This window comes from Simochromis diagramma, unplaced genomic scaffold, assembly GCF_900408965.1.
Source record: "Simochromis diagramma unplaced genomic scaffold, fSimDia1.1 OVJJ01000545.1, whole genome shotgun sequence".
Taxonomy (NCBI): Eukaryota; Metazoa; Chordata; class Actinopteri; order Cichliformes; family Cichlidae; genus Simochromis; species Simochromis diagramma.
Genome location: NW_024387371.1, coordinates 2974803 through 3181883, shown reverse-complemented (window position 1 = coordinate 3181883; position 207081 = coordinate 2974803). Strand labels below are relative to the sequence as shown.

The window sequence follows — 207081 nt, the reverse complement described above, 5'->3', positions numbered from 1 at the left end:
TCTGCAGCGCTGGAGTTGTTGTAGCAACTGGTGGCCCAGAAGTGAATGAAGCAGATGTGCGAGTCATCTATCACCTGACAGCTCCCACTCCCCCGACTGAGCAAGTCATCACTGTGACAGTCCGCCCAAGCAGTCTCATCAATTACCCCTGTACCCTACCATTAGCGGACAAACACTTTTCTTCTGAGGCACATTCAGCTCCTTCCCAGTGTGCGAGATGGGCCCTCAATTGAGCCTGAATAACTTTCCCCTCTCAAAGAACATCTCTGTTTCTGCTGAGCATCGCACACATTGTGCTAATCCTTGATTTATCGCCATGGTAACTGCGTGATATTAACAAACATATTTATTTTGTGATAATTATGTCAAACTGTTATGTTTATCTGGATGAAGTAAAAGCACTACCAGTTAAGGGATTCTTTTTTTTATGAGCAATTAAAGTAATTAGAGCCATAAATGTTCAACGGCTTCACTGCATCACTTTTTATGGCAACAATATGACAGCTAGGCTTCCTTTTCTTTAATTTACAGTTACTGATAAATTCACTAAGACATGCTAACTCATTCTGAGACATATCACAACTGTTCAAGTGTGTTTTATCCACATAAAGCTATTTCAGAACATTTCTTTATGGCATAATCGATAAAAAACCAATGTGTGAACAAGAAATAAGGGAACTCATGTCTTGTAAGTGTTATTCTTTTCCTGTATTCCATCAGTAGTAGTCATGAAATGCAGTAAACACAGACATTTGAACACTTATAAACAGTCTCTATCTCTTACAATATACAACTATGGCAGCGACAACAGGGGCCAACTTACATATATCAGCTTCTTTTTTTCACAGGGGTTTAAAAACAGACGTCGGGGTCAGAATGCGACCTTGAATATGCAAAATATATAAATAAAACATTCATATAAAAATAGGCTTTTACAAAATATACTCTATTAACCAATGCTTACCAAACATGGAAAGTGTGCCTGTGGTTTTTGTTTGTTTGTTTGTTTGTTTTTGATCAATGATTCCAGTTAAGCTAAATCAGCTTGAAGTGAGGTGGAGGTGCCGCTGAAGACGGTCAGTACAGCATACAAGTACAGCCTTCTACCTCACGTTTCTAGACTAGCAGCATACAGAGGGAAGACGAACTCATGAGAAGGTCAGAAGGTCAATTTGAGTAGCCTACAGCATTTTCATCTGGAACAACATTAGTCTACAGCAATACGGATTATTCCAGACAGATTCAATTCCAGTGTCTTAACCATGAACAAGGTTGGATTTCTTTAATAAACTCATGACATTTAGTTTTTTTGTTTTTTTGTGTCCATATCGGACAAAATCAGTAGTTCTTTATAGAATAAATTAATATTAATTACTTTTCATTCTCTAAATACAAGTATGTTAAATATTCCAAATTGCTGCTTAATTTCATCTGTGCACAGGTGGCATTGGAACGACGGCAGTGTGTGCTGCCTGGCATAACGTCCACCATAATTTATCTGCATTGGCAAAGTCCAAGCAGTCAGCATGTCGGTACACGTCCATGTAGCTTAAAGTCTTGACATTTAATTTTAGAGACTCCCTTTGTGGTCACCCAGTCGCATATGTCGGGCTACATTTTTTTCCCCCTTTAACAGTGGTTGTCACAATGCTTTGCCACTACATCCCAACGAGCAGTCCAAGAAGAGGGGTGAAGAGCTTTTGTGCAAAAGAATCATGGTGCCTCATTTTTAGCTTACTGTATATGCAGTACAGTAGTTCCTCATGATGTGTGTAAAGACTGTAAAAGCAGCCTCTTTTTTTCTTGTAAAGGTTGTCCGTTAAAACACAAAAAACAAGACCGTTCACATGCATACATCTCACACACACACACGCACGCACAGACTCACACACACACCATCCAATAAATATTCTCATTTGCATGTGTACACCTCTGTCCTCTCGCTGCATGTGTTGCATTTCACATAGCAGCACCACAGGAACTTGCAGTTGCACTGCCAGACCCGGGAGTACTGGTGTGTGTTGTATCCCCGACCGCAGCACATCAAGTCGCAGCCGCTGATGTGTTGCATCATTGTCTTGTTACACACCCTTCCCTGTGTCCCCAGGCTCCCCGTGACGGGGTCCGCCTCACAGTAGTTAGGAGACTTGTCTATGTACACCAGCTCTGTATCCGTGGGCTTTCGGTAAGAGTACGGCTTCTTGATCTTGAGGAATTTAGGGCGCTTGTTGCGGCTGGCTTTGACTGGTTCCACGTGTATGGCGTGGGCATATTTCTCCTTGAGAATGTAGCCGAGCTCGCGGAACTTGGGAAGTGTAGTCCAGCAGGTTTTGGTTGTGCAGGAGCCCGAGACACCATGACACTTGCATTCCAGTCGCATGTTCTTCTCCAGCACCTAGACACAGAAAAGCAGCTTAGTAAGGTAGTAAACACACTCCAGTGATGACTATTTTACAATCAGTTCCTGTACTATAATGATGACTTCACTGGTCATATTAAAATCAATCAGAATTTGTGTGTGATTAAAATTGAAACTATGCTTGCACATCCTTACATAAAACTGTTTCAATCCATACTTCAACTTCAGCGAAAAACGTGCAGCTTTTTAAACAATGTTACTGACAAATACAGTACGGCTAGGGATTAAATACAGCCCCACCACATAACAGTGTGGTACCATATACACAGAAGCCAAAATAATGTATCAGATTTCAGGCTCTGTGTGTGTAGTTAACACACACACCACACAAATGTCAAGAGTGACTCAACAAGGCGCCGAGTGACTGGGATTACGGCTAAAGCCTCAACTGATGACAATAAGAAGTGCCATTGACTAAACTACAGTTTTCTTTAGCAACAAGGTCAATTGCAGTTTCCGTTTTTTTCTGAAATGCTAGGTGTTTGGTATGCGATACGGTCTCCTAAAGCCATTCGTGAGAAATTTACGTGTCTGTGTTCTTGACAAGTAAACTGTAAGGAGTAAAAACCCAAATACAGACGTGTGAACAAGGACCAAAAAGAACAAGTTTTCCCTGAGCAAACCACTTCATAAAAACCTTGGCTTCACTCCCTAATCCATCACTTGTCCTGTGACCAACACTTGTGACAGCCATTGTGTGGACGTCTTCGACCAGGGAGCTGTGAACGCTGCTCCTGCTCAGTGTCACTGCTTTTGATTAGCATAAGTAAAGGAAAACAGAGAGTCTATTTATTTGCAGAAAGAATAGGAAATAAGTGAGACGGCTCAAAGTTTGAATCCACGAGTAGTCCTTTTCGTTGGGAGGCAGTTTAGCTGTCCAGAAAAGCCAATCTGAATTCACCGCCCTGAAATGGGTGCAGAAAATTATCTGCTTGGTACTATTGTGTTAGGAGGCTTTTCAGCCTCTGTGTTCAATGTGTCGGTTGTGGGAATCAGGCTCTTTTGGCAGAGTCAGAGAGGGAGAGAGGATATGGGTTAACTTGGGCAAAGCCTTAGCTGTTGGACACATTATTCCACTCAGTTTCCAACTTCTAGACCTACTGGAGTCTCTTTGTCATTCTGCAGCGTTATGCAACCATCCACACAAAAACACAGGCACAGAAAAAAGATTAAAATCAACATCTAATTAAAACTAACTCTAACAAAAACTGTCTAAAATCTAGTTTTCAATATAATATTGTTGGCTTCTATTATGTTTTCATGTTGTGATCATTTATGTTTTGCTTAATTTGTTTGCTTGGGGTTGTTTTTGCATTTTATTGTGAATAAAAATATAATAAACTCTGAGAATTGACGTAAGCAGTGAATTTAACCTGTGCATTAGAAAGTACGCCTCCATAGAGGCAAATATTACCCAATGACAAGCAGTTTACAGTTTAGCAATCGCTAAACTGTAAACAGCCCCTAGCTGCATGTGCATGCACATTGCACCTGATGTGGGTTTGTGCGAACAGAGAAATTGTGGGTGGGGATTGTCATAAAGGTAACTGTATACTGTCCCAGTGGTGCAAAACATGAGGGGGACTGGGCTAATGCCTTTTTGTACCATGTCAATCTGTTTTCAGTTCAGAGATCTGGGCTGTAATCAAACCCTGCCACTTAGACAGCTAAAAGCAATCTTTTATTCCACTCCTTGTTTAAGCTTGGTCCCACTGCTCAGTGCTTTGACTCACTCCTATCAAAGCATTACCAGCTTTAGACTACTTAAGATGAATTCACCATTATATTTAAGTATGGAAAAAAGGACGTGGAGATCGGAGCAGGACTTTTTCAAAGTCCTCTTGCTAATTACCTACCTTGCGTCCCACCTCGTTATTATGGAGGTTCATGAGTGTCCTTGCATTCTGTTTGACCTCCCGTGCATCAATAAATACTTTGGAGAAGCCTAAGCCGTAGCTGATATCTGCTGAGCAGCCTCCCCACTTCCATCCTTGGTCTTTACTGTAGAAACCCTGCTTCTCCTTGTCACAGCTACAGTCACTCAGGTTACCCTGTGTACAGGCGGCTGTGATTGCATGGGCCACCCCTGCTGCGATGATGGCATAGGTGAATGCAGCCTCTCTACTGCCTAGGGGAGCGGGGAAAAAAAGGTGATGAATAATATGATAATGATGTGTAATAATAAAATGTAGGCATACATTTAGATTTAATTAAGAGGGGAAGATTATAGTGTTCCTCCTTTACTATAAAAGGAATACCACAGAATGTAAGAGGTTGTTTAAATAGGAAAAAGAGGTCAATTATTAACAATATGTGTGCTTACATTACAGTCTTACTAACATATCACTCAAGGGCTACAGTGTTTCGAAACCTGACCCGGAAACTGTCGTGCCCGTGAACCAAAATGTCTGCAGGCCGTACCGTCAACAAAGCCGTATGAATAAGAGAGTTGTCGGCAAGGAAGGGCTATTGATCCACTTAGAAGCTGTCACATTCTGTGTAAACTCATAAGGCAGTCACATCAGAATCTTCATTCTGCCGTTATCTAGTTCCAGGCCCAGCTGACAAATCATTTACACACGCGGAAATATCGACAAATAACTAAAGGTTAATCTGAAACGGCTCAGACAGGAGTCAAAAGACAGAACCTGAAGCAAAGCTCCCAAGTCAAACGAGCTGACAGTCTAATATCGCTTTTAAATGTCTTATTTGAAACCTCAAGTGTAATGTAAACAAAGCAATTCAATGTTGAAATGTTCCCAATATGTATGTTAGCATTCTCAAACAAAATCAGCAAGTATGATGTTTTAGTTTCAGATCTATGATTCATTATAATGCAAACAGGAAACCTCTAAGTGTATCATCCATCATATCTATGTGTAAATAAACTCTTCTTGTTACTATTTGCTCATAACAAACATCATACCTTCTTTATGCTTCCTCCAGCCACCAAGTTCACTACGTAAAGCTGCCGTGTTTTTGATAAACAACTTGGATGTGAGCCCTTGCCATTGAAAAAAAAAAACTCATATTGAGGCATCAATTATTTGGACGTTTTTATAGACTTGATGGGCTCAGAGCCAAAAAAAAAGGTGTGTCAGGGTAGTCAGTTCTGGGTGCACCGTTGTTAATTTTTCCCCTCCACTTCTGAGTGCATGGGTTTACCACAAGAGATGGTATGAATACTTCATAACCTTGTAATGACAGAAGGAAGATCTTTAAAAGAAAGTAGAAAAAAAATCAAAAACCTGTACGTGTTGAACTAGGAGTGCCAGTTTACTCACACTTCAGCCTCTCACTATGCAGTCTCTTTGTATGTTCCTCATCTCAGACTAGTGCAACTACAAAGTTCAAGTGCAAACATAGCCGAGGTCTAAACTGTCTCAAATCTAGTGCACGTTGCGTCAATATTGTGTCAGTCACCCTGCTCATTCATTTCCAATTGTTGCTTCCAGAACAATAGCAAGCTACACAGCTCCACTCAGCCCAGGGATCAACAATGGTTTTCATTTACAACCATTCATCTTCTAAGCTAAATCTGATCAGTGAAACCAATCTATTTGGTACGGCTGTCCAAGCAATAGAGTTAAACTCCTCTTTTGGACACACAGACCAAAACTCTGGATTGGCTAAAAGCGCTCATTCAAAAGGGGACAGACTGTCAAGTGCATTGTTTTCATTTTAGAAGCATGAAGAGATAAACTTTTCTTTCCAAAGCAGCAGCCTCCAACAGCTGGCCCAAGCTACTAACCATTGTACATAGGGCTATTTGTGATTTTTAAATTTTATTATCTTTAGCTCGAGATGGAACAAAAACATATTTCACGTCTTTTAATGCTAGGTAAAAAGTTTGACAAAGCCACCTCTGTTGTTCTAAGCCTTCCACTACCTGTAGCCATAAAGGCATCATAAGATAAAATGCCTTTAGTCTTGAGCAAACACTTTCCTTTCCACTATCTAATAATCTTTAATCCATTTTAGCAAACAAGCCACAAAACTTCAAAGATAATTGAGCATCCCCTGGAGGGAGTTCATCCCTCTTTACAGGAAACTTTATTCCAGCTGCAGGAACTCGATTTGGATTTATTTGTTTCTCTAATTTAGTGCTTTCATGTCTTGCTTTCCTCTTGGCTATTCCTCACTGTAACTTATACCCGTGGTAAGACCGACATCCTTACAGTGAGAGCCACCCATCACTAGAAGGATAAAGACCAGTGGAAATGTGCCTCTAGAGACTCTAGGGGCTGAAAAGAAAAGCTGCCAACAGTGGCAAGAGTTTTGTTACCATGCTGGACTCAGATACCTCGGAGAGCCCTACTCATTGAAACGTGGGGCGCAAGACTAATCCAGATGTGAATGACTCCTGATAGTATAAATTCAACAATGTATTAATGAAAAACAGATGATTTTTCATATTTATGATGTGCAGGTGCTTGACTGGTGACAGTGAACACACACACACATATGTGATGCATGTCAATTTTTGGAGGTAAATCATAAAAAGAGCCAAATGCAAAGGCTGTTTTACGCACAATGCGCAAAGGTGGTTAATACACTGTGTTTGCTGCTGGGAGGAAAACTAAAGTTTCAGAGAGAAGGCTAAGCAAACGTTAACAGACAGCAACATACCCACTTTCAACTCTTTTCCGAAGACAGTCCTTTCTCCAAGCGCAGAGCAGTTCCAGCGCCCGTTTTTGAACTGAAACTGACACTCGTTGATGCCCATTTGGGCTCCCTCTCCGATGACGATAATGGCATCGGGGCGACTCTGGCAGATAATCCGTTGTCTTGGGGCCAAACCGGGGATCTTGTTACAGATTATACTCGCACCTAGGGCCACCACCGATGAGAAACCACTGTAAACGGAAGATGGATATGACTGAGAAAGCAGCCATCAGCTTCTTAGCTTTGTTAGCTTAATTTTATTTTACATAACAGTCTAAAATCAGATGCACCCCCAGTTCCTGTTTGGTGTTATAAATTGATGTAATACTCCAAGCATTTAACACGTCCGCGTGGATTAAATATGCTTTTACTATGTAATTCCAAATCAAGAGGAGATGTAATCAACATAATTGTTTGTTTTTCTTTACAATAGATTCTATCATATGTGTGAGCTCAGGTGCACCGCAAGAGTATTTCTGAAACTTACCTACAGTAGCCTACAGTTTCATATCATTTGAACTATTATGAATGTATGCGTTTTATGATCATTAAGGTATAATAAAGGAAGCGTGATTCACTTATAAGAGCAACTGCCATGTAAGTCCACGCTCCTCGCTGGCTTTATTTATTCAACTGCGTGCTTCTACCTGCTTTTGAGGAAATACGGGGCTCAGGAGTGGTTTCTGAAGGACCGACAGCACTTAAAAGTCCGCCAGTCCTCAGCTTTTAAAGTCTTTTGTGTTGTGACTGACTTACGGCAACTGATGAGAACTCAAATGAACGCTGCTCACCCGATTTTCAAGTAAACAATTCCCAGGCAAAGTAAAACTCTTAAAATCCAGCGTCGTGTTCTCCGACTCATTTCGGCCCAGCTCTCAGTTTCATGCAACGATTCGTGGAGCTGATTAATCACTCGGTTCCCTTACGCTCCGGTCGATCACGACTCAGGTAACTCCAGAGGAAGTCCAAAGTGACGAAAAGCATAAAAAAAGAGCAGCAGATGTTTCGGTACTTTTATAAATCACCGACTAGGGTATCATCCAAAAATCCCATTACGTGGCCCCTATCGCCGGGCCCTCTTGTCATTGCGAGGGTGTCACAGGTAACTCTTGGGGTGAGCTAGTGCGATTAACTCTGTCTCACAGTTCCTCTGCTACCCGCAGGTCTTGGATATTTATCTGCTTCATCTATCTGGGGCGTGTTCATAGGAGCCATGGGGCCCTGCTGAAGAATCCCGCCAGGGCTGAATCTCAACAGCAACACTCACACACACACGCTTTCAAGCCTGCACACTCCTCTCTTCTTCATTCACCTTGGCTGATTAGGGTTTACCTAAAGGGCGATATTAATAACTCAACGCGTTAACTCATTTTAAAGCCTTCTACTTTTATTTTGCCCAGGTTAACATTTTTGGATCACTGCATTTAACTATGTTTATGTCACACTTTCCAAAAAGAAGAGGACCAAAGTAAAAAGAAGAATATTTAAAACGATCCTGATTAAAGCCAAGATCAGATTTTTAAACCGATTAGAGAATCTGATTGAAGAGTAGCCCACTCTCTCAACTCTTTTTGATAACCTCCGGTTAAATTACGCCTTTATTGAATTTTGTATGTGGATTTATGTTGTTTTTTTTAACCCAAAAGTAGAATTCGTCGGTCTCTTGTCCACGCACAATGCGTCTGGTGCGCGCAACCTGTTGTGCGTCTCCGTCCCAGACTCTGTGGATCGCCTGTCTTTGATGATGGCGACATCTGGTGGTGCAGCGAGGACACTGCGGGTTAAAGCGAACTCTCCCTCCTTGTCCCTGGATTCCTTCCGTAGCTTACCCGTTTGCTGTCGCACTTTCTCTGTAACTTACTGAGGAGAAAAAATAAAGACAGTCTCTGCGGGAATATCTGTTTAACGCCGTATCGATGCCACCATGGACTCCTGTGAACCGCAGCTAATCGATGACTGCCTGATTCAAATTTTTACATTTCTTACCCAGGAAGATTTAATTAATGTTTCAAGTGTGTGTAAGGTAAGGAGTGTCCACCATGCGGAAGTAGTGCCAAAATAACAAACATTGTGACTTGTGTCTGATTGCAAATCTGTATTTCAGGATTGGCATGAAGCTGCAGAGACTCCTTGGTTATGGAGGTGATTTGTTTGCCAGTTTTATAACATAAAGCGTGATATTAAAAGTCGATGGGCGTGGAAATCGTGATAACGCGCATGTAAACATTGGACTGTGTGCTCTCCTCAGGAGGATGTGTCTGCAGCGCTGGGGTTTCTGTAACCTCGCAGTCTTGGGGAGTGAACAGGCGAATCACTCCTGGAAGAGATACTTCCTGCGACGATCCCACTTGGAGAAGAACATGACGAAAGGTCGCACAGGAGGCTATACCTGCAAAAGCCTCAGGGGGCACACAGGTGTGGTCTGTATGTGTGTGCGCGTCAATGGAGTCTCCTTTACATCATTGTTAGTATAGTTAACTAGAACTAAACTAAAAGAAGGAGGGGAAAATATTTTAGCTAACAACAATTTTTTTTTTAAAAAGAAAGAAAGAAAGTGGAGTAAATGAATAAATATCAGGAATCAACTTTAAACACTGAAAAATGAAATTAAGCTGAAAACAAAATAAATAAACGTAAAATAATCTTGTATTAATCTTGACTGCTGAGGAAAATGTCCGTGCCTTTTACATGCTCAATGCAATAAAAATAGAAACAAACTCTGAGTATAGTGACAGCCAGGATTGTCAATCACTTCAAACTTAACCAATCTCAGCCTGGAAAGGATCAAACTCTTACAGTTGGAGTACAACTATAAAGATTATACAGTGCAGTATCTCATATATGAGAACCGTGGTGTAAAAGGGAGAAAGTGTCATTAATGGATGAGGTAAGAAGTAATTACAGATAATCCAGTAACCACCACAGCTGGAAAAGCTCCCTTGTAGCGCTCAGTCCTGCATCAGAGCAGCGAGCCCGCGGATGATGCTGAGGATTTTCCTCTCAGACACCTCCACCACAGGCTCAAGTTCCACCCCCAGAAGATGACCAGCCTTCCGGGTCATCTGGATCAGTTTGCTGGCACAGCTGCTTTCACCCCGCTGCCCCGGCATACTGCTGCATTAAAAAAAGTAAACGTAACAACATACTTGCCACCATGGAGTGACAGAATATACACAACTCTGCAGATTGTGAGAATGTTATTAAAACATACAGTTTATAATTATCTTTATTTGTCAACAAAATAGGCACAAAGAAGTCGACAGTTAATCACACATTTGTGATGTAAAACCCGTTATGAGCTTATTAAATCTTCCCCTAAAGACAAAAATACTCAAACTTTGTTTATTTAAAAAAAAATATTAAACTGCGAAACGCAAATTAGCAACCGATCTGTAGAAACTAACTTAACTCAAACTAAAAATAAAACCAAAATTAAAATAAGTTAAAAAAAATAGCAAAACAAAAATGTGACAATTCAGGCTTGCATACCGTTCTTTATGTCTATTTTCTTTGTCTGTGGTCTGTTTTCCTTTCCATCAGGCCGGGTTGTGGGGTTTGTTTACCTAAAGGCAATTTCAAGCCAGCTTCCAGATTTCTGGAGCCACAACGCCACAGTCTGCAGTGCTTCTTCTGATGGGACGGTCCGAGCATGGAACATCCAAAACGTCAGTGCTAGAAGTATCTGCACCATTGCAAAGTAGTGTCTTATTTTTATCTGCTTAACATAAATTGTGCATTCAGCTAGATAAATATTGCCTTTGCTTTAAACTTCTGACTTAAATTGAATTTGTGACAGGAAACATATCAAATCTGAACATTGTGTGTCAAATCCTGGTCTTTTCTGTCCGTACTGAAGCTTGGAGGATACATTTCTAATAAGTCATGAGGTTTTTTTGTTTGTTTTTTAGATCTTCAGTGCCTCAAAGTTAACACAGAAATACTACACGTGCTGTACTGTTCTGTAACAGTATATATCTTTATTGCTGAGCCAAAATCTCTCAGACGGTTCTCCTGTATTGTTTGAAAGTCTTCTGGGAGAAATGTTTGTCACTTAGACAGTAACACACAGTAGCACCCTTTTTTTTTCTCAGGGTGAGCCCCTGTGGTGTAGTCCTGTACAGAGTTCTCTGATGAAGATTTTAAGTGATGAACAGCATGAAGTTGTGATCACAGCAGATTCTCAGGGCCTGATTAAGACCTGGCAAGGCCAAACTGGCCAGGAGTTGGCCTCCTTTTCTACTTCCTCATCACACTGTACACTGCTACAGTACAACATAGACGATGATTGGTTTCTAACCATAAGTAACCACAGCGTTTCTAAGTTTCTTATTAGAAAATGAAATACAATCATTTTAAAGTAAGATTTATTATATTGCCTTCCAGGTTGGAACTGGTCAGGGATCTGTGTGTACACTAGCAGGTCCTTCGTTGACTAAAAAGTCCAGTATTATAGTGTATGACACCTTTAGTGTCAACATACTCCTCGCTTCACCTGACAAGAAATGGATCACAGCTGGAACTACGGAGAATAACGATTTTTTTCCAAAGGTATTTGTTCATATTGTCTTCAGCGGCTCTGCTGTACGCTGATTATTTTACCACATTACCTCTGTATAAGTGACTCATGTAGAAAATATATGTTGCACAGTTGGAGTAGTCAAAAGCATTTATAGATATAGAGTTCTGCATTTTGTGTTTTGTTTTGTTTTTCTGCCAGGTGTTTTACACTGAGAGTTTGACCTCTCCGTCTGAGGATGAAGAGCCCCTTTGCCAGTCTGTGCCAGTCATTGGGTGCCGGGCTGCTGTCTTCATACCCACCCAGCCTGCCAGACTGGCTGTCCTTCACCACAACAACCTCGAACACAAAAATGACATAACCATCTTTGATATCATCATGAAAAAGACTAAGTACAAATCCGAGATCATAGGTGAGGACTCAGATATGTGCACACTAACTAGTAAAAGTCAGACTTTAAAACACAAAAAGGAAAACTCTTTACAGCCACTGCAGGTACTTGAACATATGCAGTTTGATGTATTTGTCGTTTTGAGTTTTGCTTACTTCCTCGAATAATAAAAATTCCATGATTTCAACACATATATAAGATAAGTAGATTAGAATAAAGTGTTAAAGCAAACTGTGTATCTATGTTTGTTTCTGAACACAATATTGGTGAGTGATGTTTCAAGGACAAAAAAGCCCGACATGCCAAGTACAGCACTCACTGCAACTTTGAAATACCAGAAAGCAGCGCACCCACAGATCCGTTTTAAAGGCGGTTTTTCAACTGGAAAAAATGATGTACCAGTCTTATTGCTGTAATTTTAGATCCACATGTTAAGCCTAGACTTTCTTATATTTTCTTAAATATTTGCCTTGTACAAGTGTAATCTGAGTCGCCTTTAAATTTTAGTCCAGCAGGTCGAGTCTTTCCCCTTGACACTGAATGCCTCGTCCTCAAACATCCTCCTAGCAGCCAAGGATAGCAACTGCATAGTGCTGGCAGCTGGTGAACAACTATGGGTTTACTCACTGAAAGGAGTCATGCTTGCTAGCTTTAAAGAACATACTCTGCCAATCTCTTCCATATGTGTGGTAGGCTGTTTCCTCATTTGGAATTCAGAGACATTCCCATTAGCTGCTGAAATTCTTGATTTAATGCCATACATAATACCATTTTTGTGAAAAGTTCACAATATTAGTGCCTGTAAATGATCGATTTATGTTGTTTTCATGTTGCAGGACAGTTTTCGTGTTGTAACAGCATCCAAGGACCTTTCCTTACGAGTGCTAACCTGGAAAAATGACAGAGACTATGGGTTGACACTGGAGAGCCGATACCACTTACTGGGAGGCTCTCACACAATGTCCAGGTACTGTAAGCTGTGGTCTTTTAGTATCCCTTCTGTATCAACACTATCCATGCCATTTTATCATCAATAATTACTGAAAACAAGCATGTCTTTGACATTATGACCTGAGTATCACATAATATTTACACCATACTCTGTTCCAGAGGGTTTACTCACGTCGCCTGTGACTACTCCAGCATTGTGGCATCGGTTGAAGGGAATGATGGAAAAGATGTCCTAAAAGCTTATTCCTTCAATGCCTGAGCATCACAGCCTCACAAAAGTGCCTGCATTTAGTTTGCACCACTCACTAGAGGGATCAACATTTCTTTTTTTGTTATATGCATTTTCTTTGGTAGCACTATGCTTATAATATAAATGAAAGTAATACAGTTAAGGATCCCTGTGGTACTTATGAGAAAGGCATCAGTAGTATTGTGTTGTGAGAAGTCTGTATAAGTGTAAGATTTGTGTTTGAGCGCTACGCTTTTAGAGCTGAGGTATGTGTTGAATGTGACCAGGCTTACGGCCCAGCATACTTAAAGAATACAGTATTCTCATCAGCTGTTTTTCACTATGTTATTTGGAATCTACTGAGGCAGGTTAACATATAAATGTTTACATTACACATTAAACAACTTTGACACAAGGCACAAAAGCATCCTTGTCTTTCCACGGTGTCAGTGCACCAAACATAGATTAGTGGCTATATATTATGTTACAGGGAAGGGAGACGTGGGCGTCTCATCTGCTTCTACTGCAGATCTCATGTCCTCAAGAATACACCTTAAGACTCTGATCATGGACTCGTACACTTTGCTGCTGTCCTCTGAATTAATATCCACCTGTTAAAACACAAACGTGATTCTTGAGTTGTTAGAACAAACTAGAAGCCGTACATGAACTGAATTATTCAATAGATCACAAGTGATTCAGTGTGTTGTTTTTTTGTTACCCAGGTGAAAGCCTTGATAGTACGATTCAGGAATGTATTTTCAATCTCCTCTGGTATTTTCAGCATGTGAGCCATGCAATCCAATATGCATGTTAATGTTTCTTTAGGGGCCTAAGAGAAGATGACAAAGAGGATTACACTAAGCACTTTGGAGCAATTTAATGTGATACTGCTTTTGTATTAAATCTTAAACTGCACACACTGACCTGATCGAGTGTGTTTAGGATCGTTTGAGCATCCGTCTTGTCAGGGTTCAGGGCTTTGGCATCCTGAATAGAGATGACTGGCTCTTTAAGCTGCTCTAGCCACGCCCACATGAGTCCAGTGAGGATGAAGGGATCTCGCTCCATGCACAGCCTTTCCCATGCACCTCCTTGATTTAGCTCTGCCTGCATACGTGAATAAACGTGTCTCTGTATTAATCCATTTCAAGATTGAGTGGGTTTCTGTTATTCTATTATTATTATTACTATTTTGTCACACAGGAAAAAACTATACATGGCAAAGACAAAAATGCTTTGGGAGTGGCTTTGAACAACACTCCATGCAGGTGTGGCTGTGAACTGCATACAGACAAAGCATTGTGGAACTAAGCTACATGCATGCTTTCTTTTTCTGCTAACACCACTACAATACTAATGTGAGTTAAATACCTGCCAAGTCAAAACTTTGCTGTTGTGTTCCTCATGCCCATCGACAAAAAGGTCCACTGCCAGAGCTTGTGCCACAAGCAATCTCCTGGAATCCAGGGACAACTCTGACTGCAGGGTGATAAATGGCACCTCTGATTGTTCCTCTTCTTTACCTTGAGATTTCACCCCATTCATTCCTAGCTCTTCCCTCTGCTCAGCCTTCCATCTGGACAATATGCTACCCTTTTTGGTAGGTTCATTGTTTCCTACTGACTCGCTACGTTGGATTGTTTTCCTCTTCACTTTCTTCAGCAGAATGGCTCCATCTTTTTGCTTTTCCTCATTCTTAACGCACCAAAGTGAGCCTGTTGAGTTGTGGGAGATATCGGATGTGTTGCTACTACAACCATGAGACTGGGAAGCGGGGAACTCAGATAGGCAAATGAACATTTCAATATTGCTCTGTGACAGGGAGGTCAGAGGATGCGCGAGAAGGTTCAGCTCTGACCCCAACCGTCTCAAGTCGGACTCACTGTAGCTCAGACTTTTACGATGGTAGAAGATGGGGGGCTCGTTAAAATGTCTTGGTAAAGTGGGTGAACCTGGTAAGCGGGGTTCCTTTATATCAATATCCATCTTCTCGATAATGCTGAGACACATTTCAATGTCATGGATATCAGGGGCCTCCAGAATATCTTCCTCAATCACCTGTCGATTCTCTGCAATGTCCAGCAGCAGCCTAGACACTAACTTAACAATCTTTGGCAGGTGCCTCAACTCCTTCCTCTCATAGCCATGCAGCATATGTCTCTGACGGTTCAGGTACTGGGACAGAGTAACTGGATTGGATCGAGGCTCAGCACAGGAAAACACACTCCTTAAGGGGTTAAGGAATTGAACAAACTGTCTGACACAACGCAGCTGACCTCGGGTTTGGATGGAATTAGGGCGTTTGGCACGTACATATAAAATAGCCTGGTTGGCTGTCATTCTAGTAGCATAGGCCAAAAAACATGCTATCAGAACACCTGGAGGGTCAGAAAAGACATTTTGTTACCTCTGTGTAGTGTGCAGATGAAAAATTTTACCATTTCAAACAGATTTTATAGGAAACTACACGCAAAGCTACCTGTTCTGCCGAGACCAGCGTGACAGTGGATCGCTATTTTTCCCTCTTGCAGCGCAAAGGCCATGACCTTCACCATGTCCAGCACAGTGCTGAGGCTGGCCACACCATAGTCACTCCAACCAAAATTATAGAAATAAACTAAAATTGCAAAATGTTTTTGGTTAAATTTACTGAACTCTACACTGCTGAATCAGGAATTTCATAAAGCACTTACTCTTATTTTCCATGAAGACCTCAGGGAGGTATGAAAACCCACTCTGTAGCTCCAGTGGATTGCCACAGCTAGCATGTTCACCAGGGATCTGCAAGTTGATCACTGTTTTAATACCATTCCTTCACATACACACACACAGAGAGAGAGATAGAGAACACTTCATTAGTCTTATTTCATCTGAGCATTCTCAGATAGACGTTGAAAACTGCTGACCGCAAAGTTTCGTATACCTTCTGAACTGATCAATAATGTTATACTTCTCAATGATTTCTGTTGAAGGTCTGGACATGGCAAGAAGGTGATCAGTAATCCTACAACAACAGTGGAGTGTATGTTACATAGCAGCCACCTTTCTCAGTTTACCTAACAGGACTTCAAAGAGACATTAAAATTGAAAACATCAAACTCAAACAGAGAATTCTGGTAAATTAACTACTGAAGCACAAAGATTGCCTACCAGGATGAGTAGAGGCCCCTAATGGCCTGTTGGTCATCACTCCAATAACTTGGATTGTCATACTTGCAGGCTTGACCTCCACAACCGATTGAGCACTGCATATGCCCAGGGACAACATAACGTATGGCTTCTCCTACCATTGTGTACTTTGATCTGGGGGCTCTGACTGCAGTTATTATAGAAAAATAAAAGGGAAAATAATAAAAAAAATCTAATATCACACATTCATTTATTTTAAGCTTCCTTTGCTTAAATCTGTTCTCTAAATGTAAATCAGAGTTATTTGATTAGAGATTTGATTAGCGATAGTGTCAAAATCCTTTAAGAAGTCTCAAATACACAACTGTTGCACAGCACAGAGACTGTCAAATGTAGGCTGTACTGTAACACCTAAATAGTTAAGATCATCAGTGCTCACTTATAAGTGTTTAATCCTTGTTTGGCATTGCAAGTTATCAGCGCGTTGCAGTAAAAATAGCTACTGTTCTGGCATGACTTTAATGTGGCTTTATTGGTGAAGTAAAAATACAACTGTAGCTCATCAGTTAAAAACATTTTAGTTATTAAACTGAAGGGTTTGCAGCATTTGTACTATACTTACTGTATTCCATCAGAAATCCACCTCTTGTCTTTGCATGGGATGCCATATGAACAGTCACTTAGGCTGACGGTCATAGCAGAGCCTTGATCATGGATTCTAGAAAAATGTATCTCATAAATAACTGGATGTCAAAACTCATAATCATGTATGACTGATACTGAGAGAACAAAATATTTTTAGATGTAACATGTTACAGAGAACTGTTTTCAGCAACAGTCAAAGATCAACATCATAAGTCACTTGCAGTCAAATGTAAAGCATATTAAACAGTTTCAAAGGATTTACCATCAGCCATTGTTAGCTTTTTCTCCCCCTTTTACCTCATCATATTACAGAATTTATTCTTACTCCTTAAAACCAGCATGCAGAAGAACCAAATGTCAAACAGCTTCAATCAATCGAACAATGAAAACTAAGTAAATAAAAAGAAAAATATTAAATCAGTTATTTACCTTCAGCAGTTGACTCACGAACATTCACAGCTGCTAGTGCCACCATTTCTGACATCAACCTCAACGGCTCTGACTGGCATCTTTCCATCCCCGGCTCTGCGTAAAGTCAATCCTGTGGCCTTACTTTATTTGATTCGTCGCAGATTATCTCCTGTGGGGGCAATACAAGTTCCCCTCGATCCTGTGTGCTCGTTTGTGAGAATCTATCTATCCCACCAGACCGGGAATAAATAAATATGTGATATGTTTTGAAAAGAAGCAGAGATTGTGTCCCAACTAGTTACGTGTACAAGATCCTTAGCCTGAATGTAAGGATATTCTTGACTCCTCCCAGATTAGACTACTAATCTTATCAGGAACGGGTATAAAAGAGAGCCTCTACTCCTCAACAGAACACTAGCCACATATGCATTGCCTTCTAATGATCTAATGCAAATTTTGCTTTTTAGTACACACATAATATTCTCGTAACACCTGACCAAACTGGATTGCACTATGTAGACTATGCATTTTATTAACTATAAGAACATTTTTAGATGTGAACAGACATAAAGAGATTTCTAATATCAGTACACTTAAGCTTCCAAACTCTGCTGTGACAAATAGTAGGATCATAGTGGCATAGCAAGTTGGTAAAATCTTATTGGCTTATCTTGCTAAAGCTGGTTAGCTTCAGGTTAGAGAGGAGAGATCAGTTTATTGTGTGGAGCTTTTCAAGAGACTGCAAAGGCAACAATCTCAATTTAATGTAAAATGCTGCTGTTCATATCACAGTCAAATGTGACTAAAACATTATTGACTTGATTATATCTAAACTAAAATTGTTTATTGTGTGAAGTGGGTTTTAAAATTTTCAGCATATATTAATGCACCACTGTCATTCAGATGGCTGCATCAGTGTGCATAAACACTCTATTTTCACAAGGTTTTATATTACTTTTTACTATTTTCTTTGTGTTTATGTGAGTAAATAAACAATACGAGTAATGAGTAATATTTTAAATAACATCTAAAAATGCATTTTTAAATTTTCTGTTACTTTAATACACCAAATCCACCTGTGCGGTCTTGAGCATGTGACAGTGGAAAAAGGAGAAAGGTGTTTCAAATTCATGACATCAAATGTCAATAAGGTGAAATCCAGGTGCGTTTGATTATCAATGCATAATCCCAGTAATACAGTCAAGTGTAAAGAAAAATATTAGAAGCTGTCACATAAATGTATTGAACTTTTCACCTCCAGGAGTAAAATATTATCAGTCAGGTTGCTTTTTTGTTTTGTTTTTTAAAATCCAGCAATGATACTGTTCCAACTTAATGAAATCACTGTTTCTGGTCACAAGTGACAAAACAAGTGACTGCACGACACAAGACATGTCTTGTGATCCCTTCAAACAAGCATGTGATGCTTAGATTTAATCTACACACTCTTATCTCCAACCATAAACATAACAGGTCCTTTTCAGTCAATTCTGAAAAAGCTAATTTAACAGAGTGCACTTCAGTCAGAAACCAGCTCTGCCACAAGCATTAAAGACTGGATTTACAATAAGCTTACAAATCTGGTTTATATGTGAAGAAGAATACTGGGGATGGAAGAAACAGTCACAGTAAAAATGAAATAACTTACCATAAAATCCTCCATTACATGCAGTTTTCTTGTATTCACATAGTTTTTTGAGAAAACATAGATAATGTATTTATGTACAGTGCCTCTGTGTATTTAAGGTGATAATTAACTTTAATACATTCACATAAAGAGACGTTATTATGCTTTTCCTTATTTTCCATCATATATACAATCATGTGGAAAAAAAAGGTTGTTGCAGAACTCTGTGCAGTCCTGTGAAAAACTAAGACTGCCGCACAATTAAATAACTTGTGGGTCACTTTCAGCAGCAATAACATCAACTAAACATTTTATACATGACCTTATCACCATATCATCTCACATCTTTGCAGAGGAATTTTGACCTACTCTTCTTAATAACATTGCTTTGGTTCATGGAGGTGCAGGTATTCATTTATGAGCAGCTCTGTTGAGGTGCTGCCACAACATTTTAATCATGTTGAGGTCTGCACTTTGACTGGGTCATTGCAACACATTGATTTTTTAAAATGTTTTCCGCCCTTGTGTTGTAGATTTGCTTCTGTGCTCGTACATTGTCCTGTAGCACGACCCGCTTTCAGATAAGCTTAAGCTGTCAAACACATGGCCTCACATTTGACAGCATAGTCAATGACTGCAAGGTGTCTGGGTCCCGTGGCTGAAAAACAAGACCAAATCATCACCACTCCACTACTTTGCTGACAGTTGGTATGAGGTATTTCTGCTGGTATGGTGTGTTTGGTTTTCAGCAAATGTGGGGCTGGGCATCAAGATCTCTTCTTTCTGAAAGGACGACTTCTTTCAGAAGTCTTCTGGCTTTCTCTGAAGCATCTGTGCAAACCTAAGCAATGCTGCCATGTTAGAGAGCAAAAACCTTTTCCTGGTAACGCTTCCAAAAATGCCATACATCCTGTCTTTTTCCAGTTGTATTTTCATGAACTTTAACTATACTAACTTCTGAGGATTTTTTCTGCTCTTAAGTCTGTATCAGGTCATAGGAGTTAAACCCTCCTACTGTACAAAGCCTTTTGTTTTATGCAAATTTGCTCTAGGGATGCACTTTGCTCAGTGGCAATAGATATTTTTCACGGACAGACAAAACAAAGATCAAACTGTCAAACATCAATGGAAAAAGTTACAGTTATGAAGCAAGTAGTAAAATAGCTAGTTTTGTTTTAGTGTACATGACACGTTCTTTGTATGGAAGAGAATAAGAGCCATGTTTTTTCTTTCCAGAATTCTAAGAAAAAAAAATTCTGGAAAAGAAAAAAAAGGGATGTGCCCACTTTTTCCTCTTCCGTAGCTTTGCCAAAAGAGTCAGCATCCTATACCGTTTATTCGAATACTCAGTTTTTCCTACAGATGGCAGCAGATATACATGTGTCCGCCGCTACAGGTCAGCAGTTAGCCCGCCTGTTCGTTGTATTTCTATGACAACAAACGGTTTGGATAAAGATTTCCGTGCTCCACATAAGCAAACTAAAAGGCATTATGGGAAACGAGTTCTTTCGTGGGATTGCCAGGCCAGTTTGCTGGCTTCACCTTCTACAAGTACTAGATTTCCCGACAGGCAGTGGGAGCGGGTGGGCGTTTTCCCAGCTGATAGCGTAGGTGCATCTCATTAAACCAAACGGACCATTCAGCTGTTTTGAACAAGCGTGACAAACTAGCGGAAGAGAAGAAATATGATCTTCAAAATAAAGCACAAAAACGCGCATATTATGTGACAGCATCAATCATTTTCTATATGTTTTATACACTCAAAATATGTCTGTCCTTTCTTCTTTTTTTATTACGCACACAAGGCAAAACAAATCAGCTATCACACATGGTAGGGAAGTTATTTTTCTTCGCCGGTGCTTTATTTTGAAAGTAAGAACCGGATTTGCATACACTTTCTCTCACCTTTTCAATTGGTATTCCTGCTCCCCGCACTGTCGCTCCGACAAGCCGGGAGAACGGAGAAGAAAACGCAGGAGCGCAACGATGGAGCGTCTGTAAGCAGTAACAGCGGACTCCGCTGACGAAGATAACTGAACGGAGTCATCTACATGACCAAAGAAACAAGACCGGCAACAAGAAACGCAAAAGTAACAATCATGCAATTTAAATACAGAAGAATTTGAGCAACCGCTCCTTCTTCAAGGTTACACCGCTTGAAGACGCCCTGACATCCTCCTGTCGCAGATCAGCTTGGTTGATCTTCACCGGTGGCGATCATGTCCGTGGAAGAGCAGGGATACCCCGACGCTGTGCTGTTGATGGAGGCCGGCCCGGAGTGGTTGCGAGCCGAGATCGGGCGTCTCTCCCGGGAGCTGAGTGAGACCACGAATGAGAAGATCCAGGCGGCAGAATACGGGCTGGCGGTACTGGAAGAGAAGCAGCAGCTCAAGCAACAGTACGAAGACCTGGAGATTGAGTACGAGGCCGTCCGACAGGAGCTCGATCAGCTAAAAGAGGTAGGCAGTGTATTAAAACAAATGAAATAAAATCACAGAATATGTAAAGATTAGAATGTCATCCAGGATTAATAGGCCCCTAACATAAACTCTAAAACTATAAAAATTCTATTCAAGAGTACATATTAAGAGCACATTGTCATTTTCATTGGATGTGCAAACTCGCCACTATAATATTCAATATAGGGGCTTACTGTGATTTAATGTGTCATTAGGCCAGGCATCTGCCTCTTCCTACAAGGTCAAAACTGTAAGCAGAGGAAGGGATGCTTTCTGTTCCCCACCCCCTCCATACACAGCACAGGGTATTCCCCATTTGACTGCCACTTTTATTTATTTATGCTGCAGCTCTTAGGCCCCTTCTTCAAGACATTCATGTCTGGCTCAAAGCTAGAATAAGTCCAGTGTGTTTCCACATACGTTTATCTAATCAGTGCTTATCACGAGCAGATTTCCCAAGTGTACAATTAAGATTTTTAGTTCAGCAATACTTGTTGAGTTGTGTTAAGTACCAGACATAAAAGCAGTGCATTGTTTTAGAAATAACACTGAGATCCACAGATTGCTTGTTTAAGTTTTCTGTGTAGTCAGGCGAGTCCTGCAAACAAGAATATCTTGTTAAGCAGGGAAAAGGCGGGAGTGCGTTTGAATTTTGAACCTTCCCGCTTAACAGAGGGATGAACAAATTTCAGAGGAAGCCAGATGAGTTGTGACCCTTTGGGGGAATGGAAAGAATGTTGAGTGCAATGGTTCAAGCTGGTCTTGAGAGTCAGATAAAGGGTGTGACTGTTTTTCTGAACAGTGGTCCTACTTATTCCCTAAAGTCATATCACAGCGTGTCCAATTTTCTTCGCTGGAGTAGCAGTTTGTCACTGCGTTGTGATTTTAGATGGAGAGAAGTATGACTTCAGAGCAGTTTGGCGCAAAAGTCCCTCCAGCTGCTGTGTACCTCTCATTCTTCTTTCTCTGCCCACTCATGGAAAAAAAAAAAGTTTCCAGCACTGAGGCGGGCTTATTCATAGTTGCTCACATCCTTCTTTAATATGGATTCTTCTTGTGTCCCCCTCCACTAAGCAAAACAACTAAAATGTGTGAGAGTGTCCTTCGTGATAAACCCTTTAGTGCCTTGCCAGATCTCTGCTCATTGCTTCCTTTGCATTTCGAGACACGTGCAGAGATGTTTTCCAGCTCTCTGCTTCTCCCTCTTGTTTCTGCCTGTCTTCCTGTGGCCCACTCTCTTGTGGTTGTTAAAATAGAGAGGAGGAGGTCTTTGGGCTGTCTCAGCAACTGCTGCTTGGATTTTCCCATGCATTTCTTTTTTTTCTTTTTTTTTCTTTTTTTTGCCAAGAGAGGATCACTTTGTCAGAATGGACTGACAGCTAAAAGCGCTGAATAGAAGAAAATGGATTAAAAGAGTAGCCATGGCAACAAACTAGAAGTGATTTAAAAATAAGTAGAAACATTTTTAGACATTTTCATACTTTTTTCTGCTATGCCTGTTGGAAAGAAAGGCATCAGTTGGGCTTGTAGATTATCGTTGGTCTTCTTTCTCTTTCAAAATGGAGCACAAACATTCATCTATATGGGCAGTAAATGAGATTGTTTGCGATGAAAACTGCCACAGTGTCGAGTTATGCTGGTTGCAGATCGCTGATCAGATGTTAACCTTTGAAAGATGATACCCAACTCCCAACCTAGTGTCTGGATATGAAGGGCAGAAGAGATGCTATCACAGGAGAAATACAAGCCCATTCTACACTAGGTAGTGGGTAAGAAGCACAAGATATGGGGTAAAATGAAAAGCTTATGTCAGTCTCCACTTTAAGGACAACGTTATAATTCAGGATATTGTCTTGTAGGAAAAATATCATATGATTCAGTTGCTTTTGTCGCTCTCGTTGATAGAACTTTCTTTTAGGTCAGACAGACCAGTGTGGTTTTCCAACAACCGGGACCAAAGCACACATCTTTGGTCAGGTATAAATGCCACGTTCTCTTTGGTGCACAGCTGCTATTTGCACTAAAGGCGGCAATGTTTGGATTGTTAGTCTCTTTTCTCCGACTCGGATTGTCTGGCATATTTAGACGGTTGCTTAACACAGGATTCTGTTCAGTTACCCCAAACCTCCTTTTGCTTGTTGGCGAGCACAACCTGAATACAAAAGAAAACAATTGAGATTTATTCTTAGCAACTGAAATGCCTTCATAACACTGCGTTGCCTTCTCAAGGACAAAAAAATGCAGTGAGAAATCATCATGACTGTAGGCAAATTTCCCCTGTCACACAGCCAGTCCTGAACCCCTCAACAGCACACACACACACACACACACACATTCCTCTTGAGGCAGGAAGATGGAGGAATCCCGTGCACTGCTGTTGCTTAGTAACTGCCCAGCTCTTTGCCTTAATTTGAACAGCCGTGCCGATTCGTCAGCAGGTTCTGCTTTTTGCGTACGTTTGTGGATGACTGCTGAGAGATAAGCTTGGAGCTAGCTAGAATAGTACACAGGACAAGGACTAGAAGCCGGCATGCATTGGTTAATTTTATTAATACAATCTTCTTGCTGTTTTCTGCATCATTTGTATGTTTAATGTCGAGTATATCATGTGTACACCTGGGACTCTTAGCTCATCTGCTTTCCTGTTTTCTCACTGCACTCCAGCTACAAAATGATCCTGCCTGATGCAGTGATTCATCTTCTGGTGCATTATAATGAATGTGAGTCAGTTGGCCCAATGCCCTGTGCTGCCTCTGGGGGACCTTGACTATCATATTGCTCAGACTTTATCTTTTTCATACATTTCTTTTTGGTTATGCTACTTTTCTTCTAATTTTTTTTTTGGGGGGGGGGGGGACACACAGTATGTTGTATCTAAACCAGTCAACAGCTGATTTGTATCTAACAAGCAGCCTGGCTACTAATAAAGATATGAGTGTGGACTTTGACCAAGTTATCACTTATTGCACAGGTTCAGTCACAAGGTGAAGTAGTTAATGATAGTATACCAACTGGAGCAGTGTAAAAGCACAAGATGACTGACTCTACTGTTGTTCATATACTTATTTTAAGCTACTCACAGATTACATCATATGTCACACCTCCAGTCTGAGTAATGTACAGCTTCCTTTGTACAGTTTGTGAATGTGTGGAGAACTAGAGAGGTTTTGTATGCCCTTCTGGCTTTTTTGCACTTTATAAATGTATATACATTCTCAGGTGTAAAACTGGTCTGCTTGCCGTGTTAATGTGTTTTTCAGCCCTGAATTTTTTGTAGAAATTTAGGGCTCAAAAATACTGAACCCACCCTCATATGCTCCGAGGCCCCTTGCATGGAAAAAATTTTAATAGTATGAAGGTCAAATTTTTCATGGAGTCACTAAATACACTAAAGTTATTGTACAAAAAAAGGGGGAAAAAACAGCTGATTGTGAGGGTGAACAGATCAGTTTGATCTTGTTTCGTCATTCAATTGCACAGACGCCCTGTTCCTATCCTCCTAGTATACCAGCAGCATTGGAATTCAACCACACAATCAGAAAACTGAATTTTGTCAAGGTCGGTCGAACCCGGGTTCTCTGTGCTCGGCTGTTTGCCCTTTTGTGTGTTTCAGCTCACTGGGGTTAACTGGTCTTGAGTTTCACAGATGAAGAGAGACAGTTAAATGGCAGCAGGACACAGCGTATGACAAAGGAGCGATAGAGAGAGGCGTCCCATTGTAGTTACATTTGAAAGGATCGGTCAGTTTTGTCCCTTTTGAAATGGCAAAACCACTAAAGAATATATACCAATGTCCCCAGACAAAGCTATCTGGTGTGACTCTAAGCCCCGTGTTGTTAAATGGGTTGGATACGGATTGGACGTCAGTAGAAAATACGAGGTGGACACAGATCCATCTGGTGCCTTGTATGAAGAGTCGTAAATAAAGTCGCTCTCATTTGTAGTGCCAATGCAGGCTATGTTTCATCACCAGCTGCTTGTCTCTCACTTTTAGAATCTTTCTTTTTTTTCTCTTCACACATTTCCTCCAACCATTCCTTTTGTTTCTCACTCTCTAAGCTTGAATATTTTCAATGGGCTTTCAATCTGTGTTATCTTGGACCTAATATGTGGCCTTTCAGTACTGTTTGGGGGTTTCTGATCTGCCCTTTTAGCCATAATTTCTTTTGCCCAATGGCAAGACTGCAGTTAAGGGGTAATCTTTTCTAAATGGCACTAAATAAAGTCCCAAATCCCCTTCCCTCTGGGCATAAGAGGATGAATCCCAGCCGCTATGCGCAGGGCTTACGGCAGTCTGGGAGTCTGCCAGGACCAACAAAACTCAGCAGCTTCCACTGTCGGGCACAGGTAGGTGCTTTTTGGGTTAATGCTTCGCAGAGGCTGTCAGGTCTTCTTGGGGAGCTGCCCTGTTCTCCTTTGTGTAGTTCATCAGCTGCGTCTGGTCCATAAGCCTACTCTAATGGCTGCCAAGCTGAGCAGTCTGTGCTCTGGGTGCCGTCGAGCCTGGCAATCTGTTCCCTGAGTCTCAGTTTTTCTAAAGGAGTGCAAAGTATTGTAACCACCACCTACACAATAAATTTACAAAGGAATTTCCACTATATCTTTTATGTTTCAAGACAAGAAAGGCCCACTAATGTATACTAATGTTACTTTCTGCTTTGCAGAAAGATAGCCATATTATATTGCCAATATATTAAAATAATAATTTCCCCTAGTTTTAGGTAAAATGATCCTCTAATCACGAATGATTTTAAAAGCTTTTGGCCCTAACTCTTCTGAACAAAATACAATCAGCTGCCGTCCACAGTTCACACACAGGCCACATTTACAGCAGCAGTGGATGGCTGTTCTCGGCCTCAGTGAGTAAACTGTTTAGAGTGTTTTTGGCCTGGACGTTTAAAGAAAAGTCTGTTTGTGCTGTGTGCTTAAATGCAGCAAATTGAGGATTTCAAAAGCCCTGATCAGGCAAGGGCTGATGTAGAAAACATGCGTATGTGTTAGCAGTTTCTTGACTGTTTACACGGCTGAAGTTCCTCACTTTGACTTTCTGCTTTTTTTGGCTACAGTAAACATGTTGAAGTTATAAAGTAATCTAAAATAGAATAAATAGTTTAACCTGAGAATAGTTTAAAACAGTAAAGTTAACATTTCTCTATATTTGCCATACTTAAACCTTAATATGCAATTCATCATAATCACAGTCATGCTTATGATGAAACTAAAAGTATATATTTTCAAATGTGGATTTTTGGAGAGCTCTTCTGTGCATTCAAACAAGTCAGAAGTGCATATAGAGAAGCTGTATGGCAACCCGGCACAGTCATGATTCTGCCAGTGTAATCCAATTACTGGAGACTAGGGCCAGATCAGGCAGGAGCCCAGGCTAAATGCAGAAGATGAGGTCATTGTGACTGTATGCATCTGACAATACAACATAGTTCACTCAGGCAAAAGGTCTCCAGTTTTCCGTCTCCTGAACTACATACTGACTTTAAACAATTCCAACTGTCAACAAAGAGCACTGTGTGCATACACATGACTAAGCTAGATGTCTGTGTGTATGTGCACAAGAAACACAATAGATGCTTATTCCTTCACTCCTACATGCCTTCTTGTCTGTGCTCTATAGCTTCATTGTGTCTCTCGGATCGCATTTACATTTTCAGCAGCTAAATAAAAGAAAACCACCCCAGTTAGCAGTTACTGCACTCGTTTGTTTGGTTTTCATAACTATGGTATATGGTTTTAAGGATAATGTTTCCTGTCAGTAAAACTTTGCTGTTTAAACTGTTAAAATTCAAGACATAGTCTTTCTGAAAGATATATTAGTTAGCTTTAGAGCTATCAATTGTTGAACATGCTTTTAAAGGTATGACTAATGTCATATTTATTTATACTGAGGTTGTGCTGTTTTATATAAACAGATGAATCAGAATGTGGGTAGTGCAAAGATTTGATTTTATATTACAAACCTTGCCTGTGTCATTCCTATAAAAGGGCCCATAGATTGACTCGTGGATCAGATTGCCCTCAAATCTTATCTACTCTGTTAAAGGTTCCAGTCGACACGATTGGCACCCTCATATGAAACACGTTAACGCTCTGCAAAGCTTGTTTATGGCTTTGTGTTTTGATAATAAATCTTGGGTGCAGGTTTGCTGTAAATCATAAGGCACAAGCGAAGCTTTCCTCTATCCAATCTCTTCTTCCTTCTATTGAAATGAAGTCATAACTCGCCCCCCGTGCCCCCCCCAGCTCCACATCCTGTTTACTTGCGAGGAGTCTTTTTATAGTGGATAGGAAGCATATGAAATATGGCTCTCCATCAGAGCGGATATCTCTTAGTGTATGAGAGGAAGTGGACAATTCAGGTCACTTCTGCCACACCTGTCTGACAAGAAAAAAAATTTAAATGTTAAATAATTGTTTTATTTGCTTTTTGTCTTCTTTATCAAGAGAAATATGCCTGTACTGGTGTGTTAACATCAGCGCTCATTATGGAGCATTTCCTCTCAGAAGGATCAGGGTATTACCACAGCAACATAGAGAGGAATTGAAATTTAATAGCCTTTTGAGTTGACGATCTTTATTTGCTTCTGTAGATCAAAAGCAGTGCTGTTTAACAGTAATTTACAATTCCACTCGTACTGGAAGCGTTTAACTTTTATCGGGCCAAGGCCAAATTTTCACATTTACAGCAGTAATTATAACCTCATTCAAATACAGCAAACAAGATGAGATTTGAAATCGCTGATGTCCTTTTAAGGACTCATTAACAAAAAAGATGTTGACATAAAGGTGGTTGTGCACACTTCTTGCTTAGTAACCTGAATGAAGAGCAGGAGCAAACTTGGAATAGCTACAAGTAGACGGGGGGGGCTTTATACCCCAATCTCACTCCAAGATATTCACCTTCTTGCATACACATCTGCAGGGTATGCCCCACCCATATCCTCCCGCTTAAGAGGAGTTTGTTTACAGCTCCTTGTCTGCAGATTGTCCCAGGACACACTATTTTGAAGCAGCCGAAGAAGAGATCAGGGATGAGATCTAGACAGATAGAGATCTTTGTTTGCATGGGTACTATCACGCCTCTCTGGTTCCTCAGAAATTCTGCATTGTCTGCTCATCTCAGTTATTCCCTGACTGGCAGCGTAGTGCTTCCTATCTCACTTAAATTAAGTAAACCAGAGGGCAGATTGTGAAAAGCATCTTTGCTTTTTATTAGGCCATCTATTCAAACATTAGCAAACCCAATTTCAAAGGGTCGTCCCTTCACCCTGGGCGTCCTTTTAACTTTAGCACCAGGAAACAGCAGCATGTCTGCATTCTCCCCACACGCCATAATCACTTCCGTCAACTTCCTCCCTTCCTTCATTCCCCCAGTAGTAAATAGGCTAGTGGGTCTGGTCCTCCTGTTCCAGTGTGCCATACCCAAGTCTCCTGGTGCCCACACTTTGAAACCCTCAGGCGTAGTTGGCCAGGGGAGGGAGTGGATAGAAGAAGGGAGGGGAGATAAGAAGACGGAGCTGTGTAGTGGGGCAGGGGGCTGGCTGTACGATAATGACAACATTAGAGCTTGGGTTTGGAGAGATGAAAGAGAGGAGGGTTTTTAATTGGATATGTGCCAGTCTCTCAGCAGTCCTGCAGTCTTGAGAAATGGGGATTGAAGACATGAGAGGGAAATGCACGGGCTTCCTGTGGGAACAGTTCACTTTTTTTAGTTGGAATAGGAGTTTCTCTATCAGCTAGCTTAATGAGTTAAAAGCGCTGGGACTAATTGGCTGTTATTTTTGTATAAAACATGGTTTATTGCAGTATCTTATGATAGAATTGTAGGCTCTTTTTTTCCAGCATTTGTTCAACGTTCAGGGGCTTTGTCTTATCTGGTTTTCAGTTTTATTTGAATTCTCTTTGTCAGAGAGGTTTAAGTGTTGAAGAATTGATTAAGTTTTGCTGTGTATGGGGGGAAAAATTAAAGAAGGCATTCTTGTCACTGTGAAAAGACAAGGCATTGTATGTAATCTACAGTTTTCATTTGCTCACAGATATGATCTTTTATATGCTCAGTGTTAGCATACTGAGACACACTTTATTCTTTTCAAACTGATATGACCTCAAAAAGAAGACTTTACGCTCTCACTCAAGGTTTGGCCTCACTGGTAGAGAGAATCCGTGCACTCACAATCATTTAAAGGATTTAATTACTGCAAATGGGGAAGGGAGGTCATTAGTTTCTGTCTGGCCAGGAGCAGGGCCAGAATCCCCCAAGAGACAGTCCTCTGGGTTTGGGATGGCCAGTGGAGAGATATGAGAAGGTGAGATAGGACAACACATTGAAGAGAGAATGAGATAATTTTATCCTTCTTCATGAATAGAGTGGTGGTGACAGAGTTGATTAGAAATGATTAATCATTGTATGCAAAGGACAATGTTAGAGGCGTCTTAGAATGAGAATATGTGGAAAAGGGCAAATCAAGTTTCTGCAGTCCTTCCCCCATTATGTCAATACTTCAACCTGATTGATTAGACATGTCTCAGCACTAACGTAGCCTAGGATGATGCAAGTAAATGCATTAGGGTTTCATATAGCATTACTTTAATAAATGGTTATTGGTAATGGTAAAGCTTTTTCGACAGCAAATGCACAAACGAGTAGATTCGACATTTTCTTCACCCTCTCTAAGCCTGATCTTGGATCCTTGCAGACAGCATGCTCAGATTCGGGTGTCTGAGTTCACAAATTCATGCGTATATTTGTGTTTGTGTGCGTGGCCTCAGCTGCAGCCCCAGCTGCTCCCCTTGTCCCTGAACATTGGTATCAAGAGGCTGTTCATTTTTGGAAATCATATGTGAGGTTCCACAGGGACCCATGCCTCAGAGCCCCCAAAAAAGACTCGGACTGATTGAGTGTTCATTGTTTACTGTTGATGAAGACTTGGAATTGAGTCATTTGTCATCTGTGACAGTAACTTACTGGAAGAGAAGGATATAAATGCGCTTCATTTATTTATGCTCACAAATGCTGCTGCCTGTAAGAAAATAGCATCCATAAAGCTTTTTTTTTTTTTTTTTTTTTCAGTACTGTCAGAAATATCATTATCGCAAATTTAGCACACATCTGTAGGGTTGATTCGAATCAACATCAGACCAGGATGTTCTTTGCGCAGACAAAACTGGAGAGGCATGCGTGTCGACTGTTGCCAGAGAAAGAGGGAGGAGAGCAAGCTGTGCCGGGCTGAGCTCTAAAACAGCCATCTGTGTCAGTGGCACCCCTCGCGTTGCCTTTACTGACCTGCCTCTCACTCTGTCACTGTAATTGGCATAGTAACCATAACAACAGCTCTCCCCTCTGGGGTGTGGGCACGTGGACGAGGGAGATCTCATCAAGAATGAGTATCGGGGAGAAAAGGGAACCAGCACGCACAGATAATGTTGGCTTTGCATTGCAAATGATCAGTGCTGTGAATGCTGAGAGCTGGTGCTCGTATAGGGCATTGCAGTGATATGAACAGGGATTAAAAAAAAAAAAAAAAATCCAGAATCCAGCTCAGGCGCTAATATGGTGGTGCAGTGTATCTATAAGAGCCTATTGAGTCTCTGCTCTCCCTTGAGGCTTTTTCTTTATCTTCCAGTCTGCAGTAGATTTAGTTGGTAGACAATAGAGCCAACATACAATGCCTTCTTGTTTTTAATTGACTGCTAAGAATAAATGGTAAAGACAAAAGCAGAGTTTAAATCTTGCACTTAACACATCGTATCACACAAGACAGAGCAGAAAAAGTTTCATTGTGGAGTACAAAACAAAACTAGTGACCTACGCGTTAGACACTTCAGGAAAGATCTAACTCCATTTCTCTAAATGACCGCCATGAAAATTCTCATTATAGTACCTGTTTGTATCATGTGTACTCTTCTTTTAGTATATTGACTGAGAGCTAAAGTAAGCTGCACTTTGATGGAGGTTCTTTAGCTTGCTGCCGAGGGCATAATGACTATTTTTACTCTCTAATAACACAGGAGCCAGGCAGTAACACCTATAGTGTTGAGCCTTCAGGCTAACACAGACAGCGTAATGGCAGCGCAAACCTGGTTTTGCTCTTTTTTTGCAGGTGTTTCACTTCATAAAGAAGGTATTTTATGGGAAGTCCAGTCTTCGTAGACGTTTGAGGAATATAAATTAACGTGTTTGAAGATGAAGACTGACTTCACACAGAATCTCTAATGCTTCCTTCGGATTGGTAGCCAATGTGAAGGCAGAATAAAACATGAAATGTAGTTTTCCCCAGCCGGATGTGATGAAAGCTCTAACAAGCAATTAGTCATTATAACATAAAATAAGCTGGTAGAATTTCTGTAGCTACTTAGTATAACTAAGCCCCTGCTGCCCAGTTATGCTATTCTGATATTTCTTTATCAATGAGGATGACTTGATCAGTCAGCTGTGTAAAGGGCCTCATGAGTCTGATTAGTACATTTCTCTTACACAGAGGCCTGTGTGTTTGTGCTTTAATTGCATGTGTCTACCTACTCCCAGTGGCTCCATCCCCTTTGGCGTTCTCTTTTTTTCCCCTCTCTCTCCTACCCTGCAACACAATAGATCCACAATCTGGCACAGCTTTGTGGTTGCTTTTAAGAGGTGCACGCCCTTCTAGTCCCATGACGGTGGAACATGCTGCTTCTCTTCTTGAGGCGAAATCATTTCACTTTTCATGACAATTTGCATTTCATCAAGTCACATGCAGGTGTGTTTCTTTGACCTCTGCTGTCTGATGATCTCTCTGGAATATTCCATTCCCATTAGCATACAGTGCATTGCCTCTGTCCTTTGAAAACATGAGCCGTCTGCTGTTTCGGTAGATTTCCTATAAGGCCTGGAGCGTTGGCCTGTTCAACCTCTATCTCAGTTGGGAGAACATGCTTCAACATGGCTTGAGTATCAGGTGGTGCGTTATGGCTGGCTGCAAGGAGCACTGGCAAAATTGGAAATGAGATGCGTGCGTATGTGTGTTGAGGCTGTGAAATTGTCCAGACCTGTGTGTGAATAATAGCCCAACAGCTCTGTGCTATGCAGCAAATCAATGTGGCTCTGTGCCAGGCAACAGCAAATATCTCTGCCTCCTTCGTTTGCGTTTCTCTCACTGTTTTTTCTCCCCTCCTCCTGCTCCTTCTGCTTGGCACTTTTAATGCTTTGCATACATATAACTGTTCAACATGAAAATGCCAACTACATATTCAAGACCCCTGTTACATTATTGCTTATTTGGTTGTAGAAAATTGGTTTTTTCAACGTCCAAATTTACAGAGAGAGCTGATTTTGGGGGGGGAAGAACTGTCAGGATAGCAGGAAGGAGATTAACTCTTCCCACTGCAAGAAAGCAGTGGGAAGAGTTAATCATAACCTCCGTGGATTTTTGTCAAAAGATGAAAGTGAATTTGTCTTTTCATTTCCCTCCGACTCCCACTGAAGAGTAAAGTCTGAAGTAAATAATTAGCTACTCTGTCATTCATTATAGCAGCTGTCACTGGTTTTGGTGTAATGTTCACTGATTAGCAAAAATGTTCTCTGTAAATTTAGTGAATGCTTACCAAAAAAACAAAAGCATGCACTACTGCCTGACATGATTTGCATTGCTTTCAGTACCTTACTGTACACGCGGTTGCAGAAATAACACAGAGCTATTATGTCCCACACAAATAGGTGAAATGTAGAGTAGTGTATCGGCCTGCTAGGTCACGCAAACAGTACGTGTTGCAGAGACACTTTGTTTCGCCAGTGGGTCTCTTGACTTTAACACAATGCTCCATCGCATGAACGGCTGAGAGCCGACAGCTAAATATAGAATCTCCACACACCTTGAAGCTATCTATCTTTTTCGAGTCTCTCGCTGTGCAGTGGCCTGTGAATGGAGATGGAGAGACGGACAGGAAGGTGGGGGGGAGCATGCCTGTTTGTCGTTATAAACTGCAACTCCACGTGAGCTGTGATTCACGAGGCCAGAGAATCCATTTGGTGTATTTTTTTTCTTCTGCTGCCTCTCCTCTCTTCCTCTGCATTCGCTTGCAATGACAATGCTAACAGTGACTAGCCTTCAGTGTTGCTGAAACACTGCTTTGGTATCTAGGGTCAACTCCAGCACAGAATGAGTAACCAAACTGATCCAGATGACACAGTGTGATATTGTTTAATGTTTTCCACTGGCCCCCAAAGCCCCAAAATACAGCTAAAGAAACAAGAAGTCTCATTGTCTGGAGCTGCTTTGTTGTGCCTAATCGGGCACAATTTAGCAAGATTTTGAGATTGTTGATCAACGGCTAGAAAATACTATTGTTAAATGTTTTCTGAAACTTCAGTTAGAGCAAAGGTTGAGTTGGATTTCTCATTCGGTTTACATGCAATTGCACAATGGAAGGTGTTTCATTGTGGCTGGAAAATAAAATGAGCTGTTTGAGTCTTCTTAGTTTTATCCCATCTCTATTTTGTCTGCCTTTCTTCCTGCAGTGGGCTTTGCTTTCCCAGAATGCAAGACCCCAGGAGGCTAAAGTGAAACCTTAACAATGAGATGTTTTGAGCTGGACCAGAGATACAAGTGTCAAACCCAAATCCGTCCTTGGTTTTCTAATTGGGTTTTGTTACTAAGTCTTCAAAAAGACTTCCTGCCCTTGCAAATCCATCCCTGTGCTTTGGAGCCTATTGTTCTTAATCTCCTTTCCAGAGGGTCTCCAGTAACTGTATCTTTGTAGATCACGTTGTTCTTACTTGATGCCACAGAAACTGTTTTCTTCGCCAGTGGGAAGGGAACTGAAAATAGAATTTTAGATGTGTACTTCTGCTCCACTGGGCCTCTGAGACCGGCTGTATCGATCTGTTTGTTACCTGATGGAGACCCAAAGCCCATCTCCCTTGTGCTCTTGACTCACTGGATTAGAGAAGCCCATGCAGTGGGATTCTGGCTGAGAAAACCAGAATGAACTATGTAACCTATATTCTTCCTTTACCACATAAGGCGTTGAAGATTACTAAGTAGTTGTCATGTTCAGAAGCAAGTGTTTAGCGAATCCTGAGCAGAGATCAAAAAGCAGAGAGGTGTGATTTGATCTTTGAGTCTTGATTTGTCTCAGCTTCTAATCAGTGTCACTAAAGGCTGCGTCCTTGGTCAGATTGGAGGACAAGGCAGTGATCTCGCCATGTTCAAACATGTTTAAACAGCCTTTGTTAAACCTAAGACTTTTTTATCAGAGGGCAATCTGCCATAGCAACATTTGTTTTGGAGAAAGATAAGTTTGCAGATGACTGTTTTAGTTTAACCCATAAATGCAAACATCTCAGAGAAACCAGTAATTTGATATAAGCTTTGTCTAAGACTAGAAACATGGCAGCTTGCTTCCCTCTTCAGTAGTCTGCCTTCTTCATGTGCCCACGCATCTGTCTTCATTAATCTTATGACTTGGGTTGTTAGATCCTGTTAGGGTGAGAGAAATGTAAGAGGAAGTAATCAGACAACACTGTCATCTGAGGGGGGGAAAAACCAAAAATCAGATGTGACTGGACTAATTTTGTCAGTTCCTCAATCACATGAAGCTTTATCATCGACAGTGATCATGCACTATGATGTACTAAGGTCTCTAAAAGCCAGCCTAGGGTATGACCAACCCATAATGTATGCTGTCATCTGGGTTTTGTGGTGGGATAAATCTTTTGAATTATTGGCTCTTCCTTTATAATGTCAGCTGTAGTCATCTGTGAGGAAATCCAGTCCACACAGCTCACTAATAAAGACCTGTCTTTGATTAGCTTTTAAGAGATTAATAATCCACATTCGCATGTCCAGTGTTAATAAAACTGCAACATATGGCAAGCTAAAGATGAATTATGAACTGGGTGGGCAGCTCACTGTGAGATAATAGGCTTGGTCGCGTGCAGCCCCAATTTGCCCTCCTTTAAAGTAGCCTAAACCCACGCTTGGGGAGCGGAGATTAAAGGCCTTGGGTCACTGGGTTTTTGACTAGGGGCTCTGCGTGTTTGAAGGGCAGGCCTCGTAGATTGGATTGATTGGAGTCTTATTCAATAAAACCTATGCATCAAGATTATAATGATGGGATTCTCCTGATTACTGATTGGGTTAATCCTGTCTTTTCTAATAACTTTCTAATAAAATACAGCCTCCTGCTGATTGATGATTTGGTTTGGAGAAAGGTGGCAGATGGGGGAGTTATGCAGACACGTATTTAAGTGATACTTTTATCTAGAGCTGCAAATAAAAGGCGAACAACTATAAACACTGGTTATATGTGGTTCAGTCAGAGTAGTATTTTTCTTGCTCTCACAGTGCATTTTCTGTTCAGAGCACTTCTAGGCTAAATGCAAATAGTCAGTCAATGTGTGGGTTATGTTTTTTCCCTACTAACTCATCTGGCTGAAGGACCAATGAGCTTACACTATGGCAACCGTAATCTGTCCCTGCACAGTTCACAGGAATTGCGACTCCTCCTACAATATCGGTGGGATTGTAGTGAAATGTAGGGAAAATTAGGATATTTACATTTGTTAGCCAGTAATAGAGATGCTTCTAAATGAAACACTGTCAATTCTTTCTTGCCAAGTTGTGCTTCAGTCATCATCTTTCCTGAAATGTAAAAGCTATGCTAGCTAAACTGCTAAAGCAATGATGTCATGCTCCACTGTAACCCATTAAACTAGTTTTTCAGTCACATATACCTCTTAAATCCTGGAAGTAGGTCAGTTTGACTAATACAAATTTCCTGATTTGCCTCTATCTAAAGGAATTACTAGGATTAATACGATACACAGTCACACAGAGAAAATCCTGCAGCAGCTAGTCACGTGCAGTATAGGCAGTCAGAGAGAGGAGAGAGTGCGCTGCAGCTGCAAACAAGGTCAGATTCAGTGCCTCAGGTGATTTCAGATTACCGCCTGCACTCGAGCTGTGAGGCAAGATGAGAATCAGAATGCCCATCTGATCACCAGCGGGTACAGGATTGAAAATGAAATCTGTAATCATGAGGTGATTATTTTGAGAAGTGAAAGTGTAGCCTAACCTAGATTCTGCTGCAGTAAAGGTCGCCGTGTCACTATGTGTTTGTGGCTTCTGCCTTGGAGGTTATAGCAAATTAGGGACAATATAGCACTTATATTAATGAAGCAGTCTGTTTCATATTGCACAAACTGCTATTCACAACCTTTAAGCAGACTGCCTCTGATAGAATGTAGAGGCTTTAGCTCGTAAGTTCTCCATAGTTGTTTAATCTTCATAAGTTCATCCCTTTCATGCAGTCTGCAAAATCAAATAATATCTGTTGACCTTTCTTTACTCTGTTATGATCTCCTAAGGTATTAAGAGCATTAGAATACAGGATCTCGTGATCACCCAGACACTAGTGCATTTGCTCTACTTTTCCTGTTTGGTTTTTCCATCTGTGGAGTCACTGCAGAGTACATGCAGGCCAATATCCTGCAGCTAACAGAGGAGAGAGGGGGAGGAAATGGGGGGAAGACAGGATCACGCAGCCCAGATGGAGCCTGACTGATTATCTCTACAGAGCAACTGCAGTATTTTTGGGGAGGTTTTTGAGCCTCAGCTAAACCACAGTAGAAGAGATCATTGTCGCTCTGGAGAGGTTGAATCACAAATAAACTTATGTCAGTCACAAACCTGATAGATGAAAATGAAAATGTCAAGTGATGCTTCATACACAAATCTCTAAATATTCTTAACAACCCCATGACACTATAGTTTAAACCAGCAACTCTCTCCTCTTTCACTGTATCTCCAGGCCTTTGGACAAGCCTACTCCAACCACAGGAAGGTGGCGGCAGATGGAGAGAGCCGAGAAGAGTCTCTGATCCAGGAGTCGGCCTGTAAGGAAGCCTACTATGAGCAGAGAGTCCTGGAGCTGCAGAACGAGCTCCGGCAGACACGCAACATCCTCACCAACACCCAGTCTGAGAACGAACGCCTTAATGCCATCAGTCAAGATTTGAGAGAGGTAAAGGGAGAACCAAAATCCCACCACTGTTCTGTTTCTATTTTCTAAATAATTTTGAAATTGATTTGTTGTTTGATCAGATGTCCCTAATCGTCACTTCAGTATTGCAGTAACTTGCAGAAACAGTATTGCTCTAACCTGCTTTTTAGAACAGCTATTTAGAACATTGAGGGTGTCTGTTGATCATTTATCACCTGATGCATTTTATCTTTCTGCAAAAGCTGCAGAAAACAAACAGATATTCTTATTTATCCCTATCCTGGTATTGTTTTTCTCCAGAGTAATCATTGTGCTTTTCATTTTTGCATTAGTTTCAGTTGGTTGTTGAGACTTGTGATGTACACCTACAGTACCTTTATTTGATTGACATTGCTGTCCAATCCTCTGTTATGCAGGGTGTAATTGCAGAGTCTGCTTTTTGACATGCCAAGACAAGATTAAACGTTCTCTAATGACTAGAAACACCTTGCCTTTAAGCTTAATGTGTTGTCCTTTGCACCTAATGCAGTCCAGGGTGGAGTTGTTTTTTTTACAGGAAAATACTGAGACCATGGGAAATATGTTGTGTTACAAAAGGATTTTGAATAATTGAATAATTATTCTATTAATGTTTAATTTGTGTGAATCACTGCACGGGACTGCTGCCTTAACTCATTAGAAACATCACTCGTTATAAAAACCCCACCTTAGACAAGCCCTTTTCTGATAACCAGAAGCACAAGGAAGTTGTTTCTCAAAACTGAGCACACCCTTTGGACATTCCTGTACTTTATCATACATATAATTATGGGAACCTTTGTATGTGTCCCAATTTGGACAATGTCTCCCACTTTTACTGTTTCAATTTACATATACTCACTGCTAATTTGCCCTCATTAGAAGAGACAATTGCACAGCACATAGTGTATGTAGTTCATGTTATTTGCCAATGGTCATGTATGTCCAATGTTGTGTGACTCAGTTGGTGAGGAGGTTAAAATTACAAGAGTGGACTATATATTTAAATCATGCTGCGCTTTAGGGAAGGACTTTTGACACAAAGACGGGAGACATAAAAGTAAAAAAACAGTAACAGAGGCTGGCAGGAAGGCAGGGGGAAGCTTTCACCATTCGAGCTCCTCGCTCCCTTGACGGGCAAATCAAGGCAGGAATACTAAAGAGGGAATCTTAAGTCACAAGTTGTTTGAAGAGTTTGGCTTCGTGTCAAAGAAAGAAGCGGAGTAATGCTAATGCTAATTGCATGCTGATTTGAAAGGGGAATTTATTTGCACTCACAGCTCTAGGTTGGCTGCTTCACATGTCAGAGAGCACTTTCTGCACACTCTAATTTATTCGGAGTGCATTGGTTCCAAAAATACTTTTCATTTTGAAAGTTAAAAGATCAGTGTTAGCTCTATCGTTGGTTCTGTCCCACTCACCCAAATGACACCTTGGGATAGGATTCAGGAGGTGGATCGATAGATGTATGAAAGATTAGTGTTGCTATACCCGTTCCATACATATATCTCCACTCCAGCGCTGTTCAACACTCAACAATAGGCCTATATTCTGCAGTGTGATATTAAGGGTGTCTGGTTTTGTTTCTGTCTGTTCTGATAGCTAATGGCACCTAATCTTGTTGTGTTTGTGCACAGCAGATTTAGCTGAGTCTGCTGTTTTGCAGGTCAAGTTGGTAATTGGGAGGGTGAAGGACTCCCCTCCTGAGTCCCAAGACTTTACTGACATCTGTGTCAAGCAGATGTCTACCAGTGTTTCTTCCTCAGATTAGTGAAAGACTTAAAAATGGCATGTCCCGCACAACGACTTAAGTTCCAGAAAGCTCTAAATTCCACTATAATTAGGTCAGCTGCTGCTCAGCTCTGCATCTACACTGGTATAATTCGAACGTTATTGAAGACAGATGTGCCCCACTAGAAATGTTTTTGTAACAGAGGAGGAGTTCCCCTTTATAAAACCTTGCACCAGCTTCCATTCATTCATCAGTTTCCAGCTTAAACATAATTACTGATAACATGCCTCTTAAATCTTTAGTTGAATCTTTGAGAGAAAAGCAAATACAGCCTTTGCCGCATGTCGCATGTACAGCTGTAACTGGTGTTGCACTGGTGGTCTCCTTGGCCTTTCTGCAGGTGCCATTCCCTTTATAAACACTCTGTTGCATAGCAATGGGCCCCGGACAGTTCTAATTGGTTGGATAAAAGGGTCTAGAGTGTAAATCACACCATGTATGGGAGATAATGATGCCCTTCCAACTGTACGTTGGTGGGTGCTAGGAGTGTGTCTGGCAGGCAAATAGAGGCAGCCTGGGCACTGAGGCTGGCATTGTGAGTGGACTGACATGACTGAAAGAGGCCTTTGTCTCTTGGATTTCAAATTAGCCCCAAAGCGTAGGCTGGGAGAGGAGGAGGAGAGCCCTTGGAGATGATAAGAATGGTATGAGAGAAAGACAAGGGGGCCTAAAATCCGTTAGAGAACGAGAAACGCTTAATGGGACTAAATCCAAGGAAAATTGAGGACTGTCCTGCTTTTCCCAGACTGCATGGCTAATCAAATTGAGAAAGGAGTGTGACTGAATGACTCAATTTTTCTTTCTTTTTTTTCATGGAATGCAGCTGACAGTTGGGTTGTAGGCCTTTGTGTTTGTTTTAAAGTGAAGTTTATGTATTTTCTTTTATTTTTTTAGTCCTGCAATTCTACAAGGTTCCTCTGAAGAGCTGTTTTATTTGGAGTGGAATTAAGATCACTTAAAGAATTACAAAATGCATGAGAATCACAATTTCAACTATAAGAAAAGCATGACAGTCCATGAATGTGGAAGCATCACTCATTATAAATGGATTTTGCCTCTCTGTAGAACAGTTCATTTATAGCCATTTTAGTTGCTGGTTTTCAGCCCGTTTACATGCCACACATTTAAGCCTACCAGGCACTCTCCTGTGCCAAAGACTCAAATGTTAGCCCAAAGCACTGATAAGACACATTTCAGTGCTACACTGCAGTCTACAGGATTATATCCACACAAAGAGCCAGTACCATTGTGGGGAGGCGCACTCTAATAGGCATGACTTCATTAAATTCAATCTCGTGTCATGAGAGGAATGTGCCTCCGATGATGCCTCACAGAATGGGAACCTCCGTTGCATGCCTTTCAGGAAATTATCAAGCAAAGATGAAGAAAAAAGGGTGAAAATGTTACCAGTGTAATTCACTCTATTCGCTCTTTTGTCTTGTAGAGTGTTTCCAGCACAGCATAATTGTGCTTTCAGTGATTGCTTATAGTACACAGTTTCTTTTGCATGAGTCAGGATGTTGTGTTGACACACTTGCTTGTGCTTTCACTTCAGGTCTATTGTTGTCCTTTGATATTTCACATGCTTGAACCATCTCTCTCTCACTCATAAGTTGGGTGTTGTGCTGTTTTATCTGTTACCATAATGTGGAAGCCATTCAAACGTTAAACATGACTGGTTTTTCTACTTCATTGGCACAGTAAATGACATTAAGCATCGGCCTACCTCCCACCCCTTAATTTAAGTGCTGTTTAACTATGTGGATTAAACACCTGACCGAGTAGTGGGGGATTAAGAAAAGGGAGGTGTCTGCACTGATGAGATGAGATTGAACAGCCGGTTGAAGATCTCTGCTAAAACAAATGGAAAATAAAACGCATGCTTTTCAGTGGTGCAATAGTAGAACGGAGCCTTTGATGCAGGATGTTACAGCTGTGCTGCAGTTTTACATTGATTATTGTAAGGTCAGAGTTGAGTGGTATAGCGATCCAAGAGGGGATGCTCTTTGTTCGCCATTATCATCTGACATGAGGTTAATGGAATAAGACTCAAAGAGGGCTCTGCGGTGTTGGTGTTGACTGCCCTATTTTTTCTTCTTACATTAATGCCAAGACAGATCGACTCTTGTCCTGCTGTACTGACAAGATGGGGAGGCTATATGCTAGGAAAAGGTTTAAAAAATGAGTTCTCAGAAAATAATCAGTAGTAGAAGAGGTGTGAAAACACCAAAGACAGATACAAGCCAGATTGACCTTGATCTTTTTACACAAGCCATGGTTACTACTGCTGTCACAAGTGATCTACATCCTAGTCAAACCCTCCAGATATTATGTGGGTTAATTAGAGAAACAACATTATCACTTTAGCTAGCTGCTTCTCTTCTAGACTCAGGCTTTCTGAGGGAGCATCTGATGCATCTGGGTACTTTCACATTTTGTTGGTAAGTAAGATTATGACAAAAAATGGCAGATAAATTTGCCTGAATCTTTTTGTCAAGTTATGGCATAAAGCTTTGAACATGCATTCTTCGTTTAAGGTTTAATTCCAAGCACCAATCAGGGTTTTCATGGTAGATTAATGGCTGTTAATAAATCAACAACAAACCCATTGGCCTGCACGTTCACTTAAACTAATGGGTGTAAACACATTTGTTCACTCTTCTGCACTCTCATCCAAATGACCTCAAAAACACTAATTCACTATACACCCTGTGGGCTTTTCCACAGTGTCACATTGTGCTAAGTACCACCAGCCACTCATTCACCAGGTTCCATTCACATTTTAGCTTTTCACAGTCTGAGTGAAAAGTGTGACCTTGGCTGTGTTTTTGCTCCCTAGTGGAGTCTGGGTAAGATGAAGAGAATGACAATTGGTTGCAGCAGGAAGGAGGATAAAAGCAGTTTTACTTTCACCCACATTCTTGGTGTTGACAGCAGTAGGATGCCCTTAGGCTTTATTTTTCCTTTGCTGTGTTTGAAGTTATACTGGGGGGGTTGAGTTCATCTGTGATTTATTCTTCGTCTCTTCTTAAGAGATGGCTTTGGCTGCAAGTTTAGTTAGACTAAACATGAGCTGACATGACCTTGAGTTACTTTAGAGACTGCAGGGCATTTAAAGTTTTTATTATTTTCTTTTTATAATCACTGAACTTGTCCAATCTTGGTTTTATCTGATAGAAAGATATGATAGGGCTAAAGTTTATCACACTGCCTCTTACAGCATTCTGGGATGCAAGAGCAGAGGTGAGGGTTGGAAAATGAAAGCAGCAGTTTTAGTGCAAAATGCAGATCAGTGGTGTCAGAAAAAGAAGCTGAGAAAGTGGGTACAAAATAAAATATTATTAAGCTGATGTGCACTTTGCTTCAGGTCATCTGGGAGCTTCTCTGCACTTTGTGTATGTTTGTGGGGGAAAAAATGAATATGTGCAAAGTGAGGATATAGAGTGAAATTGAGGTCAGTGGAGTGAGTGTGTTAAGAGAAGGAGCAGAAAGAGGATAAAAATATATTCATAGCAGGCCTGTCTGTGCTGTAATATAAATAATACAGCTCTGTGACATCTGGGAGTCTAGGCAACGCTTTCAGGGAAGCAAACCCCGGGTAAGAGACTAGTAAAAATGGATTTTGTTTTTCAGAAATGCAAGCTGGATTCTCTGGTGTTATTAAGAACACAGCAGGGCCTTTAACAAAGCATTAAAACATTCCTAATCTACACTTGTGTTAATCCGGAAACTTTGCGTCTGTGGCTTACTGGCTGATGGAACCATTTCTCATATAAATAGAGGTTAGAGTGGCTCAAACACATTTGGAAATTGCTCCGAGCTCTGGGAGATTTAAGTGGGCTCAGCCTTTCTATGCTGTCAAAAGCAGTTTACTGGTGACAAGAAAGCTCGAGATTTGAAATGGAGAGAGTTTAGACTGTCTAGCTGGAAGATGCTCTACGTCTCTCTGTGTCTCTCTCTCTCGCTCCTGACTGTATGACCTTGAATGTTCACAACTCTGCTGTGTGTAGTCTGTGCACATGCACACACTACCCCATCTCTGTTTTAAATATCTAATATATCGTGCCTTTGCTATAATGATGCAGCGTGGCTGAACAACCTGGTGTTTTTGCTGCCACCCACTTTGCATAAAGTGGCACATTTGTCTCTGTGTGTGTGTGTGTGTGTGTGTGTTTGTGGGGGCGTACGCGGCTGTTGTTTAAGGCAGCTGTCCAGACGTCACCTGTAGTGACAACAGTTACAAACCACACTTAAGCCTGTGATCGCGGCGCCTTGTCACCGCTCTCCTTTGGCGCCACCACAAATTGCCTTCACAATGTCGCACCTCACAGCCACACACACCCACATTATTGTGAATTATCAAAAACATCCCCCAGGGAGCCTCATTTCTCTCTCCCAGTTAAATGTTATTTGTTCTTTGTAGCAGGAACACATGTGGCCACCACAGCCTTTACTTACATTTTCTGTCACACAGCCAGGCTGTTGCCCTGTTCTCAGTCTTTGGGGGGCTCAGTGTAGCAGAAGATGTAGAAGCAAGGTGAAAGGTTAAGACCCTGCCATGCATTTAAATCAGAATGGAGTGGGATCTTAATCAGGTTCAGCGGCAGCTTGTATTCATTTGGACCAAACAGCACTGACCCTCCAGCTGAGGCACATAACCCTGACAAGAAAGTGACCTGAAAGCCAGCTGACACAGCTCGTCTGAGCCTTAATGAAACATTCGAATCTTTTAATCTAATATTATTTTGAATTTCTCCAAAGCTCTTTTTATTTTTGCTTTAATTTAGCTCTCGTTCAGAAGTCAGAACCACTCTGCAGAAGCTTAGTGGTAGGACAGAGCTCATGCATTATTTAGCAGTGCACCGACATCAGGGCTTTTGCACAGCAAACACCCACACTCATTAGACATGCCCAAAACCCTGTTGAATTTTAATGCACCTTCAAACGTCAGCTTTAGCCCAGGTCTGCAAAAAGTGATTAATTATTACAGAGACAGAGGACAGGGTGTGTGTACTCGTCATCATTGGGGATTTAGTAACTTCTTTGTTATTTTGTTTAGTAAGCAAGTAAATTCTATTTCCAAAAAGAATCACAAGAAATAGTCTCCTGAGACATAATATTGGGATGGGTTTTTGTTTTGTTTTTTTGTTTGTTTTTTTAGAAGGATGAATTATTGTTTACCGGTACTTTTAAAACAGTTTCATTATGTAATAAAGATATTGTACTGAGTTATGAGTGATGTGTGACTCCTGTAGGTCATTTCTCTCTGAAGGTTTCTGTGCATATTGGACTAAAAGGTGTTATTACCTCACTCTGCTTCCATTACAAATCTCACTGATGTGAATTCAGTTTTGACATGATGCCGATATGAGAAAGTCTGCAAATAGAAAACCTCTCAGGAGTGACTCCTTTTATCCTGAAAGGATCTGAGAGCAAGGATTGTGATTTGGACACATGGCGACTGCATGAGAGGAAGGGGCCACCTGGCTAGGGATTGGGAGGCTAATTGTCCCTCTGGTGTTAGGTTATCGCTGCCAAGGGAAGGACACGCATTACATATATACCAGCACGCAAACACACATGCAAATCCAAAACATAGAGGCTGCTATTCTTGTCTTTCTGAGAAACAAATGTAAATATACGCAGATTCTTCTCCTGTTCAGGTGTGTGTGGATTGAACCTTTGCCACCCAGTACTTGCATACATGCTCACTTAGTTGAAAAGGCACAGCGCCCAACAGCTGTTAGCGAGTCTCCACTTACTTCACCTGAGAACTGTGATGTTTCTCACCTAAGTCCAGGTTACTTGTGCTTTGGAATGAATCAGCAGCAATAACAAAAAAGCATTAGACAAGCTAGTAAGGACATGGGTGGCTCAGCAGGGCTGACCGGATCCTTATGGCTTTTAGTTTGTTGGCGTGGGGGAAGGACATGCCGTTTACCTCTCTAACCCTTTATATAATTAATGGTGCCTTTTCTACACAGAAAGAGGGCTCAAACTGCATTTGGAAAACATCATGCTATCATGCAATAATTGCTAAGCAATCATCACTATTGACACAATGACTCTTTGCATGTTTATTCTTTTTTCTTTTGTACCAGCATTTTGCTTTACTGGGACACAACTTAGCATATATCAGTATATCAGACAATTTTCCAATGAAATGTAGATAACTATTGCCATTTCTTGTTCTGGAAATGGTCCTTCTGTAGTTCCGTACAGGGAATCAACCCTAATGAGACTCCTCTTTAGAAAATTAGACCACTACAGAGCTTTCTATCCACTGAAAGGCTGTCACCAGGAGAGATAAGTAGGCTTCAGTCTCTTTGGTGCCATCAGAACTGGCAGGCAAGCACACTTGTGGCCCGCTGCCCAGATAGACACCTGGCACCTCCCTCTCGAACACAAAGAGACACACACACACACACACACACACACACACACACACACACACACACACACACACACACACACACACACACACACACACACACACACACACTTAGTTTGACCAGATGGGCGCTCTTAAAGTGTTAAAGAGCCCACGTGACACAAAAGGTTAAACTAAAGCAACAATATCCAGTCACTTGGCATCTCTCACACTTGGCCCAAGAAGATTGAAATAGTGGTCATTGACAGCTCTTCTTCTTCTCTCTCTGCCTATCTCCTCTGGCTTTACAGAGCAGCCAGATGGTGGAGCTCCAGAGGAATCAGCTGCGCGATGACATCAAGGAGTACAAGTTCAGGGAGTCTCGTCTGCTGCAGGATTACACCGAACTGGAGGAAGAGAACATCTCGCTGCAGAAGCAGGTCTCCATGCTCAAGCAAAGTCAGGTGAGAAGAGAGCAACACTGCAGCTGTTCATGTCACAAGCCTGAATCATTTAAATTGTGTTACAGGTGGAAATATATTAGCAAAATGAAAAGGGATGGGTATGAGAGCAAAAATAAACTAAATGTGCCTTCACTGCTATCATGAAGCTCAGTCTTTGGCATATGTAAATGAACTAAAAATATTTTTCCATTATATTGCAGATGGTTTAAAAGATTAGCCTTAATTACACTGGTGGGTTCAGGCATACCACCTACTTTGTCAACATACATTAACTGTATGCTGGATTTTAGTAGCCCTCTTACATAAAAGCTCAAAAACTTTGCACTTTAACATTCAGATTTAAGTGTGATATTAAAATCATCCTCAGCTTCTTCTTGTTTTCCCATAATGTCTTGCTGTGGGAGCATTTGAAAGACTCAGCAGCTATATCAGAGAGTCTATCATGGTACAAAACACTTTCTGGGTTTATTCAAATGCCATGAAAGCTAAAAAAAAATCCTCTTTTTACATAAAGCGCAGCTATATTTACAGCATGGATATTTCCACTTGATGATGCTGTTTATGCCTGAGCTCTTGATCCTCTTCTTAACCCCTTGGATAGTGTTATATATTCATTAGACATGGCATGAATTATACAGATATTACTGCTGTTTAGGGAATGAAAAGGATTCCCAAATCAAATTCCCTTTAAAATCTAAATTAAAAGGAAAATCAGATGGATGTGTTCTTACCTAACATTATCTTGAGCAATTTTACAGCTTAGTGGCTCATTTTAATTGGAGCTGCTAATATGCATTCTAGTGTGTAGTCGTCTGTGATTCTGAAACTCATGATAGTGGTTTCCTGTCCTCCCAGGTGGAGTTTGAGGGTTTGAAGCATGAGATCCGTCGCCTAGAGGAGGACACTCAGTTCCTTAACAGCCAGCTAGAGGATGCCATCCGTCTAAAGGAGATCGCTGAGCGTCAACTGAGTGAGGCTCTGGAGACCATCAAGACGGAGCGTGAGCTGAAGACGTCCCTGCGGAAAGAGCTTTCCCACTACATGAACATTGGTGACACTCTGTACAACAGGTAAATGGAACAGAAACCAGGTTCTCATACACTTCACAAGAGAAGCTCTTAATAACATACAGTTTCCACATTGTTTCTTCAGTCCTCTCAGCATTTCTCTGGATGGTCTCAAGTTCAGCGACGATGCTGCAACTGAACCTAACAACGACGAGGCTCTCCACGGATATGAGAATGGTTTCATCAAACTGGCCAATGCCATCACTGACGACAACCGGATCCCCATGCCTAAGAAAGAAGAGCTTTTCCGTCCTGTTCCCAGCCTTGTTGATGACCTGCTCAGCGAACTTAACATCTCAGAGATCCAGAAGCTCAAACAGCAGCTGATGCAGGTTTGTGTTTCTGCATGAGAGCTTGTGTTTTCTGCTCACGATACAATATACGGTGGTCTGTTTTCATAGCAATGCTTTCTCAGCTTATTTCTCTTATTGGGTGTGAATCATTTTTATGCTGTTACACACTGAATTAATACCAGGAAACACTAGAACGAAAGACATGCAATTCCTGTTTAGTGGCTCATGTAAGTGGTTTTTTAGACTTTGAACTATGACTGTTCACAGTTGCCAGTTTATTAGCATCACTTAGATCAAAGTAATCTGATAGTTCAGCAATACTGGAAGTTATAATGTTCAACTTTTGAAATTTAGTTTGATTTTTTTTGTTTTTTGTATTGTTTTTTTGTTTTTTTTTACAAATAATCCTATTTTGTTCACTCTATTTATGTTTGTTGGCAAAATAGCAAAAGTTGAATATGTCTGTATAAAATGCAATTAATTCCCAAACACTCATAAACATCTTTAAAATGGTTTTACCTTTTTACAAGTTACAAGTTAAAAATTGTCACATTTACACTAGAATTTATTGGAGGGCTGTGGGGATGGACTCCTTCGGTGTTAACTGGGTGTAGCTGACCTGAAATCTCAGTGTATATTTGGTTGAACGGAAGGTGTATCTTACAGTGGAGCGCTGTATCGTGCCCCAGTCTGCTGCAGGGATCTAAATCTCCTTACAGCAAAGTTAATCCAGGGAGACGCGCACACATATCCTGCTCCGTGTGACCCCAAGGCGGCGGGTGGTGGCACCGGAGGACCTGCCATCTGCTTGATCATCACTCCATGAGTCCAAGGCCACAACTGATTGGGCACCATGGTTACCAGAAAATACTAGCAACCTGTGGATAGTGGATAGATTTGATGCCTGAGGGCTTAAGTCTTTTTTTTTTTCTCCCTTCATCAAACATAAATATGGTTGCTGGATTAATGTGGGAACTTGAAGCCACCACAGTGCTGTTTATTGTAATGGACAGACTGTCAGACTGTGACAAAATCCCATGTTTGATATGACCCAACAACATATTATTCAGCCCACTAAAACCTTCTGACACATCACTCCACAGATTCCTGGCAGCAATCAGAGCAGAGGAAACAAAAAACATTCCTTCTCATTTAGTCAAACTCTGCTGCTCTTGTGTCTCAACTCATACTATTCTTATTTCTTTAGAGATAAATCCCAGACGTCCACTCATTGGAAGTTAACTTATTAGTCCTTGGCAGTTCAGCATTTACGACAGATTCTGCAGGATAAGGATGGCCACTGCTATGCTGACTGCCCATAAACACTATTTCAAGCATTGGTGTCTCATAAAAGTTTTTAATGTGACCACTGATGTAAATAAAGGAGTGCTCTTGAGCACAACAAGCCACTCTGGTTAAGCATGCAGTCACTTTTAGAAATGAATCTTCACGAGCTATTGTGAAATATTAAATTATGCATGCAGATAAGCATGATACTTTAATATTATTTACAGAGCAGATTCCGAAATAGCTCAGTGCTTGCAAAAGCACAACTTTGTGTGTGTCTTTGTGTAAGATGACACGCCCAGGCTGTCTGCCAGCACTGAGCTGAACTGAGTCCAGCAGACTGTCAAGGTCATCCTGATTCTGATGTCAGACCTAGTGAGCGATATTCCTCTCATACATACATGATAGACAATCCAGATATATAACATGATTTAAAGACATGAGTCCTTCATCAGATTAGCAAGTTAACAAAAACTGCAAAAGTGCATGTGTTACAGGGCGAGGACCTTTTGCTAATTGTGTCTCTGCATTTCTACTCAGATGGAGCGTGAGAAGGTCAATCTGATGTCCACTCTGCAGGACTCCCAGAAACAGCTAGAGCAGGCGAACGGTGCTCTGTCAGAGCATCAGGAGAAGGTCAACCGCCTCACAGAGAACCTCAATGCCATCCGCAAGCTCCAAGCCAGCAAGGAGCGCCAGTCTGCTTTGGATAATGAGAAAGAACGCGATAGCCACGAAGATGTAGACTATTATGAGGTTGACATCAACGGACCTGAGATCCTGGAGTGCAAGTACAAGGTAAATGGCACGTGGTCGTTGTAGGCAGCGCAAAATGTCAAATTAAATTTGAAACCTGCAGGAAAACGAAATAGGGTCAAGTCCGAAAAATGTCGTGCATTTGGGTTTCATTTACACTTCCATGTGATCTTGCTTCTCTAGGTTGCGGTGTCAGAGGCAGGAGAGCTGAAGGAGGAACTGAAGACCCTGAAAGCAGAATACCAGGCCTGTCAGTCACGTTACGAAGAGGAGCGCACTCGTCTGGCAACCGATGTGACAACACTTAAAGAGAACCTGACAACTCTGGAGAAGACCAGCCATGCAGAGAGAGAAGAGAAAGCCAAGCTTGAGAAAGAGCTGCGCAAGGTGAGGTGTTTCTCTAGACATGTTTATTTTTGATGTTTTTATATATGCCTTATTTTAAAAAAAGCTTTTTCATTTTTTGTAGTGAAATAATGCGGTTTGTTTTTTTTGGGTGGTTTTTTTTTTGGTGTGTTCTCAGTTGAGCGACGTGGCAGGCGAGTCTCAGGGTAGTTTGAGTGTGGCACAGGATGAGCTGGTCACCTTCAGTGAAGAACTGGCCACCCTCTACAACCATGTCTGCATGTGCAACAACGAAACCCCCAACCGCGTTATGCTCGACTTCTACAAAGAGGGTAAGGGTGGTCGTAGCAGCCCGGAAGGCCGCGGCCGCCGCTCTCCCATCCTGCTCACCAAGGGCCTCTTCCCTGAGCCCAGTAAGACCGACCTGAGCGATGGAGCACCTTCCCCGATCTCCTCCCTGCCTTCTCCTGTGTCTGACCACCGACGCGAGCCCATGAACATCTACAATCTGGTTGCCATCATCAGAGACCAGATTAAGCACCTGCAGCTGGCAGTGGACCGCACCACCGAGCTGTCACGCCAGAGGGTTGCTTCTCTGGAGCTGGGCACTGTGGCCGACAAGGACAAGGAAGCCTGCATGGAGGAGATCCTCAAACTGAAATCCCTGCTCAGCACCAAGCGGGAACAGATTGCCACCCTGCGCACTGTCCTCAAGGCCAACAAGCAGGTAGGTTGATCTGTTTGAGCGTCTGTAAACAAAGTACTCTCAATACAAACATTTGTCATTGTCCACAAAAGTTAGAAATAGAGGTAGGGGGAATTATTTTGGGTGTGTTCAGCTGCTGAAGCAAATTCTTTGCAGTCTAGATCTATAACAAACACTGGTTGAGAGAGCAGCTGTATGGTGACAGCTGCCTCGAGTATTTGTGTGGTTAGATTCAGAGAACAGCTTTACAAAGCAAAAAGAACCATAACCCAGAGGCGGAGTGTGTATGCAGTTGTTTGGTAGCCATTTGAAGTATGCATGTGGCTACACAGTGGGCATTAGAACACAGATGTGAAAATAACTCATAAACCGCACAGCTAGGGTTTTTAAAATGAACATTAGCAGCTGAAATCATGCGCCATAATAAAAGAATTAGGAAGCATACCCCAACTTCTTCCAGGTGCTTTGACCCTTTTGTTCTTTCTGCCAACTCACAGACAGCTGAAGTGGCTCTGGCCAACCTGAAGAGCAAGTATGAGAATGAAAAGGCAATGGTGACCGAGACCATGATGAAACTGAGGAATGAGCTCAAAGCTTTGAAAGAGGACGCTGCCACCTTTTCCTCTCTCCGGGCTATGTTTGCCACACGGTAAGAATCGTGCCAGCACCTGCATGACGGTCAAGAAAATATGTTTTATCTACATCCTGCCATCAAAGGCACAAAAGTCTTTATCTGACATAACATTGTAACCTGGTAAATTCTTTACTTATTTGATATCTCCAGAGGAGGTTGTGACAGTAGCAAGTCGTGGCATGAATTCCATACTGTGCTGCTATGCTACAGCTGTAACACAGACACGTGTCATTCTTATTAATGCCGCACATGCAGCACACAAAGGTCATACACAATATAACCAGGTAGCATGAAAATACGATTATGGTCATAACGTAATCCATGTTTACCATATGTTGGCTTTATTTTTAATATTGAAACATGACATATTTAAGTACACTATTGTGTTGTTCATTCATAGCCAGAAATCCCTTCTATTTGTACAGATTCAGACTATAAATAACAGAAGGTGCCTAATGTGGATAACCATTGTTTGTGACCGGTGACTTGGTGTGTGTGTCTGTCAGATGGGTCAACACGCATGTTAATCTTTTCTGATTCCAAAGAGAAGCCGGTCAAAGGTTCTGCGCATAATCCCACCTCAGATTGGGATGGATTACACATTCACCCCTCAACACGTAGTACACTAAGGACTCAGGAGCTGCTTGCTTGTTTATTTTTGGGTGTGCACATGTGCATGTGTGAACAATATTTTTGTGCTTTGATGTGCTTTTTTGATAGCTAATTTCATTTAAAACAATGATGCGCGCTCTTCCTGTAAATATTAGCTATATTCCAGAAAGCACTGCAGAGATGCTGAGACAGTCTGTCCTTCATTTAAAGCTGTATTACATTCCACAGCAAAGTTCAAGCTGTGCAGAGGGGAAAGAGAAGGGTAGGGAGAGGCGAGGCGAGTTTTTACAATGAAGAGTATAATTGCTGCAGGGAGTGTGTGTGGGCAGCTCAGCACCCCTCGTCTTACCCATGCAGAAATTCAATACAGATCGCTGAAGTGCAGTAGCTGAAGTAATTCCATATACCTGCAGTGCCCAATCAATTAGTAACAGTTCTAAAACTCATCCGGCTGCAAATATAGGCGTGTCGCCACAGGCTTTTTTGTATATACTGCAGAGCTAAATTGCTGCAGGATGTATTATATAGTTGTCATGTGTCAGAGGAGAGCAGCTGAAGTGTAAGATCATATTTGCATGTTTTTTTTCTTTGAGTTTGTTTTGCCGGAGAGGGTTAAGATGTTTTTGAGCACATCACAGCTTCCTGTTTACTTCCTGTTTCAGTCCATGTGTTTTTATTCCTCCATATGCCCAGAGCAGCTCCACCGACTATGTTGTTGGGCTTTCAGCTCCAGCAACACACCACTATGTATGATTTACATTCACTGTTTATGGGACTCATGTATTGGTATGTAAATTGTGTCTTATATGACACAGAGTTAGGTCAGGGGACTCTTTTGAGAGGCAGGGGGACTCGCCCGAATGAAGTTTCCCACACTCCCCCCCCCTCTTTGTATCCCCTGTTCCCCCTCCATCCTTCCTCACAGCCAAACACCCGGTTCTCTTGTCATGTGGAAAAGAAAGAGAGGAAGGACCAGGCCTTTAGTTAAAACCCACTACAGGAGTCTAGTTTGATAGTTTTTTTTTCTTCCACTTTTCAAGATAATCACTGCTCTCACAAAGTCTGCAAAGGAGGATTTCTGAGATGTGTACTCGTGGATTCAAATGATGTATAGTCTTTGACAAAGGGGAAGAGAGATGAAGTGGAAGTGAAAGAATATGTGGGGCTTTTTATGGTCTTATTGTTCAGGGAATTGGCACATAATATACTCATAGGACTAAAAGACACACCAGACTTATTATTAACATTTTTGTTTTTAAAACCAATTTAACAAAACAATATTTGTTTTAATAGAAATAGCAAATAGGATGGAGTAATTCTATTTAGTTTATTTCACGAAAGCAACACAGGAATGTTTATCACGCGTGTATATGGGCTTCACTGTCCCCTCCTGTATGTGTGCCTCTCTGGCTGCAGTATCTGGTGTCATGTTAACAGTAAGCTTCTGCCTCCGACATTCCTAAGACAAGCCTCGACATGCTCGTGCCTTCTGCTCTCGCTGATTAACTGTCCGAACATTTACGCAAATGACGTTTTCTTGTAAAATGTACACCTTCAGTTATCTGGCTATTCTGTTGTTGGTTCTATGTTAGTTGTTTTCCCTTTTAACTTTCTTTGTTTTGTTAAAGAAGTACCTCCTCGTGTGTGTGTGAGTGTGTGTGTGTGAGTGTGTGAGAGAGATCCATACCACCATGACCAATCAAGCTCTAGACGAGACCACAGCTGAGCATGTTTTGAATGTGTGTGTTTGTGTCCTATTAGGAAATTATTGGTTATGAATGTTTTAGTAGTCACAGCCTTTAAATGTCAGCAGCTACTGTAAATCATTACAGCGAGATGTAGATAATGCGCTTGTTTGTCAGAGTGTGAATATTATGATTCCTAATGCTCAAAAGGCCAGCCGTCGCCTCCTGGCCCCCTTCGGCTATTGTGCTAGAACTCCCGATCACCAGGGCAAAAAGACTCCTATTGTATCCACCCACTGCTTAGAATAGACTCCTCTTTTTTTCCCGGGAAAAATGCCCCCCACCCCTATGCAAGAGTGACTGAACTGTCTGAAGGTGCACCAGCTCGCTTCTTGCTCCCGGGTTGTTCCCAAATCTCATACTGGGTTTAATGAGGTAGCACTGATCCCTATTGTCTGGGTGTGTGTCCCAGAGGGAATCAAGCTGCATACACAAGAGGAGGGGGCCATGGTTTGTATTTGTTTGGTGGTCTGGCAAGGCCAGGGTTCACATGGCCCACCACCACGTGCAGCACCACACGCAGCAAAAACATCTGTGCTTCCTGTTTGCAGATGCTCCCTTCAAGACGTTCTTGTTTTTGGGTTTTTTTGGGGTTTTTTTTAAAGAAAAAGCTGATAAATTCTTCACCTACTGAAAGATTATTTGCTTGCTTTGCATTGTTTTTATGGAATTTTTTTTAATTTTATGTTATTTATTTATCGCTTCTGCAGCAGCAGTTCAGTTGCTAAACACTGACTAAATCAGAACAGATCGGTAATGACAGTTACAGCTCTTAGAGAAAAGAGTTTGCAGACTATAGCTTCAGGCTAGGGTGTTAACAAAAAATAAATAATTAATTTCAAATAAATGAAAGTGAGTTAGGTGAGGCTGCCCAACAGTTAAATTGTGTCTGAACTTTGGTGCTGTACGGTTGGGCAATTAAGTGCTGCTCACTAACGTATTCAGCCCTTCCCTCCCAATAGGTTTGTCAGTCATTACTGAAGAATGTCACTCGATTTGCTTTGTCAGCAGCACAGAAAACGGGGATGAGCAAGATGAGAGAGAAAGTGACTGATTCAGGGCAGATAGAGAGAGACTGTAGCAAGGAAGTGACGAGGCTTGAAAGGCAATGATAAGACCCAGGAGAGGGGATAAAGGAAACAGGAGCACGACAGCAGCAGATGGGGAGTGGCGATATGGACCCCCCACCTTGAAATCCTGTCAGGTGTCCCACTTTTTATACTTGTCCAGCTTTAGACACTCACACACTAACACGTGTGCAAGGACAGCGGGAGACAGGTGATAATGCCGCAGTGCAGCACCCGGTGATGACGAGCGTTAGTAGACAGACTTCATATCTTGTGCTATTTCACACACAGATGGGAGATGCAAGGGAGGCATAGAAGTTATGCTGTCTCACTCAAACTGGAAAATTGGAGATCAGGTGTGAACAGCTACACCTCAGAGCAATAAACCACATTCTTCTCTTCCCCGTCTTAATTTTTCTCCTCTTTCGCTCCCCTCCTGCCTTTTTCTCAGGTGATGCAGAAATGATCTTCCCTTTGACCTGTAGGCTAATGATTTCATCCCTTATGTATGTAATCTGTCTTCAACTGTCACTGTGCATACATTCATATTATCCCAAGGCGCTGCAAGCTGCTCTCAGATGTCTCACCTGTTCATGAATGTAAATCATACCCTCTAGCAGCAGCAGCTATACAAATAAAAAGTATGGGTTTAATTTTCAGTTTATAAAATGACGGGAAGTGCGGTGAGAGTTTGTTACTATATCTGGCAAATTAGCTGCAGAATGTTTTAAGTGGAGCTGAAAATGTGTTCGTTGGGGGGACTTTGTTGAAGAGGACCAAAATGGCTGGTGAAGTCTTAAGTTAATATTTCAGAAGCTTGGGCAGTCTTGCAGGCCATGTTGTGGCTCATGGGCTCCACCTGCTGGTGGCTAATTTATTACACTAGCAGGAAGTTTATGATGTGTGGGTTTGAATGTGTGTCTGAGTGTTTCTGTCAATGAATCAAATCTGAGGTGCGGCATGAGGTTCGTGTTAAGTAATATCACAAAAATGCCCTCTTGTGATATGTCACAGGAAACCCTCTTAGTCGGTGAACAAATCTGACATTATTTTTTTTTTTTCTGCCTGTGTTTCTCCTGCAGTTGTGATGAGTATGTTACCCAGCTGGATGAGATGCAGAGACAGCTGGCCGCAGCAGAGGACGAGAAGAAAACCCTTAACTCTCTGCTGCGAATGGCTATCCAGCAGAAGCTCGCCCTGACGCAGCGCCTGGAAGATCTGGAGTTTGATCACGAGCAGACCCGTCGGGGAGGCAACGCAGGCCGTGCTAAAGCACGCAGCAAGGCCGCCGGCACCGCCAGCGCCGCCACCACCACCACCAACACCACCAACACCACCAACAACCCGCATGTAAGTCAGAGTCTCACCTGCTCTGTCTCGGGCCGACCAGAGCACAGCAGTTCTGTGCCCAGCGGCATCCTGGGAGGCCCCGTGGTCTTCTGCAGCGAGAAGTACAAGATCTACTGCGACTGAGGCGGCAGAAACGTCCGCATGGGACTGCTGTGTACAGAGGGGAGGGGGCTCACGGGCCGAAACCCTCCCTGCCTTCGTGTTAAAGAGCCCCACTTGCTCGCTTAGCTCCATGGCCAGCCTGCGCTCCTCTAGGGACTGATGTGTTACTAACCAGCTGCTCGTGTGTGCTACTATAAACGCTTAGGGGAATGCAGTGTATGTACAGTGTGCACTAGACGTTTGGACTGTAGTAGACATATATGGCATGTGGGTTATAAGGCCCTGGTTATATTGGGGGGTTTGTGGATATTATGGGTTGTCTATTCTTTCCGCTGTCATAGTGCTGTACGTATGATGTAAAAGCTGGCAGCTTCTGTGCTTGTTTGTTCTGGCCCCCCGGAGTGGCTTGCCTGGTCACATTAACACATTGCTGAGGTGGAGACGTGTAAAGATGATGTCACTCTGATGCTCTAACAACTAAACTTGACATCCTCTGTTCTTTGGCTTGTCTGTCGGCATTGGTGCTCCTTTCCGAATAAATAAAACGGCCCCTTCTTTCCTCTGCCTCTCCGTCCTGGTCCCCCCAGGACCGAACCGTGCCCGGCAGCCCACTTTCTAATGTTTACAACCAGAAAAAGGAACTAGAATATGCAAGCTCCCTCTGCTTTTTTGCTAGGGGAGCATAATGTGATTTTACACAGAAATACAAAAAAAAAATCATAAGTGGGTCAATGAAGTTGTTTGGGCAGAAAAGGAGCACTTGTGACCACAGCTGTTTATTTCAGGTTAATTTTAAAGCTGTGACGCTAGCACACCAATACTATAGGGTCAATAGAATCGCATGGCTTTGCAGCTGAAAATGCTTGAGAGCTTTTTAACTGTTTTTCTGTTGTTAGGTGTGTGGTGCCAGACAAAACTCTGTACTACAGGGCTCTACATTGTTTTTTGATTTTAATAGAAAAGAGGAGTTAATTGGTGTGATACAAGAGGGCTGTCTAATCCCTGTGACCCATTATGTTGCAAAGGATTCATTCAGAGCCATATTACGAGAAAGAAGGTTTGACAAATCGACACATCTAAATTAAGTGCACTTCAGCATAGGTGCCTCAGGTTCCTGCTTCTGTTCAAATGGATATAATGCTTACTGTGAAAAGAGATACAATATAGTTTTAATCAGAGAGGATTTTTTTTAAAAACTCTATAGAATAAATCCTTGAAGAGCACAAATCGAAACTGTTCACACATCCGGACAATAAATCTGCAAACAAATCCAACCGACCGCTCGACAAAAGTGCCTGTCGACCCCAAACGCTTGATATTTTTATCTATTTGTTGATGTAAAGCCCTGTCCTTGCGTCTCAGCTGAGCTAATGCTTTTCCTTCTCACTCTCCCCCCCATCCCCTGCCCCCGCTGTTTGCGAGATTGCTGAGAGCTGTCAAATAATTTCTATGTGGTTATGTGGCTGGAAAAAAAAAAGTCCTCTCCTAATGTCTCTAATCTGTGTCTCGTTGCTCGGTCGCTACTACGACCTTCTCTCTTGTAGATTGTCAGCAGCTTTCTCCCCCAGCATCACCACTCACCCTTTAACTAGAATGAGGAATATTTTTGTCAGGTAACGTCCTCGCATACGATGTGTTTTCCGAATTTTGCCTGTGTTTATATCTCAGTGTTGCGGTGAAGGGCCTTCATTTGTGTACAAGGTTTTTAACCATTGAAATGAAGGACCTCTCTTGTTTGTTTTCTTGGGTTGCTTGGTGTGTGAGGACAAAGCAACGTACTGTTTTAGTATTGACAATAGCTTTAACCCCTTGCAAGCTAGTATTACGCAAATAGGCAAAATTTAAGTGGGGCTTGTGTTTAATAAAATCCATGTACCGCTTGTGGATCATAGACACATTAGCTTTATGATGCTAAAAGCAGGGTTGATGTGAGGAAATCCTGCAAGATTTGTTTAAAAAAAAATAGCATTTTCTACTACTAATAAGCTATATATAAAATTCTCTATATTCTTAATATGATCATGTTCAGGTTATAATCTTGCAGGTTTCTACTACAGTATTCCTTCCTCTTAAATGCATATACAATGGGCATTTATTCCTCTGAACACAGGGAATTATGTCCGCAGTCAACCCTGCTTGAGTGCGCATCCGTAAGCCGCAGCACACAGCATGGAGACGAGGCTATTGTACACTTTCTGAAAAAAGAAAAAAAGCCCAGCCTCCTTAGAGGTCAGTCACTCCTATGTTTGAAGTTCAGTCAACTTACAAGTGCAGTATATTCTGTTTCCATCAGTTTGCGCTGAGAAAAAAGGTTTAGGGAGTAGAGGAGGGAGAACTAATCGTGTTGTAAACCAGCTCCTGAGAGAGGAGATAAGAAAGCTAAACGTGCTGGTGAAGAAAGCCAGATGTGTGGCTGGATGGGGAATCTAATCCAGGGGTGCTTTTCGTTACGCATGCTCATCTCCTTGGGAAAGTTTATAATTTAAGGAATTGGAAGATCCTACCATGATACTTAGAAACATGAGAATAGGCTGGCATAGCGAAAAACACCCCGTGATATTTTTTTTTTCTTTATTCTTTTTCTGAGGGATAAACTTCCGCTGATATTTGGAGGAAAAAAAACCTTGAGATTGGTTGCTCGCTCAACCAGAGGACATTGATTCAAATTAGTTAAGCTCCCAACAGTATCCCTTGTATAGGTTATGTGGATTTACTGAGCAGTAGATGATTGCAGGATGTGATTGTGACTAGAATCCCCTCTCCTTAGATAGACTAATCCCCGCTTGGTTCGATCTAGTTTGAAATCAATGTCTGGCTTTTTTGGTGTCATTACAATATGCCACCTAAAATAAAACAGCAAAGCTCCTCCTACCTCTGCCTGCAGGCTCCTCCCACATCACCTCTAAGTTTTACTTCACATGATGCATCTTGTTTCTGATTTAAAAGTAAGCCTGCACGTCAAAAGCATAACCCATTTTTCATTAACTTGCATGGCTAATGAGAAAGACCCATCTCCTTTGGTGGTGAGATGTGGCTTCAGCTCTGTCCTATGAATGAAAGTTCATGGTGCTCGTGAGTCACTGGCTTCCTAACCGCACCTGCGGGATGATTTGCAGTGAATGCGCTTTCACACCAGAAACTAAATGGCCATACTGGCCGGCTTAAAGTTCCTAACATCGCTTTCTGTTGCTTTGACTAACCAACAGCCGCCATCTTACTTTGTCTGCGTGGACTCCGCTGCTGTGACCTTGTAAACAGTCGCTCTCAAATGACCAAAACCAAGTGCTAATGATGCTCATTATTTGTTTGTTTCTCCACTTTTGCAGTAATTTCAGTAATTCTGCACGGACGACGAAGTACCAACACAAGGTCCATTCTCGCAGCTGATTGAGTTGGGTGAAACGACTTAGCGCTACTCTAGGCTATTTGGACTTGAAGAAAAAATAAAACGGCAAAAACCTAAGTACAAACGTTAAGCACAGGTTTTTAATTTGAATCAATTGTCCTCCCCTTTTCATTTTAAAACTTCTGTTATGTTATGCACATTAGGATCACACTTGGTCCAAATTGTGGATGCCTCTGCTGGAAGCCATTTTTGCCTCACAAGTACAGTGAACTTCTTGGCTTGTAATTGGCCAATCCCTCCAAATCTTCTATTGAGAAGCCAAGGGAGATGTGGTCGTTTCTCATTGTTAATCAACAAGCTGTTTTTGTTTGGTTTTATCTCTTATTTTTAGTTTATCGTTTTGTTAATCTGTGCACTTTCATTTTATAGGATTATAACATGCTATTATTAACCTATAGGAAAGCATGGTAGTACAATGGTTTGTTGAGTTATCCAATATAGGTTGGAGGACTGTAGTATTGTAAGTCCTCCTCAAATATTTGAATTTAAACAATACGCACTACAGTAAGGCTCCACAAACCACAAATGTACTATGATGACTCTGTCCTCAAGAATTTATCCATCAAATAATCATTTTAAAATCCTTTTTGTTACATCGTGTTATGCTGTTGCTTTTATTTTTCATATGTTTGTTCTACTGCCATGTTCTCTACAAAAATCCAGGGTGATCAAATTCTGGGGTTTTTTCATGTATTTATTATTCCTAGGAATAGTTCAAAAATTACACTATGAAACTTGACAACGCTCTGACTCAAATAGGTAAGTTGTGTCTTGGGAAAAATTTGCGTGACGACGATATGTGCTTTTCCTAGCTTCTTACCGAGGGCGTTCCACTGAAACGGGATCGCTGGCTTTCAGAATTCTTTGCAACTGCGACAATTAAAATTCCAAATTGGAATTGTTTCATTCTCTCTTTGTTTATTGTGCCAAATCTTGGTACACCGTTTAGGTTGAAAATGAGAAAAAGAATCGGAAAGAAGAAGAAAAAAAAACTAAGAAAGGTGCAGTTTGGGCCATGGCTCTCGCTGCCGTGCGAGAGCCGGGGTTTTGTTTTTCGGTTCGTTTTAGTTCTTCGTTTCTGACCAGTAGTGCCTTTCATTGTTTCAAGGGAGAATCTTAGACTAGTGTTTTATGTTTCTGTTTTTTATATATAGGTGAGGACTTTGGGTTCAAAATGACTGTGAGCAGCAATAAGCGCAAAGGGAATTTTCCCCCCTTTTCTGCATGAGTGAGGTGATAGTTTTGAAATTAGCTCAATAAAACTCAAGTTGTATTGAATTCTGCAGGTCAGTGATCCCCTCGAGAAATTCAGGGGTATTGAGAAAAGTTTTTTTTATTTTTTATTTTATCAAACATTGGGAACCAAAAGAGATCCCTTTGGCCTCCTGTTATTGAACAAAGTGCTCCAAGCATCTTTAATGTGTTGGGGTAGATCAGTGTACTATTGGAAACATCTATGTATCTCTAGCTTTGTTTGGTGAAGGTAATGTGATATCAATAGTATTGTTAAAAATGTGCAGAAAGCGCATTTTATCTTTACTTTTGTCTAATTTGACTTTTTGTTTGTTTGTTTGTTTGTTTGTTTTTTATTCTTGAATCTTTTTTTACATCATCTTTGAGCATGGTGTTTTCAGGAAACAGAAAACAAGATTAGCATCAACAAGCTTGAATAGTGCCATTATAGCCAATGCTTGTTTGTTGAGGCGTTAAAGTTACCAATATGGATAAGAAGCTAACAAAAAAAAAAAGTGCAATTCAGATACTGTTTTACATTAAAAAGAGAAAGTTTTCTGTTTGCTGGAAGCGATAGCATTGTGATACTACAAAAAATAGCTGTGCAAACTTTATATTGTCATATTGTGTTTCAGTATTGATCCATAATGAGAGTTTGATATCTTTATATGAAATAACGACTTCACCTGTATTTATTTGAACTGTCATGCAGTACTGTATTCTTATCAATAATGTGCATTATGATTAGTGGCATATTGATTACAGCTAAACGTCATATGCATGTTTCTCAGTCATGGGACCTTTACACAGAGTTGAAAACAAACATGTTAAAACTTTTGTCGGGGTGTTTTTAAAAGAGAGAAAATAAAAAATTAGGGCTTGGGGCGGGGACCAGTTAAGTCTGATGTATTACTGCTGAACTAATCCTATGAAAGTGTTTTGTTTGTTTTCTAGTGGAGATGGTATGTCTGTGTAAGGGTAGTCATACTGGCTAAAATCAATAAATGTGACTTAAGTTCCAGCGTGTTTCAGTGTTGTTATTTATAGCTGCTCCACAGCTGAAGCGGATGAAAGGGTTAACCATTGAAGTATGTGGTCTGCAGCCCTGGAGTCTCCTCATAGCGTTCCCAGTTGGAAGCCAGGGGAAGGGGGAACTTCCCAGCTGTCCAAGCGGCTCCAGGAACCTGATCACATTTCACACAATGCACAAAAACACCTCCACCAAAACCCCCCCGCCTCCCCCATCCCTACCCTGTCTGTTCTCTGCTGTATTGCTTAAACCTTGCCCCTCCTTCCTCTGCCCCCTCCATTTCCCGTTTCTTTCTCCCCCTCTCCTCCACTGTCCCTCCCTCCTGGAGATATGCCCAAGCACTGATTGGTCCCAGTTTCTTTTTTGACCTTTGGTACACCCAGCATTTCCTGTCGAGGCTCTGGAGGCCGGCTCTCTGCTCAATTAAAACTGCTGTTATTTTCTTGGTGTTGATTTACAAGAGGAAAGTATGAATGTTATTTTATGCCATTTAAAAAAAATCTACACATTAATGACAATAAAGGGGGAAAAAATGAGAATTTTATTTATGCAAATGAAACCAAATAAATAAATGGACTAACTGTTATTGATCCATTCACTTTAGAGGTCAAAATGTTGTATGAATGTTTTAAACTTCATCTATAAGCGCTCTGAATGTGCAGATTACTCCAAATGAAGAAGTGAAAAAGCACAAGATTGACCCTCTGAATAAGAGGGCTAAAATTCTATACTTTGAAAGCTCAGATGCTCTTAGGTACTTTAAAACCATCTTTTCTGTCCACCCAGATCAAGTTTATTGTCAATATTAAGTCAAGGCTCCCTCTCTTTATTTTGTTTTTCTTCTGGTTTGGTTAATTCTGTATTTCTTCCTTTTAGAATATTCAAATATTTATTTTTATTTATTATTTTAGAAAAACATCCCATTCTCTCTAGAGCTATTCTCACACTCCTGTCATTGTTCATTTTCCTCCTTTAGAGCTATGTGGGCATTTCTCAGATTGCTTCCAAAACATTCCTACTTTCTGATGAAAGTAGTTCTAAGTTCATTTAAAGTCTCTGATAGACATTTAATATTTAATGTGTAGGTTTTGGTATGCAAATTACAATAAATGACTATGTGATATAGCAATTACTTAGTCTTCTTCTTCCTTTGAGGAGCGTGAAGCACTGAAGTTCTGCCTGTGAATAAGTGCACTAGAAATATAAAGAGGCATAAAATATAAATCCTCAAAGTAGACACACCTAGAATTTGTATTTACATGCAATACTTAGGAAATGTAATAATTTACACCGAGTCAAAATAAAAGTAAAGCATCACTGATCAGTCCACCCTACAGCTTTGTCCCATTGACAGTCCGCTGAGCATCAACGGCTCCTCTGTGGAGATCGTCGACAGCACCAAATTCCTGGGCGTCCACCTGGAGAAGGACCTCGGCTGGTCCCTCAACACCAGCTCCCTGCACAAGAAAGCCCAACAGCGTCTCTTCTTTCTGAGAAGACTGAGAAAGGCCCGGCTTCCACCACCGATCCTGACCACCTTCTATAGAGGAACTATCGAGAGCATCCTGAGCGGCTGCATCACTGTCTGGTTTGGGAACTGTGCCATATAGGACCGCAAGACCCTACAGCGGATAGTGGGAACAGCAGAGAAGATCATCGGGGTCTCTCTCCCCTCTATTGAGGACATCTACACCACACGATGCATTTGCAAAGCCACCAGCATTGTGGCTGATCGGACACACCCCTCTCACACACTCTTCACACTCCTGCCATCTGGAAAAAGGTGCCGAAGCATTCGGGCACACACATCCAGACTGTGCAGCAGCTTTTTTCCACAAGCCATCCGTCTCTTCAGCAAAAAGGGACTGACTGATAAACATGCACACGCACACACACACACACAAACATTATCACTCAGCTTAACTCAACTACCTCAAAACATTGAGACTGGACTGACTAATCAACACAAGCGCAAACACACTGACCTACACCACCAAACCATCGTACACCCCAACCTGTAAATGCTCTTTTGCACAATATTATTCCTGGACGTTTTGCACTAACTTCTGCACTTCCTAATTTTTGCTGCTACACTAAGGAATGCTTACTGTTCCTCCACTACCTCAACTCATCATCACAAAACCTTATTATTATGTTACGTTGTGTTTTTCTATCATTCTGTCACTTCGCTGCTCTTGTTTGCACATTTGCACGTGCACTTGTTGTCTGCTGTCTGATAACAACAAAAAAAAAGTCTTCCTTAGATAGTTAGATAGTTTTTTTGTTAATTTATGTTGTAATTTATGTTAGGTCAGTCTGTCTTGTCTCTGCTAGCCAGCTAACTAGGCCTCTTAGTTAGCTAGTCTAGTGTTTTCTCTTAATTTATGTTGTAAATTTATGTTGCATGTAGCACCTTGGTTCCTGGAGGAACGTTGTTTCGCCTCACTGTGTACTGTTAAACTGTATATGGTTGAAGTGACAATAAAGCCAACTTGACTTGACTTGACTATATATAATATATACTGATTTCAGGTTTATATATAATAAACCTGAAATAAGTTATTATTAATGCTTAGTTGTGTCACTAAAAGACAGTGCTGAGAATCAGTACACTTAAACCAAGTGCTATCATTTACCATTCATGTCCTGCAGATTTTTCAGCATCAGAGAATTAATGATAGCCAGTCAGGAGAAGTCAGCAATGACATCACTCCAGTAACAGTGGAGCTTTTGTTGGTGCCAGTCTTCCATTATCTCCCCCCCACCCACTGCCTGAGGAAATATGGGTCACTACATGGCATCAGTCTTGTTCTATTAATACTCAGCTGCTGCGATTATACCCAGGATGAAGAAGGATTCAGGCAGCAGAGCAGCTGTTTTCACTACTCAGTTGATGCACTATCTATATTCACCACCTGGGGTCCCCATGCTACAACTGTTGACGTCTTTGTGAGCTGACCGAGTAACTGTAACTCTTCCAGTAACTGTGAGAGCTGCAGGCCTTAAGGGGGAGAGGGCGCGCTTCTTTGCACTTACAAAGAGTCTCCTTTATGAGTGTGCTCCGGGGCTGTCATGTGATGAATCCATGTGGAGCCTGAAGGAGCAGAGAACTGTGATCAGCTGGTCTGAAAGAGCAACGGCAATCATCAACACCGCACACGCCTCGCGTGGATTCAAACACACGTTAACACATTTCTAAACAACCCCACCGGAGGAGAAATAACACCAGCGAGAATCTTAAGCAATTTATGAACCGTGGAGTGTGAGCTCATCTTCACGATGAATTCAAAAATTCCTGAGTCCTGACACTGGATGTAGGGTGTGAGCGTCCTCCCTATTGTGACTCATAGATCTGTCTGTAGTATCTCCACGCAGCTGTTGGTGTGGTCTCAAAAAATGCAGCTTCGCCTGTGTCAAACAATGAAGTGTTGATTCAATCGATACCAGGCTTTAATTTGCACCTGAAAAAGAGTGAACAAATGACGACTGGCACCCAATTCTGGAGTGTGATTATCATGTGATTGGGACATTTATACCACGGCACTTTCAGATGAGTGTAAAAAGCTCTGTGGAGCTCGTGTCACACTTATCTATGCTGACTTTCGCACCAAGCTTTCTGCTTGGCTGCTCATCTGCCACTCTGCTTTTCTTCCTCTCTTCATCCTAATTGCCATTTTTCACATCCTCCTCTGTCTCTCACTTCCCCCAGTCTCTAATTTTCCTCTTTCCTCCCTCTCTCTGAATGCAGTTGTTTCACTCTGCTCTGTGGTTTTGAGTGGAGGAGCCCCGGGGAAGCAGAGCACAGGATGTATCCCAGAGGACTGTTTGGTGCTCTATTTTCTATGGACCAGCATGCCCTAGAAAGACAGACAGACAGGCCGAAAGACAGGCAACTCCATGCACCCAGGGGCACTGGGCCCCCGATCTATTTAAAAACACAAATCCAGTCATCCACAAAACACTTGGCCTTTCAGACTCTGCACTGACATGTTCAGAACTTTTCTTTAAAGCAAAGAAAACGTACAAAGTTACAGTAAAAGAAGAATATTTTGCTGCTCTTGTGTCTTTAAAGTGGAAAGCCGAAAAGTGGAAAATGTGTGACTCAATAGTGTAGTCACAGAGGTCATATACATGTGGGAAGAGAGGAATGAAATATAATGTGTATTCACTGCTTATTAGAGAGGAGCACGGGTCAATGAAGCAGCCTTCTGCCTGGCAAGCAGCCAGACAAAGAGGTGTTATCATTAGAAGCCCTGCTGTTGTCTGTGTTGATCTGAGGCTCGTGACAAGTGTGAAGCACCAACAGTGGCCTTAAAAGGGGGTTAATGGTGCGTAGCTGAACAGACACAAGTTTCAAATACGTGGGTGGGAGGCTGCACAGAAACACAGAGCGAGGGCTGTGGAAAGTTATTCACTACAGGATCCTGAAAATTAGGGAAAAATAAAAAAATAAATCAAAATGATCACTGAGAAGCAACACTGATGCGCTAAAAGTGTACGCGTTAAGCACAAAATGAGTCCATACTACTATAATCCCACAATATTAATACATTATTAGCTCGTGCAGTTTCATTTTTTCAGCCTACAGGGGTTGGGCGGTATCCAGGGAGTTTAAAGATAAATCTCATGGATGTGATATGAGTAAATGTTACCCTTATTTTCTCGCTTCATTACTTACATATTAGACATGTTTATCTTTTGGCTCGTCTGAAACGTTTAGACATTCAGTACAAGTACAAGAGTAAGAGGTGTTGAAGGAAAAAAGTAGTCAAGCTACAAATGTGCTTCATGAGTAAATGTTCTTAGTTATATTTCACTACTGCAGACTGCAGACACCCCCGGTGACCTTTCCTCATCGACTGTATCATGTGGAGGTTTAGAGTTAAGGCATGCTTATAATATCCTTATAATATGAGAGCTTAACTTCTGCAGATCCATGATTTGTTTTCTGCTTCGGTTCCTTGTTTCCTTCAACAAGCATTCACCGAGTCAGCAGATGTTTGATGAGACAGAAAAACCAACTGAACCAATTAAAAGATGAGGAGAAAGCCTGCTCAGTGACATGGAAATGCAGTGCCAGTTAGTATTCATGTTCCAGGAACTATTTCCTAGCTAATAGGCAGATGTGGGGATTTCAGAGCAGAACCATCTACTGAAATAGGCCTCATCCTTTTCATGGCTTCATGTGACAACTCATGCCTCTGTCCCAGGGTATGTGAAATGCACAAGGATAGAGGGTCTACTTTTAAAAACGGACAAAAAAAGAAGGAAAAATGATAAAACAGTGAGCCAAAAAGAAGAAAAAGAAAAAACAAAAAGCTTGATTAGTTTGTAAAAAGATAAAATTATCTTTTTTTTTCCCTCCAGTGCTTAGCTTTCACTGCACTCAATGAATGGGGTTGTAGTGCTCGCGCCTCGCACCGGCGGGAACGCGCATTTTCTTTTCTTCCAGCGGCACAGAGGAGAGACTTCTGTCTGTCAGAGGGAGGAGAAAGGACTATGTGGAGGAATATAAACCTCTTATTCTGCGCAAAACTGATTCGGATAACGTCTCTCGCGTCTGTTAAGAAGCCATGAAGTCACCATAGTGGGTCTGTGTGTATTTTTTTTATTTTTATTTTAGTCGGCGAACAGGAAAAGTGAAGCTCTGAAGTGCAGGCGCTCCTCCGAGTTTAGCCCACAGTACGCTGGATCCACGGCTGCTGCTGCTGCTGCCAGTTGCTCCGAGAAAAAGAAGATTTTAACAGAAAGAGGCGAGAAGAAGTTTGTGCAAAATGCAAGGAGTTTCAGCTACCGGTGAGTAAAACGAATAACTGCGAGCCTCCCTCTCTGTGTCTTTATTAACCCTCTGCGGTTTTCAAGAGTTGTTTCCAAATGGCTACGGCTGGTATTGCGCACAGGGTTTGAATACCAGAATGCTTTTGCCAGCTGTCAACAGGGCAGCTGCAGGCCCGCATCAGCCCCACAACAAAACTGAGAGCTTGTTTGCTCGTTTGTCGACTTTATCCGCATAACTGAAAAGAGGTATTTCTGTTGTATGGGAGACTAGAGCTGACAGGGCAGGAATAGTAGCGAACCAGTGCCAAACCTTGAGTGAGGGAGCTGTGACCTCACTGCTGCCCCTGTCTGACGCGCCCCTCTCTCATAAATATCCCACACACGTATGTTTAGTAATGAGTGACCGGAAATCAAACACCGCGTTCTAATAATGATCATAAGAAGAGGACTCATTTATTATCCTGCAGTAGTGTGTGTGTGTTTGGCCATAAGAGCTACACACTTTCTTCCAGGAATGTGATTTAAGAGGAGGGGGAAAGTGTTTGCTATCTGGAAGTGTTGCAAGTGTGTCTGTCTGTGCAGCTATGTGGCTGGATGATAGAGGGACATCTTGGCCTAAGGGGAGTGACAGTGTGTGGTTTCCTCTTTGCAGTGTGGGCAGCCATGTTTTGATGCTGAGATCCTTTGAGAATCTTTCCTGCATTTCTATTTCACCACGATCAGAAGGAGGGGGGGGGGATTTGTTTTTCTTTTCTTTCTTTCTTTTGTTCATCACACACCGTGTCCAGATCATTGTTCCTGTGTCATGCATTTTGCTTTGCATGGCCTGGAGATGACAGATCTGGGGCATTAGACTTCATATTCCTATCAAACAACCCCAAAAAGTTTACTGCCAAAGTTCGTGCAAATCTCAAGATCTTTCACAGAGGCCTGGGAATGAAGCGCTAGCATGCAGACAAAGAAGAGTATGGGGGAGGGCATATGAGAGAAAGAATGATAGAGATGAAGTGCTGATGGGACGATATGGAGCTGCAGCAGAGGTGAGCTATGCAGACAGAAAAAAAAAGAGCATGTTTGCTGTGGGACTCAGGGGAGGAATCGATCTGCTGTCCTTCTGGCTGACTTTCTTTTTTCCGGCAGTCCAGTAGTGTATCGTTTCTCTCCCACACACATTCACTCCCAAGGCCTTGCTCTCTACTTATTTATTTATTTATTTTGCAGTTCCCTCTTTCTCTCCCACACTGTCCCAGATCAATCTCTGCCCCTCTCTTCCACTTTGTGGCCGCCTTAAACAGCCCCCATCAAAACACACACAGCTCTATTGCTCATCGCAGCTACCATCAGATGAAATACCTCCCCCCTCCCTACTTCCCCCAAATATATTCCTTCCACATGGGAACCCCAACCGGCCTGTGCACTCTCTAATGCTTATTTTTGTGTTTATATGATGGGAGGGTCAAACGGGTTGGAAGCTGCTTGCATCAAATCGTTGGAGAATCTATTAAAATAAACCACATCACAAATAAACTGCGGTTGGATAGATAGTGTGCCTCTCAGTTTGAGGTCTACCTCAGTCCTCAGATTGTTTCCAACTCCATAAACCTTTCTGACAGACTTCAGTCTCCGTCTTACACTCCCTTTGCACCGTGTCTGGTTGAAAAATGGGAGGACGTCTCCCTCACAGATGGAGGACAATAGTGGTTCACGTAGGGCAGCTGGATGCTCCATCTGGCTGTTTAGGTTATTTGTTATTAACAAAAGCTATTGGGCTTGTCTGGGCTAATGTAAACATTTCCCCTCCATGTTAGATAAATAAACAGCAGAGGAGTTATGGTGAACGATGGTGCGATTTATATCTGCCCAGCAAGAAAAAGGGGGAATGGCCATAAGTTATTGTGAGATTGAGCCTAAAACCTCAAAATTAAGGTAAAGCAGCATTTTTTTAGTGATCATATATTGAATGTAAACAGCAAGAGGGTTTTTTAGAACTAGCTGTTGATCTCCAAGGAAGGAGTTTCACTTTCCAGGCATGAATTAAATATCAATATTTACATTTTCCACTTGCTGTACATCTCTTCTACTTTTACAAGTGCTGTCTGAGTTGGGTTGTATGTCGCCTTACGTGCTGATGACATCTGTATCTGTAGCCTTCGTGTTTTCCTGCTGTCTGTCTTTGTGTCTCGTTCTTTTCCAGGTGCACACTGAGCCTATTCCTCCAAATTTGGCAAATTTGGCCTCAGTAATGAGACGGTTAGAGTTTGGTGGTCACTGTGACCTCCCATCTGTGCTACTGTTTCGAACATCAAGGGAATTTCATTACATTTGACCACAAATGTTCACTTGAAGTAAATCATAAACTGATAGGTGAATATGATTAAAACAAATGTCTAATAGGGAAAATGCATAAATCATAATATGTTGGCCTGATCCCAGGTCCCCCTCTTGGACCCATCTAACACAAACTAAAGTAGGGTTTCCCCTTTCTTTTGGGGGTCAGTGGTTGGTGGTCATCTGCCTCTTCAAACAGAGAGCGGAGGACAATTTGAAGGTCAGGATCACTGTGACAACATCATTTTCTGCAAAAAGAGAGACATGATCCAAGAATTGATTATAGCTACTTTACAAGGATGCAAACTTTAAGGTTAATTATACTTAATCTATATTGCTCATGGTATAACAGCTCACAAACACAGCAGGAACAGTGAGGAGCTAAATCCGAACATACTGTCAGTTTCTAACACATGTATCTGCGAAAGATGTGACAGGTCTTACGAATTTGGATGGAGTCAGCAGCTACTATCAGTGTACACGGGGTTGTTTATAATGAAGGCAACAACTTGCTGATTAATACTAACCAAAGACAAACTCATAGTATTCCCGTAGGAACCAATCTCAAGCACATCCTCTACATCTCTCTACTCCTCCATGTCTCTTATCTGTGTGTATGTGTGTGTGCATGTGGGGAAGGCAGCATGACTCAGTTTCAGGGCCATGCAGAAGCTTCGGGCTCTTTCCCGGCCTGCCTGAGTGTCACATTGATTTCTCTAATGGTGGTCATGTGTGGGTCCCGCTGTTGCAAAGACTTCAGCTTAAACGACACTCAAGTTTTGCATTTGTGTGTCAGTAGAAAAGAGCCTTCAGAATCCATTGACCCCCTTTTTTTTAAATCGGGCACTTTTTTTTGGAAAGCCTTTTTTTTCCTACACTACATCACATGAAGGATTACCCATTTAAAGTTGCATCTGCACATGGTGTGTTTTTTTCCCCAGTCACACATAGAGATACACTTCTGTATTAAACCATCTGTCCACTCAGAATAAGTAACAGCTTTTTGTGAACTGCTAAATGGTGTGAAAGTGTAGCTTTACACCTGATAAGATAGTTTAGCTGGTTTGCTTGTGTGACTTTGGTAAGCGTGACTAAGCAAGAGCCCATGAAACACTTTTACAAAAGTATCGTGACTTCACAACACAACCTGTTTGAATCTAAACAGAACTACGTGGGATAAGAAACTGGTTTGCTTTGGTATGGTTCATAGTTACTAGTTACAGTGAACAGACTTTCTACTTCTATTGAAGCTCCTGTTTAACAGGTTCTCCCGTCATTTCCGGGCTGGTTGCTTTGAAAGGTGTGTTTTGAATCATTGAACTGTTGTTACGTGAATAAGCATAGTTACATAGATACACGAGAAATCATTAGTAAATAAAAAAAAAAAAAAAATCCACAGCTGTCCCAGTTTTATTTATTGTTATATCTTTGCAGTTTTGAATTTGTTGTGTTTACTGGATTATCAGTTTAGTTAAAAACAAACAGAAATACCTACCTAAAAGAAAACAGCAAAAAAACAAACAAACCTCAAAAACCTGGTTATATAAGAGAAAGCTGTAACGAGCAGTGACACAAAAGACACTCAGGGGTGCAGCTGCTGTGTAACAAATGTTCAAACTGCACCTTGTATAATGTAACTGTGCGTGACAGCTCACCTGTCTGACATGTGGAAAAAGTGTCTGTTAGATCCCGACCAAACCTGTTAGTGATTTATAAATATGTTATTATAATAATGAAGTTGGCTAATGAAAGATGCTGCTATTATGGTGGTAAGTGCATAGTTTTGCAAATTCCCTTTATATGTGGATCTCAGTGTATGATGTTGTAGGTGTTTAATGAAATTCAGTGTCTATAAATAGTAAATGGACTGGTTCTTATGGCACTTTTCTACTCTAATTGATTAAGTGATTGATTGGTGTTTAATATGATTTCTAAATGTCAATCCCAATTTCAACTCATTATTACTGAATTTTATTAATCTAACCTGTCGCCGATTCTGCTTTTGCAACCTTTTGGTTTGTGATAGATGCCCAGCTATTAAGAAAAGTAAATGAGGTGAAACGTAGCTTACATGAGAATTATTCACGCCTCTTTTGCTTTGTTGACGCTAAAATGCGCTGATGTTCAGAATTGATTTTGTAGTCTGTTTTGAGAAAACTTGTGTTTTTCATAAAGGATGGGCTTTGAGGCTTCCTTTGATTTGAAATGATTTGTTTGGGCAGCGAGAGACAAAGAGGCTAAAAGCAGGTGGAATTTGCAACTCTGCATAATGTTTTCTCCATTTTATGGCAAAAATCTGACACATACTCATTTCCAGGCTCATTCTGTCATTTTTGAAGGTAAGAATGAATTTCTCAGGAACGTTAATGTAAAGGTCTGAAAATGGCTTAAAAATCTTCCCTCTTTAACAGAGAGGTAATAGTTCTATAACTAGTACTAATAGTACTATTACTAATTACTATTACTTGTGAGATAATTTTGTTTGTGTTTGCATTATTGTATCCACCTACTTTACACCGGTGAAAGTAGGATAATTAACAGATGTTGCACTATGGGATCACACTGCTTCCAGAGAGTGTTTAGAGATTAGTGAGAGCGAGCTGCACTTTGATAGTGAGTATAGTCGGAGTATTGAGTCAAAATTCTGTTTGGTATTAGGATGTTTCTGATCAGAGTAGCAGTTCTTCCTGCACAAACTGTTTATACTGGAGGTCTCTTGGCTTAAAGTCTGGCTGACACACACACACAGAAGGCGGAAGTGACCTAGTTTTCCTAAATGGTACCAACTGTTGAGGCCTTCTATAAATGAGTAGAATAACTTGGTGTCACTTGATAAACAAGTGCCATGTTAGATTCTGAGAGACTAAATTAATCTCATGCTGCTAATCTTGATGTGTCAAACTGTATGCAAGCCAGATGCATGTCTGAAGAACTTCTGAGAGTGTGTATGTGTGTGTGTGTGTGCGGGATTCATTGAGTTTAACTCTGCGCTCGCTCTCAAAGTGGAAGAAAAAAAATTATCTGAAATCAGCAATTTTGCTTTGAGATATGATCCTAGAACAGTAGGCTGACTCACCCAAAATGTCTGTCTCAGTCACAGGAATAGAAGGAATGGAGGTCCATTCCTCCAAAGCCTTTTGTGTCTATCTGTATCTTTGTCTGTTCTCCCGTCTGCTGTCTGTCTGGATTGGACCTACCCTGATGAGGGGGATTTTCCTGGGAAAGTCATATGGAAAGAAAAAAAAAGGCTTAATAGTAAAAGCATGTTCCATTATATTTCTTTCCCTTTGTGTGTGTGTGTGGTGTGTGTGGTATGTGTGTGTGTACATTTTATGAGTGGAGCTCCTTTTTAGCACACTGAAGGCATTGTGTTTTTCCTCCTCTGATCATCAGAAGAGCAACCTCTATGAAACTGTGGCTTCCTGTACACACTGGGGCGAGGCAGAGTATCTAGAGAGGAGAGAGGCGGGGAGAAAAAGGAGCAGGGAGGGAGAGAAAGAGAGCAAGGTGGAGTTCACCTCTAGGTTAGATGGTGAGCATCAGCATTCGGATACAATTGTTCAGTCGAAGGTGTAAAATGGATATAGCCAATATTCTGTTGTCTACCAATCTAACAACTGAAAACAACCCTCTTCAAGCAATCTTTGCTAAAATATACGATTCCTGCCTGAACATATAAATTCAGAACCTGTTTGGAGCAGTTGGCTGCTTCTGGTTCTTTCCAAAGCCCAGCCAGTATGTACTGGTCTGCTATAATTAGCCAACTAGGGATATACTTTCCACTTTATTAGGTACACCTGTGCAATTGCTTGTTTATGCAAATTTTGAGCCACGTGGTTACAACTCAGTATGGATGTAGGTATGACCACGACCTGCTGAAGTTCAGCTGAGAGTCAGGGTGGAGAAGATCTCGGTGACTTTGAATATAACGTGGTTGGCTGTGCCAGACAAGCTGGTCTGAGTACTTCAGGGGCTGCTGACCTGCTGGGGTTTTTTGACGCACAGAGTACAGTCCAAACAAGAGAAAATAAACAGGGAGCAGCAGTACTCTGGGCAAAGATGCCTTGTTGATGCCACAGGTCAGAGGAAAATGGCGAGACTGATTTGATCTGATAGAAAGGCAAGACAGTAAAGATGCAGAAGAGCATCTATGAGTTTGTGAAATGCATTTCCCACCATTTGTTCTTTTCAATATTATTAAAAAAGATTCAGTCCAAACTCAAACTCATGCAAGAAATCTAAAAACAGTGGAAAAGGTCTAGAGGTGCATGGAAAGATGACCTTGAAGGGAAGGTTTGAGATCATCTAAATTGGATAATTTAAATGTTTAGGTATTTTTTCCCTCCTTAAACAAAATAACAATACAAAATATTAAATACGACTAGCTTTCGGGATTATGTTAAACCTTATTTAAAATGTCCAGTCCAGTTTAGGGATGCACTAGTGATTTTTTTCTCTCTCTCTATTGTATAAAGATTTTCCAGAAACTCACTGAATCCTGTTATTTCCTCCCAGGATTGTATTACTTTATTTGGCCCTTTTTCGTTATGAGCAGGGACTGTTATAAAAACTCTCTGTGGTAGTGCTTTCAAGGACGCTGCTGCTGAGAAGCAAAAATAAGCCAATCAATAACCAAACAAGGACATGTGAGTTTGGTTATTTCTTCTACTACAGGGTTGCTGCTTGTCCTTGAGCCATAACTCTTTGTGTTTGTGCACTGGTTAATGACCATCAGCGTGGGCTCCACGTGTATATGTTTCCCATCTCAAAGCTCCAGATGTTGAAATCTGCACCCCAGTGAAATGACACCAGTGGCTCACTTGAAGGTTGGAAATCAATCTAAAATACAGACGTGCCTTAGAGAATGGTTAGCAAAGCAAATAAGTTGTATATCTTTTGGAAACCCGGCAGTCCTTGATCTTTCAGCTAATTTAATTCCTCAACAATTCCCACCCTCCTTCTAACCCCCCCCCCCACACACACACACACACTCATTCACCTGACGTCGCCATAAACCATGTTGTAAATGTCTTCCTAAGTCTTGCTGATTGCAGCCAACAAAGACAGCCTGTGTTCAATTCTCCATGCTCTCTCCCGTGGGTGCCCTCCCACCCTACACCCCCCTCTGCTCTGCCCTTCTGTTGTTATTAACCATTGTCTCTCTCCCTTTCCTCTTCCTTCCTTTAAGCCTGTGTATTTTTGGTCCCTTAGAACGAGCTCAAGATTCTGCAACTAAGAGCAGACGCTTATTTGACTTGTTTAAATTTTTTTTTATTCTAACGCCTTCTTTTTAACACTGCAGACACACACACAGCCTCAAGGCCTGTCAGTCAGCAGAAAAAAAGTCAACTTTTTCTGCCTCTGTTCTCTTCAACTGTCTTCCGCGCTACCAGTCTTAGACTGTCACAGAGTAGCTCCTTTTTGGATGCCACGGCTGTTTGAACAGGGCTCTTATTTAGTCCAGTATAAGGCGATACCAAGTGTGAAAGTACTGTACTGTCTGGAGCCTTTCTGTATTGGATGTATGCATTTTAAGGGTCGTGACCCCAGCTGCTATGACAGTGTTTCTGTCTGTTAGGAGAAGAGATGCTGCTTTCACTCAAACAGCTTTGTGTGATGATTTGTTATGACTGCAGACGTGTCTGCCCCAGCGAAACCCGGCTGCCTTCAAAGCCCTCCTGTCACTCGAAATATCATCAAAGAAATGAAACTAAGCAGGAAAAGCTGCTTTTTCTTCGTAACTTCTTTTTTAAGATCGAATTTTAAAATGTCGCAAATTTGGTTGTATTGCTGCAATGCTGAGTGCACAACTGCTGTGGTACCACTAGGTGGCACTGTTAGGTTACTCCTGGCGACCTCCAGAGCTGATTAAGAAGAGAGCATTTCCTAACCATACTCTACAGCCTAGATTTAAACAAATAAACAACGACAATTTTTTTTCATAATGTCTGAATTTTTGCTTGTTATGTGATAATTTTATTTCTTAAATGTATTTTTAAGAGAAAAAAATAATTATTCTGTGGGGAGAAAAAAGAGCAAAAAGCAGGTCCTGTCTTTCTGGATTCATTCAGCATCATGGCTATAACCCTAAATACCTCAGCAGAGTTATGAAGACTTCCCTTCAGTGACAAGACAAACAGGAAGACCTACAGCAGATCATGTGGCTGTGACAGAGCACATATGTAATCATCACTGAGTCAGTCAGTCTTATAAGAAAAGACTGAATACCGAGACAGGCTAAGTACTGTTGTAAGATCTTCAAGGTATTTAAAACAACCTGCCTGCCAAGTCGCTATGGAAAATGATCATAAGCCAGAAGGGCTGGAATCTACTGGGCCACACCATATTGTATTTGTTCTCATTTCTAATACTTACAGTCTTAGGGAACATATGCTAAAAATAAATATATGTCTAATATTTGGAGATTCAGGTCATGAACATAAAAGCAGTGGCAGTGCTGTCTACGCTGTCTGCGGGTTCCACACAGATCTGAAGCTCTAGTGACGGAGCTGCTCTCGTTCTGGGTGACCTCGAGGTGCTTCGCACTGAAGGTCACCCTGGCAACAGCCGGCTGATTCTCGGCTGTCTCCTCTCCTTTCTTCTATCGTAGTCTGCCCTGCCCGTCGGCCATTTATCTTGCTGTAGTGCTTTGCTTCTGTAATGACTTTGTGAAACAAGATATCACTGTGATATTGGAGCAATATCCGTGCTCCGCCTTGCCGCTTTAATGGCTGCAGTTCGAAATGACTTGCATTTTTCGACAGTAGTTCTGAATTTTCACATCCTTGCGGTAGGATGCATCACCTAGGCCCTGCCTTTGTTTTGAAAACATCACCCAGGGATTTGAACTGATGAGTTTACGAGCACTTAACTGTACTGCCCTCTCCCAGCATGCCTCACCCAGCCTCAGCTCTCATCACAGGACAGTCATAACACCCTGCACCTAATGAGGAGATGAGAGCCACATCCACACAGATGGATCCTGTTCCTGTGGCCTGCTGTGGATAATCTTTGTCAAACAGTTATTTCAGGTTTTGCCATTTCTTTTTGTTTTGTTTTGGGGACTTTTTTGGGGGGCGGGTGTTGCAGCCCTAATTCACTAACAAGCTCTTCATTAGATTTACATCGATCCTGAAAGGTCAAAATGCAATAAAACAACAAGCCGCCTCAGGCTGCTCAGCATCTGTGTTTTTGCGTATGCATGTCTGCATGTGTGCACACATCTGCGAGCAAGCGTGCCTGTCAACTGATTCCCTGAAAAGCGTGTTCTCTGTAGGCTGCTTTAGGTGCCCGAAGCAAAATTGTTGTAATTAATTTCTTCCAAAAGGACCCTTGAAATATGAGTTGTGTGTACTCTGGATTGTTAAACTGTCGTCTACCACTGTGCTGCTGTTCAACAGTGAATGATGAGTCTCATTAAGCTAGGAGCGCCACACACATGCTGGTCTTCTGCAGCGTGACCCCGCTGATATGTCTTCTTGCGTTCAGCCGGTGAAAAAAAAGCGAAACAGCTAGACGCGCATCATCTTCGGCTAATCTGTTTGCCAGCTGGGAGACTGTGCCAGCAATACACTTATTGGGAAAGCTCTCATAACCACAACAAGCTTCAACCCTATTACAATAAGTAGCTTGTGGGCTCGGTTCTCTGAATGACACTCGGAGAAGGATTGCATCATTCTTGTCTCTAATCCAGTAGAAGAAATGTGACTGAGTGAGTGCTACTCTCAGTTTCAGTGTTTGAGATAGCTGAGGTATACATATGTTGACTCATTCACAACCAGAATTAGCAGATGCTTTGCATTCTGCAGGTCACTCGCTCCTGTTGGTGATCGTAGTATTAAAGTTAGCAATCTCCAGATATTTGGTTCTCACGTAAATAACTGCTTCATATTTTGGGTCACAAACATGCAAAGAGGCAGTTGAACTGTATGATTCTAAATGACAGACTTGTTGAGCAGATTTGACATATTATCTTCCAGGTGAGACTGTAACGATAAACACATCAAGAGTTAAATGGTGTTGGTTCAGTGAAGCATGGATCATTTTTCACATCGCCCTTTTGGCTGTGCTTTACTTGCACGTGCACATTCCATCATGTCATACAGCTACTGGTGACAAATGCCCTTGTCTTAATGCATGCTAGAGACTTTCTCATTTGACATAAACACATACACGCACACAATCTTAAACATGATGCAGATCTTGAAAATGGAGCTCATATTTTTGCAGTTTTATGCCTGGCAACAAGGTTGTTTGTGACGTTGCTCTGCATGTTTGTTGTGCTGGTGAAGCTAGTTGCACCACATCATCATCCTCCCTCCATCCTACCTCACATACCTCATGTTTTCATTTCATTTTGTGCCAACTTTTTTCCTTATTTGAACTATTTATTTTGACTCTTTCTGTTTCTCTTTCTATCTCTGCTGCACTGTAATCTCTACTGAGCCGTGCATAATCACAGGCCATCTGGGCGCTGTAGGGAGAGATGAGCCTGCAGCTCGTCAGATGACCAAACCCATCGTGGGTGGATAGAAACTTGCGTGTGCACTGCATCCTAATATACACACATGCACACAATCACACCTTTTAATAGTTACAAACCATCACAGGGCTGTACGCTTTCATCACACCTTTTAAGACCATAGTCAAGGACATGCACCCTGAACAACGAACTGCATTGTTGCACAATGGAAGTAACTGCCGTGGTATTTGGAAACAAATCACACGTCTTTCAGCACTGTTTATTGATCTTACATGGCCAGAATGTTATGAATGTTTGTTGAAGTTGATTACCGGTAAGCTTTAAAGCATCTCTCCTTTCTTGTTTTTAAAATGTAGGGTTTTTTTTAAAGACATTTTTCAGATGTTTATTTTTAGATGCATTGACAATTGTTGGGAGGCTTTGTTTGCGCTTACAGCAACATAATGATGTCTTCAACCCGAGTAAAGCTAGCTTCACTTAACCTGCTTGTCTCTTTATGGCTTGCATCACATCACACACAGCAAAACAGAAACCAGAGGAGAAAAACCAGAGAAAAATTGATACATAGCATTTGTGAAAGTCTTTGGCTATACAGAGGGATGGATTTGGGGTATGCAACCAATGTGCTTGCTTGTAGTCCTTTATGTGGATAGGTGGGATGTTGATCGCGAGTTAAAAAGATAGCTTGAACTAGAAAGGGAGCTGCAATGGAGTTCACCATGACGAAGGACAAAAAAAGAAAAAACAACAACTAAAAAGAAGTCATGCATGAACAGCATAGGCGGTGACTTCATTTGACATTTTTAATTTCTTTGAGCACTTGTTTACACGTGACTATAAAGACTTCTTTGTCTGTCATGATTTCTGTCTTCAGGGGGGAAGCTAAAGTACCAACAACAGCACAGATACAAAACAGGAGTAATCCATAGACTTGTTGTTCCACTTGTTTTTGATCTCATGTGACAGTACACAGCTACTTCATGTAGAAGATCGTCAGCAATGCTCTGCACAGGCCCAACACACAACCCTGTGTTATATACATAAATTATGTAAATATAGGCACTAATAAAGTGACAAATCCCGTTAATCCAATGTTGCCATGATACAGATTTTAAAATGTCATCAAACAGTTGGTGAATCTCTATCTTCTTGCAGTATTATCTGTATTAAAACCTGATGGATTTGTCGATAATACCAGCTGATATTATCACACAGCAGTTACCTCTGCATATTTGATTTGGCAGTTTTTTATGCAAGATGTCCTTCCTGACGCAGCTCTCGGGGTCAGGCAAATGTATAAACCACTACACAATGAAGTCCCATCAGAAATAACATTTATAATGACCAAGGAATGAAAATGAAAAAGGTAAAGCAAATAAAGGAGAAACACCCTTCAACCATGCTGAGTGTTGATGTTGCGTAGTTTGTCCACCAGAGGAGACTCAGCAATTTGGTGAGAACAGTTGGATAATTGTAAATAAGTAAATAAATAATAAAACAGAATGAATATTAAGGAAATTGGCTCGTGTTTCCTGAGTATCGACTGATATACTGGAGTCACCAAATATCACCTAATATCGACATTAGTCTTAACAATCCTATATTGGTCTGCCTTAATTTTTATTAATATATTTTGTACTATTACATAACCTGTTACAACATAACATTTTAAGTGCAACAATATTGTTTAATAAAAGCTGGTGCTAAATCATAGCTTTATTTCTCTACTTTTTTGTTTTAGACTTCATTTCCAGTTTAGCATAAACCTTCCCTACAGGTTTTTTTTCTATTTTCATTCATTTTGGGAATGTAGTATCTTAACTATTCGCCTTTTTCTTTTTCTTCCTTCTTTGCTGTTCACCCTCAACTGCTAACATGCCCTAAGGCCAGGCACCCTCAGACATCATGGGACCAGCGTAGAAATATACTTTCTAGAGCTCCCCACCTCCATCTGCTGCAGTCTTAATAGAATGTAACAGCTGTTCTAGTGCATCGTCTTTCTGTCTGTGGTGGTGGGGGGTTAACATAGATACATGGATTATGCTGGGCTCCAGCCTCTTTGTAATTCAGATAAGACCTCTCCACTCCTGGAGATAAGTTTAAATATTAATAATGAATTAAAAGATTCTCCTCTGGGTGAAATATTAATGAGCTCTTCTTTAAAGAGAGCCTTTGACTCCTAAGAGAGGAGGGATGACATTGTGCTTGTTAGAGTAATTTAAAACATCTCTTTGATTTTTTTTTGTTGCTGCTTGAGGATGTTTAAGGACTTAAGGCCAAGGTGAATTTCAGGGTCAGTATTTGATCTAACAGATATTTGGAAATGCCCATTCAAGTAGCTTTTGAACAAGGCTAAGTGACATATACCAACAAAATCTGACACATGAGCTCAACTGTCTGTACTCATAACTATAATCTGAAAGCTCTAATTGATCCTTCTATTGAATCTTTGTGAGTGCAGTTCCCCTTTGAGAAAGCTGATCCGGAGGCTTACCGCATCAAGGTGAATGTGTATCAGTAACAGCGGAAGACTAACGCTGTGTCCTTCCTCAACCTCTATCTTCTGCTGAGATTTCTCTAGTTGTTGTGTCTTCCTGGCACTGCAGGACCTTCAGGGACGTGAGAATGTGAAAGATTTCAATTTTCTCAGCTCAAACTCTCACACCTGTGTGTGTGTTTTTTAATAGTTTGCTAGTGGTGAGGGGTAGATTTATTCATATACATATGTGCTTGTGTTGTTTTTCTATGTGAGGACTGTTTGGAAAAATCCTGGAGTCGGGTCAACATGCTGTGGAACGTGAATTGCCTCCATGACAACACTACAGTGTCCTCCCTCCTGCTACCATCTGCAGGGTGCAATCAAGTGTACCATGATGGCAACAGCTCACTGATTGATCTGAACTATTTAAAATATGCTGATTTATATATGTAGATTTGTGTACCGAGTCCTCTCTGACTCTAACTGGGCCAAGTCCTCAGTGTGCGCGTTGTCGTCAGTGCTAGAAAGAATGGGGAAAATCAGTGTGTGTTTGTGCAGACTAAATTCAGCGCAGTCCTTTGAAAGTACGTTGACAGAACTTTGGCAGGCCGTCAAACAGCTTTGATACTTTGTTTTGCTTATTGTTGACTGCATTCTTGTGGATGTCTTGTAGAAATCAGCAGGTGGTGAACTGCAGGAGTGTACACAACATACTCAAATTTCTGTATGTCCACAGACGATAGCATTGGTAGCTAGATTTGGCAGCGTTAAACTGTTATTTTACAGTTTACCTACAATTTTTCAGTCCAGTATGTTTCAGTGTTCCTTAATAAGAGATCTTTTCTTGTCTATCTTTTTAAATCATGGCAAGCTATCTTCCTTGTGACAATTCCTCTATTCCTTGAGGTGCATGGATATAGGAATACTGCCTTGTCTGACATTAAACAACTACAAAATAAATGCCTACCAGATGTGTCACTGGAAATTATTTTAATTATGTAAAATAACTGAAAAAAACCCCAATCACATCAATACTAAATTAATGAGGAAAAAATACTCGCATTTACTGTATACAACTTAATTCCCATTTACATTTTCTTACAGCCCAGAAGAAAAACATACATGTGATGTGTAGGGCTCGTCTCCCTCGCTGGCCTTCATGTTTTTCCTATTAAATCACAAAAAAAACATCCTTATGTTCCTTTGAATATACTCAGTTGAGTGATATTTTCCAGTAAGACACTGATGGAGTGGAGTGTGTGTTAGGCTATTGGTCATCCTGTTGGACAGATGTGTGTGGCAGATGCTATGTTTAGGTCAGTAGAGCGAAGAAGATTTAGACTAGCGCTAGTTGTCAATATTCCAGTGGTTTTTAATGTGTGACAGAGACTAAATAATCACACAAAGGTTCCTCTTTGTGGACAGATGGAAAAAGATTGTTGTTGTAATTAGTGAGTGTAATAAAAGGTGACAGAAGGGAAGAAGAGCTGTGCCAGCTTGCTGTATCACTATCCTATGCAAGGGAATTCATCTCTATCTAAATGAGGTTATTCCAGCCTATAAAATGAAAATCAGTCGTCTCTTTGCTCCTTTTTTAAAAGCAGGTTCTGGTCTGAGCTGTGAATTCAGCCTTCGATTAATGAGAAAATCGCAGCAAGATGGCGAGAGGTTCAACATTCCTCCCTAACACACAGCTCACATTCCTGTCTTTGGTGTAAAGAGGGGGCATGAGCACCATGCCTCATTAGATAACCCACAAAGGCAAGGCTCTATTCTAATTTGAAATGGGTTTTTCCCCTTTTCGGATTGCCCTGCAGGGTGGCTGCAGCACTGATTCCCCGTCTGCTCTTTCCCTCCTGTGAAAAGATTTCACCTCGTCAGGTCTGCTGGGTTGAGCAGCGGATGTTAATGCCACGGAGAGCATTACCTCTTCCAGCGTCCAGCGTGATGCATAATTCACTATGCTGAGAATTTCACCCAGTTCAGCTAGAGGTGGCCTAGAATAAGCTGCTAGAGGTGAGGCGGTTTGCAAAGGAGTATGCATTTACTGCCCGTTCACCATGAATACAAGAGGATCAATCGGGACCTATTTTAACCCACTCTGAGCCACTCTCAACTCCCCTCCAGTTTGTAAAACCCTTCGTTTTCTGAATTTAAATCAAACTCAGACACCCATCCCCCTTTTCACATTCACCATCTCTTCCGCTCTTCTCGTCACACTCGGCTCTAAAGCCCTGTTATCGTTTTAAATCGAGGGTTTTCCAACAGTGTTTCCATGGTTATCGGTGGCATTTGTCTGTGGGTTCACAGCCGGTGTCGGGCAATGTCACCCCGTCTTTCAGGCTGATGTCAACTATTGAGTGTGTAGAGGGGGAACACGGAGAGACACGGAGGAAGGGGGTGGTTGTAATTATATGTGCATATGAAGAGGGTTCGAGCAGCTTGGGCGCGTCATCCTGGCAGCTTTTGTGATCCACATGTCTGTGGGGGGAAGTCACGCAGGGACACGGATGTACTCCCCGGAGACTTGTGGTAAAGCAGCTCCCCGAGAGATACAAATGATCAGAAATACAGATGATGTTTGTTTTGGGGTTTGTTTTTTTTGCAATAGTGCTGAAGGTGTCAGTTCATAACAGTATTTATATAATGGATAATTTGAGGTTGTCAGATGTGAGTGAAAATCCAAAATATTTACATGGGAAAAAACATTGTAGAACAGTTCGAGCAACAGTTTGAGTAATTTAAACAAGAATAGAAATGCACAAATCTAAATATTTTCTACCTTTCTGTGTTTAATATCATTAAAATTTCAATAACTCTGCATTTGGGCTCTTTGCAGGATAAATCAAGCAATTAAAAGAACATTTTTATGAGTGTTTTGTGATCATTTTCTAATGTCATTAGCAAAAAAAATGTGTTCGTTGCCACACCCCTTCGTGTTTCCAGCAAATATCTGAAGAATATCCTCCCTTCACCTTCCCTTCACTTGAGCTCACTTATATCTTCACACACTCATTGAACTACTACAGGCACACCCACTAATACTTACACACACTTCCCCCATCTTTCATTCGGCTGCTTCTTTTCCTCTCTCCCTCCTCCACTCTACCCACTCTCACTTAACTCTCCCCTCCCTCTCCATCTCCCCGTTTTTTCCCCCCCTTCCTCCAGCCCTCCTCCTCCTAACCAACCCGGGCCGTCATTAGTTTCCATGGTGACAGTTAGGGAGGTATTATTGCGGGTTGAGAACTGCTCCTGGCTTCCTTTCAGATCGGTGGCGGCGGAGGCATTGTTTAGCCCACTGCTGTGAATGGTGTGGGGATCAGGACGGGGAGAGCGTAGGACAGGAGGAACGCATCTCTTTCCTTTTTTTTTTTTTTGGGTGGGTGGGTGGGAGGGGGGGGTCCACTGACACTCTCTGCGTTTGTAGTCTGTGGAGGGAGGAGGAGGAGAAATAGGAGGAGGAGCAGGGAGGGAAGTAGAGGAGGAGAGAGAGGGATGAGTAAGAGAGGCAGCGTGGTGGTTGGAGAGAGTCGATGAGGGAGCAGGAGTAGTAGCAGCAGCACGTTCACACCGTCTCCCTGAGAGCGCCGTGAAAACATCCAGACTTCTCTCTGCTGCAGATCGGACTCTGCTTTTTACTGTTCATATGTTTGTCACACAGCAGGAGACGAGAGGAGCGACAGAGATTTCAGACAGAGAGCGAAAACTGAGCAAACATCGGAGGTAGATGGCAAACTGAGTTTAGCCGGTGAGTTACTGATGTCGCTTCGTCATGTGTATATCTTTGTGGGAGCAAACATTAATTCATGAGCTCACTTGTTCAGCATTTAGTTTACATTTTTGTTTTAGTTTGTATGTGTAGCAGGTGCTGCCTCTGCTGCTGCTGCTGCTTCACAAAATTAATGTGTTTTCCTCCCAACCAAAACTCAGTCTGGGTTATGTTTGGGTGCGTGGGCTTCTAGCTGTCTGATGAATGTGGGCTAATTCTCGCTGCCCTCTGAAATATACATGCAAGACTGCATGTTTTATTGAGTACGTACATTGGGGGCGATTTTCTGCTGCCTTGCTTCTTGGATACCCTGCAGTGCTTTTTCAGAGAGCAAGGCAGTATATGTGTGTTTTTTCAGTTCGAGTTTGTTTGGTTTTCTCTTTCATCCACACTGCAGTGGGTAATTAGGAGTGAGAGATGAGCCCCCCGGCTTCTCAAACAAGTGATATGAGGTGAATAATGTAATGAGCGGCAAACGCTGCCAACTTCATATTACTGTCCTTTTTAATCACTTTCACTGAAATGACTTTTCAGCTGAAAATTTGGCAAGTTCCAGTTAATACAAGCTCGCTGAAGGAGTGGATGAAGTGACACAGTGATGACCACTACTAGCTCAGTGATGTCATTACATGGCATCATGACAATAATTTCCCAGATGATTAAAGCTTAACAGATTGCACAGACAGCGCCTTGTGTATGATGTCTGTTATTTTCCACTGATATGTTTCTGTTTGTATTCAGTTTCTTTCTTTTTTTGCGCAACTATATAATTAAGCTTACTGGGGAGGTGTCTTGTGGAAAGGGGAGTCTGAGTGTTTCTATGACGACTGGTAGCAGCTGTGTGAGCTGAGGCTGAGTGTGTGGCAGACATTGTGGCATTGCCTAGAGACTGCCGCACTCAGTCTAATCAACGACCCCTTGACCCAGATCAATGGGATGATGCTGAGCCAAGCAGCCATGTAGTCTGCCTGGCATGTATGTATTGTAGTACAGTGTTGCACAGCTGCTTACATTTCCTGGCTCACCACAGGCTTGAGTGGTGTCAGAGTGGTCTGATCCGCTTAGATTGGTGGTGGTATTAGTCCAAAAAACAGGCTTTTCATTCATCAATGCAATCATGGTGATTAGATGTATTCAAGTGTAAGTAAGACAAGTAGAATCTCAGCTTCGGTAGGTACTGGAACCCTGAAGTGGGTAATTTTGCATATTAGATTGGCAAAATAGCAATGAAAGCCAATTATAACAGTACATATTTATAGAAGTATATTTAGAATTCTTTTAGTTTTACGCTTGAACTTCTAAAATGAGCAGACAAGTGAGGAAATGATCAAATGATGAGGGTTCACTCCCTGTAATTCATGTTGCTGTCAGTAGAGAAACAAGAAACTGAAAGGCTCTGAAAGTTGTCAGAGATGGGGATGGAGACTTTGACTTGGTTGGGCTTAGACCCCAGTCACAGAGGTCTAGAGTTGCTGGAGGTTGTTGGCGATCGCTAGGTGAAATTAGGCTCAAAGAGGTATATGGTGCTGTAGTGAGGAGCGTTTTGCAATTGCTTTGGTCACTAGCAGATTACCACGGTTGCCCGCTGTTTCTACAAATATGCTGATTTGCTTGGCACACTTGGCAACCATTTAAAAACACTTGTAACCAGTTATTTTTACCTAGCAACCGGTTGTTTCCAGGTGGCTTCTGTACTGGCCTGTGTGACTGGGTTTAAACCAAACTGAGTGTTGTGTAAATAGGTCTGTAGTGTGCTATTTTCTGCTGTGTGCTACATTTCAGAAAAACTAAAAACTATCCTGACCTGATTCTCTGAAAGTTATCCAAACTTCATGTGTGAAAGCAGCTATATTTTCTTTCCAGCTTAATGTCTCTATGTAATTCTCTGCGCTTTCAAAGTAACACAGTCTCACTGCAAAAGCTGCCGGTGCTTTACTAAAACCAACGCATACCTCTTTTATTTGCTTGAGGATTGGTCAAAGGTAAAAACTAGCCAAATCTGCTCCTCTGTGACATTGACGCAATAAAAACATACAGGTTGCGTACAGGAGCTGTGAGCACCATAAGCTGATATTTATGGTTAGGCTGACATGTAGAAACTGCTCAAGGCCAACGCACAAAGACACACAGAGTGTGTCCTTGTGTGAAAGGCAAAATTTCAGAACCCCTGGGCAGTGGAAAAAGTCGTGAGTCATGTTTCACCCATTTTCCTGTGTCTGGTTAGGTTTACTTCTAGAAATAAGCCAAAGGAAAGGTTTTCAGCCCACAGTGTCCACAAGTATTTAATACAGGGGTGGGTCTGTAACTGTGAGGGCAGCCATTCTGTGGAAGTCATTAGATTTGATCTCTGTATCTCTGCATCTGTACACCTGTTGGAAATTCTTCCCTGTCCCGAGTGAAGCTAATGTGAAGTAAATTTGATTATTTAATCTGTGTCATGTCGATGTAAACTGATAAAGATGAGGCATGCCTTATTTATCCCAGAGCTGGGAAATCCAGCATCATACTTGTGGTTTTTCCTCCATTTATTGGTCAAATCAAGAGGAAGGAAGCGCCTTATATTGGTCAGAGATGCTGGAGAACTTGTGGTGACACTGACCAGACCACACGCAAACAGAAAAACACACACACACACAAATGCCATGCTCAACAGTCAGCCTAATTAATGTACTTCATCACCCTAGTAATTATACCCACAACTTCCTCTTATTCTGGGGCACCTAGGGTCTAGATGGTGATGGTATTTCCTGTGTTGGTAATATATAATTATATGAATCAGCCTCAAGCGATCAGATAAGGGTGGATCAGTGTACTGCTGTCAGTGTCATGAAGGCATCTAAATAAAGCTCAGTTTCTGGGTGATATTTCACTTTGAGTTTAAAAGTTTGTTTACATTCTTAAGGTTGGAAGTAAGGAGACACAAGCGTTTTACTTTCTAGTATCATGTGTGTCCTTGCTCCTTCGCGTGCATATGCCTGTGTGCGTTTGTGTTTTACTTCTCCATTTGGTCGGGGCAGTCACTCGGAAAGTGTTAGGCGCTCTCTTGTCTCTACTGAAGCGCGTGTGTTGGTTTTGTACAAGACATTGGCATCACACAGGAAGGAAGAGAAAAAAACTGCATACAAACACACATTAACAAGCAACATTCTAACCTAGTTAAACTCAATTATGAGAAATATTTGCATCTTTTAATCTGACCTCCTTCAGGAGAAAAGGCCACTTGCCTCTAACTGTGGCCTGCTGGTATTTCAAAAAGCTCAAAAGGCTTCAGGGTTAAATTGTCTTTGTAGTTGTCTCCTACTGCTGTGGAAAGGATGAGATGGCTTCCAGAGGCCAGTAACGAGATATTTAATGATTTTCTCCTGCAGGGCATAGTGCGAGTGTATGTAAGGTACACATACACATTTGCTTGCATAGATGTTTGTTAGCAGACAGCTTTTTAAAATATTTTTATGGGATTTGGTGAATCCCTTCTTGCCATATTAACTTCGGAGGGGGTTGTTAATGTCTCCTCATAAAATGCAGAGTCAGTACCTGTGCACTCATGGTTGCACTAAGTGTGGGAGCTACCATAAATGGTAAATTTCAAGACAGTGAGCTTTTCTTTGTGATCTTTCATTTTTGTATGTCATTTGGCTTGACTCATGTTTCTCACCAGATAAAGTGAGTGAAATGTGGAAATGATTATTTTGATCTTATATTAAAAATTTAGATCAACATTGTTTTTTATTTAAAAGGGTTGTTTTATACATCTCTGGTTAATCTTTGATGTTGGCCAGTCAATCACAGGAAGCAGCAGAAACAGCAGCCCGCTAATTGGGCTGTCTTCGTTGATTCCCTGCCTCACTCCTCAGACACCCCATGACAGAAAAACTAAAGCATTTAGCAGACGTGACGGATGAAAGGTGGGCGAGAGCTACCTGCTGCGGGCAGTGGTGATTCTCTGCAGCTCTTTCTATACAGATTTAACAAAGGCTCTGATTTATCCAGCCGTCATGGGATATACAATATGACAGCTATCAGGGGTAGATCATTTCAAGTGTGTGGAGCTCTTATGGATTGTAGTTTGTTGTTTCCTGACAGCACAGACATACTTAATGTTAAAGAGAACATATAACAAGTGGAAGCTGATGGTGGAAATGTCTGCAGAGATTATATTTGAGTAATGAAGCTGAACAATAACTAAGTTGATTTTTGATGTTGTAGAGAGATTTTATAGGCTAAAGAGTTAATGGGTTAATCAGGAAATAATGAGTACATTTAAGCTTATAAAATCATTTGCTTAATTGGATTTAATTGGATTTGCATTTTGTATACATAAAGGTCATGAAGCGATCCTTTGATGTCTTGTGTGCTCATGACTTGCATGTTAAGCACGACGCAGACTGTAAGGACTGCAGATTGTATTGCCAAAGGAGACAGTCTGTTATCTGTAAATCAATATAGGCTCAGAGGGTCAGTTGGATTATAGCAAAAATCTTGGTAAACGATTTACAAGAGCTTTGAAAAGTGTGCGCATGCAGCAGCAGGTCAGCATGTCTATTTTGGGTTTAAGCAGCTCAGTGTACAAGAAGCTGGTCCTAGTGGTCCTCCTGTCTCCTGTGTGGGTAAATGAATGCGGATCAGAGCACTGTAGTGCTGTGCTGTAAGTTAAAAATTCTGGAGCCATTACAGAGGAAACAGGAGCCTTTATTGGTCTGTCTAGTGTACACCTGGTTTCTATAACAGGCCTCTCCCTGTACAGTCATTTCTGTGTGAACTCGTTTGCTTGTGGCTCTTGGCGTGTCTTGGCTTCTCGCTCCCATGTCTTAGCTTTTTCTGCCCTTGACAAACTTCAGCTTGTTTTCATTTTTTTTAAATTTCCATGCAAGGTTTCTCACACAAAAAATGTTAATTTAGGCTTCTTTCTCATTGGCATTTAAAAGTATTCTCAGGTTTCACATTTGGGTGAGTAAGAAATTGCAGCCAGCTAGTGTGAGGCACTGTGTTCGAGGTTCGGGCAGACTGACAGGAGCTGCTTGCCTCGGATCCTTCTTGCTCCAGAGATCCCGTTGCTGACGCTGCCTTTCAGGAGCCAAGTGACATTTTGAAAATGATTCTTACGTCAAAGAAGATGTGTCAGGGTTGAATGTGCGGTGACCTTTCTGTCTCTGTGTGTGTATGTTGGGAAGAGTCCAGTGTGCACAGAAGAACAGCACACAGGGAGGGGATAAGGCTTACACCCAGCTCCACGCCCGCATCCTTTCTTTTTCATCAACCCAGCCCTTAGACCAACCAGGAATGAATCAGAATGGGTAACACGTTGACCTGTACTGGGCAAGGATGTCCCGCTCTGGGACTCTTCATGTGTCAGCAGCCTGATAGACACTCCTCTCCGCATGCTGACATCCATCCTGCCTGGAACAGATGCAAGGTGGTGTTGTGGCCACCCTTCCACCTCACCCACTAGTGCAGCATCACTTTGACAACAGAGGCTGTAACAGGGGGCAAAAAAAGCAGTAATATGATTGTGGCCCAGTGTGTAAAATGTAAATACATGTGTTGGAAAGATTTGAAAGGAACGATGGTTACATTTTGGCACAATGTTGCGAACCAGATCAAATTAATTTACAGAATTACCAGAATGTTTTTACACCACTTGGCATCTAATCATTAGTTATTATTAATCTCTGGCAACAGTGTGTTTTGTCTTGTCTTCTCCCCATCACCCCCATCCGACTGCTACCTGAGGTTTTTTCCTGTTAGAAGGGAGTTTTTCCTTCCCACTATCACCAAGTGCTTCTCCAAAGGGGGTCGTTTGATGGTTGTAGTTTTCTCTGTATTTTATTTTGGGTCAACCTTACAATTTAAAGTGCCTTGAGGTGATGGCTGGCTAAATACCTTCAGACAGTGTTTGCTTAATCACATCATCCGTGGTTTGTTCAGTAGTTAAAATAGCCAGTGGGGAATAACGGACGCATTTAGGTACACAAAAATAGTGGACCCCTGTTCACTCTAATTTCCTGCTTTTACTTGTTTTTTCCATCACACACGTGCATAATATGATACGTGCTGGAAAAGCTGGTTTCGGTAAACCAGCTCTGCATGCGCCACTTCCTTCTGTTGTTTTGTTGGGCCTGGCTTTTCCAAAGGTGTAATTCTGTGGAAATGTGAGGTGTGAGTGTTGCATTTTATTTGGGAAAGGCAACGTTTTGGTCGGCTGTGTTTTTGGTTGGCCCTGAGTGTGTTTCTGCGGCTGCAGTGGAAAGCTTTGCAGCCTTCTGTAAAACCTTAGCAGATCAGAGTTTAATGGTAACAGTGTTGACATGAGTTAAGTGTTAGACTAATTTTGTGGTGCGTACTGCAGATGGGTTTCTATAAAGTTAAGTGACTGGGCAGAACAGCCTGCATGTTTTGACGTGTACGTTTGCACATTTGCTGGTGTGAATGCATACGGTGGGTACTTTTCCTTGCTGCAAGTGACACTGTGCTCAACATTTATTGACGTGCAGTCAATCATTTCAACGATCGTGCTGTCAGCCGCTGAAGCAGTTTGTGACTGGTCCTGTCCAACACAATGATTGGTTAATCCCACGTATCAATGTCTGGTCAAATAATCAATGATTTGATGCTTCAGAGACCTTTAATCAGAATGAGGGGCGATCGAGCTTTGATCCAGAAGATTAACATGAGTAATACTCGAGACAGTGTGGCCTTAGTAAAATAGGGAATCATTGAATTTGAAAATGCTTTCTCAGGCTGTAGGTGCTGGTGACTCAAGGAGCAGACCTATGTGTAAAGACTTACCCATCCCCCACGGCACTGGAAATAGTATTTTTCTTTTCTCTTGAAATTTTCTCTACCAGTAAATATGCGTCGAATATACTTAAACTGGGAGGAAAAGATGGGCTTTCCTGTGAAACCTTGCCTGTACTGTTGTGAAGACAGTCCAGCCTGGTTTTTGTTTTTCACAGTGAAAGCCCCCATTGAGAGCTGCTACAGTAGGTTTCAGTGAGGCTCCAGTAGTTTCTGGGACAGTTAAGCAGTCATCTCCACAGGCAGGTTTGTAAACCCCCTTGTTCTCCTGTGTGTGCGTTGCCCTAATTGCCAATCTGTAGCTGTTTTCTTTGCAGCAATGCTCTGGGCTACAGTAGCACACTGCATCCAGTCAGACAGAGGCTTGTTTCTCTGCACCCTGCCTCATAAAAGTCTGTGTAGAGTGTTTGCGGTAGCATGGAGAAGCTGTGAAATGGAGAGGCCGGCGTGCAACCGTCCTGTCAAATCACATGTTTGATGAAAAATTTCAACCATCCCTTTGTCACGTCCTCACATCATTGTGCTACTTACTGTAAAGTCTGAGTGCTCTCCAGTGACTATCACGTATCGGTACAGATGACTGCTGATTGTACTGGCCTTGAGTCACACTGTTCAAAAAAGGTCAGTGTGTCATATCTCACCCTCAGCATTTCTTCAGACTGGCTCTCAAGGACACAACAGGAAATGAAGGATGCTGTTAGACTCAGGCACATGTTTATACATAATAATATGACTACTGGAGCTCTGGCTCTTGTTTTACTTTCTTTCTGCTTGCAACTGTAGACGACAGAATACCTTCCAATTGAAAAAGAAATTAACACTTTATTAAAACTGTGCATCTACTAAAAGCACAAGTAGTTTACTGTGACCATCTTGCGATATTATTAGCCATAATAAAGGCAACTGTTGGGATAGCAGTTGCCTCTTCTTTTATTTCTCAGGGTACACCGAAGCACGATTGATTTAGTTTGGGATGCCACTTCGATATTAAGTCTTCAGCCTTTGTTTATGTTTAGCTTTTTCCACTTGGTGACAGTGTATAATTACAGGAACTGGAAACAGATGGGCCTGTTTTCTTAGTATATTTACATCTCTGAGTGCTCTGTGCATGCTGCACAGAATGTATAAATAAAGGATTTACCCTCCATATTTGAAAAGTGAAACCAAGTGCAAATAATCTGCACTCCTTCTATTGCCCAGCAGGGGGCAACTCTACTGGTGGCAAAAACAAGATCATCAGATAGCATAGAAGTCCTGAAGGAAATATATGTACTTCATAGTTGATGTGTTATAATGGTGAACACTGCACTGATTCATTTAGGGTCTCAATTGCCAGTTTCAGGTTTTAGTTTTTTTAGTTTTTTTTTTTAAAAAGCATGATGAGAGGCATATCTCTCTCTCTCTCTCTCACTCTCTCTCTCTCTCTCTCTATTTATATATATCTATATATCTATATATAGATATAGATATAGATATATATAGATATAGATATAGATATATATTTCCCCCTGCTTTGGTTTAAGAGACATCAAATTATCTCTCAAGACATCAAATCAAGTCCAGTGGCTATGTTCATAGTGGAAGTGAGGCTTGCTCACCCAGGATGAGGGTGACCCAGGTCATCTACTAACTAGAAGGTTGGTGGTTCAATCCCTGGCCGTTCTACTCTGCATGCCAACTTATCCTTCGGGTAGACACTCGACCTCATTCATTGGAGTGTGAATCTTAGAAAGATAGCACTCGGGCAAAGAAGATTTATTGTATGAAAGTGCCTTGAGTGGTCAAGTAGAAAAGCACAATATAGGAACCAATTCATTACTGCTTTGTGAGTTTTACTCTTAGATTATGAGGCTATGACTTTAACACCTTCTAGCAATCCGTTGCTTGCTGAACCTTTTTCTAACCTCTCAGCCTCTCTGTCTTCTCATCCCAGAAAATCACAATCTGTGGGAGCTGCTGAAATCTTCCCACTTAGTGTGGGAGACATGCCATTGTGCCTGCTATGCCCACTGACCTAATTCAGCTCAGTGCCTAATGTCATACCAGTGAAACTTGGGGTGCCGCTAATTGTTAAACAATAAATATTTTCTACAGTAGGTTAAAAAAACTGATGGGTTGACAAAGAAAATGTGATTGTTTCTCATTACAGAGCATGATGAGGAGAAGATGAATATAGATTTTTAATCTGCAGCCAGATGCTGCTGTATATGATTGGATAGCTGTTGATCCTTGTGTACTTTTGTGTGTGTATGACTGCGTGCATGTGGAGATGTGTGTGGGTTAATAAAGCCTGTGGTGAAAATAGAATTGGGCCCTCGTTACTGTGTGATTGTCAGAGACTGAGATCTGCCCTACTGTCGATCCCAGGGCAGCTGCTGTTATACTCACACCAGTATTTTCTCTCTCTGCTTTTTTTTTAATTTCCTGGTTTGTACTTTTGGGTTTTTATCCTTTTAAAGTGTCGTTTCAACCAGTTTCTTATATCTAGAAAAGTAAATACTTTTTTTATAGTTATTTATAGCTTTAATTTTCTTTTTTGAACATGTCACCTTCTTTATTTCAGTCCCTCTGTGTCCCAGCTGCAACATGTATTTAAATTCTGTCTTCATCTATACATTTCTATCTAGCTTTGTTTCTTTTTTTTTTTAATGATTAAGTTGATTTCTGAAAAGTAGATCAAGGTCATAGCACATATTGGTATGGCAGAGGGAGAAATGAGACAAAGCAAAATTCCTTTGTTTTCTTAGCCTTGCTATTTTTCTACAAGACAATGTGTTCCTGTCCAAGCCAAGAATTTAAGTGGCTCTGTGGCTCAAAGTTCATTATAAATCTAAGAGTCGTTTAATGAGAGCTTGCTGCTCTCTGGCTGAGTCGTTCAGGGTAACACGGTGGAAATAAAACCAGTATTATTCTGAATGAGACAGCGAAAGAAAGTTATACAGACACAGCCAGAAGGAAAGGAAGAGAGTGGGTATAATGAAGGCAGAAAAGCTAAGAAATGTGATGGTGACATAGGAAATAATGAGGTACACCACCCAAACTGGATGTCTTGCCACGTCTTGGTGGGGAACTGGGCGGGTGGTTGGTTGAAGTTATCAGAGCGGCGCTGTCAGCTCTTCCTTACCCAGGGTTGCTTTGTGGACAGGAGAGCTGATTGAGTAGCTGTCTGAGTGGGGAGACTCTGCTGACTGTGAGCGATCCATCTCTGGGATGATGGGTAATAAATGACTCTGTGGGGGTCGCCTCGGGGCTGAAGGTGATTGACAGGGCAGCTACGTCTGTGCATTTTCCTTGTGCGTGTTTGTGTGTATTTTGAACCTGGGTGTCTTGGGGTTTGGGGAAAATGGAGAGAGGAGAGAGTTCTGAGTTATTTTCTCGGAACTTTGAATTAGCACGGTGAAAATTTGAGATGTCTATCTCGAAGGTTTGATTTATGGAGAGTAAAGAAAATGTTTTGCTCTGTTTTTTGTTTTCAGTGGTGGAAACAAGCTTCTGTACTAATCTCAGTATCCCTGGTGAAAATGAGCACATCTAGCGCATTACACTACGGTTTGTGCTCACACCCAACTAGGGAGACAGAGACACAGCTTGAAAGGTACAAGTCCAACTCAAAATCATTAAATTTTGCTGCCATGCAACTTTTAAAATGCTCAGAGCATCGCATCATCAGTTGTTGATAACAAAGCAAATAGCAAAATGTAGTGTCCCTCAGCTAAACCAATCATCTTTGCCCCACTGTGTCTCACTTTGCATACTAACTCATTCTACTGATGTGGCCTAGTCTGATTAGATATGTAATTTTATTTTATCTTTTTAAGTCTGAAAATTAGAACTTAGAGAAAGTTTGGAAGTTTAAGGCTTCAGCCGTACAGGCCTAATGACCTGTCGGCTACCCCGTGGCAACCACTGGATGTTGGATAAAAATGTTTGTTCACAGACAATTTGCTCAGTGGTTGCTGGAGTTTGCTAGCAGTTGCTAGGTAAAAAAAGGTCACAAAGAGGCTGCTACAATCCTCCTGATTGCTTTAGTTGCTAGCATATTGTCACAGTGGCTGTAGTTTACACAGAAGATCCCAGCTTATCTGCAAACACCCCCCGACCGCTTGTAAGGTGGTAGTTAAACTGAAAATTGTGACAAAAACTAGAAATGTCGCATGTACAGCGATGATTAACATCTATGTTTTTTTTATTAATTTATTTTAAATCCCAATTTTCTGTTACTTTCTTATACATTATGTTCATTTCATCATCCACCTGAGAATACAATGTTACGGTCTCCATTTGAATTTGTTTCATGTGCTACGGTCAACCTACATCTCCTGTATGTAACTTAACAGTCACCAGATTTGTATCCATGTTATTCGGTATTGAAAAGAAATATGTCTGCAGCATTGAGCATTAAAAGCAAATATTGAAAGCTTGCATTGATTCTTGACCTTGTTTACTTAACGTTGTAAACACACCTTAAGACTCATAATTTGATTGTCATACAACAGAGACAATCTAACTACACAAAAGGCAAAAGCAATCAAACAAAGACTGATACACATTGCTGTGACGTGCTAACACAAGAAATACATTCCTTAGGTTTTTCTCTCATGATAGCATCACAATCCCGGACGTTTATCACGCTTACATGCTTCCTGCTGATTAAAATCAAAGTGTCAGTATACATACCTGAAGGTATCCGAATATTTCTGTGTATAAGGTACACGGCAACCATTAACTTTGTGTAGTTGTATACTGTGAAGCAGTATTTTGAAGTTACAACTCAAAGTCCTCACAGTCCTAAGCTGAGATTGCATTACATCACAACCATGAAAGAACAGGTAAGATTTACGGTGACTAATTGTTGGTTTTGCTGGGAGAGGTTGCCATGTTAACGCACAGCCTTCAGGGTGTAGCAGTAATAATGTTCTCATATAATTTCTTTCTAATTGTGCTGTTCATTTATTCTTCAGTTACTGTGTGGGGAGCAAAGGAAATTAATGAGCTCATTATTCTCCTTTGTGTTTTTACAAAGCTCTCACTAAATTAGATAGATACATTATTAATATTGTCTCTTGAGTCCAAATCAATTAGGTGTCTGCCTCAAAAAGGCGATTTTGTTGATTATCTAACTCTAACCCTTGTCTTTTGAGTTGTGCGCTGTGGTCAAAGTTTCCTGTGTTGTGGGCAAACTGTAAGATTATATGCTGAGATTCCGGGATTCCACAGTGACACATAATCATGTCATTTTGGCCCCGGGAGGAGCTGTTAGTATCAGGTTTGTCAGGTGAGCAGACAGGTGCAGGTCCTCTAACACCACTGGGAAAGGACAGGTGACTGTGCGTGTTTTGGTATAATGCATGATTGGGCTTTTAAAGGGCTGGTTAGGGTGTGTATGTCTGTGTTTGTTGGCCACAAAGAGTAGTCTCAGTTGCGTGCGCGCACACACACACACGGCACTCCGGAAAACTGGGAGGGCAGGATTTATTTTGGTTTAAACACTGCTGTGTGGATGACTTTTATACTCAGTTGCTCTTTGGACTTTGGATATCTGACACGGAAAGATAGGACGCAAGGTAATGTTTTTATGGTACTCTTGGCTGTTTGTGTGTTCCTTTATATTCTAAGTATTTGTTTTAGTAATGGCTTGAACACTGTTATGTGATATAATTAGACTGAATGAATTTGCTTACATATTTTCCTGTGTACTCATGTGAGGTTTGTGAGATTTTAATTAAGGAAAAAAAACGTGAGTGTCAGCTCCTTACTCGCTCTGCTGTGTTGTCAAGTTTCTTTCGGTGTTAAGCAGTTTGACATGAGGGCCAGGTTTGGCTCTCAGGTAACCATAGCTACACTGAGTTTCCATAGGCACCGGCCCTTATGCCTCTGTCTTGCACTGTTGTTTATTTTTCCCAGCAAAGACCACAGCCAGTCTTGGGTCAAAGTGTTCTTCATCAGGCAGTTATTTGGCTGAAGGACTTTTCCTCTGACTCAGCCCGCAAGTCATCTCTGATTTAGAGATGGCATTAGTTGAAACCACTGTGAAGGGCTTGCAGTTTTTCTTTTGCCAGGGACCGGATGCAAAGATAGTCTAACTAAATTCAAAATCTACCTACTGTAGGCACTGATCCGTAGTCCTCAGTGTGGAAAACGTGTTCTCCATCTATTGTACGGAGCCGAGGGAGCTGTTTGCTTTGTTCCCCCTGCCCTGCTCTTATTCCACTGGTGCAAAGATGGTGGGAACACCTGCAGTGTGCCACATGAGGCAGACAGCATAACAGGACTCATTACTGACAGAATTTTTTTCCTTCCACTGCCTGAAGCGCAGCTGAAAATCACCAAATTAGATGTGCCAAGGCTCTTGTGGGGGCTCGGTGCAATTTTAGGCTGTAATCCGGTCGAGCAAAAGTTGGTGTGACTTGATCAAATCCATGAGCCTGAAGGAACAGAGCTGTGTGGCTGTAGTTTGCATAGCTATTATCATAATCTACTCTGGGGCTGCACTTTTTGTCCCCCTTCCGATAATAACTGCGCAAAAAAGGCTGTTGTGGTATGTTCAAATGAAACCTCGTAGAGTGCATATGGTACAGACAAATGCACGCTCGCAAACAATAGCAGTGCAAACACTCTGTTTCTTCTCTCTTGACTGGACTTCAAAGAGTTGGCATTCATAGCATATCTTTGTCAAAATGTAATGGAAATATGTGTGTATGTGTGATAACATTACCACCTCGTCCTTTAAAGATTTTTTGCATCGTGTATTTTGCATTTTGAAGTTTTAAAGGCAAATTGATGATCCCGATGGATTTGTGAAAGTGTAGAGGAAACATTTTGCTCTTCACATCTAACAAAAGGCCAAAAGCGACCTGACAGTTAACAGTTAACTATATGTAAATGTAAAAATACATGCCTATATAGCTAAAGCCACACAGAGCACCACAGAACTCAAACCATGTCGATGTGGCACCCAAATACATTGCTCTTGTGGCTTAAAAATGCACTGTTGCACAAAAACCTGCAGCTGAAGTTACCATAGTGCTAAACACGCACAGGGCCCAGCTATTTTAGAAATATTTGTGACTTTTTTTTTTTTTAAATATAAAACTTTAGATGAAATCCTTCCATTTTTGATTTGATTGACTTTGTTGAGATAAACAAAAACTGATAACATTGAGGGTCTTGGAAGTCACTTAGCTGCTTTAAAAAGTGCACAATGTATGTCCAGTCAGCATCTACAGAAAATTAGATTTATCCAGTCAGTTACAGGTCTGAGAGTGTGAAGAGAAACCAATTTGCAGGCTCTGCAGCTCTCTGCTGCCTTAGGCCTTGTATTAGGATTGATGCTGCAGAGTTTCTTTTGGCCCCAATGCTATCTGTCCGAGGGCGACGCCGTGGAGCACACCAAGCTCAAGGTCATTCACCCGCAGTAGTCACCACGCACCACTGCATCGCTGTCGCAGGATTATTCCTTGTGTTTAGATGTGTGTTATTATATTGATCAATACCTAAGATTGTCTTTCTTCTTTTCCTCTATATATAGATCTCCCTGCCTCCCCTCTGCAGTACCAGTGTGGATCAGTGGACTACCTGTGTTCTCCAAGGCTCATAAAGAAAGGTCCGACCCCCAGACCATGTCACGACAAGCCTCCAATCAAACCGCGGCCTCAGCCCCCCACCTCGCCCACCTCGCCCAGAACGCTAACCGCTCAGAAACCTCAAGGTAAAAATCCAGTGACACACCACAGCTCCTTGAAGGCCAGTTTTGACATCGGTGCTGTCATTATAATTGAAAGGTGCTGCAAGGTTGGACCCCTGCTATCGAGCCGTGATTTATTCTGCTCTGACAAAACACTTTTCTATAACATGGGACGTGTCAGCTGCCTGACCTCACTCTGCCACTCACCGTGCTCAGTAGGTCACCTCTGCAAGAGCTGCTGCTGCTGCTGTAAAGCAGGGCAGTGTCTCCCAAGTGTTTGTGATCGGGCACCATTTGAAGAATGCTAAATATGAACATGTGTTGTGTTTAGGGAGTCGCTGGGAAACATACTAGGACACACCACAGACCTGTCCCCGATTTTAAACATGCTCTGAACTATTCAAAGTTTTGGCAAGAGATTTATTCATTTAAAATTGATCAGTTGATTACCATTTTTATCAGGAAAGATTTCTGATCAAGGAAAAAAACAAGGTTGTATAAAGCGCCACAGCCGCCCTTTAGAATAGCTTTGATATTTCAAGATCCTCTCATTTTTTCATGAATTGATACTGGTGGTAAAGATCATTGGCTAAAAATGGCTGAACTTGGACTGCAGTGCTGAAAACAGTCAAAAATTTTAATGAACCTTTCCCACACAGCTCAGAGGTTCATGGGTTAGCACCAGATTTGCTGGCTAGGAGTTTCAAACCTGTTTACATTTCATATTCTTGCTTTAAAGCTGTTTGAAATCAAATATCAGTTAGCTGATGAAGAGTCAGTAAAAACATATTATTCCATTGCAATAAAATCATCTGCGGCCTTTTGCTTTCTTACTTGTCTGCACATAAAAGTGTAAATATAATACATGTTTTGTTTTTTTAAAAATGCAAGCGATATTAAAGAGGTTTAGCAAATAGAACTAGTCGTACTGTGCTTTGACTGTCATTCGCCTGACTTATGAGCTACTTGGGCACAATTACAGTTTCTGGTACTCTATTTGAATGCATACAGTACTTCCCACCTGACAGGATGAACTTCCTCACTGACATCTCCGAGCTAATCCAAAGGGAGGGAGAATTGAATTGAAAGGGAAGTCGTAATTCTGTCAGTTTTTGAGCAGAGAAGAATCTAAAACTGGACGTAGATCTCTCTGGCCTAAAAGCTTTGGTGGTGCAGAACATGCTGAATCACTTAACTGATGAATTATATGGCAGAAGCAAGTAGCACTTTCCCTTTTTTCTTTTTTTGCCCTTTTTATTGGATTGCTCTTTACAAACGTTGTGTTTTTTTGCAGCTACAGTGAACAACATTAATAATAATGGTTTAAAATAATGGATCAGTTAAACTATTAATTTAAAAAAATCATTAATTTACAGTTTAAACTGTTTGTCCAAATGTTTGTTGGTGATGCTGTATCCTCTGTTTCCCACTCATACATAAAATGCTTACTCCTTACTTTTATTTAACATACTCAATATTGGCTGAAAAAGAAGTATATAAAGTAAGGTTGTTACCTTTCTGATGAACTGATGAAACTGAAACATCTTTATATGTTATCATCCTCAGGAGACAGCTCACCGCACATAAACACATGCACTGTTACTACTGCATAAAGAAAAGTCTGCTCCTTTCTAATCAGCAGTGGCCCACACAGATGGAGGAAGTGCTGAAATTAACAACTGTAACATATCAGCACATTTCCTGGTTTCTGACAAAAATGCTTCCTAAAATGAAATGTATGAAAAAAAATCCAGATATGTCAGTAAAGTTGGCCTATAATGTAAGCGTTTATTAAGTGTAGCATATATTTTTAAGAGAGCACTGTCATTTTTGCACTTGCTTTTTTTTTCTTCTTCTTTTCTCATCTTTCTTGAGCCACAATGGCTTACGCACATGCTCTCAGCATCCTGTTCAGAAATAAGGAAGTTGCAGATCGCTGACGCTCAGAGTTGATTTCGTCCTGCCCCACTGCGCTGCTACGTTTCTCTGTCTCTTCTGACTTTTTTTTTTTGTATTTTCTGTGTTTTATCTCAAGTTTTTACTAAGTGAACCAGCAACACAGCTATGGAGGTTTTCTCCCTTGGATTTATTCCTGTTACCTGATTGCTTTTGTTCTTGTCTGGAGCCTCATGCTTCTCTTTTGCTCTGCTTTTCTTGTTTTGTCTGGACTTGCGCATCTGTAGTGCCCCCTAAACCTGCGCACCTGCTCGCCCTTGGGCAAGACAAGAAACCTAAGAGGATCCCACCAGCACCCTCCAGGCCTCTGCCAGCACCCCCTCTTCCACCTAAACCAAAGCCTACGCTAACCCCTCCTGGCCAGGGAGCACAGCCGCAGAGAGAGGCACAGAAAGTTGGGCTGCTGATTGAGAGGTTTGAAAATTCAAGGTAAGCTGAGAAATGTAGACGGATTTAGACTGAGACCGGTTAGTTTGGCAGATTTATCGTTTGTCTTCTAAAAGGAGTTTCAGGTTAGCCTTTTTTTTGTAGCAGTTTAAGATGTGGGCTGGTTTTTCAGTGAGACGTAGATACAAGGAAACAAGAAATTAAAGTTTTGCTGTGCAGCCCCAAGTATTGATCCTTGATGTAATACACATCTGTAAAGGTGATGTGATACTAAGTTTTTCTTTGTTTTTATTTTTCCAGGGTCCCCATCCTTGGGGTGCTTCCACGCTCACAGCTGCAGCTGTGTCTGAGAATGGACAGTGCACCAGATATCACTTCCTGCAGCCAGGACACCACGGCAAAGGTTGCAGGAGACTCCTTCCCTGTGGATAAACCTGCGCTTGGCAACTTTGAACGGACTGACGACGAGACTGATCTCTCGCGTCTGGCTTCCATGCGCATCGACGACACCGGTGATCCTGTGATGGATAGCTGTGCAGTGAATGACATCACACAGAACGATGGCTGCCTCAATGACGTGGGGCGGGATGAAGGTTCATCCCACAAACTTCTGGACAATCCAGACTCCTCAGAGCAGAATGGGAAGATTCCCAACCGGGACAGTGGCATTGACAGCCCGTCGTGCACCGTGGAAGGGGAGGTGTTCCCTAATGAGGATGTCATTGACGAGGAGGATAATTACGACAGCGTCACTGAGACGGAGAGTGTGTCCTGCTGCGTTACACTGGACAACAAGCGAGACTCAACGCAGGATGAGGACAGTGACTTAGATGAGGGGAGCAGTGGGGAGATACACTCTCTGACAGACACACAGATCGGGTATCTCACAGATACACACTCGGAGGCGCAGAAAGTGAGTACCTCCCTCGCTCACCATCAGCAGGTCATAAGCACACATACCAAAGACCGTAACTTTAAGTCTGAATACAGACACCGGCTCGCTACAGCCTCTACCGTTCAGTTCAGGTGATGCGTGGTAATTTTGAGGAATTCTGATAGCTTGTTGAAATCGAAGCACACGTCCCACGAGTTTAAAAGCTTCATCTCAGCCTGCCGTTCGTGTAATGGAAAAAAGTAGCGTGTGTCTATAATTATCTGAGCCTGGGTGAACACTTTCAAAGAATACTTCTGCATGAAACGTTAGACGCTATTACAGCCTCAGTTTGCCAGTCACAAATGACTTGAGCTGTAGCTAAAAGGGACTCTTGTGTTACATATTTAAAAAAAGCTGAACAGCTGCCCAAGAGCAGTAACAAAAGCATGTTTTGATTGCCAGATCAAAGTCTGCACAGACAGAGTGTTCCTCCAGTTGATCTAAAATTTCAGCTTTCTCCTCTTCTTCACTTGTGTCACAGTACAGTATCGATTGTAAACAACACAGGTACCTCAGATAGTTCTCATACCCTTCCTTGTGGCCTAAATGTGTGGTCAGTGCTTCCTGTTCTATCCAGCAGCTTGTGAAAGTATCATAGTACAACAGTATCACAGACATGAATTATACTAATATTGGAAAAGAAGAACAGACGAAGCTGTCCAATGAGAATGCTTTTTGTAAATACTACTCGGGCTAAATCCGGAAATGTTAGACATTAGGAACCAATAGGAGTGTTTTAAGACAGTAGATTTATGTGGCATTGCACTCATGAATGTCAGCAGTAGTTGTTCCCCTCAGCTGTTGTCAGTACTGTAAAACATGAACTATCTGCCCACACCCGCAGCCTTTTGGGGAAAAGGTATCTGTGCTCTTCAGCGCTTCCTGATCCCAGCATCGCTGTGCAGAGGAAGGGTGTGTTGATCTATGTGTGTGCATGTGTGGTTGGTAGCCTTTCTGTGTCTACATGAATGTGTCTAACAGCACAGCTGACATGTTGATGGCTCTATAATGACAACCTTTTGACAGAGGATGTGGGTTTTTTTTAGTGATGTGAGGTGCAAGAGTGACTGAAAACAAGTTCTGCTGACTTTGTGTGCCCTCTTCTTTGCACACAATGAAAACTGAGTTTCACTTTTGTTCACATAGTAATATTTGGCATTGTTAGATTTCCTTACAAAGCATAATCTCTGGTGAGTTTTCCCCTGCCATCTTTGCCAGGGTAAGAGTGCAGAGGAGTGACATATTAATGGAAAAACCCAAGCTGAATTATCTTAGTGAGATCTTAGGTCATCTAAACAACTTCAGTGCACACTGGTATTGATTCTCCATGTCTCTGGAGCTCAGCTGGAAGGATGGAGCTGCTCTGATGGTGACTGTGAAGGACATACCACATGTGCAACATCATTTTTATACTAACCGATTCAGTATTCCTTCCTGCTTTATGAGTAGGAGTATTTTCATCCATCAGCGAGAACAAAGCTTTAAGATCCCTTTAGTGCAGGGTCAAGGTTTCAGGTTTTTTTGCACAGTCACAATCTGGGAGGCAAAAAACGACTCCCCGTAGCACAAATTCTATAATTTTTACATCAAGACTTGGTTAAGCTCAGGTTTGGGTTCGGCTTAAATGAATGTGATGCTGCTTGTTTTAATTTGAAGACAGCTATTGCAAAACCCGCATTGTCGCAATAGGCTAAGTGTTTTGTGACCTCAGTGTGCGTTGAACCAGTGATACAAGGATGAACTACTGCAGTGTTTTTATGTCATTTCATCTCATCAAGTCAAAGTGAAAGAGAGAGGAAACAGGGCTCTTCAATTTCACCGCAGCAGCTATTAGCACATCTCATAATTTACTGCTGTTGAACTAAACCAGTGACTAAAATAACACATTCTGAATGTCAGTTTACAGTAATCTGCTGCAGACGCTGCTGATAGTTGCCTCAGCCACAAGCATAAATATTTTGGGCTTTTACATAAGTCCAAGATCCCCTTCAGACACTTCTGTTTTTCCTACAAGCATTGCTGCTACTTCTCATCAAGCCAGCCATGAGCTCTGTCTGTTGATGCTTCAAAGGCTGTAGGGGTGCTGCAACAACTCCAGCAGGAACTGGGTGTGAGGTGGGTTACACCCTCACCTGGTCATCACAGGGGTGACACATGGTGAGACAAACACGGGGTTTGAGTTTCCGTATCGCCTAGTAGTGTTTTGAACGTTGGGACGTAAGCGGCAGTGATGTGACAAAATAATCGTGTATGTACATGTCGTGAATTGATACTAAAGGTGAGCACAAAGGAAGTTTCTCCCTTTACCACATGGATGTGAAAATGGAATCCTAGTGTCACACTCACGTGAGGTTAAACTTTAAATGAAGAAGTAACACAGATATTTGAATTTTAAGGAACTCAATAATTGGTCTCTCTCTGCCACACAGTTTGGTTATAAAGCCGATGCACATGTTTGTGTGCTAAAAAGAGAGCAGCTATCCCATGTTAGTGGTTTCATACAAAAAGCACAGTGAATAACTGCGGGGTAAAAATGAATAAATAAATACAACTATATATTACGAATGTTGTTTAGTGTTTACAGAAAGTGTAACATAAAGGTTATTCAGGTAGGAAGTAGTAACAGTGGTTACTTTAACACTGAATAAAAATGCTTCTCTGGCAGTAGCTGTGCAGTGTAACCTGTTGGGTGGCTGTGGTGAATTATATCACATTATATTGCAAAGATCAATATAGATAATGATCTTTGAACGTATGTTTTTGTCACATTATTATTTATAACTTAAAGCACAAGGTGTCAGCTTTCTTTCACCTCTGACTACTGTCTGAAAACTTCTCAAATATGGTGGAGTTGGCGTGTATGTTTGTCTTCTTTTGCCTTAGATGTAATCTTTTGCTGCTTTTCTGTTTCCCCTCAGTGCTCAGAAGCTCAGAAACTCCTGAATATTGCCAAAGAGCTTCTCCAAACTGAAGAGGCCTACGTGAAACGACTCAATCTCCTCGACCAGGTATCGCTTTCCTTTCATATGTGTCTCTTTATCTGTTACTGGCTTTGTGCGAGGTTTTTCTTGTATCCGGTTCAATTTTCTGTTGCCTAGTAGTGCTAGTGTTGCTAGCGATTGAGATTACAGCTAATCTGGATTAATGCTGGGATTGAGATCCACTATACACCAACCCTCTGCTGGCTTGATTACTTAGAGCGCTCTAAGTGCTATCTTGTAAGATGTAATGCACCTCTGTTTGTGTGCATGTGGACTATATTTATGAATGTCCAACATAAAGAGTGCTTCGTCACCGCAAGCCTGAGTGTGCATCGTGTGTGTGTTTGTTAAAGGAGGCACGTAGGTTGTCGTGTGTTGCAAACCACGCAGTGATCTATATTTCTGTCTAAATTCTGTGAACAGAGCGTGTGTTTCCTGACCCTTGGCTCTATTTATGACTAGACAGCTATTTTTTGATATAGCTGTCTACCCTTGGTCGTTTAAAAAAATCATATTTCGTATCTACCAGTGAATATAGTTTGTGTTCTTTCAGAGAAAACATTTAGAACTTCAGAAGAGACTTTTGATAAATCGTGCTGTTAAAAAAAAAAAAAAAAAAAAGGATGTGAACTCAGTGATCTTACTTACTTACTTGACTTCTGCCCAGCTTCCAATTTTACAAGGTTATTTTCTAGATGAATCTATTGGACAATCTCCTCTATAAAATAAGCCTTTGTGCCAGTTTGCACTGGCCACTCTAAAACCCAGAGATGCTCACTTTAACGTAACTTAAAATAATGAAGTGAAAGGACCTCAGGAACACAAATTACTTGGCTGATGTTCAGTCGCAAACCAGTCATTGCGGCTCTTAATTTTTATCACCCAGTTAGACCTCACACTCTTGGCTTCTTTGTGTACATGCAGTTTTTTCTCTACCTGCAGCGTGGTGTTGCGTTTATGATGAGTGCTCACTCCCAGTGGTTAAGTCGCCTTCCTCTTTGTTGAGCTCATGTGGTAGAGTTGACGATCTCTGCCCTATCACAGAGCAGCTATGGTTTATTTGTTACTGAAGGCAGAACGCTTTTATGGTTAACTTCCTGTTTTTGTCTTACAACTTTCACATGAAACTTGTTTCCGTGGATACATCAGTGCATACCGGTTACTGCGATTGTCAAGGAAGCAAAACTGGATGCAGTGATTTGGACTTTATCACAAGAGTCATAGCGAATGATGTGCTCGATTATTAAGCTGAACCTGCACATAAAGAATCTGTCGCTGATGCTCCCCCAGTGAAATCAGCCGATCTGTAATAGTGCTTAATTGGACAGAAACATTTTTAAGCCAACAGTATTGATAGTCAATTATCGATTCGTCGGTCACTGAGTGTCACATTTCCACAAAGTTTAAAAAACACACAAGAGAATAAGCGCAATATAGATATCCTGAGATTTTGCATGCAGTTGCCTGCTGGCACTCCCACATCAGCTTCACTTCTCAAACCTGGAAGTTTACAGCGCGTGTCTATGTACAACCAACAGTCCACCTCCCCAACCTTTGAATACTACATTCCTCATTATGCATTCTATGACATCATTCATTGGACCTTTTGTTCCTTATTTCTTCTTCTTCCTTCCTTCCTTCTACATACTAAACATTTAAATACTCACAAACCCACCGCATTAATATCCGTTTACCTTGGCCTACTAAATCATCTTCAGCGAGTTGGTGCTCCAGGCGTGAAAAAGCATCAGTAAAGTTTAGATTATATAGTGTAGTTTATCTGGTTTTTAGCAGATCTGCAGAAAAGTAATCTTAGCTTGATGTCATTCACACTTAGATATACATATGACAACACGGACATTTTTCTGCCTGAGCTTACATACCTGTTACTTAAACAGAGCCGAGCTGAGTCGAGTTGTGTTCTTAGCGTGAGTTTTTATATACAAATATCTTCTCTGCAGGTATTTTGCACAAAGCTCACCGAGGCTGGAATCCCTCAGGACGTCATTACTGGGATCTTCTCCAACATCTCTTCTATCTACTGCTTTCACGATAAGTTCCTGCTCCCTGAGCTCAAGACACGGATTACTGATGAATGGTGAGGACTAAACACTCGGCATTTCGGTGGCTTTCCTTAAGTATCGGTGTGAAGAGATGAGCCGTTGGGGGGTCATTATTGTCAGGTTTTCAGCGGTGTCTGATTTTAGCTTGTGTGTATTTATGTGTCTCATAAAGACTTACAGGTTGAGGGTATTTTTTTTCTCCTTTTTTCCCACAATAAGCAGGAAATCTGCTTCCCGTCTGTGATATTATGCCAACATCAGCCACCCTTGGTAGATAATGACTCCTCTGGAGACCTGTCACATAATGGCTCCCCTCACATTAACTCATTAAAATTTATTGGCTGAAATAAACTTGAAAAAAACAAACAAAACAAAGGACATCAAGTCAGAAAAGTGCACCTTAGGAAGAAAATTCATAAGGAGGATTAATTTCTGTAATGCCCCAATAAAATTCTTGAGATTACTCTCATTAGTTATGAGCCTTTGTTTGTGTCTCTTTATGAGTGATGTAATTGCCCCCAGTATTATAGTATTTATGCTTGTGCAGCCTCTCTTGGTTCTAACATGGATCTGTGAAATGAATCTGTTAAAGCAACCCTTTAATTACCTCCTCCCTGCTTTAGTAGGAAACTGTGTGATCTTTTTCCCAATAGGCTTTGGGAATTTTCCCTCAAAGCTGCAACTTGATGTATTTGCATCTGTAGAGCTGTCTATACATTTACATGAAGAAGTAACTAATCTGCATTTAATTAAAACACTGCAACAATCTTTTGATATAAACCTTGGCGTGGAAATTTGTTTTGGAATCATCCGTTTGTTTGCATGTTCTGTTCTTGCTTTAGGGAAAACAAACCACGCATCGGAGACATCCTCCAGAAACTGGCTCCATTCATGAAGATGTATGGAGAGTATGTGAAGAACTTCGACCGGGCCATGGACTTGGTCAACACCTGGACGCAGCGATCATCACAATTTAAGAGTGTCGTACAGAATATACAGGTTTCTCTCTGCTCCTTTTTTTTCTGTTTTTACATTTTTTCAACAGCATGTATTGGAAAAGAACATCCAATCACACATATCTAAAGATTATTTGGGTTTTATATAGTTTTGTCAGGAATTTTGGGAGTTTTAGCCAAAATTTAACAAGTCTTCTTTCTGAATTAATCAGTTAAAGTTTTGTTTTTTTGTTTCAACCAACAGAAACAGGATGTGTGTGGGAATCTGACGTTGCAGCACCACATGTTAGAGCCAGTCCAAAGGATTCCTCGCTATGAGCTCTTGCTCAAAGACTACCTGAAGAAGTTGCCCGATGATGCTCTCGACAGAAAAGATGCTGAAAGTGAGTTGCCGGGGTTCAGGGGGTTGGGAAGGTTACCGGTTCGATCCCCTGCTCTGTCTGTCTTGGTCGTTGTGTCCCTGGGCAAGACACTTAACCTACCGCCTACTGGTTTGGCCAGAGGGCCCGATATGGCAGCCTCGCTTCTGTCAGTCTGCTCCAGGGCAGCTGTGGCTACAACTGTAGCTTGCCTCCATCAGTGTGTGAATGTCAGAGTGAATGAATAGTGGAATTGTAAAGCGCTTTGAGGGTCTCAAAAAGCGCTGTATAAATGCAAACCATTATTATTGCTGCTGACTCGCACGTTTACGCTTCACGACTGATAAACTCCAGGTCACAGAGAAATCCACCCAGCTGTGTCTTTGCTTTCCTCAGTAATCTAAAGCTTCACGTAAATCACATTTTAAAGATGCGCTTGTTGTATGAAATACGCCACCCATTGATGAGTATTCAGCTCAAGGCAGACACAGTTTAACTTTACTCAGAAATATGGATTCAGAACAGAAGAATAAATAAATAACACAAGAAAGTACCGTTCAGCTAAAGCCCATGAAATCATTAAAGGTCACTTGGGAAAAAAACGAAAAGAACATGAGCAGATTAAACAAAAAAAGTGCAGATAAAGCAAAAATATGTCCTGTCCAGTTCATACAGCAGTGAACACTTGGGAGTTATTCGACTCCATAACTGTACAAGGACAGGAGGGAAGGTGAGAGGAACTGGCCAGTATCTGTTTTCACAGCAAATGTCTTCTTTTCCTTCGACTGTCGACTGCACAAACTGCAAAACCACTCGACTGATCAAAAGGAGCCAAAATTCACTTCACCTTGTGGTAAATGTGAAAACAAGCTGTTTGAGACCACGGGCGCTCTGAAGACGTCCCTCTGTGTTTTTCTAGTTTTACTCTGCGCAGCTAAAACCCACTTATGGCGCAGAATGAATATCTTAGTGTTATCACAGTTTTAGAATTATGAAGTGTTGCACTTAATTTCCGTCATATTGAACACTATTGCGTTGCATATGCAGGGTTAGATTAGGATAAAACTTTGGAGGGGTTTTTTTTGCTATAATTTATCAACACTGTGATGATTTGTACACTTTAAGTGTTTGATAGTCTTCTGAGATGATCGGTATACGTGTATAGCAAAAAAAAAAGTCCTTGTACAAAATAACCAGATCTTATATGATGACAATCATTAGAATAACTAGTTAAATGAATGTGTTATGAAGCTAAAGGTAGGACATAGGCCTCCTACGTCTCTGCATAGCTGTTAGTATGATACCACAATACTTCACAAAGGTCAGAGTGCTCCTCATGCTGTTTCAACTACAGCCTGGCAGAAACAGATTACATATATTACATTATCTCATGTCCTCCTACATCCCTGTATCCATTTACCTAATCCCTAACGTCACCACACGGCGTTGTTTGGAGTCTGTGGAAAGGTTTCTCTCATCCTCTCCAGCTGAACAGCAATTTATCACAGTTGTTTTGGCCTCATTTCCCCCGCCTGTGTGTCTCTTCTGTTTATGTAGGTTATGATTAAGATGGCTGACTCAGGTACTCGCAGGCATTAGTACTAGACTCTTGACTGGCTGGAAGCCAGCCTAGAACACACTGTGTGGTTAATGTTAAGAGTATGTGTCTTTTTAAGTTGGTAGTACTGGAACAGCCGCGCAATTGTGTTTGTTAGAGATTTATATCAGAGTTTCTGATAGTCTTAGCTTATTAATAAGATGATTTGTTTTTATTAATTCTTGTTACTCGCGTATGTGTATTACAGAAGCACTGGAGCTCATTTCTACCGCAGCTAACCACTCCAATGCAGCAATCAGGAAAATGGTAAGGCTTTGCTCGATGCTCCGAGTCATTCTTTTATTTTTATGTTTTTGCTATCTTCTCTTCTATGCATCAACTCTTTCCAGTACTCTACCACTTGGCTGATTAGGAACTAGATAATGTGTTGCCCAATAAGAGAGTAGCTGATGTGGTACAGTCAGTCAGCAGCATTGCATTGGTACAGACAGGAAGCTGCTGTTTCCTGCCTTCTTGTTCATAGCTCACGGAAGTCTGACTGACTTTTTTTAACACCCAACCTCCTCGTATTTTTCCTCTGTCTTGTCGTGATGTCTTTCATGTTCTTTAAACAGCTCAAGCAGACACATGCGTCTGTGAATCAATAAAGAATTGTAATATATACTTTCCACCTTGCTGAAAAAGAATGAGTAAGAACTGTATGTGATAACAATATATTACCCTTTAAATGTTTGTGCTAGAGCTCCATCTATCCTCTCGCTGTCGAGTATCTTCTCAGCTTTTCTGCTTCCTCCTGTTGCTCTGTGTTTTTAGGAAAAGATGCACAAACTGTTGGAGGTTTATGAGAGGCTTGGAGGAGAGGAGGACATAGTTAACCCAGCCAATGAGCTCATAAAAGAAGGGCATATCAAGAAGATGTCAGCCAAAAACGGGACAGCGCAAGACCGATACCTCTATTTGGTGAGATCCCTGTTAAGTTTGACAAATATCAAATAAAGGAAGATTTTTATTTGATCTGTCCTCTTCATCAACTTCATTATTTCTGTCTCTGATCTAGTTCAACAATATGGTGCTATACTGTGTGCCTAAACTCCGACTTATGGGGCAGAAGTTCAGTGTCAGAGAGAGGATTGACATTGCTGGCATGGAGGTATAATGTTGCTTTTCAGCCTATTCTCTAGCTTTTGTTTTTTTCTCCCGTGACTGTTCACTTGTTGGACCAACTGCAAGTGGCATTCTTCTGCTTTTTGACCCCAGGTGCAGGAGAATGTGAAGCAGAACCTTCCTCACACGTTTGCCATCATCGGTAAGCGACGTTCGCTGGAGCTGCAAGCCAGGTAAATATATGCGAAACAGCCTCAGAGCCACATAATATTAAACAAAAATGAAGATGTTATTCTGTAAATAAAGCACTTCATATGGTTTTAGAATGCAAAACTGTGTTATTATTACTTACAGGAGTAACAAGTCTCAAAAATATAATCTTTCAACCAATCAAAATCAATAGCTGCTGATGTTAAAGGAAAAATCCATTGTTTTTAGCCTAGGCACCATTTTCTCCTCTATTGGGATTTAAATTGTTAATAAATACAAAAAAGTCTGGAACGGATCAAATGTTGAACAAGAATGTTACAACCATCAACCGCAAAATGGATCAAATGTAATCCCATCGCAGTTGTCCATTTCAGAATGGTACACTGTGATCTTGTTGTTACTCAGTCATAATTTCACTTAAGCAGAATTACTTAAACCAATAATGTCATCCACTCTGTCTGCAGCAGTTCTTGTCCGACTTCAAAGTGCACTTTCATTGATGTATGATTTCTTCTCCTATTTGATTAATAGTCATCCTGATCAAAATGGTTTTTATGGCCCAAAAAGGTTTTTATTATCATCCATATGTAGCAAAAAAGCCACAACATAAGCACGCCACTGTCCCCAGAGGTTTGTTTCTGAAAACCTTGCAGGGATTGTATTGCAATTGGATAACCAGAAACTAGCTTGCAGTTACCTAGCCTTTTGATAACTGATCTTTTTGTAGGCTAAACTCAGACTTTTGAGACATATACATGTTAAATACACATCTTTCTCTGCTGGGATCATTTGCATACTGTTTTAGTCACTTATCTAACCCTATCAGTGGGTTAGGCTTACATACCAGCATTTACCTTTAACACTTTTCTTTGATTTTGAAGAAAAACAACAGACTTAGCTGGTTAGCTTGTGGCCAGCTAACTCTGACTGCTAACTTATCATTAGCCTTAATGTGACTGTAACTAAAATAATTTGTATTTTTCTTTACAAGTATTTAAATTAGCCAGTGAACAAAACTCTTTTAGGAACTTAGCTTATTATTATTTAATGCCCTATTTACTTGTTATTTTCTCATGTTTCCACTCTTTGGGGCTCTGTGTGCACAATGAATTGCGCTTATTTGTGAATATTTATTCAGTCATGGTGATGGCCTGAATTTTCTAGTCGGGTGAAATCATCGAATCATATTTTGCTTTAACTTTACAGGACGGCTGAGGAGAAGGAAGACTGGATTCAGGTAAATTTCATCCACTTGAAGTAGAACACTTGCATGCATATGAAACTGTCTGTGCCTCTCATGTACCTGCAGCATTTTTGGTCTGTGCCTTTGGTCGTTGTGTTTTATTAAAGAAGAATTAGAAGAGATTTCCTCTACAAACTCATGCAGTGTTTGGGAATTATGTTCTCTAATAAAGCCCCTCATTATTGCTCATTTAGCCTATTACAGCAGAGTAAAGCTGATTAATACATCTTGCAGGCTGCAACAGGGAATTGGCAACTGGAGAAACTGCAGAGGGTTTTTTTTCAGTATGTGAAGATTAAGGAGGGGCTTTGGTACCACTCCAAAAGTTTACAGACAGTGGAAAGCAAAAAGAAGCAAAGGTTTTCGCACACTACTAGCCAACTAGTTATCTTGACCGTGATACTTTTTAAGCTCTGATGTCATTGCTGCTGTCACTTGTTTGAAGCACAGTCAGGGTAGTCAGCATACCACACATGCTTTCTTTGTTCTTCAGTTAGGCAGGAGAAAGAAAGACTGCTTTCCTCCTTCTTCCCTCTTTCAACTCATAATTATTCCTCCTCTTTCCTGTAAATCTCTTCTGACTCTCAGGTTATCCAGGCCACGATTGAACGACACAAACAAAACAGCAAGACGTTCAAAGCCTTCAACAGCTCCTTCTCCCGGGAAGACGACCATGTGCCGGAGTCACCGGTCAGTCTCACTCCGCCTTCATCAGGCACTTCATTGATCAGTCAGTCGGTTGGTCATCCTTGGCAATGAATCATGGGAGACTAGTGGTACACCAAACAAGCTTGTCATAGTCTGGCCTTTGTCTGCCTGAATAGCTCTCCTTCTATGGATGTGGTAGTATCATACAGACAATACGCTCACTTAACCTTCCTGTCATGTTCGGGTACATACAGCTCTCGCCATTTCCGCGTGTAGAGTCTGCAAGTCTCCTCTCACAGGGATCTCTCATGACCTAATAGGGAAAGCCCAACTCAAAGTATATACAAAACTATCATAGATGTGCTTTGACCCACTTTGAGTTGGCCTTAGCTGGACCCAAGCCAAATGTAGTGACACGAGCCAGAGGACCAGATTCAGAAGGTCCAGACTGACACCTAGTGGTAGAGATGGCTGACTGCAAGGTTAAACTACTGTTGCTCACTGTGCATGTCCTCCTCCTCAGGGTTTCTGGTCGAACACATCCATCGACTCTGATGGCGAAAGACTACAAGAAAGGGTAAGATGCTCTTACAGAAAAGTAACACAGTCCTGATCCCTCTATGAGCTCCTGAGTGTGCTGCATAGCTCATTCCTATAAGAAGCCAGAGAGTAGCCTCTTATTCAGGACATTGTCGATGGTTGTCTAGTGAATGCAAAAGGGAGTGAGACTGACTTTGGGCAGACTCCAAGAGGATGAGTCAAACAAAGTCAAACACTAGTTCCAGTGAACAATGTTTCTTTGTAGTTTTTAGAGTAAAACTACATTTCCAAAAAGGCAACAAGCGCCTCTGAGCTTTAGTAAATTCATGTTTACTAAAAGGGAAAATTAGTCGAAGAATGTCCTTAAAGAAATGCTGCTAGATATAACAATAGTCTCGTTAGCTGTGTTTGTTTTTCAAAGTGGTTTTTGTTATGCTAAAGCATACATTACAGTTAGGCTGAGCAAATGTGATGATGCTAATCTCAAAAATCAAAAATTTTTCTGTTATCTATACAAACAGGGAGAGATTTATTTTACTCCTCATCCCACATATGTAGTATCTATAACAACAATCTGTGTGGATATTTTCGTGTGTCTGAGTGGGTGTATGCCCCCTATCTTTGTTAATAGAAGGGAGAAAAGGGAGACAGAAAGCCAAACAAACACGGGATGTAGCAGGACAAGCTGTCAGACATTCCTTTTGCTTCGCCTGTGCTGAAACTGAGCAGGCTGAAGGCCTTTACACACAATCCTTTTTTTTCCAGAAGAGTTCCAAGAAAAAGGAGAAGGAGAAGCAGACATGTAAAGGCTGCAGCGAGAGCTTCAATTTCACCAAGCGCAAACATCACTGCAAGTCCTGCGGAGCGGTGAGCACAGATGGAACGAGACAAATTTGGGCGTTGTTTTTGGTGGGATGGAGAGAAAAGTGGTGGAACAAGTGGAAATTTTAGACAAATAACTGTCTGCCGTTCGCTCTCTGTCCTTCTGCAGGCCATCTGTGCAAAGTGTTCAAAGATGGACAACAAAACGAGCCGAGTGTGTCCTGAATGTTTTGAAGCCAGCCTCAGCATAGAGAACCTTGGTACTGGTGAACACAGAAGAAAAACTGCACCTGAGGTTAGAACAAAAAAATACAGACACACACATAATGAATAATAGTTTTTTTGCTGCATTGGCTCATGCCAATAGGTTATTGCTCAGTGTTGGCAGGAGCCACATTGTGCTGCTGGCAACAAAGAGTAGAAAGCACTGCAGTGCCTTTTTACTCCTGTACTGTCGTCTTTAAGTTACTGTGCTGTATGCACACACCGCTACACACGTTGCACACATACGTGCAGTACATGTGCAAAGACGTTCACACTGAAAGATCAGCTAATCCCTTTTTGATGACTAATATGATAATGAGATCTCGGCTTAAGGCGAATCTGTCGTCTCTGCTGACTCCGCAGTCTGGCGGCTTCAGGTGTCTGTATCCCTGTCCCACTGTCCGTCTGTGGATAGATGTACAGTCGGATGGAGTATTTGCACCTTAAAGCTGACAGGACATTAACCACTTATAGCGATGACGAAACTGTGAAACAGTATTGTGATTCAGGTTCATTCCCTCTCGTGTCTCTGTTGAAGGATCCCAGTGGGGAATGATCTGTAGTGAGATTAGTCACCACATGAGGGAGCTGTAGGCTGTACAAAGGTTAGACAAGGGGCAGCAGAAGCTTTAACACCTGTCCCTGTACAAATCTCACTGTGTCCTACATTGCTGTTACATAAGGATGAACAGTAGAAGAACTGCACTGTCATTCCTCATCAGATTAAGTGTCCAAAATATAATAAATACGTCTTTTACACGTGTTTTTTAAAGCGCATCTTTTTCTGTTTAGTTCAATAATTAGCTCAGTAGTAAAATGAGGAAGTCCTTGATGATTGGTCTCGTGTGTGTTTCAGAGACAGGTTTCTCTAACGGCAGAGAACTGCCTGCTGTGTGGCCACCTCCAAGTACAGGAGAAAGGGAAGAGCTGGATGAAAATGTGGGTTGCTGTGACCAAGGCTGAGCCACTGGTGCTGTACTTACAAAGCAGCGGACAGGTAGGAGTTGGATACATTCAACATGCTTTGAATCATAAAAAAATATTTGATTAACTTTTCTTTTTCCCCTCGTTAGAAATAATTTTGCACATTTTTCATAGATAGGCATCGTATAAATAGAGGACAGTAAATTGCAAAAGTTCATCTACATAGACACATAACCTGAGTGCTTTAGTCACGTCCTATATATCTGCTAATCCTCCTGCTACGCCCATCTGGCTATATATCCTGTCTCCTTCCTCGGATTGGAGCGGGACATCTGCAGAGTGTAGCACCAGGATATATCACTGACTGTGTGCAAGTCAAATCTGTCCAATCCTGCATGTGCCAGGCTGTCCCTGTCACTGTCTGTGCTGTGTAGATTTGGGCCAGGGGATTTGGTTATCCTGAATCTGACCTCAGGTATAACTGCTGTCAGATGTGCAAGTGGGTGTTAGTTGGCGCTGAGCAGATGAAGTCTCTCAGCTCTCAGAGTTGCTGCAGTTCCTTGAAATCTTGGCTGTAGGGTGGAGCAATAAATCTCCTTATAACATCCCAATGAGATGTGTAAAACAAGTGGTGTACATGACTGCTTTGAAAAAGATTACCCAAGCATTCTATCTCTGTACACATCATCCATGTCCATATATTTATATATTGTTTAAAAATAATTAACTGAGAGAATTCAGTTCAGATGTTAAATTTTTTTTTAAAGTTTAAGGATTTGCTGTAAAATGTTATTTTTTTGTCATTCATAATGGCAGAGAAGGAGTCAGCCTGTTAAAGCCTTCCAGGGTTTCATTTCCAAGACTAATATCCCAATCTGACCGCAGAAAGCGGCCATTCCAAAGATTAGGATTAATAGGAGTTGGATGAGCATTTCCTGATTATACAGAAAGAAAAAGGGGGAAGGGAGAGAGGAGGGCTGGGTTTACTGTACATGCCTGTTGGAAAATTTTACAGCTGAAGAGACAAGCTGTCATTTTCATTATTTCTAGTATGGTTCGCTTACCTCAAAGGAAGGCTTGCCTAAGAGAAACCAACTTTGAAATACAATTTTTCTCTGACTGACATGTTTTATATTCATTTTTTACGATTTTTTTGCAGGACTCAAAGGGGTCGCGGCCAGTACCTCTCCCTGGGTTTGAGGTGAGCCCAGCACCTTCTGCAGCTGCTGAGAAAACGGAGGTCAAACACATAATCCGGCTCAGCAACACTCAGCAAACTTTGCTCTTAAGTGCCCAAGATGAAGAACTTCAGGCCAAGTGGGTGGACTTCCTCTCCAAAGCTGCCCGTGGAGAAGCTTCCGCCGAGGCATCGACGAGCCTGACTGAACACAGGAAGAGCCAGTAGTGGACACGTTGGAGACACGGGACTCCCCAACCCTCCTCCCTCCCTCTCCTGTGTATAGAGCACACATTACTTGAAATCACTTTACCTTGGCACTTTTTTATTTTTCCTTATTTTTTTCTTTATAAAGACCACTGAGTCCTTTGCCACTTCAAACGTATCTTTCTTACCACACAGCTACTTTTTTTTCTCTCTCTCCATCCTTATGTATTTCCCAAACACGCACCCACACACAAGTAAGGACTATCCTACCAAGCAACCAATGCCACTGGTTAGTACATTTTATTTCTCAGTGTGTTTAACAGCTTTGAAGAACCTTGATTTGTAATATAGCTGAAAAAAACATGTTTTTTTTTAAAGATGAAGTTCCTTGTATATCATTCAATAGTGTTGTGAAGCATTAACATTTATACCTCTGTCTTTCCATTTGTGCGGACATGTGTGTGTGTGTATGTATGTATGTATGCGTGTCTTTGAGCGTGAGTCCCTTCCGGTGTTTATTAAGTATTGAATGTTAGTGTAAGGACCCATGTCACCTCTCTATTGTCTCCAGCAGTGGTGGGTTATTGGGTATTGTACAATATGTATACTATAGTGTGATGTAAGGAAAAAAAAGAAAAAAATAGACATTTTAACTTAAAAGGCACAGAAATGTGTACATTTGTGGCTGGCCACCTGATGCTCCCACTGTCTTACAGACCCTTTCGTCTCTTATGCATTGGTAAAATTCCCTCTCCGTCATTATCGTGGGACTCTGTGACCTTTAATCTCAGCCTGAGTGACCACATTTCACTTCTCTTATCTTCGTGACTCGTCTAGATGAAAGAGTAGTTACAGGGCTTCAGTTCTGACACTGTGCTGCAGGTTCAGTGTCTCAATAACTCCACTTGTACACGTACTAAATAAACCCTTTATGTGTAGGTCTCTCTTTCTCAACACTGCAACCATTTGCCTGCTTCTCTCCCTTTTTGGTGATGTGATGAAAACCAAGTACTGTACTGTAAAACTGTTTCTTCTGCCTTGTCCCCCGTACCCCGCTCCTATCAGCACCAGCCTTTAAGCAAAAGTAGCAAAAAAAAAAAAAAAAAAAAAAAAAGCAACATCGGATCTCTTTCTGCATGTAAACTCACTCATATTTATGTACCTTGCTATGAAATCTTGCCCTTGCCCCTCTTTTTATGCTCCAGAATTTGTTCTTGTAGTACTGTAAGTAAGCAGAGTCAGCATTGAGTGTTTTAAAAACATGGTTTGTGCACAGTGGAAAAGCATCATCAATAAACAGACGTGGTTAATTCAGTACCACACTGCCCAGTAAGATATTAATGTCCTGAGTATTGTGTTATTTCTTTTTTAAAAAGGGGGGAGAAAAAAACATATATGAAAAACATATGTTTACAAATGTTACCAATAACACACGAATATCACACAAAATACTGCTAGCACATACACTTTCTGGCCACTTTATTATGTACTCTGTTTAAGTGGATGTTAACACAAATGTCTATCAGCCAATTACATGTGAGCAACTCAATGCACTGATTTAAGTAGAAATGGTCTAGATAATCTGCTGAAGTTCAACCTGGTTTAATCTGATTTTGAACGTGGTGCGATTGCTGGTCCCAGATGGGCTGGTCAATGTAGGAACTGCTGATCTCCTGGGATCTTTGTTTTTCTACAAAACTGTCTCTAAGGTTTACAGAGAATGGTCCAAAACAAAAGAGACAATATCTAGTCAGCTGCAGTTCTCTGAGGAAAAAAGCCCTCGTGATGCTAGAAGGCAAAAGAAAATGTCCAGACAGAAGCTGAAAGGAAACCAATAGTAACTCAGATAACCACTTGTTACAATCAAGATATACAGAAGAGCATCTCTGAAGGCGCAACACCTTGAACCTTTGGCTGCTTGGGCTACAGCAGCAGAGGACCAGACTGGGTGCCACTCCTCTCAGATAAGTAATAAGAAAGAGAAACTAAGGCTACAGTTTGCATGGGGTCACCAAAATTGGAAAGTAAAAGACTGTAACCACTTCTAGTATGATGAGTCGTGATTACGACTGCAACATTTGGACGGTAAGGGTCAGAATTTGGTGTAAAAAAACATGAAAGCATGAATCTATCCCGTCTTTTTTCAAAGATGCTGCAGATTATGCTGCTAGTGATGCTGTAATGGAGTGGAAGTTCTTTTCTTGCTACACTTTGGGCCCCTTAGTACAAATTTGGCATTATTTAAACACCACAGCCTACTTCTCCATATCCATTCCTTTATAACCACAGTGTATTCATCTTGTTATAACTGCTTCCAACAAGATCTCAAAATAATCTCAAACTGTCAGTGAGTTCACTGTATTTAACTAGCCTCCAGAGCCACCATGTAAGTCCTGTAGGGTACCTCTGGGATGTGGTGGGACAGGAGATTTACATCATAGATGTGGATCAACTGTGTGGTGCTATCATGTCAATATGGCCCAAGATCTCAGAGCAATGTTTTTAGCACCTTGATGAAAGACTTTAGGATTTCTAGTGGCAAAGAGAGCTCCAACCAAGTATTAACCCTTACAGTCTTACAGTTCTGACATTTCATCGAAATGTCAAATGCTATAGGATTTATCTGGAACACAGATTAAACATACAGATTGAATATCTCAGTAATCCATGACCGGAATACTGAGCTATTCAAACTATGATTTGATTGGATTTCTTTTTCTGCTTTAGAAGCACAGAACAGATTAGCTTTTTGTGTGTGTGAATGCATTTTTGCTTTTGAATTAGAAACGCATCGAAGATCATGCCAGGATACCCGAAGCACTTTACTTTCCTAATGAAACATTCAAAGTTAATGTTTCAGGCTTTTCAACCTCCCCCTTTACTTTTTTCATGCTTTATTGTGATTGCTTTGAATTTCCTTGTTGGCACAGAGTTATTGTGAGTGTTTCCATTTGGATTCAGACTGTTAAACAAGACACATCTCTGTCATTTGGTGGAACAAAAGCCTCTATCCACATGAATTCAAGCACACCACATAAAAACCCCAGTTTGCCTGCTGTGTGCAGTAATATACTCAGTTGTCAGCATGATAACAGCACTTAAGTTCTCTTTACTGTAGCATCTTCTCACTTTGGAAAGCTATCCAAGTACCTTAGAGTCATCTTATTACTTTTGTTTCAAATTGATAGAAAAAAATAAAAGATCCACAGACAAGTAGACTGCACTTTTTTGCCCACAAGTGCCGCCTGCTTGTATCAGTTGGCAAGTTTAGTAGCCAGAACTACCTTAATCTTTCAAAAGGATCTGAAAACATTCCTCAGATGTCTGCGTATCGTGTTCTATTGCATCCCAAAGGAGCAACGTTTGATTGAGATCTGGTGAACATCGAGGCCATTTGAGTCCAGTGAACTCATTGTCATGTTCACGAATCAGCTTTGCGACGATTTGAGCTGGCGCATTATACTGCTGCAAGATCTGAAGATGGATACACTGTGGTAATTATGGGATGAACATGGTCTGCAACAAAACCCAGGTAGGCTGTGGCATTTAAATAATCCTCATTTGGCACTAAAGGGCCCGAAGTGTGCCAAGAACATATTCCCACCCACAGCCTGAACTGATGCTACAAAGCCAAATGGACCTATGGTTTAATGTTGTTTATACCAAATTCTGACAGCAGAAATTAAAAATCATCAGACTCATCAGATCAGGCAATATTTTCCCAGTCTACTATTGTCTAATTTTCCTGTTCTTTTCTGCATTCAGAGATGACCTTCTGCACACCTTGGTTGTAATGAATGGTTATCTGGGTTACTGCTGCCTTCCAATCATTCTCTTCTGAACTCTAGCATCAACAAGACAATCAGAGAACTCTGTAAACTCTTCAGATGGTTGTGTGGGATTAACCCACACAGATCTGCGGTCTCTCAATACTCAGATATGCTTGTTTTGCATTCAGGTTCACTTCATTTAGAGCAGAAACAACAACATGAGTGACCTTGAAGAGACATAAGCTGCACACATTTGTGCATGTGGCACAAATGATTCAAGTTATTTCAAATAATACCATGTACCTTTTCCTACTTCAGACAGGTGAGCTGTCACAGTGCAAGTTACAGTTTACAAGCTCAAGTCATTTCTTTGATCTTTTATTGCTCCACCACAGCTGTTGGGAATTTTTTTTAACTGTTTCCAAATTCTGATCCCTTTAATTTTATGTCACGTCTGAGTTTTTAATAGCAGGTATTTTTTGTCATTTGCAGCTGTGAGATTATTGTGTCTGGTTATGTCCTTGTAACTATGCATAAGGTGTGCCCTCTCTAATAATTATAGTAATAACAAAAATATAACCTAGAAGCAAAAGATAAAACGATTTATTTTGCTGCAAGTTGGTGTAGATCAGTTAAACGTGTACAGAGTGATCATTGTTTGAGTATCAGCACACAGATTATTGTCATTTATCTGGTTTAATGGTTGACTTCGCTCTTAATAAGAAGTATGCAGGGAGTTAGAACTTTTCAGCATCTGCAAGTTATACTTTTTCTGTTTGTTTATGTCTGCCTCAAAAGTGCAAAGAGCAGAACAAAATCAAAGGGATATGGGAAAATCTAACTTTCTGAAAGAGCGGGGTGCTTCGACTGCATGTGATTTCAACTCTCAGATGTGTGTGTGTGTGTGTGTGTGTGTGTGTGTGTGTGTGTGTGTGTGTGTGTGTGTGTGTGTGTGTGTGTGTGTGTGTGTGTGTGTGTGTGTGTGTGTGTGTAAAAGAAGGCGTGGAACGAGCGTAGAAAAGCTGTTGCAGCTGCCTTTGTGCATTTTTCTACATCTTGATTTGATTCAGTTTTAACCTCCCTCCCCCCTCTTTTTGTCTCTATTTTGAAGCCACCACACTAGTTCCAGCGGTTCTTATGAGCATAAATTTATTGATGTGCGCATTCACAAAAAACGGCGAGAGGACAGGTATTGATATGAGGGTATGAACCATAACTTCTTTATTTAGCAAGTCAACACTAGGTGTCAAAATGATTAATTTGAAGGCTGGCTTCTCTGTAGAGCCGTGAGCTGTGGTGCAAAGATAGAGAGCAAAATGCTGACTGCTCCTTCTGTCATAGTTTTACATGCTGTACATCTAGAACAGACCGGAGCAGGGTGGGTACTGAGTGTGCTGCAGGACGGAGACCATGCTGAGATAAGCTCTCATCATCCCTCCAGAGGCCTCTCTCCTGCTCTGTGTGTTGTTTTTCTTTCCAGCTAAACTTTTTGTTCTTTGAAAACCTATTTTAACTGCTCTTTTCTCAGCTATGCAATGTGAGGTTATGGCTGATTACAGCCTAAGTTTGATTCAATTTGTTTGCGGATGACAAACCACCCTAATTGACAATTGACTTTTTTTTTTCTGTTTCCTTCTCTCACTTCTTTATCTGCGTTGGCCAGAAACAGCTGACTCTGCCAAGGTTGTAGTGGAACTTTAACATGTCGAATTGACCTCTAACAGAAGCCCCAAGGCTTCTCTTAATGGCTCTATTCATCAAGGGCACAGACCTCTTTGAATGAACACAAAAGACAAGGTTGGTTGATCGGAGCCATTGTTGCTGTATAAAAGTATAAAAACGAAATGTAATAGTTGAGAGCAAATAGAATCTGAACATTTCAAAGAGAGACTTTTTTTTTTCAAGGTTTCAGGTTGTGACCACAGATTTTTGAGGTTTGTTCCTCTTCCATCACAGCTGAAGAGAATGAATTTAATGGGAAAGCTGTTATACGCCACTGGAGCGTAAGCCTCTTACCAGCTGTTTGTGTGAGTGTGCATGAGCATGTGTGTGAACATGCATCTGCGTGGCCCAGAAACATTTGCATGTTGTACCATCAAACCTCTGAATGCACGTTCCTTCTGAACCAGCTATTTGGGGAAAGAACAACAAGAACAAATTAACACCTGCTTTTCACATAGAAATGATGACATGTCTCAATTCTCTTTACTTCTCTTTTCTTTTTTCTCCTCTTCTCTTTTTAGCAGAGGTGGTAGCATCGTCAAATGTGATTGATCAGCATGTGTTTCCAACACTTTAGTCCAAAATCTATGAGAATGATTCTTATTTTTCATAATTTAATTAGTTTTGTTTTGTATTTGGAGCCTGTGTGAAGAGCAGATGACCATATGTGTCACATTGGGAAACATCTTGTTAAAATGTGATTTGTTAGCAAAGCTCTAAAATTAGAGTACATATATATAAAGTATGTAAGAACGTTATCGGCGTTATCATCCACCTGATGATTGTTTGTGCAGTACTCACTCTCGTTTCACTTTGTGATTTAAATACTACATTTTGTTCATCATCCACTTTCTAACTGTGTTTGTCTGCCATCTGAGCTTGTAGGGTATAGTAGGTTTTCAGGGCTTTCAAGCTGAAGCATTTACCTGCTGCAAGCAAAAATAACACAGTGAGTTGTGAGAGTGAATGAAAAAAAAGTGAAGTTGCAGACAGTGCATCTCAATAATAAGCACAAACTTGCTAAGCCAGCAACAGATTCAGGTGTTGATGCTCAGTAGGTCCATAACTCCAAGCAACCCCTTCAACTCTACATAGAGAAATTGTTTCCATATTGTTATTTGATTTATTGCTACTGTAAATATAGCAGTTGCAGCCATAGTTTCAGCCAATGACAGACGATGCATCACTTGCTGTACTGCCGGACTTCAGTTTGGCATACTAAACTAGCGACTGTACTGTGGTAACATCTTTGGATTTCACAAAGATGTAGGCGCATCTGTTGGTGTCATGTTCAAACTTTACAGTAATATGGGGGAGGGGGAGCCAAATTTCTCTGTCTTTGATTTCTATTTTCCACTCAAATCATTCTGCATTCTATTTTGATTGTATCTTGATAAGGTTAGGGTAAGACTGAGCCTCGACACACCCATGTTTTGCAACATGCTGCACTGTACCATCCATTGCTCTCTGCAGTGCCACCCACGTACAATGCAAATACTGAAACTTTCTTCTATCTGAAGTAAAGGAAGTAGACAGCTCTCAGTTCCCGTAAAGGAAGTGGTTGCGACTGTTGCAAGAAACTTTATGTGCACTTTTGCTTTACTCCAGTTTCGTTGCTTGTGTCCATATTTTGGTCTTTCTTTAATAAAGTCACTTGATGCATGCTGGACATTTTTTTTAACAACCAGCCAGACAAATAATCTTCTGGAAGTTTGATGTTGTTAAAGTAGAATCTCATAACCATTAGTCTTGACCTGAGCACAACACACCCTGGCATCCTCTCTGAATTAAAAATCCAGGTGTCCTGAGGAAATGACCTGCTTTTAATCAACGAAACTGAAATGACGCAAGGTTCGTGATAAGGATTGAAGAGACCTTCATAATAGTAACAGTACATCACCTAACATCTTTCTTTGTGTTATTCACACCCTGAGTGGAGGTGGGTGATAAAAGGAATCTGTTCAGATTTAAAGGCACTGGAGAGGGTTAGTCATCCTACTATTATATTTTAATTAGAAGCCATTAAATGGATTTGATGATAAAAATTTGAGTTCTATTCAAGTGAATAACCAGAATAGCCTCAGAGTAACTGCATGATCTATATCGTTCCATTATAAGGCACCATAACTCATAGTACTGTTCAAAAGACTTGAGACACTCTTAGTTTCTTTATATTTTGCTTCCAAGGAGAAAAAGGTGTTTCGTCTAATAGTTCTCCAGGTTTTTTCAAGGTCATTCTGAGTTTTTCTTTGGACAGGGGCTACTTTTTCACTCATTTATTGTTGTTTTTTGTTTGTTTGTTTGTTTGTTAAACCATCTAACACTGACCTGAATCAGTGTTGAATCTATACACAGTAAATAATTTAGCAAAGAGCAGATCATAAATTCTATCTTTAGGCGATTTACAAAATTGCAGTTTTTGAAATTGTATTTTTACACTAAGAAAGTGATTCCCAAAGAGCTGTCAGCTGAAATCCTGGCATATCTCAGTATGCTGTGCTGTGTATCCCAAAAAACATCTGAAGACAAATGGACAAATGGAGGACAAAAGAAGAAGAGGCAGGCCTAAAAATCTATCTACAGCAAATGAACCGTATCTAAAAGTCATGTCCTTAAGAAACGGGACAAAATCCAGCAAAGACTTGACACAGGACCTGAGAGACACATCTGGCCCTTAATTTTATCCATTTACTGGTCACCAAAGATTCAACAGAAACGGTCTCAGTGGAAGGGCGGCTGTCAAGAAGCCATTTTTAAGCAAAGGAAACAGGGAGAAAAGGCTAAGATGTGCCAAACTACATAAGAACTGCCCCGACAATCCATGGGAACAGATCTGATGGAGTGATGAGTCCAAGTTTGAAATTTGTACGTACAATATGAATGGAGGAGGTCAGGACAGAGGTAGAACAGTGAGTGTCACAGCCATCTGTAAAACAGCCAGTGGTGCTGTGGATTTAGTCAAAATTGATGTAATTATGAAGAAAAAAAGTGCCATCAGATTTTCATCCACCATGCAATACAATTTGGAAAGCATCTGATTGGCAGCTACTTTATTTTTTAGCATGACAATGATCTCAGACACACTCCAGAGCAGTAAAAAACACAGAATGGAAATGCTATCAGTCAGGGGTTGGCCTCTCCAGAGTCCACACCTCAATATTATTGAGCTAGTGAGGGTAGTTCTGTGTAACTAGTGTCATTTTGACAAAGCACAGAAAGAAGACGCCAGGAGAACTATTCCCGAAGATGACTGAAAGAAATTATATAATTCAGGCCGTGTTGAAGAATAAAAGTGATAAGTGCCATTGACTTTCCAAGTTGTTAGAGTAGCACAAACTCTGTTTTTGGCTTGTATTGTATGTTGTGTATTCTTTTAGTAAATGGCCTGCATTTGTATAGCGCTTTTACTAGTCCCTAAGAACCCCAAAGCACTTTACACAACCAGTCATCCACCCATTCACACACACTGGTGATGGCAAGCTACATTGGCCCTCTGAACACCACCAGTAGGCAAAGGGTGAAGTGTCTTGCCCAAGGACACAATGACCAAGACTGTCCAAGCCGGGGCTCGAACTGGCAACCTTCCGATTACAAGGGGAACTCCCAACTCTTGAGCCACAATCGCCCCAATTTTCTTTCAGTAAGAACTTTCCTATTAGGAAGGGTGGCTCAAGACTTTTGCACAGTATTGTACCGTACACTGTTTGTATATTCATTAATAAGCAAACTTGATATCTATTTTATTCCCCCAGGTTTTGCAGTTTTAAAACAAATCTGGCTGCAACACGTAAATGTGTGTTGCCTTGAGCAAACACTATACCGCAGCCTAAATGAGCACATTTAATGAAGGGTCCAACCCATCTGACCTCCTTCCATAATAGTGTCTGCTCTTCGCTGTCAGATAAATAATGATGTAAGCCAATAGACCTGAATATCCTATTTATACATTTCCCAGAACATGTCATTGTGAAGTGACATGAAGCTTAATAGCATCTAAATATCACTAAAAGAAATAAAGAAGTATTTAAAAAAGGCAGCAATCATTTCAGGATGGATCATTTTGAGAACGGGTCAAGTGAGATGCTGCTAAACAAAATACCTACATGTCCTACAAGTACATGTCCTCAGATATAATAGTGTATTGTACTGTGTTTATTTAAAATAAATAAAAATGTTATTTCAGAACCGCTTCCAGGAAATACTTTAGCAATTATCACTCTGAAGAGGACATTCAGTATGAAGGCCTTTTTACAAAAGCTGTGTATCTACTGTGAATCCTCAATGCCCAGGTTGGCAATCTGTGTGGACATCATGTACTATTATAACAGGTTTGCTGAGGCCATGTTGCTAAAATGCCCCCAGTAATAATGTGTAGCGATCGTGATTTGCCTCGTGAATGGAAGAAGATGAACATTCACTGAACCAAATTTAAGATAAGAAGTAAATAAATTTCCCAGTGGAGCCATCAGGCCATGGACTGTCTCGTATCAAATGCTTTTCTCCGTTATCAAACTGAGTGCCCTGTCTGCTTGGTTTCTGTTTTGTTCCTTCTTCACGAAACAAAAAGTGATGCATCTGCACACTTCACCTCACTTAACCTTACAGATGTCCATTTTTCACGCTCTTTTAAAGTACTTTATCGTTTTTCTTTCTCTGATGTTTTTCTGGTCAGTACATGCATTCCTGTCACCTTCACTGCACTTTCTAATCATTGATCTGATGTCTTCAGCGCTGTTGGAGCAAACCTGCTGTTTGCTCCTTGTTGATGGCTCAGTGGGAATCAGCCCAGGCTGCACCAGTCTTATTAACACTGTTTGGCACACATGGATGTTCAAGTACTTCAAGAATTTGCAGGGAAAGTGACAAAACAAATAAAATGTAGTTCATGCTTTCTTCTTCTCTACTTAGGTCTCATTTAGGTCTCCCCTTCTTTGATGAAAGGGATTTGGGAGGGTTTGGATTTTCAGGTTCAGTAACTCTAGAGCTATAGGAAGATGTGCAGTTATGGTAAAATTAAAGTTTATCCTCTTTAGTTTCTGAAGTTTTACATGTTACAGGTTAGACAAGGTGTCCAGGTCCTGTGGCTCCAAAACCAAGCCAAATCTACCACTCCACCACCACACTGGACAGTAGTTATGAGGTTTTTGTGCTGATATGCTGTACTTAGTTTTCTCCAAACTGCCATGTTCTTATAGAGAGAAGAGGCTTTTTTTCTGGCAACCCTTCCAAACAAACCATACTTGTTCAGTCTTTTCTAATTGTACTTTCATCAACTTTAACAATTAAGGTGCTACCGAGGCTTGCAGAGTCAATCAATTGTGCTACTTACCCCGTGGACTCCTCTGGAAGGAGGAAGGGTGTTTTTCCACATTGTTTCTGCATCTTTTGGCCTAATTTTTTGTGAAATCAGTAATGACATGGTATAATACATCATGTGTTCTTGTTCATCATCATGTATTTACCTATTTTTAGGACATGTGAAGGACAGAATTATGTTTATTATGTCCCTATATGTATAAGCTTACAATTGAAAGATAAATATAATGAATGTATGAATCTAACAAGCAATGTGAGTGTAACTGTAAATGTCACGTCCTTCTTGTCTAAATATGAAACTGTTTTCAGATCACATACACAGACTGTACGACAAACTACATTAAAAAACATAACATTCAAGGCAATAAAGGCAATAAAAATCCATGTGGCCACGTTGTGGTTCTGCAAAAATTAATCTGGAGTACACATATAAATATTCAATGTCTGCTGAAATTCTTTCAGTTTGCTTGCCTCGTCTCTATTTGGGGAAAACTTACAGTAAATATTTATGCTTCTCTTGTATGACTTATATGTCTCTGATATTCTGTCTACTCATGAAAGTGGGTCCTGTTCGTATTTTTCTCCTGTGGAAATATACAACAGAAATTCAATAAATCCACTGTGTTGCATGAGAGAAGCTGGAAAGTGGACACTTTGAGTAAATCACAGTATGACTCACAGCTTATAAATCTGTAATACTTGCAGAGGTAAATTCTTACAATTTTTTCCCCCTTTTTTTCGTGTGGGTTGTTATTCCATGAACATAAGCATTCTGTTTCACAGTTGCTCAAATTTCACAGGAAATTACACCTTTTGATTTTATTCTTTGTTGTTTTCCTCCACTGCCTCCCAGTTGGTTTCCATCTGAGGTCGGCATCAAACTTCAACTCATCCTTGCCGGCTCTTAAATCTCATCTGGTAGAGTCTGGGCAGCAACAGTAAGGAACTACAAGTTATTCTGTTTAAGAAATGACACCAGCTATATTGCACTGATGTGTCATAAGTGAATCACTGAGGAAAAAATGTGTTTTTGTGTGCAGAAATGTGTTTTGCAAATTATTTCTAATTAGGGGAAATTGTTTAAGCTTTTGCCAGCAGTGTGATTCACTCAATAAATGTGTTTAGATCACAGCATTGGGTTCAAATAATAAAATGTTGTGTTTTATCTACTCAGAAACAATATTAGTTCATGTTTTAGGAATTTCTAGTGATTAAAAACATGGATTGCTCTACAACTGTATAAACTGATGTGCATTAAAAAAACAAATCTGTTTTGATTGTCATTCAGTGCTGGTTTCCAAAGTCTGCTGTAAATATTGTGGACTTGTACAATCACCATTGGATATGGCAGAGTGCGCAGTGCAAGTATAAAGGTTGAGTCAGCACCCCTACTATAATAACAATCCCTGAATTTTGTCTCTCAAATCTAGCACAGAAATATTGTCGTTTCTTTGGTGTCTGAGAAACACAGCGTGGACGTGTATCCCTTGCAGTACGCTGTGCACGTCTGAAGAAAGAAAGAAATGCTTGATCAACTCAATTTCCTCCAAAAGTGTCATTCTTCTTACCTGCCACCCATTTCCCATCTCCTTTTCTTTCCATTTTTCCCTCTGTCTTTCATCGAGTGTACAGAGGTGCAGATTTATGGTGTTGCCCAGTCAGTGATGGCGTCGGTCCAGCCAGGAAAAGTGATTTGTTAAGAGATTACAGACACAGACGACAGCGAGAGCAGCATTAATGATGTTATGGACAGACTATTGGTGTGTGTGTGAGAGAGAGAGATGTCCTTTTAGAAGTAGTCGCTACTTAGTTTGATAAGGATAGTCAGCCATATAGCTTTAACAGCAGGGTAGAAAAAAAGTTCATCTTTAACGTGACTCTGACATTAATATTAGATGGCCTCTAAACAAGTTCTTCCTTCTCTTTAGAAGCCTTGTGTTGCAGTTCTCCAAAACAGACCTTGTTTTGCTGTTTTTGTATAATGACTCATGCTTTTAGAGGGCTTGATTTGCATATCAGACATCTCAAACAAAGCCATTCATCCTCTGTGTAGATGAAGCCTCACTTATATCTTGGGCATTCACAGGTAGCCAAGCAACTCACATTAGTGCCTCACTGGGTGCATTTTGTAGGAATTAACCAAGGACACACAGAGAGGTCACCTTTGGTCTCCTCTGCCCAGACCTCCAGCCATATGTGGCCTGGTTTGAGGAGCAGCGTTGATGGGACCGCTGGCAGTGGGAGATGATGCCCCTCCTGTTATACTTAATTACCTCCAATGATGGAGTGGTTACCCCCCTAGCAGAGTCACTGTGTCAGGGACGGGGCAGACACATCGAGCTGACCACTCTCGCCTGCCTCATCTTTATCTATCACTCTTGTGAGACCGCTTCTATGTTTTGCTGTTCTCTAGCACTTTTTTGCACCCAACTCTTTCTTTTAAATATCTTTGCTCCACTTCTTTACACAGACAGCAATGATGACACTTGGCATCATTAGCTTTATTCTTTTTAATGCAGAAAAGGAGGCATTATTGACTGTTCCAAGCTTCATTAGCAGGTCTCCTGCTGGGTTATTGGATTTTGCAGAGTACAGAAAACACAAGCCTGTGTGGAGAAAAAAGCCGAAGGCCCTGAGTGTCCAAATTGTACCAACTAAGAGCACATAGTGTGGAGCAGGGAATTGTTGCTGTAGCAAATGTTTCAGATCAGTTTCTCAAAATGCTCTCATTTGCTGTGTTGTTGTCACCTCCTATGTCCTCAATCACCATCGAATATAAAATATAAGTGTTTCAGCTATAGACGCTCCATGGTTTTCATTTTGCAAAGCTTCTGTTACTGGAGGTAGCTCAGATGGTAGAGCAGGGTCAACTACAAGTCCGAAGGTTGGCGGATTGATCCATGTCTGTGTCTATATATCCTTGGGTAAGACACAGAGCTTCAAGTTAACCCAGCTATATCCATTGGAGTGAATCAAGAGCTAGATAAACGTTCTTAGACATAAATAATGCATTTTTTATTGCAGTGTAGTAGAAAGCATTTGAGTACTCAAATTGAGTACAAAGGTGCTATATAAGTGCCAGTCTGCTTTGCCATACATTTGATTATTTTTTTGTCCCGCGGTGGATGCTTGTATTAAACAAGAACAAAGTTTTAAGTAATCTCACTCTTCAGACAACACTGAAAAATGAGTGTCAGATTGATTTTTCTGCATTTGGCTCTGTATGATGTCAGTGAGAGCAAATATCCTTGATTCAGTCATCTCAGGCACGCAGTCCTGCCAGTGAGCACCAACCGCCACACCACCAGCTGTTCGGCCCTTCTGTTTGTGAGAGGCTGCCAATCAGAAGGAAGTTGAGAAAGTTAAATGGAGGGAGAGGGCTTAGATGACAGTCCAGGGTCAGTACGTGAATCATAACATGCTCGTAGAGTCTGAATATAAAACACGAAGCTGAAAATAAGCTTAATTGGTCCCTGTTAAAGTGGAAGTACACATTCAGACGTTCTCTTTCCGTCAGCTATCTACTTATTGAAATTCAGTACTCACAAACAAACACTGTAACCATCTGTGACATTTTGGGGCTGAACTCCACTCATGTATAAAGAATTATTTAAAACTTAAAAGAGAAAGTAGTTGTCGTTGTTTTTTTGGTGGAGGCTTCTAATATTGTGCAGATAGCAATGAAGGATGTAAAGGCACGCACAAAAAAGAAAAGCAAAAATAACCCCAGAAGAACTGCACTTTTTAAAAAAATTCTTTCTGGCAAGAAATTCTTTACCTGAAAATCGGTAGATAACGACCGATTCTTCTGAATCTTGGCCTCTCTACATGGTAAGTTTTTCAGTAATTGCAGCATTATCCATGAATGATGCGGCAATCTGCTGTCTGAACAAAGACTTTCAATGCGTCTGAGGAGATGTGCTCAAGTAAACAAGGACGTTCCAATACAGCAAAACAGTCTGATGCATGATCAGAGTTCTGAATGATAGTACACCGAGAGAGAACAGTTCTGCTTTTTCAAATGTCAATTCAAAGTGAAACTCTGAGCCTCTATAGCGTGTTTATAGAGTTAAATACAGGATGTGGGTCAGTTTTGTGTGTGTGTGTGTGTGTGTGTGTGTGTGTGTGTGTGTGTGTGTGTGTGTGTGTGTGTGTGTGTGTGTGTGTGTGTGTGTGTTGTTCCACCATATCCCAAAGGTGCTGTATTGGATTGAGATCTGGTCACTTTAAACCATTTGAGTACAGTGAACTGTGAGTACAGTGAAGCAGCCAGCAGATGTTTATGCTGTTGACATAAAGGAATGTACATGGTCAGCAACAATACTCGGGTATGTTGTTGTGTTTAACTAATGCTCAATTTTAGCTCAATTTTCAACCAAGGACCCAAAATGTACCAAGAAAATAACACCCACACCTTGGCACAAGGATATGATGGATCCTTTCATGTGGTTAATGCCAAATTCTGACCCTAATATCCAAATGTTGCAGCAGAAATCAACAGTCATCAGCCTAGCCAACATCTTTCCAGTCCTTCTATTGTCCAATTTTGGTGAGCCTGTGCAAACTAGCTTCTGTTTCCTGTTCTTAGCTCATGGGTGTGGCACCAAGGGCATCAATGAGGTGCCTATTCCTAAATGTACTGAGTTGCTGCGATATGCATTTAGGTATTTACTAAACAGCAGTTAAACAGATGTGCCTAATAAAGTGGCCAAGAAGTGTATACCTGGACACGGAGGTTATTGTTTACACTGTGAACTGTTTGAAGGAAGCTGTGAGTAGAACAGAGAAGTCAAACATGTTGAATGACTCGAATGTTTGATAACCACAAACTCAACAAAAAATGTGACACAGCATAAAAAAGGAAAAGAAAGCGGTGGGGAAACCTTCATTTGTAAAATCTGAAGTAGAATGACGTTAAGAAAAATCTGTGTGGTTAGTTACAGAGAAACTGTATATTTTTTTTAATTTACGTGGAATGTGATGTCATATGATGTAAACAAAGAAAAACCTAATTCATTGGAGGTGGGATCTCCTTTTTTACCACAATTATACTTTCAATTTCCTCCTTCTAATCGAGGTATTACAACTCTTCTTCTCCGTTTATGTAACGATCATTTAGCCTTACTTTGAAGAGATGCACTGCAGACTTAGTTATGCTTAGTTTTTACAGCATATTTAAAATGTCGTCCTGCATGTGCTGTATTTGTCCCTGAGCAGGCAACAGTCTATTACTATTGACAATTGAATTGAATCTGTTTTAGACTGGAAAGCTCTAAGACTGACGTGCTCGTGCTGGGCATTGGTAAACGGATGTAACTTTTGATTGTCTTCTAATAGACCACGTTCACACGTTCATGTGCTTTGCACATTTTCAACCACATCCTGATTTGTACCTACTGAGGTGGACTGTTTTTTGCAGCTGTAGTTAGCTGCAGACCTGAAACCTAACTTGACCCGACATGATTTAATCCCCAAAGTCATTTTTGCTTTGGTCGACAAGGTCTCGACTGATCACTTCATCTCTCGTCGTCCTCTCAAGCGCTCATCCGCTTGCGCGACAGCCAGAGCACAGAACGAACATTAGAATAAGTGAATGTTACGGTGCAGTGTGGGTGGTGGCAAGCTGTTCACTGGACGAGGAGCGAGTAACATCGCACAGAGAAACTCAAGCGCCGCGCCAGCAGCTAGACACTTCGTTTCGTTTACCCTGTACGGGGCCCAGAGGAGCACAGCTGCGCCGTCTTTACGCACAACCAGAAGAGCTTTCTGAGAGACGGCTGTGTGTCACCACCATGTCCGCGGCAACAGCATCAATATCAGATGTATCCAGGACTGATACCGTAAACAAAAATGACCGGAATAAGTCAGGTAAGAGAGATGGCATAGAAAAACCAGATGCTATTTAATTTAGACGAAGCCAGCGTGCAGGATCCTCGAGAGACCGAAATGTCACTTGTGCACTGACGCCAGTTTTATTCTGTTAACTTGCGTGCTTCTTGTTCAGGTGATGTGCGCGTCCATGCATGTGTGTTGTACAATAGCTCTGTCTTACAGTGTTTGCTGTAACAACAATTGCACTGTAAGGATTAGTAGCTTAGGGTCCTATGTAATATAAAGACCTGATAGATTGTGTGAACTAGACATCGCAGTAATAAAATGAAACTTAAAAAAGGGTGGATTGGTGTCCGATTAACGGTTAGTTGATATAATTGTCAGGTGTTATGAAGAAAGACAGAAAGAGGAAACGAAAAGGGGTGGATTTGACGTCAAGCAGCCGGACATTTCACTCATACATACAAGTTACATAAAATTATTCTTCTGTGCACCGAAGTGTGTCTTTGTGGTGGGATCTGAGTTACTAATGGTCTCCGTGTTACAATTTTATCTTGTTTATGGTTTACTATTATCTCTTCTTCTTTTATTTGTCTACCAGCGACTTTTGATATAGTTTGGTTCACTTTATGGTCTGCCACATGTCTTTCTTCAAAGTGCACAACTCCTCCTTGGATATTTTCCTCCAACTTAACCCTTGTGTTGTCCTGGGGTCAAAAATGACCCCAGGATGTATGGTAACAGGTGTATGGAAATCCCGAAAAAGTAACCTCCACTAAATCAGTCCCTGTAACCTGTCTGTTTTATTTAAGTGAAAACCAAAAGCAGATATCTCAGAGTAAAGAAAAAAAAATCAAAAATCTGGTTTTGATTTTCCCTAAACCAAATACATCATACTTCCAAGTTGTGCTGGAAACCACCGCCTTCATGTCATTGTGTTTATGTGCATTCCAACTACTTGTTTTACAGTGAAGTCATGCTCTTGTAGACTGAGACTTGTAGACATGCAGGAACTGCTGGTGTACTGAGCTGTCACAGTGAAAGACCGTCCGTCCTGTAATATGCTGAGCTCCATGCTGTTCAGTATGATAACCTTGTTTTTTTTTCTCTTAATGTTGCTCCAGATGGCCTGTGTTTTTCCACCAGTCTTGCAGGCCTTTTGTTTAATGATTTATCACATTTCCTTCTTTGATACCGTTAGAATTCATCTCAGCACGGCACTCGGCTGTTACGTGGGGCTGTGTTTTGTCATGCAGTGTTGCGCAGCCCTTTAGGGGTTCAGTGCTGATAGCTATGGAATGACTGCCCCATTCCACACTGACTCTTATCCGCAGTGCCCCCCCACCCCCTTTTTGTTTGTTCATACAGTTCACCTTGAATTATTGTTGTGCAATCTATGAATTCCAAGTTGTCTTATCGTTCCTATGAATACAAATTTTCTTTTGAAGATGCATGAATTATACATGTACCCAAATTTTGGATGAACTTTGTGTGATTAATGCATATTCACAGTATCTCAAACATCATTAGCAGCAACAACTGTAGACATTGCTGCAAATTTTCCACACCAGCTGACCTCCAGCTTTCTGCTTTAGGTAATTCCAAAGCTCAGTGCACACCCATGCCTCAGCCAACATTGGGCAACCACCAGATCATCCAGGGAAATGGCACTAATGTGGGTACCGTCATATCACTACAGTGCCCGGGGAAGCACAAACTTGTAGGCAGTGATATGATGTGTGTCATGGGCCCCAACAGCACCTACTGGACAGGAGACTCCTATTGTCAAGGTAAGTAGAAACCAAAACCTTGAGATGGCAGTTAATATACAAAAAATGGCACATATTAGTAACCCATTTGTAGCCAGGTACATGTCACTTTATGGACCTAATTGCATATTCATTATGCATTACCAAAATGTGTGTGTATGCAGATTAAATGTCTCAAATGCTTTTCCTAGAAAAACTGCAGAGGCTGCAAAACTCCCACTGAAATGTCTGTCAGCTCATTATTCCAAAGTGATGGAATATATATTAAACATTATGTGTAGGCATTCTTGTTAGGGACCAAGTTACACGCAGATGCTTAAGTTGTGTTTGGCTTGCACTAATTATGACCTTAATTTGTGTGGGAACACAATGGAGGGAAAATGATGCGCTGTTTGTCGATACATCTCATTAAGCAATAATATTAATGCTACTAACTGGCAGCGAGGAATCATTTCAGGTAGGTGTACAGCCAGCGAGGAAGTGGAAAAACTGAGGGCAGAATTTTAATTATATTTTTTAGAATCAATCACCATGGGAGAGATGAAATTTTCTGAGTGACACTGAAAGAAATAAAATAATAATAAATTTATATTTTATTGTCCTTTCAGTGATGAGCTGGCAAGAACACTTTGTTGCAAAATGACTTTTTATTTCTGCAAGTCTCTGTTGGATAATGACAATGAAACACTTGTGGCATATTACAGCAGTCTGTGAGGTAGACAATATCTGCAAACCTTGTGTGAAGTGGCATTTGAGACTTCTGGTTGTTGTTATACACAGGTTTTGTAGTATGATGAATGGAATTGTAAAAAAAGAAAAATAAAACACTCAGTGCATGAGGCAAAAATCAGTCAATACATCAGTCAACTGGCTCTTCTTCTGTCACTCTTCAGCTCTGTCGCCCAATGATTTTGGTTACCGCGTGGCTGTGGTGGCATCCTTTGTGAGTTCAGGCATAATCCTCTTCATGTCTGTGGCCTTCATCACCTGCTGTTTGCTTGACTGCATCAAGGAGGAAGAAAGGAAAAAGGAGGAGAAGTGAGTTAAGGATTGCTGGAAAAGTTGAAATTAAGTTTTTTAAAAGTAAAAGTAAATCTACTGAGGTATTGTTACTGGTAAAATGTAATTATAAGGAAAGCATACATCACAATACACTGCAAAATACTGGATTCTTTATACAAATAAATATGCATACATAATAAATTAGATGGGTTCTTAGCTTAAATGATTGCTAACCTAAGGGTTATAAGACATTAATGGGACAGCAACACAAAATAAGGCCTGATCTGCTACACAGATGTGTGTATGTGTCTTTATTTTGCTTCTTTGGAGTAACAAGTGGCATTTATATGAAGCACAGAGAAATTCTAACAGTCTAAAACATGACAAAGGCATGGCAACAAAAGGACTGCTTGAATACAATGTATTAATAGATGTATCTACTTATTTACAACCACAGGTGCCAAAATACAATATTAGGTCGGGTGAAATATGAAATACTGACATGTATGGGTTTTTTTATGCCAGTGACTCAGATCCGTGGCAATGGGAGGAGCCAACCCAGAACCAGGAGAACAACGTGTCTCGATATAGTCATAAGGGCCGCAACAACAACAACAACAACACACAGGAGAATCCGCTTTCTCCATGGGACACTGCTAGCCCTACCCTGTGTGACAGCATACGATCTTGCAGGTGAGATGTGCTGAATTTCATTTGAATGCTCCACAGTGACAACAAAAACAAAAACAACAACAAAAAACCCCCAACTTCCTGTCTTTTCTTACACAGATGTCACCAGCATTACGCCTATTGTCCTGCCTGCACAAACTATGGCCCCACACCTCCCCCTGCTGCTCTTCCTGGACACGACTATAACCAGCCTCTCTTACGCCAAATGCCAGAACCTGACCCACCTCAGTATCCCGGCCCTCCCCTGTCCTCCTGTCAAAGTACAAGCCCGGGCCTGGTCCAGATCTCAGCAGGGGGATCTGGTTTGGTGTGGCAGTATGAAGGACAACAGAGCAGTTTATCAGGAGCAAACCTATTAACCGCAGATGAGGCCCCTGGGAGGAATATAAACTCAAACAGGAATATATACCCCAAAGAACTTTCCATAAGGATTATATCAGTGTGAGGACAGCACACAAAAATCATCAATCAAGACTTTGTTTAATATCTAAATCTGTTCAACAGTGTCAGCTGTATAGACGAGAACTGCGGGATGTAATAACTATATCAGTATGTTTTGGTGTATCAGCAGTGGCGAGATGGCTCTAAAGAGACATTGATCTGACAGACTAATGTGCCGTTTTTATGCAAACTGTAATGGCACACTGCCCCCTGTCTGTAAAGAGGAGCCAGTGCATTTTCAGGACGCCAGTCTTGGAGAGAGCTGTTCTTCGGATGTCAAGAGATTTGAGCTTAAAAGGAAGTTCTGCTGCTTGAGGCTAACACTTAAGGGATCTATTGCGATATAATTAACTTTGCTGTCAGCTGAGGAGAGTGTGGGAATCTGGGAAAAGTTCACTCTTGACACGAGAAGAGATGTTGTAAAACACTGACGTGTGTGTAAATAATAATTTTGAGAAATGTAAATAAAAGACAGACGTATAATAATAACAATGAGTGATGCATTGGAGTGGGGAGAGTTTATTTAACAACACGTTTATTATTATTATTATTATTATTATTGTTATTGTTATTATTATTATTATTCAAGCCTTTAGGTTAGAATAACCTGATGTATGATTATTTGTTGCACTTCTGTGCTTCAGTGTTTGCTACATAAAGCTGTAGTCCGTCACTGTCTGCCCGGCTCATTAACATCATCATGTAGCCTTGAGGTCGGTCATGTGGTGACGCCACGGCCAAGCGTGCTGATGTAACGGGGCAGCGGAGCACCGACTCACGGGGGAGACCAGGAAGTTTCACCGGGAAGGCTGTCGGTCCGATTGTCAAGTTCACACACGGTGTAAATTTGTCAGTATGTCAGGTTTGTGAAGCGAGGGTAAGATGTTTCGCCTTGTTGTGAGTGCTTTGCGCGTATCCTTGCGCCAGAGCCAAGACTTCCAGAATATCCTACCAGGCTCTCTCTCTGGGTGCGCCACTTGTTGCTGTAAAGTCATAGTATAAAGTAGTTGTTGTTACACATAGTTATTAAGTAGTTTGTCATGGGTCAGTATCATCGTTTGTCCTGATATGCAACCGGTAACTAAATCGGCAGACTTCTGTCATCAGAGGCATCCAGACTTTTATTAAAGACACGCAGCTCCCTCTGTTGTCAGTCTAGTCCATAGAGATATTATAGCATTAACTGTACATTGGGATAAAGTAAATCCTGTTAAAATATTAAACTAGTGGAATCTTTCCTACTGGGATGACGATACTGAGAATAACTACCATGCAATGCAACACTATGACAGTATCTGACACTTACCTACTAATTTAGTTAATAGTTTATGTTTTATGAACAGATGGCAGAAATATTAGTAGTATGTTTGCTCATCAGCTGCAGCCTGTAGCCTGTTTAATGTGTTAAGTACACAACTGCGCATAAGAATATCAACAGTGGTCAGGACAAGTACAATATCTATATTACTTAATGATTGGCAGTGTGGATATTTACTTCCATAGATCCCCTTTTGTCGTCTTCTTCTTAAGTGTAGCATCTTCTTTTAAGAAAACAGACAATGCTCATGCATATTTCTGGGGGGGGGGAATGGTTCAGAGTCCAAACTATTAACACTAACACCTTACAGTCTTTCTGCTGTCTCTCACCATTTTATGCATCTTAAATTGTAGTTGGCTGATTTTCAGTACTAACATTATGCTATAGAAGCTATAAAGTGTAGTGAAACTGACACATTTGCAGCTATTGTATTCGCCTTTCTAAACAAGAGAATAAACCTCTTAGTTCCTTATTTTCAGAACATGGCTGATTCCAAAACGAGCTTACTAAGAAATTACTAAAACTAACAATAAAATCTGCAGCCCTTCTGTTAGGGCTTTGTCGCATGAGCCATTTGTGCAGGGTCATAGTCTGTTTCTGACCTGGTCTCCACGCTTTGACCAGCGCTGGCCTTGACACCCCTTGTTAAGCAATGTCTTTTCACTGTCATCAATCTTCCTTTACTAGACACCGATGGTTACCAAGAGCAGCTGCAGAGTGACTCCCAGTTCCTGTGCTCAGATCAGAGGATGGACACTGAGCTGGTTGACAGACTTGTCCTGCAGCTCAACAGGATCTACCCGCAGATACTAAGTGACAAGGAAGCCCACAGGGTCACTGCAGCTATTTGTGTTACACAAACAAAACAGAAGCATACTGTGCAGATGCGTGCAGTGACTCAATGCAGCCTGTGTCTCCCTGCAGTTCAGGAACCTAAGCGTGCCCACCAAGGTGCGGTTAGCAGACCTCTTGAAGCACCTGCACAGAAAAGGCGAAGAGGCATGCCATGAATTCTACAGAGCCCTTCACATCCATACAGAGGACATCTACTCTAGCCTGCCCAGCAGAGTCAGAGAAAGAGGTGAAACATTGAGCTTTTCTTGGCTACAGATTCCAGATTGGAGGATAGCTGTTTCTTCTCCATAAAGTTCAATTTCACATTAATTTTATTGCAGACACAACTATTGAACCAATGTCTTTGTGGGACCTAAAGGTTCTGGTTTTATCCTTAAAGCATAAGTTTTGTGTCTGCTAAGCTTTTTTTTTTTTTTTTTTTCAGCACTGGTTGCTTTTTCTACCATGTTAAAAAAAAAAGTGCATCTTGTACATTTGGTGTGATGAGGTTAGACAAATTACAGGAGCAGCTTCCAAAGTGTCCTATAAAGGTGGCTCCCCTGCTGTGTCTAGCTTTACATCGGCTTATCCTGTTTAAGATGCAAAGAGAAGCTAATGTGCTGCCTAGACTGCTGTCCAAGTAGCCATTTAACACTTCACAGGTTGTTATTGTTAAAGTGGAATGCTGCATTTTAACCTCTTTTACTTTCTGTTTTTAGAGGTGGCAGATTCAAAATGCACTAACGACAAGACAGTTCGGCAAGAGCGATATGTGCTTAACGACAGAGGTACATATAATCACCATCATTAACAACAGAAAAAGGGGTTGTTTCTATGTAAATCATTCAAATCTTTAAAATTTAAGAATATTGAGATTTCACAAACTAAAAAAAACATTCGTTGATTTTATACAATGATGTTATACGATAAATGTTGCTGTTTCTTAGTTATTCTGTAATTATTCTGTAATTATTTAAGTGATTCTGCTATAGTTTAGACAATTCATGACATGCTTTCCAGGAAATTGGACTTATGTATTTCAAAAACATGCACACTCTTACTTGCAATCCCTCTCAGGAGGAATCATGCAGATTTAGTTGCATGACGTTCACAAAATACAATCACAAACATGAACTAACAAACAAATGAACAGTGTAAGGGTGTCACTGACTTGATGGCAGAAAAGCTCACAAATGCACTGCTGTTAATGGTTGAGTTATTCTGTTGATTTATCAGCTTAAAAATATGACTAAACACTAAAAACTGACTTTCAATCCAACAATGGCACTAACTAAGGGGCAATTTGAAAACAAATCGGATACTGGTAATCACTTGCGAAATATATTTAATGATAATATGTAAGTAGTGACTCATAAAAGCCTTATATGTGTCATTTTCTTCCTTATCTTGCCTGCATGGCATTTTAAAAATTATTATAGTTTTACAGTTTGTGTGAGTATGTGTCAGGGTACCTCTGTACCCCCTCGCTGATCCCAAGATAAGCCCCTTAAGCTCAACTAAGCTGTGGACTTTAGCAAACGCAGTTGTCTGTTGAACCTTTTAACCCCTAGCATCAGAATGCCGGCCCCATCACTGCTCTTTACTTCCACCATTCATCATTCCATCACACTGAGAGCTCGAGCTTTGTGAGGGCAGTTAAGCTCATGTATAAAGCAGCTTCCTCTGGCCTGCATTCCTTTGAACAGTCAGAGCTGCATCCACTGGGTCAAAGGTATGTCAGCAGGGAAATGGGTCATCAGAGATGCCGTGAAACACTGACTCCTGATCATAAGTCATACCAAGAAGCTTGTTTAGCTTGTGAGCAAGACAACTTTATGTACACAGAGCAGATTTAGGACTCTTGACTTTGCCATTCAGAATATCGGCTATTATTTCAGTTTGCTTGTGGTATTTAGTTTTTTTTGGATCATCTAATTTATTAAGCAGGTATGAGCCACTGCAGACTGATCAGATAATTGTATAGTTAATGACTTTATTCTCTCCTCTTGCAGGACCAATGTTCTTCCTGAGCTGCTTCGGTTTTGTAGTTGGAATTGCAATACTCTACTATTACGGAGGTGAGTCGTGGCACAAAAAGTGAGAGGGACACAGACTTGAGACTTACTTTACTTACTGTGATCATGTTCAACATTTCAAAACATACCCTCCATACACAGCAAACATTTTTTTGCTCTTCTTTATAGACACAGAGGGTGAAACCTTGAGATGCACTGGAGTGTTTCTTCACTGCTCCGCTGTAAGACTGAGTAAAGATGCTAGAGATGTTTTCATTTCATATGGAGAAGTTGGAAAGTAAAAAAAAATGAAAACATCGAGGCAATGAGAAGAAGAAGCCATGAAAAATGTCTTTTTTTCTGTGCCAAACTAATCATTTTGCTAAACCTCACATACTAATTTATGTACAAAAGTACTAATTGGAGGAACGTAACTTGACCTGACACATTCTGTCACAAATTCTCACAGCGTACATCTGAAATGGCAGAACTATGCAACGTTCTTCCAGAGTACTTGTATGTATGATTCTTGCCTGGATTTCATGTTTGTAGATAGCTATGAATTTCTTTTTTTTTTTTAACTAAAATGCTTAAAGCGTAATAATAACCAAGTGTAACTGTGCAGCTGCACTCCCACAAAGCTGTTTTCACTTACTAAAGACTGAGTCGGTTGTTTGGGTGCAACAAACCCAAGAGTGGGCAATGAAGTGTATTTTGAGGAGAGCTTCAAGTGGGAGCACCTGTGTGGGAAGGTTCTTGGTTTGCACTTAATTTAACAACTTGATTTTTTCATTGCTCGGTTTGTTAATGCATTTCACAACAAAGATTTTCTTTTTTTTAAAATACACAACAAATACATGTATGCTCACACCTTAGCCCACTTCCAGTGCCTTTTATGAAATTTGCAAAATAAAGGGCACTCTAATAGTGTTACTTATTTTCAAATAAAGCACAGCAAATTTGGATCACCTGTGTTTGCATCTTATTTTTAGTCTTGTGTAACAAATATTTGACAAAGATCTTTGTAGAAATGGGAACATCATTAATTAAATGCTGTATATGTTGCCGTAGTGTAGCAACAAAGGGGAATTAAAGGTAATTAGCAGTGCATTGATTAGCTTTTCCGGGTTAGTTTCTGGCACTGTTCACTGCACTGTCATCATGAAATGGAGATTATGTTAAATTATTCATCTAATTGATTCAACAGCAGCAACACATACACTAGAGGGCACTACTTCCTCACTCATACACACACACACAAAAAAACAGAAAAATATTCAAGCGTGCTATAACAATGACAATGGGAAGCAGGGATCAGACCTCATTAATGAATAATGGCAATCAATTTGGTTGAATGAGTTAAGCTAACTTGATTAAATGCTCTATTAAATGCTGCTAGCTAGAATGCCTTTGAAATACCCTGATGGGTGCATTTGAATGCTCTCTGTTTCTTGTAATAAACAATGTGCAGGAAAGTAGTCACATCAGAGGTAAGGTCTACATCACAGCAGCAGAGCAGAGGTGTCTGATCTCAGAAGATTATCTGCACTCGGCAGCATTTTTCTGCTACTGTCTTCCCTGCGAAGTGAGAGCAACAGATGAGAGGGGAGTCAAAGAGAGAGGGAGGAGGAATTGGGAGGTGCTAAAGGGGGCTGGAAATGTCACCAGAGTGATTGTTCAGTTCACACTCTGGCATCCACATTCCCACGAGAGAGCTATTAATACACTCGCTTCAAAGGAACTAAAAGTCCTCGTTGATCATCAGCATCCTCTGATGCGCAGCCCCCACAGAGTCACTTTGTTAAACTTCAAGACAGAGCGGTAGGAGCCATGGATATACATTATGTATATATATCAATCTACAGATCTCCTCCAAGTGAAGCTGTGTGTATCATCAAATCTGGCTCTCAGTGTGGCTGTTTCCACGGTTACCAATGATAGTTGTAGGGGAGGAAAAGGATGAGATGGCGACGTTTTGCCATCTGAAAGGTGCATCCTCACAACCACCTTGGAGAAATTATAGATAGCTGCATGAATGCGATTACGGTTTTTAGCTGATAATTATGTGAAACAGCCTCAAATTTTCTTTACTGGATATTTATGTCAAACCACTCAAGTGTATAAAATGAGCATTTGCTTGTGCTCTAATTGGGGTTTCAGTGGCATTGCTGCCTAATTAAGGCTTCTGTTTTAACAAGTAGTTCTGCCGGGGTCTGTGCTCTGTTGACTCTGACTCACCAGCTACTTCTGGTCCAAAGAACCACAAACAAAGTCCGGCTTTGCTCGTCACAGAGGGATTCATAGCACAACCAAACACTGTTATAACTGAATGTTAGGCATGACGCCTGTGGGGTAGAGTTGATAGTAAAGTTAAAGCTGTGGAGGTGGGTAGTGGTTTTGAGGCGGATGAGGCCTGCCCTGTGCTGCATACATGTGCTCAGCACACCCGTTAAACATGATCAAACGTCATTGGTGCAATTAAAAATTAAAGAGTGTTCAGGTGTGTGTGTGAGACTGTGCATCCATGTCTGGCTAGTGCTTCGGGTCACTGTCGGACAGCATAAGAGACAGACAGCATGAGGTCACATGGTCCTGACTGCTGCTGTCTCCACTTTCCTGTTTGTCCATTCAGAACAAATGTTGTGTTGTTTACGTACCAGACCTCTTTGTCGCTACGGCTGTTTCTCTCTTGTTCGCTATTTTCTCTCGGTGCCTGCAGCCATGCGGGACAATGATTTTCTGGTAAATGAACAGCTGTGTATTTTGTTCGAGTTGTTTTCTGGTGGAAATTTCTCTGCGAGCCTGGAGAGGTCACTGTGTTTGTAGGTCATGTAGGTGATTGTGAAGGTCCGGTCAGAAGAGGAGTAGAGCAAAAACATGCTGACGACATGAAAGTTTTTAGGAGCAAACTGCAGAGTAAGGCAGGAGAGAAAATACCTGTTTGAAAAGAGAGAGGGGAGCAGTGAAAGACTGTGAAAATAATGCATACACACATACATAGATGTGCCTGTGTGTGTGTGCGTGGTCAGTTGCTGTAATTTGTTCGATGGACTCCAAAAGCTGTGATGAAGACGTTGACCACCACGATGATGAACACCAGACCTGTAGCCAAGTTTTCCATGAAGTTCAGCCTCTGGTGTTTTTGCTCATCATTCAGGTTCCATCGAACTGTGAACAAAAGCAGAACAACACACAACTCAGATAATGTCTAATTGCACAACAATCTACTCTATTCTGGGACTAAAGCCAACTCATTATGGTGCAAAGATTTACTGTCAACCACAAATCTATATTTACTTAATTCTGGGTTCAGAATGCTCATACATCTATTTGTGTCTTTTATTTTATGACGCAAGCATGTAAGGAAACAATACAATATTCAGTTTTTCATTTTTCACTTAGAGGAAACTCAGATTAACGTGGCAAAAAAGTTAGATCTACTGCAATCAATTTACTATGTTATTAAAATTTTTAGCTCATTTTGAATTTGATCACTCAAAAAAGTTGGGATAGGGAAATGCAAAAGGCTTTAAAAGTAAATGGTACTTAAATGAAACAGCTTAAGGAACATTTTGCAACTAATTAGCTGAATTGGCAACAGGTCAGTAACATGACTGAGTACAAAAAGATCATCTTAAAGAGGCAGAGTTTGTCAAAAGTAATGGTGCAGTAGGCAGAGGTTCATCAGTCTGCAAAAAAACTGCATCTACAAATTGTGGAACAATTTCAGAATAGTGTTCCTCTTTGTAAATCGTGAAGACTTTGAACATCTTATCAGTTACAATTCATAACATCATCATAAGATTCCAATCATTTGGAAACATCTCCGTGCACATGGGACAATGATGAAAATCAATACTGGATGCTCGTGATCTTTGGAATCTCAGGTGACACTGCCATAAAAAAACAGACATGAAATTGTCATGGAAACCAAAAATGTGGCAAAAAAGACCCAGAATTATTGAGCAGCTACAATCCTATATTTCAGAATAAGACAAGAATGGAACAGAATTCCTCTCCGAAAAGTCCAACAACTGGTCTCCTAAGTTTCAAGACATATATGGACTGTTGTTAAAAGAAGAGACGCTGTTACACAGTTGTAAACATGGCCCTGTCTCAACTTTTGTTTAGACCTGTTGCTACTAACGGCACCCGATACATTTGTTAAAATAGTATAGTTTCTCAGCTGAATCATTTAATACGTTTTCTATTCTTCATAGTGAATAAAATATGAGTTTGTGAGATATGCAAATCATTGCATTCTGTTTTTATTTGCATTTAACATAGCTTCCCAACTTTTTTGGAATTGGATTTGTAACAATAGCGTCCCCCAATGTAAACATGTATATGATCGATGTGATACATTTACTATACATCGCAGGCATAAATGTCACACAGGGAAAGAAAACAAGTGTCAGGTTCAAATCACAGAGAAAGAACAATACAGGGGAAGAAAACTGATCAAGGGAAGCTTGTATTTCCTATATGCAACTGTGTCATTTCTTTTGTGTTTTAATAGCATCATGGCATGTGTTAAATGTTATGAAAACAGCTAATTAGTGTTGTGACAAAGACATTACTATGGTGTCATCAGCAGTACAGGGAGTCGCCTGTGAATAATGGTCACATGAATGCATATTCATACAAATGGGTGTGCAGTAGCCATGTATATGTGCATGGGTGTGTGTATTTGATGGAAATTACCAGAGGTTAAACAGCGTAAGAACCCTTCCTGTGATGTGTGTGTGTGTATCTGATCTGTCTTGGTGGGGGCTAGAGTCTGGTTGGGGTGGCCAGTATGTAGGCCGTTCACATCACGCACCACTGGCTCCATTAGAGAGAGCTGGATCCAACGGGGAGGGAGGGATGTGAGGACGAGAGGCCAAAGAAGTTCAGAAGAGTAAACGAAAATGAAGAAAAGAGTAATGAGAAAGAAATGTGTGTGATATTTTGGTAAAGGCGAGGGATGCTGTTTAAGTCTGGTGAAGGAGTTCAAAGGGGCAATGAATGAGTGATGACTCTCACGTGCTTGATGTGTCTTATGGACATGTGACGTTTTTAATGTGAATACCTCAATGTGCAAATGTCAGAGTTAATAATATCTGATTGTACTGTATACTCATACTGTAACAATGTTGATGATGATATAATATTTTTTTTGCAGAAATCTGAGCAACAAGGGAGGAAATATTCATTTGGGCGTGCTTTGAAATATCTGATTGATAATTGATTATTTTAAGATTTTTTTTCAGCAGTTTCACAGAGGAGGTAGATAAGACATGTGGGGTTGTTAGTTTCACACTAACCAAACAAAACTCACTTTATTTACTCATCCATCAACAGCTGAGTCATTGTGACTGGCTTAAAGTTCATTAACCTGTTGTTCAGTGTGTCAGGGAAAAAAAAACTAAATTAGTTTATTTATCCCCAACTTATATTATTTTTATTTACACGCACAAATTTTTCAACCCGATATATCAGCAGACCTCCTAAAAAATTGTTGCTACATCTGTCTCTTTTTGGGCTTTTCTCTTTGTTCCAACACATGGAGATACATACATACTGACACATATTGACACATTTACACACATACACAGCACCTCTCCCAACTCCCAGCAGTGCTGATATCAGCAGTAAAACCTAGTGAACCCTTTGACCTCTCAGTCCTGGTTGCTATAGAGACTGAATCCAGCTCCTAATAGGTTGTTTGTCAGGAGTCAGTAGACTTGACATTTATGGGGGAGGGGGGTGCATTGTAGGGCAAAATGTGGCATATAGATCGCTGTAATCTTGCTAGAATAGGAAGGATGAAGTGGGCAAGTAAAGGATGTGAGATGCCAGACAGCAAAAACACCTCTGATACACCAGAAGGGCTCAGGCTATGTTTACTTTCTCACCTATGAAGATAAGCAGGACCCCGACTGTGATCTGTAGACACAGAGAGATGCTGATTAGGGTGATGGTGGGGGTGTAAAAGTGGAAGCTTGGCCCCTGCTCCAGGACAGCTTTTAGCTGGGAGGCATTGGCCATCAGCAGGGCCACATCCAGCATACTCTCAGCTGCACTCTTCTTATTGGCATAGTGGTTCATGTTCAGAGGAGCTGGGCTTCTGGGCCAAGCATCTGGATGGGTGGTCTGGGGGAGAGAAGAGAGTAATTGGCACAGAGATAATGTTTATGGCTTGCAGATAATGACAGAAAGAAGAACGCCGGGAAACAAGCAGAAAGGCTTGCTCTGTGCTGTGTTTTGTTCTTTCAGTAGAGCCAACAAGGCATCATTTTGATGAGACTAGCAGTAATTTTGTGTTTCCTGAGCACGGATGGTGAGGATCTGGTTATCATTCTGACCTAATTAGAACAACAACAGCCATTACAGAAGAGTGACCTTTGAAAACCCATTAGTACAGCAAAGAGATACTGGCAATCCGGTAACAGTACCATTAAAACATGACAAACACGAAGTCAGCATATGCCGTTTGTGCGAATAGTTTCAAGCGATCACTTTCAGTCTGCACATTTTCTCCTTCGCTAGTGTCATATGAGCATTGAGCTCTGGGCATTTTATACTGCTTCTATGAGCCTGCGCCGCACTTGTTGCCCTCTATTCCAGTATTTGTTGACTTTATAAATCAAAACAGTCAAATGATTGATTTTCTTATCTGTAAAAAAAACTATCAGTGTAGAGTGATAGAGTGATCCTTTGTTCATATTCTGCCCATATCACATTCTCTTGAAGCTTGATGGACAGCTGCAGAAATGGGCTGAGCAAAGCCAAGAAGAACCAGTGTTATATGATAGCAGTTTACCTCAGTTTGCCCATCTTTTGGCAGGTAGAGCCTTCAGCTATCAGGACCTTCTCTTGTGAAACCTACTCTCAGTTTTGGTTCTGAAGAAAGACACCCTCTCTACTCTTAAAATTAGTCTTTCACTTTCCTTTTTGACAAATCTAAGAGTTTCATCAAGTTCCTTTAATTATGCTGCTCTAAACCCAGGGTGCTAGTGGATGCACTGAGCACTTCTTCTTCCCTCCTCGCTTTTACTTCCCGTACACTCATAGGCCACTGCTGCATCTTGTTAACTCTTGTCTACTTTCTTCAGTAGTTTCTGTGATGTCCTGCTCGTGGCTCATCGTGCGCCTATGGTCCTCTGTCCAGACGGCAGTCCCTCTCTGAGCCTTGTTCTGCCAGAGGGTCTACCTGTTGACAGGGAGCTTTTCCTCCCCACCATTGTTGGGGGATCTTTGGAGTTCACTCTCTAATATTACATGATTTTTACCTTACCTTGGGATAACTGTTGTTGTGAGCTGGTATTAGCTTTAAGCCTAATCTTAAAATTAGAGAGGCTATCTGTCTCCTGGATCCAAACTGGGAGCCAGAAGTCTGAGAGTAAAATGCTCTTTTAGGGTGATAGGGTGATACTATGAGGTCTTTAAGGTAAGATCCAGCTTGAATATATGAACTGAATTGAAATAAATATTCACTTCAGAACAAAATGTGCTTTATTATTTTGTTATATTTTATGCTCAATAAACCAGGGACTTAGGAAGAGAGGTGAGTAAATATGATAATTCATTTCTATGATTAATCAGCAGTTGATCAAAAGCGTTTAAGAAAGTTACTTTTACTCTGAGTTGTGTAACCTATCGATTCTTGTGTGGGTGAGCGTGATGCAACATTAGATTAGCTCAGTTGTGAGTGTGTTTGTGTATTCACTCCATGTCAGTGGACTATGTACTGCAAAGAGAGAACCATACATATCCACTGGACCAGAAGGTTCTGGAAAAAAAGTTATCTTATTGGTGAATAAGGAGTCTGTCTCTATAAAAAATGATGGCTCATTACACCTGAGAACCACATTTTAAAATTCAGTGGCGACAAGGTCAAAGCATGAATGCCAATGCCTCTCTTTCTTTGAGAAGGAAAAAAAAAATCAGCAGTCTCTTCCTGAACACCAAAATCTTCCGTTTTTATCATAACACTCCCTGCAGCTGCAGAGAGCATAGTTTGTCTGAGATTAACCAAACTGCAGAAGTGGTGCGAGCTGTCTTCCCTCTGCTCGAGGGATAAAGACAAAAAGAAAGGAAAGAAAAGCTGCACCCTCTAATTTACCATGGATGAGGCTACAGCTGAATTACAATGTATTTAAGAGATTCACAGCAATCAACTGGCATGGGTTAACTTGATGTATGAGGGGAAGTACACTCTGAACAGAAGGTGTGGTCGATGGGGTTGGTAATGATCTGGTACTCTGGTTGCAGTAATTATTTAGATTTTTTTTTTTAATCCTGTGATAACCACTGGACAAGCCATGTTTAATTCTCTTAATAAATCTCTGCTTTTTAGAAGATGTATTAAATGGGTTACTGGCCAAGTTCATCATCTGGCATTCTACTTATCAGTTTAACTTTTATGCTTTATCATAGATTCATGTGAACACTTCAGAGACATCTCGGCAGTATCCAGCAAATGCTAAAAAAACAAACAAAACAAAAAACAAAATGTGTTTTTTCCAAATCCTTTCAACTCAAAGATCCACTGCACTGTGTTACACCTTCACAACGAGGAATTAAAACACATTTTAGGACATGCTTTGTGAAGCCAAACATGCATTTTCGCTGGAAAGCAATGTGGTGTGGCAGGGTGTCCTGTGACTGTGATCTGCTCCAAATACCACAAATGGCATACTGTCATGACGTGTCAGGGTCAGCCTTTCTGCTCTCACACACTGACATAGGTTTTTCAAAAAATACAGCCCTTTATCCCAGAGTCAACAGACCACAGTGAGATAATACTGGTTGTGAGATCGCAGGTTGGAAATATGGAGTCACTATGTCTAGAAACGCAGGAGGTTTAATTTTTTCCAAAAAAGAACTCCTCATTTTTGACATGTGCGTAGGCCAAATCTAAAGGTCATTTCCTCTGTCTGCCCAAGCTATTTATCACGATTAATCCTGCTGTCTACTCGCATCATACAGCTGGCAAAATAGCACAACAACTAATCACAGTAGAGGAGACATTCAGTGCAAAAACGATAGCAAATACAGGCTCTTGTAATGTGTCTTACTCAACAGCTGTGAGTGGAGTGGAGGGATAACATGCTACAAATTATTTTTTTTAAAAAGAGAATGTACGTGATCCTGGTTTTCGTTTGAATAATATTTGGGAAAAAAGTGGAAGGCAACTCACAATTGCATTTTTGGAAAGACTTTTATATCCCAGAGAAACCCAGTGCTTGTCAGTCATCTAGACACACCAGATTTATAGCTATCTAAACTGTAGAAAAAAAAGAGAAAAGTTCTCATTAAATCAGTTGTGCTGTACTGGTTCTAGGTTTCAGTGCTGATTTTTGTGATGAATTATTCACAGTGCATTTCTAGTCTGAATCAGTCTCGGGGGAGATACACCGAGGGGAGAGAAGGAGCAAGGTAACGAGGGAGGGGGAGATAGTCAGAGACATAAAAGTTGTTTGGATCTTAACTCTCAGTTATGTGTCACTGTGGAATAACAGATGAAATCATGTAATAATATTTAACATTATTCAGTTTCTGCTGTAAGGTGTCACTAACACTACAATGTGGGAATGAGAAGGGAAACCAGCTAATCAGTAAGTTATTTATATAGGGCTTCTTCAAACAATGAATGTTGACCTAAGCGCTTAACTGAGCAATTGAAATCATTCCTATAAATCACATAAATAAAACTGAGAATAAAACTGGTTCTGCTGGGGGTTTCTTCCTGTTAAAAGAAGGTTTTTCTTCCCACTGTCACCAAAGCGCTTGCTCATAGGGGGTCATATGATTGTTGGGGTTTCCTCTGTTTTCTTTGTATTATTCTAGGGTCTTTACCTTACAATATAAAGCGCCTTGAGGCAACTGTTGTTGTGATTTGGCGCTATATCAATAAAATTGAAGCTGAATTGAATTGAATGAGAAAATATGACATTATTTTACCTTTCAACCCAGGGTTGCAGAATGCAAAGGATTACCAAGGGTGAAAAACAAATAAAAGACCCTTATGTTCACATTCGCTACTTCTCATATTTTTTTAATGCTAAAGCTAGATGCAGAGTTGTATAATACATGCTTTTTACAACTTTGGAAAGACTGCAATTTCTTAATTCCCGTGATTTAACCCAAACCTCAGATCAAATAAATCCATTTTTCATTGTGTATTCAGAAGCAAATGAACGTTTTGGCTGATTTCCCAAAAACGAAATGAACTCATTCAACTTGCACACCTAATCCTAAACTTTTCTCCGTTTCCCATGCCGTCACACTAACTGATTACACTACCCGCATGTAAGTTACTTAGAGAGTATGCAGTGCCTTTAGCTTTGTATTGTTAAGCTCTGTGTCTGACATGTAGAAAGCTCTTCAAGGCAACAAAGCAAGACACCACTTAAGACAGTGAAACCGTACATTTATTATTTAGTTAATTCATCAGCTATATGATGAAACGCTAAATTAACTCTAATTGCATGAGTGAGTATTTCACTTACTTTTTTTTTTCTTCGTGCATAAGCACTTCTTTGCTCTCCATCCATCAAGTCCTATCAGCAGCCTTCTTCTCTCACTCACCTCAAAATCTGGCCAGCTTTCCAGATGACAATCGACCCAACTGTAAATCTAATTTCCATGAATCTCTGTAGAGCTTTTAGTTTTACAGCCTTGCACAAAGCAAAGCAAACATGACTGTTTCTGAGTGTGGTCTATACAGCTAAGGCACTTATGGTGGGAAAAAAAAACCCAAACAAATCAAAAACACTTTCTCATTTAGTGAAAAGCTGCAGTTTAAACTACGGGTTATCAAAGAAAGTGAAATCTGACTCATCTCATTGGTCTTAGATTTCAGTGAAAGGCAGGCAAGGATATTAAAAGCCTGCAGAAAGTCTTCCTGTGAGATATTCACCCTACAAGAGCCACGGATTGAAAAAAAAAAAAAAACACTCATATTGACTCACACTGGTGGGGGACACATTGTAAATGAGATCAATTGCTCATTTTATCGAGCGTAAGGGTATTACATTTTGCAAATGCTGGCTGAGCTCTGACTGTTGCAAGGAAGTATCTGTGGCTGCCAGGGTCTCTCTTCCTCCTGCCTTCTTCCTCAAATCCACACACACACACACACACACACACACACACACACACACACACACACACACACACACACACACATCTGAAATTAAATGGCGCTATTAAGACAGTGACCATGCAGATAACAGAGTGAAGTCCATTTCCCTGCCCTGTAAAACTGGATGCTGCACATTAGATGCAGGACTGAACTACTCTTAAATGGCAGCTTCAATTGCCTAATAAACTAAAGTAATCAATCTGTGAGCTTTACAGTTGTGGCATGAAGCAGGATGATGTAATACAAAAGTAAAACCTGGTGTCTGTTTTTATGTGTGCATTTAAGCCAGTGCACTGGTAACAAAGGAGGGCATTCATTGTTTATAAGGTCACTCAGGTACCAACAATACTTCACCCCTAAGCCAGACCAGACTGTCATCTGACCCAGCATGCCTGCAAAAGACTTTAAGATGTCTGGTCAAATGCTTCTGCGGAGACATAAAATCCGTCTTATTCAGCACCACTTCTATTCTGCAAAGCGTATGCACCTCTGAATGTACCTCACATGCAGATGACATGTAACATGAGAAAAGGCACAGAAGTGGCATGGAAGCGCAGAAACCGCAGGAGGTGGATACTTTTACACGATCGGCTTACAATAAAAAGTAACAACCGACAACTCTGGGTACAGAAATGACCACGACAATGAATCAACACTTCTTGCAACAAAAAATTCAACCTAAACAAAAATGATTGCATGACAGCACATTTCCCAAGTGCCCATATCCAAGCGATTGCTTTGCGGTCCGTGCATTTTTGCACTGTATTAACACTCCTTCTATTCTACTGTATAAAAGCATGCAAAACAGCAAGAATACTCTTATTAATCAGGTAATCTTTCTTCGTGCATCTTTTATTTATTGCACTTGTGAGCATGTCAATTTGTAAGCTCAATCTACTTAGCCTATAGACATCTATAAACCAGAGGATTTACATTTTCTCTCGATGAATGTTAAAAAGGGGCTGCAAATATCTTACCTCGGTGCCACTTAACCTGTTGATGCTGCTGCTCATTTTTGCCCTGTGCGAAGAGCTGCTACACCTCAGATGCAGGCTGCAGCAAAGTGGCAAAATATCCTGTAGGGGTAGAGAAGACTGGACCCGCAAGCACGTAGCCAAGGCTACGTGACAGAGCTACTGATGCACGTGTAACTACTATATTATAGTGACACAACAGCAGTGATAATGGAAAAATGTTGTTTCAACAGCAGGCTCGGGAGTTAAGACACGTGACTGAGTCTGCAAAGGGTGTGAGAAATTATTTATTTATGTTTTCAATTGCTGTGTAATTTACTTGCACTGACTCTAATCAGCCTTTGTCTCACCCCGTGTCACTCTGTCCGTTGGACAGCACAGCAATATGATGAGTAGGCTTTCTGTGGCGTCCCAGAGTGCCGTATGATTGGATGGACCATTCCCCCCACCTCCACCCTCCTCCCTTCTATAGTCCTCACCAGGGGCGTGGAGCCAAGCGAACTGAATGGGAAACACATTTGGTGTACCTCACCGGTGCACTAACCAAATGGTGGAAGGCGATGACAAGCGCAAACAGCTGTTGGTTTAAGTTAACTACCCAGGGGACTACAGGAAAAATAAAAAAAACCCGAGTCTTAAAGCGACCCGTGTGTGCTATTTACTTACGCGGCAGCGAAGAAGAAGAAGAAACAGTGGGGAGAGTCGCATCGGGAGCTGCAACCGAAGAGAGGGATGCGGGGACTTAAAAGGAGATAAATACAAGAAATTCGTCAGTTATTTCTTGTCAGCATGTGGTATGTGTTCAGTTAAGAAAGCCCGAATTTGTTTGCGGTCGCTGGGGCGGCTCCTGTGCTTGAAAATGGAGATAATATGCAGATAGGGCGTTTTTGAAGTCCACCTTTTGTCGTGGACAGTCGGCTAACGTTGGCGAGGATTTTTTTTGAGTGCTGCTACTGGACCTGGCAGGTTTGTCTCTGCTGTGTGTCACTAGCGTCAGTTTTACTCGAGGGTGTTTTTTATGCCCCTTTTTTGAACAAGGTAAGTCGTGCCTTATTTTTTTAATGTCAGTATTTGAACGTAAGATAATATTGTGGGTATACTGGGGGGAATTTAGTGCTAGCTAGTTGCCAAACTTATGTCGCCGAAGCCAGCTTGCTAGTTTCTCGGTCACCTGGACGACGATGGCTTCTGGAAGCAATGCTTTAACTCCTGGGCTTGTCTTTTTGTCAACCCCCTCTTACTGACAGCAGCTAACTTCACCTCAGTGATTATTACCATGCTTAACGCCCATCGATAGCTTTAGCAATAATGTATAACTGGGGCATATCGCATTTCTTTTGCAGGTTCTTTTTATTATTATTATTATTATTATTATTATTATTAGCGGATAAAATCTTGTCTATGTCATCCATCCCAGTGTTGTTAAGGGCCTCTCCCGGCAAACTGCGTCACCGAGTGGGCGCTGCAGGTATTCATCTGTCGATCTGCGTGTTGGAAAGTCTACCCGTGATGGCACGAATGACCTGGAAACCAAGGCGACTGAACTTTTAAGTCACCATGGAGCCGGAGTCTAAATCAGGCTCCGGGGACCATCAAGACCTGAGAAATTCGCCTGTAACCAAGTCTCAGTGTGAACCGGGCAAAAATGTGCGCGAGGCCATGGGTGATGGACCCGTCAGTCTTGTGGACTCTGTAGTGAGAGGTGGGAGTGACCCCAGCGCATATCCTTCCTCCAGTTATCAGAGGATTGTGCATCAGAGATTCATCAGGAGAAGTTTGTGGTTTTCAGACACAGATGAGCAGGCCTTTGAAGCACCTGAATGTAATAACAGGAGTAAGATCCTAAACATTAACCTGCGAACAATTGTGGACAGGTCAAGGGGGACCAGCTGTGGGATACAGGAGGGATCCAGCACTGAAAGTCAAGGTGGGCTTAAAGACAGTGCAACAGAGAGCGCCAGCGCCGATGAGGACAAGGAGAAAGGTGGCGACGCGCTAAATGTTACATGCAGTGATGGTGGTAAAGCTGCTGTCAAGGCAGCCAGTGAGGAGAATGAGGAGGAGGCAGAGATGAAGGCAGTCTCCACGTCTCCAGGGGGAAGGTTCCTTAAATTTGACATAGAGCTGGGGAGAGGTTCCTTCAAGACAGTCTACAAAGGCCTGGATACTGAGACCTGGGTGGAGGTGGCCTGGTGTGAGCTGCAGGTAAGGCAGTAAAATTGTCTCATCTCATTAACAAGATTTCTGTGACACCAATTCGTTGTGTATGCAGCAGTTACAGACAAGGCACAATTATCTTTTTCATATCTGTGAAAAAAAGTCTTATTTGTCACATTTTTAATCCATGAGATGGATGCTGACCAGAGCTATCTAAAAGTATCTTCACATTTTTTGCTCTACGATAAATATATGCGTGATTAATATTAGTGGAAGAATGCCTGACTCCCACAGGAAGCCCTCTATCTTTTCTCCTCTGTGTTCTCACTCATCATGATAGTGTAATGGAGATGTCTTCAGGGAGCTGTCAATCAGCCTCTAGTCTCATGAAGGAGTATGCTGAGTTGCAAATTGGTCACCACTAAATTTTAAATGGTTTACACTGGAAGACTGATTGACAAGCAGTAGCTGTAGACATGACATGGAGGAACATACCATCGCTGAAGTATGGCGATCGACAGTTTCGCAAATGCACAAGGGGAGTTCATTTTCTTGCGTTACATAGACACAAGGAAATCACAAGCTTAGACTGTGCAAAGGTATTAACTAATTATTTCCATCCTTCTGAGACTGCAACAAGGATTATTCTCTCTCCCTCTCCCAGGAGGCTTAAGGGGGACTATAGTTAGCATGACTGGCCCCCTCAAAGTACAAAAACATGTCCTGTGATTTGTTATTTTTTCTCCCTATTTAGATAATTTTGTAAAGGATTTATTTTACATTGTGTGTGCTCAGACAGCCTTCATTTTCCATGGCAGTTTGGCCAGCTGATTGCATGATGACACTCAGCTCAATCATTGAAGTGGACAGTGCAGGAGATGCCGGTTCGCTCTCTCCCAGCAGTGTGTCTGCATGTTATTAGTGGTGCTACTCCCTGCATCGCACCCTCTGTGTAACAGGAGGTGAGCAGACAGGAAGCAGCTGAACCTGCCCCATAGCCTGCTGGGAGCCTTGTGGCAGTCAGTGGCCTCAGTGAATACTTTGCCTAGGGTACTGAAAACATGCTGCGTCAGTACTGTGCGAGATGAAAGAATGCAAACCACTTCATCCACTGGCAGGAATTAAACCTGTTTTGTCTGACTTTAGCATTACAGCGCAGTGACACATAGCATCACATAAAAGGACTTTAAAGATAGCATGCCATTGTTGAGCATGCACAGACACACTGAGACTCGAAGGCCTCGTTTGGATGATGATATCATGCACGCTGACAGCAGGAAGCAGCCCCGAGCTTTCCTCAACTGGACAACACAAAGCTGTAGTTCAGTCCAGTGGATGGAGAATGTGGAAGAGGGATCTATGTACTCTTATTTTATTTTTCCCTAAAGACAGATTAAAACTCCCTCTAGTGGACAGTTGACAATGGATGTTAATCATGATTCAAGTGATCATGTAGTCATCTCATATATACTGTTGTAGCTTTGAGCTGAAGGTCTTCCATTAGGTACTGTTGGATAAACAAAATAACAGGCAGAACTCTTTCATGTGTTGTTAAACTGTCATAGCAGATGCAGTTTAGGTAATTATTATCCATTTATTTTCTTAATTGGCCATTTGAATCATTAAATGTCTTACAAAGGAGTTTCCTTGCCTCCTTAGTGATATCTGAAGAATGAATCTGCAGCCGTTTATTGATTAATGAGTCAGTTGAAGCTATTTATTGTGCATAATTACACATTTCCAAATGATTTTTACTCTGGAATTTTTGCTGTTGGTCACAGAATACAAAATATAAGACAATTAATTTCCTTCTCTGATGTTTTATAGATTGAGTGACTATAAAACAGAATTGGATTAATTGACATTTCAGATATCTTGTCTTGTCTAAATTCTAAGGTGTTTCATTTATTTTTTAAAGGGCCAAGCAAACATATTAAAAGTTACATTTGAGAAGCTTGAAGTTTTTGTGGAAAAGTTACTTGAACATTGTTTAATCTGTCATTCTGGATGTTTCAGTGTGTATTTACACTGCTATATTACACAATGTCTGAATTCAATTTTAAGTTTAGAGTTGCTGCATTGTGCAGTTAGACCAACAGCACACTTCTTAATTATGGGCATTTGTAATAATCTGCAGACTGTAGTACGGGAAATGAGATTCTTTACTCCTAAAGAAAGTAGAAGAAGGAGTAGCTTCAGTAGGCTTTATCAACATCCTCAATGTTATTGTCTGTCAAGCTGTAATCAGGATGAAATCACTGGAGAGATGAACTAAGAAGTGAGATCAATAGGATCGTAGTGTATATTGAGCCTAAAGGCAGACTTTTCAAGGTGGAGCTCTTTGAACCTGACTCGATCACCATAGTAATATATATACTGCACATCTCACAGGTGGTGCATGCGAGCTGTTTTCTTCTTTGTGCACAGCAGCCAGTGCCAAAACGGATGTCACGATTGCTGTTGTGCAGGGTTCTTTGGTCTTGTTTTGGCTTACTATACAGCTTGCTTTAAAAAAAAAATATAACCAGGATGGTCAGCACATACAGGCTGGAGGCACAATTGTACTGGCAGATCAGTCTCTGCCAGCATCTCTATGATACACCATTAAGTGGGATTGCTGGTACTTTCAGGAAGCTGAGATATTTTGCAGAAAACCTCAACAGTTGTTTGTTTTTTTTAATGTTTTGAATTTATTCTATTCTGATTCCAGCTGTGATTTCTTTTTTTTCTCTGAACAGCAACATGTGTCTGAAGACTGCAGTGAATCGTCTATATCAGCTGTAAAAGCGCATAAAATTGTTTCTCTTCTCGGTCTGTATTTGTTACTAAGCCTGTTTTATACTGCAGGTATTACAGCTAATAGAACACAGATAATAACATGTTTTATTCTGTTGGTATTTACAGAAAATCACAGAGTATATTCATTCTGTAAAATGAATCATTCAAAGTAGTCAAAGTAATTTCCAGGTATCTGTCACTGAAAGTGCAAATGTACTTCATGTGTTTCATGTTTAAATGTATGACCTTCTAATGAGCAGCTTTTATGTTAGAAGTAAACACCAGCAATGGGCATGCTCTGGATAAGATAAATATGATAGAAATTATAACTATGCCATTAATAAATTCTCTGCCAGCATTCTTGTCTTGCACCCTGTGATAGACAGACAACTTGCCCAGGGTATACCTTACCTTTTGCCCCATGGGATAGAACCCCCTGCAACCCTGAATTACATAAGTGGAAAAAAAATGAATGGATGGATTCCTCTCTTACCCTTTTAGTGGCACCAATCAATTTGTTCGTTTTGTGAGTGTCTTTTATGCGAGCACGTGGAAAACGTGGTTAAAGACAGTTTATAACCACCATTATATCCATTATCTTTCTAGCCTTTCTTGGTTTTTCCAAGCCATCCAATGCAAAGAGGGCTTAGCTGTGTTGAGCTTGCTTCATACTATTACCCTGAGATAGCATGGTAAAAATCGCTGCACAGACTCAGAGCTCTCCTGCCCACAATCACACAAGATCTTTTTGGTCATATTCAACAAAATAATAAAGTGCAGGTTTCAGCAAGTCTTAAGCTTGCATCTGAAGTAGGTCAGAGTAAACAACATTGGGGTAAAATCTTACGTGTGGCATGTGTATGATGCCAGCTTTGCCATTCCAAGCAAACTGTTGTGGAAAACAGGAGATACCCCCATGGAAGACAGAGAAACATGAGATATCACTCTTGATTTTCCACTGTATTCTCGCCTTCCCGTGGTCACATGGCTTTCCTCCCTAGAAATTTTAATCTGGTCTCGTGTTTGTTTTTGCTCTCTTCCTCCCTCGTCTCTCTCTCTTAGCCCTGCCCCTTCCCGTTCATGCCCATCTCCCCCACATCTCTGTTTCTGTGCCAGGCTGCTGGCATATCACAGATGGCCCTGGCTCATGCAAGGATGTTAATGTGAGAGAAGGATGCCTGTTTTCAGTCCTTTCATTGTTGAGAAGAAACAGATCATGTGATTCTTTTTACTTTGTCTTAATCATTATTGCTCTCTGGAATTTTTCTAAACTTTGGAAACTTTTTCTTTCCACCACTTGTGGCTCAGTGTATTGATTTTTATCTCAGTGTTGAATGCTGTGTGCACACTTGCAGACAGTTTACTTCTGACCTTTTGCAGACTTCTCAGGTATTTGGCAGTGAGCTTATTTTGTAGATTAAATCTCTTTTTTCAGCTTGTGACTGCAGAGTTGGCAATGATGCCATGGCAGTGTTATCAGGCCGCCTGTCTTTGCTGAAGATTAGGGATTTCTTGAACCAAACAAACCCAGCAGCTTACTCACTAGATCTGTTTCTTCACTCCAAATGCTGGATTTCACTGTAATCATAGACTTAGATTGCACTCTCATCTGACAAGATGATACCATGCTTTCTCTCTGGATTAACATGTGTAATAACACATCTTCTCCTTGTCTGCACAGATGAAAAAAAGGTAAACAAAGTTGGAGATGCCCAAATGGGTCATTGTTTACAGCCCATCTGGCATTGAGAGGCCCTGGGCAGCATGGAGAGCCATTCACTGTGGCAGTGCCTTATCTGTTCCCCCATCTTTCATCACATCTGAATTCCCGCGTCACCAAGTCAACTGAAAAGCAATGGCAAAGACAGATATGCCTACTGGTGTGACGTGTGGTATAGTTGCATGCTGCAGGTGTGATAGTTGTCTCTTGTACAGTCTTTTTGTTGTTGGTGTTGTTTTCATTTAAGTCATTTCCATTCATTTGAGAGCATCTGAATGTGTTTGCTGTATGGCTGAATCAGTGTGCTGGTCACTCTATGGTTCAAGTTGCAACATAATTGGATCTAGTAACCATCACTTATCATTATGAACATAGCCTAGGCCTGAAGTGTATGTACTCTATTGATGAAACGGCTTTAGAAAGAATTGTAAATCCACAGCATGTCTTAACTGGTAAAATGATGCTTACCCAAAAACTCTCACCTTGTATGTTGGTTTATTCATGGTCTTTGTCCCACATCGTCTGAAAGGAAAAGCTGCAAAGGAATAAATAATTTTTTATCTTAATGTTTAGGAGGGATAATGGGGAGCACATACATACACAGACATACACAATGTTTTGAATGTTTTCAGTTAGATTAAACAAATTGGGAAAACTTCTTTACTGTGATTTAAGCAAACATTTGGTTAAAGAGACAGTTGCAGTATTTTTAATATTTTTACTATAAAATGCTACATTATACACAGGTGGATAAAATTAAGAAAACCAGAATCATATCAGTTATAATTCCTGTGAGATGTGATATTTTGTCAATTTAAAGCCTTAGGTTTGCGGTATTGTTCAGCACATTGCAGTTCAATATTGTGGTCCATACCTCTTTTTCTTTATTGATCTTATAAAATGTCCCACACTGAAACATGCACTGATGTTATAACTGTTCGAAGCAGACTCAAATTTGTTTATCAGGGAGCTGCAGAGCAATTTTCAACTGATTAATTAGTTAATTGACCAGTAATGGAAGCTACACATTAGGGTTTGCCTAAAACGGTCTATCAGTTACAGGGGTGGCTATCAGACCTCTTGTATGCAGCCTTGTTTTGACTTAAATGCCACATTGGCTAGACTTTTATTAAAGCTGACACACGTTGCTATGCTGCAGTCTTCACAGTTTTTATCTTGTGGTCTATATATATTGTATCTGACTTGCTGTGCTAGTACCTCCGCTGTAGTATTGCCTTAACATTTTGTACAGGGATTCTCTAAGCAGCTTTCAGAGCAGCACCTTACATTAGGACATTTAGCTAAATGGCCTTTGACCGCTCTCTTTCCTCCCCCCCAACAATAGAAAGTGTCACAACAACTCATTAGGACTAGTAATCCCTTTTGGAATTCAAGAAGGTTATTTGTATGAAGAAACCTGGAGCACCTCTGTATCCTGTTAAGGCCTCCTGCTTAGGCTTTGTGGTATGAAGACAAGGGTTACTTCACTCTAGTTGGCCTCTGCGTTACTAAGCTGTTTATGTAATGACTAAAAAACAAATGGGCTCACTGTAGCACTTCCATCTTAAGTTACTATTACTGTAAACTGCTATTAACATTTATGCTGGGAGCTTATTTCATTTATAAATCTTCAAATGTGCTGATAAACTGAATATGTGATTGTTGTCTTTGCTATAAGAAGTTTCTAATTCTTTGATTAAACAATGTAGGAATCCTTCTTCCTGGTATTTTACTTGTTTAGTCTGGCTCAGGGTATTATGCCGAATAAAGGCTGTCTAAGTGGCTCTATGGCTCCAAACACTGCAGCAGATTCTAAAATTGTCAAACCAGGGAGTTTAGCCAGGCCACCTAGTTCAAATCAGGGCAGCTCTACTCGACAAATCATTGGTCTTGTCCTTATCTCAGTGCCAACCCTCATCATCAGTGGTCTGTACGATGCAGGACATGTGGAAGCCTGTCCACCCTCCGCACTCTCACTTTCTGGCTTGCACCGGTTCACACTGGCTACAGTAGGCTTTAGTCATTTACATGGACACTGAACACATTTGTGAATTTGTCTGAAGTTCAGAGCAGATGGGTAAAATTTGCCACCCGGTGTATCATAGCACTGCAGCTATTTGTAGCCACTCTGTCAGCTCCTCCATGGTTTTTACAATGGGTCTGAGTGACCGTGTTACCGTTAAGTATCAGTGTTTGGGGTCAGTGTATTGAAAGTGTCACCACCAGCTGTCGTACCTTGGGTTGGATTGGCTGGACACACAGGCTAATGCTGCTAAAAATGTTACCAGTTAAAGCAGATTAGAAATGAATAAAATAACATGACGTATTTTCTACTTGGCTTAAATCTAATAATAAATAATGTAATTATATCTATCTGTATATATACACGATTACATATGGAATATTTTGCCTTTTTTATTAAAGGGAAGGATTGTTAAAACAATATATGATTATTTGTGGCTCTCAGCCAGAATTCTGTGATGCAATGTACTAAATATAAATAGACAATCCTCATTTACCACATGCAACTTTTAGTTAGTAAGTCTTTTTGGTTAAGCTATTCTTTCATTGCATCTGATTTAGAACTCCTAAACTTTTTTGTATTAGTGTATATAATACAGTGTTTGTGTGTATATATATATATATATATATATATATATATATATACATAGATAGATAGATATATAAACACACTATATATATATCTATATATATATAGATATATATATAGATATATAGATATATAGATATATATAGATATAGATATATATATCATCTGATTTCGTGCAACTGGAGAGGGGCATATTAACCACTTGTGAATTTTGAAAGTTCTGTATATAAAATTTTGTATTAAGCCAGGTATTTAAAATTTACTGCAAACTTCTATGTCCATTGCTTTAAAAAAAATATAGACTTTTGCAACCGGATGATTCTTTTTGTTAAACCGTCTGTTTCTAGTGATCTCAACTTTGTTAAATTGTAAAATAGGCATCACTTTCAAGACTGTCGTAATGAAGAATATACCCCAATATTTATGTGTATTTGATTTCTTAGACATTGGTAATGTTGAAAATCATTCAACTATTTTCATACACAACTGTTGGTCTCTTGAGTAGATAAGTGAGTATTAGTAAAATGTTTTTCTTTGTGTCCAAAAAAACCACTTACTTTTCAGCCTACGCGTTTTCACAGAAAAAAGCTTTATAGGAGGTTTCTATGCTTTAATCTGCTTTGGCTAACTGCTGGTCACAATCAGCTAGTCACACTCATACACATAAGCATCCAAGCAACAATCACAAGTGGTCTTAATATGATCAGCACCCAATTCATTTATTTCATTTAGTATCTTATGTTCTGTTTTTCTTCTGTTCTCAGTGTGTCTGTGATGCTTTTATTTTGCATAGTTTCTGCTTGTCTCTCCCCTTCTGTTTTCTTAGCTCACACTTTTGATGCCCAAACAGCAAAGTAATCATTTGGGCATAGTCTGATTGTTGTTTTCTGCCACAGTATCGGAGTGGCTTCTCATCTTGAATGTTGTTCTGCCTCTTTGACTCCTCCCTCCCAAGGCTAGGTGAAGCATACATTTGTCTCTTTCAGAATGCTTTTCAGATATTTCACCAGCCTTTTCTTATTCAAAACATTATACTGGGCCACCCTGAATGCCGGGTATGCCATTTTACTCTGCCTGGGTTTACCATGGTTGTATGGCAGGTGTATAACAATGAATACAGGGATAATGGTAGCTGGCACAGCTGCCGGTCAAAGCCTCCTGCAGTCATGACTGATGGGACACAATTCAGCTGCGGGCAGTCTGCTGGCTCATGGCTCACCCTGCACCAGCTTTTGTTACAGCATCGGAAGCACTGCAGTAGTCATCTGTTATTAAGGATGGGTGGAAAGGGTTTCCAAGTAAATTATCATACCGCCTCAGCCTGGCAACCAGGGTTTGTTTCCCTTGAGTCCAAACATTTTTTGTTGAAATGTCTGCATGAACTGAATAAGATGTGGCAGTAAGGAGGTAGTTCTGTAGCTATGGTTAAAGGAATATGACCTGTATTGATTGTTAATGCGTCACATTATCATTGTGAGCGAGACTGAACCTGAGCTTTTCAATGCGGCATTTAAATTCTATACTAAGGCCTATTTGCTGTGGGATTTCTGCATATTGGGGTATGCATGCTAGTCAAATTTTACTGGATTTTACAAATAACTTATATTCATGTAAAATATTTCTTCATCTTCATTTATTGACAGAAACATGTGACAGTAAATATGAGTTCTGCTGTCCTTTTTTATATTACAATTTGTTGACAAGTTGTTTGAATACAAATCCCAATAACACTGTGGCTATGGAGTCCCAGTGTTGCTAATCTGCTCCTTGTTAACTAAGGATCAAGATGAGGCCAAGTTAATTAGGTAAAGCAGAAATAGTAATTAGGAACGCTAAGTTGTAGTGGCAAAGAAACAGCCAGACAATTTGTAATTTGGCTGGCATAATCAGGACTAATGCATAAACCTGTTTCTCTCCTAATACATTTAGCCTCTAGGATGCGGATCTCACTGGTTCAGTAAGTTCAGATATTTGTATATTAGGTAAGAACTTGTAGACTTTGTCTCATTGGGGGAAACTGTGACAAACTAAAATAGACGAATTGGTGTCTATAAAAAATTACAGTCATAAGATTTCTTCAGACAGAACGGAGCTGTGTGTGAACTACATTTGTCAGCAGCCACTCATTAGCCGCTCAGTCCATGTGCCACTTCACAACCTTAGCATTGTTCTATGCTTTCAGATGGATTGTGAATTGAATCTTTTATCAGAGATGGGGGATTAATTTTTCATGTAGTGAGATCTGGGATCATGTAAAATGGTACAATTGGAGTCATACCTGATGCTAGTACATACTGTAATTTTGGGTAGCATTCGTTGCATCGGTGTAATTTAAATCCAGATTCATGTCATGATCCACAAAAAAATGTAAGTATGTCTGATTATGTCAGTAGCCTTCATGGAGAAGGTCTAAAGCCCTTTATATACAATCAGTAAGCTCCTTTCATTAGGAAGTGTAACTCTTACAGCTTTGTTATAATTATCCTTAAATCCTCAGGTAAAGTAGCTGGACTGATGGCAATCCCTTCACAATAGGAGTATGCTATTCCTACTTAATGTGACATTAGGTCAAGAATATGATTTTGACACTGCATTTATATACTATGATAAGCTTGCAGAGTTCCTGGATCTAATATTTTAATCCATTACTTGATTCTTCCAACACCAAAAAACCCAGTGGTTTGCTTTCTCATTCTGATATTCTGTGTCGCTGTATGAGCTAGCAGAGCTGTGGAATTAACAGAGGTGAGCATACAGATATAGTGGATGGCAGCATTGTAGAGAACAGGTTTAAAGATTCCTTCCTGATAATGTCACTATCTATTTTTCTGCCCTTGCTGCCTGCTGTAGCTTTCAGTTTGTGTGTTTGACCTCACTCAAGCAGTTACCTGCTCTGCTATGAAGCACAGGTGCGATAAGATTACATGCACATACATGCACACAAACAATAAATGGTCTGTTTGTAGTGCAGCAAATGTACTGTAATGAGTCACACTTGTTAAAGACCTCACAGTAGCTATGAGGAAATTGATTTTCAAAGTGACATTCTTCCATTCTCTCAGTGCGCAAAAGCATATAAGTGCACATAACTCTCGACGCAGTGAACCACGCCTCTCAGCCTGCATGTGGCTTCTGAATTATGCAGAAACCCCAGTGTCTGCTAAGAGGGAAAGACAAGTGAGGGTGCAAATGTAGGGGGTGATGCGGGGAGTGTGACTGGAGCTTGGGGAACACTCTGAATTGGGGCTTATTTGAAAAAAGCAGCAGGTTTCCTGAAAGATGAGATCAAGAAAGCAAGGGAGCAGTAAAGGAGGTAATCTGGGGAGAGGAGGGGGGGAATTGCCTAAAAGAAAGAAAGCTGCAGCACTCATGCTTTAAGCAGTCTTCCTCGTTCCTCTTTGTTGCTCTTTTTTAGACCTATGTTTCAGGTAAGCTTCAGACCATGTGGTGCTCCTGTGCAACAAACAGCACATGGGGATAACCCAGCCCAACTTAGCCAGCCCAAGCCTTTCATTGCTCAGCTTGCTTCAGTAGAAAGAGTTCTCTGCAGAACTGAATTATTCATGGGACTTCAGAAGAGTGCAGTGAAAATCCCCACACCCCTCACCACCACCATCACCACCATACACACTTACACAAAAAAACCTGACATGCCACATTCTTATACATGCAAGCCTTATCCATCACATCAATCCACTCCTCAACACATTGAATCACAATGTTGTTAATTTTTCTGGTTATTCATGCTCATTTTCTAATTGCAGTTTCATCTAAGAAGGAAGTTGACTTTGGGTGAATAATTGAATAGATTAAATCCCGCTAGGTTGTTTTCACTGCATTCCACCATCAGTGTCGTCGGTTTCTGTGATGGGTGGGGTCTTGCTGCTAGACACAGCTCACTGTGTGTATGTGTGTTATATAAGTCGTTGATGTAGTGGCAGTAAAAAAACAAGAAGACAAGAAAAAAAAATCACAGGAAAGAAACCACAACCTTGCACTAGATACAGCATGGTACTGCCAGACTAGGAACTGAGAAATGGTGAGAGAGTAGCTACAGAAGATGCTTTTTGTGTTTGTGGGGGATCTCGGGGATGAAAAAGGGAGTGGTCGGGGTGCAGAAAAGGAGATAGATTGCAGATGTGGGGGGAGGGGACTAAGAGGGTGAGAGAGTGAGAAAGCGAGTGAAAGATGGCAGAGATCGATGACACATAACCTTTAGCCATAGCATTTTGAGGGTGTGACGATGTTAATGCCTTGGTTCATTCTCCCAGGAGCGGCTGTGCTTTGTCACCCCTCTTTCTCTTTACACGTCCTCAGTGTTCCTGGACAAATCAAAGCTAGCAAGTAAGAGGTCACATCTGATCATATTACATCTAAAAATGTATTTGCAAACAAAAGATTTCGCAGAATGTTCTTACTGATTGAAAAAGACACTCATCTGAATGTTCCCACACACGTACACTTGTGACAATCATCGGCTTTGACGCACATATGGTCTAATTAGAGATGTGTATATGTCTCAGAGACTGACACTAACCTCCACCTCAACTACTCCGTATTTCCCACTATCAAAAGCATACTAGAAGCATGAATTTAAAATGTGGAGGAATGATGGGATGCTCTTCCATCTGGTAGTTTTTGTGAAGCAAATATGTTTTACAGTTATTTTAGGGGCTTGATAGTCATCATTTCTTCATCTGTTGTTTCCTCTAGGATCGTAAGCTTTCTAAAATGGAACGTCAGCGCTTTAAAGAGGAAGCAGAAATGTTGAAGGGCCTCCAGCATCCCAACATTGTCCGTTTCTACGACTTCTGGGAGTCACCGCTTAAAGGAAAGAAGTGCATTGTTTTAGTAACAGAGCTCATGACGTCAGGAACGCTAAAAACGTGAGTATGGATGTAGGCAGTTGTTTTTAATTTGCTGCTCATTTAATTATGGTCTAATAGGTTTCCCTTTCCTTCATGCAGCTATCTAAAGCGTTTCAAGGTAATGAAGCCCAAAGTGTTAAGGAGCTGGTGTAGACAGATCCTTAAAGGCCTCCACTTTCTCCACACCAGGACGCCTCCCATCATCCACAGAGATCTTAAATGTGACAACATCTTTATTACTGGACCTACAGGTTCAGTAAAGATAGGGGATTTAGGTCTGGCAACACTCAAGGCAGCTTCTTTTGCTAAGAGTGTCATAGGTAGGAGACTTTTAACATGTGACTTGACAGATTTGTGGTTTTTACAGTAAGAAGTATTAGTAATTTGTCAATTGGGCTCTCTTGTTCTCTCCATCTGCTCCTGCAGGCACTCCAGAGTTCATGGCCCCAGAGATGTATGAGGAACACTATGACGAGGCTGTGGATGTCTATGCCTTTGGCATGTGTATGCTAGAAATGGCCACCTCTGAATATCCCTATTCTGAGTGTCAGAATGCTGCTCAAATCTACCGCAAAGTTACCAGTGTGAGTCATGCTGTGCAATTATTATTTTTTTAAATTCTTGCATTTATTTTGGACGCCTGACTGTGAAGGAGAGGGAGAGGGGCAGAGAGGGCTTTAGCATGCAACAAAGATCTTCAGCTGGAATCAAACCAGGGATGCTACAGTTATGCAGTACACTGGAACTGGTCACACAGCATGGTGTTTTACATTTACATTAATATGTTTCCACCAAAATCACCTGTTCATGGAAAACATACTTTGGTCAAAATTTCTCAGAGCTCTAATTATGCATACAAATTGAACCTCTAAATATTTAATGTTAAATTAAGATTAAGGTAATGACTTGTCAAAAATGGGCTTACACGCAGGGATTTTAACAGAAACCTAGAGATCTGTCCAGTATTTAAACATTAATGAATGAATGTTAAGTAGCCCTGATAGAAATATGATGAACCATAATGACTATATGCTTGGAATAAAAGATGATATACAGGCAAAAAGAGGCTGAACTAATTGCTCATCAACTGTCACCAGTATTAAATGCAAAACCTTTAAATGCACTGTTTATTAAAATTAAGAAGTTGATAATTTCATATACTAAGACTTTTCCATATATTCATTTACCAAGGTTTCTAAAATGTTCATCAAGAAAGTGACTTCTTTAATGTATTAATAATTCAGTGTCATGCTTTGTGAACATGGCATAGCAAGGTTGGGATGTTTCTTTTGCCATTTCAGATAATAATTCCAGAGAATTTTTCAGAGTACAAAATCAGCACCATTTTCAGGTAGATGATTCCTCAGTGTTGAATTTCTTGGTTGAAGAGTCTAATCAGCCATATGGTGTCACTCAGGGGGTCCAAGTTTCTTTTGTTTTCTGGATGAAGCCTAAAGGCTGTATTTCTGTACATCTTCCTTTGCTAGCAAAGCATAGTGCTTTGAATACTGATTGTTTTGTTTTTTCACTTTTAAAACTTGGCAGGGTTGGACCTGAAAAAAACAGACTCTTTCACCTGTTAGTAGCTGTTAAAGCAGTCTCTCAACCTATATTAATGGTTAGGGAGCATCAGTGCAGCTCTCTATAGTTGCTATTTTTTGCATTGTATTCATATGAATGTGCCTTCCACAGTGGGATGTTAATAGAAGGCTGATCAAAGAGAAACCCTAATAGCATTATACATTGTGTGTACTCCCTGAAGAGATACAGCATCCAGCTGAATAATTGGTGGAATATTAATCCAGATATATGCATATACTTTACATCTAGTTTATTTTGATGCAGAAACTTTATTTTCTCCAGTTAATTATATCACATGTTTTATATAGTCTGGCTGCACAATTAAAAAACATAACTGGGTAGATTATACCTGTAAGAAACTAAATAGAAGTGTTATGTTAAGAAAAGACAGAATTCATCCATTTTTAGAAGAACTGCTCAAAATCTATTGGGCATCAAATCTATTGTTAAACCACACCAGCTGTGACAACTCAGGACCGTCTGCACAGTCAAAACAGCCGAATTTAGACCAACTGACTGTAATAGTAGTTTACAAAACAACATCTGGCTGCTCTAACATGTGTAAATTGGAACTGTGAAAGCCTTTGTATGAGAACGAGTTGGTTTTTGTGCTTTGAGCTGTACTTTTAAGAAATTTACTATGCTGCTGGAGTTTTTGTGAGGCTTCCTTTGGATGTTTTTATGCTTTGTGGGACCTGACATGAATTCAAACTGACCACTGCTGTGGTACTTTCGGCTCTCTTTTCAGAGAGCGAGTGTGTGATACTTAGAAGATAAGATTTGGGTGGAGCATCACAAAAAAGAAATTTCCATTCATGTGTTCATTTTTTTTGTCTTTTGTTTTGTTTTCTCATCAACATGACATCCTTTCATGACATATCCACAATGTTTTGCTTATATTTCCCTTTGCTCAGGGAGTAAAGCCAGCCAGCTACAACAAGGTCATGGATCCTGAAATCAAGGAGATCATTGGAGAGTGCATCTGCCAAAAGAAAGAGGAACGGTGAGTGACTGTGCCCGGCGATGTCCAGCGTCCAGCCAACAGGGCCCACAAGGTGCCCTCTCGTCTTTCATGCCTTGTCTCACCTCCCCCGTTTCATTGCTGTGGCACTGACAGCTGGGCTCTCAGCAGCACTGCAGTTTCTATCCATATCTGCGGGGTGTCTTTCAATTCTGTTACATAATTAGTTCGTGTACATCGGGGCAAATAACGTTTAATTAGTTTCTTGTGGCTTTTTTTGTTTGTTTATTTATTTATTTTTTAATGAATCACGATTAGGTTCAGTGATTGGTGATCTGGGAAGCACAAGTAATATGTGACCATGAATGGCTCTGTGTCACTGTTAACTTTACTGTATCTTGAACATCTTTCCACTGGAGTCAGAGCTTTTCTTTTTCTGCTTCCAGGTACACGATCAAAGATCTGTTGAATCACGCTTTTTTTGCCGAGGACACAGGTGTGAGGGTGGAGCTAGCTGAGGAGGATGATGGGAAAAAGTCCTCAATAGCTCTCAAACTGTGGGTGGAGGACCCCAAGAAGTTAAAAGGGAAATACAAGGAGAGTGGGGCCATTGAGTTTACATTTGACCTGGAGAAGGAGGTCCCTGAGGTTGTCGCACAAGAAATGGTGAGTAAATGATTTTAGCTATACATTACAGAATTCTTTTCATACATGGAAATGTTAAATCTGATTGTTGAGTACTAGAAATGGTTTCTATTTCTTTGTCGTTTTATGTTTTTTTGACACCACACTTTTATGCTTTGCATTTCTTAGAGGCTTATTGTCTTCTAGTGTTTGGTTTTATATAGTGCAGATTGCTAGGATTGATAACTTCCAGGAATATAGTACTATTATTTTCTTTTTGTTTACATAGTTTTCACGAGTGAACGCAATCAGATAAGGTTTCCACAGGCCCAGCAATAAAAACAAGATCCAGAAAAAAATGGACAGTTCTCATTGTGGGAGCTATGATCTTCATTACTCAAACTCTTGTTTTGTCACTTGTCTAACATTCTTTTACACCATAGAAAAAGTGCCCTAATAGGGGTATTGGAGAAAGTGTATTGGGTTATCTTCAGGTAGGGAATGTAAACATTGTCATTGTAAGCCTTTCTTCAGCCGAAGACAGGCTTTGAGAGGAAAATAAGGGTAGCGCACAGTAAAACTGCAGATGTCATACCTTTAGCGAGAATAACGTGGAGAAATTTTCCTGATGAAACTTCCTTCGAAACAGTGCAGTACATAGCACAACATTTTTGTATTTGTTTGTACATCACATGTAAACACTGGAGCGAAAGACGGACGTTTTGATGTAACAGACCAGACAGTTCTGTTGTGAAGAGTGAGCCAAGCAGCAGACAAAGGAAACGTTTCCCCACTGCTCTGATCCCCTTAAAATAGATTTTCTCTTCCTTCCTTTTCTTGCTCCTTCTTTTTGCCTCGTGCACTCCCCTTTTTATATGCACCCTCTCTTCCCTCACATGGCTCACTGCTAAAAATATCCTGGAAGTCATGCTCTTCCCTTTTCTCTGTCAGGTGGAGTCTGGCTTCTTCCATGAGAGCGATGCTAAAACCGTGGGAAAGTCGATCAGGGACCGTGTGGCACTGATCAAATGGAGACGAGAGCGCACAGTGTCTGCAGCGGCTGCAGAGAATCAGGGTGAAGGAGGACACAGCACCCAGATGACACCATCTCAGGGCATCTCTGCTGGGGTGCCACATGTAGGGCAGCCCCTTGTGCTGGAACCAGAAGAGCCAGAGGCAGACCAGTACAACAGGCTGCATACCCTCACAGCCAGTGCCACCTCAGTAACATGTAAGAGATTCTGTTCTCATCTACCCCGAAGCACAAGCCTAATCTTTGACTTTTTTATGAGTGGATGATTTATGTGTCTCTGCAGCAGACAGCACACTTGACAGTGGCATGGGCTCCACAGTGTACTCGGACTCCCACAGCAGCCAGCACAGTGTCCTCTACCAGTCCCTGCTCGAGCCTATTACTATGGCAACACAGCAGGTCTGTATCAGGAGCTTACACACCCTGGTGGACCATGTGCATTCAGTTTTATTTAAAAACATAGACTATTTAGAACTAGCAAACATGCACTTGACCTTGAAACTGAACACACAAACACCCACACACATGCTTTATTCACACATTTAAGAGTTACCACGCATACACATTTCTTTACATGTTCATATAACGTGCCCATGTATTTTTCATACAGTCATTTGTCTTTGTGAACAACTTTGTTTGTCCTCACCACATCATCATATTCTTTTTGTTATGCCCTGTTTATTTTGAGTAACATGTGTTTTGCTTTTGGGTTGTTCCTCAATCAGTGCCCGAGCAGTAGCCATTTTCTGACAGATCGACCCCAGTACTGCGAACGGGGTGAAGTGTGGGAGGCAACGCTGAGCCCAGAGCTCAGGGCTCGATTGGGAGCTGAAGGCCGGAGGGGAAGTGCCCCTGTTATTGACATTCAAAGGGCAAACCACATTGCTCGACTGCATGCCCTCATTCAGTCTAAGAGATCAGTCAGTCCCAACCCAACGGTACCAGAACAGTCAGAACTCAGCTCTGCTGAGCTGCACTCAGAGTCTTATGGAGGGTTTTCCCCACAGAGTGCTATGCCAGTAATAAAAGTCTCCCCCGTCTCTTCACCTACTGACCACCGCCGACTTAGTGATATCAACATCAGATCGCCATCAGAGACATTATCACTTCCTGTGCCAACTGAACGAAGGCACTCTGACCTTAGTAGTCTTCTGAGTCTGACCTCTCATCACAACCACCATATTGCGATGCACAGGGGCTCTGTGTGCCAGGCATGTATTTCTATGCTTCATTTGAGGTCACAAGATTGGAGACACCACTGTCATTCTGTTGTCATGCCAACGCACCAATGTCCATGTGACTTTAGACACCACCCATCACCTGGTGGAATGATGAGCACTCCTGGCTATGGACTGCTGAAGGCTTCAAGTGATTATTCCAATTTCTCACAGCTGCAGCAGTCCCTCTTTAATATAATCAGTCGCAAAGCAGCCCCTTGTCCCCCCACACCTGCCCAAGCCTCATCACTGTACTCTTCAGCTGCTCTCAGTCCAACCGGGAGTGATGGAGACTGCAGCCTAAAGAGTCAGTTCCAGATTAGCAGTCTTGTTGGGGACCACGAACCTCTCCAGGAGTGTGAAGACAGATGCTGTGCCAGAGAGCAGCAAGTTACCAGGGCTGTAGGAGTGGTAGGTCACAAGAGCAAGTTGTTTTCGCGTCCTATGATGGGGCCAAAACCTGCTTAACACATTTTCCCAGCTTGTAGATGGTTCTGCATTATTCTGCATGGAGCTGGTCTGATTAACTGCCCACTGAGTCTTGCTGCCCTCATAGGCCTCTAGAGCTAACTGTCTTCTTAGAAATCACAAGCTTGCTGCTGACGGAGAACAATGGTGCAACCTCTAACATATTACATTTCCTTCCGATCAACCTTAACCAATGCCTTTAACTACTGATCCAGATTTTAACCTTTCCTTCTCTGCTTGACTGTCCAGATGCAACAGCTGTTGAGCTTGACACTGAAAGATATCCTCTAACCAAAGGGGAAGAGGCAGCTGTCTGATTTACATCCTCTTTCTCTCCCACTTTTTCTCCCTTGTGCTCTCATTTTAGCTCACACCTGTCAAGACCTCATTGTTAAAACGTGTTTCATGAACTTATTTTTATCCCTCATCCTCTCATTATATTTTCACCCATCATGAATTAATGTAACTGGCACACGTATAAGCTTTTGTTAGATTTGATCATTGAATAGAAAATTCATTCTATTTTTCTATTTTTCATTTTTTTCTTTTTTACATTTATGTTCATTAACATGCACTGTCCTAAATAAATAAATAAATAAATTCCCAACAGATACTAACTTAAAAATATCTCATTTGATCCTTAGGCCAGTTCTGCAGGTTACCAGACTCAACAATCTGTCCAAGGTCTGTCCTCTTCCAGCTCCACAGTGCATGCACCACCACAGTACCTCCAGCCTGGACACAGCTATCCTGCTACTTTGTATGCTCCTCAGCCTTGTGCACCAACACCAGCTCCAGCCAGTCTATGTTCAGTCAACATCCAACATGCGACCAGTGCTGGTAGCTACTCACCGCCAAATGTGCAACAGGCTCAAGTTGCAGCAAGTATTGTACCATCAGCTGTGCCACAACATGTTGTACAAAGCTACCAAGCACCAGTCCAGCAACAGCAGCAAGTAACTGCAGCGAGCTCTTTGACTTTTCCCTCACAAGTGCAGCAAACATCTCAGAACTCTGTGGCCCCACCTTTACAACAGGCTCAGTCTGCATCAGGATCAGTTCAGCAGCCAACTGCAGCAACCACTCTGCCAGCACAGCAGCCAACTGAAAATTGTCCTCGTGCATCTGCAGCCCCATCTATGGCACCCACAGTTCAGGGTCAACCAGTACAAGCTTCCAGCACACTGCAGCAGGCCCAAACCACAGTCAAACTGCCCAATCAGCAACATAGTCAAAACTCCGCCACACCAGCACTTTACAGTCAGCAAATATCCATTCAACAAGAGCACCAACAGTCTTTATCACAAAATGCACAGCAAAATGCTGGGAAGGTCTGTGTTCAGTCTCAATTCCAGCATGGCCAAGAAACTGTGTATGCCATGCACCAGCAAATGGCACAACATCCAACCCAACAATCACAAAGTCTTCACTGTTCGACACAGCAACAAGTGCACACTCCAAATGTCCAGCAGCACAGTCAAAAAACTACCCTAACAGCAGTTCCACAACAGAGTCAGGATGTATCGCAGTCTCAGCCCCAAATCACCGCAACTCAAGTTCTGCAGGTTCCAGCCAAACATCAGAGTTACTCAGCTGCAGGTCCACATGATGCTGCCTCTCAGAGCTATGCACATTCTGCACTTCAACAAACAGCTCCGGGTCAAAGTCAGTACCTGCCTGCCCAATCAATCTGTCCACAGAAGTACATAGCAGCTAACCAGGTACTGACTTCTCAGAGCATTTCAACCTCTTCTCAGCAAGGCCAGGCTGAACATACCACCCAACAAGTGAGTGTATAGTGTAGATGGTTACTGTATAATAACTATATGAAGGTAACATATAGGGGTGATCGTGGCTCAAGAGTTGGCAGTTCGTCTTGTAACCAGTTCGAGCCTCGGTCGTTGTGTCCTTGGGCAAGACACTTCACCCGTTGCCTACTGGTGGTGGTCAGAGGGCCCGGTGGCGCCAGTGCCCGGTAGCCTCACCTCTGTCAGTGCGCCCCAGGGCAGCTGTGGCTACAATGTAGCTTGCCATCACCAGTGAGTGAATGTGTGTGTGAATGACTGAATGTAGTGTAAAGCGCTTTGGGGTCCTTAGGGACTAAGTAAAGCGCTATACAAAAATACAGGACATTTACCATTTACCAACATAGTGCCCCGGTTTTGAATTTCTGATCACCCTCACATCTTTTTGAGTTCAGCCACTGATAGGGTTTCTGGATGTCAGCCACTTCCTTTGTCTGCCGTTGGTACATACCGTACAGGGGCCTGTCCTTCCATGACGGTTCTTCTCCTTGCTCCTCTTCTTTCTCAGGTTTCTGTTGAGGTATTCACTGAGCACATGGTCATCTTCTTGATGTACTCATCCTGGACAGTGGTTCTGACATTCACCAGTCCTTGGCCAGTCTCAGGGTCTCTTTTCTCCATTCTTTTAATGTATCTGAGAGGTTTTCAGAAATTTAATTTAACTTAGAGTAAGAGTAAGTAAGTTTTTTTTTCCTAATTGTATGCTACATTAATGGAGTGGCTCAAACAGTGAGCAGCTGCTGGTGGGATATTGATTATCAGGGAAAATATATGAAGTGAAGCTATGTTAAATAAATTGAAACTTCATGAAGGAAATAGTCAGATTACACTTTTGGTCATAATTTTAAAAAATCACATTCTAATTCATAACATTTTGCACCCAAAGGTTTGCTTGTTTCATCCTCTTGTTCTGCATCTTGTGGTCATTCTGTGCTATAACTGTGGAGCAGAAGGAGTGATTCAGCATTAAGTTGTCTCAACAGTGATGCTCTGTGTGGGAGAGACTTTAAATGATGAAAGAAGTTGACATTTTTATTTATTACAGTGTAAATTTGATACTCTTTATATTAAAATGGCAAGTTTTGATTGGGTCAAGAGGATTGGAAACATCTGTGTTTGTGGACAGTAGGTGAATGAAGAAATGAAAAGGCCAACAAACAGGAGTTTCCTCAGACACCAGCCAACAGAGAGATAATGGAAACCATAATGAAACAATAACAGTTGTTTTCATCTCTGTATCAGTTAGCCTTCTAAGGCTTGCTCTTGCTGTTTTGTGGTACAAATGTTCACTGAGGTGGAAAATTCAGACTGAATGCATTAATAGGGAGAGAATGGAAAATGTGAGCTATTCTAATCTGGGTCAATGGAAGGAAGTGTAGATTTTCAAAGTGAGGGATAAGTCTCTGCCATCATTAAAGTCCCTCTTTTTTGTCTCTTGTCTTTTTTGTTCTTTAGAATATCTCTGCTGGTCAGAGCATTTCACAGCTTGGACAGGGTGGACAGGGCCATGGGCAGAATGTCAGCCAGCCAGCTTCCAGTGGGCCAGCACAGGCACTCTCTGCTCAGCAGTCAACTGCTCACCAACAGCAACTCCAGCCTCTGCAGATTTCTGCTTCACTGTCACCATCACACCAACCACAGGTATTGTCAGTCTGTTATCACTGCTAATCTTACCTCCATGATACTCTCTTTTTTATAGGCTTGAAGCAAGTTCTTTTGATGCATCATCCTGCATCCTGCACACAGGAGACGTTTTTTTTTTCTAGATTATTTGACTTTTTAATGTTTCTTCCTTTTTTTCCTTTTTCTTTTAGTTTCCTTCACAGTATCCCACAGTCCAGGTGATGGCAGCTGTGACTGATTCTGAATCTTCCTTCCCTCACTCTTGCACTGCTCCTCCCCCTTCAGCCTCAACTTCTCTTAATCACATCTTCCTTTCTCCTGGGCATACTGTCCCTGCGACTCCTTCTGTCTCTCCCATTTCTCCTCTGCACATTGAAAACACATTAGTTTCACCCATCTCAGTATCCCTCATACCGTCCCCGTCACATGCACTGAGTAAGATAGAGCCCACATCCCCACAACCACAACACACTGCTAGATCTGAGGTTTCTCATGCATCACCTGCATTTATATCAGCCCTAACCACCCACCCCACACACACACACACTGCCCGGTGCCAGAACACACACCCTTCCACAATTGGCAGCAGTCAGCCACTAATACAGGTAATTATGACCACTGCAGTGGAGCACAGATGTTTACCAAGAAGGTGTGAACTGGAATTTGAGCATTTGTGTGTGTTTGTTAAAGGTGGTTTTTACTCAAGGGGATGAAACCTAAGATTGTGATTGTCTTGGGTTGTTTTTACATATTCTTTGTGTCAAAAATATACTTTTTTGGAGTAGGTATGGTGAACATAATAAACGTTTATGTTTTTCACATAATTTAATCAAATATTGCATATGAAACAATGCTAAAATCTAGATATGTAGTTCATACATGGATTATGTGAAAGAAACTCTGTCGCCGAATATCTGAAATAAGTTATTTAAGGATGATAATTATGTGTCTTCTTGTTTGTATGTCATTGCAGGCTCCTCAGCAGTCCCAGGTTAGCCATCCCGAGCCTGTTCCCTGTGCTCAATCAGTCCAGCCATCTCAGCTCAAACAAGCTGCAGTCTTTTCTTCACATGTGCAGAATGGGGCAGAACTGGGAACAGCCTCTGCGGCTGCCCAGCTGGACAGTGTGAGCCCATGCCAGCTCCCCCCACAGGCCCAGCCCCAGAGTCAGGTTCAAAGCCAAATTCCTGTGCTGCAGTCTGCAGACTCCCAGAGAGCATCATCTGGGTCTGCCAGTTCCTGTTGGACTCAGCAGAAGCAACTGAGTAATGTCACAGGAGCTGCAGGTCAGGGTCCATCAGAGATTAACATGGAGGTATGGACTCATTTACATTTACTTGAACACTTCAAGTTCTCACTAATTATTTCTCCCTGTTAGTTTGGTTAACAGCAATACCGGCATAGTGCCGTGAGGCATCCCTGTGCATCTTTTCAAGACATAAAATAGAAAGTAAAGGATTTCATATTCACCGTTATCCCATTATTTTTCTCTTCTTGTTTAACGCTGACTTTTGTTGTCGTTAGGACCAAGCTGCAGAGAAACACACAGGAGGACAGAGCTATGACAGGTACTAGCTTATTTCTTCTCAGCCATATTTGCTAGTTGCAGGTTCTCAACAATGTGTATTTTGCACATGTGCAATTGTGCCCGGCCTCCTGCACCCTCAGGGTAGGTGGTACACCTCTCACTGTTGTTGTACAGAATCTCTACCAAAAAATTAAAAGAATGATGATGAAAAATGATGCCTGGCAAGAACCTGCACAGGTTGGCAACATTGGATCTGTTTTCTTTTCATTTTAATGCGGCATAAACAATTTTTCATGAGGTATAGATAACTGACCTGATAAGTATAAATAATGGAACAACTAGCAACTATTTTTTTGTCTTAAAGTTGTCATTTACTACTACTTCTTATTTTATTTGTTGTCCTGTAAACCTTGTTGACCACCCTAACTTTGTGTGTAGATGGAGTGCAACATTGTGTTTGGTCAACACTGCCAGTTGACCAGGAGACAGATAAACATATCTGAACACTCATGCCACTCTTGCTGGTCATAGTGACATGAATGAAAGCATTTTAATAGTACTTGCATAACAGATATCATGTATCAGACATTTTAAATCCTGCAGGCATTCCATAGCTGTGATAAACTTCACAAAACCTTTTCACCGAGTTTTAAAAACACAAGAGGAGGCAAAGACCAGTACAATATTCTCAATACAAGATTTCAGTTGCAAACAGAAGGCTCTGTGGTAATAGAGCTCTTGTATTTTCAGATTTAAGTAGGTTATTCGTGATTGTCTATCACACATCTTATCAACTGAATCTGTCTTTGTCAGCCCCCCTACATTTGTGTGGACATACTGGTTAGACAGGTTTGGACAGGTTTGTGCATACTTGTTGTTTTGAAGGTTGTTATGTGTTGAGTACTAGAGTACTAGAGTAAAAAGAAGTGCTGGGTATTCGGTTTTTATTGATTAATAGTGGTTTTTAGTGAATATGGATTTGTATAACTGCCTGTCTTTCCCCAAACCAGTGTCAACTCCGATGCCACGTCAGGAAAGGAGATGAGTGATGGTTATGAAGGGACACATGGAGGTAGATGTGATGGGAAAGTCCGCAAACACCACCGCAGGTCCTCACGCACTCGTTCTCGGCAAGAAAAGCTCAGCAGACCAAAGCTTAGCATGCTGAATGTGGGTAACCAAAAGAAAGACTTTTCCTTAAGCGCTTCTCAAAAAAATGTAACATAAGACAATAATTTTATTGCATTTGCTCCTGTTGCAGGTGTGTAACACTGGGGATAAAATGGTCGAGTGTCAGCTGGAGACTCATAACCATAAAATGGTCACTTTCAAATTTGACCTGGATGGAGATGCACCAGAAGAGATTGCTACATACATGGTATGTTGGAGGTGAAGGCGAAGTCAGCTGAGTTAATGCAAAGGGCTTTTGAAGTGTTTTGCAAGCTGTTCATGGACTGTTTGCTGTTCTCACCTGCAATGCAGCAAAAATCTGTTGTTTTGTCTCTTTCCCTTTTCCTAGGTCATTCATATTGGGCATATTTACAGATGGATAGATATGGGAACAGATGCATAAGCAGTACATTAACATAATGCCTACTAATTTATAATGTAAAAAAATAGTAGAAGGTGAATATCTACTTGTGAATGTTACTGCTAGCAAAAATACTTCAAAATGTAAAAGCAAAATGAAATAGTCGTTGTAGTCATTGAATTTTCTTATATCATACAATAATAATACACTGCAGATAATATTTGATCTTGGCATAAAATGACATTAGGTTAATGTATCAGAAGGCTATAAATTGTTTATTTTGTTTCTCATGTTTGCCTTCTGAATGTACTTTTACGTCTCTTGTTCCCAGCACAGTCATAAACACTTTACTTTAAGCATTGCTTGTTAAGCTAAAACCTTTAATGTTGCACTGTGTTTTTGTTTTGTTTTTTTCAGGTGGAGAACGATTTTATTCTACCTTTAGAAAAAGAGGTCTTCATTGAGCAGCTGAAGGACATCGTAGACAAGGCTGAGGACATGCTGAGTGAGGACACTGAGGGTGAGAGGAACTCCGACCAGGGAGGCAGCCCCAAACAGAGTGAAGGACCTGGCACACTGGGAACAGAGGTGAGAAACGCACTGTTGACAGTTAATAGATGAAATGGTGCAATCTGTCTACGAGTGCCTCCGCCTCAGATGCATCATCCAGGCAGCACTCTCAAGATGACTTTGCACTGCTGCCAAAAATACCAGCCTTGCTGATGCTACATTTTGATCTAACTGAATTTATTCTGAGGTTCAGCTTTTTTGGCTCTTTAGGGGAAGCCTTTTAAATGTACATTAGATGGATGCACATGCTTTAGCACTGGTTGGTAATCTTTCTTTTCCTTTAAAGGCTTCATCTCCCAGCACCCCACAGCTAGTGTACCAACAAAATGGTAAGGCTTTTTACCAGCCAGCATCTCATCTGTTAATATTATGATGTCACTTTGAACAAGGCTCATTTGATTATATACTTTGCACTTTGTTACTGTTTGTTATGAATGCCTTTTCAGTCATACTTAATTTTATCATAAATGACAAATTATACAGGGTGCTATTGTTGAAAGCATAATCGTCTGGAATGCCTTGAGGCTACCATCGTTGTGATTTGGTGCTATATAAATAAAATTGAATTGAATTGAATGCAGTTGTGCTGAAAATGATCTGTAATGGTGTGATTTTTAAATTCTGGGAATATAGATGTGGATGCTTGAGTTTTTCTGTTTGCCCTTCACAGTCCTGCACACTGGTAAGCGTTGGTTTATAATCTGCCCCGTGGCTGAGACTCCCATGCACGACAAAGAGAATACATCACACGCCCAGGGTAAGCCCACACTCCATTATTAATTTATAATGTCTTCTGATGTACTTCTTGTTAAACAAAGAATCTTTTATATGAAGAGTTGTTTTACATACTAGTTGGAGTATATTTTCTAGAAAATAAAATCTGCAGCTTTCCTTTCTTTGCTTTTCTCTGCTGCTGCTGCTGTTGTTACTGAAGACGGTGCACATGCATTAGAGTCTATCTGTGTTGGTTCTTCCGTTGGGGTCAGTTATATAAGAGTGCGTCTGCAGTGGTTTTAGGCAAAAGAAGAAAAAAAAATGAAGGGCAGGATTTATACTCCAGCTGACAGAGCCTGATGGGGGAAGACGAACAATGATGTAACACTTTGGCACTCACAGGAGCTAGCTCCTTTCTTAGCCTTGGCTGTTTACATATCAATCTGTTCTCCTGCTAATTAACTGTCATCTCTTTATTTTTCCAGAATCTGAAAAGTCTGGCTCATCGTCAGTCGGGGCCAACGGCAACACAGCTGCAGTGCCTACTCAGGTCGCCTCTTTGTCCTCCCAAAACCCGTCCTCGTCCTCCTCACTGACCACCGCAGCTCAAACCTCGGTCCAGCCTCCGGACCAAATCACTAGCAAAGCCCACATCCAGCAGACCCAGCCCGGTGTTACTAAACATGCCCTAGGTTCTAGTGCCGCCAACCATCGCAGCTCACTTTCTGTGGAAGAACCTTGCATCTCCGCTGTTTCTATGGTTACTGATATGCCATGCTGCGCTATTGTGCCCCCTGTCTCGCTGGATGTAAATGGCATTGAGAAAGGAACACCTGGTGGTTTGGTTTCATCTCAGACTAATCAACCAATCCAGAAGGCCAGCCCTACTGGAGAAGCTCCTCCTCAGCTGACTTCCCTTCAGTCTGTGGTCATGCAGCAACCTTATGCAACGCCCATGCAGCCTGGGACTGTGACCTCGCAGCCTCAAAGTCCTGCACATCAGAACTCCCAGTCTTCAAGCCATCAGCAGTCTGTAGGGCCAGGCGAGTCAGACAGTGAGGGGCCACGCAGGGTGGAGTTTGTTGACCGCACTATCAAGACTTTGGATGAGAAGCTGAGAAACCTGTTATACCAAGAGCATGCTCCTTCCCAGCCCTCGAGCCTTACATCTGAAACCCAGGCATCCAGCACAGAGGGGGTCAGCTCCCCTCCAGTCTCAGACGGCCAAAGCACTGAAGGAGCACTTACAAAGAAGAAGGGGGAACCTCTGGTAAAATGCACTGTGTTTGTTAGTAAAAGGGAGAAATGTGAGCAACCAGACTTTGGTTAAAAGCTACATGGTATATAAATAGCAGCAACAGTGAATCGATTCTCTGCTCTGTGTTATTGATTTGACTATTGTCTATAAAGAGCAAGGTAAATACTGTGTTTCGAAAGAAGCGAGAGTAACTAAGTTACTCCTTTCATAACAATGATTCAGCCTGACCTCCCTTATATTTGTGTACATGCATGCCAGCAGAAGCACATCATGTTCTGACTCAGACAACACTGAGGTCAGGAAAGGATAACAGCTAGCCTTAATGCACCAACCCTGTGTATGTCATGTTTTAACACTTGTCACTATGCACATCATTGTGACCTGTCCAACACACACTCTTCTCGCTTTCTGTCTTAGCCTCAGATTCCTGAGCGCACGGATGATGTGGGTACATTAAGTGACTCTGCAGTGCCAGGTAGGTAACATTTATTTGGGTAATATCCATGTCACTTTGTTACTGCATAATGTTTTGCAGATAGTTTTGTTTTGAAAACAAAAATCTCCTTACTGGTCTTTTAGGTACTAACAGGGGTTTAAAAATAAGTGATGTGCCTGCCAGCTCTGGTGCACATGGCTCCAAAAGCCGTTTTCAAGTAAGACCCTGCTTTCAAACTTTCAGTGAGCAAATCTGCTCAATGTAAATGTCATTTGCCCTAATAACATTGCATTACAGGTCATGGCTTATGCCAGTGTTTATCTGAGTTCCAGTGTTTGTAGCTTTAATATTGCATTAGTTGTTTATGGGCCCTAATTTTGTTATGAACATGGGTTTCCCATTATTGCAGATCATCCCAACTCCGCCGGATGTTATTTGTCGCTTGGAAAAAAGCAAGACAAGCTGCAGCTCCTGCAGTTCCCCAGCTCCTTCTAGTGGTTCTGGTGGGTCTTACAGCCAGGCTCAGAGCATGAGCAAGAAAGAGAGAGGATGTGTGGCTATGAGCAGGTCGTCAGTGAAACCTGGAGATGAAGATGAGAATGCAGAAACATCTAAATCTCACCGCAGTAGCCGTTACTCTGCTCCGCCAAACTTCTACCAGGCTACACCTTCTTCTAGTCCTGACAGCACCCCATGCCACATTCCCCGGGCCCAGACTATTGACGCTTCAGCACATCACCACTATCGCTTCCCCTCTCACCTCTGCTCTGACTCAGCAGATGAGGACAGCAGCAGCGTAGCTCTTCCTCCTGCACATCCAGCTCCTCCGGCTCATACCCTGTCTGAGCACAGTGGAAGTGACCTCATGAAGAGGGCAGTCGCCTTCCTGCGGCGCTCTGGGCGAAGCAAAAGTGAACAGAGCTCTGATTCACCGAGCCGACAGCCCGTGTCAATGAATGGTCACACTCCTTCGCCTTCAGCAGGACATGCACCCTCATCCTACATCAGCAGTGACAATGACTCCGAGTTTGAGGATGCAGATATGAGAAAAGAACTACAGAAACTTAGAGAAAAGTAAGTTTTAGCTGTGGTTGACTGCATGCTTACAGTCAAACACAGCTACACTAATGTGCCTGTTTTATTAATCTTTTTTTTAATTAGCTGGTGTTTAAAAACTTTTTTAAGTGGAATACAGTTCCTGTGTATTCACTCTAATTGTTTCACTGCTCTAATTACATAACCATTTCAGTTTATTGAAGCTGCTTCACACTAGTCTGATTGTCTAACTGTCATAATTAGTTATATTAAAAAAATAGACTATTTGGGAATATGGCTGAATTATAGTCACCATTCTCTGGAGCCTATGTTCAAATATATATCCCTCTGCATGGTAATCAGAAGTAGGTATGACTTAATGCTTGCATTTAACAGAAAACCTTAATAGATATTTTACAATATGTGTCTTGGCTGAAAATGGGTATTTTTGTATGTTTAATATGCATGTAACAGTGATAGTTAAGGCAAAGAGACTGTTAAATTACACAAAGAATGAACTTAGTGAAAATGACACCCCTGGTGACTTTATTTTGGTGGAAGGCCAAAACCTCTTGTATAGGTTACAAGACTGTGCAGTCCTGTGAAAAAGTATACCCAATGATTCAGGAGATTATAAAACCACCTTTGATTGAATTATTTTAAGTTAAGAATTGCGTTTTTATGATCAATTACCAACATATAAAATCATGCTAATACTGACTTTTAACAATGCAGAGTACAGGAGATGGATAATAATGTGTGAGTGAACTTTTGAAATGATGTTTGTTTGGTTTTGGTTTTGGGTTTTTTTTGTTTTAAGATGGTTACTAAATATTTTCTCCTTGCATCTACCTTTAAGACACATGAAGGAGATCTCAGAGCTGCAGGCATTTCAGAGGAGTGAGATTGAACGTCTGTACAAGGAGTTGGGAAAAACTCTGCCCCCCAATGTCAGCCTCCTTCATGCTGCACCTCCAAGTGGCCGTAGGCGCAAAGCCAGCAAACACAAGCTAAAGGCTGGAAAACTGCTCAATCCAATGGTGCAGCAGCTCAAAAACAATCTTAATACAACCAGCGCTGACAGAAAAGGTATGTGGGTTGGGAACGTGGGGTGATGAGTGGCTATGTATCCGTGTGATGTGATGATTTGTGTGTATGGGAGAGTGTTTGCAGCCTGTGGAGAACACAGGAATGACATCAGGTTCAGAAAACTCGTAGGAGTGTGTGATTCATTCTGACTCACACTTTACTTATTTTATTTATTTATTTTCTCTTTGTGCCAAGGTGAGAGTGCTGCCAGCTCGTCCGGCTCTCCGGCTAAAAGTTCAGTTCTATCAGATGGCTCAGCCCACTCCAGCGGCTGCTCCAGCTCCAGCAATCAGCCGAGCACTGCCCCAGAGCATGTCCACACCCAGCAGCCCTGTTCTTTGAAGGGTTCTTTCTCCTCAGACAACATCTACGCTGGACTACATGGTGATGGAAATCCCAACCATGCTGGCCCTGGTCAAGGTACATATTATAGGTTCATGGGTTTGCGTGTGTGCAGTTTGTGTGTGGTCATGCAGATGGACATGCATTCAGCCATTATACACATTTTTAACAACTGTTAATGGTGCCCCTGGGTAGCATTTTTGCTAACTGGAGGATGGAGAACCACCTCATTTTTACCAGCTTCAAACTTCATACTGTGTGTACTATAGGATTATTGACAGCACCACATTCTGCATATTCACAAATACACGATTTTATTGTTAAATTTATGCCATTTTTTTTTCAAGTTGAGAAACAAAAGTGGACTGTGCTATAAATAATTGTGTCCTAGCATGAACAATACTTGTGTACTAATATTGAACTTTTGAGCTCATAAATTCCCTGATAATTGTCTGAAAGCTGGGGATGTTTGAGTTTTTATGCAGTTCATACCAAGAACTTTAACATAAAAAAAACAAAAGAAATCTGGACACTGGTTCTATTAATCTGCTACATTCTGCAGAGGATGAAGATTTGAACATTTGAATTTCCATGTTATTTACTTGAAAACTCCAAACAACTAGTATTAGATAATTAGCTTTTTGCTAACAGTGTTTAGAGTGAAATGAGAAATGTGAAGGGAAATAATTTTAGGGACTGTAAAATTTTATTTGAAGCTGGGTGATTTCTGTCTTTCAAACATTGCTATTTAATTTTTTTTTATTTTTAGGTTTCATATTAAATTCAGCGTATTCCAAGGTATAGACACTATAATTCCATAAATACATAAAATAGGCATAACAATACATAAACCCTCCACTTTATATTTACCTGATGATTATATATTTGTTAGGACCCGTAATAAAAGTGTATAATCTGTGCTTTAGTGTAAATGAAAGTGACAACAGGCGCACTGGAGAGACAACATGGTTTTACAGGTGTGGCCACAGACCATTGCTCTTTCCTTATCCTTCCTGTCTGATTATTTTCCTTATTTAGCTTTTTGCTAGTGCCCTTATCATTGCTGGTACGTGAAAAGGTGCACAAGTAGTCCAGCTCCTCCAGGGTGGCACTATCCATATTTATTTTACAAAAAGGTTGGCTGTGTCTCCCATACCACGAGAATGGGCCGTTGCTTGTGTCTTTCACATCTGCTACATGTTGTCTGTGTGAAGCTGCTCTCATTTGTAAAGAGAATGGGACGCCAGTTCTGGTGTTCTTAGGTGAATGCCAGTCAAACTACTGAGTTCTGGTTTGTGAGCACAGGTCTCCCTGAAGGATGTTGGCCATTCATGCCACCTTCATGGAGTCTGTTTCTGGCACTTTGGTCAGAAATATGAGCGTGAGTAGAATGCTGAAGGTCATTTTGTTGAGCTCTGGCAGTGCTCCTCAAGGTCCTCCTTTCACAAAGGAGCAGATGCAGGTTCTGCAGCTGGGGTGAAACCCTTTTGCAGCCATGTCCAGCTCTTGTTGTGTAATGCCTCATCTCTTGGTACTTCCTAGAGACTGTCCTGGAGACACACCAAACCTTCTTGTGACAGCACATATAGATATACTGTCCTGGAGGAGCCACGTGTGCAACTCGAATAGGCTGGAATTACTCCCAGCAGTGACAAAGACACTAGAAAAAAGCAAAGCAGAGAAAAATCAGCCAGGAGAGAGCACTGGTCTGTGACCATCATCTTGGCACCTGCCACTGCAGAGCCAAAGTTTCATTTACACCAAAACAGGTAAAATGGATTCACAATGGTTTGTTTCCTAACTGGACAGACCGATATCTCTGAAGTTTAATTGACTTTGTGTCACACTGATGATTGAGTGTTCCCTTAAGTGTTTTGAGGAGTGCAGATATAAGCAGCCAGTTTGAATTATCATCAGAGAGTCAAAATAGTCTCATTCATCACCAGATACTATGGTTGGATCCTGCATATCATGCTCTCCTAAACTGTCCTTTTCTGGTGCTTTTAATGGTGGGGATTTCTCATCCCAGTCTCTGTGCACTTTTACATAGTGTCTTTCTTGTTTCTTCTCTTCTTCCCTCTTATATTCATTTTTGCAGGCTGGACGGTTTACCACCAAACGTCAGAGAGAGTCACCTATAAATCTAGTAGCAAACCACGCACTAGATTCCTCAGTGGACCTGTGTCTCTGTCCATCTGTTTGTATTTGTTCTTTTATATTTCCCCTCACTCATTTCCATATTCTCTTTATTTATCTGCCTCTCTCTCCTATCAAACTATTTTTTATTTGTATGGAATATAGTGGATATTTTATTTCACCATCCCTGCAGGTCTTCTCACCAGACATACACCCATTGTTTATTCCTACCACCCACACTTCTCAACAACCTTAAAACTTGTTTTCTGTATATTTTCTAATTTATTTTATTTATTTTGTTGGCCGGAACAAAAAAACAGATGATATATATTGACACATTAGCATGATACTGTTGTGATAAACTTAAAATTGGATCTGGCTAATACAGATGAAAGGTTTGTGCAGCCATGAAATGTTTCTTGCCGTAAAAACATACAGTGAAGCAGGTCAGTAGGGCTGTGCGATATGACCAAAATCTCATGTCCCGATATAAGAATTCTATCGTCTGATAACGATATAAATCACAAAAATGTAACATTTTCTGTAAATTATGTGAATCTCGGGCAGCTCGACTTGCGGGAAGTGTTTCCAGCTGCGCGTCATGTAGCTGGAGTCGAGCGTTTTAACCGATGCATGAAACTATACATTTTTAGACATAAGCTTTAACAGCCGCTGTTTTCTTTGTGAGTATTTATTACACGGCGTGCTGCAGGGAAAAGCCTGTTCTAACGTTTGAGTCTAAGGTTTATTTTTTAGCACCTTGCGGCTCTTTTTTTACTTCCCATCCGTAAATAATCTGCTCTTTCACGTGATTCAGTTTATTTTGAAAAGTCTCAACAGGATCTTGAGCTTTATTGTGAAAGGTTTATGTGGTACATAAACAAGCGAACGCGCGATGGTGTTACCGTCGTTGTTGCTAACCACAATGCATAAAAACAGGCGCTTGTCCGTCCATAGTGTGGTTATATTAAATATAAGAGAAAGAGAGAACTTTAAGAAATTAATATAGCCACTACAGTGACCATCAAAACGGAGAAAAAATATTGCCGTAAACAGTTTATTTTGCGACACCACGAAACAAACGATAGCGTAAAATGAAACGATAGACGTTTTTATATCGTCATCCGATATATATCGTTATATCGAACAGCCCTACAGGTCAGTCTGTGTACTGTTTGTTTTATAGCATGTGACTTTGCTGAAAGTCTGCGAATGTGTTAGGGCTTTTACCCCTCAGTCATAAAAGACTGACATCGTCAAACCTGGTGGGTGGTATGGACATCCAAGTCTGTGAGCGCAATAGCTCAAAAAATGAGCTAGTTTTAAACTTATGCCATATGTGCATCTACTAGGAGGCTGAGCTGTAGCACTGGCCGGCACCCGTGCTTTTAAAGCTTGTAATTGGTACAAAAGTGTGACATTTACAGATGGATACAGTCTCTGCTTTTTTCTAGACTTGTTTGTGTTTGTAAGTCAGCATTTATGGCTTCTTCTAATAAAACCCTTATTGTCAGTAATATAATTTAAAACACAATCACACCCGAGTTAAAATGTATTTACTAAGCAAAATCTACTACTAGCATTATAAAATCACTGTTCTTCTGTGATTTAGTTTACTTGAAGACAGTGATTTAATTAAAATGACTTGATTACAGCAGCTATATATAGAAGTGGGAATTACCTGACTCTGGGGGATCTCAGAGAAAAATATAGACATTTCAATTCATTCATTCGTGCAGGGTGACCTTTCTTTCCTGGCTGTGTATTTTCAGCTTGAATTAAAGCCTTTTTTGATTATATTTTTCTGAAGAAGTGCAGCATGACTCAGACGTGTGGCTCTTTGTGCGGGTGTTGAGATCTGCAGGTCCAAATTGCTGAAAATAATTTCTGTGCACTGAAGTAGAGCGTAATTTCTATGCAGTCAGTTTTTCCAGTGTTTCATTTGCACAGAGGGATATTTTCCAGATAGAAAGAGAGCTGTGAAACAACATGTAATTGTTATCAACCATCTTACCAACCCAGTGCTGTACTGTGAGCTGTATTTAGTCGGTGGGAGAAAGGAAGTAGAACAAGGAGTGGCTATATTTCTATGAATTCAGTGTCCCTGAGGACCCAGATTGCATCCAGTTGACCTTAAGATTGAAAAGGAAACATTTCTAGGGTGTGCTGCCTCTTATATTCAAAATCCAGGCTGCAATAACTTTAATGTTGTAGGTACCTATGTCAGTTTACAGTCTTTCCTCTGGCAATCATCCATAATTCACAGAACTGCAGTTACATTCATAATTATTAATTTATAAATATATTGCCCCCTGCTCTTCATACAGTTGCTTTGTGCAGTGCTTCTGGCTTTCAAAAATAGACCCCACAAGCACACTGGAGCTTGTGAATGCCTAGTCCTGTCCAAACATGGGCCTAATACAAGATGGTGTGAGTGTGTTTGTGTATGTGTGTGCATCTGAGAGAGAATGGCAAACTCTTTATACCCTATTTATTTGTTGTGTGTTTCCATCCACAGTTAATTTTGATTGTGTAACACCCCCTCCCACACACACACATACAGACGAGTCGAGGCACTAAGTCTGCCATCCTGTGTATACTAACACAGAGAAAAAAAACCCAACCCTTCCCTAATAGGCAGGGCCCTATGCTTTGATTGAGGAAAGCTCTCTCTGTCCCTCATGTTTGGATGGAGAAGACGTGCATGGTGCAGGCGCCAGGCAGGGCACTGATGGAGACTTGCTCCGCCATATGAAGGGCTGTATCATCAATATTATTATGGTTTTGTTCTTTCACCTCTCCTGAGTTACCTGCATGTTTGGATTTTTGGTTTTTTTCTTTTTAATTGCTGACTCTGATGAGTTCCAGCTTGTATCTGTGTGCTTTCAGTTGGTTAAATTTTATTTGTTTTGGTTTCATATTTTGTTTCACAGGCATTCCCACATCGACAAAGGGATCTTTTTGCTTCCCTTTAAATCCAGGCTCCAATATTCTTTCCCAGAAATCACAATGTTACACATTTTGTAGTTTCTCCCTACCAGTTAATGAAACAGTAAATCATCCGTTATTCCAATGATCAAACAAAAAGTACAAATTTATACGATAGTAGCTGCATTTTTCCAAATTTCTGTCCAATATTTTTGATATATTCCATATTAAATATAATCATGAAAAGGTCAATAAATGTGCAGGAACAAACATGCAACATGACACGTAAAGGCAAGTTGTGATTTCTTTTAGGCTTGTACACTTTCTAAACATCAGCTCTTCAAATGATATTAAAGACAACACCTAGATTTGCTCCTCTAGTCCTCCTCACTGATTTTTACACCCCTCTTCCTCCTTTTCCTCTTTCTCTCTCCTCAGTTGTTTTGATAGCTGAATGTGCTTTTGAAGCAGCTTGTCCACCTACTTGTGGTGTGCAGTGTGTCCTGGCCTAACTGTTTCTGTCTTGTGCTGTTTTACCTTTTTATAGGGTCCACTCTGAAACGACTATGTCTAGGCAAAGAACGCAGTAGTAGTAACTATCTCATTTACTTTCTTACTCTCTGTCTTTTCTATTCGTCCTCACTATTTTAGTCCTTTTTTTTCTCTGAAATTAATTTGGCACTTGAAAATGTCTCCGTTGTTTAAACGTGGGTACTCAACAGATTGTTGCATTAATTTGTTTCATGTTTTGCATGGCAGTGTGCCTACATGTCTTGGTTGCTGGATTTTGTCACTGCTTGCATATCAAACATTTCATTTTTATTTAATTGTTCATGAAAGACATGTATGTTGTAATCCTTTGGCTGCTGGCAAAATATGTGTCACAACTTTACCTGTACACTCATTTTGCTCTAGCCTCGCCAGAATGATGAGGATTATTTAAACGTGGCTTTCATGAAAGGTGACATTACAGGGTTTTTTTTGGATTTTTTTGTGAAACTGTCCTTAATTCTGCCATACAGCAGCCAATTGATTTGACAGCTGTTTTTTTTGTTGTTGTTGTTGTTTGTTTGTTTTGTTTTTTTAACTAGGCAGATTTTAAGACCTTTGTGTCTTTTCAGGGTCCTCTCTCAACACCACCACTGCTCAGACAGCCTCCAGTCAGACTCAGCCATCACTCTCTGCAGCAACATCCTCACCCTCTCCTCAGCCATTCACACGTCTCGCTCAGGTCCAGACCAACAACAGCAACAACAAGAGAGGCACGTTTACTGATGATCTTCACAAACTGGTTGATGACTGGACAAAGGAAACTGTAGCAGCGGCCAGTCAAGCACGACCTTCCCTGAACCAAATGAAACAGCAGAGGCGTCGGCAAGACCTGGAAGGCGGTGCAGCACCGATGGGAGCAGTTACTCGTGAGGTATTTGGAACAGAGAGTGACTGAGAGTTTAGGAGCTGTACTTCATCATTCTTAATGTAAGCATGAGTCAGCCTGAGTCTGTGCACATATTTTGTCCCCTCTGTTCCAGATGAAATGTCATAATGGTCCCGGCAAGTTCCAGCTGCCTCTTTCATGCCCCCTGACTGCTGCTTTAGGCCCTCGTATACCTGCAACCCTATCGTCAAACTCATCCACAGCGCCCTCTCCTGGTTACCTCGTTCCCGCAGGCTCCTATGCTGGGATGGTTCCCGGTCCTCTTTATCCCCAGAGATGGCCCAGCTTGCCCAGTCCTGTAGGGTCTGTGGTCCCCGTAGGCTTGCTTGGTGCAGCAAGAATGATGCCCTATGGCACAATGGCAAACCCACAGATTCAAGCTTACCCTCTGGTCATCCACAGTCCCGAGAATGGCCCGTGTCCAAAAACCACAAGGACTACTTGATCTGCTTACCAAAATTTATTAGTGTGTATTTGCAAGACAGTCCAGCTCCACTCTGCTCTGTTCGGAGCAACACATGTACATAATCCCATCATGTAAATACCATGAGAAAAGTGTTGATTCTTCATGCAACACTAATCTGTAGTAAATTGTGTGTGTGTGTGTGAGTGTAGATATGTGTGTATATTATACAATACATGTTAAGTAAGTATGTTTGAATACTTTTTTGGCTTTAGTCATGACTCAGCCATACTAGTCATTTTATGTGTGGTCACAACATCCATATTTCATTTTATTCTTCAATTCTGCAATTTTCTTGTTGCTTTTGCCTTTCTGGGTTAAGTACACTTTAAACACTACATTGGAATCCAAATATCAGTGGTTTGAGATACAATAATAGGACAGTATGATGAATCTATTGGAAAGAATGTAGTGCCTTGAACATTAATTTATATAATTTTTTTTCTTCTTGGAAAAAAGAAAAAAAACACAAGTCTGCATCCAAGTTATTTTATTTTAATGTAGCTTGAATGCAGTCTTGAGTTTTTAATACATTGCAATTTTTATTTTTATCTTTTTTTGGTTTACATATGAATGCCCTTCTGTTACTGCACTGTCATCACAGTATGTAGTTTTATTTAAATAACAGAATCGTGTTTTAACTCTTGTTTACTTTTCACCCCTGTGACAGATGGAATGCCATAGCGGTGAGACGTACCGATGCCTTGCAGAAACAAACAGTTAATGTACGACTGATGAGGGAAGGGAGAAAAAAAAAAAAAATGCCAGCAGCCAAAATCCACTCATTCAGGTCAAAATGGTTCAGCAGGACACGGCCTCTTTTTGATAGGACAGCTCATACATTAGACAGCACAAGAGCTGGCAGTGTTGTAGCTTTGTGCTCAAAGGAAAGGCGGTGTCCAGAGCCATACATACTGTACATAGTTCTTTCTACAGTATATGCCTCCGGAAGTGTTCTGATCAGAATGTAGCGATTAATATGTGAAGGCTTGAGGCTCAAAAGTGCAATTTAAACCCCTCAACAAAGCTTTGATCGTGGCCTTGCCACAAGCCTTATCTCTAATGTGTGCAACAGGAGCAAGCTAAAAAGTTGAACAAACGTCGCAAATCACCAAGCACCAGACAGAAGACAGAAGTTACCGGGCAAAGTATAAAGATTACAATCCACGCAGCAAACTGAATTCACTTCCAGTAAATGTTCTTTCAACTTTGCTAGTACTCAGCGTACACTGTATGTAAAATGTTCTGTGCAATCACAAGTTAGCTCTGATGTTTTCAACCTATTTGATGTTTGATGCTTTTCTTTTCTTTTTCTTTTTTTTTGGTGATGCTGCTATCATCTGTTAAGGTGATCCTACTGTATAGTTAGGCTTTCTGTTCACATACAATGACACTAAAATAAATAAGACTCCTCAGATTAACAAATGGGACACTCATGAAGCAGTGTTATTGCCATGTTGAAATTTTGTTCATTTCACACGTTGCTTTTGATGTCTGCTCTGTTTTCCAGTTTCTTTCCAGTGATATATTTCAAAATGCAAACGACACTCGATGTGGGAGATTTGCACAACACATATTCTCCTTTTATTCTGCGTTAAAAGAGTTCCTACACTGTATATAAGTGGGTTTCACCCATCTGTACTTTTATATCACCGACAAGCATGGCCAACTTTTCATGTTCCACAAAGCTTAACAGTTACTGCTATTATGGTTAGAAATTTCACATCTTCACAGCACATTTGAAAGATTTCAGCACCCCCAATCTTGCCAAGCTGTGAATTGTACAGTTTTCTTGTTTTGTACATTTTGTTTTTCTGTTGTTTTTTTTTTTGTTTGTTTTTTGTTTTGTTTTTGGATGAAAATGATATTGATGGTGGTGGTGGTATTGGATGAGGAGGAGGGGTTGCTTTGAAGTATATTATTCCATCAATTCGGTTTGAATTGGACTTTTATAGGATATTATGCAGAGTCTTCTGCTTTGGTGAAATACTTCCAGTAGTAAGAGATTTCTGTTCTCTGTCATTTGTATCTGGTATGTTTTGTTCCACCTCCCTCGCTGCTAACTTACTGGAGAGCAGAGAAGGGAACAACTCTATGGCATATTCATTTGGATGCACTGATGAAATGAAGAGCTGATATACACAGAGGGGAAAGCAGCTCTGACACCTTCTCCCTCTGCTCATCTCGCTCTTCTGTGGACAACATTGCCCCCTGGTGAATATGCACTGGTTGTCAAAGGCTTGTATTCAAACTGTGGGATTGCTTTTTGCCTGCTGTATGTCCCACTGCATTACCCCACCCTATCCTGCTGCACTCTTATCACAGACTGTATGTTGAGAGAGAAATAAATATTTTATGCTTGATAGCATGTCTCGTTGTTATTTGCATTTTTAGTGTCTTCCGTGTATTTCATAAATAATTTGTTTACTTTTTGTAAGTAGCATGGAGTAAGAGTTTTCATTTTTATTATTTAAATTTGTAAATTTATAAATACTCAGAATTATATTATTATATTTTTACGACGGACAGGAAGTGTTTCTGTGAGGCTCGAGTTTTCACACCGTCGACGTCTTTGAACAGACGCCACAGATTCGCAACATACAGTACAAACCCTGGCAATGAAAATAAATATTTTAACAAACTCTTTAAAGAGATTAAGTTAATTATATTACAAAATCTCGCTCAATATGTTCTAACAGGCTACAGTCAGGAAAAAGTGGAGAAATAAGACCCCGATTTGTGTGGCGAATCTGTCGATCCGCATCTGTGTCGTAGCGTTACAGTAATGGTTGCCCCTTTTGTTCAACCGAGTTCCTGAATTATTCCCAACACAATGAAATTCTTTGGCTATTATATGGTTTCATGAAAACATTTTTTTCTGTACCTACGCCTCTTCTGAGCTCTGCTGGGATTATTTAATGAATTAAAAATCAATCTACAACAACCGCTGTGAGCTGCTGTGAGGTTTCCGAAGCACGCAGGTCTCGAGGAACGTGGAGTTGTAAGTGTTTATAACGTTAGATCAGAAGTATTAGCTTTAAATGGCGAAAAGGGCCATGTTTGGCTAAAAAAGATCACACTAGATGACTGTGTGTGTATTTTTACAGTAATTGGTGTTATCCATAGTAACCCACCGTACTCCGACAACATGAACAGACCTTGGTGTTAGCCCTACTGCGGAAAAAAATAATCATGTCTGGCTGTTTCTCGTCACAGAGAAAACGATTTCGCTGATATTTTGGCTTAAAGGAGGAGAAGGAACGCTTTTGATGGACCTTAGTTTGATAAAGCCTCCACACATGCTCTTCAGGAAGCCAGGCTGTCATTTTGCCTCAGAAATTCACAGGGTGAGGTCATTGTGGAGGGAAACACTGGGGTCTGAACGGCCAGGCTGCGGTGTGTATAGCCCCAAACATTCATGTGTGTTTTATTTGTTTTAATATTAACTATACTGGAATACGCTGTAATGGTTTGATTTGCGAGGCTAGCGTTTGCCCAGGGGACACAACTACAGTTTGGCACTCTAAACGTTACTGAGCTTGAATGAATTACCGAGCAAAGGTTACAATAAAAAATAAGAACAGTATTTAATAATAATGGCGACTAGCGTGGCTAGTTTGTAAGGTTACTTCATGTGCTGTAGGGTTATTCTCTTGAACTGTGCTTGTTTACGTAGTGGCCAGTGTTGTTGTTTGCTAACTGCTGTTAGCCAGCAAGCTAACTGCAGCTTTGTTTTGGGGGGAATGCAGCAGCAAAATGCTAATGCTAACGTTAGCTGTGTTAAAATACACAAAGTTCGTTGGTTAGCTTAGGAGGTAGAGGGTGGAAGGGTTCGAACGAGATAAAGGTTGAGTTCTTTCGTCAAGAACCGCAAATGAGCTCGGGTTTACAGCTGCCCAGCTGTAGCTGTTGCCGTTGCCGTTACTGTTTGCTGCTTGTATTACATGATTGTAGTTCTCAATGATCATAGCAAACACGCTGAGCTTAGTGCACCTGTTACTGAATAACAGATCATAATTTGTTTGCTACCATCAGTGGTCACGCGATTGCACCATAACAGGTGCATTTCGTTGGTGTCTGGGGCTCTTTAAGGCAACTCTTGGGAGACAGTGCCCAGTATCTGTTATGTGCGTTGTTTTTAACAAATACCATTGTTCCCTGTTGTGCTCATGTGTTTCAGATGTAAACTTGAACACCATCTGTCCCAGCAGTGGCTGTTGGCACAATGGGGCTGGACTTTGACGTGAAGACATTCTGCCACAACCTGCGGGCCACTAAGCCCCCTTATGAGTGTCCCGTGGAGACTTGCCGTAAGGTCTACAAGAGCTACAGCGGCATTGAGTATCACCTTTACCACTATGACCATGACAACCCAACTCCTGCCCAGGCTGTGCCTCAGAAGAAGAGGAAGGGACGTCCTCCTCGTGCCTCGCTGACTGGTTCAGGGGATACGGATGATGGCGGGGGTAACGGAGGAGGAGGACTGGGTCATGGAGGGAACACGCCTGTTAGCCCCAACCGATCAGAACGCTCCCATTCCCCGGGGAGAGAGACCATGACCTACGCCCAGGCACAGCGCATGGTGGAGGTGGAGATTCAAGGGCGCATTCACCGCATCAGCATCTTCGAGAATATAGATGTGGTGTCAGATGAAGACAGTGATGCAGAAGACGCTCCTCCATCTGGAACTGGTAGTAGTGGTGGCGGCATGTGTAATGGTAGTGACGGTGGAGCCGGGGGCAGCGAGTTAGGAGGGAGTGGCAAGGACCGCTCAGATATCCCATCTTCTAATGGGGGAAAATCCACACCAAAGACTGGGAAACATAAGAGCAAAGCCAAGAAGAAGGATGGCTTATCTCATCATCACAGCGCTCAGTCTGGTCCTGCAGTCAAGCTACCGGAGGCTGTGTTCAGAGAACTCGACCAAGACCGACCTGATGCCCCACCTCGGCCATTATCATACTACAGGTCTGCAAATAAATGTAGTCATTTAATTCATATATGTATTATAAGCAGGATTGTTGAGAGGAACATCCATTTTAAAGCAAAAGCAGTTGGTAGTGAGTTGTTTGAGTGTATATATAAGTTATTAAATACAATAAATATTTCCTGACCTAAATGTTTGATACAGTCCAGCCAGTCCCCACTTTATTAGCAGGGAAATTACTGATTACTGTACTTCAGATTCATACTTTTCCATCATTATTCTTGTCTTTACACTGAATTACAATTGGCACCATAATGAATTATATTTTTTTTGCACGCTAAGTATTCTTTGCATGAATACGTCTTAATTTGACTCTTCTGTCTTTCTTTTTTACTCTAGGTACATTGATAAATCTGTGGAGGAGCTAGATGAGGAGGTAGAGTATGACATCGATGAGGAGGACTACATCTGGCTTGATATCATGAACGACAAGCGGCGGCGTGACGGTGTGACACCCATCCCTCAGGAGGTTTTTGAGTATCTCATGGACCGCTTAGAGAAGGAGTCATACTTTGAGAGTCACAATAAGGTACTTTAATCAGACAAAAGAGGGAGACAATGGTTCAAACTTGACATAAATGCTTTCATCTGTAATGTGTCCTTGTGCTCCTTTCTCTCAGGCGGACCCCAGTACCTTGATTGACGAAGATGCCGTCTGCTGCATCTGTAACGATGGAGAGTGTCAGAACAGCAACGTGATTTTGTTTTGCGACATGTGTAATTTGGCAGTACACCAGGAGTGCTATGGCGTTCCCTATATCCCGGAGGGCCAGTGGTTATGTCGCCGGTGCCTGCAGTCGCCAAGCAGAGCTGTGGACTGTGCTCTGTGCCCGAACAAAGGAGGTGCTTTCAAGCAGACAGACGACGCACGCTGGGCCCACGTAGTTTGCGCCCTCTGGATCCCAGAGGTAAATCCATATATGTTTGATTTGGAACGACATCACTATGCAGATATCGACAAACTGAATAAGCTCAACTCATCTGAGCCAGTTCACAGCCTTAGATCCTAGAAACTTAAATTTAAAGGTGCTCATGCTGTTTGCCATCAAAGCCCCTTGGCTTTAGAACAACCTGGCAGAGGAGATAAAGATTGTTTATCTGTGTTGCCTTTCCTTTTATATTTCAGCGATATTTACTATTATTAATTTACTGTCTATTGTAATTATTTTGTGCAACATCAGTCTGAGTTGACGTCAGTCTCGCTGTCATTTTTTAAACCCCCTATTTTAAAAGGGATATGTAAAAAGAAAAAAGAAAAAAAAAAGAAGAAAAAAAAAAAAGAAGAAGTTTATAATTATTATTGATATTACACAGTTAAAGACTGTGGGAATGTTAAACTTAACAGCCAGATAGATACTGTCTCAGTTGATGTACAGTGAAGCATGCTCAGTCAGTCTTGGGTTTTTATTTTGGTTTTTTTACTTTGTAAACATCATCACAGTTAAATCAATTCTCCTGCCTTTCTGCAGGTCTGCTTTGCGAACACAGTCTTTCTGGAGCCGATCGATAGCATCGAGCACATCCCTCCAGCACGCTGGAAGCTCACCTGCTACATTTGCAAACAGCGTGGCTCGGGCGCCTGCATCCAGTGTCACAAAGCCAACTGTTACACAGCTTTCCATGTCACCTGTGCCCAGCAGGCAGGCCTCTATATGAAAATGGAGCCTGTAAGAGAGACTGGGGCCAACGGTACCTCTTTCAGCGTACGCAAGACGGCATACTGTGACATCCACACGCCCCCCGGTTCAGCACGTCCTTTAGGAGGAGTCGGTGGGGCCAGCATGGGGTCATCCAACAGCGAGGGCGAGCTGGAGGAAGATGACGAGCCTAGCATCGGCCATGATGATGACTCTAAGGGCTGGAGCTCTGAGCGGGTGAAGAGGGCAAAGGCCAAATCCAGGCTGAAGATGAAAAGAGCCAGAAAGATCTTAGCTGAGAGGAGAGCTGCTGCACCAGTGGTGTCAGTGCCCTGTATACCACCGCACAGGTAGGCCTGTACTTCACCTGCTCTGTCTGTGCCTCAAAGTCGTGCACCCAGTAAGCGCATATATGCCTTTTGCTGTTAATAGAAAACTGTCTGTGCAGCAGTATGTTGGGCAAAACAAATAAAGAAATCATCACATACTTTTTTTTCTTTCTCGTCTATTTATACTATTTAATTTTGGTATTGTAAGACAATAATTTATGTCACATTGCATTATTTTACTTATTAGAAATGATGATTGTACATTCTGTTCTGTTTTTTTTTTGATTTAGACTGTAAATAATTTTAAATACCTTATCATTGTCTTTTGTGTCATTTTGGTCTTAAAGGCTTCACCTTTGTTAGTGCGTTTGCAACATGGTTTACATTTACAACATGCTTAAGAGTTAAAACAGTATTTGCTTCTCTGCAGGTTGAGCAAAATCACCAGCAACCTGACGGTACCCAGGAAAAGCCAATTCATGCAACGACTTCACAGCTACTGGACGTTGAAGAGGCAAAGTCGGAACGGTGTGCCTCTTTTGCGCCGGCTTCAGACACACTTACAGTCGCAGCGACACATTGACCCACTCCCACCACAGCCTGCGTCACAACCTTCCTCGGTAATTTCTGTTGCTGTGATTCTGTGTTTGTCTCATTCTGTTGTCTGATACCTGAAACACTTCGTTTAGCATCTGTTGTGTTGAAATGTGCTAAAAAATAAACAGACATGACTTGATACCTTTTAATGTAATTTGTTCTAACATGTTTATGGGATTGTGCACGTTAATGTTGCAGAGAGATAGCGAGGAGAAACAGACCGCTTTAAAGGAGCAGCTAAAAGCATGGCAGAGGCTGAGACACGACCTGGAAAGAGCGAGGCTTCTGGTGGAGCTCATCCGAAAGAGGGAGAAGCTCAAGAGGGAGACGGTGAGATGTGAAGAATAGCAAGAGAGCGTTTTGTTTTGTTTCTTTTTTCTTTTGTTCAAGATACAGTGAGATTACAGAACAAAGAACAATATGCATCTCCTTTCTGTAGATCAGGCTGTATACTTCTAACTGTGCACTACTTTGTTAGTTTATTGCTAAAAATGTGTCTGTTTTCAGATTAAAGTGCAGCAGATGGCGCTGGAGATGCAGCTGACTCCCTTCCTGGTGCTGTTGAGGAGTACCTTGGAACAGTTACAGGAGAGAGACACTAACAACTTTTTCACTGAGCCTGTGCCTCTGGCAGAGGTAAATGCAACATACTCGCAAGCACAAGAAATCTGATTATGTTCAGATACTTATATTTGACTCTTTTCTACTTTGTCTGTATACTACATACCTGGCATAATGTATTTTAGGCTTTCCTTCTTTCTTCTTCATTCACTGTACAAATATGATTGGATTTTTTTTTAAATAGCTCGGTCTGCTCACTACTCCTTTGTCACCTAGGTGCCAGACTACCTGGACCATATTGACACTCCAATGGATTTTCAGACCATGTGGAACTTGCTGGAGTCTCACCGCTACCTCACTTTTGAGGCCTTTGAGGCCGATTTTGGGCTCATTGTCAACAACTGTCTCAAGTACAACGCCAAGGACACAGTCTTTTATCGCGCTGCCTTGCGGCTCAGAGAGATGGGCGGGGCTGTCATAAGAACAGCCAGGCGACAAGCTGAACGGATCGGCTTCGATTACGAGACCGGCATGCATCTACCACGAGAGCCAAGCCCGGACAGCCAGCGTGAGCAAGAGAGAGACAGAGAGCGGGAGAGGGAGCGAGAGCGAGACAGGGATAGAGAGAGAGATCGACCGTTGTCTTCTAATGAAGATGGTGAGTGTCTCTGACTGGGAGGTTCTTGGGAACCAATATCATTTTTTCCTCAAGCACCAGCTAAAGGAGAAGGAGGGAGAAAAACAAACATGTGATTTAAGATTTTAGATCATTAAAATGTATTTTTTGTCTAATTAATATGCTGTATGATACAGTGTTTTACAAAATAAATTTAAAAAAAATTACATTTTAGGTTTACTGGAACATGGTTGCAGTGCTGTCCCTTGTCACAAAATAAAGGCTCAATGGTGAACAGTAACATACAATATGGTGCAGAGAAGTTCATGTTGCTACCACTAGGTGACGCTTGTAATTCATGCAGTTCCGTTTCAGTTGAGCTAAAACATCATCATACATCCTGTGTGCTTGTGTATGCTGGATTTGTACTTTATGTTTAAAGCTTGATGTTGTCGTCTGTCTGGCTTCAAAGATGGTCTACCCCATATATAGTTAACCAGGAAACAAACCTACTTTTATATTTTCTGTTTCTGGTTATGTGTGACTGCTTTATAAGATTGATTTTCTTTTCATTTCCAACATCTCTAACTGCTTCTCTTTCTGCTTGCCTTGCGCAGACCTGCTCCTGCCAGAGAACAGGCGGCGGTTACCTCTGGAAGAGCAGCTGCATTACCTGCAGTCCCGTCTCGATGAGGTCAGCTCAGGGAAGCATAGCATTGGCCAGTCTCGCAGAGCCAAGGCCCTAAGAAAGGAGATCAGTGTGATCAAAAGGAAGCTTGCACACCAGCGTGAAGGAGGCTCTGGCATGGGGGGCCGGGACTCTGTGGGCGGAGGAGACCGGAGTTCTTCTCTCCCCCATCACTCATCATCTGCAGGACACCACGATGAGGGGGGAGAGAGCAGCAGCCAGGAGATTGGTGGAAAGGGTGTGTCTAGGAAAATATTAGCACTAATGTCCGACATAACAATGAAAATGATATTAGCTGTTCAATAGCAGTCGAATAATAAGCATTTGCCTGTGTTTTAACATATAAACCTCTCTCCCCATCAAGATCTGAATGCGTCCTCATCCCTGACTCCAGAGGTGGGCCGTCGGACATCTGTCCTCTTCTCCAAGAAGAACCAAAAAATAGCTGGACCCCCCAAAAGGCCGGGGCGCCCACCCAAGAACAGGGATGCGGGTTATGGTGGGGCAGGAGTAAGCCAAAGTCCTGTTGGTCCCCCACAACTCCCCCTGCTGTCACCAAGCAGGCACAGGAAGCGTCCCCGCAGCCCTCACACCAGCTCCAGCTCTGACAGCGACAGTGACAATGATGACCTGCTGCCAGGTAAATTAGATGATTCGCAATAAACTTTTAACGTACAATAAATGCCAAGTCGCACCCTCACTCACTTGTTTCTATTTTCTTCCTTCAGGACTGCCAACTAATGGCTTTGATACAGGAAACCAACCAGTAACGGAAAGCTTCCGCGTGTACAGAAGTGAACCTCATCTCCCTCGTTCAAGCTCAGACTCTGAGTCCACAACCAGCAGCAGCAGCAGTGCAGCTTCAGACAGGACCAGGTGATTAATGCTTATGCCTGGTACTCTTAAAATTAGTTCTTTTACCAATTGACGTGAGCATAAGGTTTCATTTGCAGAAACAAACCCAGTGACTTGACAATCATCTCTCTTGAAATTTTATGACACCTTTAACACACAGTTTTAACTTTACAACAGAACCCCCCCCCCCCCCCCTGCTTGAAGCATCCAGTTGTTGTAACACTTGTGATAAAGTTATACGCCTCTTGATAGTTCTGTCTGTTTTCTCTTGCAGCACGACTCCCTCTAAGCAGGGCAGAGGAAAGGCGTCGTTCTCACGCGCTTTCCAGGAAGATAGCAGTGAGGAAACATCAGGCACAGAAAATGATTCCTACTCAGTCGGTGGCTCGAGGGGTGTTTCACACCGTAAGCACATTTTTATAACCTCTAAGGCTCACGTAAAGCGCACACAGCTAGTTTCTATTTATTTAGATAGTGAGTGTTTTCTCAGAATCACCCAACATAGCTTTGCCTTTTCAGCCTGTAAATAATTTGGCATGATATTTTGTCTGATCGGAATCTGATTTTACTTGAAGCTTAAATACCCGTAAAGACATTACTGCAGATAAAAATATGCTAAACTTTTTTTTTTCCTCACACAATAATAGCCACAGAGATGTGACGGATAAGTACTTATAGGAGAGAACGTCAGAGCAGAACATCATTTCTGCAATGTGGCTCTGATAGTGCTAAAGATAGCGTAAAACAGTGGGTGTATTTTAAAAAACAAAACATAAAAATAACACAACATTTTGAATTTTCCATCAGTTTCTTTGCTGTAATCTGTTACAGCCACCACATGTCAGCATAGCAGGACCTGTACTCCCCTGATAATGGGGAAAATGAAACATGGTCAAAGGAAGTGCCCTCCCTTCACTATGTCAAGTGTTATATTTGTGTAGCACCATTTGTTCAGGATACTCCGCTCAAACTGGAGAAGCTGTATCATTCCCCACCCAGGTGCATTAGGAGTTAACGTATTTTAAATTAAAGGGAAGTGTTTTGCACCAACATTTGCTTAGAACAGTGTTATTGTGTGATAAAGTGTGGTTTTAACTAGAAGTGAGATTGCTTAACGGACGCTGTTTTCCCAACTCTCAGTGGTGCGTGGGCGGGACAGGTCAGGGTGCTGGATGGCCTCAGATGATTATTCTTCTCTGGAAGCTTTAGACCTGGTCTGGGCCAAGTGCAGAGGCTATCCTTCATATCCTGCTCTGGTGAGACACGGGCAAACAACACAAATAGCACAGACTACAGTCAAAATATGACTGGCTCTCTAAACCTCTGCATGCTACTGTTCGCTTGTAGATAATTGACCCAAAGATGCCCAGGGAGGGGGTGTTCCACCGAGGTGTCCCAATCCCTGTCCCCCCTCTGGATGTGCTGAAACTTGGGGAGCAAATGACCCAGGAGGCCAGGGAGCACCTGTTCCTGGTCCTCTTCTTTGACAACAAGAGAACATGGTTGGTTATCAAGTGATGTTTTTTGGGGGAGGTGACTCATTCTCAGAGTTCGCCTCCTTTTTTTTTTTTCCTGCTAATTTTTTGCTGATATTTTGTATTTTTATTTTAACACAATCAAGCAGCGTAAAGCAAAAATAAAACAAAACCTGCTACCAAAGGCAGCTTGTGATGTTACTGGATGTTTGCACACAAGTAGCTCTGTGGCAACAGTTCAAAGCAAACTGCAGCCTTTGTACGGAAGTGCAGCGACAGAACATTCAGCAGAAATGGGGCAAACGTGGTTTTTGATAATACGAGGGAAAGAACGTGTTATTTTAGGTCACTTTGTTCTCTGCAGTTACTTATGATCATGTTTTGCTAAGTTTGGAGAAATTTATAAAGTTGATGAGCACAGCAGTTGTTAGGAGGCATCCAGGGTGCATAAACTCTGAAGTCAATCAAGAAATTAACGGACTATAGGAACCAATTACTCTTTAACTAAACAATAACTCTGTCTGGACTGACTGTGTCTAATCAAAGGGTTGCTGGTTCGATTTCTGGCTGCTCCAGCCTGATTGCCAAATTATTGTTGGGCAAGATACAGAACCGCCAGTTGTTCCTGTTGCATTCGTCGGAGTGTGAATGTTAAATAGAAAACACTGGCGTAGAAAAAAGTGCTTGTTTAAATGGGTGATTGAGGCTTATAGTATAAAAAGTAGAAAAGCGTTATATAAGAAGCCAGTCTGTTTAGCATTTACCAATGCATGTTTTTTTTTAATGTTGTGCTTATGTTCTTGCAGGCAGTGGCTTCCGCGCTCTAAGCTGGTGCCTCTGGGTGTCGACCAAGAGCTGGACAAAGAGAAGATGCTCGAAGGCAGGAAGTCCAACATCCGCAAATCAGTGCAGGTGGCCTATCATCGCGCCATGCAGCACCGCAGCAAGGTGCAGGGGGACCCCAGCAGTGAAACTAGTGACAGTGACTGAACACAAACACACACGAACGCTAGAGAGCCCAGCCCTACATCGTAGATTACAAAGAAGAAGAGGAAAAAAAACAGTGCCAGCAACAAGGAGTGGGGGGAAGAAAAAAAATCCACTATCTTGGCCCCGTGATATTCACACTCATGCACACTAAACCATATTTAATCCGACATGTAAAATATTGTATTTAAGAGAATTGATAAAAAAAAAGAAAAGAAATGGAGAAATATGCTATGTTCAGAATCATGAATCGAAATATTCCTCGTATGTGGTCGATATATGTTTAATAACAAATGAGATGATGGTTTACAGACTCACAAAATGAACATAGTGTTATGCTATGAAGTATACACAACTGCCTTTCCCTGTTTTTGTTTTTGGTTTTGGTTTTTTGTTCTTTTGGGGGGTTTTCCTCACACAGTCACACAGGTAATCTCATATGTAAACAGGGAAATGTGTGTCGTGTACGTCGAATGCACACACTGTGGATATTTCACAACGCCAGCACGTCTCTCACATTCATCATCCACCTCCGCAAAAGGAAAACGGTGACAGGCCTGGTGCTATTGTCGAAGTCATTTTTCAGAGGAGCACAAAGAGACTGTCGCAGCCCACTTTTGGGGCATACCAACGTTACTGTAATTTATTCTGCTGACTTCTCATTAACAAGGTCCACAAGCTTGTTTCGTCACGGACTACTTCTAATCACTCCACCTGCACTGAACATCACGGTGCAGTCTCTTTTGTCTGTCAGTACGTGTCCATCATGTTTCCTGTTTTTACGGTTTTGTTAAGATATGTACGTGTCACACAGGCCACTTGGTCAATGAATAATGAGGACTAAACTGAAACACACAATTGCCTCACTGTCTGTCTTAGTATCAGGCTGATGGCTTTAGAACTTTTATATAAGCAGATTGCATAACAATAGAGGTTTAATAAAAAAAACAAAACAGAAAATAATTGAGTTTTTTAAAGTTTTGTGCTGTTTTTTGTGGTTCGTCTTGTTATTCCTTATTCTCTGTTGTTCTGTGGAAATATTTTACTATGTTCAGCAGAAAATTCAGACCCTCCCATTACCTCTTTCCAGGGTAATCGTGAGTCATACATGCTTCTCATGGCCTGATGCATTCTGTCATTTTGTTAATAACTCAAGACAGACGGGGACGACTTATAAGATGAAAGATTTATGATCAACATTCATGACCAGTCAAGTGTTGTATTTGCTTTGAAACACTGCCAAGTGGGGGGGGGGGGGGTG

At 41.3% G+C, this 207081-nt stretch overlaps 10 protein-coding genes across 27 annotated transcripts; 7 read left to right on the top strand and 3 right to left on the bottom strand.

The window, feature by feature from the left end:
- Positions 1-430: 430 nt before the first annotated feature.
- On the bottom strand, positions 431-8299 carry LOC120719277 (protein Wnt-7a). The gene is made up of 4 exons (XM_040008373.1): positions 7876-8299; positions 7049-7275; positions 4276-4547; positions 431-2395 (listed from the first exon to the last, which is right to left on the bottom strand). Exons 1-4 carry the CDS (start codon positions 7944-7946, stop codon positions 1913-1915), a joined length of 1053 nt encoding a protein of 350 aa, XP_039864307.1. The 5' UTR covers positions 7947-8299; the 3' UTR covers positions 431-1912.
- A 609-nt stretch (positions 8300-8908) lies between these two features.
- Positions 8909-14324, top strand: fbxw12 (F-box and WD repeat domain containing 12). Its single transcript, XM_040008372.1, has 10 exons — positions 8909-9107; positions 9189-9226; positions 9333-9499; positions 10625-10749; positions 11176-11382; positions 11468-11632; positions 11802-12012; positions 12499-12680; positions 12828-12958; positions 13102-14324. Exons 1-10 carry the CDS (start codon positions 9009-9011, stop codon positions 13199-13201), a joined length of 1425 nt encoding a protein of 474 aa, XP_039864306.1. The 5' UTR covers positions 8909-9008; the 3' UTR covers positions 13202-14324.
- ptpdc1b (protein tyrosine phosphatase domain containing 1b) lies at positions 13818-18962 on the bottom strand. Its single transcript, XM_040008374.1, has 9 exons — positions 17378-18962; positions 16926-17021; positions 16325-16490; positions 16098-16178; positions 15868-15986; positions 15654-15791; positions 14546-15552; positions 14099-14281; positions 13818-14003 (listed from the first exon to the last, which is right to left on the bottom strand). The coding sequence occupies exons 2-9, from the start codon at positions 16969-16971 to the stop codon at positions 13851-13853; spliced, it is 1893 nt and encodes a 630-aa protein (XP_039864308.1). The 5' UTR covers positions 16972-17021; positions 17378-18962; the 3' UTR covers positions 13818-13850.
- A 1950-nt stretch (positions 18963-20912) lies between these two features.
- Positions 20913-61700, top strand: LOC120719275 (protein bicaudal D homolog 2-like). Of its 4 annotated transcripts, XM_040008370.1 has the most exons (12): positions 20913-21445; positions 37241-37453; positions 45924-46076; positions 46932-47146; positions 47229-47475; positions 49264-49521; positions 49663-49866; positions 50003-50551; positions 51028-51179; positions 55671-55938; positions 57585-57653; positions 59367-61700. In XM_040008370.1, the coding sequence occupies exons 1-11, from the start codon at positions 21206-21208 to the stop codon at positions 57630-57632; spliced, it is 2547 nt and encodes an 848-aa protein (XP_039864304.1). In that variant the 5' UTR covers positions 20913-21205; the 3' UTR covers positions 57633-57653; positions 59367-61700. The 4 variants fall into 4 exon arrangements, with proteins under 4 accessions (XP_039864304.1, XP_039864305.1, XP_039864303.1 ...); XM_040008371.1 differs by lacking the exon at positions 57585-57653; XM_040008369.1 differs by having other exon boundaries at positions 57585-61700.
- A 5453-nt stretch (positions 61701-67153) lies between these two features.
- Positions 67154-118693, top strand: fgd (faciogenital dysplasia). Of its 4 annotated transcripts, none has more exons than XM_040007889.1 (19): positions 67154-67505; positions 98872-99051; positions 101211-101412; positions 101671-102283; positions 105223-105312; positions 107247-107383; positions 108191-108347; positions 108549-108687; positions 110469-110527; positions 111035-111181; positions 111279-111371; positions 111479-111558; positions 112742-112772; positions 113367-113468; positions 113950-114003; positions 114732-114833; positions 114958-115083; positions 115909-116049; positions 117136-118693. In XM_040007889.1, the coding sequence occupies exons 1-19, from the start codon at positions 67484-67486 to the stop codon at positions 117379-117381; spliced, it is 2721 nt and encodes a 906-aa protein (XP_039863823.1). In that variant the 5' UTR covers positions 67154-67483; the 3' UTR covers positions 117382-118693. The 4 variants fall into 4 exon arrangements, with proteins under 4 accessions (XP_039863823.1, XP_039863825.1, XP_039863822.1 ...); XM_040007891.1 differs by lacking the exon at positions 67154-67505 and adding an exon at positions 84372-84527; XM_040007888.1 differs by lacking the exon at positions 67154-67505 and adding an exon at positions 92904-96907 and having other exon boundaries at positions 114735-114833.
- Positions 118694-133328: 14635 nt separating this feature from the next.
- On the top strand, positions 133329-138397 carry LOC120718924. 2 transcript variants are annotated; one of them, XM_040007678.1, is made up of 5 exons: positions 133329-134036; positions 135596-135790; positions 136663-136807; positions 137297-137464; positions 137561-138397. In XM_040007678.1, exons 1-5 carry the CDS (start codon positions 133961-133963, stop codon positions 137904-137906), a joined length of 930 nt encoding a protein of 309 aa, XP_039863612.1. In that variant the 5' UTR covers positions 133329-133960; the 3' UTR covers positions 137907-138397. The 2 variants fall into 2 exon arrangements, with proteins under 2 accessions (XP_039863612.1, XP_039863611.1); XM_040007677.1 differs by lacking the exon at positions 133329-134036 and having other exon boundaries at positions 134050-135790.
- A 111-nt stretch (positions 138398-138508) lies between these two features.
- LOC120718925 (caspase recruitment domain-containing protein 19-like) lies at positions 138509-143034 on the top strand. Of its 3 annotated transcripts, none has more exons than XM_040007679.1 (6): positions 138509-138764; positions 139908-140053; positions 140145-140301; positions 140774-140842; positions 142067-142132; positions 142259-143034. In XM_040007679.1, the coding sequence occupies exons 1-6, from the start codon at positions 138758-138760 to the stop codon at positions 142369-142371; spliced, it is 558 nt and encodes a 185-aa protein (XP_039863613.1). In that variant the 5' UTR covers positions 138509-138757; the 3' UTR covers positions 142372-143034. The 3 variants fall into 3 exon arrangements, with proteins under 3 accessions (XP_039863613.1, XP_039863614.1, XP_039863615.1); XM_040007680.1 differs by having other exon boundaries at positions 138509-138779; XM_040007681.1 differs by having other exon boundaries at positions 138509-138870.
- On the bottom strand, positions 142023-154598 carry LOC120718927 (ninjurin-1-like). The gene is made up of 3 exons (XM_040007682.1): positions 154178-154598; positions 147967-148204; positions 142023-145237 (listed from the first exon to the last, which is right to left on the bottom strand). Exons 1-3 carry the CDS (start codon positions 154211-154213, stop codon positions 145095-145097), a joined length of 417 nt encoding a protein of 138 aa, XP_039863616.1. The 5' UTR covers positions 154214-154598; the 3' UTR covers positions 142023-145094.
- Positions 154599-154612: 14 nt separating this feature from the next.
- Positions 154613-195456, top strand: LOC120718921 (serine/threonine-protein kinase WNK2). Of its 7 annotated transcripts, none has more exons than XM_040007667.1 (30): positions 154613-155212; positions 155592-156379; positions 168154-168326; positions 168408-168628; positions 168735-168892; positions 170804-170892; positions 171297-171516; positions 172426-172705; positions 172794-172906; positions 173233-174135; positions 174837-175979; positions 177453-177638; positions 177812-178225; positions 178594-178935; positions 179145-179188; positions 180159-180318; positions 180410-180526; positions 181097-181267; positions 181536-181578; positions 181920-182006; positions 182449-183233; positions 183639-183696; positions 183801-183874; positions 184067-184731; positions 185552-185781; positions 185977-186201; positions 188222-188320; positions 191735-191779; positions 192309-192610; positions 192720-195456. In XM_040007667.1, the coding sequence occupies exons 2-30, from the start codon at positions 155732-155734 to the stop codon at positions 193068-193070; spliced, it is 8346 nt and encodes a 2781-aa protein (XP_039863601.1). In that variant the 5' UTR covers positions 154613-155212; positions 155592-155731; the 3' UTR covers positions 193071-195456. The 7 variants fall into 7 exon arrangements, with proteins under 7 accessions (XP_039863601.1, XP_039863600.1, XP_039863607.1 ...); XM_040007666.1 differs by having other exon boundaries at positions 172791-172906; XM_040007673.1 differs by lacking the exon at positions 173233-174135 and having other exon boundaries at positions 172791-172906.
- A 317-nt stretch (positions 195457-195773) lies between these two features.
- brpf1 (bromodomain and PHD finger containing, 1) lies at positions 195774-206780 on the top strand. Of its 3 annotated transcripts, none has more exons than XM_040007674.1 (16): positions 195774-196089; positions 197269-198056; positions 198415-198604; positions 198696-198983; positions 199545-200062; positions 200472-200661; positions 200837-200968; positions 201146-201274; positions 201476-201857; positions 202433-202741; positions 202868-203143; positions 203232-203379; positions 203633-203763; positions 204499-204614; positions 204706-204860; positions 205640-206780. In XM_040007674.1, the coding sequence occupies exons 2-16, from the start codon at positions 197314-197316 to the stop codon at positions 205821-205823; spliced, it is 3891 nt and encodes a 1296-aa protein (XP_039863608.1). In that variant the 5' UTR covers positions 195774-196089; positions 197269-197313; the 3' UTR covers positions 205824-206780. The 3 variants fall into 3 exon arrangements, with proteins under 3 accessions (XP_039863608.1, XP_039863610.1, XP_039863609.1); XM_040007676.1 differs by lacking the exon at positions 195774-196089 and adding an exon at positions 196305-196435; XM_040007675.1 differs by lacking the exon at positions 195774-196089 and adding an exon at positions 196305-196484.
- The last annotated feature ends 301 nt before the right edge of the window (positions 206781-207081 follow it).

What these genes read in the sequence shown, in the direction of transcription:
- LOC120719277 (XM_040008373.1), bottom strand. Translation starts at nt 7,946, where the DNA reads ATGAGTCGGAGAACACGACGCTGGATTTTAAGAGTTTTACTTTGCCTG. An exon ending in ATTGTTTACTTGAAAATCGG is followed by an intron (nt 7,276 to 7,875) that starts GTGAGCAGCGTT and finishes TTCCGTTTACAG; the next exon opens with TGGTTTCTCATCGGTGGTGG. An exon ending in CGGAAAAGAGTTGAAAGTGG is followed by an intron (nt 4,548 to 7,048) that starts GTATGTTGCTGT and finishes CCGCTCCCCTAG; the next exon opens with GCAGTAGAGAGGCTGCATTC.
- LOC120719275 (XM_040008368.1), top strand. Translation starts at nt 21,206, where the DNA reads ATGTCCGTGGAAGAGCAGGGATACCCCGACGCTGTGCTGTTGATGGAG. An exon ending in TCAAACAGCAGCTGATGCAG is followed by an intron (nt 47,476 to 49,263) that starts GTTTGTGTTTCT and finishes ATTTCTACTCAG; the next exon opens with ATGGAGCGTGAGAAGGTCAA. An exon ending in CGGGCTATGTTTGCCACACG is followed by an intron (nt 51,180 to 55,670) that starts GTAAGAATCGTG and finishes TTTCTCCTGCAG; the next exon opens with TTGTGATGAGTATGTTACCC.
- fbxw12 (XM_040008372.1), top strand. Translation starts at nt 9,009, where the DNA reads ATGGACTCCTGTGAACCGCAGCTAATCGATGACTGCCTGATTCAAATT. An exon ending in ATGTTTCAAGTGTGTGTAAG is followed by an intron (nt 9,108 to 9,188) that starts GTAAGGAGTGTC and finishes TCTGTATTTCAG; the next exon opens with GATTGGCATGAAGCTGCAGA. An exon ending in GTACAAATCCGAGATCATAG is followed by an intron (nt 12,013 to 12,498) that starts GTGAGGACTCAG and finishes TTTAAATTTTAG; the next exon opens with TCCAGCAGGTCGAGTCTTTC.
- ptpdc1b (XM_040008374.1), bottom strand. Translation starts at nt 16,971, where the DNA reads ATGGCATCCCATGCAAAGACAAGAGGTGGATTTCTGATGGAATACA. An exon ending in GGTCTTCATGGAAAATAAGA is followed by an intron (nt 15,792 to 15,867) that starts GTAAGTGCTTTA and finishes TTGCAATTTTAG; the next exon opens with TTTATTTCTATAATTTTGGT. An exon ending in GCAAAGTTTTGACTTGGCAG is followed by an intron (nt 14,282 to 14,545) that starts GTATTTAACTCA and finishes TCACGTATGCAG; the next exon opens with GCAGAGCTAAATCAAGGAGG.
- fgd (XM_040007887.1), top strand. Translation starts at nt 96,844, where the DNA reads ATGACTTTTATACTCAGTTGCTCTTTGGACTTTGGATATCTGACACGG. An exon ending in GACTCAATCTCCTCGACCAG is followed by an intron (nt 105,313 to 107,246) that starts GTATCGCTTTCC and finishes TCTTCTCTGCAG; the next exon opens with GTATTTTGCACAAAGCTCAC. An exon ending in AAGACCGATACCTCTATTTG is followed by an intron (nt 111,182 to 111,278) that starts GTGAGATCCCTG and finishes TCTCTGATCTAG; the next exon opens with TTCAACAATATGGTGCTATA.
- LOC120718924 (XM_040007677.1), top strand. Translation starts at nt 135,499, where the DNA reads ATGCATATTCACAGTATCTCAAACATCATTAGCAGCAACAACTGTAGA. An exon ending in GAAAGGAAAAAGGAGGAGAA is followed by an intron (nt 136,808 to 137,296) that starts GTGAGTTAAGGA and finishes TTTTTATGCCAG; the next exon opens with TGACTCAGATCCGTGGCAAT. An exon ending in GACAGCATACGATCTTGCAG is followed by an intron (nt 137,465 to 137,560) that starts GTGAGATGTGCT and finishes TTTCTTACACAG; the next exon opens with ATGTCACCAGCATTACGCCT.
- brpf1 (XM_040007674.1), top strand. Translation starts at nt 197,314, where the DNA reads ATGGGGCTGGACTTTGACGTGAAGACATTCTGCCACAACCTGCGGGCC. An exon ending in CCAGGAGATTGGTGGAAAGG is followed by an intron (nt 202,742 to 202,867) that starts GTGTGTCTAGGA and finishes CTCCCCATCAAG; the next exon opens with ATCTGAATGCGTCCTCATCC. An exon ending in TTTGACAACAAGAGAACATG is followed by an intron (nt 204,861 to 205,639) that starts GTTGGTTATCAA and finishes ATGTTCTTGCAG; the next exon opens with GCAGTGGCTTCCGCGCTCTA.
- LOC120718925 (XM_040007679.1), top strand. An exon ending in GTGACAAGGAAGCCCACAGG is followed by an intron (nt 140,054 to 140,144) that starts GTCACTGCAGCT and finishes GTCTCCCTGCAG; the next exon opens with TTCAGGAACCTAAGCGTGCC. An exon ending in AATACTCTACTATTACGGAG is followed by an intron (nt 142,133 to 142,258) that starts GTGAGTCGTGGC and finishes TCTTCTTTATAG; the next exon opens with ACACAGAGGGTGAAACCTTG.
- LOC120718921 (XM_040007666.1), top strand. Translation starts at nt 155,732, where the DNA reads ATGGAGCCGGAGTCTAAATCAGGCTCCGGGGACCATCAAGACCTGAGA. An exon ending in CATCAGAGATTAACATGGAG is followed by an intron (nt 178,936 to 179,144) that starts GTATGGACTCAT and finishes TGTTGTCGTTAG; the next exon opens with GACCAAGCTGCAGAGAAACA. An exon ending in CTACAGAAACTTAGAGAAAA is followed by an intron (nt 184,732 to 185,551) that starts GTAAGTTTTAGC and finishes TCTACCTTTAAG; the next exon opens with ACACATGAAGGAGATCTCAG.
- LOC120718927 (XM_040007682.1), bottom strand. Translation starts at nt 154,213, where the DNA reads ATGAGCAGCAGCATCAACAGGTTAAGTGGCACCGAG. An exon ending in ACAGGTTAAGTGGCACCGAG is followed by an intron (nt 148,205 to 154,177) that starts GTAAGATATTTG and finishes TCTCTCCCCCAG; the next exon opens with ACCACCCATCCAGATGCTTG. An exon ending in GGTCCTGCTTATCTTCATAG is followed by an intron (nt 145,238 to 147,966) that starts GTGAGAAAGTAA and finishes TTTTGTTCACAG; the next exon opens with TTCGATGGAACCTGAATGAT.